The following is a 241801-nucleotide window of genomic DNA, read 5'->3' on the forward strand; positions in this document are numbered from 1 at the left end:
ATGTACGTTTTTTCATAGGGGTGTACTCACTTTTGTTGCCAGGGGTTTACATATTAATGGCTATATTTTGAGGGGAAAGTAAATAAACTATTATATAAGCTGCACACAGACTACTTTTCATTGTGTCAAAGTGTCATTTTTTTAGTGTTGTCCCATTAAAAAGATATAAATACCTGCAGAAATGCGAGGGGTGTACTCACTTTTGTGATACACTGTATATCTATATATAGAGAGAGATATATACTGTATATATACTTACACAGTGGGGCAAATAAGTATTTAGTCAACCACTAATTGTGTAAGTCCCCCCACTTGATTATATTAGAGAAGCCTGTAATTGTCAACATGGGTACACCTCAACCATGAAAGAAAGAATGTGGGGGAAAAAAAGAGAAAATCACATTGTTTGATTTTTAAAGAATTTCTTTGCAAATCATGGTGGAAAATAAGTATTTGGTCAATACTTTGTTATTTACCCTTTGTTGACATTATCGGAGGCCAAACGTTTTCTGTAACTCTTCACAAGCTTCTCACACACTGTTGCTGGTATTTTTGCCCATTCCTCCATGCAGATCTCCTCTAGAGCAGTGATGTTTTGGGGCTGTCGTTGGGCAACACAGACTTTAAACTCCCTCATCCGATTTTCTATGGCGTTGAGATCTGGAGACTGACTAGGCCACTCCAGGACCTTGAAATGCTTCTTACGAAGCCACTCCTTTGTTGCCCTGGCTGTGTGTTTGGGATCATTGTCATGCTGAAAGACCCAGCCACGTCTCATCTTCAATGCCCTTGCTGATGGAAGGACATTTTCACTCAAAATCTCTCGATACATGGCCCCATGCATTCTTTCCTTTACACAGATCAGTCGTCCTGGTCCCTTTGTAGAAAAACAGCCCCAAACCATGATGTTTCCACCCCCATGCTTCACAGCGGGTATGATGTTCTTCGGATACAATTCAGTATTCTTTCTCCTCCAAACACGACAACCTGTGTTTCTACCAAAAAGTTCTATTTTGGTTTCATCTGACCATAACACATTCTCCCAGTCCTCATCTGGATTATCCAAATGCACTCTAGCGAACCGCAGACGGGCCTGGACGTGTACTGGCTTCAGCAGGGGGACACGTCTGGCAGTGCAGAATTTGAGTCCATGGCGGTGCATTGTGTTACTGATAGTAGCCTTTGTTACTGTGGTCCAAGGATTGAGGGAGATTATCAGTGGTCTTGCCATTTTCTAATATTGCTCCCACAGTTGATTTCTTTACACCAAACATTTAACCTATTGCAGATTCAGTCTTCCCAGCCTGGTGCAGGTTACAATTTTGTCTCTGGTGTCCTTCGAAAGCTCTTTGGTCTTGGCCATAGTGGAGTTTGGAGTGTGACTGACTGAATTGTGGACAGGTATCTTTGGTACCGATAATGGGTTAAAACAGGTGCCATTAATACGGGTGATGAGTGGAGCCTCGCTAGACCTCTTTAGAAGAAGTTAGACCTCTTTGACAGCCAGAAATCTTGCTTGTTTGTAGGTGACCAAATACTTATTTTCCCCTCTAATTTGGAAATAAATTCTTTAAAAATCAAACAATGTGATTTTCTGGGTTTTTTTTTTTTCCACATTCTGTCTCTCATGGTTGAGGTTTACCCATGTTGACAATTACAGGCCTCTTGCACAACTGGTGGTTGACTAAATACTTATTTACCCCACTGTATATGCATACATACATACAGAGATCTAAGTCAATATTCAAAGAAAGAGCCAAAAAATTCATTGACAGCTCAGTTTTATTTAAAACTGTAGAATGCAAAAAACAAGCAATAAAATTGACTGCACTGTAACCAGAAGCGTAACAAGCCCAAAAGCTCCAAAATCTGACTTTGGTGGATTGCAAGCAACCACGAGGTGCATACCGCCATCTACTGTACAACAGTGTGGTGGTTTTTCTGGTTCACCTGCCTAATCTTGCTTGTACCCGTGTTGCTGCATCTAGTGCTCAGCTACAGCTTATCGATTGCGCCGGAGGCATGAAAACAAAGCTATAAATTCACAATAACAAAAAATAGAAAAACAGAATTAACGTGCAACGCTTGCAACAATTTGAAAAAATAGTGGTGTAAAAAGTACAAATACCTGCCGAAAAATGTAGTGAAGTAAAAGTAAAAATCGCTTCATATTCGCACTCATGTAAAGTACAGATACACAAAAATGTAATTCAGTTGTTACATTCCACAACTGCTTAAAGGGGGGAATATGACGCATTCCGAAAATCACATAAGTTTTTTTCATTTATAATACAGCGCATGTAGAAACAACCCGTCACCCGCCGTTAAATATTTTCCGTACATAATGAAGGAAAGCTGAAGAAATTTTACTTGCCCACACTGCGGGAGTTCCGAAGACACTCGGCCAATAGTGTACCGCACAAATGCTATTTTTAGACCGTACGTCGCCATCTTAACAAGGAAGTACTGAAGGTCAACATAGACACGCCCTCACATACAACTCATGTTATTACTCCTTTTTTCTGCTGGTAATCTTTCAAAAACGAACATTCAGAGTAAACACTGCTGCTATGGAACGTGTAGAAACGACTCATGACATTACGACATTTGAAGGATGTTTTCTTTATACGTTTTCCGAAGCCAAACACTCGGAGGAACAAATGTGAAGAATGGATCAACTTGTGCGGACGTCAATAGACCAGTTTAACGTCAGCAAGGTGAAGCCATTCACCTTCATATACAGTAAACATTTTGTTCGGGGCCATGGTCATACAGAGGACGAAGAGGTAAGCCATTTTGATATTTTTACTAATTTTTTAGCGTGGCGTTTTGCTGTGCTGCTTCTGTCTGAATTACCTGAAAAAAATTAAAATGGCCACTGTTGTTACCTTTTCTGTTTAAAAAAAAAACTTTAGTACATGGTAAGTGTAAATAAACTATAGAATTAAGATTTGTTATGAATGAAAAAATTAAAAGTTCGTTGGCTGTCACTGAGTAAGATTTGCGATCTCTACACAAAAATAGCAGTGTAAATTACCCCCAAGAACGGTCAGAGATGTAAGACGACCAGAGGATATAGTATATAAGAGAGACAGGGCATATGGTGGTAAAGGACAGATTATTGAAAGAGGAAAATATCATTGTCAGTTGCGTAAGGCAATGCACACAAGAAAAAGGTGTCGATAAAAAAGCCCACCAAGCCCAGGGCAGGGTCCCCCGCCGGAGCAGGTGACATCCAGCCGATACACCGGCGTCCAGCCAGCAACGGAGCGCAGGGCGGCTACCCAGGCAGAGAAGAGAGGGGAAGGCGGAAGCAGGAGAACACCGAGGAGCCGCCGCGGGGCGACGCAAGATCGGAGCCCCGACCTCCCCCCACCCCCGCGGCCGGCAGCCCAGGAAGAGGGGAGGCCACGCCCCGGGAGCCACGCCATAGAGAAAAAGTGCGGCACCCACCTACCACCCTATTACTGTGGCTCCCAGGTTCCCGGCTGCCAGCCATTACCCAACACCGTGATGGGATTTTTGAAAAATTTGAGCACATTAAGGTTTTAAACAATCTCACTTAAATTATATTTGTTCTACCACAAGAACTGCATTTAATGATTAATGTATCATTTATGATACAAATTAGAGAACATATACAGAATTTAATTTGTAAAAAATGTTTAAAATAATTATTAAATTATGTTTAAGGACCACATAAAGCTTTCAAATTTTAAAAAAATCTGTTCATTATTTCTGATGTTAGGCATAACATCTAAGATGTTCTGAACCTCCCCATCAGAGCAAAAAATAAATAAAATAACTCTTCAACTCTTTACTTTTTCTTAAATATCTGGTCAATTTTCTCTTGTTGTCAAAGAATCATGCATTTGAACCAATCAGAGCTAACTATCCATAATGATCACATGTCAGTACGTCAGCCAATTGAACGGACAGCTTGAGTCCCGGGGCAGGGTTGGACACACGTTGGATGAACTCCATGAAATAAAAAAATATCGGTAGAAACGTATGACGCTACACAAGCATTTTATTAGGCGTGTTGTTAGCAATTGTGTATGTACATCTGGTGTTAGTAGATTCTCAGACAGCAGACCGACGTTGAGAAGATGTTGAATAAACATTCTGCTGTCACTCTTTTATTGTTGAATCAACATTGACACCTGACGTTGATTTGTCATCACTTTTGCACCCTTGATTAATGTTGTTCCAACGTTGAAATCGTTACAAAGCCTAAATGTCATTTCGATTATAATATTGGAACAACGCTGAATCAATGTTATGTTTTCCTTCATTTTCATCCATGATGCTATCAATGCTTTCAAATATACCCATATTTAGAGGTCCTGCTTTATTTACAGAGAGAAGAAACAGGCTGACTAATAAAATATTATACATGAACAATATATATTTTTCAAATAAATAATTTAATAATAAATAAATAAATGCTGTAATAAAAATAAAAACTTGGCTAGATTTTGAATTATTTTTAATTGAATCAAAACAATAGGAAACTTCATTAACACTCAGTAAACTTATTTCAACTTAGCCCTCCTCCTCAGTCTTACGAGCTTTGCTGCGAACTTAGCCACCAACGCGGTCTGAGGTATAGCGTTACAGTGTTTTGTGGTGAAGTGAGTTTTTCAACCAATCTCAAACAAATTAGGCTTCATGTAGGAACGGAACTAGCTAGTTAGCTAGCGACAATGGAAAAATGACCGCACTGGCTTGGTGTTCAATAAATTAATTTAGACAAGGCTCGTTTGAGTAATATCTAGTATTTTAGTGCTGTAATTGGGAAAAGAATTATGTTTGCCTGAACTAAATCCTACTTATCTAACATTCACTAAGTAGGTCCTCGCTTGTATGCCAATCACAGCAAATGCAGTTTCTTACAATTTCGGCAACTTTGTTACGTTGTGTCTGGCAAACCATTTTATACACAACTTTGATGACAAATGTGATTCATCCTAGTTATGTGTCGTTCGCGAATGAACCGGCTCTAAGAGTTCACTCTTTGAAGTGAACGACAGGAGCCGGCTCCTAATTAGGCCCGTGTGTATGACGTAGGAGTTGTTGTCTCAAATGTACATTTAAGGTCGCTGCGATTTGCAATCTCTACAAGCTGATATTCCTGTTGCACAAACAATGCTCGAATCACTCGGTTTATTCACATACGGGTCACAAATCTACTCCTTCGCAGTTTGTGGGTCTTTAGTGATTGGGAAGTAGCATAGATTTTGTTTTCTTCGAGGTTGTAGGCTCATCTTCTGGCTCGTCAGCTGCCCTTTTCCCTGTAAAAAATATGTCCAAAGACATTTGTTTTTCAGTCAATCTAGTGTGAGGGCTAATTATTTCCGGGAGCAAATGTGTTTCGCACGCCCTACATCATACATCAGTATCGAGGACAAGTGCACATAGATATACAAAACAAGACGTACTGCTAGCAGTCCAATCAATGGATTTCTATGACGACATTCTATCCTGTAGTATTACATCTAGAGTAGACAAGGATATTGGTGTATTAAGGGGCACACGCCAAAGTTAATTTGGCCAGAATGCCGTCGTTAATAAGTTGTTATTTCTGTGCAGCCCGGTAGCAAATGCGCCACGGACCGGTCCGCGGCCTGGCGGTTGGGGCCCCCTGGTGTAAACCAAGGCAAGACATGATAAACAACCTTTTGGAAGAAAACCGGCTGTTGAAAGAAGAGTTGGATGATTATAAGCTCCTTATACTATAAGAAAATAATTTGTGTTGTACGTAACAAGTACAGGATTTTGCCATCGGTTGTGCCTATCAGCATGATACTTCACTTGGGCAGGGAAAATCTGACAGATCAAATAGTAACCGTTTGCTGTGCCTTAACTAATATTTGTAAAAGTGTAGTTTGATGTGCACTATTTACCTTTATTGAATAAACACTTGAAAGTACAATCCAACATGGTTTATTTTTATATATTCTTCAACAAAATGCAAGGTTACACAGAAACAAAAGGTCTAAAACACAAAAATAGGTACTTTAGTGAAAAATTTGCAAGTCTTTCAAGTGACGTCAGAGCTTGAACATGCAATTCATTTTGTGTACTGTACACCAAAGTCATCCCCAACTGTTAATATGAGTGACATACATTGGTAATATTTGAAGAATAATTAAAAACAGTGCAAAACAGTAAAGAGGATAAGATGCACATAAACACACTTTTGTGCTTAGTGTTAACAATGTACAATGTCAGGGCATGTTTATGTAGTTGTTTACAGTGCAATGTATAAGATCAGACAACGTACGCAAGTACAAGGGGCCACAAACACAGTGTGTCTGAGCTGCAAACAATGCTAAAAGTGTAAAAATTATGGCGAACTGGAACATATGCTATATAATCACAGTTTGCATTTGTAAATACAATAGCATGTTGCATACAGAAAGCATAATGTCAGTCATTTTTGCACGACGGGCAAAATCATACTGAATCAGCTGGAGGTGTGTCAACATAAACCCATGCACGCCAATGTAGCGAACGCTGCCCTCTGCTGGTTTAAAACCGTAAGTACAACAGTCTTTTTAGGCTGAAACTTGTGTGTATATTTTCCACAAACACAACGAAATACGATGAAACATTTCAAACATAGGGTGAATCTATCTGTGGACACAAAATATTAAAATAACAATTTTAATATTATTTAAGTATTTATTATTTAATAAACTTATATTAAATAACTGTAATTTCTTTAAAAGAATTCAGAGACTTATTGTACTTTAAAAGAGTTGAAATTACATAAAATACACATATTACTTGCATTTTTAGTTTTAAACATACTGTATTGTATGGCTCCCACAGAATTACGTTTAAAAATATGTTGTGTTCATGGCTCCCTCAGCCAAAAAGGTTCCAGACTCCTGCCATAGAACAACATTGTTTCAACGTCACTGTCAGGTTTCATCGGTTTTTGCAATGTTGATTCAACATTGTTTCTTGTCGAAAATTTCAGTGGCAACCATACTTATGATTTTTATGGAAAATCAACATTCATTCAACATCGATCTGCTATCTGGGTTGTTTTCTTCCAGGAGATGTGTGTGAGGCAGCCTGACATTTTTTTTTTTTTTTTTTACATGAAGGTTTGACAGTTGCCGTCATATTTTCGGGATCAAAGCATCGTTCCGTCCCCAATTTTTATACCAGAACGGCGTTCCAGACCATTCCGTCCCACTTTCACCCTTGCTGGCAACCAGTTCAGGGTGTACTCCACCTCCTGCTCATAGTACGCCGGGGTAGGCTCCAGCACGCCTATGACCTCCGTGAGGATAAGAGATAAAGAAGATGAATGAATACCACATGCAATTTATAGAGAAGATGAATGAATGAGATGAATGAATACCATATGCAATTAATATGAGGTAACATAACTAATACAATGTTAAAATCCCCCCCTTAAAAAATGAACAAAACAGAAAGCAGAACAAACTCACGCACACTTTAATGACAACAGAGAGTCACGAGACTTTGCTCTTTAATTCTTATCACAGCTGTCAATAAATCACCAGCTGCTGGAATCATTTGTTTAAAGTTATTGGCACATTCGGATGATCTTTGAACTAAATATGCCAATACCCCCACCCCCCGCGCCCAATAATGCCTGTGAGTCCCGCCTAGAACAAAAACGAAACCTAAAGCAGAAGGGAAATAACATCATTTCACATCCCACACACAACTCAACAACTCAGCGCTTCACAATACATTCGTCTTGGATAATGGCTTTTCCGCAACACACAATTTATAACCCGGTAGGTAACCAAAACCTGCATTTATTATTTATTTATTATAATTTGAGGGAATTTCTCTGGGATATCCAATTTTGCCCGGTGAGCTGAGAAAAGAGCTGCCTCTATTTGTCCCGTTTCTTCATTTTTGCCGCTGCGCTTCGTCTTATCAGTTTATAATGACGTTAGAGAATACTGTACGCCCTAGTTGCTTAGGGCACTGTTTTTTTTTTTTTTTTTTGTTTTTTTTTTAGCCTTTTCTGAGTCATGGCACGTTTTTACATTGGAAAAAATCTCGCGGCAAACCATAAACCAGTGGTGTTACCAGGAAAAAAAAAAGCTACAATGCTCAAGGAGGTCGAAATCCAGCGTAGGGCTACTGCACCTTAAAATATGTTTTGTTTTCTCCTTGAGATAAATGTTATTGTGATTTGGTCTGAACAAATAAAAGTTGATTTGATTTGAATTAAAACACATCCTTAACTGAACAGTATGGACATGCAGGTGACAATGTTTTTTTTAGGTAACCTATTGTGGTTCCTCGGCTTTATAATGATTATTATAGTTATTCTTTTTCGACGTAGAACGATGAAATTTGGGGAGTCGATACATTGTGCAAAACTGCTCCAAAAAGTCTCTGCACCCATATTTCAAACTCAACAGGAAGTCGGAAATTTTGGATCAAATGTGAAATTTGATCAATTAACATTTGAGACCTTGTCGCCGATGGAAATAGTTGGATTGTCTTCAAAATTGGTCAGACTATTAAGGAGACATATGAGATCTTAAGTTTGCAAAATGGTGAGTTTTCATTCAAGGGTCTGACCTGGGCGTGGTATCAAATTCGGCCATTTTTTGGCAAAGCACCAAATTCAGAAAATGACTAAAAACTGTGATACAACGTTCAATCATTTTCATATCTAGCATGTATATGAGATATCCCAGCCTGAACACGACTGCATTGAAATATTACCCATTAGGCTTGGCGCACCCTAGTGGGAACAGGAAATTCTCTTCTTTACAAGGCAGGCTCCTCGCCAAGAAAAAAAATCTATTGACCTCAAACCTGCATCAGGAGAGCCTTAAGACAAGTGTTCAGGTGCTTGATGAAAAATATTGAGGTTTCGTTGAAGCGGAGGGGTCCAAACAGGAAAGTGAAAATGACGTCAACAATTTGTCTCGCCAAAAAATTTGAACAGTCACAACTCGACAGATATACAACATATCTGCGCCAAACTTCCCGTGCTTGTCGAAAGTCATACCCTGAAGGGTCTTGTAGAGGTCATTTGCATCAACTCTACAGCGCCAACTAGTGGCGTCAGAGAGAAGTTTTTAAAAAAGCCTCGCTTATTGGGTTTTTTCAATGTAGAGCGATGAAATTTGGGGAATGCCTAACTTATGCCTAACTGCTCCAAAAAGCCTCTTGCACCCATATTCCAAATCCAACAGGAAATCGGGTATTTTGGATCAAATGTGAAATTTTGATTGATTTATAGTACAGTTTACATATGGAGGCTTCAACATGCACGAAAACTCACCAAAATTTGCACATTCATGCGGCTTTGCGTAACGTTTGATAATCTTGCAACGTTACGAAAAAAATTAACATAATAGCTAAGTGGCGCCCCCTTGAATTTTTCAGAAAGGCCTCTTCAGTCAGGTTTTTTCAACGTAGAGTGATGAAATTCAGGCAGTCGATATGTTGTGCAAAACTGCTCCAAAAAGTCTCTTGCACGCACATTCCAAACCCAACAGGAAATCGGGTATGTTGGATTGAATGTGAAATTTTTATCGATTTACAGTGTGCACATTTGAGACCTTGGCGCCTAGGAAATTAGTTTGATCATCCTCAAAATTGGCGAGACTGTTCATGAGGCATATGAGATCTTAAGTTATCAAAATGGTGTGTTTTCATTCACGGGCCTGACCTAGGCGGGGTGCCAAAGTCGGCCATTTTTTCGGCAAAACACCAAATCCGGAAAATGACTGATAACTCCCTCATACAACGTTCAATCTATTTTAAATCTGGCATGTGTGTGAGGTATCCCAGCCTGAACAGGACTGGATTGAAATATTACCAATTGTGCCGGGCACTTCCTAGCGGGAAAAGGAAATGCCCTTTTTTACGGGACACACTCCTCCTCTAAGGGGAAAAAATCAATCTACCTCAAACCTGCATTAGGGGAGCCTTAAGACATGTGTGCAGATGCCTGATGAAAATTATTGAGGTTTGGTTGAAGCAGAAGGGTCCAACAGGAAAGTGATAATGACTGTCACCATTTTGTCTCTCCACACATTTTGAACAGTCATAACTTGGCAGATATACATGATATCTGCTCCAAACCTCCCATGCTTGGTGAGTCTTATCCTGAAGAGTCCAGTAGTGGTCATTTGCATCAACTCTGTAGCGCCAACTGGTGGTAGCAGAATTTGTCGTCATTGCATGCTCGAAAACTCAAAACAATTTCTCATCCCAAAAAAGAGGAGAGTTTAAAGCATGTTTGGTTCTCATTAGATGATTAGAGGGGGGCTGTCTGCCACCACCCTGACCTGCGTGCCGTCCAAGTTTGCGTGACGTCCGAGTTGCGCCAAAGTGCGAAGGCCCGTTCAGTCCTGCTTGCTGGCCTAGTTATAGTTATTTTTTGTTCCGCAGCCGCTTTGAGCTCAATTTGACCCCCTTAGAATGCTTCAAAATGCACCAAAATCGGCAGGCAGGTCAAGACAGGTGCAATCTTTGATACCGTGTACAGACAAATTCCAAATACACTATGTAGCGCCCCCTAGCGGTAATTCTTTGTCCCGCGACACTTTGAGCCCTACTTTGACCCCCTCAGAATGCTTCAAAACTCACCAAATTCAACAGCCAGGTGAACACTGGTGAAAACTTTGATAAAATGAACAAAACCAACATTTCATTTCATCTTTTTTTTCAAGGTGAAAGAGGAGGTAACAACACAAAGGTTAAAACTTAGAACACATCAGTACTATATGAATGGGATACCATACGCGGTGCCAAGACTGCTGTTAATACTACATCCAGTTTTCTTTGGGTGGGCAGAGCGTCACGTGATCATCAGGAAGCCAATCAAACAAAAGCCCGGTAAGCTAACGCTAGCAGCTAACGCTACAAGCAAAACGTGATGGAGTGTGGCTTAAGGGAGGTTCACCAAACTTTCAACCGACATTTAGTAGACTCTTGGTGGCATCCAGACGGGCTTTCACCCGCTGTCCTCCTTTGTTCTCACGATTTCCGGAGATGGTGCTTTCAGTGCTTTCTACTGGTAGCCAGGCTAACGCTAGCTAGCGGCTAACGCTACAAATGAACGTTATGGAGTCGGATAGCGGCTCTAACCTTGTCGAAACGGCTGAACTTAATGAGTGGATTGGGCACGGACTGCATCTAGCAATTACTATGTGGCGTTATTTTGTATCTGTCTGTGTGTGATTCCTCTGATAGCTTTTGTGATGGTAAAGCATTCAGCATAAAGTACAATCCAACGGCAAAACTTATAATGACCGAGAAATGGCCCCAGCTATTTTTATTGTGCGTGCATTTATTAAAAAATGCACTGGGGGGAAAAAAAAACCCTTAAACCATAAAGTAAACACTTGTATTTAATAATTATGTCACAGCAGCCATTACCAATAAGTTGTCTTTTTGAAGTGTACTGTTCAAGCTGCAAGTCATTTGTGTTACAATTACATGTTTGCACAGGCATATTGATTTTGACAATGTACATTGTTCAAGTCATACACGCTGTTATAAATGTTCATACTTGAATTCTTATTGCTTACAATACATTTTTATAAACTTAATGTTTAGACTGCATGTACAATTGTTAAATACAGTATATCAAATTGAATGCTGGTAAATAAATCAACAAGAAATAGTTAATCTGTATTTCATGCATTGATTCAGATTTTCAAATTATATAACAGTCCGCTTGGGCGAATTTATCGTCATTTATCGTTATCGAGATAAATCTGCTCAATTTATCGTGATACATGTTTCAGGCCATATCGCCCAGCCCTAGTTTATATTGATCACAAAGTCGATATCCTAGCAGGAATCAAGCTCTCAGTCTCTCTCTGTTATTATTTTTAAGTTCAGTTAGGCTTGAAAAGCTCAGAATTATCAGAGTGGCACTTTAGCAATGTCTTTAACCGCATCAGGGCCGAGCATCTCACTTACAGTAGCTTTGCAGGCAGGTAGTATTAAGGTCACTGCCACAGACAGTGTCTGACTTTTTTATGTAGCAACACACTGGCTTTGAGGGCTTTCTCATTTACCTGTGTAGTTTTTCTAAAAAAAAGTTGCAGGTTTCTCTGTGTTTTCACATAGGCGAATAGAATAGTCCATCGACTACTTTTGAAGTGACGGGTGTTTCATTAGGAGATGACGTTTAGGAAAGCTGCTTGTGTCGCGTTCAAGAACTGCTTGGATTTCTAGCCATCAGCCATTTTGCTGTCCTCGACAATGTGTTGGAATAAAACACGGGGAGGATTGACGCTCGTCACATATGGATAAAATGGAAAGGACACTTTCGTGTATACTGACTCTTGATGAGTCTAATCAAATGATGTACAGTAGACGTGCTGTAGTCCACATTGTCGCGGACAACAAGGTTGCTGATGGCCAGAAATCCAAGCAGTTACTGAACGCGACACAAGCAATACTTCGCTCATCTGGACACGACTGCAATTTTCGATCTAATCTTTCCTTCCTACTGCAACTCGGCCCGTCGAATAACAAAATTAAAAAAGAAAAAAAAAACGATATAGGATAATTTCTCGCAGCACACCTGACGACCTCTCACGGCACATTGGTTGAAAAACACTGGCTTAGGGTATACTATCGGCACATTCAGTAGTTGCTGCACTTCCGACCCCCCCTCTTTTTTTTGACACTCATTTCAGTCCTGAGTTGTTTTGAAATTTCCAGTGGCATAGATTCTGGCATCCTGCAGCACGCATACGCAGTGTTTCTAAAACCTTTTACACCAAGTGATATCTTAAAAAATAAAACTCAGCTTTTCAATTACCAGTATCATGGCCAACATGAAATACAGTAGCGTCATAAGCGGACTTTAAGGGGGGGACAGCCCCCCCCCCACTCCCCAGTGGCCGAAAAGTGTCATTGCATGTAATTGACTTTCCTATATATGATTTAAAAAATATTGTCTATTAAAGTTGTAAAACAATAAAACTAACAACAAAAATGATGTCCAGGTCCCCAAATCAAATAAAGGGCTTTAAATAAGAAGGTGTAGGCATTTTTGAGGAAAAGTAATTCAAATGTTGTTTCTATATAATTTTTGGGTGCTGAATCCATTTCTGCCGTATGTCAATCATGAAAAGTTACGGTTTAGCCGTAAAGGACAAAACAAATAATGCCGCCGCTGTATTTCTTGTCCGCCCAATAACTTTGGAGTGGACGGATGGATTTGCACCATATTTTGTGTGCTAGTACTCTGTAATAGATAAATGAACTGACACAATTTTGAGACCAACTCTTTCAAGATGGCAGACTTTTTCTTTTTGCAGTATCTGACAAGGATTCACTAAGGGCCCAAATGCTCGAATGTTCCGTTTAAACAAAAAGGTTTATTTTTCTGTCCATAATAGTTCAAAAGGAGACAACAACAAAAATCACAGCACTAGCTGGATACAAGTGATGTCACGAGGTGGGCCGAGCCTTCGAAACGTGTGTCGAGTAATGAAGGGACTTTTCCCCGAAGCGCATTCCGAGGCTCGCTTCATTTAGGGGAGGTTCCGAAAATGATGACGTCCGAAGCCTCGCTGCCCAGTCGTACCACGTGATTGCTTCAGGCAGTGCTTTAGATTTGCTGTGCGGTTTGACAGCTCGCTACAGTCTAGCAACACCTCTGGCTGCATTCAAAATGTGCGTGTTTGAAGGAGAGTTGCGATCAGGTGAGAGTTTGGAGAGTGCAAAGTTTAAGTGAGTTGAGAGAAGGGAACAGAAGTTGATAAAGAAATAGGACTTCCTCTCTGTGGAAAAAAAATCATTGTTTTTAATAAATATTATACTGTATGTTATAATATTAAACAAAATGAAAATCCCCACCACCCTGTCCAAATTTGACATCAATGTCCAAATTACTCAAATATAATTACTACCCTTTTTCATTTTACACAAACATGTTTATTGTTCTCTCCGTGATTACGTGCACAGTCTGTTGGCTTGGTGGTCAGAGCATCCACCTGGATGCGTCGTGCACGGTGGGTTCGAGTCCTGTCCAGGGCAACGGGGGCGGATTGCGTCGTGCGGCATGCATCCATGCAACACCGGCTACATGCACACGTCATTTTCAGAAAAAAAAAAAAAACAATGCAAAACCTGCCACATTATGATAATGCCATTTATGGAATCATTTTCACACACACACAAACACTACATTAAAAAAATGCTGTAGGTTTTACTTCATGCCTGACGTATGACTGTGAGTGTATGTGTGTCCACTCCTCTTACTGGACCCAAAAGTTCATATGTTTATATGTATAATTTGTTGTAAGTTGATTTTTGGGGAGTTGCTTGGCACTGCTGACCTACAGGAGACATCGCCATATCATATATTTTTATGACTGTGAGGTACTGTTTATGTCTATGTGTGCGTTTTTGTTCCATATGTATAGGTGCTTTTTGTTTTTTTTTTCTTTTTGATTCAGAGGGTACTGCCCCCCCCCTTACATTATGGTCACTCAAGTTATGAGTTTGATCCCATTGCTAAAGATGTATGCCCAATTTAACTTCTTTGACAGGAAAACAATGAAAAGAAAGTTGAAGAAAAAAAAAATCTATGTGATAATCTATGTACATCGAGGATTTGGTGAGACAATATTTTGCTAAATAATACCCTCCCAAACAGACACGCAGACAAAAATTAACGAATCACTCTTGTGGTTGGGAGAGAAATGACTGTGATTATACACTTAGCCAAACCTTAGCCCGTGGACACATGAAGCTCCGAGAAATGAACCCTTTCTCGAACCAATTGGCTCAAGTGGTGCAGTGCCTCATGAGGGTTCATTTCACCATCACTACTGGATACCAAAAAACTGTGCAAAGTCACAAAGTAACAAAAGGCATTTGATCCAAACATAAACGTTAGTCAAGAAAAGGCTTACATGAGCTGGTATCGTGGAACGTGGCAGGATACAAGACAAACCGACACTGGGCAAGGTTAGATGCAGGCTATTTAAACAGAGGGTCACAGGTGGACGTAATCAGCCTGATTGGCAAGAGGAAGTAAAGTTGGCTCAAGGAGGCACGCCACTACCAAAATAAAAGAATCTGACTTGAACCAACACACAACATTAACAAGACTTCCGAGACGTGACAGTATCTTCGTAATGAATCGACAGATTTGCAACAAACTTTATTGTTTGTTTGTTTTGTTTTGTTTTGAACAACATACTTGACAAAACGTAGTTTTGTACTGTAACCAGTACTGTAGTTTACCGTAGTTTGTAGTGTAGTTTAACTATTACTCAATAACACTGAATATACACTATACATCCACAGGTTGATAATGAAAATGTATATCCATGAAAAAAACTATGTGCATGACAAGAATTGTTACATCCTAAACATGAACATTTGAATGTAAGCATAGCCTGTTGGCCTATTCAATCTTATCCAACCCTGTCATCAATAAAGAAAAAGTGTCACCTACTGACATAATAAAAGCTACTGATTGTACTGATGAAGTACTATTTTACAATCTGCATTTGCAAGATGCAGTACATGGGTTAGGCTTGCATCCACTTCGGCCTGTCTTGCATCCTGTGGAGCAGGCACAGGATATCAACTCCTCACAAGCCTCTGGAACTGGTGGCAGAGACATGAGCTGAGGAACAAGCAAATGTTCCTCAAATTTCCACCCCATGGTCTCAGGGGGTAGGAGAACTGGCTTTTGCCAGTTAGCTTGGTTCCACACTAAAGCTTGAAATTGAGAACGCTGAATATGGAAGTACAGTGCATCTCTAGTTGGTGGCAGCCTTTTGATTGTCATGGCTCTTGCTTGTTCTGACATCATTGATGTAGTCCGCATCGATTGCACCATATAGTTTGCAGACAAACTGTTTTACATTCTGAATGGTGCGTTCACTAAGCTCTGTCTGGACCTTCACCAAGTCCCTTTAAGAGACGATGGTGCTTGACAAACACATCCCAACATGACTTTTATGTGTGCCCTGCTATGTATGACGTGGAATCACTTCCAGTCAGTGCATGGAAAGCTGGAAGCAGTTTCAGAACCTGTGCTTTCATCTTCAGTTGTTTCACAATTGCATGGACTGGGAAGTACTTTCTCTCCTTTGATGTAATGTACCAGCTTTCATCCAGAGCTTTTTGCATGGCATCATGTGGAAGTGGGCAATTAGTAAGATCAATATGTCAGTGTCTCTTGCTGAAACAACAATAGCTGATGCTTTGCTTGTTATGCATTGGAGAACAATTCTGGTGTCTGCTTCCTCATGCTTAGCTTCCATGCAACTTGTGTTCAGTTTTGCATTTGGGTGCTTCGACACCGTCTTCATCACTAAATCGGAACCTTATGTCATTGACATAAAGTGGATTTGTATTAAGAAGACATTGAAATGTCTAAAAATGCTGTATGACAATTTAAATCTAAAATTTTGAAAAAAAAAAAAAACTTGTCTGGGGGTTGGTGAATCCGCTTTAGACGACAAAAAGTCTCCATGATCACGCTATCCTGAGTGAATGCGTATTTCCACAACTCGATCGATTTCTTCGACTGATTCTTTCTGACACTGGGTCCTTGGCAAATTAAACTGAAGTGGAGATACGGCACTTGTTTCCATTCGCTGGAAACAATTTAACTTCAAAATATTACTCAGATGCTCATCAGGTATTCTAATCACCTCATGAGAGTCCAAAGGACCAGAGGCTTGTTTAAATAAGCACGACTCTGAGAGAGATTTTTCTAACCGTTTGCAAAGTCGAGATTTCTGTTCAGCGAATGTCAATTAATCTCACTGATCCAGATGTGGTCCAAACACAGTAATGATTTGCATAATGTTTAATTGGAATGTCATTAAAACCTGAGTTATGCTCCCGCATTGCGGTGACGGTACAGCGACTGCGGCGTCATTCGTCATTCGATGGTTCTCCAGCCAGGTGACGTGTTGCTGTGAATTCACCGCCAAGCCACTCTGGGGGTGTGGCGTTATGTTTGTATGGTTAGGGGGCATTCTTGTTGACTTCCTCTTGTCTACTTTAACGGAGAAAAAAATATATATGAACAATACAAGATAGAACGCTTGAATGTGGATCTTCGCTTCATCAACATTGAATAAACGTTGATAATACAAATGTTGAGGCGCAGGCGAAGCAGAAGACGGTTTCGAGGTGGTCTGTCCAACTTTTGATGCCACATAGAGAGTTCTAGCCTCGGGTGGAAACCAGCTGGCTGTGGTGGCTAGCTTCAAACTGGCGTCGAGCACTGCGTCCAGCGTTTTGTCCGAGGTCTGCAAAGCCCTCCGGCCCGATTTGTTTGCGGTGTCCTACAACCAGTCAGTGGGAAGCCATTGCAGATTTCTGGTGTTTATGGAACTTCCCAAACTGTGTTGGAAGCCTAGATGTTAACGTTATCATAAAAGCACAGAGGCACTCTCAATCAGTGATGATGTATTGTGTGTGAACTGTCTGTTCAAAACATCAAAACAACTCTTTTGACACCAAAGATGTGCTTTATTCTTCATATTCTTGAAGTGTGACACGTAAATAAGTCACAGACTCACAGCAAACATATGTAAACAATAAATGATGAAGTGCACCAACCAAAAATACGACACAAAGTGATAAAAAGCTGGCATCGTTTTTTTTTTTTTTTTTTTTTTAATTCAATCGCTGGCTGACCTCCAGCCCCGTATTTCCAGCAATCTCCTCCCACGAATTTCTTGCTATCTGGCAATCTTCATAATGTCTTGACGAGACATTGTAGAAGTTGTCGTACTTGCTCTTCGTCTCGTCGGCTTGGTCCATTTTTGCGTGTAGAAAAATAATGTTTGACAATGCCGGTGATTTCGTGCTGAACCGGAAACAACAGTCAGAGCGGACCAATCATAGTCCATTTCCACCACATCACACGCGTTGACGTTTTCAGAAAAAAAGGAAGGCGCCAGAGAGGCTACGGCGGAGGGTCGTAAATCGGGTCTTCCTTGACGGCGCAGGTCTGGCGCGGAAGCTTAACTCTGCCTCAAGACTTAAAATGTCCTCAGAGATATACTCACAAAATGCCAGTCAACCAAAGTTCATTGATGGCACGGATGCCTATTTTTTTTTTATTCATCCCTCATTTTAAAAAATTGATCAGGCTCACTGTAGTTTAATATTTTTAAGTTTAATCATGAAAAAAATCGAGGTTCAAATTTAACAAAACAGTTTAGGACATGTTTATGGTTTGTATCAACAAAATTATGCACTTGGTTTTAAGTTTCCATTGATCATCATTTGTCAGTTACGCCCAATTATGCCAAATATTTCAATATGTCACCTGATTTGCATATGTAAACATAGTATTTCAGAAAACTTGCAATACAAAAAGTGTTTGCACAAATGTAAGCAAGAAACTGGTAAAGTTTTATGTAAAAGTTTAAAATATTAGCCTATTTGCAATTTTTTTCTAGCCTGGGAAAACGACATCTATTTTTAACCAAGCATTACAAAAAAAAAAATTGAGCCTCGTGTCATTGACATACAGTGGATTTGTATTAAGAATAGATTGAAATTTCTAAAAATGTTGTATGACAACTTTTCCCCAAAAATGCCTACAGGGTTACAGAACTCTGAATATCTGGACCTGACTATGAATTAAATGAAGAAAATAAGATATTTTTATAATGGGTCAAAATTATTTTTCAAATACTGTATTGGCCCAAATATAAGACGGTGTTTTTTGCATTGAAAATAAGAATAAAAAAGTGGGGGTCGTCTTGTATTTGCGGTCTAGACGTTATACCCATTCACGACGCTAGATGGCGCTAGATATCATTGAAGCGATGTTCTGTCATGACAGATCTCAGCTACTCTCAAGTTTAACCAGTCTGCATTATTTTATTGCAATATTTTTCCTTATTCAGATTTGTTTCAAGACTAGAGTTACAGTTAGACTTCACTTTGATGGTTAATGCAGTTATTGCAGTTTTGTTGTTTTATCATAATAGATTGGTTTATTTACATTTCAAAAACCAGAAGCCATTCATTTACGAATGTGATTGCACTTTAGTGTACATATTTAAATATTCAGATAATAAGATTTGAATGAGGCAAAATAACATGTTTTTTCTCTCAAATATATTGTTATAATCATTCAATATCATCAATTATTTTCTGTATAAAAACTAATTTGGTGTTCAAAAAGTCTTTTTTTTCAAACTTTAGTCTTGAAAAAGAGGGGGTCGTCTTATAATCAGGGCTGTCTTATATTCGGGCCAATACGGTAGATCAGTGGTGTCCAAACTATTCCACATAGGGCCGCAGTGGATGCGGGTTTTTGTTCAAACCCATCATGAGGACAACCTTTCACCAATCTGGTGTCTCACAAGTGTAATCAGTTGATTGCAGTCAGTTGCTGCTTGTTTTAGCACAAACTTCATTGGTTAAACTGTCTGTGCTTGATTGGTAGGAACAAAAACCAGGACCCACAGCAGCCCTTGAGGACAGGTTTGGACACCCATGCGGTAGATCATGTGACTAGCACCTTAGACGGTCATTTGCTTTGCTTAGCCAAAACCACCTGAGGACCGAAGAGGCAAGATGGATGTACATCATTTATTTTCAAATCTAAGCTTTTAAAAACGACAACAACTACTGAGCAAGAACCAAGGATTGAAAATGTGGACCATGAACACTAGAGACCACCGTCAAAATGGTGAGCAGAGTTTCAATTTGCCCCATTAAAGATGCTAATTGTACAACAGAGCCACCACCAGTGTCTTGCCAAAGTAGTTACCCCAGTCAAAAATTGTGGCCCTGGCCCCGGGAGCACACACACACACACACACACACACACACACACACACACACACACACACACACACACACACATTAGTTATGAGTTATGTCGACTTAAACAATTAACTGAAGCCAGAAAACAACCACAGTTAATTATTTTGGACATTACGTTTATTAAACAGGAGAAACTCCATACAGGACTTGAATTACAGTAATAACAGTTATAGGTCATCCTACGAGTAAAACAGTGAAACATTACATTCAGTACGTATGTTACATAACACGACATAAAAAAAGGTTGTTTTTTGGTGGATGGGCCATGTTTTGCGCAGTGTCTGTAAACAGGGGTCTCTAGGGTAAAACAGACAAATTAAAAATAGTCCATGGGCATAAAACTGCTATGGCAGCATATAGACATGTTGTTCTATCAAACACAACAGTTCTTTAGGCTTAAAATACAGTAGTTTATTTTAAAAAGGGATGCATGAGCAGAAATGGCTTTTTCTGCCTTGTCGGTGTTTTCTACCGTATAATGACATGCATTGCCACAGTTTAAAAAATCGGTACAATTTACGGTAAACTACTGGCAGCTATGGTTGCCAGTAGTTCACCGTTAAATATACGGTGAGAATGTAAAAGATATCATGGACACAAAAAAAAAATTCTATACTATTTGCAGTAAAACACCAGCAGTTCTGGTATCCTGCACTGTATAGAATACGATGACAATGTAAAAATCAGTATGATAATGTAAATAAATTCCGTATAATTCACGGGAAAATTCCTTCAATTGTGGCTGCTGGCAAGGTTAAAGTCATAACGGTAATTGGGTGAAAAAAAACTAGAATTTACAGTAAACTACTGGAAACCACAGCTGCTAGTACTTTTCCATAAATTATACCGATGTTCTTTCCAGTACTAGTAACTTCTAGTAGAAGCTTTTGCTAGCAAGCTGTTGGTTCCTTTTTTTTCAGTGACAACTTTTTAAGCAATGTATCAATTCTTGGCAGGAGCATATCGATAACCCTTTTGCGATATAAAGTATCTCGATACATCACCATTTCGAGATATTGTCACACCCCTACAAACCTAGTAAAATGGCATTCAAGGTTATGAAAAATAATGTTAAAAACTTATAAGGGGACCTTTAAAAAACATAAATATTTTCCTTTGTAGAGAATTCCCTTCACCGGGCCCATAAATGGTGGTATACAGGAAGGCACATCCATCATCATCACTGGATTGGTCCAACATGGAGTTGAAAGGTCAAACCACTTCTCCTTCTAGTACTGTATCTGTATTTTCATCTATGAAAAAGAGTTGCATTTGTACTACGTGATGTGTAAAAGCTTTCTTAACTCTCAATCCAAACTGGTGTGAAACACTTTTTTATTTTTTAGGTTTCATGTGAATTTACAGTGTGGCTCCAACCCAAATGCAGATGTTGCTCTCCATTTTAACCCACGGTATGACAGTCGCCCGAGCTACGTTGTAACCAATACTTTCCAGCATGGTTGTTGGGGTAATGAAGAAAGGAAGAAAAACTCTCCTTTGGCCATTGGCACCGACTTCAAGCTGCTCATCACGGTCTCCAAGGATTTCTACCAGGTCTTATAGCTTGATCATCATGTTTTTCCCAAAAACTGGTTAATTTATATTGCTAACAGTGATACAAACATATGTTTTGAGACATGTGAATCATTGGGTTTATAAGACGCAAAAATGTCTCTTCTCCTAAACTGACTGTTTGTAACAAATAAAATACTTATAAAACAGCTGAAAATTATGATATATATATATATACAAAAATTGTGAGAGGTTATATCGCAAAGATAGGCAATGAATTCTTACAGATTGATTCTACCGTCTTGAACCGTTTTTCGTTGTTTCGGGTTTGCAAAAACTATATTTGTTTGAGTAAATGGTTTACCACTGAGATCTTGCCAACAGCCAAAGAGAGCAAACGTTTAAAAATAATCCACTCAGCAGCGTATCAACTCATTCACTGCCATTCACACTGCTTGAAATCAAATATAATGAATTCTTAAATTTAAAAAAAATGATGACATATTTATAGAAACGTCCTTAGGTTATCCTTAGGTCTCTGGCTCGAGGGAACATTATGCATTGTTTTGGTTTTGCAAAAACTATATTGAGTAAATGGTTGCCCACTGAGATCTTGACAACAGCCAATCAGAGCAAACGTTTAAAAATGATCCACTCAGCAGCATATTAACTCACTTAATATTGAAAAAATGCTCATTTCTGTAAAAATGTCCTTCAGTAGCTCATTTAGTAGAGCAAGGACTGTAGAAGTTAAATGCTGGTATCCTTAGCTAGCTGGTTCAAGTCCGGCTCGAAGGAACGTTTTGCATTGTTTCGGCTTTGCAAAAACTATACTTGTTTGGGTAAATGGTTGCCCACTGAGGTCTCAGCAACAGCCAATCAGGAGCAAACGTTTAAAAGTGAACCACACAGCAGCATATCAACTCGCTGCCACTAACACTGCTAGAACATGAATATCGGAAATTCTTAAATTGTGAAAAAAAATGCTCTCGAGTTTCTAAGAAAGTCCTTCGATAGTTCAGCTGGTAGAGCGGAGAACTGTAGGAGTCAAAACTGGATATCCTTAGGTAGCTGGTTCAAGTCTGGCTTGAAGGAGCAATTTGCATTGTTTCGGCTTTGCAAATACTATACTTGTTTGAGTAAATGGTTGCCCATTGAGATCTTGCCAATCAGAGCAAATGTTCAAAAATGAGCCCCTCAGAAGCATGTCAACGTATTCACTGCCATTGACACTGCTACAACTCTTAATGTTGTGAATTCTTAAGTTTCAAAAATATGCGCATATATTTTTAATACATTCCTTCAAGGGCTCAGTTAGTAGAGCAGAGGGCTGTAGGGCTACATTAAATGCTGATATCCTTAGGTGGTTGGTTCAAGTCCGGCTCTTGGGAGCCTGATGATAACCTTTTTGGCCACAAAGTATCGCTATTACTTTTTATTATTTATTTATTACTATTTATTACCTTTTCTGTACATTGTCACACCCCTAATGAGTAAGCAATATGTTTCTACTGGGATGCACATGATAAATGTGTCTCTCTTTCCCTTTCATCCCAAGCCACTTCTTATTTCCTGATGTGGCAGCTTCCGCAAATGACTTCCATATTTTCTTCTCTAGCTTTACATCAACGGTTCTCACTTTATGGAGTATCGACATCGTATCCCGTTTTCCCGAGTGAACTCCATCTCAATTGCTGGAAAAGTAGACATTTCCTCTATTACCTTCACGAACTCTATGGTAATCACTCAATATTGATCAGCAAGAGGAAATTTATGTTAATGCTAAATATTAACCTATTACTCTTAGTTTTTTGGCCAACCGGGATTTCCTGGTCAGCCTGGCTTTTTACCTCAGCCAGGCTTTCCCCCATATGTGACGTATCCAAACCAGGCAATGTTTCCACCATCTCCTGGATTCCCGTCACAACCAGGATTTGCTCCACCGGTCTATGTAAGTCAGTTCAGTTGCTTAGACTTAAACACACTTAAAGCAAATTTGTAAAATAATTGTATTTTTTCAAGTGAGAAAGCTTTCAAAGTTTTCAGCCCATGCAAGGCTTTGTGTACTTTATGTTGTTGTACTCAATGCTGATTCAAAAATTCAATAAGCTTTCAATTGTCTTTTGTTGTCTATTGGCATATGTTTGTGAATAGGCTGTTCCATACAAGGCCTTTCTCAGTGGAGGAGTTTTGCCTGGAAGGACAATCACCATCCATGGGACTGTTCACCCAAATGCAACAAGGTTGGGCATCAATTATTATTAATTTTTTTTTTTTTTAATCACCTCTCTAAACAAGTTAAAAGCTGTGAAAGTGTTGCTTTTAATATTGGATTTTAATATAATATTCTATTACGTGTCCATATTTGTCCAACAAATACATTACAAAATCATCAAATTCTGTCTAGAAAAATCTACAGGAATGAAACATCACCCGTCCAAAGGGTATGAGTGCTCTCTAGTGGAGAAAACATATTTCCTACCAAGAAAGTAAAACGATCATATGTCCTGTGCCAAAAAAAAAAAATTGGGAGAGAGATTGAAATCTGTGCTTTCAAGTAGGGCTGCACGGTCTTGGAAAAAAATTACATTGCGACTTTTGGGGGGTTTGCGATATATATTGCGATATTAAAACTTGAAGAATTTTCAGCAGATGACTTGAATAGCTCTGTTTGGGAAGACTGGTTGACTCACCATGACCACTTTGTAAAGGTAGTCACCCGGGTAACTAACGAGTTCCGTTCCTACGCTGGCGACGAACCCAAATTTCGGCAATAGTTGAAACCATTAAGTTCCCCTACAAAATAACTATTGAAAAAGTCCAGAAGTATTGTAGTTTTTTTTTTAATGATGGATACACTGCCCTCTGGTGGCAGCGTTGGTTCTGGCTGGACTGTATGACTGAGGAGCAGACTCGTCTGACATGGATAAAGAACAGCTGTGCTCTGGTTTGGCCCACATAAGGCTGTAAGTTGTTTCAATGTTAGTTAATATGTTAGTGTATGCATTTGTAATTAAGGTTAGAGCTACAGTTTGTGAAGTTATGTGTGAGTGATTTGCTATGAGAATTGTAAATGCAGACTTTTGTTAGGCAAATTAGGGTGATTTATTTACTAAATTTACATATTGTTTAGAATAGATGGACATTTGAACACCAATTGTTTAGTGTCATGTGTTTTATTGTTTAAATGCGTGTCGTTTTGAACATAAGTGCACATATGTGTGTTACAGCTTTACAAATTGTTAAAGGTGAAGGAAGTCAAAAGCTTCAAAAAGCACAATTGCCCTGTATACTGTCTGTAAAGCTGAACAATGTCACTTCTATTGAGGACAGACACGTCATTAATAAAGTTAAAAAACTAAGATACCATGAGATACAAAAAGGTACTGTTTATGCGACTAAAAAAAAAAAAAAAAAAACGCCTGATGACAATATGGTGAATCAGGTTTTTAATTTGAAGAAAAAATTTTGTTTTTCTGCTTCGTGCTCATACAGCCTCTCACCCTCCCTCCTGCTAGCTAAGCAGTGTGACCAAACTTGTTTTTTTTTTCTTGGTCACCAGTGCAGCTGGCGTTTGGTACTTAAAGTTAACGATGATTGACAGGTTTGTAGCTTTGACCTAGTGAGACAAGGGTCAGTAGCTCTACGATCAAAGGCACAAATGCGTTAGTCATCGTTTAGCTCCGGGGTCCTCATTTAGCGGACCGCGGTCCACGACCGGACCACGGCACACGTCTCTGCGGACCCACGGACGAACAAAAAAACGGAAAAAGACAAACTTTTTTTTTCAACATATATCATCGTATGAATCGCCGATCTATCGCTATGCGCTACTATTCTATCGCTAAATTCTGTTTCATTTTAGTCAAATATCTTCCATGTTCTCACTTCTGTTGTCTGCTCTATGACAACGATGCGCTGATTGGCTGAGAGAGCCTGCGTAGATGCGCTGATTGGCTGAGAGAGCCTGCATGCTACTAGCTAGCGTGGACGGACCACAGCAGTGTCAGTGTGGGACAAACGGTATTCAGTTAATGTGATAATAATTGTAAAACACCACCCATTAGATTTTTTGTTAGTTATATTGAATGTACAATTGGCCATGTGTAAGGACAAGAGTTAATAAATAGCATTTTTTGTCAGGAGATATAAGGGCAACTCACGCAGGCAGGTGCAGGCATTTCGGGAGGGGCTTCGTTTGGGTCCTAATTGGGAAATGTCTCGAGGTGATGTGGCGTGATGGAGTTGTGGCTCTTGTCATTTCAGGTGGGAAAATGTTATTTATATACATTTCACATGTAAACAGCTCATTGTTGGGTCCTAATTGGGAAATGTCTCGAGGTGATGTGGCGTGATGGAGTTGTGGCTCTTGTCATTTCAGGCCAATAAATGAAGCACAAACATCACTCTCTGTCAAGTCTTTTTAATCCGACCACAAGTGCGACATAATTTGGGGGCTCGTCCGGGATGGATTAAGGCTTGTGAGAATATTTCCCGTCGACCAAAGTGACGCTGAGAGTATTTTCCGCCGAAGAAAGTGACGAACAACTTCAAAGCGGCCGCCGACGGTCACGCGCATTAAGGAGGGAGGCGCGGCACCGCAGCACACGGCAGGATGAGTCTCGAGGAGCACGCAGAGCAACTCGCGCAGCAGTTGTGGACGCTGAGGTTTGATGAGCTCAAAGAGGTGTGTGTACGTGCTAAAGTTGACTATGGAAACGCAGCGACCAGGCGGGCCGTTATAAACGCGATTATGGAGTCAACAGACAGCGTTATTGAGGAGGAAGAAGATGAAGTTGCAAAAGAGTATTTGGACACTTTGCTAACACTAACTCATCAACGGTCGGTTGACACAACTGCTGCTGAAATTACAAAACACAGGCTGAGCGACAGGATAGCCAGTACTTCGTCACAAAATGTGCCATTAACTTACACAAGTCCCAGTCTGACCCCACAAAGGCTACAAGAAGTCACAATTAGAAGAGAATTCAAAGTAAGTGGACAGATTGGGGAAAAAGGACAGAAAGACAAGCTCTCATTTACAAATCTAATGCACCAAATTGAGAGAGGTGTAATGAAAGGGCACAGTGAAGATGAAGTTGTTGAAGCTGTCGTAAAAGCCATCAGCCCAGGCTTAAGTTTGAGGGACATGCTTGAAGTGAAGAGTGACCTCACTTTAGCCCAATTAAAAACAATATTAAAGGGGCATTTTAAAGAAGATAGCTCCATGGACTTGTATCACAAATTAGTTAACGTTACTCAGGACTGCCGTGAATCTCCACAAAACTTCTTATTCAGAGCCATAGAATTGAAAGAAAGATTGCTTCTCTCTGCAAAAGAATCTGGCTCGGATGACCAATACAGTCCTGATGTGATACAAAAGAAATTCTTAAGGTCCGTCAGCACGGGACTTATAAGTGACCATATCAAGTTCCAGCTAAAACCTTATTTAGATGATCACACTGTGACAGATGACCATCTTATTGCTAAGATGAATGAGGCTGCAAGTGTCGAGTCCGAGCGCCAGACAAAACAACGGAAAAATGCGGTTAGCCGAACTCCAAAAGTTACTGAGATACAAACAGAAACACAAGCAAGCTCAATTCAGAGCAACTCCATTTTGGAAATGAAAGAGGGGTCACATGACCGGATGGACTCGGTTAAACCCAAAATGCGCAAAACGCCAGTATCTCACAGTTCAAGAGAACTTGAATTGTATGAAACAGTAAATTTGCTCAGAGAGGAAATGGCTGAAATGAAGAAAACTTTTGAGGGCTGCCAACAACGTGCCACTCCCAATGTAAAACGCATCCAACGCCGAGCATGCCCAATTTGTGAAAAAAATGGGCGAAGTGATCAATGTGACCACTGTTTTAAATGTGGATCAACTGGACACTTCTCAAGGGGGTGCCGAGGAACGCGGGGAGCAAGCAACAGGCCCGAGACTGTAAACATCAAAAAGGTGGCGCCGTCCCCATACACGCCCAAAACATCAACAGAAACAGACAGTAAGGTACAAGAGCTGCTATTAGCGAGAATAAAACAACTTGAAGCTCAGCTACAAAATAATACCAGTACACACCACGGAGTGAATGCCACTTTTATCAACCCAATTTCACACCGCCAAGCCAAACTGCGTGCGCTTATTGGGAAAAAATGTATGGTGAGTTGCTGTTTTGATGGCGTACCAACAGAAGCATTATGGGATACCGGTTCGCAAGTAACTATTGTCAATGAAAGCTGGCGTAGTACTTACCTCCCACATGTACTACCGCGCAGCCTTGAAGAGCTTCTGGAGGGGGACGAGACACTAATCGGTAAGGCAGCTAACCAAACAGCCATTCCTTTCTCAGGTTGGGTGGAGGTGAAGTTCAAGCTCAATACTTCAAACCAATGCTCACCAGAACTGCTAGCCCCGGTACTCATCTCAAATGAGCCAGGTGTTGCTGAGCCACCCATCATTGGCTATAATGTTATTGAGCAGTTAATCAAAAATGGCATGGATCAATACCCGAATTTCATGACAGAGTCAGTACAAAAGGCATTTTCACTTGACTGCAAAAAGACAGAAATGTTCATCAAGCTAGTCAAGAAAAGTGATGACATGAGGGAGGGGGTAGTTAGAGTAGGGCAACCCAGTGTCACTATTGCCCCTGGTCAAACGCAGCTGGTGAAATGTGGTGTACGCAGCTATTCATGTGCAGAAGGGCAAGATGCTTTGTTTGAACCAGTAGATAGCTCAAAGTGGCCAGACGGACTGACTTTAACTGAAGCTGTAATAAATTGGCATAAAGGAGGCTGGTCAAAAGTTTCAGTACCCGTTACAAATGACAGTAGTCATAGTATTACCCTAACACCACGTACAGTAATTGGCCAGCTCCAACAAGTTAAAGCGGTCTATCCAGCAAGTGTGCAACCTCGACAGTCAGAACCGGGAGATGATTGTCACTCACCTATCGCTGTAAACAACAATGACAGGATCACTCCCAAAGCAAATGAAGATGTTGAAAATGGAGAAAACCAAAAAGAATGGTGGGATCCACCTGTGGCTATTGACCATTTGACACCAGAACAGCAGAACAAAGTACGGACAGTTTTAAGAGAAGAGTGCAACGCCTTTTCTAAAGGAGACCATGATGTTGGTTGTATTCCATCATTAAAACTAAAAATTAGGCTCAAAGACAATATACCAGTCACCCGTACATACACGTCAGTACCAAAGCCACTTCACAGGGAGGTGAAGGAATATTTGGAGGATCTTCTAAACAGAGGATGGATACAAAAGTCTCGCTCTCCTTACTCTTCACCACTTGTATGTGTTCGTAAAAAGGATGGGACGCTCCGTCTGTGTGTGGATTATAGGGAATTGAACCTTAAATCCATACCAGATAGACACCCTATTCCTCGTGTGCAGGATATTCTAAACAGTTTGTGTGGCAGCGCGTGGTTCTCGGTCTTAGACCAGGGGAAAGCCTATCACCAAGGGTTCGTGGAAGAAGGAAGCAGGCCGCTCACCGCTTTCATAACACCTTGGGGTCTGTATGAATGGGTGAGAATTCCCTTTGGTCTCTCCTCCGCCCCTGCGGAATTCCAACGCAGCATGGAAGAGTGTCTAGCAGGCTTGAGGGATGAAACATGCCAGCCCTACCTCGACGATAATCTCGTTCACAGCAAAACATTTGATGACCATGTGGAAGACATGAGAGCTGTACTGCGTCGCTACCAGCAACATGGTGTAAAATTAACCCCAAGAAAATGTGAAATTTTTAAAAACCAAGTCAAGTTCTTGGGAAAGATTGTGTCCAAAGACGGATATACAATGAATCCAACTGAGTTGGCACCCGTCCAAGCCCTGAAGGACCGCAAGCCAACAAACGTCGGGGAACTGAGAAAAATCTTAGGGTTCATTTCTTATTACCGGCCATATATTCAGAATTTCTCCAGAATTGCCAAACCCCTGTACAGTTTGTTATCGACTGAAAGCGCGCTCAAATTTTCCCCAAACAAGCTCGAGATGAAGAGAAGAAGCAAGAAAACTAACAAGACCAATCAGTTATCTTCAAGTCAACCCATCATATGGACTGAGCAACACCAAACTGTGCTTTGTGACCTCATAGACTGCTTACTGCACCCACCTATATTAGGCTACCCTGATTTTGAGAAACCATTTGTGCTGCACTGTGATGCATCTCAAGAGGGTTTGGGGGCAGTACTCTATCAAAGACAGCAAGGAAAATTAGTAGTTATTGGGTACGGCTCTAGAACATTGACGGCACCAGAAAAGAACTACCATTTGCATTCTGGCAAATTGGAGTTTTTAGCATTAAAGTGGGCGATTTGTGAGAGGTTTAGAGAGTATCTTTATTACGCACCATCCTTTGTCGTCTACACCGATAATAATCCGCTAACCTATGTCCTGTCTTCTGCTAAACTCAATGCCACAATGCACAGGTGGGTGGCTGAACTGGCCGATTTTGAATTCACAATTAAATATCGGCCCGGAAGATCAAATGGCGATGCTGATGGGCTGTCTCGAATGCCTCTTGATATGGACCAGTACATCCTTTCATGTTCCAGAGGGGTTGAGCCGGATGTGATAGGTACGATAACCCAAGCTGTACATGTAGAGTCTGTCAAGCACGAACCTTGGATGTGTCCGGTCACGATCTCGACGGCCTGCTCAGTGAGTGATTGCATCATGTCGCCTATTGCCACTATTTCAGAGCAAGATGTGAGAAAAGCTCAAGAAGAAGATCCAGTCTTTGGAAAAGTGAAAAAGTTCCTTCTAACAAAGCACTGGCCTCAGAGCCACGGAAGAGGACATCATGATGACATCACAGTACTGAGAAAGGAAAGGAAAAGACTGTATCTTGACAAGAATGGACTCATCTATAGGAAAATCGCCACTTCTTCTCAACTACTGTTACCTAAAGTATTCCACCAAATTGTCTTCAAAGAGCTACATGAAGATATGGGGCATCTTGGAGTAGAGCGAACATTAGCTCTTATTCGCGAGAGATTCTTCTGGCCGCGCATGCAGCGCGACGTGAACCACTATGTGACTAAGGTTTGCAGCTGTCTCAAGCGTAAGCGCCCGAACAAACCCACCAGAGCACCCTTAAACAACATTGTCACCACATACCCATTTGAGCTCGTTTCAATCGACTTTTTACACTTAGAGCCGAGTAAAGGGGGCTATGAGTATGTGTTAGTGGTCATGGATCATTTTACAAGATTTGCTCAGGCATATGCTTGCACCAATAAATCGGCGACAACAGCAGCAAACAAACTGTTTGGTGATTACGTGCTCAAGTTCGGGTTCCCTGCTAAGCTTCATCATGATCAAGGTAGGGAGTTTGAAAATAAGCTGTTTCACAAACTTAAAGAATACTGTGGCATTCGAGGCTCCCATACATCTCCATATCATCCAGCTGGGAATGGCCAGGTTGAGAGGTTTAATCGCACGTTGCTTACCATGCTGCGAAACCTCCCTGAGAAGGCAAAGGCTGACTGGAAAAGCTCGCTGGACAAAGTGGTGCATGCCTACAATTGCACACGAAATGAGGCAACTGGGTTCGCGCCTCATTTTCTTCTATTTGGTAGAAGCCCTAGACTGCCAATTGACATCATGTTTGGTCTGGCCCAAGGTGGTGATGAGGAAGGAAGTACATCCCACTGTGACTATGCAAACAAGTGGCGCGAACGCATGTTAAGGGCATACAAAATAGCTTCAAAAAGTGACGTGAAAGCACAGGCTAGATCAAAAGCATACTATGACAAAAGAGTTTATGGTGCAGAGCTACAAGCAGGAAACAGAGTTCTCGTGCGCAATCTTTCCGAGCGAGGTGGCCCAGGTAAACTCAGGTCTTATTGGGAGGAGAAAGTTCACGTGGTTGTCGAGAAGAAACCGGACATCCCCGTGTATGTGATTAAGCCTGAGACCGGTCCAGGAAAGACACGTGTCATTCACAGAAACTTGTTGCTGCCGTGTGATTATTTGCCAATTGATGAAGATGTTAAGCCAGCACACACAAAATCTGCCAAACCACAGGGAAATGTGAAACAAAGTGAGAACTGTGGCACGGAGGATTCTGACAATGAAGCAGAGTGGCAAGCCATCATTTCAAGATCATCCAGGAGTCAGCTGAGAGCAAATGCTGAGGAATTTCACCCGCAAAAATCCCCTGGACACCACCACGAAACGAGCATCGACGGTGAACTTCCAAGAGGTGACTCCGAGGCTGCATCAGATGGTCCCATGGTCGTTGATGACGTCACAGGGTCCGAGCTGAAGGATGCTACTCTGGAAGCATCCCATGCCAGTCCTGATGATCTGAGCCCATCCACATCATCTGATGAAGCAGACGAGGATGCTGGGCTCCCGCCAGCCAACTTAAGACAGTATCCTTTCAGACATAGAATGCCACCTGAAACACTCACTTACGACACTTTAGGTCAACCTTCTTTGACACACAGAAAAGTGTAATTACACTGCTGTGTTGGTTTATTAGTTCATGTGTTCTATATTCGGTTCAGGTGTTGTTCAGCTGTAAGCTAAGTGATCACACATAGTGTTATTGTGGTACGTTACGACAACACAGTTTGAGCATACAGTCCACAACAAGCTTTACACATGTTGAGGTAATTACCTTTTATGCTTGTTAATAAGAGTCATACATTAGAGATGTATAGATATTCTTTCAGTGGAGGTACTTTGCCTGTGACACAGAGCATTTCTTTAGATATCGCTTGGCCAGCGGTTTCTTCCAATGGACATGGTACAAATGGGAGATATACGCCATGTTACGGATTGTTGATCGACAGTTGGTGCCTCTTTTCTACAAACTGGCTCCCTCTCTTTTGACAGTGACTCTTGAGTCGAAGACCCTTGTTTGTTGACTGTGTAATGTCGGGACGCCATTATTTTTGTGGGGGAGTGTGTGGGACAAACGGTATTCAGTTAATGTGATAATAATTGTAAAACACCACCCATTAGATTTTTTGTTAGTTATATTGAATGTACAATTGGCCATGTGTAAGGACAAGAGTTAATAAATAGCATTTTTTGTCAGGAGATATAAGGGCAACTCACGCAGGCAGGTGCAGGCATTTCGGGAGGGGCTTCGTTTGGGTCCTAATTGGGAAATGTCTCGAGGTGATGTGGCGTGATGGAGTTGTGGCTCTTGTCATTTCAGGTGGGAAAATGTTATTTATATACATTTCACATGTAAACAGCTCATTGTTGGGTCCTAATTGGGAAATGTCTCGAGGTGATGTGGCGTGATGGAGTTGTGGCTCTTGTCATTTCAGGCCAATAAATGAAGCACAAACATCACTCTCTGTCAAGTCTTTTTAATCCGACCACAAGTGCGACATCAGCAACCTCAAACACGAGTCACACCCGGCACTGCAATCTGTTTGTACATGCTGTTGTGTACTTTATTTTTCATTCAAGAACGTGAGTCATACTGTGAGCAAACGTGATTTATTTATTTCCCCGCGTTACCCCGGCATTCTCGCTGCATGCGGGCAACGTTCAAGATCACAACGTTACGCGACATTCACTAACCCCACAGCAACACAAAATTGAAGATGAGTTCTCGTTCATGTCTCATTTACATCTCTGAGAAGTGAATCAGCAATAACCGATACCAGAGTGGTTTTCTCCATTTTTCTCAAATTTGACTCATGAGAAGTAAGTCTCTCAGTGAGCATTACATGAGAAGGTCTTGAGAATAGTTCTACTGACATGATTTCTCAATAGTCTCACAGCTGTCTCCTTTCAAGATCTTACCAAGAGACAACTATGAGATCATATGTTGATCTCAAATACGTCTCAGTTTGATCTCCTTACTTGGACTCATGATCTCAGTCATGTCTCTGTCAAAGATATGTATGAGCAAAGTATTTTATTTTTTAAACTTGCCTCAAAGCTGCCTCTTTTCCTGATCTTGCCAAGCAATCATAGGCGGAGTTTGACTTTTGGGACTGAGGGGGCACAACATGTTGATGACCCCAAAACGCAGTGTCAGCAATAAAATTGACTTACAAGAATATTTATAATAATACGTTGAAAATGAGTGTTTTTTGTACTCCATCATTCTTGAGGGGAATTCTAAATCAGGCTACTTAGGACAGCTATACTTTTCGTCAAGATAGTCATCCATTGGATATGGTACGCCCGCCGGTGTCGTGCCAATGTAGTTACCCCAGTCAAAAATTGTGTCCCCTGACGGAGCTATATAGAGGTAGATTTGTGTCTTCATTATTCGATCAAAAAATGTGTTTGAATGCAAAAATAAATGTGAAACTCAAAACTCATTTGAAAGCTATTTTTCTTAGATTTTTTTTTTTTTTTTTTTTTTTGATTGAAGCAGCGTTTTTTGATTGAAGTAATGTCGTTTTGTGTTTGGGCCACATTTTGGCAAGGACATGTGTGTCTTTATTATTTAATCAAAAAATAAGTTGCTTCAAACAAAAAAATATATTTTTTTTCAAACGAAAAATCACTTTCATCAAAAAAAAGAAAAATTTTGATAATAAAAAAAGTTTTTGAATGCGAAAAAATATTTGAGACTCAAATATTTGCATTTGAACACTTAGTTTTTAATTTAAAAAGTTTTATTTTAGCAAACCTTTTTATGTTTGGGGCATATTATGGGTAGGACATGTGTGTCTAAATCATTCAATCCCCTAAATAGTTGATTCAATCAAAAAAATATATTCAAACAAAGAAAAAAATCATTTGAAAAATAAAATTGGCCTCCTCGTTTCTTAATAATATGCAAAGTAAATGACCGTCTAAGGTGCTCGTCACATGATCTGTTTTTTTTTTTTTTTTTTTTTTTTTTTGCTTTATTGCTTTACACCTTTTATATATATTTAGAAAAGTCGATTAATGCAATGACACTTTTCGGCCACTGGGGGGCCTGGCCCCCCTGGCTCCCCCTTAAACTCCGCTTTTGCAAGCAATCCTATATTGTGCCAGTTAACAAATATTTCTCAATTTGATCTCCTTCCAGTATACAATTACTCATTTTGGGTTCTCAAGATTCTTTCGTTGTACAAAAGAGTAGTGTCTGCTCTGACATGTCCGATCACATCTTAAATCATCTCGTGCCAAAATCTTGGAAAATAATATAATCTAGGCATGCACGATATCCATTTTTTGAAACCGATACCGATAACTTCCTGCTTGTCAATGCTGATACAGATACAATAACCGATAACATACTGTATGTCTAATTTTAAAATGTATAATCACATGGGTTTTTAACACCAAAAATTCTAGTGGTGGATTCAGCGTAGATTTGCCTTTGACCTAACCAGAATTTTCATGACGACATGAACATTATTATAATGAACAACACAAGGACAAGAAGAGTTTTGACTTCAAATAAAGTGCCTATGTGTTTTTTCAAATAAATATTATTTGAGTCAATCACAATCAATTAGTCAATATCATTAACCATGTGTTCCCCTGAACAATGAGCACTGAACTAAAACAAACATAGACCCAACAGGTATTCTGCTTTGTCAGCAAATAAAACATCTGATGCAACAGTAAAGGGGACTTTTTGTGGTCTTGGAACATGAAACAACTTAAAGGCACATATACCAATCCACCGACACCGTGCCAAGAATATTATATATTATCGGGCTTATTAACTCATTCACTCCCAGCCATTTTCACCGGTGCAACCCCCTTCGCTCCCGGCCATTTTAATGGATTTGGACTGATTTTGCAAGGCCCACAGAAAATTCTGTTCTATTGCTATATAAACATGGAACCCACCAAAAGAAAGATTAGACTCTATTCTTTCAGCAGGAAAAAAAAAAGTGTTCATATCTTTTTCCATTCTTTAAAAATCAGCATTAGAAAATAGCTTAGTTTGAGCAATTTTCCAATTTCTGATGAAAAAACAGAGAAATTGAGCTTTTTGTAAACGCATACATTTCAAACATAACTTTGACTTTTACACAGCTATTTTTTGCTTTAGTTACAGTTGTGGTCAAAAGTTTACATACACTTGTGAAGAACATAATATCATGGCTCTCTTGAGTTTCCAGTTATTTCTACAACTCTGATTTTTCTCCGATAGAGTGATTGGAACAGATACTTCTTTGTCACAAAAAACATTCATGAAATTTGGTTCTTTTATGACTTTATTATTGGTTAACAGAAAAAGTGATCAAATCTGCTGGGTCAAAAATATACATACATGGATCTGAAAAAGCGAATCATTGACTTGAACAAGTCAGGAAAGTCACTTGGAGCCATTTCAAAGCAGCTGCAGGTCCCAAGAGCAACAGTGCAAACAATTGTTTGTAAGTATAAAGTGCATGGCACTGTTTTGTCACTGCCACGATCAGGAAGAAAATGTAAGCTATCATCTGCTGCTGAGAGAAAATTGGTCAAGAGGGTGAAGATTCATCCGAGAATCACCAAAAAGCAGATCTGCCAAGAATTAGAAGCTGCTGGAACACAGGTGTCAGTGTCCACAGTCAAGCGTGTTTTGTATCTCCATGGACTGAGAGGCTGCCGTGCAAGAAGGAAGCCCTTGCTCTAAAAGCGGCACCTTAAGGCTCGACTGAAGTTTGCTGCTGATCACATGGACAAAGATAAGACCTTCTGGAGGAAAGTTCTGTGGTCAGACGAAACAAAAATTGAGCTGTTTGGCCACAATGCCCAGCAATATGTTTGGAGGACAAAAGGTGAGCCCTTTAACCCCAAGTACACCATGCCTACCGTCAAGCACTGTGGTGGTAGTATTATGCTGTGGGGCTGTTTTGTTGCCAATGGAACTGGTGCTTTACAGAGAGTAAATGGGATAATGAAGAAGGAGGATTACCTTCAAATTCTTCAAGATAACCTAACGTCATCAGCCCGAAGATTGGGTCTTGGGCGCAGTTGGGTGTTCCAACAGGACAATGACCCCAAACACACATCAAAAGTGGTAATGGAATGGCTAAATCAGGCTAGAATTAAGGTTTTCGAATGGCCTTCCCAAAGTCCTGACTTAAACCCCATTGAGAACTTGTGGACAATGCTGAAGAAACAAGTCCATGTCAGAAAGCCATCAAATTTAACTGAACTGCACCAATTCTGTCAAGAGGAGTGGTCAAAGATTCAACCAGAAGCTTGCCAGAAGCTTGTGGATGGCTACCAAAAGCGCCTAATTGAAGTGAAAATGGCCAAGGGACATGTTACCAAATATTAGCGCTGCTGTATGTATATTTTTGACCCAGCAGATTTGATCACTTTTTTCTGTTCACCCATAATAAAGTCATAAAAGAACCAAACTTCATGAATGTTTTTTGTGACAAAGAAGTATCTGTTCCAATCACTCTATCAGAGAAAAATCAGAGTTGTAGAAATAACTGGAAACTCAAGAGAGCCATGACATTATGTTCTTCACAAGTGTATGTAAACTTTTGACCACGACTGTACATCCCAAACATATGAATAATGTTTTCCTTTTACAAAATCACATAAACAACAAGAAAAATAGAGCCTTTGATAGCAAAGTAACAATTTATTTACAGAACTGACTGAGAGATGACACTGTTGTGGCCGCGACGGCCGGGGTAAACTATTCCTTCATCGTCGCCTGTATGATAGAGATGATTATTTTTTTTAGTCTTCGCATGGGCAACTTGTGTTCCTGGGGGGGGAACTGGTTTGGCCGAGCGCGTTTCCGTGCGGGACACTGGAGGGCGCGGGGGACGCGAGCGGCCGAGCACGGCAGCGCGGGCTCTGCTCAGCGAGCAGCACGGACTCAACGGCATCGTCCGCTGCACTGGCGGTCCCCGTCGTCCAACGCCTGGCATCCCGGGCGTACTCCCGTTTGTTCTGCTCGGTTGTCCGCCGCCTGGCTTGAATCGGGTTGGGGGTCTTACCAAATGCGCTGCCCTCCATTGGCCAGTTTTATTGCTTTAAAATGGATTTTCAGCATTGTGCTTTGGAGCTAGGTTGAATCAGAACCTAGAGATGTCGTTTGTGAAAAAAACGTCTTTGGGACACTGAAACTATTAAAAATAGAACGTATTTATATGTTTTTGGGAGCAAATAAGTTAATAATGTTATTGGATTTATTGGGATGATGTCATAATTCCTATTATCGGACTGATAATTATCAGACTGATAATTATCGTGCACCTCTGCCCACGTCCCGCCCCACGAGAGCCTTCAAAAGACTGAATGTTTAACAAATCGTCATTTTTCTCGGTAACCTTTTGTTGACGTGTGATAGGTGACCTTGCCTTCCCGCCTGAGTCTATCTTCTGTTTGCCTTGCTGTTTGATCGCTGTCGACCTGAATAAATTGTCAACTTGTGCTTTGAAGCCTTTTTCCAGCTTTCAAAATGGAGTCAGTACAAGGGGTTAAGACTAAGGTGAACGCCCACCGTCCCGGGTCGCTGGAGCTACGCCAGTGTGGTTCTGGCGGTTCGGCTGGCGTGATTCCGGCATTCTGGCTAAACGGTCAAATTCCTTCATGGCGCATTCTTGGTGGATAAACCGGTCGACGTCGGAGCGCGTGGCTGCCCGATCCCAAGCCGAGTATAGCGCTTTCTAGGAGGGCACGTGAAGAGGGTCGATGGGGGGTGGAAGTCATGATACAATCGAGAACCGGAGACGAGAGGATTGGGCTCCCAAGCTGAGGATAGCGCTCTATAGGCGGGCACGCCTTTATCGGCCGGCGACCATGGTGTGCGACAAGCTGCAGGTTGTGGCCTTCTCGGTGGACAAGGAGAATTATCACCCACAAAATGCAAGCCACCTCCTTATTAAAACGTTTGCCATGATCCCAGTATTTCACATAAAATAAAACATGTACTCAAGTAGTCATCCGTCCAATGGTCTCTTGATTGTCGGACTTGTTTTGTTCAATATTCAGGATCTTTTGGAAATCCAAAAAGTCTCACACCACTCTCCCTGGTACAACAACAACAAAAGCCTGCAGCACATTGGGCTGGCGTGACGCAAAAAATAAACAAATTAATCCGCAAAATCAGCTGAATCTGCAGGTCTTTGGCATACTTTAGTAATGGCTGTACTGTGAAAATAATTAGTCTGCTGACGTCACATTTGCTTTCTTCCTCAATCCAGTATCTGTCCGGAAGTCATTCATTTTCGTGGTGCGGGATTCAAAAAATTAAATAAATATATTGATCGCTTCCACACACATTCAAGCGGTCCATTTCATTCAGGAGCATAAAATACCGCGTGTAATATGTAATAAACATGTTTTTTGTGTCACAGTCACTTTAAGGAGGTGTGTTTTTGCAGTGTAGAGCCTACAAATGAATGAAACAAAATGCTATAATTAGCATTTTAATTTTTTGTTGTTATTGTTGTTCAACGTTTCTTTTTATTTTGAATTACCTTTTGTTGAATTTTGCTATACAAATAAATTTGCCTTGGATTCTTTTCTGATTCCTTTTTGTCCACGGATTGTACATTCCCTGAGACGTTCGAATTGTAAAGAATCTGTCAATAAAAATACCACCTCTCAGCAAGCATCCAAGAAGATATTTTGAAATAACAGACCATGTCCACAAGGTAATGTGCATTTCCCTGTTTCATACTACAGGTTCCACATCAATATTAACCATCCCACTGGCATTGCTCTACATTATAATCCACGTCTGAATGAGAACATTGTGGTTCGAAACACCAAGCGGGGGGAGAAATGGGGCTCGGAGGAGAGGGGCGGCCCGATGCCCTTCCGCAAGGGACAGCCTTTCACAGTATGTGACTCTACTCTTACACATTCATATGTTTTATGGTTTCTGTTTGTTATATGTCATGCAAAGACACAGTGGTTTACAGTCAATCTCTGTTATTCAAAAGGCGAATAGAGAATAGCTGTGAATAATTAATGCCTATTGTAAATGCATTTTTAAAAAATCCATTGATAAATGGAAAGCCTTACTCACAGTTTGGCACGCCCACACAAAATAGTAAAATTTGACTTTTTATCATATTTAAAAACATCTTTGAAAAAATACAACAAAAAAATGGGGGGTAAAATCCACAATAAGATATCTGTAGGTCCCAAACTGCAAATATGCTGTGGGACCACTGTAATAAGTAACGTCAATTGCCACAAAATCCTCACTGGGAACGCACCCTGCCAAGGGGTTTCAATCGGCACCTTTCAAACTAAATTTCTCAAGCCTCAGAGGTCAATAAGGCCAAGGCAAAGGGCAATGATCGGAAAATAATGAAATAATAATTTTAAAAAATGAAACAAAAAATGAATTGCATACATGTGTATAAGTCAGCCTTTCGGTTTATGCATTTTCGGTCAAGTGTTTTCAATATTCGGTTTTAGTTTTGGCCAAGGATTTTACTTTCATTACGTCCCCAATTGAAATGTAAGGGCCAGTCAATGAATTATTGAAGTGCAAATCTTACATATTGCTCCTTTAATCTCTATTTCTATCTTCAAAATGAAAATATACCCGTGAGACTAACTGATAACTAAATTGTTTTCATTTAGCTGACCATCTATTGTGAGATTCACTCCTTCAGGATTGTGGCAAACGGGGCGCACGTGCACGACTACAAGCATCGTTTCACTCAACTGAATCGACTTTCAGAGCTGGAGATTGCTGGTGACATCACCATCACCTCAGTTAATGTTTAGAGATTCAGGAAAGGCAATCTCATATTAAGTCAGTGATCCTCTCAACTGCATACACTTACTCACTTCACATAATCGTATTGTATACTATGTTAAAGCAATCGGCACAATTTTTTATGAGTGGAAACAAGAGGTCTTTGGTTTAACAAACTATGTTTGAAATGATCATTTATACTATAGAGTGATTTAATTGTGAATTACAGTCAGTTTTGAAAGTTTATTTTCTCATACATTTTTCCAGTTCATATGTATAATCATTCTAAATGTGTGACAAATTTAAATAAATAAAAGTTGGATTTGATTGGGTTGTTGCTGATTGTATGATGCTGATTGACAAAACCAATTAAATCTTTTTTGAGCTGTAAGGAAGTTTCCATTCTTAATGACTAACAATCCGCTAGTTATAATATCAAACTTGTGTCAGAGAAACAAATACAGTAGTTGGTGCTGTTTCTTAACTTTTGTATTCTAAACTGATTTAAAGAGATCCACGGACATAAAGACAAGTAATTCTTAAAAGATAAATGTTACTTTGAGTTATAACGATTTTATATTAAAACCCTTCTTAATGTTTTCGTTTTTATAAAATTTGTAAAATTATTTTAACTGATAGGTCGCCATGCGTGTTGACGTCGCAGTGCGGTGACATGGCCCGCTGCCGAACTTCCAGCGTGTCACTCATTAGCTACCCCAACATGTCGTCGGTTCTGCCCTTCCAATTTGAACCAGAGTGGAAAAGTGAAGAGCGGGACAGCACTGTCGGTGGTTCACAAGACGAGCAGCAAAGGCAAAATGAAGAGCAGGAAATACTTGAAAAGACAAGAGTTGGGCAAAACTGGTGATGTACTTACGGCAAGTGCGTCTCAATGACAATGGAGCGAGAGAGAGCGTATGCTGTCGAGAACTCCGGTTTTTGTTAGCAGATCTTCAAGATGAGCTATTGCATTATCAAACTTATTCCAATATAATTATGTAGATTGTTAGAATCCAGAGCTGTCATGTGCTTTACATGCAGTGCAGGCCAAAAGTGTGAATACACCTTGTCATTTGTGCATTTTTATTTCATGACTATTGACATTATAAACTCTCACTGAAGGTAATAAAACTATGAATGCACACATGTGATAGTCAGGATCGGAGTCGTGTTGTGCCTGACTGTCCTCATTAAATTCGCCATCTGACGGTAACAAATCCTGGGATCGCGTGTCCTCCAGGTCTTGTACATCCAACTCACATTTAGCTATGTAAGGGTGGTCCATATTAAGTGCTCGGCACGCATCAGCTGGCCACTGTACTGCTGCATCGGACGTGTCAGGATCAGTTTGAGTGGCAGCATCACTCATATTAGGTGAATACTGAACAGACACACTTACTGGCTGATGAACTGACAGTAGAGGTGAATTATTAGCTTCCTCTGTGACTAGCCCGAAGGTTCGCCTATCGCTGTAGCGACAGGAGCAGTTTGCCTGCTGAAAAGAGCGGCCAGCAGTTTCTTGTCTTCCTGTCTAGGCATTTCACTCGCTATCCAAGCGCGTTGAGGCTTCACGTGAGGGAAAATAGTTGGAACAGCATTTGATTTTAGTCTCCGCTTTTATCCAGCCGCTCCGGTGAGCTCTTTAATAAGTTGTCGTCGACTAAAAGCCTCGAATGCGGTAGGAGAAAAATGGCGAGAACAAAGCCTTGGGTCTTTGGGAAGTTTTGTCAGTCTACAGGCATTTTCCCAAACCTTTCTCCTCTTCTTGTCAATAGGAAATCTGTGGAGAATCACATCACTCCCCATCTTACCATTTGACTGGAAATTGCATTCAAAAGCAGCACATCGTGGCATTTTACTCGGCGAGTTTAGGCAGCAATACACAATTGTTGTACACAATTGGAAACGTCCCAATTACGTCATCACTCCGAGCCCGCAAAACATGGCGCCAACTATCGGTCAAAATATGTATTAAATATTATAAAATATTGCCATTGATTTAACATTTTATGTGTTTCCAACAACATAGAGAACAATTGTGGTTTAATAGAGCCAACATGTCTTTAAGATCAAGGATCTCTTTAAAAGATAAATGTACTACGAGTAATAATAATTTGATATGAAAACCCAGCTTGTTGTTTTCGTTTTTATAAAATTTGTAAAATTAGCTTAACTAGTTGGTCGCCATTGTTGTTCACGTCGCAATGCAACCTGGGGGGTGATGTCAACGGGTGGCACTGCTTGGCAAGGGCGTAGGTTTGCATAGGGACAATAGGGACAAAACACTACCAACTTTTCAAGATGCTCAAATTGTCCCCACCAACTTTTAAGTAACCTATGTAATGCGTTCAGTTATATGAGTCATTTAGAATGTGTTCCCATATGTTGTAACAATAGAATTGACTCTACAATTATTAAGTGAACTATTTTCAGACTTACATTTATCCCTTTTTCTCTTGCTGAATGAGCCAGTCCATGTTTTTTTTCCCTCAAACGGACGTTTGATTGCCTGTTGACTTGACCTACCCCACCACGCGCACACTCACACGATACATGTCGACATGTCGCCTCCTCCGCCCGCTTTGAAGAGGATGGATATTAGAAGTTTTTTTTTTCGGCCATCAGCCGAATGTAATGTGAAAGCCTAAGTCGGAAACTGCTTCAGCAGAAGTGTCCTCCAGTATGTGTATTTTACTATATAAATGTTAATTGAACTGAGAAATATAATGAACTCTGCTCAGCTGTAAGAAATGTAGTGAACCAGGGTTTACCCCCTTCTTCCCAGTTTTCATTTTTATTTTTCTTATGTGGTCTTAAAGCAGCCCAAAGGAGCTTTCGTTTTTTGTTGAGTTTGGCTGTGCCAATGGACAAAAGCTGTAGTGTTTTTTTCCTGAAGGAAGGCTCTATTTTTATTTTTGTGAGACAATTTTGAGTGGTATTAGAAAAATGTTTATTTTTTGCATTCCTGGCTAGTTAAGAGATGATTAACAATTTTGTATTTTTTTGTATGTTAATCCACAAATTTGTGTTCAAATATTGTAATTCAAATTTGCTTATAAAATCCAGACATTTTATTCTGGAAGTTTTCAAAATGTTTCTTTAGTAGTTTTTGAAAACAAAAGTTTGAATCGAACGGTGTATCATCTGAACCTATACATATGCACTGCAAAACCCATCTCCTTAAAACTAAAAAAAAAGACAAACTTAAATTCCCTTGTTTTCAGTGTAAATCAACTAGAAATAAGTGAAATGATCTGCCAGTGCTTCAAGTAAATTTTACTCAGATTTCTTGAAATTAGAAAAATGGCTAGCTGAAAATAAGCTTAACAGATTTATTTTAAGCAAAAAGCTTCTACGTTTAATCTTTAAAAATATTTGTCAGAAATGTTTTTAACTCAAGAATAGATATTATTCAAAACATTCTTTGAAAGCATTTTTTCTTGATTTAGGTGAAAAATGACTGACTTTTAGATTTTTGGGCTTAATAACAACAAATGGTATTATTTACGAAAACTAAGTGGAAGAATCTGACACATTAATCTGTTAACTAGACTTTAAAACTCCAAACAAGATGAAGAAATGTATGTATGTGTGTGTCCCTCTAAACCTCAGTTGCTTAACTATTTGTCTCGTAAAGCAGTATTTGCCATTGTGCAACACTCTAAATTAGCTGAATGCCTAGTCCCACCTCTTAAACAAACTAGGCTAGCTGCTCCCCATAAATCAATTAATAGATGTAATGTGACGACTAGCACTCAACCAGTGTTGGTAGGGGGGAAAAAAACCAAAAAACCCTATATATTGTAATGCCCTCACCTGAAAAAGAAGAGTTAATGTGACAAAAATGAAAACATTAATACATTCAGCTGATGCAGAGTTTTTCCCCCCTCAAAAAAGACGAAGTTGCTAGTATGAGAGTACTTCGCCTCCCGAAAAGAAACAGACGGCCAAGACTTAGAGGAGGAAGGACAGCAGGACCTCCAACATGATTTCACATTTACGTGACCATCATCCGTCACTTTACACTAAATATACTGTACACAAATTTAGGGTACGTAAACACTGTGATGAACATTTCCCACCAGCTAAGAGAGTGTACTCCAGTGCGTTTAGTGTGTCCAGAGATGGTAAAACAAATACTATAACATAAGCTTGTTAACGAGACAGATAACGTGGCTAGTTAGCATGCCAAAACGGCTAACTCTATCTCTAAACCATTAGCCTACTTTAGTAGTCTTCCGCCATTGTAAACATCTGTTCAAAATAATTTTTTTATTGTACAGTCTGTGTATTTTCTCTATGGTGACTACTTGTTGAGAGAGGTCGTGTGTGTATAATGTGTAAATGATGATACGAGTCATACACACGCTCTCTTAGTCTCGCTCTCTATTAATATTCACGTCATTATAAGCGGCTCGGAAAATGAATGAAAAATATTAATAGTAGTAGTGGTATGTGTTTTACATAAAATCAATTTGATCATATATCATTTAAGTCCAGTTTTATATTACCGAGGGTTCTTGTTCTAATGTTGAGCAATTTCAGCTGTGGCTGTGGATTTAGTTTAGAAGTTCCATTTATTTCAATTATATCCATAAATATTTTATTTATTTATTTTGACATTATATTAATGTTAATGTTCCAATTTGCAAATATATTATGAAAAATACAGAAATCCTGTTCAATGGAAAAAAGTTTTTTTTTAACCCATTCATCTCAAAATAACACATTTTAGAGCTATAATAGCAATACTGTGATACCGGTATTTTTGCCTAAGGTTAACATACCATCAAAATCTCGTGACGGTACTTGCCTCCTGGCTTCGGTAGTATCGAATGCAGCTATTTTACCCCATTATCCCCCAACCGTGCTCATGCTCTTTTGATGGGTGAATCGGAGATATGATCCTTTTAATTTCATGGTAGGTAATATGTTTTCTCCACTAGAGGGCACTCATGCTCTTTGGCTGGGTGATGTTTCATTTCTGTTGATTTTTTGAGTCAGAATTCGATGATTTGTGTGTAGTTCTTTGTTGTAATATGGGCATATAATAGGTTATAGTACAGTATAATGATAACAGTTCAAATAGATGGCATTGTAGGCTACTCGGGGAAAAAAATACCATTATTAAAAAAAAATTGAGATTGTATGAAGTAAATCATTACTTGAGTGTTCTTTTGACAGAATTTTTTTTTTTACTTATACTTGAGTAGATTTTTTAGATGAATACTTTTATTGTGAACTGAGTATTATTTTGTAGTAATACTACTCTTGTTTTTTTATTATTTTGTCTACTCTACCCACCTCTGTTAATAATGAAAATGAAATAATTCCCAGATAGCAAAATATAACAGTGGACATGGGCAAGATGTACTGCAAATTTCGGCCCAAATTCCTAAAACGGATCCAACCCACTGTCTTTTTGACTCAGTAAGGAGTCACTTGCTGGATTAGCAACCAGTTTTGGGCCAGAAATGGTCCAAAGTAGCAGACGCGACATTAATGTATGGCTCGGATATGGTACACAATCTAGGCCAGATTTGTTTCAAAACCGTTTTCAGTATTTCCATTTTGTCCATTTTGTTCAATGTATCATACTTTAATTTGTTTATATTGCAAATTAAATTCATCTATTAAAAGCAATAATGACAACAATTTTTCATGCCATTTATTAATGCTAACATTAATGCAGCATACAACAACAGAACAATACAACATTGTTTTTTCACAAAATATTTTTTAATTGGAACAAGCAACTCCATATTAAAGATGACCCATTTTTGGACTGTAAACAAGATATTGTATTTATTAAGATTCTGGGCTAACGGGGGATCTAAATTATTGACAATGAGAGGGAATGGTAGTGTCCGAAGAATCCGGTGGGCAGTTTGGTGATAGGACAGGTCAACGGGCAGGCAGGCGTTTTGCCAGGCAAGCTGTACAGGATCTATGGGGGAAAACACAAAAATGAGCTCAGTATCAGGATTACAAGATTCTTTGTTAGCTGAAAGTCACATACCTGTAGGTGAGTTGTTGATCTGGCGATTATGTGAGGTCAAGGACCGGTTTAAGTAAGCGACTGACAATGATCAGCAGCACCTGGTCCCAGGCTCACCCATCTGTGCAATCAAGGCAGTGATACAAATACACAAACACAAGGAGGAGGGGCTCAGTAGATTTCAAACATTGAAACATTTACAGCAACACAGAGTAAATGCTTTCTCCCCCCGTATGTTGTTATGCAACAAATTTTGAATCACTTAACTTGCAGACATGGCAGATCACTTGAATACACCGGTCATTTTATTAAAGCTCGATTGAATAACTTGTTTAGCATTTAAGCAGTGACTTCAAAACGCGATGACGACTTTGTATAAAGCACTTACCATACAAATTTGCCGTCCACTGATGTGTCGTGACTCCTACGTGCTCTTCTGTTTAGTTGCCTTTCAGGTGCCCGCTGACAGTGACGTCACATGTCAATCGCTAAATTTGAGAGTTTGAGCGCATCTGGTCTGCACGGTCCGCCCCGGAACAGTCGTAACCTATCATTTGGACTGTCATAGTGCTGATCCGGGCCGCATATGGTGCACTGACGTTAAGCGGGTGTGATCGCTATGCAGATCTGGCGAGCTGAGGCTGGATCCGGCACGCAGTCGCCTGCTATTGGGGTTGTCAAACCTTGCAATGTTTACAATCTGAAATCTGTGACATTGCTAAAAAAAAAACACACCAAAAAGCTGTCTCATTCTTTTCTTAATTCCTTCGGGGTTTATTCTCATAAAACATGAAATCTATGAGGAAGCAGGCTCCAAGTATCACAGCCTTTGTCTTAACATCCAATTCCATTGGAAATGAAACCACAAAGTTATCTGCATCTGTAAAACTTTCTTGTATGAAATCACTCCATTGTTTACTTATTTGTCCAATGACGGCAGACTCGTCCAAAGAGGTTACCTCGAAGGTTGTGTCAGACATACAGTTACAGTCACAGGATGGCCCCACGATCTTCAGCTGAGGCATTCTTGTCTCATTAAGGATAGTAAATTTGGGCAAAAGAGGGTGCCAATTCTGTTCCACGTAGCCTATTGGATGTCCATGAGGGCTCTGCACCTCCAGCTCCTGTAGGCAGAAGGGGAAGCAGCACATAGTGCACCTCATCGGGCGCGTCAAGGTTATAATTTCTCGCCCCAAATTGTCATGGAGGCGAATGGTGAAAGGCCGATTGGGGCCGCAAGCCTGCGCGGTGAAAAGGTCATTTTCCTCAATCGTCGCAAACACCTGCTGCCCTTGGGTAGTCGTTACTGTGTAAGCATTGTTCATCTCCCAACCAATAATAATCTCATCCAGCTGGACCCTCTGATGCACTAGGAACTGGTTGAACTGACTCAGGCAATCCAGACCAGGTGGGAAACATAAAGCTGGGCCAGGTAAGGATGTCTGCATGACAGCAGGTTGCAGTGTGCATGGTGGAGTCACTACTGCTACATTCTCCATTGGATAGACTGCATTGCGACCAGTCTGGTTTCCGATGTAATACACTGGTGGACCTGTGTTTCCTGGACACGTCATCAGCCCGGTCCACCTATGAAGAAAAGCAGGACGTTAACTACCCTTAGCCAGAGGGGCAGTAACGCGTTACATATACTTCTGAAACATTTTGAGAAATATATACTTCTAACAAGGGTGTAGGTTTGCATAGGGACGGTAAGGACATAACACTACCAACTTTTCAGGATGGTCAGATTGATCCCACCAACTTTTAAAGTGCCTATGACAGCAAAAAGCATGTTTATTTCATATTTTCCGTATTTTATGCTCCTGAATGAAATGGACCGCTCGAATGTGTGTGGAAGCGATTGATATATTTATTTAGTTTTTTGAATCCCGCGCCATGAAAATGAGCGACTTCCTGTTTTGACGAGGATTGCTAATGTGACGTCATTGGGATAGTCATCTTCAGTATACAGACAATACTACAGTATGCAGAACGACCGCGGATTCAGCTGGTTTTGTGGATTAATTGGTTTATTTTTCGCATCACGCCAGCCAAACGGCTGCAGAAAAATGTTGCTGCACCAGGGAGAGGCGTGTGAACCTTTTTCGGGTTTCAAAAGGTTCCCATTCACTGGTGGATATTGGCCAAAACAAGCCCTACTACTGTGGGACCATTGGACTTACGAGGAAGTGAGTAGACATCATGTTTTGTTTTATGTCAAATACTGGGATCAGTTTAATACGGAGCTGGCTTGCATTTTGTAGCGGACATGCTCCTTGTCCACCCGGCCGACGACCGGCGGCTTGTCACACATCCCCCCGCCGGGAGAGCACTATACTCGGTTTATTGCCCTCTTCATCTGCCCAATGTTCTGTCAAATTTCCACCTGATCAGAAATTGCAACTTTGTGTTAAAAATGGCCACGAATACAGCGATTACAAAGTAAACACAGCAAACTTTCTTTAAATAAAGGACTATTTATTTACGTTTGATCATGAATGGGCATGTAGAAAAGCTCTCCTCACCTCCACATTCTGTCATGTTAGCTGCACAGCAACTGCAGCCGCTCTCCTATGACTCTCTCACTGTTTACGTCTTCACCGTGTAGGAAAACATTATTTTGCCATATTCGTGTTGACCATTTGACAGCTATGCTCTCCTCCAACGTTGGCCGGTTTGTCCGGCGGTCATTGTCCAGCTGCTTCCCCGCAAACGAGCCCTCTGCCCTCAGAAGGGGAACGACGAGCTCTAACTTGCTCGCCGCCGGGCGGGTTGCCGACCCGCGAAGACAATCGACAACCCCGCCGCAATGTGAAATGATCCGGGCTATTTATGTGAGATTTTCCGCTTCGAAGACTTTGAAACATCACTTGTTTCGGGTTAGCATGTCGGCTAGCTGTCATGCCTCTTGGTTTGTTTACATTTTTCGAAGCCGGCAGGGAAATGACAAAAGCCCGACTAACAACGGTGGCATAAAATACTGTCCGGGAGGTGCGACAGGAAAAGGTGAAGTCGACAGTTTTGACCATTATGGAGTAATTTTGCCATGTCGTCCTGAATAAATGCATTTTTATTATTTCATTGTTATTTGTGATGACCATACCATTTATTTAACTATTGAGGAAAAATACTTGAGTAAAAAGAATATCCTGTAAAAATATTGGAGTATTGCGGCTCTCTTTGTCGCATTTTCCTCGTTCTGAATAATTCCCCCTCAATGGGCTGAATAGTAAAACAGATGAAACCTTTCTCCTGCCGACGTAATCCACCTGTTGGGAACGCTAGGGCCCTATAATGGTAGGCGTGGCTAACCGACAGATTAAAAAACTAATTTCTCGTCATCTGCACTTTGCCAAATTGATGTATATAGTCGAATTGTCTCAAATTATGATTATAATTCACATAATAATGCTATTTAAGACTTCTTTTTTTTTTTTTTATCCTTGAAGCAACTTTATTTTCCATATATAATGACTTGAATTATTTAGGTAATTTAGATTGTCTTCCCATGTTGTAAGGATAGAAATAACCCTACCATTATTAAGGTAATTACAGTACTTTGGATGATGACTTGACCACCGCCCCTACACACACACACACATACACGCTCCTCCAAAGCCGGTGTGTTCTGTCAAAATATTCACCCTTATAATATTTTGCTCCCGAAGTTTTTGTGGTGGTGAATAAGCACTCTTTAACATTCAGTTGGACTCTCAATGTTATCCAAAGGTACTAAATAAACAAGTTTCATTATAAACATACACGTGCGACATGAATATGGCATAAATAAATGCTTAAAGACACGGCGAACACCTTAACAGTGGGAGAGCGGCGTGCAGTTGAGATGTGTGCAGCCACATGGCAGGATGTGTGTGAGGAGAACTTTTTCTAAATGTCCGACCATGACAAGGGCGTAGGTTTGATCTAAACATTGGTAGGGACGATATAACAGCATAACCCAGTTCGCACAGTTTAATGGTATGCTAATTCTGATGTTGGTCGGACTTTCAGTAGCAAAATTTGTGGTGTTTCCCAAACCTGCGGAACATTGATGCCTTTTTAAGTACTTACAGTGGCTGTTGCTGGCTGAAAAAAAAATGTCTAATACAGTATCCCTCCTCTTCGAAGGGGGCTGATGAGGTGGCATGTTGTCGACATAAGTGTGCGTGTGTTGCAAGGGCGTGTGTGTGTGTGTGTGTGGGGGGGGGGGGGGGGGTCAAATCACCAGCAGTGCTTAATTTGTAAATCATAAGGTGCCGGAACGCAAAGTACATATGACAGCGCAGGGATGACGAGACATGCACAGGTTCCGGAACATACGCAGAAAATAGTGCTGAAAACAAAACGCAAATGCCCACTTGCCGTACAGTGGGACTTTTCTTTTTTTCTTTCTTTTCGTTGTGCTGTTCTGACTCGTTTTGAACCATCTTCCTTCTTTTTGAAAAAAGACAGTATGTGCAACTGTCTTTTTGGCATGTTGAAATACCGTTTGATCCTGGCCCCCCAGATGCCGCAAATTTTAAAAAAAAAACAATTTTTTTTTTTTTTTTAATGTCAGGGGCGTGATTTTTGGTCCAGCTTTTCAGTGCATCAACCAATCCACGACTCATTCAAATGACGTTAAATTTTTATAAACAACATGCAATTCTTGGAATTTGTTCTGTAAATGAATTTATGCATATTATCATTTTATTCTATACTATAATGTCCGTAACTATATGTGTAATATTCTGATATGTTTTCCGAGAGCACGCAACGTTACTGTTGTTTCCCGTCACGTGATGCGGCAGTGAGATAGAGAGGCACAGCCTGCCGAGAGCCACAAGCTGTGTTCATACTGTTAGCTCCATGTGTTAATAAAGAAACAAAGTTGTCAGCACGTCGTGTGTTCAATACCTTTGTCAACAAAAAGCTCAAAACAAGACACTATGTCCCTTTAAAAGATGCTGGGACTGGAGAGCTGTGAGTAGCAGGAAGCGAGGGGGAGACTGGCGAGAAGCAAAAGTTTGCGGTTGAATGTGGCGGCAGTCCGCTGTTATTTTGTTTATTGTTTTCTTATTGTTGCCATAATAAAGTGGAGAAAGCCATCAACTACTCCTGTCCTTCTTTCCCCCCAACGATTTTATATTATTATTATTTTCTATACACGAGAGGTTCAGGATCTGCCCAAATAAGTCCCGGACCACAGGGAGGCCAAAATCAAGAGGTGCTGGATCTTGTCCCGGCAAATTAACCCCAGGTCACCAGCAAATCAAATGTTTGTTTGAGGGGGAAAAATCAGCACATTCAGGAAATGGAAAAGGAAGTTTTTAGCGTTTACTTTGGAACCGCTCCATTGGCAGCCATTTTTAACATTACGCACATGCGCAGAACTGTTTATTTTTTGCATTGCTGGACAGTTAAGAGATGATGAACAAGTTTGTATTTCTTGTGTATGTTAACATAATTTGTGTTCAAATATGGCAGTTTAAATTTGCTTATAAAATCCAGACTCTTATTCTCAAAGCTTCTAAAATGTTTCTTTGGTAGTTTTTGAAAACAAAGGTTGCAATCTAACAGTGTACCACCTAAACCGGGGGTCGGCAACCCGTGTTTTAAGAGCCACATATGGCTCTTAAAACACGGGTTACCCCTAGTGACTCCCTGGAGCATTTTCAAAAATGTTTGAAAATGGAAAAAGATGGAAGAGGAAAGTATAGTTTTCTTTTTGATATGGTTTCTGTAGAAGGACAAAAATGACACAAACATTCTTAACGTTTACCAATTCTGTAAAAATGTGTAGAATAAATATTAAATATAAATATTTCTGTCAACGAAAATTTGTGTCATAGCCCGACACACGTTTCTATTAGCTGGGTGGGATGCCAGGCAGGTGGCTATTGTAAACAAACCAGCGGCGGAGTGATGGGCCATGGATCCAAAAGAGAAAAAGACAAAAATAACTGAGTACTGCAGAGGATTCAGTGTTTCTTGGGCCAAGTCATTTGCATTCATTGCCAATGCAGAAGGATTGCCTGAACGTTTACTCCGTGGCGAAAAGTTGTCAAATAACAAAATGTTTAATGTGGAAAGACATTTCCAGGGAAGGCATGCTTCATTTGGAGCCGAGTGCCCAGGTGGGAGTGAGATTGCATTACTTCTGAAGAACTTTGAGGAGCGCAAAAATACATTTAAGAAATGAATTGCATCGCCAAACTCCGCTACTGCTGCAAGTTTTGTTGTTACCCGGGAGATAATAAAGCATGGAAAACCGTTCAAGTAGTGCGTTGGATGCACTGCAGGGTAAATAAACATTAAATCATGAAGGCTTATTATGTATTTTTAGCCAACTTAGTCATTTGTTTAGTAAGCTAATATACAGTGCCTTGCAAAAGTATTCGGCCCCCTTCAATCTTGCAACCTTTCGCCACATTTCAGGCTTCAAACATAAAGATATGAATTTTAATTTTTTTTGTCAAGAATCAACAACAAGTAGGACATAATCGTGAAGTGGAACAACATTTATTGGATAATTTAAACTTTTTTAATAAATAAAAAACTGAAAAGTGGGGCGTGCAATATTATTCGACCCCTTTACTTTCAGTGCAGCAAACCCACTCCAGAAGTTCAGTGAGGATCTCTGAATGATCCAATGTTGTCCTAAATGACCGATGATGATAAATAGAATCCACCTGTGTGTAATCAAGTCTCCGTATAAATGCACCTGCTCTGTGATAGTCTCAGGGTTCTGTTTAAAGTGCAGAGAGCATTATGAAAACCAAGGAACACACCAGGCAGGTCCGAGATACTGTTGTGGAGAAGTTTAAAGCCAGATTTGGATACAAAAAGATTTCCCAAGCTTTAAACATCTCAAGGAGCACTGTGCAAGCCATCATATTGAAATGGAAGGAGCATCAGACCACTGCAAATCTACCAAGACCCGGCCGTCCTTCCAAACTTTCTTCTCAAACAAGGAGAAAACTGATCAGAGATGCAGCCAAGAGGCCCATGATCACTCTGGATGAACTGCAGAGATCTACAGCTGAGGTGGGAGAGTCTGTCCATAGGACAACAATCAGTCGTACACTGCACAAATCTGGCCTTTATGGAAGAGTGGCAAGAAGAAAGCCATTTCTCAAAGATATCCATAAAAAGTCTCGTTTAAAGTTTGCCACAAGCCACCTGGGAGACACACCAAACATGTGGAAGAAGGTGCTCTGGTCAGATGAAACCAAAATTGAACTTTTTGGCCACAATGCAAAACGATATGTTTGGCGTAAAAGCAACACAGCTCATCACCCTGAACACACCATCCCCACTGTCAAACATGGTGGTGGCAGCATCATGGTTTGGGCCTGCTTTTCTTCAGCAGGGACAGGGAAGATGGTTAAAACTGACGGGAAGATGGATGCAGCCAAATACAGGAACATTCTGGAAGAAAACCTGTTGGTATCTGCACAAGACCTGAGACTGGGACGGAGATTTATCTTCCAACAGGACAATGATCCAAAACATAAAGCCAAATCTACAATGGAATGGTTCAAAAATAAACGTATCCAGGTGTTAGAATGGCCAAGTCAAAGTCCAGACCTGAATCCAATCGAGAATCTGTGGAAAGAGCTGATGACTGCTGTTCACAAACACTCTCCATCCAACCTCACTGAGCTCGAGCTGTTTTGCAAGGAAGAATGGGCAAGAATGTCAGTCTCTCGATGTGCAAAACTGATAGAAACATACCCCTAGCGACTTGCAGCTGTAATTGGAGCAAAAGGTGGCGCTACAAAGTATTAACGCAAGGGGGCCGAATAATATTGCACGCCCCACTTTTCAGTTTTTTATTTGTTAAAAAAGTTTAAATTATCCAATAAATTTTGTTCCACTTCACGATTGTGTCCCACTTGTTGTTGATTCTTGACAAAAAATTAAAATTTTATATCTTTATGTTTGAAGCCTGAAATGTGGCGAAAGGTTGCATGGTTCAAGGGGGCCGAATACTTTTGCAAGGCACTGTAGCTAATACAGATACATACAGCATGTGTTGCCTTCATTATTAGGCATATTTAAGCCTTTTAATTTTTGCGGCTCCAGACATTTGTTTTTTTTGCTGCAATATGGCTCTTTCAACATTTAGGGTTGCCGAACCCTGAATACATATGCACTACATAACCCCACCTTCTTAAAACTGACACACACAAAAAAAAATTAAATATCCTTGTGTCAGTACAAATCTATTAGAAATTAGTGAAATTATCTGATAATGCTTCAGTTAAATCTTACTCACTTAGATTTCTTTAAATAAGAAAAATACTTTGCTGAAAATAAGCGTAACAGACTTATTTTAAGCAAAACGTTTGTATATTTAACATATAAAAAAAACCTTGTTTGTCAGAAATGTTCTTAATTCAGGAATACAGTTGTGGTCAAAACTTTACATACACTTGTGAAGAACATAATGTCATGGCTCTCTTGAGTTTTCAGTTATTTCTACAACTCTGATTTTTCTCTGATAGAGTGACTGGAACAGATACTTCTTTGTCACAAAAAACATTCATGAAGTTTGGTTCTTTTATGACTTTATTATGGGTGAACAGAAAAAAGTGATCAAATATGCTGGGTCAAAATATATACATACAGCAGCGCTAATATTTGGTAACATGTCCCTTGGCCATTTTCACTTCAATTAGGCGCTTTTGGCAGCCATCCACAAGCTTCTGGCAAGCTTCTAGTTGAATCTTTGACCACTCCTCTTGACAGAATTGGTGCAGTTCAGTTAAATTTGATGGCTTTCTGACATGGACTTGTTTCTTCAGCATTGTCCTCAAGTTCAAGTCAGGACTTTGGGAAGGCCATTCGAAAACCTTAATTCTAGCCTGATTTAGCCATTCCATTACCACTTTTGATGTGTGTTTGGGGTCATTGTCCTGTTGGAACACCCAACTGCGCCCAAGACCCAATCTTTTGGCTAATGACGTTAGGTTATCTTGAAGAATTTGAAGGTAATCCTTCTTCTTCATTATCCCATTTACTCTCTGTAAAGCACCAGTTCCATTGGCAGCAAAACAGCCCCACAGCATAATACTACCACCACCGTGCTTGACGGTAGGCATGGTGTACTTGGGGTTAAAGGCCTCACCTTTTCTCCTCCAAACATATTGCTGGGCATTGTGGCCAAACAGCTCGATTTTTGTTTCGTCTGACCACAGAACTTTCCTCCAGAAGGTCTTATATTTGTCCATGTGATCAGCAGCAAACTTCAGTCGAGCCTTAAGGTGCCGCTTTTGGAGCAAGGGCTTCCTTCTTGCACGGCAGCCTCTCAGTCCATGGAGATGCAAAACACGCTTGACTGTGGACACTGACTCCTGTGTTCCAGCAGCTTCTAATTCTTGACAGATCTGCTTTTTGGTGATTCTCGGTTGAATCTTCACCCTCGTGACCAATTTTCTCTCAGCAGCAGGTGATAGTTTGCGTTTTCCTCCTGATCGTGGCAGTGACAAAACAGTGCCATGCACTTTATACTTACAAACAATTGTTTGCACTGTTGCTCTTGGGACCTGCAGCTGCCTTGAAATGGCTCCAAGTGACTTTCCTGACTTGTTCAAGTCAATGATTGTTCAAGTCAATAATCACTCACAAGAAATTGCTAATTCGTCTTGCTGTATGTATATTTTTGACCCAGCAGATTTGATCACTTTCTCTGTTAACCCATAATAAGGTCATAAAAGAACCAAACTTCATGAATGTTTTTTGTGACAAAGAAGTATCTGTTCCAATCACTCTATCGGAGAAAAATCAGAGTTGTAGAAATAACTGGAAACTCAAGAGAGCCATGACATTATGTTCTTCACAAGTGTATGTAAACTTTTGACCACAACTGTAGATATTGTTCAAAACATTATTTGAAGCTTAATGAGAACAAATGGCAATATTAATTTAAAGTAAGTGGAATAATCTGACACATTAATCTGTTAACTAGCCTTTAACACTCAAATCAAGATGGAGAAAATGATTCAACAAGATTGAAAAAAAAAATTAGCAGATAAAGACGTCATCAATTTGCAGTGTGAAAGTTTGTCTATGTCATACAGATCTATTTTGCATTAATCATTAAATCTATCAATTATTTAAGGTTCATATTGGTAAGAAATGTAGCCCTGACCCGCATTCACCCAATCTGTTTGGTCTTAATGTTCCGTCCCCAGCAAAAATTGTACATGCAGGTTTATGATGTTATATCATCCCTACCAATATTCAGACCAAACCTGCATGAGTAATATTACTTAAAAGTAACATTTGAGTTCATTTGGAGGGAGGGGGGTGCGCTACCTTAGCCAGTTATGTCCATTTATATTGTCATTACTTATTCTGAAAATGTTGTTCCAGATGCTGTATGGCATAAAAAAGAGCCATGGTTGTAAAGAAAAAGAAGCAACAGACAATAAGAAAGAAAATTAACCTGATCATAAAATGCAATATAACATTTGTTTCCCCTGTACACATTGAACATCATAAAACATAATAATGCTACATTGTGTGATGAGTATTTTCCCTGGTTTACTTTCCTCTCTGCAAGAAGGTTAGTGTTGAAAATTTGTATTCTCAATTACTTTAAAAGGTTATACAAAAGTCATTACAGCAAACATAAACTATTATTAACACCTATTGATTTTATACTCAATTGCCAGTCACTTGCCATATCCATTATTAAGCATGCATTGAATTCTCAAAGTTACAATGTTACATAACAGCCATTATCAGATGTGATGATAATTATTGAATAAAATACACACCATGTGCTCTTATCAGATGGTTCTTGATCTTCAGTCTATCCAACAGCAAGTACTTTGCTCTTGATACGTGAGATGTGTTTTTCATGATATTGAAACCCCTTAGCAACAGGTTTCTTTGTCTTCAACACAGGTAAAGAAGGATCACATTACCTCTCTTCATAGTTTGACTTTTGTGGGAGGGAGGGCAAAACATCTTGACGACCCTGAAATACATATACGAATATATATTAGGCCTGAACGATATTGGAAAAAAACTATTATTGAGATTTTATGGGGTTTCAGATTTTGTACCCCATCAGAAATTGCTTTGCGGTTCTGCACATGTGCGTAATATTACAACCGAATGCAGTGATTCCAAAGTAAACACTATAAACTTTCTATAAATAAAGTAATTATGTATTTACGCGTTGTCATGGACGCACACGAAGGAAAGTTCTCTCTCACCGCGTCTTCCGTCTATCTGTTTTCTGATTTTGGATTCTAAAACGAGAAATGAAATAACGAGTCGTTATCCATTTTCCGATTTTGGATTTGAAAACGAGAAATGAAATAACAAGTTGATGTCAGTTTTCTGATTTTTGATTTGAAAACAAGAAATGAAATAACAAGTTGTTATCAGTTTTCCGATTTTGGATTCTAAAACAGATATGGAATGAACAAATGATGCACTGATACCTCCTCAGGTGAAGTTTTAGGTAAGTAAAACAAAGGTTAATATTTAAAGTGCTTATGACACCAAAAGTATGTTTATTTAATATTTCACGCGATGATTTGATTTTGAGTTCACAACATATGTCCCGCCCTCTACGGCTCCACTACTAGCTAATAGCGTACCGCACGAATGCTATTTTTAGACCGTGACGTCGCCATCGTAACGTGGAAGTGGGTCATTATATACACGCCCTCGAATACGATCCATGTTATTTCTGCTTGTTTTCTCCGGTAATCTTTTAAAAAAAGAACATTCCGATCAAACACTGCTGCTATGGAAGTTGTAGAAACGACTCTAGAGACATTACGACATATGAAGGATGTTTTCTTCATACGTTTCCTGAAACAAAAAAAAAACGTGAAGAACGGATCAACTTGTGCGGACGTCCAAAAGACTAGTTTAACGCCAGCAAGGTAAAGGCAGTAAACATTTTGCTGGGGGCCATGGTCCTTCAGAGGACGAAAAGGTAAGCCATTTTGATATTTTTACTTATTTTTTAGCGTGGCGTTTTGCCGTGCTGCTTCTGTCTGATAATGAATGACCAGAAAAAAATTAAAATGGTATCTTATTGCCACTGTTACCTTTTCTGTTGTAAAAAAAAACAACTTTAGTAAAGAGGAAGTGTAAATAAATTATAGAATTTAGATTTGTTATTAACGAAAAAATTAAAAGTGTTCGTTGGCTGTCACTATTTGCGATCGCTACTTAAAAATAGCCATGTAAATTGCCCCCAAGAACGCTCAGAGAGGTAAGACAACCAGAGGATATAATATATGAGAAAGACAGGGCATACGGTGGTAAAGAATAGATTTTTGAAACAGGAGAATGTCATTGTCAGCAGCGTAAGGCAATACACACAAGAAAAAGGTGTCGATAAAAAAGATAACTCTGGATCAGGTTTGCTCTTTTTCGGCCCTTGACAGTCAAACCATCTCTTTAACTGAAAATTTGAATGTTCTTCCACATCTTTACCTGTGAATTCGGCACCAGGGACATCATTTTCGGACAGAATTGGTAGGTTTTGCTCAGTAAACATCTCGTTCGTCCACAATTTCCATTCATTTACAATTAGGAACAAACGGGAGGTTGACCCAAGCCACAATTGCTAACGTCATGAATAATAATGAGCAAAAGTGATGCGTTGCTTGCGGTACGCCATTGGGACACATTCATATTTAGTCCAGAAAAAGAATGTTGTTGCGCCAAAAGTCCAGAAGGTGTCGCCCTTCAGTCGCACTAAGCGGTGTTGTGGGAGCAGCCACCGATGGGAGGACGCCAGCTACAAGCATTTTTTTTTTCTCTTTTTTTTGCAGTCGATGGCTACAAGCCAAGCTGGCTTCGCAGCTGCGCCCTGGAACGTGTTACCAGTGCTGCTCAGTTTGCTGAAGAGAACCGTGAGTATATTTTATTTCACATTTACGAATTGCGCATTGTACGACAAGTCGCAGATGTGTGGAGCATGGCGAACCGGATAATGTTCACTACATTTCAATGCGTTCCTGGATTTTCCATTATAAAATGAGGACAGAAACCAAGGCTGTGACTTAGATTACATACGATAGCAGGCAATTGGATTTATGCACTTAAGTTTAACTAAACCGTCACCAAGCTACTCACTGGCATTGGCTTGTGGACCTTTTTGGTTTGCGATGACATTGGAAAAATGACATAATTGTGTTTCATCCACAAAACCTCTCCCCACCTAAAAGTAGCTCAGCTAGCTAGTGTAGCCGAAAAGCTACACCTTTAGCGCTGTCATTGTTTTTGTCCCGTAGTTTGCACATTAGACACATAGTCGCCGTTTTTGAAAACCAATGTCGCTTTGTGTACTGGTGTGCGCCAGGTGTTGGCATCCTTTTTCCCGCAGTTCGTTAAGTAGCTAAATAGGCAAGGGCTTAACAAACAGCAGGCGCTGGGTTTAATGTCGTGCTAATTAAAGGGAGACTCTTGCCCTGTATTATGCATTGTTGCTGTGGATGGAAGAAAAAAGATTCAAGTCATTCAAGGAATGTTCAAATAGCTCCACTCATGTTTAAATAGTGACATTAAAGTAAACATTTTATCAGAAAATGTATGCATGTCATAATTAGAGCTGGGAATCTTAGGGCACCTAACGATTCGATTACGATTACGATTCAGAGGCTCCGATTCGATTATTAAACGATTATTGATGCACCCCCCCCCCTCCTTTTTATTTTTATTTTATTTTTTTATGTTTTGTACATTAGTTCCAAAATTGTTCAAAAATACTCTTAGTCTAAACCAAACTACTATTTCAGTATCAAGTTAATATATAGCAGTAAACAAATATACAAAAATAACAGTAAATAAAAAACTCCAGTCCCCATTCTGTATCAGCAGCTTTAAACTACATTCAATTCATTTAATGTTGTGAATCAACCGTTAAAGTTGTTAAAATTGCTCCCGTTATTCCATAATTTCCCTTTTGTCTACTTTCGACATGTGAAAGTGTTAAAACTATTTTAATGATAGATTCAAGTCAATATTTTACCGATTTAGGAGTACTTTAGATAAAAAGTTAATTAGGTTTGCTTGGAAGGTTCGCTACAACAGCCTTGCAGGGAAGTGTACTGCTTTAAGATGGCGCCCGTTTACTAACGCCCAACTCTAGCTTTTTGTAGATGTGCTGCTAAGGCTACCGAATCTTTAATGCATCTAGTCCTATATAAATGATATCTACCGTAACATTATGTGGATGTACTTTGTAGCAGCTTTTCGGCAGCAGTCAGGTATGTTGTTGTGTTTTTTTTTTTATCTCGGGGCATGAGTTGAGCTAGAGCCGTGAGTTGAGCATTGGCATTACCCGAGGGGCCGGGTAATGAGAAGCATGATGTTTAGCTGCTCTCGTTCCGTTCCTCGTTCCGAAGACCGCGCAGCACGCTGAGTGTGTTGTACTTCCGCTTTACTTGGCATATTTCAATAATCGGAATTTGGATGTTTGTGAATCGTTCTCGAATCTTCCACGGCCGAATCGCTAATAATCTAAGAATCGGAAATTTTGCACACCTCTAGTCATAATGAATATTTCTATATTTCCCCCAGATATGGGATCGTTTTGTGTAAGTACGCGTGCGCTCTGCGTGTGTGTAGCACACGCGGTTACATGATGGTACAGTAACTGGAAAAAAGTGGCAATCTGGATTTTATTTATTTATTTATTTTTACCTGAGAAGGCTGACATTTTGCAATAAATAAATAAATAAAAAATACCACAGCATTTGAAAGTTAATTTGTTCTGTTGGCTAAACCTAAGAAGGAACTCGTATTACAGTGCAAAATTAATATCAGAAAACATCAAACTTGTGAAATTGTGGTTTTATTGTTATGAAATTCGTAAATTCACTGTTTATGTGCAAAAAGAGACAACACAAACACTTTTTTATATGTATCGACAGAGGTAACATTTATCAGGTAGCACTCGACAGCTGGCAACCCTTTTGTTTTATATTTTATTTTATAAAAATAAAATACTACTATTGTCAATGTTGGATTACACACAGTTAACAGTAAACCATCACGAGTGAACATACTAATCCACATAACATTTTTATATTGGCTAAAATAAAATAAAAAGTTCAAATTATTTAAAAACTGAAAAAGCAACTATTTAAATAGTGCAAAGACAAATATTCAGGGTTTTTATGACTTCAGCCTAGGGCTAGAGCAAAATAAAGTTTCCCTCATTTGAAAACATAAAGTAAATACATTTCAGAATGTGTTAGTAATGCTGTATTTGATAGGTTGCACACTGTATTTTCGCCATAACTATAGACAAGTTTCCTGAGCGAAATATAGGCGGCGCCATCTTGGAAAATGTCTGCAGCCTCCGAACTTCCGGTTTAGAAATAACAACCTAAATTGCAGTTGAAGTAAGCAGTGTGTTGACAAAGTTAAACTGCAAAATCAAGCCAGAGTAACCCACGGAATCTCCAAAAATGGATTCAGCACAACGTAGATGAGACGTAGATGAGATCGTATGATTGTTCTTGTCACTTCGTTGATCATTCGTGGACAAAATTATAACAGCCTGTCAGCCTGTGTTGACGTGAAGTATAGATTGATATGCCGACCATTTGAGTGACCAAAATGAGGTGAAATTACATATTATATTACAAATGCAGAAGGGCTGACATGGATTTTGTTGTTACAAGGAAATACTACAAGGTATGTACTAGGGTTGTTCCGATCATGTTTTTTTGCTCCCGATCAGATCCCGATGTTTTAGTTTGAGTATCTGCCGATCCCGATATTTCCCGCTCCGATTGCTTTTTTTTTTGCTCCTGATTCAATTCCAATCATTCCCGATAATTTTTCCTGATCATATACATTTTGGCAATGCATTAAGAAAAAAATGAATAAAACTCGGACGAATATATACATTCAACATACAGTACATAAGTACTGTATTTGTTTTTTATGACAATAAATCCTCAAGATGGCATTTACATTATTAACATTCTTTCTGTGAGAGGGATCCATGGATAGAGACTTGTGACTTTGTATATTGTGACTAAATATTGCCATCTAGTGTATTTGTTGAGCTTTCAGTAAATGATACTGTAGCCATGCCCAAAGGCATGATGGGAAGTGGAACCATGACTGTGCGTAGTGCTACCAATTCATATATCTTCTCTGCGTTGGGAAATAACATAACGTGTTAAGAAAAAGATCAATTTCTACCTTGCTTCCCCACATTGTTTCCCATTATATTTCTAATTGTAGGGAGAGGGGTTGTAAGGCTTTAGTCAATTAAAAAAAGGCTCCAAAGGCTGCCAAAATTCACTCTACTCATTTTATGCTGCCTTTTATCTCTCTATATAGGTAAAACGGCGCCATTACAGATTGAGCACGACAATGCGTGAGTGGGTCGTGCAGCGCTTGCATTAATTGTGTTAAATATTGTAACGTGATACATTTAAAAAAAAATTAATTACCGCCATTATCGGGATAAATTTGATAACCCTACCTTAAGCCTGAACTAAAGACTCTGGATGAGTGTAACATATTATGTCTGTAACGTTAAATACAATTAGAAAACGATTTAATTAAAAAATATATATATATTTAAAAAAAGCATGGCCGATATTTTTTTGCCGATTTCGGTACTTTGAAAATGACGTGATCTGACCTGATCGATCGGCATCGACATCTCTAGTATGTACATATAAACAAAAATACTATGTCATTCTTTTTTATTGCTAATATTGATCGCAATAAAACATTTGGATAACATGATTCCATTTCTTGTTTTGTTTAAAACGATTGGTGAATGTGCAAAACAAATAGGTCAATAAATCACAATTCATAAAATGATTAAGAAAAATATTAACAAAGGTTGAGCATACCAGAAATGTGTTATAAGACAGCAGAGCTTATATAAGGCAGCCAAACTTTCACCCGACATTACGAGACCTTTGGCGGCATTCAGACGGGCTTTCTCCTGCTGTCCTCGGTAATTCCACTTCCAATAGCGTTGTTGCTTCAGTTAAAAAGCTTGTAGTTGTATCTCTGGATTGAGCTGACGGTCCGCCGCGAGGCGAGCCACCACCTCCAGCCCCAGCCTCTCGGCCGCCCCCGGGTACAGTGACGTAGTCTCGATATACTGGACTGTCTCAGAAAATTAGAATACACAATATTCTAATTTTTTGAGACAGTCCTGTGTATATATACAGGACTGTCTCAGGAAATTAGAATACACAATATTCTAATTTCCTGAGACAGTCAGGAAATTATAATACACAATATTCTAATTTCCTGAGACAGTCAGGAAATTAGAATATTGTGTATTCTAATTTCCTGAGACAGTCCTGTATATATACACAGGACTGTCTCAAAAAATTAGAATATTGTGTATTTTAATTTTCTGAGACAGTCCAGTATGTCCATCAATGTACAGTAAGTGTTGCTGTGAGGCATATCAACTTGTTTTCCCTTGCCTAACAGCGTTTTCCACCTGTTAACAAACGAACAAAAATCTTATAACACTTGCATTTATGCGTTGACATAATTGTGCCATGCTACACGTACTGATTAGCAACAGGCTAGCAGAAGATACAGTAGTTGTTAAAGATCATCATAATTATAGTCATCATCGTAACAACAATATCAAAAGGCAACATGTTGTTTCATGCGCAAGATTTTAGCTTTAGTATTTTTGGGGCTCCGGACACATGAAAAGGCAGGGATAGGAAGAACATACCTTCCATAACACAGTGGCAACATGGCTACAAAAACACCGGAGGCACGAGCTTGGTTCCACATCTGCCTTCGTGAACATGTTGTCCTCCTCTGTCGTGATGGTTGCAGATGGATGCGGTATTTTCAATGGTCTTTCATAAGGGATTTTGATGAATAATGTTACTCCAGCTCCTGTTGTTTTGGATGGAGAAATTCTAAAACGTAAGTTGTTAGCAGACATACGGAAGTAAAGCGGAAGTACCTCGGAAACGTATCTATATTATGTATTTCTAGTAGCAAGTTTTCGTTTTTTTCCATTTAATGTTGGTTTAGGCGCATTACCTCTACCACCCCCTGCAGTAGAGGCGGACCAACTCCAACATGATTTTTTTTTTTTTGACTCAAATGTATTCGCTACCAGACTGCGTGCACCGAACCGCCGTGCCTGTACCGTAGTGGTACAGGACAAATCAAAATACCGATACACTCCTAATTATATATGGCGGAAAACACTCGGGTGACTTGAAGTTCCGCTCTGAGACCCCCAATTTGTACACATTTCAAAATTGTCCTATGGACCCTACCCACCGACGTCACAAAATCACGTGATTGCTGTATTGTTCCGCCCCCTTGTCCGTCATTTTGTGTCTGTATTATCAATGGTCTCAATTGATCGAGCAATTTATAATGCATTTCATGGAAGACCCGGTGCTTTCGGATGCCGTGAACTCACTTGATGCGTTGCATAAAAGGCGTTATGTGGAAAAGCTTCAATTTATCCATTCGCCAGATCCATATTTGATGCCTAAATCGATGTTTTTCGACCCGCCGTCTTCGCCGTATTTGCCTGACATCTGCTAGCTACCCTGATATGTACAACTATGTTGTCCACACAAAATCAGCCTATTCTCACGAAAGTTTGAAAAACTTTAAGAGCTTGGAGGCTTATAAATACTTCGTTGCTGGTTGGGTGAAACAGGTCCTCGTCCACGAAAATTCGGCAGGAATCTGTCTTGTGCTTGGAAAGGTGAGTTACGAAATTTTCAATTCAAAATCTTTTGTTCTTGCTAACATCCACTGTCAAGTCTAATGTATTTCATGTCATTTGTCAATGGAGTTAGGGCTTTTAATGTTTATATGGTTTAGCGATAGCACTCTCACTACATACATAAGTGTATGTTGTCGGCGATTAGCCTAGCAATGATCTTAATTGTGGTTGTCAGCCCAAAACCCTCTAAATATATATTAAATGCATCTTACCAGATATAAAATGACTACTACATAATCTGTGGTAATCGTTTGGAGCCCAGTTTTCTCGTCGAATTGCAGCAGCCCATCTCGCTCTCTCCTCTCCGGGTCTCTCGGAATCCGGTAGAACATCAAGTCTCTCCGTCTATCTTCTCTGTTATTGCAACCGACCGCCACACACGCCTTCACCATTTTGATTATTAATGTTAACGAGCAGAAAAACACGCCGTAAATAGGAGGAATGTACGTAGCCGTAACAGGTAAACACGATGTGTTGACGGACAATTGGGCGGCACCAGTCAGGAGGGCGGAGTTGTGACTAGACATGTGCCGGTTACCGGTTTCACGGTTTACCGTGGTGTGAAAACGTCGCGGTTTCAAAACCACTAAAATTTTCCGTCATACCTTAGTACGGTATTCGCTATTTTTCATGTGCCAAAATGCAGCCGAAGTGGCTTGGTGCGGCACCGCTCACCCCTTCACGTTTGTTGCCGTGAGTGTCACTAAACAGCCAGCAAACCCAAAAACAAATCCTCCAAACACAAGGCGTACTTTTCGTCAATTTATTGAGCTCTCAAATCGTGGTGAAATATACAAATGAATACATTTAAAACGTTATACAATTGTATTTTTCCACATGTGAGTAGGTTCAACAGGATAGCAGTAGAACCATGAAAAAGGTCACCAAAAACAAAACACACATTTTCCTTTCAAATTCAATATACAAACTAACTAAAACTTACAAAGACGAATGTTAGCCTAGGCTAAGCTGGGAGAGCAGCTTCGTCGACGTTTCATGTCTCACAGCCGCTGAGTGAGAAACGAGCTTAAATGAAGGAGGGAGAAAAAAAAAAAAAAGGATTGCGTCAAAGATCGCTAATTGCGAAAGGAGGTCTCACTCCTCACTTTTTGTTTTAGATGAAACCTTTCCTCAACAATATTTACATTTTAACTAACTTATAAAACTAACTTACACATCTTTAACTAACTTATTAACTTATGAATTCTTTGTTCTTTTTAACACAAAGGCATGACATAATGTAGAAGAGAGTTGACACAGTGGCTGAAAATGGCGAAATTGCAACTTCTCCCCCTCAAAAAAAGTCATACAGTATATATTTTTAATTTAGAAGTGTTTTTACTTTTTTATAGCAATTATTTTGTTCTTGCTCTAATATTGAGCAACTTGAGCTGTGGCTGTGGTTATAGTCTAGGTTCTATTTATTTTAATTTTATATAAAATATTTGTTATTTTTTGTTAATTTATTTATTTTCACATAAATTTATTTTCACATTATATTCACGTTCCAATTTGCAAATATGTTCTGGAAAAAAAAAAACCTGTTCAATGGAAAAAAGTTTTTTTTTTTTTTAAACCCATACATCTCAAAATTTTGGAGCTATAATTGCGATACCGTGAAACCGCGGTATTTTTGCTCACGGTTATCGTACCGTCAAAATCTCATACCGGCACATGCCTAGTTGTGACGTCATGTGGGTAGGGTCTATATGCATGTGTGATACATCATTGGAAAGCTTAAGATCTCAATTTTCTGGGGGAAGAAACATTTTGAACAGGAGGGCATTTTTAAATATGTTTTTTATACCTCTAAACCCTAACTGGAGGTGAGAGCATGAGAGAGTGTGATTAAAGAGACCATGATTTTAATGAGATATTATTGCGTACTTACCTTGTTTCGATCTAAAAACTCAGTGTAGCATGTCTCACCAAATGTCAAGACACAGCTGTGAATGGTCACAGTCGGACTGATGATTTTATGGGTAAAACAAGGTAATATAACCAGGTAATATAACCAGGGTCGTATTGCAGAAATTGCAGACATCAAGGAGTTGTTGAGTTTTTCTTTTTCAAATATTTACCTTTTCAAACATTTTTAAAAAAATTTTTCCATTTTTATATGTTTGGATCGATTATTTATGGTCTAAAATATCGGGGAAAACACGATGGTAACAACAATAAAAAATTTTTTAAAAAAACAATTACGCGATGGTTATGAGGTAGATATCCGTGACCTATTAACAGTCACTATTTTTTTCATTTTGACATTGTTTAAAAGTTTTAAATATTTGAGTGATTAATTTTATAAAGTCGTTTTTCTTTTAAAAACTAAATATTAGACATCAATTAAGGATTCTAAGCTAAAAATGACAGACATTTCCAATAATAAATATACTTACCTGAGTTTATAGCTGAGTTGAAACAAAAGCGGTTGCTCGGTGTCCGTAAACAGGGGTCTCCAGGGTAAAACGGACAAATTAAAAATAGTTCGGGGGCTTAATGCTCCATGAAACTGCTATGGCAGCATATAGACATATTGTTCTATCAAACACAACAATTCTTTTGGCTTAAAATATAGCAGTTTATTTTAAAGAGGGGTCCAAGAGCAGAAACTGCTTTTTCAGCCTTGCCTGTGTTTTCTGACATATATATATTTGTATGTACACTTCTGAAACAAACAGAAAAAAAAATGTCCAGCAACAGCAAAAAATTCAAGAAATCACAAGCAAAACAACTCAATTTATCACATTGGGTGACCAATTTTAGTCTCTGTATAAGTTTATAAAATATTTTTTAAATTTGTTTGCAACGTTATGTTGTGCAGTAGAACTGATTTGTAAAAATAAATAAATAAATAAATAAATAAAAAATTGTGAACTGTTCCACCTCAAATAGCCATTCATGCAATGAAGCTTCACAATATTGACACATTGTCTTTTTTTTTCTGTAGAGGACTTTCCCAACTGCGAAAAAAAACCCTTTGAAAAGCAAACAGCCACATTGGCGGAGGACTCGGCCCACAGTTGATCAACATGTTCAACCTTATGAAAAAGGACAAGGAGAGGGAATCGGGTAGGAAGGAAAAGAAAGACAAAAAGGAGAGGATGTCTGCAGCAGAGCTGCGAAGCCTGGAGGAGATGAGCATGCGACGAGGTTTCTTCAATTTGAAGAGAGAGTCAAAGCGTGAGTCCAAGAACAAAATTGAGATCTCCAACCCAATTCCTATCAAAGTGGCCAGCGGCTCAGAGCTCACTCTGACTGACATTGAATCAGATGGAATGAGCAACAGAAGCAGTATGGTCCTGGATGAGCAGCTGAGCGCCGCCAGCTCCACGGATGACCTGAAGGGTGAGGGCGGAGGTGGTCAGGATCACCGCAACTCTGTACGAGAACGTGTAGCTCACTTTGGCTCGCTGGCGAAGCAGAACTCTTCGCAAATGGGTCAAATGATAAAACGCTTTTCCTTTTCCCAAAGAAGCAAAGACGAGAGCTCTTCAGAGGCTTCCACACCTTCAGGCCAGAACGCAGATTCTCCTCAAGTGGAGAGCAAAGTCTTCAACATGCTGCGCAAACACAGCCTCACCCAACAGACCGCAAAACCCACTGTCAGACAGTTCTCGATCCCCGAAGTGGTCGACAAGACATTCCCCGCACGACTACAGCTGCCGGCCGTCGTCGCGCCCACGGCCCCCGAGACACGTGAGCTTGTACTTCAACGTCGCAACACGGGCGATTTTGGATTTTCCTTGCGTCGCACGACCATGCTGGATCGCAGCGCAGACAGAGGAGTCTATAGGCGGGTTGTTCACTTTGCCGAACCCGGTGCAGGCACAAAGGATCTGGCGCTCGGTTTGGTGCCAGGGGACAGACTGGTGGAAATAAACGGACGCAATGTAGAGAACAAAAACCGAGATGAAATAGTGGAGATGATCCGCCAGTCTGGTGACACTGTACGACTGAAAGTTCAACCAATCCTGGAGCTGAGTGAGCTGAGTCGCTGCTGGCTGAGGAACACAGAGGACCTTCGAAGGGAGGTGAGAAATGAGATGTTTTTTACCTCTGAAAGTGGAGTTGTAACGCGTGGTAGGTAGGATGCGTGCATAAAAGTAACAAAAAGGGGACAAGCTGCCACTTATGCACATTTATTAACAAAAATAAATAAATCTACTTTGACCACTCGTCACTCGGGAGCTCAGCGGTACGCGCACATGCGTTCCCAGACGAACTCCAACATAAAAGTAAGCAGCAACAGAAGAAGAACATATTCAACATAAATAAAGCAGCGCCACAGCGTGGTGGATGTCGGGAGGAACACCACTTAAGGAGATGACTGTTACATAGTCCCATCTGCCAGCTGCAGCCTTTGAATATCGTTTTTGTCTCCTGCATTTTTCCCCAGTGTCTCAGGCTAATGGGGTGCGGCATCATTTTAACAGGCAACGCATAAACAATGTAACACGACCATGCCAACTTTGTTCATATTCCAAATTTCAGTTTACTATACATGAAAGTGATATCGGATAACTCAAAAGTACATCATTGGTTTGAAGCCGTGATTTCAGAACTGTGAGGCGGACGTGGTAACCACTCTGTGCTGGCAGAAGTTAAGTTCTGTCCAGAACGTCAGTTTTCACCTATCAACACTAGATGTTTTTGAAGCAAACATGACCTCACAAAGAGTAAATCAATATTTCAGCGAAGGCAGACAGGATATACTGTACACCTATTCTTATGACAATAGGGAGTGTTTACAGGATATTCCAAAATAACTGCTGGAATGTCTTTGGAAAGAATGATACTAAGAGATAATATGTGTGTACTATTCCAAATACTAGGTATAATATATTGTATAGTTTTTTTTTTTTTTTGTATTTTATTTTTTCAGAACATCACATATTATATTAAAAATAAACTAGTTTTAGCTGCAGTCTCTTTTTATTTCGGCCGATTGCTGATATCCAATGCAGATTTTATAAGCCTGTATTTGTTTGCCTGGCACGGCCAGACTGTTCTCCCTGTATTTTTCAAACACTGTGAGAATAGTCTGGGACCCACCTCCTTAACGGTCTTTCGAGCCAGTACGAAATCATCTGTCCAATAAAATTTGTTTATTTGCATGATGTGTTCTTAACGAGCAACGTCACTCTTTCGCGTCGGAAGTAGGGCTGTCCTAAATTTTCTCCCGATTAGTCAGCCGACTATTTTTACGATTAGTCGACTAATCTAATATTTTTATTTTTTATTTTTTACTAATTTAATAATGACATTTTTGTTGAGACTTATTGATTTACAGAAAAACATTTTGGAACACTTACATTCTTTATTAACGTTTAAATGATAAACATAAATATCAATAATAAATCACAAATAGTGAGGTCAAATGCTGCTGGCATTAACTAGTGTAAAAAATGAAACAGAAACACTGATTTCGCCTTTTTAACAGGAGTCAGAACAATTCTTACTCTTTTTGTCGTATGTCTATATTGTTCTAAATGTTAAAATGAATTGCAATGGGCCTCATGTCCCGGAAAATCATTTTCAGAATAGTTTGTGTGAGTTCAGATAATCTTTCTGGTGTGCATTCCGCATTTTTTGGGGAGGGGAAAAATGTTCAACTTTTGTTACTTGTTTTTTTAACTTGAAAATAGATAAAGCAGAGGGCACACTGAAATATTAACACAATTATTTTGAATGAAAGGCTCACAGTCATAGTAACTTGTCGTCTTATATTCGCGGTCTAGACATTATACCCATTCACGACGCTAGATGACGCCAGATATCATTGAAGCGATGTTCCGTTACGACAGATCTCAGCTACTCTCTCCATTCACGACGCTAGATGGCGCCAGATATCATTGAAGCGATGTTCTGTCATGACAGATCTCAGCTACTAGTTTAACCAGTTTGCATTATTTTATTGCAATGCTTTTCCTTATTCAGATTTGTTTCAAGACTACAGTTACAGTTAAAGAATTTATTTGCAAATCCTGGTGGAAAGTAATTGGTCAATACCAAAAGTTCATCTCAATACTTTGTTATGTACCCTTTGTTGGCAATAACAGAGGCCAAACGTTTTCTGTAACTCTTCAGAAGCTTTTCACACACTGTTGCTGGTATTTTGGCCTATTCCTCCATGCAGATCTCCTTTAGAGCAGTGATGTTTTGGGGCTGTCGTTGGGCAACACGGACTTTCAACTCCCTCCACACATTTTCTACGGGGTTAAGATCTGGGGACTGGCTAGGCCACTCCAGGACCTTGAAATGCTTCTTACTAAGCCACTCCTTTGTTGCCCTGGCTGTGTGTTTGGGATCATTGTCATGCTGAAAGACCCAGCCACGTCTCATCTTCAATACCCTTGCTGATGGAAGGAGATTTTCACTGAAAATCTCTCGATACATGGCCCTCTTCGTTCTTTTCTTTACACAGATCAGTCGTCGTGGTCCCTTTGCAGAAAAACAGCCCCAAAGCATGTTGTTTTCCACCCCCATGCTTCACAGTGGGTATGGTGTTCTTCGGATGCAATTCAGTATTCTTCTCCTCCAAACACGAGAACCTGTGTTTCTACCAAAAAGTTCTATTTTGGGTTCATCTGACCATAACACATTCTCCCAGTCCTCTTCTGGATCATACAAATGCTCTCTAGCGAACCGCAGACGTGCCTGGACGTGTACTTTCTTCAGCAGGGGGACACATCTGGCATTGTAGGATTTGAGTCCCCGGCGGCGCATTGTGTTACTGATAGTAGTCTTTGTTACTGTGGTCCCAGCTCTCTGCAGGTCATTCACTAGGTCCCCCCGTGTGGTTCTGGGATTTTTGCTCCCCGTTCTTGTTATCATTTTGACGCCACGGGGTGAGATCTTGCATGGAGCCCCAGACCAAGGGAGATTATCAGTGGTCTTGTATGTCTTCCACTTTCTAATAATTGCTCCCACAATTGATTTCTTTACACCAAGTGTTTTACCTTTTGCAGATTCAGTCTTCCCAGCCTGGTGAAGGTCTACAATTTTGTCTCTGGTGTCCTTCGACAGCTCTTTGGTCTTGGCCATAGTGGAGTTTGGAGTGTGACTGATTGAGCTTGTGGACAGGTGTCTTTTATACCGATAATGAGTTGGAACAGGTGCCATTAATACAGGTAACGAGTGCAGCCTCGTTAGACCTCGTTAGAAGAAGTTAGACCTCTTTGACAGCCAGAAATCTTGCTTGTTTTTAGGGGACCAAATACTTATTTTCCACTGTAATTTCGAAATAAATTCTTTAAAAGTCAAACAATGTGATTTTCTGTTTTTTTTCCCCACATTCTGTCTCTCATGGTTGAGGTTTACCCATGTTGACAATTACAGGCCTCTCTAATCTTTTCAAGTAGTATAACTTGCATAATTGGTGGTTGACTAAATACTTATTTGCCCCACTGTAAATACAATCTGCATGCCGTGCACAGAGATGTCGAGATCTACAGCTTTCGGGAGCAGCAGCAGAGTAGATTAGAACAGTGTTTTAAGTATGTGGGGGAAAAAAAAACTTAATGATGCACGTTGATACGACGCCCATAAAGCTAACGTCAATTAAAAAAATCGTTAGAAAGTTGTATGGACTTACGATCTGCTAGCTTGTTGTTTCGTCGTCTTCCAAAATTACACCTGGGGGACAGCGCTTCAAGTGTTCATTCATAGCCAACGTCCTACCGTGGTATGCGAACTCAGCTTGACAAAGAGTACACACAGTGGCACCCTCCATATTTTCCTTGAAATAATTCCAGGCTCTGGCCATTCTGGTCTGCTTTTTTGGCTTTATGCCGCTTTCACCGCTTGCATGGCGAGCGTCCGCCATTCGAAACTTTATCCGCATGTAATTTATTTTATTTTTTTAACCCGTCATTACCCGTCGACGGTATGTTGTGCCCGTCGACACATTTACGTCATCGATGGTGTCGACAACGTCGACTAGATGGGACAGCTCTAGTCGGAAGTTGTCTCCACAACAACACAGATGGCGAACAGGAGAGCCAAGAATATGTTCCAATCCACGGTAAAACCAGTTTTAAATGACTAAAAACACATCGACACAAGTCATTGACAACAGTCTCTCGCACTAGCTATGTTGAATAAACTTCTCCGCTCGCGCTGCGCGAGACTTGTTGCTTTACCAACATCATGTCTGCCCATCGCTGATTGGTCCATTCCGCTGTCTTTTTGCTGTGGCTTGCTCCGCTCTAGAAATTTGATCCGCTCATTGGTCGCCGGACTCTATAGCTGGAACAGGGGTGAGTCTGGTCTACCAGGCTAGGTATTTGTGGCCGATATACTTTTTTTTTTTTTTTTTTTTTAAAGCACGTAGATTATAAAGGCAATTTTTGAAAAATTGCTTTAAAAGCTTCAAATTTACAATGATGACCTGAAACTTAAAGGATTAATTCAGTCTAGTGCTACCAAACCAACGAGCGCAGCACTTCTTTTTATGATTATACCCAGTCAGCTAGAACAGTAAATTATTTTCAAATAATTAAACCCACCTGGTAGTCTTGAGAGATGTAAACGAGAGAGTTTAAGAGGATGCTCGTCAAGCTAATGCAAATGTGAATGCAATGCTAATGCTACAAGTTACATTCAGAGTGAAATGATCACTGAGTAAACACCTTAAAAGGCTAACGCAACATTGTGTATTCTCTCATGTAAGATAAAAATGAAAATCTTCCTGTAGGAGCTTGCCTTCAAGCTGCTGCAGGGTCCTTCCAGGGTCCTACCGTCTGTCAACGGTGGCCACAGTTCTACACAGATATCTAATCAAAATTCTTTTTTTATCCACTTATTTTTTTTGTTTGTTAAACGGTCGATTTTTTTCTTTTGTTAAGAAAAGTCAATATATCGGCTAAAGGTGTGCAAAATTTCCGATTCTTAGATTATTCGCGATTCGGCCATGGACGATTCGAGAACGATTCACAAACATCCAAATTCCGATTATTGAAATATGCACGTAAAGCGGAAGTACAACACACTCAGCGCGCCGCGCGTTCTTCGGGACGCAATGTGGAACGAAGCGAGAGTAGCTAAACATAATGCTTTTCATTACCCGGCCCCTCGGGTAATGCCAATGCTCAACTCACGGCTCTAGCTCAACTCATGCCACGAGATAAAAAACACAACAACATACCTGACTGCTGCCGAAAAGCTGCTACAAAGTACATCCACATAATGTTATGGTAGATATCATTTATATAGGACTAGATCCAAATTAGATTCGGTAGCGTTAGCAGCACATCTACAAAAAACTAGATGCGGGCGTTAGTAAACAGCCGCCATCTTAAAGCAGTACACTTCCCTGCAAGGCTGTTGTAGCGAACCTTCCTAGCAAACCTAATTAACTTTTTATCTAAAATACTCCTAAATCGGTAAAATATTAACTTGAATCTATCTTTAAAATAGTTTTAAAACTTTCACATGTCGAAAGTAGACAAAAGGGAAATTATGGAATAACGGGAGCAATTTTAACAACTTTAACGGTTGATTCACAACATTAAATTAATTGAATGTAGTTTAAAGCTGCTGATACAGAATGGTTTTTTATTTACTGTTATTTTTGTATATTTGTTTACTGCTATATGTTAACTTGATACTGAAATAGTAGTTTGGTTTAGCCTGAGAGTATTTTTTGAACAATTTTGGAACTAATGTACAAAACATAAAAAAAAAAAAAAAAAAAAAAAGAAAATAAAATAAAAAATTTAAAAAGGAGGGGGGTGCATCAATAATAATTATAATAATAATAATTATAATTATAATAATAATAATTGTTTTATAATCGAATCGGAGCCTCTGAATTGTAATCGTAATCGAATCGTTAGGTGCCCATAGATTCCCAGCTCTAATATCGGCACGATATATTGGTTGACCTCTATTTATAATTCCACCAATGTATCTTTGTAAACAAACTTTAAATAATATGAGTACTTTAGCCCACCAGCACTAAAATCATTTATTTTCCAATCCATGTCACCACAGCAGGTACGATTTAGCCTTTTTTTTTTTTTTTTTTTTGTTTAATCTCTGAAGCAGACATTTTCCATAATTTTGTAGTCACCAGTGTTATTACTACATATACAGTGGTATGAAACATTTAATCCATCCCTGACAATTTGTTTAAACAGAAAAACAAGTTCTTTTCATCCTTCTGTTGTGAATTGAAATGAGTTTGTCTCTAGTAAACATCCATTTCGTGGGAGGGATGGCAGAGAATGAAAGGATTGGAAGTACGTGGCTGTCAAATGGCTGCCAATGAGTTAATTTTAGTGGTATTTCAGGTAATTTCCTGTTGATTTTGGGTTACTGAACAGGAAGTGACATGGGAATGTCCTAAAATGATAAGGAAGTGACTCAAAATCAACAGGAACTCATCTTTAAATGCCCTAAAATGAATAGGAAGTGACCATCAAATGCCCCCAAAACCGGGAAGACAGTGAATGCTCTGTTTTCGGTTCCATCGATTGTTCTTGATGTCCAAACCACTTTGACTGGGAAGCGCCAATGAACAAACGCAATGAGTTAAGACACTATCCTTGCGGAAAATTTTGCCAGCAATCAGTTTTTTTCTTTCTTTCATTTTTTTGTAAATGGTGCCACTTTTTTTTTTTTATTCTTGGCGGGAGCGATTGATAACACATTTCCGATATATTGTCACACCCTAGGCTTAACTTTCTTCAAGTATAAAGACCATTTTCATCCGCTGCCTATAATTAGAGCTGTCAAATATGCAAAGAAGTGGTGTTCTACTAAGTGTAAATGGATCCAAGTCCTATAATTTATGATTTTAGCAAATCTACCAAATGTGCTCATAGGAGCCAGTGGAGGTCTTAGTAAAAGGAAGGCATCATGTATTAACCCGCTGACTGGAAACAAGCAAGACTCTCCCTTTCAGTGCGGTATTTGTGGAATCTGCTTTGGAACAAATAGGCCACTTCCTGACCCTTTCCCTCTGGTGTTCCTTATGGAGGAAGACAAGTTAGTTTCTCAGGCTTAGTAATAATAGAGAGAAAACAAATTTTGGTGTTTAAGCGGCGTTTATGTATTTGATGTCCCCCTATTTTTTTGTCAGATATTTTTCAAGTACAGTATGAATAAAGATAGTCAGGATTTAACTGAAAAACGTCATGTTGAAGCTGTCAACTGTTCATAGTATGTTAGACGCCTGAGCCTATCGTAGCCCAGTGCTTCTCAATTATTTTCAGTTATGCCCCTCCACCCCCCAGGAAGATGTAAACATTTCGCGCTCCCCTTAACCCTCTGCCGCCATGTTAAATTTTATCATTTGTCTATAAAATATTATAAGTACACCTCAGCATAAAATTGTCCTTTCTAATATTAAAGAAGAAAGGTAATATAGATCAACCTAAATAAAGTACTTTATTAACATAGTTTTGTCTTAAACAGAAAATGACTCCAAGCGCATCAATTTGCCTAAATTAAAAAAAAAAAAAAAAGTCACATCCAAACTGTGAAAAATACACTCAAGGTAAATTTTTTTGAGCATTTGATTGGAGCTGTCCCGACTTGTAAAGGCGTCGATGAGCACATCCCATCGACTCTAAATGAAGGGTTAAAAAAATATATGCATGGAAAGTTGAGAATGTCGGACGCTCGGTATGCAAGCAGGGTAAGCAGCACAAAGCAAAAAAAAAAAAGCGTACCAGAGTGGCCAAAACATTGACTTATTTCAACGTAACAAAGGAGGGTACACTGTTGTGTCCTGTGTCTTCAATGCCAAGCTTGGCTGCACGTCGGCCATGAATGAACACCTAAAGCGCCGTCACCCATTTGTAATTTTGGAAGACGACAGGAGACGATAAGCCGGCAGATCTTAAAGCCTGAGTTATGCTCCTGCGTTCCGGTGACGGCGAAGTGACTACGGCATCAATGAGCATTCGATAGTTCTGCGGTGAGGGAACGTGTTGCTCTGTAATTCATCGCAAAGCCCCTAGAGGGGTCTGGTGTTATGGTTGTACGGTTTTGGGGCATGTTTGTTGATTTCCTCTTGTCTAGTTTAACGGAGAAAAATTAACAATGCAAGATGGAATGCTTGAATGTGGATCTTCAGCTCATCAACATTGAATAAATGTTGATCATTCAAATGTTGAGGCGCAGACGGCGCAGAAGACTGTTTCGAGGCGGTCTGTCCGACTTTTGATGCCGCATGAAGAGTTCTAGCCTCGGGGGGAAACCAGCAAGCTGTGGCGGCTAGCTTCAAACTGGCGTCGAGCACTGCGTCCAGTGTTTTGTCCGAGGTCTGCAAAGCCATCCAGCCCGATTTGTTTGCCGTGTCCTACTACCAGCCAGTGGGAAGCCATAGCAGATTTCTGGCAGCTATGGAACTTCCCAAACTGCGTTGGAAGCCTTGATGTTAATGTTATCATAAAAGCACAGAGGCACTCTCAATCAGTGATGATGTATCGAGTGTGAACTGTCTTGTTGAAAATTAAACATCAAAACATTTCTTTATCCATCCAAACCTGTGCTTTATTCTTTATATACTTGAAGTGTGACACGTAAGTAAGTCACAGATTCACAGCAAACATATGAACACAATAAATGATGAAGTGCACCAACCAAAAATATGACATAAAGTGATAAAAAGCTGGCAGTTTTTGGCCGACTGGGTCACCGCTTCGTGTGGCTATTTGATTGCGAACACACTTTTTTCGGTGGTTCTTCAATTTTTTAATTGAAGCGCTGGCATACCTACAGCCCCGTATTTTCAGCAATCTCCTTCCACGAATTGCTTGCCATTTGACAATCTTCATACTGTCTTGACGAGACATTGTAGAAGTTGTCGTACTTGCTCTTCGTTGATATTCTCGTGTTGTTTTTGCGTGTAGAAAAATCATGTTTGACATTGTCGGTTATTTTGCGCTGAACCGGAAACAACAGTCTGAGCGGACCAATCATTGTCTATTTCCACCACATCACACGCGTTGACGCGACGCGAAGTCAGAAAGATGAGAAGGAGCCAGAGAGGCTACGGCGGCGGGTCGTAAATCAGGTCTTCCTTGACAGCGCAGGTCTGACGCGGAAGCATAACTCGGCCTTAAGTCCATCTATCTAACTAAAGATCAGTTTTATTGAAGTTGCTAAGCCTGTCGCGATATGCAATGAGTCCATTTATCACGCGGTAATTTTCACAGCTGCGTTTTATCGCCACGTATGTGAGTGCATATATTTGTGTATGCGTGTTGATGGCATATGAGACTCTAGTTCCTTTCACAGATGTTTATGTTCATCAACACGCCATAGAAGTTCAGACATACGAAAAAAGGAAACACATCTATATTAAACACTGTAAACGTTAACATTGCTACATTGAGGCTAATGGGGAAAAAAGACAACCTACTTTATCATGCTATGAAACATTGACAGTCTTCTCCAAGTGGTTTTTTTGCGGAGTGTAAAGCTTATGGTTAGCGGTTAAGCGAATGTACTTATGGTGAACATTTCAAAATGTAAGCAAGTCATGTTCGTCTTATAAATAAGGATTTCTAGCGTTAATCCAACATACTTCATAATTCAGATTCTACTCTAAGAATAGCTTTAAAATGACACCCTTTATAAAAAATCTGATTGGCAATGAATAATTATATATAGTAGTGTAATATAGTGCTGCAACGATTAATCAATTAACTCGAGTATTCGATTAGAAAAAAATATTCGAATTAAATTTTGTTGCTTCGAGTATTCGTTTAATTAAAGTGGCATTGTAATGGTTTATTTTGAAAGTTTTTGCATTTCGTTTTATTGATTTGGATGGAAACACTACCCTCTGGTCTGCCTCATTTCATATGGCTGAATCCAACTGCTCCCTGTTCAGACCAACGACCAACTCAGACCAAAGTTTTTTGTTTGAGCTCATGTTTTTTTTTAATGCATTCGTAATTTAGTTTATAAGTATATTTAGCCGTTTTTTTGTGGGAATGTGTGTCTGAGCTATTTATTAGGAGCATTGCAAAAAAAAAAAAAAAAAGGATAGCATTTTATAGCATTTAAGCTAGCGGACTTTTGCCATGTAAGTTAGCCAATTGTTCTTTTGTTGTAGACAAATTTATCCCTATTTATTAAGTTTTTTTAATACCGTTTGTGGCTCAGGTATTTAAATTTTTCATGTTCCTTATCTGATTACTCGATTATTCGAATATACTAGTTTATCCATTAATCGACTATTGAAATAATCGATAGCTGCAGCCCTATTATAATATTAATGCTAGATAATTTTTTTATTTAGGAATTGTTTTGAATCATGGTGGAAAGGCGACATCAGTGTTCTGAATCTGTTTACATTCCATTCTTTTGCACTAGTTAATTCTATCAGCATTTGACCTCATTGTTTATTTTTGATTTGTTATTGTTATTTACATATCTATTTGTACTTTAATAAATAATTTAAGTGTTCCACAATTTTTTTTTTTTGTGGATTAATAAGCGTCACCAAAAATTTAATTTCTAAATTAGTTAAAAAAAAAAAAATATCAGATTAGTTGACTAATTGTAAAAATAGCAGGCTACTAATCAGGAGAAAATTAGTCGTTTGGGACAGCCCTACATTTGATACATAAAAATGAAATTTAATAAAATCAATAAATAATGATAAATTCATATTGATTAGATTAGAACATTAACTCAGGAGGACAATATGCCAAGCAAAAACCGAAAAAACAATCGAACAAAACTGAGCAACCTGGAATGCCACCTTATATGATGCTAACTGTTGCTCGCTATTAATGTCAATTATGGTTGTGCAGATGTGCATTTTTAGCAAATTTTTAATTCAAATAGATACCGTAATTTTCGGACTATAAGCCGCTACTTTTTCTTTCATTTTGATACCTGTGGCTTATAGTCCAGTGCGGCTATTTGTTGATTTTTTTAGGTAACACTTTATTTGACAGCGGCGTCATAAGACTGTCATAAGACCGTCTAAATTATGACATGACACTATCATGGGCATTACTGAATGTTTATGTTATTAAGTATCATTTGGCAAATTATGTCACTAACTCCATTTATGTCCATCTTGGATCGCTTACATCCATTCAAAATTGAGATCATATGCCGGACAACACTTAATGACATCTGTTATAAGCATTCATGAATGCTCAGGACAGAGACGTGTCATAATTATGATTGTGTAATGACAGTCTTATGGCACCACTGTCAAATAAAGTGTTAGCAAATACCATAACTAGCAATTGATGAAACAACTGGAACAGTAACTGAAGAAATATTTAGCAAAGGACATGATTTTTGATTGTTATTTACATCTGTGGCGCTGCAGTGCATGCTAAGAGGCATGTTGGATGACAACAGTGTTGAAAGCAGATGGCAGCAGAGGTTGACTGTCTCCCCCAAGGGAGCAGTGATGGCCAAATGAAGCTTCTTAAAGCAATAAAGCTTTGCAGCCAATTGGTTCAAAGCTTGATGGTGCTACATTTGGTCTAATGCAGTACTTCTCAAATAGTGGGTCGCGCCCCCCTGGGGGGGTGCAGAGCGATGCCGGGAGGGGCGCATGTGTCCTCGGGGAACATGCTTTTTTTTTTTTTTGCCGTACTGGAATAAAGTGTACTTGCACATCCACTCAGTGAGTGGCAGTGGCGCTCTCATTTTCAGAGTGCATGCAGTATTTTTGACCTAAGGAAGAGCACTCAGCACACAGAAAACAGATATGAAGAGCAGTGCGCCACCGCCGTTTTCGAAAGCCGTTTCACGCAGCGACCCACTGTCTTGTCCGGTTCTCACGTCGCCGCCCGAGAAGTGCCATTTTCGGCTTGGGATCGTCATGACGACCGCCCTCACCTACGGTTCTACCTCGGCCGCTGAGAATGCGCTTTTTGTCGTGCCGTTTGCCTTTTAGCTTTGACTTTTAATACAGTGGGTGATGAGGAAAGACCACTGTTTACTGTGTCTAAAAATAATTATAGCGGACAGCCAAAAGCCAAATCAATTAAGACGCCACTTAAAGACATTCGACCCCAATCTCATTGATAAGCCGCTTGATTGTTTTTCAGCGAAAACGTGCCGAATATTGCCAACAATCGTCCTGCTTTGTCAGTGTTATATCAGTAAACCAGTGAGCATTGTTAGCATGCTCATTGCAAAATAACTCCACAACATTGCAAAGGAGGTAATACTGAGTGTGAGCAGCAAAAATAAAAACTGTCCTTCTGTCCAGGGACACTCGTTTTTTGTTTTATTCAGTTTAGTTTTTTCGGTCAAATTTTTTGGCATATTGTCCTCATGAGTGAATGTTTCTAATCAATTTGAATTTGTTATTCTTTACTGATTTTATTACATTTTATTTTTCTGTATCAAATGGTCAAAAATGTATCTTGAGTGTATTTTTACAGTTTGAATGTGACTTTTTTTTTAAATTCAGGCAAATTGATGCTCGTCAAGTCTTCTGTGTTACAAACAAAACAATGTTAATAAAGTTATACTTTATTATAAGTTGATCGATGTTACTTTTTTTCTTTATTAGAAAAAAAGGACAATGTTAGGCAGATGCGTATTTATAATAATAATTTTATAGACAAATGATACTATTTACAGTGGCGGCAGAGAGTTTGGGGGGGGCGCGAAACATTTACATCTTGCTTGGGGGGGCGTAACAGAAAATAATTGAGAAGCACTGGTCTAATGAGAGTCGTATGATGCCGCTGTCAAATAAAGTTATACCGGTTAATATCTTTTGGTGTAAATATCCCATGATACAGTGAGGACGGCTGAGGCTTATAGTCCAGTGCGGCTTATCTATGAACAAATGCCGTTTTTGTGCCAAATTTGGTGGGCTGCGCCCTATAGTGCAAAAATTAGGGTAATCATATTAGGACAAAAATAATTACAAAAAAAAAAATTCCTCAAATTTCAACTAAAAAACAGAAATGAAACATCACCCGCCCAAATAACATTGGTGCCATGAAATTTAAACGATCATAGCTCCCAATTTTCCGTGGTCTATCGGTGCTAAATAACATTTGAGAGAGAGGTTAAATCGAGTAATGTTGATGGCATAGCTCTATGTCAAATAGTTAAATTTTTCCCGGCGCTTTAAAAACCCGACGGGATTGGACAGGCCGGTGTGACCATCTGACTTCCGACTGCAAGCTTGTGTGTGGTCATGTGACTGATATGTTACTGTATGTCTGATTGGTATCATGTTGCGACTGTCTCATTGGTGAAACTCTTAGAGCCACTGTGGGCATCTCCTGGCAAAAATGAAAGACAAAGAGGGGAAAATATAATGACTGTAGCGTACCCCAAAGTAGCGGTTCCGCTGCAGAAATCTTGTCAAGTAAAAGTAAAAATATGGCATGGTTAGGAGCACATTTTTATTTAAAGACTGTAGCGTACCCCAAAGTAGCGGTTCCGCTGCAGAAATCTTGTCAAGTAAAAGTAAAAATATGGCATGGTTAGGAGCACATTTTTATTTAAGTTACTCAAGTAAATGTAACGATGTAAAGGTAACGCTTTACAACCATAACCAGAGGTTGGTAGTGTGACTTTAATGCATGGAATAACTTGACTGGCTCCCACAGAGCCTAAAATCAATGGTAAATCTGACAAGTCTGACCTCACGGATTATTCTAGATTAATTCCACTGATCCATTAAAGAAAAATGCGTATATTCATGGCGGAAAAGCCCAAATGGTAGTACTTATACTCACATTATATGTCATAAATGACTCTCCAATCAAGGCATGCTGTGTATCAGATGAACTGTGTTAAAGGTATTGTTTCTGTCTTCCCTGTTTTAAACCACAGTTATGTTTAGTTCACAGAGCATGCTGTCCTTTGGAGTCTTGATAGACAAGGCAGGTTTAAGGAATGCTATAGGACAAGTTGTGAGCACTGTGTTTAGTTCATGTGTTTAGCACATAGCTGTGCCACATACTTAAATTAGTTCAACCTATCAAACAGGAAAAATGTTCCTGGGGATAAACCTCAAAGTACATTTCACGCATTTCTGACAACTGTATCTCTCTGACACACCCTGCCTGTTTACACACACAATTCCATCCAAATGGTGACATTGTCACTAGACCAATATTTTTGTGGGTTACAGCATAATCCAGTTTGGTTAATCTCTTGCTTTTGCTTTGTCTTTCGTTTAATGAAAGTTGTTTCATCAGCCATTTGAATTTTTTTCCAGGTTGCAACATCAGACGTTAATCAACAAATCTTTAAAGGCTGTCAAAACGAAAGCAAAATAAAAATAATGACAAATAATGTATTTGGAATGTCTTCTGTTGAAACATATATTTTCTTTATTAGAACTGAAAGTGCCAATGAATTTAACTCTGATAATCCGCACAGAACAATCCCTTAATTAAGTGCATTTTATTTATACGACAGACTCCAGCTTTGTTCTTAACTAAAGTGATAATGAAAGAAGAAAGTGTGAATGCCATTTGAAATAAGATCAAACATGAGAAAAAGTGGTCAGTCAGTCAATCTGCAAACCGAATAGTCTGTCAGCAAGTGAGTCTGCCAACCATCTAGCCAGCCAGTCAGGTGAAGTTGGTAGGCAGCCAGGCTTAGGGTGATGTGCTGTCACATTTCTCTCTGATCTTACTTACGTCAATGAATGATTAGTGCAAAACTGTCACTCAATAATAACAATATGCAAGGTGGCAATCACCTTGTCTGAACAAACACAAATATGCACCCCAGTAAAGGTAACAGTCAGAATGATCCCTTAGGTTTATGAGCACCTCATCTCTACAAAAGACGTCTGGTCAAACACATCCATGGGCCAATAGACATTCATGAGCCAATGAAAAATGTGCAAATAGATTCAATTTTTAAATGTAGACCTATGCATTTTTCCAAAATATGTTATTGTCAGGGTGAAAGTGGCTAAAATTTCTTGCCGTGACTCCCTGACATAAAGATCGTAATGGAGCCTGATTTTTTTTTTTTTTTTCCTCAAACCTCCTAAAACCACCAAAATGCAAAAACTGCTTTTAGCACAGTAATACATACTATAAAACACAACAGGTTTTACACATGCATTAGGCTATTGCATTACACTAAAACAAAGCATAAATGAGAAATTGATGTATACACCAGTCACTGGCTCGATGGTTGGGGTTCCCTGCGCTATAACACTGCCACGCCTGTGCACGTCGTCATACTGCAACATTTAAAAGCAGGAAGTACAGTGAGGCAAATAAGTATTTAGTCAACCACTAATTGTGCAAGTTCTCCCACTCGAAAATATTAGAGAGGCCTGTAATTGTCAACATGGTTGAACCTCAACCATGAGAGGACAGAATGTGGAAAAAAAAACCCAGAAAATCACATTGTTTGATTTTTAAATAATTTATTTGCAAATCATGGTGGAAAATAAGTATTTGGTCAATACCAAAAGTTCATCTCTATACTTTGTTATGTACCCTTTGTTGGCAATAACGGAGGCCAAATGTTTTCTGTAACTCTTCACAAGCTTTTCACACACCTGCACTTGACTCAAGGACTTGGACTCCCCTGCCATGCATAGTCCATTGGGGCTCAGTCCACAAGCCAGCTGCAGGGAGTGGCAGGGAGACGTCCCTGACACTGCCCCACCACCCAGAGATGTTCCGGGATGAAAGGGGCGAAACATCAATGAGGGGTGGCTCCCGGCTGACGACCCTGCAGCGGGCCTACTGGTACCGTCGGAGGTGCAACAAGCAGTTATGCTCAGCAGGCTACATCTACCTGTACTCCCAACTGGTATTTTGTCCCATTCCTCCATGCAGATCTCACATAGAGCAGTGATGTTTTGGGGCTGTCATTGGGCAACACAGACTTTCAACTCCCTCCGCAGATTTTCTATGGGGATGAGACCTGGAGACTAGCTAGGCCACTCCAGGACCTTGAAATGCTTCTTACGAAGCCACTCCTTTGTTGCCCTGGCTGTGTGTTTGGGATCATTGTCATGCTGAAAGACCCAGCCACGTCTCATCTTCAATGCCCTTGCTGATTGATGGAAGATTTTCACTCAAATTCTCTCGATACTTGGCCCCATTCATTCTTTGCTTTACACAGATCAGTCGTCCTGGTCCCTTTGCAGAAAAACAGCCCCAAAGCATGATGTTTCCACCCCCATGCTTCACAGTGGGTATGGTGCAATTCAGTATTCTTTCTCCTCCAAACACGACAACCTGTGTTTCTACCAAAAAGTTCTATTTTGGTTTCATCTGACCATAACACATTCTCTCAGTCCTCTTCTGGATCATCCAAATGCTCTCTAGCGAACCACAGATGGGCCTGGACGTGTACTTTCTTCAGCAGGGGGACACGTCTGGCAGTGCAGGATTTGACTCCCTGGCGGCGCATTGTGTTACCGATAGTAGCCTTTGTTACTGTGGTCCCAGCTCTCTGTAGGTCATTCACTAGGTCCCCACGTGTGGTTCTGGGATTTTTGCTCCCCGTTCTTGTTATCATTTTGACGCCACGGGGTGAGATCTTGCATGGAGCCCCAGACCCGTTCTCGTTAGCTACAAATCAAGTCAGAAACCTTGGCATAATTATTGACTCAGACCTAAAATTTGATAGCCATCTAAAGTCCGTCACTAAATCCGCTTATTACCACCTAAAAAATATAACCAGAATTAAGGGGCTTCTGACTCAACAAGACATGGAAAAACGTATGCATGCATTCATTTTCAGCAGATTGGATTATTGCAACGGTATATTTACGGGTCTTGATAAAAAATCAGTCAGGAAGCTGCAGCTAGTACAGAATGCTGCAGCCAGAGTCCTCACAAATACAAGGAAGCTGGACCACATTACACCAGTTTTGAAATCGCTACACTGGCTTCCAGTGAGTCAAAGGATAGACTATAAAATACTACTGCTCGTCTATAAAACACTTAATGGCCTTGGACCAAAATGCATGCTTGATTTGTTAGATTCCTATGAGACATCTAGACCCCTAAGGTCGTCAGAAACCGGTCTCCTGCATGTTCCAAGAACAAGAACCAAGCAGAGTGAGGCAGCATTTAGTTATTATGCTCTTCACCTCTGGAACAAGTTACCTGAACGTCTGAAGTATGCTCAAACTGTTAGCTCTTTTAAATCAGGGCTAAAAATGCTTTTGTTTAGCACTGCATATCCATAACTGTCTATATATTTCAATCTACTTGCTTTCTATTCCTCATGTGCTTATCTCCATTGCTGATTTCAATTATTAGTAGTAGTTTTTGTTTTATTTTTATTTATTTATTTTTATTCTATTTGTGATTAAATGCGATCTTTATGTATAATTTTATTTCCGATTTTGATTGTCTTGGTTTTTACGTATTGATTTAAATGTGATTTTTATGATCTTTATGTGATGTAAAGCACTTTGAATTGCCTTGTGTTGAATTGTGCTATATAAATAAATTTGCCTTGCCTTTGAAATTTGCCTATCATTTTGACGCCACGGGGTGAGGAGGGAGTTGAAAGTCCGTGTTACCCGACGACAGCCCCAAAACACTGCTCTAGAGGAGATCTGCGTGGAGGAATGGGCCAAAATACCAGCAACAGTGTGTGTGTGAAAAGCTTGTGAAGAGTTACAGAAAACGTTTGGCCTCCGTTATTGCCAACAAAGGGTACATAACAAAGTATTGAGATGAACTTTTGGTTTAGACCAAATACTTATTTTCCACCATGATTTGCAAATAAATTATTTAAAAATCAAACAATGTGATTTTCTGTTTTTTTTTCCCACATTCTGTCTCTCATGGTTGAGGTTTATCCATGTTGACAATTACAGGCCTCTCTAATATTTTCAAGTGGGAGAACTTGCACAATTAGTGGTTGACTAAATACTTATTTGCCCCTCTATGCATACTTATCTTTTACAGTACTGTATAGTATTTGTTGCCTCTCGTAACCTGAAATTTCTTTCTTAACGAGGCAGTATTTTCCTTGTTGAGGCGTGTCGTAACTTGAAAATTCTGTTTGTAGAGATGCCACTTTAATTACAATGTTAGAAGATAAAGAACAAAAGAAAAACGCTGTACATTGATGCACCAATATGTCTTATAATCAGTTGAGTCGTATGTATGAAAATGAACTTAATTGTTAAAATGCTGCATCTTATAAATTGGTACGTCTGAAACATGGTAATAAATAAATTGCTAAGTATATTTATTAAGGCTTCAAAAAAAGGCCATCCTGAAGGTAGCATAGTTTTTGTGTCCCAGTTATGGTCCGATGCCATAGTTTGTTTCATTGCTCAAAGTGCTGACTGCTGACGTACAACCCGTATTGTCAGCATTCTTTTTTTCTCGCCAGACTAGTATCTATGACACAGCAGAATAGCAATTTCACACTCATGTCAGTTGACCTGGCTGTGTCCATAGCAATGTCCATTACTACTGTCTCTCTCTTTGTAAATTATAAGGCTATTCACTGTCCCAAGTGTTACAAATGGATAAAAGGGGAAACGAGATTGAAGACTCAATGCGTTGGACCAATGTTTACAGCTTAGCGGCACTGTACTAATTTGTACTGTACTAATCTGTACTGTACTGTATATTTTAGTCAGGGACCCTGCTGTAATTTGATTCTTTTAATAAGCCATTTAACTTGCTATGATCCTAGGCTTTAAACAGGTGTAATACTGGTGTGTGGCCACAGTGTACACATCTGATGTTGCTCACAGTGGTCCTCAGTGTGCTCAGGGAGCTTGTGTGTCTGTTCAGACACATGAAAAAGTAGCGGGAACAAGTAGCGGGAACATTGCCTCTGAACACTACAAATATGGAAAAACACCTTGCAGACTGGGTATCCGCAGGGTTTTAAAAAGTCTTAAATCAATAATTTAAGCTCTTAAAATTTCTAAAATTCTCCTAACATCTCATAAAAGGTCTTAAATAGAATTTTGAAAGGTCTTAAAAATCTATTGACATTACTTTTATTATTTTAAAACATGCATACATTTCAGTATTACTTTTAAATGTTTCGATTTTTTAAGGACATTAAAACTGGGTGCTGCCCGGTCAGAATTTATCAACCACAAGCAGGTTTGCTGTGTGCATGTAGTTGCGTGTTGACAGCTTAGTTAGCATAGTCACAGCGGAGAAAACGCGAGGCAAGGCATTGGAATCCCATTGCAAATCTGAAAAGCACAAGCCAGTCCTAAAATGCGTCGGCAAACACCATTTATTGTTCACAAAAGATAAAGTTCTAGTGTTTTTGGTCAACTTAAGCATTTTGTATCACAGTGTGGAAGAGCTGGGAATAAATTCATATTCTGTGCAAGTAATTCCGGGCCTCCAATTTTCCCTCGCATCTTTTTTTTTGTATTTTTGGCAGTATCGATGTGGAATGGGCCATGAATTGTATTCATTATGGTCTTAAAAAACACCTTAAAAAGTCTTAAATTTAGCTTGTAGAACCCTCAGAGACCCTGCTGTAGCTCTATTATGTGAATTCTAGTGTTGGAAAAAAATAATGGTAACCAGAGGATTTGATGTTGGTGTGGCTGTAGCTCAACTGACAAGAATTGTCAAATTGCTCAAAACCAAAATTCATCAACAATTAATTCTACATCACCAAATTCAGAGTAATCACTGGATCGATTGTTATGGACATCTATCCTTGAAAGGGTAGTAAGCACTAATTTACATGACCGCTGAAGGTTTGTAACGTGGCTTATGAATGTAAATTTTAGTGCTTACAAAGTACAGCCATTCAACTGGCTGCACTTCAACAAATATCAAGTGCTAGTTATCTTATTTAGTGTTCAGTTTCCGTTTGGGCAGACGGGACAGTGAATAGTACACTGTTGTTTCTGTCATCTCTCAGCTGACCTAATCCCTGAGGCTCTGTCAGTCAGTGTGGGCACACTTTGTCACAGAGTCATTGTTCATTGCCATAATGGAGTCTGCATTATGTGGGCTTTCATTTGATATCTGTCCAAATCACATATTTGGCTACAACTCTTAGTGAAAGATCTGGGGGGTATCTTGGGTGTAGTTGTAGCTAGTGGTTTCTATTATTTTCAGTCCTTCAAAAAACAAAAAACAAAAAAAAAAGTAATTTACAAGTCAACACTGGATTTCAGTAAGTCAATTAGTCAGCGTTCCACAGTCAGCATGTTATTGAAAGTCCTACTGTGGGTGGGATTTTTACTATCTCACAGTTACTTTTAGAACAACATTAAGAAGGATACGATATGACCTATAATTATCTCACACCTTAATGATTGAAGAATATTTTACATAGGTGGTGATTATCAAGTACCTTATTTCTTTAAGTACAGTATAATTGTAGTGGAAGCCATTACTTTCCTTATCACCTCTTTGCTAGAGATAACGTGCACTCAGTCTGACCTTACAGTACATCTGTCAATCAGTTACAAATCTAACTTGAAACTACATGAACATTTCATATCAAGATTAAGATGCTAATTGTTACAGTGGTATGAAAAAGTATCTGAACCTATTTCTCAAAATCACACAGAGGAAAAAACTGCTTTAACTAAAACCACCAGAACATTTTCAGGTTGTCATATTTTAATGACGATAGTATGCAAACAATGACAGAAGGGGGAAAAATAAGTAAGTGACTGAGGAGACTTAAAGAGCAATTGAAACCAATTTTTACCAAACAATTTAAGTCGGGTTTGTGCCCAATCACTGATGAGTGGTTTAAAGCTGCCCTGCCCAGTGTGCCCACTATGAAACACACACACCTGGTAAGAATTGTCTTGATAAGAAGCATTGTTTGATGTGCATCATGGCTCGGTCGAAAGTGTTGTCTGAAGACCTGCGATCAAGGATTGTTGATTTGTATAAAGCTGGGAAAGGATACAAAACCATCTCTAAAAGCCTGGATGTTCAGAGAAGTTGTGTAAAAATGGCGATAGTTTGGCACTGTTGCTTCTCTCCCAAGGAGTGGCCGTCCAGCAAAGGTGACGCCAAGAGTTCAGCGCAGAATACTCAGAGAGGTAAGAAAGAACCTTAGCGTGTCGGCTAAAGACTTACAGAAATCACTGGCATAGTCCAATATCTCTGTGCACACATCAACTATACATAAAACTACGGCCAAAAATGGTGTTCATGGGAGGACTCCATGGAGGCAAAATAACATGCTTTTTCTCTCATATATTGTTATAATCATTTGTTTCAGATGTACTGTAATTATTTTCTGTATAAAAATTAATTTTATGTTCAAAAAGTCTTTTTTTTTTCAAACTTGAGTCTTGAAAAAGAGGAGGTTGTCTTATAATCAGGGCCTTCTTATATTTGGGCCAATACGGTACTTATTTTTCCCCCTTCTGTCATTGTTTGCATACGATTCTCATCAAAATATGAAAACCTATAATTGTTTGGGTGGTTTTGGTGAAAGCAGACATTTTTTTTCATCTGTGTGATTTTGAAAAAGATCAGATCACATTTGATGGTTTTATGCAGAAATGTGAGAAATTCCAAAAGCTTGATACTTTTTCATACCACTGTATTAGAAAAAGCTGTCAGTGTTACAAAATGAATAACTTGCATTTGCCGTGTAATCTACAGTATTTCATCAAACCAAGCAACATGAAACAAAAAATAAAATTCTCATTCACGAGGGTCCCGAAACGAATTACATGTACTTGCAAGGTATCTGCCCCCACAAGAATTACACAAACAAAAGAAGAAAAAAAAAAAACGCAAAACAACACTGAAATGCGCAGTGCTGACAGTGGTACATCAACAAACGCAGTTATGTTATATTAGTTATGTCATATTTACTGTTGCCACCGGAGGGTAGTGTATCCTCCCAAATCAATAAAACTAAATGCAAACACTTTCAAAACAAACCTTTACACTGCCACTCAAATTAAACGAATCCTTGACGCAGCAAAATTTGATTCGACGCTTTTTTCTAATCTAAGTCCTCGAGTTAGTCGCTTAATCGTTGCAGCACTAGTTCTATGGCTACATGAACAGAATTTACAAAAAGAATGATTCCCATTTTTCATCATTAAAAAGTCTGGTTTTTTTGGTTTTTTTTTTGTTATAACATGAACATCATCAACAACATTGTTATGTGTCCTTGGTAGTGAATGAGTTAAGAGGTATAAGAAATGTTATACATGAAGCTGTCTCATGTTAACTACAGTAGCATGACCTAACACATGCACCTTGTACATTGTCATTTCAGAGGCACTTCACAGCTGCCTCGCCCTTTTTCTCTATCCACCCTCTATCTCCTACCTTGAATAAGTACAACCCACATCTTCTTGTTGGTTGGACTTAATTTGGGTTTCTGCGTTTCATAGCCTATTGTCAAACGTCTCCACTGAATATCATGGCAGCCCTTGAGATATAAAGGAGGCTTTGTGTCGTGTAAAGGGTTCCCACCTCAGGCTAGTTCTGTTCTTGGTTGTTTAGCTCCATCTTGTGGCTTGGCTGCAGCTGATTTGATAGCTGAGCTCTATTTGGAGGACTAGGAGTGCCAAAATTGAATGACTATCTAATTGAATATTTCATTAAAATATTTACTTACTATACTATTTACTTTAGTCTTTATTTTCTTTTTTCAATTTTTAAATGTATTTTCAATTATATAAATATTTACCCCATTAATTTATTTCAGCGTTTATTTTTTTGTTTTTAATATTATTTATTGGGTTATTGTGTGCCAAATGACCCAAAATAATTAAGAGTTAAGCCAACCATCTCCGATTTTGAGGAAACTTTAAAGAAACGATGCTTCGGATGGGTAAATCTAAAAAGATAAATAAAATAAATCCGCACCAACAGGTCAGGGCATATGGAGATACGACCTCTTGAACTTTTGACCTTTTGGAAAAAAAAAATCACTCTTCTGAATTTTAAATATCCGTATCTCGGGTTACGTGTTACTACTCATCTCTGGCCCAGTAGCGCGGGAATTGGGGTGCTTAGGGTGCTGCAGCACCCCCTGGTTTTGGGGAGAATAAATGTGATTTGCTAGATTTTTTTTTTTTTTTTTTGGGTTAAAAGTAGATAAAACATTGAAATAATAGAATATTTAAATTTGGTGATTAAATATATGTTGTTGTATATAACCGTTGACTGATGAGGCGTTAACATGGTGCAAAAACGAATAGCGATTATCAAATTTTTTTCTTGACAATAACAGGGATATTTTCTAAAATTCAATTCGAGGTTTAAAATGAAGATGATTACGATGATAGTTCTATCTTTGGTGTCTTCAAATGGGTAAGACATGGTTGCATTGAAGCCAATTTGTTGTTGCTGTTGAGCTGCCGCCTTGCAGAGCGCTGTTGGAAATTCGTAGGCAATTGATTTTAGTGTTGTTAAAAGGGAGTGTTAAACTGAAGCTTATTGGACCTTTAAGTTTTCAAATGTGTTTGTGTGTCGTTGCGCTGTGTTGCTGCACTGATTTGCGTTATACTACAAGGTCGCTGTTATTTCCAATAAAAAAAAAAGTCCACTCACTGTAGGTCAGTGGTCCCCAACCATCGGTCAATGGAGCACTTGCTACCGGGCCGCAGAGAAATAAATAATTTATTAACGACTGCAATCTGGCCTGTGGCTCTTGACACATTAATATCCCCATCTACTCTATACACTAATCCAAGTAAAGATTTGTATAGGTCACCATCTAGTGGTTGGCCGCAATTACTAGGGTGTTTGCACACCTATAGACCCTACTCACCAACGTCACAGAATGACGTGTCGCTGTATCCAGCCGCCATATTGTCCATCATTGTTTATCCGTATTCTCAATGGTTTCAATTTGTCGTGCAATTTATAGTGCAATTCATGGAAGCCCCGGTGCTTTCAGACGCTGTAAACTCCTTGGATGCGTTGCATAAAAGGCGTTATGTGGAAAAGCTTCAGTCTATCCATTCACCAGATCCATATTCGATGCCTAAATCGATATTTTTCGACCTGTTGTGTTCGCCGTCTCTGCCTGACATCTGCTACCCTGATATCTACAACTATCTTGTCCACAGAAACTCAGCCTATTCTCATGAAACGTTGGAAAAACTTTAAGAGCAGCACTCTAAGCAACATTACCCCGTGTGACCCTTCCAATTTTCTAAAATGGCGACAATCAAAAAAAAAAAGTTGACTGCGATGGCCGACGCTTCAAGGATAGGTGGATATTGGACTACTTCTTCAATAAAATACGCAACAACTGTGTCTGCCTCATTTGCAAAGAGACAGTCGCTGTTTTCAAAGAGTTCGATGTGACGCGATTACCAAAAAAGACGCTGACATGTACAACATTATAGGGGAGAGATACGCAGCGAGAAATTATAGCAACTTGAAGCTAGCTTGATTTCACAGCAGCAGTATTTCGCAAAAGCCCGAGTGTCGAAAGAGAACGCCACAAAGGCGAGATTGTTGAAATTATGAATTAAAAAAATTATAATAAATCAAATGTGACACACAGAAGGGCTTGCTAAAATGCGTTTAAATATATTGTTCTACATAAATCAGCCAAGGTAGCCCCCTGCATTTTTACCACACCAAATCCAAATAAAGTTTGGACACACCTGTTTAACTGATGATCCGGAGACGAGGCCAGCTTCTTTCACTTGGTACCAGCTAAATATTATTCAAAAAATAATGATGGCGGAAGAAATAAAAATCTTGAATTTGAAACTGTATTTTGTCGGCGATTAGCCTCGCAATGATCTTAATTGTGGTTGTCAGCCCAAAACCCTCTGAATATACAGTGCCTTGCAAAAGTATTCGGCCCCCTTGAATCTCGCAACCTTTCGCCACATTTCAGGCTTCAAGCATAAAGATATGAAATTTAATTTTTTTGTCAAGAATCAACAAAAAGTGGGACACAATCGTGAAGTGGAACAACATTTATTGGATAATTTAAACTTTTTTAACAAATAAAAAACTGAAAAGTGGGGAGTGCAATATTATTCGGCCCCTTTACTTTCAGTGCAGCAAACTCACTCCAGAAGTTCAGTGAGGATCTCTGAATGATCCAATGTTGTCCTAAATGACCAATGATGATAAATAGAATCCACCTGTGTGTAATCAAGTCTCCGTATAAATGCACCTGCTCTGTGATAGTCTCAGGGTTCTGTTTAAAGTGCAGAGAGCATTATGAAAACCAAGGAAGACACCAGGCAGGTCCGAGATACTGTTGTGGAGATGTTTAAAGCCGGATTTGGATACAAAAAGATTTCCCAAGCTTTAAACATCTCAAGGAGCACTGTGCAAGCCATCATATTGAAATGGAAGGAGCATCAGACCACTGCAAATCTACCAAGACCCGGCCGTCCTTCCAAACTTTCTTCTCAAACAAGGAGAAAACTGATCAGAGATGCAGCCAAGAGGCCCATGATCACTCTGGATGAACTGCAGAGATCTACAGCTGAGGTGGGAGAGTCTGTCCATAGGACAACAATCAGTCGTACACTGCACAAATCTGGCCTTTATGGAAGAGTGGCAAGAAGAAAGCCATTTCTCATAGATATCCATAAAAAGTCTCGTTTAAAGTTTGCCACAAGCCACCTGGGAGACACACCAAACATGTGGAAGAAGGTGCTCTGGTCAGATGAAACCAAAATTGAAATTTTTGGCCACAATGCAAAACGATATGTTTGGCGTAAAAGCAACACAGCTCATCACCCTGAACACACCATCCCCACTGTCGAACATGGTGGTGGCAGCATCATGGTTTGGGCCTGCTTTTCTTCAGCAGGGACAGGGAATATGGTTAAAATTGACGGGAAGATGGATGCAGCCAAACACAGGAACATTCTGGAAGAAAACCTGTTGGTATCTGCACAAGACTTGAGACTGGGACGGAGATTTATCTTCCAACAGGACAATGATCCAAAACATAAAGCCAAATCTACAATGGAATGGTTCAAAAATAAACGTATCCAGGTGTTAGAATGGCCAAGTCAAAGTCCAGACCTGAATCCAATCGAGAATCTGTGGAAAGAGCTGAAGACTGCTGTTCAGAAACACTCTCCAGCCAACCTCACTGAGCTCGAGCTGTTTTGCAAGGAAGAATGGGCAAGAATGTCAGTCTCTCGATGTGCAAAACTGATAGAAACATACCCCTAGCGACTTGCAGCTGTAATTGGAGCAAAAGGTGGCGCTACAAAGTATTAACGCAAGAGGGCCGAATAATATTGCACGCCCCACTTTTCAGTTTTTTATTTGTTAAAAAAGTTTAAATTATCCAATAAATTTTGTTCCACTTCACGATTGTGTCCCACTTGTTGTTGATTCTTGACAAAAAATTACAATTTTATATCTTTATGTTTGAAGCCTGAAATGTGGCGAAAGGTTGCAAGGTTCAAGGGGGCCGAATACTTTTGCAAGGCACTGTATATTGAATGCATCTTACCAGATATAAAATGACTACTACATAATCTGTGGTGATCGTTTGATGCCCAGTTTTCTCGTCGAATTGCAGCAGTCCATCTCGCTCTCCTCTCCGGGTCTCTCGGAATACGGTAGAACTTCAAGTCTCTCCGTCTATCTTCTCTGTTACTGCAACCAACCGCCACACACGCCTTCACCATTTTGATTATTAATGTTAACGAGCAGAAAAACACTCCATAATAGGAGGAATTTACGTAGCGGTAATGCTTAAACCCGACAAGCTGACGGACAATATGGTGCGGAGGCGTGGTTGTGACGTCATGTGAGTAGGTCTATAGCAGCCCAGCGCCAGTCAATGTAAACATTAACTTTAGCTGCTGTTGACTATGTGATGCGGGCGGCGACGTGTTTGGGCAGCTTTTTTTACGGGGAAAAGGCCACCTGCTGAGCAAGAAAGAGGAGCCTAGAACTAAGTCCATTCTGCATAATATGTGGCTACAAGCTAGCAAACGAGGCAACAAAAGCGAATGCACTGAGAGCATCATAGCTCATGGGGAAGCGTATTGTTAAAGCTAAGAAACCTTTCACGATTGGAGAAGGACTCGTTATGCTTGGGACCACGGAAATTTGCCATCAAGCTTTAGGAGAGGACGCTTGTAAAAAAAAACAAAAAAATCGGATTTGGATTCGGTGTATGGTGAGTGACGTTTTCCCTGCGCTTAATACTCGTTTTTAGTCTCGACGTATTATTTCATATTTACTGTCAATTTCTGCCACACATTGCCGGTCCGTGAAAAAAGGCCCACATTACATCGGTCCGTTGTTCAAAAAAGGCTGGCCACCACTGCTGTAGGTGAAATAGAACGCTGTCTTTGTAGTAGCCTACGTGCGTACTGCCATTGTGCACACAGTTGTATGAAGAAAACGCGCATGACAAATTTGGACCAAAATGGCTATTTTTGGATGGGAAAAAAATCCTCAGCACACCCTGCTGTGAGTGACTTCCAATGCCTCTGCATGGGCCTATCTGCCTAATTAGTCAATGGAATGGGGAAAAAATGTGTGGATTTCAACTCTGGTCTCAATATTTTGGAGTGTAGATTTGTTGAAGTACCTTTGTCCTTGAAATTCACAGGACACAAACACAAAGCACGACCTCTTGCCTACAATAGGTAAAAAAAAAAAAGATTATTTTGCTTTCAAATTAGGTCATTTCAACTATATACTTTTACGTGTTTGTCATCCTCTCAAACAATTATTTCAATATGTGGCACGGAACCTCGGCTTTGAGACAAACATGGCAAATAGATGACTAGCCTCTTTTCATCTTCTGAATTTTCAATAAGCTCTTCTAAAAAATGTCGTCAGCAGTAGCATGCAGCTATTAATGTTCGCCTAATGCTGTCAATAGTTTACTCAGATTAGCGACACTGACAAATTAACCTAACATTAACTACAGGTATGGTAACTAACGTTAGCGCAGGGTTGACCAACCGGTCCTCGAGGGCCGCAATGGGTCTGGTCTTTGTTCCTACTGATTCAGCAATGGGAGTTTAACCAATGAGATTTCAGCGGAAACAAGAAGCACCTGACTGCAATTACCTAATTGCACTTATAAGACACCAGATTGGTGAAAAGGTGTCCCCATGATGGGTTGGAACAAAAACCTGCACCCACTGCGGCCCTTTGTGGAATAGTTTGCCCACCCCTGCATTAGCGTGACCTCAGTTGGTCATTATTCTACGAGACTATAGAGACTGGTGTCGTCATTCGTCGGCCCTTTCACGGTGTGGTCAATTACAGTCAATGCTCAATTATCAACTGTATTTCAAGATAGGATCATAACCACGTTAATACGGTTTGCTATAAATCGATCCCTTTGTAAATCCAGATATAATTAAGTGAGTAATGAGTATTTCATTTGAGAATGTCAGCTACAATAGAGCCCGCCACAGAGACTGACGCAAGGTGGTCGCCTGTTACTTACACCGCCGACTGTAGCCCACTATTTGATGTCTAGTAGTCAGACCACATTTTACTGACAGTGCACGGTTTGACGGTTTGACAGCAAATTTAAATGGAATGGTTGGAAGATCTGACAATGATTATCATCATCAATTTAAAATGGCACAGCTTTATTGACCACACTGCAAGACACCAAAGCCTATCTTATCATATCAAAAGCAGAAGCCATCGGGAGGCGGAACAAGCGCAACTGTGAAGGCAACTGAGAACTGTGTGTCATTGTGATGCTTCTCTGGTCATCTGTCCTCCAAAAGTGATTTGAGGTGACAAATTTGTGAACATCTTTTTACATGAACAAATTCACTATAAACAGGGATTTGTGTTTGTCACTGTCTTCGTCTCCATCTAGTTGTATGAGGTTATGTTGCTTAAACAACATAATTACTTATGCGCATTTAAAAAACAAACAAATAAATAATTTTCCTACCCACCCTAGCTTTGCGATCGACGTATTGGGCACCCCTGGTCTAGAGATAATGAAATAATTTACTGCAACAGCTTCTTTTATTCTGTAGGACAGAGGAAGGTGTGCATTTCATAACAAGACTATGCGACAAAAATATGTATTATATGATATGAATAATAAATAAAACATCAAATAAAGTACAAAAGAAATACAAACAAAAGACTGGGCAAACATCCATTGTAAACTCTTACCAGGGCCTTAGAGGTAGTAAAAAAAAAAAAAAAAAACGGAAAAAGGAAAGAAATGCTTCTTCTCGGGGCCCCTCAGTGACACACATACGGTTCCTGATCTGCAGGCTACGCGAGCTTACGTGTCACGCATCCATATTGACTGAAACAAAGTGAGCTCGCCAGTCATTGAGTGACACTAATGGTCAATATTTAGCAACAAATCATTGGAAAACAAAGGACATTTCACGCTACACGGCAATACAAGCACAAATTATGACAGAAATTCTGCGACGACCCATGCTGTTTGTTGATATGATAATTGGTAACATTGCTAATTGCTAATGTGTAGCTTGTTAGTCTTTTCTGACAGAAATGCAACATTGGTATGATAACAGCATGATTCTCCATGGCAAAGTGTTTATCTGGCAACTAGGTTTGGGAACCTCTTGGTACCTTACGATACAATTTGCTATACAAAGCTCACAATAACTTTGATCTCACAACAATGATTATCAATACATTGGTCAGGAAATCATTGTAGGATATTCTACAAAATGACTAATGAACAGAAAAACAAGCAATCTTCATCCTACTACTGTATGTTTATCACTAGTAGACGTCCAATCCATTTGAACGGGGAGGGTGGCAGCGAATGAACACCTCCCACTTGAAATGGGCCTCTCCCACTTCTATTGCTGTCAGTGGCAGCCAATGTCAGGCAACGAGGTAATTTTGGGCCATTACCTGTTAATTTTCAGTCTCTCCCTGTTGATTTTGGGGCATTTCAGGGTCACTTACTGTTGATTTGGGGGCATTTTATGGATCACTTCCTGTTGATTTTGGGTTACAGAATATGAATGAATAGGCAGTGACTCAAACCCAACAGGAAGTGACCTGCAAATGCTCCGAAAATCAGAAAGAGTGACTGTGAATGCTCTGGTTTCAAATGAATGAACGTTCATTCTCCCTAGTATTACTGTTATGGTGGAAGATTTTGGTAGCAACATGTTGGTTCCTTTCTTTTTTTTTTTTTTTTATTTATTTTTTTTTTTTTTAACATTTACACCTTTTTAAAGGGTACCACTGATAGAAAGACATTCATTCATTCATTCATTCATTTTCCATGCCGCTTTTCCTCACGAGGGTCGCAGAGGCGCTGGAGCCTATCCCAGCTAACTACGGGCAGAAGGCAGGGTACACCCTGAACTGGTTGCCAGTTAGTCGCAGGGCACAATGAGACATACAACGAGTCGCGCACACACTCATACCTACGGACAATTTAGAGTGTTCAATCAGCCTACCATGCATGTTTTTAGGATGTGGTAGGAAACCAGAGTTCCCGGAGGAAACCCACGCAGGCACAGGGAGAACATGCAAACTCCACACAGGAAGGCCGGAGCCCAGGACTGAACCCTTGATCTCAGAACTGTGGGGCGGATGTGCTAACCACTCAGCCACCATGCCGAAAGAAATGTAGTTTTTAAAGATAATTGTTAGTACAAGTTATAATAACTTGATATTAAAACCCTTCTTAATGTTTTCGTTTTAATAAAATTTGTAAAATTATTTTAAGTAGTAGGTCGCCATTGTTGTTGATGTTGCAGGGCGGTGACGTCACATGCTGCCGTACTTCCCCAGTGTCACTCTTTAACTATGTAAGGTGATTTAAATACAACACACGGTGTCAATGGCGAGTTTTAAATTAATAAGAGATTAAAGCCAATGAATGCGTTTTGTCCCTTGACTGACGCCGTAGTTTCCTGTTTAGTGCGTGTCCATTGTGACTTACGTTCATTTGAGTGTTGTCTTCACAACATATAAGACCCCTGATAATGGCTCCCAGCATCATCATACTGTGACTAAATATTGCCATCCAGTGTATTTGTTGAGCTCAACGAGTTGCTATAATGTTTAAATTAGGGCTGTCAAACGATTAAGATTTTTAATCGAGTTAATTACAGCTTAAAAATTAATTAATCGTAATTAATCGCAATTAATCGCAATTCAAACCATCTATAAAATATGCCATATTTTTCTGTAAATTATTGTTGGAATGGAAAGACAAGATGGATATATACATTCAACATACGGTACATAAGGACTGTATTTGTTTATTATAAAAATAAATCAACAAGATGGCATTAACATTATTAACATTCTGTTAAAGTGATCCATGGATAGAAAGACTTGTAGTTCTTAAAAGATGAATATTAGTACAAGTTATAGAAATGTTATATTAAAACGCCTCTTAATGTTTTCGTTTTAATGAAATTTGTAAAATTTTCAATAAAAAAATAAACTAGTAGCCCTATTCTGTCCTCAATGTGTGTGAGTACACAAATTGACAGATAGCGAACATAAGTTCCAAAAAGAAATCAGACGGTGTGGCAAAGTTGCATGGGCTTTATTGAAGTCATCTCTTTTTGACAGGAGCACGTTTCTTGTATTTTTGTAAAACTGAAAATAACAAGGCAATGTGTCAATAACTTGCATAAATCACAAAATAACATAAAATGTACACACACGTGTCCATTTGAGCAGGAGCACTAGCCAATTAGCTCACAAGCATCTAACAATGTAACTGCATTTCACCATATATGTGAACAAATTCAAATACACATCATCAATAACTATCTAATGCTCATGAATATAAACAAAGGAGGAATATAACTCACAAGCGATGCATGTATTAGACACAAACAGTGTGATGGGGCTATGAAAACTGCCACTGAATACTGGATGCGGACGTTAGCTGGTCTGAATAGCACTGTCTATTAGTGTGAGTTCGCGTCGACATATAATCACGTCAGAAAAGCGCGCCGAAACCCAAATAATCAGCTGCACTGAATCGCCAGCAGAGGGCGACATTACGCCACATAACATATGCAAGTCACACCCAAGCGCCAGCAGAGGGCGGAAAAACTCCATAAAACACAATTAACAAGTTGGCCTTTCACTGTACTGACATTTAAATCTGTCTGAGCGGGCCTAGTGCGTTAATTGCGTCAAATATTTTAACGTGATTAATTTAAAAAATTAATTAACGCCCGTTAACGCGATAATTTTGACAGCCCTAGTTTAAATACAGTTTGACCAAAGTCTGAGTAAGTTTTATGTGGTTTCTGCATATCTATTTGTATTGTGGATTTGTGAATGCCAGTTTCCTTTAAACTATGCGAGAACAGGGCCACATTAATAGAGATTGAAGCACTTTTTGTGAACATTATTATTTTTTAGACATATGACTTATTTTTGTTGTACTTTAACTATATGATACTTATGTTTGTTGTGAAGGAGTTACCAAAGCTTGTGTCAATAAACTGCGCGGTCCGAGCTACGACACTGAACGCCTGTATCCCTTCGCTTTTCTCTGCCTCTTAGATCTCAATGTGCAAAAGAAGGTGTCATTATAATCAGTTGGGCAGAAAATTATACGAATAACCAGCAATCAAACTAAGTTTAATCCATTCATTCGTTTTCCGTGTCACTTATTCACTGGGAAGCAAAAGGTAGGCTGATCATCAATCTGGACATCTGCTTTTACGTGACAAAAATAAGGTATTAGACGTCTTGGTAGAAGCCAATGTTTTCGTGTGTTGTGATGCACGGCCCCGGGCTATCAGCAACAATAATCAAACTGCTGTGTTTCACTGTATACCGAAATCATATCTAAAGCACACGACAGCTCTGGATGCTAACTGTATCCATAATAAAACTGGAAAAAGATCACACAATAGTTTACCATGAAGATTTGCAAACAGTTTTTGACATAAAACACGCTCCTGCTCTCGTCACTAATGCAGGGGAGTGCTGTCACTAGCGAACTTGACACATGAAAGCTACTCGTCTCATCCAGTATTTCCTGTTCATTTAGCTTTTGCTGTCCTTCTCATTAATGTTTCACTCAGGTTCAAATTGGAAGGGCAGAACCGATGACAGGTTAATGTAGTTAAAGAAAGTGACACTGTGAAAGTTCGGCAGCATACCCATGTGACATCACTGCCCTGCGACGTCAACAACAATGGTGACCTACTAGTTAAAATAATTTTACAAATTTTATTAAAAAGGAAAACATTAAGAGGGGTCTTAATATCAAATTATTATAACTCGTACTAACATTTATCTTTAAGAACTACACGTCTTTCTATAAGTGGTACCCTTTAAAATGATATCTCGATTATTGGCATGAGCATACCATTTGATATTTTGTCACACCCCTACTGGCAACCCGAAGAGGGAGCGCATGGTGAGCTCTAAATATTTTGATCCTGGTTGCACTACGTCTTTTTGCCATGAGTCTTAAATATTGTTATTTTAAAACAATTTTACTCTTTTTAATTATCTTTGATTTGGAGGTAGGAATGCACAAAGTACATGCTGGAATCAACTGTTTCTACCTCATGGCAATTAAACTATTTGTTTCATTCTAAGAGGACTATCGTTTTTTCGACTTGCTTCCAAACAAGAACTTACTAAAACACACATGCATGCTTAGAAGCAGCTGAGTTGACACCAACTGTAACAGCATGTGTGCCGTGTCACACTCCCAAATGGACTATGTGGGTGTTGAGTTGCTGATGGCAGACCTGCTCAGTCTGAAAGAAGGAGGTTCCTATTTTTAGCCCTTACACAGCACCCTCATATCACTACAGCTGTCCCCAGATCTCCTGTCTGTCCGGGGTCAGGAATAGCTGGCCTATCAGTGCTCTCGCTCACCAGTCATGCTTGCGCGCTACACACTTTTGCTCATTGCTTGCTCCCTGCTCTGAGATTTTGACTGGTTTAACTCTGGCCCTCAAAGAAACTGGATTTGTGGAATAACTTCACTAGCAGGTAACCTGTTCATTTGAAGAATGATACCTTTGTGAACTCAGGTACTATTTTTAGAGTGGAGGAAATTAAAATAGTCAGTTTGTATTGGTTTTCATTCTGAAAAAAGCATTTACACTAGCACTAGCACTGTCTTTCTCTTGGCATTGCTATGTTGAATAGCAAGACTATTTAAAGTTGCTTTCACTGCTACCATGATTCTGTATATACCGATAGAAGGCAACGTCCTGGTACGTACTGTGGCTTGAATTGGAAATTTCGGCAACTGTTTTGGCTACTGTGAGTCTTTTAAGATTTTCTTTTAAAGTCACAGTGATTTCTTTGTGCAATATGATTTATTGTATTGTGTATGATTACATAATATTAAAGATATGAATGATATCATATAGGTTTTGAAATATTAAGATAGATTAATTATACTTTTTTGGGAGCACAGAGTACGTGTACTTGACATGTACATTAGAGTACATGAATGTTGGGGTCAATGTCTCTGTTAAACATGTTTTTTTTTTTTTTGGAGGGTCAGCAATTCTTCGCGCCGACCTTGGTATTAGAACATAATTTTGAGAACAATTTATTTGTATTCTAATGTACTGTATTTACAATATTTTATTAATTTATTCATTGGGGTAGAAAGATAATAATAATTTAAAAGTGCTTCATTTTTTACTTAATTTTTTTACACCCGGGATCCCCTAGTTTTATTATTCATTCATTCATTCATTTTCCATGCCGCTTATTCCTCACGAGGGTCGCGGAGGTGCTGGAGCCTATCCCAGCTAACTTCGGGCAGTAGGCAGGGGACACCCCGAACTGGTTGCCAGCCAATCGCAGGGCACAAGGAGACAACCATTATTATCATTATAAATTTATGTGTGTTTGTCCAGCTTCCTCCGTCAGGATCAGAGAATTTGAGATATTTCTGGTTCACCACTCATCGGCATTACGCATGTCAACATTCAATCAACATGAAGCAGCTGCATGTACGTTAGGGTCTGATGCATCAGCCTATTTTTCCGTGTCTAATGGCTATTTGGCAGCTTTTAATAATTTCTTCTGGGAGCACTTTAGCATTTTTACTTAAATTGGTTGTAGTCTTGACATGATAGTTGCAAAGCTTTTGGTATTTCATGTTGTTAGCCTAAATCAAATCAATTCCTATTCAATGCCTTGTTCACGATTGGGACAACCTTGCACAACCAGTTCAAATAGAAAGCGAAATGTAGTATTGGTCGATCACAGGGTTCACCAAATCTGGACCTCAATGCCACCTATCTTGTCGTTTTTTTTCATGTCTCTCTCCCCTAATACACCTAAATCAAATGATGTCATCAGCAATGTCTCCAAAAGTCTGATAATGATCTTAAATATTTGATTCAGGTGTGTTGGAGGAGGGAGCCATGGAAAAGGTGACAGGAAAAGTGGCCTCGGGGCCCAGATTTGGTGAACCCTGGTCTATCATTTGAATTAATTATATTTATTCATAAATATACTCTAGATAAACAAAGAAAAAAATCATACACAGCAAGATTTAGGTTCAGTTTGTCAGCTCTGTGTTGTCATGTGTTGCACCACTGTATGGTTTGCCGGTTTGGGGGGTACACATGAGAGGGGTCTCATGCAGTGCAATTATGAACCTTTGTACATTAACAAATAGATATGCAGAGGTGGTTAGAGTAGCCAAAAAATTCACTCAAGTGAGAGTAGTGTTACTTCTAAATAATATTACTCAAGTAAAAAATTATTCGTTGAAAAGAATACTCGAGTAATGACTAACATTGTGAGTACGGCTCATGTCTTTCAATTACCTTCACAATTTACCTTGAAATTGTTTTAGGCTTGTTGTATGTAGCAATGAAGACAAAATGGATGACTATTTCCTTCAACTGTATTGATTATCAAATCCGTTGGCAACTTATTTATTAATCGATTTAATCAATTAGTAGTTAGTCTTTTTAAGAGGCTAGTTTAGACAGTAAGATGTCCGAAAAATGGAAAAAAATGTGAATTGTTGTTTTTCAAAGGAAAAGATTTTTGTTCATGTCCTACTTTGACTTAACAAAAATATAATGAAGAAATCTAATATCTGCAGCTGAGAAGTTATAGAGTATAGATGTTATAATTTTAAAAATTTAGACAAGTTTAAGGTGAAGGAGGTCGTAAACGATTAAGTGGTTTTCACAATAGTTGTCGATTAATTTGGTAATCAATTAGTTGTTGATTAATCGATTGTTGCACCGCTAATTGTGAATAACTGCTGCTTTCTGATTGTTTTTCAATAATATATATACAGTATATATATATATATATATATACAGTATATATATATATATATATATATTTTTTTTTTTGTCTTTCTTTCTCGGCGCAACCTCACCTATATTGAACTGTTATTATACTGTACTATAGCCCAGTGTTCCCCAACCTTTTTTGCACCACAGATGGGTCTGATATGGGCCTTATTTCCCTGTGTGGCAGAAAACAAAAAGTAAATACAAAATAACACGACGGGGCTAAAAACAAACATTAAGTGCAGGGAAAATGTAACTCAACATACCTTTCTTCGAACAGCGGCCTCTCTTAAACTTGACGGCAAATATCCTTGGTCGCAGGCATAATGAGTTCTTCTCCAATCGCTAAAGGTTTCTTAGCTTTAGCAATACAGTTCGCCACGAGGTATTATGCTCTCAGTACATTTGCTTTTGTTGCTTCGTTTGCTAGCTTTAACCACATATTATGCAGAATGGACTTGGTTGTAGGCTCCTGTTCTGGCTCAGCAGGTGGCCATTTAACCGTGAAAAAGCTGCCCAAAGACGTCGCTGCCCGCAGCACACAGCCAACAGGAGCTAACATTACTGTTTACATTAACTGACGTTGGGCTGCTATAGGTGTGTAAACACCCCAGTAATGGCGGTCAACCACTAGAGGGCGACGTAAGCATATCTCTACTTGGATTATAGTTAAGAGGCATAGGTCAGATTGCGGTCGTTAACAAATTATTTATTATTTCTCTGCGGCCCAGTAGCAAATGCGCCACGGACTGGTACCGGTCCCTGGCCCAGTGGTTGGGAATCCCTGCTGAGCCTATTACATGACCGTATTATGCCAAAAAGATGACAAAAAAAAAATCTTCAAATTTAGACCAGAACACGATGACTTTTGCAAAGAGCATGAGTGCCCTCTAGTGGGGGAAAAACATTGTTACCTCTGAATGGTATAATGGAGTCATGTTGCAACATCTCATTGGTGAAACTGGTTGCGCTACTGTCGGCATCTCTGTCAAAAATAAAGTCAATATGTAGAATAAAGAGGAAAAATGTAATGGCCAATTTTAAAACTTTGTTCATATATAGGGGGCACCTCATTAAAAGGCACAGTAGTAGAAGTTGTTGAGGTTGCATTTTGCATGCACTATATGAAGCTGCGCTACCTGGAATGTCATGCCATGATTGACCAATACTAATCCATGTATGAGGTGCATCGGATTATAAGGCACAGTATCCGTTTTGGCTTGTAGATGCGCTTTATAGTGCGGAAATTACGGTACTCTAAGAAGTACATTTTTCTCAAAGTTACTTAGGTTAATGTAACTCGTTGCTACGCACCTCTGTAGATATGCATACCCCTCTAACTACATCAGTGAAAACGGTCTGTCTGACATCATGGGCTTTCACTATCATATAGTTTTAGAATCAATTATCCTATATAATATGCCATCAACTAGTCTGGTAAAAATTAATTCAGGTAACATTGATTGAAAATATTTATTTTTATTTTTTAACAGTTAGTGTTTATCAACTGTCCATTGTTGTTAATTTTTAATGGTTTCATGACTAAACAAAATAAAGAATAGTAAGCAATGTCGCATAAGGGGTAAATTTTTAAAAACTAATTACTTCTTGGTTACAATGTTGAAATGCTCTTCTGACTTAAAGTTCCTCATAGAAAAATTATAATGTGTGTTTGTTTATTTTTTTTCTGATGAAACCTTTATGACTACCACACCTACGGCTGTGTGCCCCAACTCCTGATCCCTTGGCCAAAGCATTATGGCCACACGCAATCTTTGCAACCCAGATGCCTGTGAATGAGATAACATGAGTGTTGAGAGCATCCAAAAAGCACAATTTGTGTCAGGAGGGTCGCTTATCTCCTGTAAAATGCGCACTGTGTAGCTACCAGTACTCTGCAGTTTGTTCTTGGCAACCGTCATACTCGTAATTATACTGATATTAATTATAGGCCAAGTCTTTAGCAATTGCTTAGCCAAAAATTAAGTTGTGCTTTCAATCCTTAGGGACTGGGTTGCAGAAGTGGGTAGTAACGCAATACATTTACCTCGTTACCTTCACTTTTTGAGAAAAATGTCCTTCTGATAGTATTTTTACTACTCCATACTTACTTACTTTACTTTAGTAGATTAGTAATGAAACGCTATTACTCCACTGCTTTGGGCTACAGTTACATTTTTCTTCTTTATTCTACATTTTACGGTAGATTTGACTTTATTTTTGCAAGAGATGTGCACAGTGGCTCTATCAGTTTCACCAATGAGATGTGGCAACAATAATCACCACTCCATTATACCAATCAGGCGTAACATACAGTTACATGAGCTTGCATTTGGAAGAACACGGCAGCCTGTTCAATCAGGTCTTCGAAGCGCCGTAGTATTTCACATTATGTGAACATTACTCGAAAGAGCGGAGATCGTTTTCATTTCATGTAGGCATGTGCTGGTATGAGATTCTGACAGTATGATAACCTTAAGCCAAAATATTACGGTATCACGGTATTGCAGTTACAGGATTTTTAATTTTTAAAACATACTAGAAAATTGGAACATCTGCATAATGTTAAGTTCAAATAATAATAATAAAAAAAAAAAAAAACTAAAATATTCTAAATAAAAAATAATAAATTCAGTCCTTTAGGTGAGCCTAAACCCACAGCCACAGCTTAACATTATTACCATCAGATCAAAAATAATTAAATTATTTTCCATAAAAAGCACAGGTCTATGACTATCATGTTTAAATTATACACACGCTTTTTCAACACAGAGAAACAACTCATGTTTTACCACCGCTAAACACGCTGGAGTTAACTCTCGTAGCTAATGGGAAACATTCACGACAGTGTTTACTAACCCTTAATTGTGTATAAATGCGAAATAATATTGGAGGTATTGCCGCCTTGGTAGCAACCCTCTGCAAACATGTTTTACACGTCGGTTGGCCCTCCTTCTCTAAGTCGCGGCCGCTGTAACCTTTCTGTAGCCAAAGTATTCCCATACTAGCGATTTCGTTTTCTTCGATGGGGGAAAAAGTTCGGGAGTTTCACCTCTTCCAGCCATCGTGTAGCCCAGCTGACTCACTGACGCTGAGCAACAACCGGTGGGGGAGGGTTGAGCCTTGCAGCTGAAAGCGAGGGATTTTTCCCTTCATTTGTGGGACATAAATAATAGCTAATACCTTAGGCATGGTATGGTATGACGGAAAATTTTTGCGGTATTGATATATACCACGGTATACCTTGATACCGGTAATCGGCACATGTCTAATTTCATTGTAGGACATATGTTTTCTCCACTAGAGGGCATTTATGCTCTTGGGACAGGAGATGTTTTATTTCTGTAGATTTTCCGAGTTGGAATTAGATTATTTTTGTGCATTTTTTTCCCCTAATATGGTCATATAATCGGTTACAGCTATACAATGTAACAATAACTTAAGAAATATATATATAATGTAATGCATAATATATATGTAAATAACAGTTTATGCAGATGAGGTGGGGGAGGGGAAAACATTTCTGACATTGACATCTACTTATTACCTTTACTTGTCAACTATTACTATTTGAATATCTATTGCTTGCACATGACTAATATTACTTTTGAGGTAACGCTACTCTTGCTTGAGTAAATTCTTTGGCTACTCTACCAACTAGATGACCACTTGATGGCAATTAGCAGCATTTACCGCAACAGCTTCCTTGGAATAGACTGACAAAAGCGAGGCAGCCAATTTCTGCAATCAGCCCTTCTGACCACACCAACAACTCACTCTTGCACTGCTGACACACATGCAATGGGGTGAGGTGTTTTGCCCAAGGACACAACGACAATGCTCAGTCACCTGCGCCACTGTTACCCCATTCCACACGTTTGGTTCAAATGTAGCTCAAGTACGACATTAAAGGCCACATAACATACTTTTTTAACCCAAGTTAAAATGTTTTTTCATCATCTGCATGCTCTATGGGCAGATGAATATGTTCCTAAAACCTCAAGGATTCAAAATAGACACATCTTCTTTGCTGTGTTAACAATGCCTTCTGTTAAACTACCGTTCAGGTAGTCCAATTCACGTAGCAAAAGATTGGGCTAACCAGTCGCTTGATAGCTTGGCATGGCCACAGCAACTTGGCAACATCTCACCCATACCCAGTGAAAACGTGATTTTATCAAAGAAAGTATACATTTTACTTAGACAACCACAAGTAAAACTTTGTTGGCAAAGCTGTCAAGTTCAAATACGACTCCTTAGGTAGACATTTATAATATTACCCAAAATAAGGAGAGAAGGCACTCAATTTGGTTGAAAAGCTTGCAAGGAGAAAGAGGGGGAACTATCCAGCTTCTGCAACCGTTCTAACTAGCCCCTCCTTTACCTCGCTTTATTATTTGGTAAATAATTAAATGCAACAATATGATTCCTTAAATGTATTGAAGTTGACCTGTGGAACCTAGGCCGGTTTAAACCGGTCAGAATGACAAGGCAGTATTATCAAGAGCTAAACATGTCTATAGTTATCAATTCCAAAAATGTCTCTTGCTGCAGTCAATCATGGAACATCCTGTTGTAGCAACCAATACTTTATTATGAGCCTTCATTTGTAAAAGCAAATATTTAATAACCATTTAATAATTATCAAAAGCCTCCAGTGTCTTGTAGATATATACTAGTATATAAATCCATTTCTCTTATAGGCTCTCACTCTATAATAGTTTAGGATTTACATCGTTTGACTGGCGTTTGGCACAGTAACACTTATATATTGGCACCATGCATGTGTCTACATTCTTCTGTGGGTGTAAATCACAGTGGAGGATTGTCCTCTTCAGCTTCTGAAGGTGCCTGTTGTTGCTGTAGATATTTTCTGAGTTCTAAACAAAGAATGGTTTTGTATTGAGTTCATTTTGCCTGCACTTATAGATTATTTTATAGAATTTTTCTTTTATCCCAGACCTTAGTTGTAGGCGGTTTAAATACCTGTTAGCTGACATGTTTCGGGGAGCACTTTCGCCTTCATCAGAGGGGGAGGCCATTGAGATTCGCGAGCGGGGCCCGAGGACCATCAATAGGCACGAAAGGGCGTACATGCTCTCTACTACCTGGACCAGAATCCTGAAAGAGTGAATAGCCAGCTTAGGGCAAAACTTGCCTGTCAATCTGACAGGTGTGTCACGCCTTCATCCATCACCTGATAAAGAAGCGCCACACCAACACCAGTGACTCTCTGATGAAGGTGGAAGTGTTCACGGAAACATGTCAGCTAACAGGTATTTAAACCACCTATAAGTATTGTCTGCTATAAAAGACAAATTCAATTAAAGAATGGTTTTACTAGGCTTATATACTTGTTTACATTACACAATAGGGTTTTTAACAATACCATATTTTTATTTTTATACCGATATCAATATGTATTTCGGTATTTTTCTATACTTTTTGCAAAAGTTGAAACACTTGAATGTTCAAAATCGAGTTACTGGAATGGTGTACCGCAAGCAACACGTCACTTCCGCTCATTAATATTCATGACATTAGCTACTGTTGCTAAGTAAGGACAAGCCACCGTTTATCCCTGATAGGAAATGAATGGAAATCGTGTACGAAGGAGATGTTTACAGAGTTAAACCTACCAATTCTCTCCGAAAATGATGTGCCTGGTGCCAAATTCACTGGCAAAGATGTGGAAGAACATAAAAATGTTCAGTTAAAGAGATGGCTTTAGTGTCGAAGGTTGAAAAAGACAAAAAAAACGAGCCGACGTAAGCATAGCTTTAGCTTTTTTATCAACGCGACTGACAATGACATTCTCCTGTTTCAACAAGGTATCCTTTACCATCAGCTTTGTCTTTCTTATATATCCTCTGGTTGTCCTACGTCTCTTACCGTTCTTGGGGGTAATTTAGTTAGCTTTGTGTAGCGATCGCAAATGCTACGTAGTGACAGCCAACGAACACTTTTAATTTTTTCATTGATAACACATCTTAATCCTATAATTTATTTACACTTCCCCCTTACTAAAGTTGTTTTTTTATATATATAACAGAAACGGTAACGGTGGCAGTCAGATACCATTGTAATTCTTTTCAGGTCATTCATTGTCAGACAGAAGCAGTACGGCACAACGTTACGCTAAAAAAATGAGTTAAAAATATAAAAATGGCTTACCTCTTTGTCCTCTGAAAGACCATGCCAACCCAACATAATGTTTACTGCATATGAAACGTGAATGGATTCGCCGAGCTGGTGTTAAAGTCCGCGCAAGTTGATTCGGTCTTCACATTTTTTCCTCTCGAGTTTTTGGTTTCCGGAAACGTATGAAGAAAACATCCTTCATGTGTCGATATGTCTACAGTCGTTTCTACAAGTTCCAAAAAAGCAATGCGTGATCGGCATGTTCGTTTTTGAAAGATTACCGGAGAAAAGTAGCACTTTTTACGTTGGGTCTATGCGAGGGCGGGTCTATAATGTCCCACTTCGGCTTTACTTCCGCTTTGCGATGCGACATCACGGTCTAAAAATAGCCTGCGTGCGGTACGCCATTATTAGAGTAATCGTTTCAGCTCTTCTCTTTGTGACACAAAAACACGAGGAGACCTGTACTCTAATGTGCTACCAATGTAGTGAACTATGCCTGGGGTAAAAACAACTCTTCATGAGACAAAAAGACGCGAGGAGACTTGTCCTCTTTTGGCCAAGACATCGAGCCCGATATAAGAACAACAATAACACTGTCGTCAAATGTCATCAACAATAGGCTAATAGGATAGCAGAATTGTGTTGCTAAAGCATGATGGGAAAGATGACCAATAGGGCAGTAGGATCTTATGGTGCGACATTTAAAAGCATGAAGTACACACCTTTTACAGTATTTTACTGTATTTTCGCCTCTCGTATCCTGAAATTTATTTCATAACAAGAGGCATTATTTAACAGTTAAGTCGTGTCGTAACCTAAAAATTCCGTTTGTAGAGACTCTCGTAAGTAAAAGTACCAATATGTATCTGGACTGTATACCTATTTAATTACAACACCAACGAGCTTTGCCCCACTAGGTTACGCTGCTTGTACAGAGTTGCAGGGATGTAGTAGTGGGTGACTCAACAGATTACAAGCTATCAACAAAACTAACGCTATTTTCATGTTTAACTCTTAAGACAATGATGGCCATACCTCTACCCTTGGACTCCGGCAAGCATATTCACCAATGCATTTATTTTTCACTGTTGCATAAGAAAACAGCGACTTTTCAAATTTCAAGGAGTAGGGGACACTACAATGGCTATGTAGAGTTTTACTAGTTCCAGTGAGAAGGTGAATATTTTTTTGTAAATCGTGAACTACATCTCCACACAAACCAGCATAGAGATATCAGTTAGCTTAGCAAGGAGAGGTACAAAAGGCATTTTTCCAGTGTCCCTGGGGTTGCAAATCTTAAAAAGGAAAAAAAAGCGCTCTATCAAGGTTTCGTCAGCCATGATTTGTGTGTATCATCATCTTCATCAACAGCTTTATACCACAAATAACAGTATGCCTGCCGCTCTGCTATTGGATGCATTGTTGACGTAATGCTGTGAAAATAGTTTCTATTTTGGGCCCCGTCCCTTGGCGAAAATTCACTCTATTCATGCCGCTCCATCCAAAATGGCTACCACCGCTCACTTTCGCTGCAAAGTTCCCTCCCACACACACAATGAGGTCATTTTGAAAATATGTTTTTTATATGTAGCATATTTAAATATGATATGTTAGAAATTGCTCAGGAAGCGTGAATACTTTACTCGGGTATGTTTTTTTCCCCTCAAACCAATTTGGCACCCATTCCACTAGTTGGCGCCTTTTCCAACTGCCTAGCTCATCTATGCGAAGTGGTTTAATGGAAGAGTTAGGGAAGCTAAGGAAATTTCTCGTTTTAACCTGTTTTTGGAAAACGGCCCAAACAAAATTACTGAAGTATTTTCTTTGAGTTTTTTTTTTTTGTCTTCAAAAGTCCTTGCTTTCATCAACAATGCCATGTATTTAGGTTAAAAAGGGTCCAAAAATTTATTTGTGGTGTTTAATTTCTGCCGAAACAAGTAGAGCTAGATTTTAAGCCTGTTGAAAGATGCAATAAGTGAATTAATCGCACGGTAAATAAAAATGAGGACAGTAATTTTCCTGGCTGCGATTTATCACCGCGTGCGTATGTACATACGTTTGTGTGTGCGTGTGTTTGCGTGTGCTGCGTGCACTCGGCAACCGTGTGTGTTGATTTAATATGAGACTCCAGTTCCTTTCACAGATGTTTATTGGCCATCAACACACCGTAGAGTTATGGTTCAGACATACTAAATAAGGAAACACATCTATATTAAACATTGTAAAACGTTAGCATTGCTACATTGAGGCTAATGGAAAAAAGACTACGTACTAGCCACTTTAGCCTGCTATAAAACATTGGCAGTGTTCTCCAAAATGCAAACTTGCAGTTACAAAGTGACACTGCAAACATGAAAACTCGCTGGATTATAGCATTTACAAACAATGCCATGACACCACCAGCATGACAAAAGTAGAAGTGCTCTTTCTTTTTTTACTCAAAGTAAAACTTACAGTTAAAGGTTTAGTGAACGTACTTCCGGTGAAATTTCAAATTAAAGCTCATCATGTTCAACATGTAAATAAAGATTTCTGGCATTAATCTCACATACTTCAAAGTCTACACTAAGAATACCTTTAAAATGACACCCATGATGAAAAATCTGATTGGTAATGAATAATTTGGCTTCAAATTTGCTAAAATTCACACTTTGCTGGACAAGATGACAGTCATTTTGGATCAAATAATCACTTTTGATGGGCTCTAATCAGCAGAGAACTAAAAAATGGCATTGGGTGTCTCATTATTTCAAAGTCTGCACTTAGCTAGCTTCCAAATGACTTGTTATGCATCGTGTGTGTGTATTTTGAAATATTATTTTTTTATAGTTGGGTTTTTGTTTAAGAATAATCTCATTAGATTGGGTGATTTATTAGGATGTATTGTCACTACATTAGTGGTTGAATTGGTTAAAATATTTTTACAATAATATCGTATATCGGCAATATTTTATGAGACAATATATCGCCTTCTAAAATTAATATTGCGACAGGCCTACTACATTTTTATGACTGCTATAGATTTCTTACTCCTTAAAATGAGCAAAGTTGGGGTTCTTGTGCAAGAGCGGTTGTGCAACAGGACTCACTGTTTACTTCCTGAAATGCTCTTCCAAATTTTGTCAAGATTGCAGGCGTTGTGCTGCGTCTTTGTGTGATGCCACCAGCTCATTTCACACTAAGCTGCCGCTTTAAAATGTTGGGTGCAGTTGAAGTCGGCGCAGAGCCAGGGGTAGGTTCCCGACCCCTGCTCCATCTGTTTGGTTTAGCTTTGGTAATCGATACAATTGGAGTTTCATGCTGCTATGTCATCCCTACCAATGGCACGAGCTACTTTTTGCTGGAAATAATAGGATGTTCTCTAATTCTCTTCTATTGTTCTTGAATTTGTGTCTTTCTTTAAAAAAATAATTATATCCATTGGCTCTGTACTGCAGGGATACTCATTCATTTTCAATTCTCATATTCTTCCTGTTCCACAGCCCATGACAGCAGATTAGCCAACATGGCATTCTCGTCTCGCTTTTCCTTCTGGGAGCAAAAGGGAAGTTTCACTTGGAAATTTCATAAGCACCCTAACCTAGCATGGTGTTTTTGTATTAACACACTTTTGGTTGTGGCCTTTGTGTGTCAGAGATTTTTTAAATGGAAAGACATTTTATATGTTGGTAAATTTGTTTTAGGGATGTACTTAAGGGTGATTTCTCTTGACAAATTTTAAGACATCCATCTAATTGTGTGATGCATGTTTTGTGGTTTGCATGGATTGGTGGGCAAGTTTATTTTTTTTTAAGCAGTTAGGTTTTTTATATGCTTTTTTGTGTAAAATTATTTAGGTCAAAGAGGAGAACAAGCCAGACAGCAAAAATGTAAGTGTTTCTAATAGCGCGATACTGTGCATCAGTCACATTACAAATAATGTGCAAGAAAAGTTTATCATCAGTATTGCAATTGATAACTAGTCTTTGTTTTTATGTCAGACATATGCATAATTAGTGTGTTTTCATAATCTGCATCACTACGTACATGATATTTGGGCTTCCTTTTCATTTTTCCTCATTTTCCTCTCTGTGAGTAGTCAGATAATGATGGGCTGTCTAACCGTGCCAAGTCTGTGCCTGCTCTGGACCCTGGAAGAGGGTTATACCGAGCATTGAGCCCCCCGGCTGTTGCCACTTCAGAAGCGGTCGGTCGAGTCAGGAGTCCCTCACCACCAAAAGTCAGAACACCTGTTAAAGTCCCGGAACGCTTCAAAAGCCCCGAGCCGTCATCGTCAAAAATTGCAGAGCGATTCAGGAGTCCGGAAGGAAGACATCATTCTGAGCGTTCAGACCTAGTTATGAATGGTAAACAAGAACTAAATGGTATCGTGCAGAAAAATGCAATCAATGGCAGTGTCAAAGCACCATGCCTCAGCTCGTGTGACGCTACAGATGATCAAGGCCTGACTCGCAAGAAAGTAGTGAAGGTGGTACGTCGTGTTGTACGGAAAGTCTTGCCCACAGGTTTAGAGGAGACAACTGCACCAACACAAGCATTAGAAACTTCAGAGGTTACCAAAAACATGACTGTAACAACTCCGGCTTCTGTGTCAAAGGGCCCTTCGATGTCAGCATTCTCCTTTAAACACGACACAGTCAAAAGAGACGACAGAGATGACATTTCTCGAGGATTGGCCAGTCTGATGGCGAGAGGTCGGACAAGCGAACCTCGATCAAGAATGCGTAAAGATGACCATCTAAAAACAAAAGATCTGGATAAGAACAATAAAAAGATGGAGGAAAAAAACATTCAGACCAAAGAAGAGGTGAAAGAGGATACAGTAAAGTCACTTGACGGCAGTCCTCCAGTACATTCTCCAGTAGTCCCTGTGACCGAAACAGCCACGCCTTCAAGTAAATCTGTTCCATCGCCACATTTTACCAAGCCCTCCCATTCCAGGCCTATGTCTTTGCCTCAGGTTGTTGGCTTTATTCCAGCACCCAAGCCTACATCTTTGTCTCCACCTCCAGGCTTTATACCTGTTACTAGACCAACAGCTTCAATAAAATCCATCCCTACCAATGCAGTAAATGCAACAATCCCTCCAAAGACCACACTCCATCCCTCGTGTCATTCTAACTCAACCAATGAGCCCACTGAAAAGAGCCCTTCTCATCAAAGTGTCAGGTGTGGTCCAATGCCTCGCCCACCAGAAATCAGTCCTGTTCAACATCCGACGGTCAGAAAAAAAGAGGTATTGTTTCATTTAGACTGAGTTGGATCCTATTAATTTTTCAGATAACATTTTGGATTGTGTGATCTTCAAAACTAAGTGTTTAAATTGTGAATTGAAACCCTTTGCAGTCAATGGCCTGGGCTCTTTCTGGAGATGCTTTACAAGGCCTTCACAGCAGTCAGCTTCCTTCAGTTGTTATTAGCAAAGTATCTTCATTTCATTTCTAAATCACTTTGGGCTGGCCAAACTAACAAGCAGAATGTACTGTTATGAGGAGACTATGAAGGCTAACCAACAGTCTTGTCGCAGCATTTTTAATGTAGTTTATGTGCTGATTGTTTTCACAATCCTAATTCCAATTAAGGTGGGACGTTGTGTTAAACCAGTACTTCTCAAATAGTGTGGTGATGACAGGGGTGTCGCATCTGACCTCGGGGAACATACTTTTTTGCCGCACTAGAATAAAGTAATTGCACATCCACTCAGTGGGTGTCAGTGGCGCTCTCATTTTCATAGTGTGCACAGTATTTTTTAACCAATCAAGAGCACACAGCAAAGAGCACTAGCGATTTGAGGAGCTAATGCTGCATTCGATGGTTGGAATTCGGACTTATCCCACTAGTACCAGCTGCGACCTCAAAGCGTTCCGAGCGAATGTAAACAACAAAGATTCTGACCTCCAGCAAACCAGCCTTCTCGTAATCAAATAGTGGAGGAAAAATGATGGCTGAGATAAATAGCACGCACTGTAAATGACCCTTTTTATATGCATCCTTCCTCAAAGTCGATATAAAAATATCTATTAATTCTTTAAGCTAATTACAAGATAAATACATGGCGTCTGAAAGAAACTTAACTTCATTATTGCTTAATCAATGTGTTGTCTTGAACGCCAGTTTGTCGAGTTACATCAGATTGAAGCAACTCGGGGTACTTTTTAAAAAGATTCCCCCCTCCCCCCCAGATTTTGCGACCAGGATCTCCCAGTTAGAGTGGTGTTATTAGAGTTAGCGTATTAATTCAAGCAAACTGTTTGTTTGTTGTTGGGGCCTACAAGATTACATCACAGTTTATAGCTAATTTATGCAGACACTCTGTGTTTCACATACTTTAAACTGTTTATGTACAGTCATGGACAAAATTCTTGGCACCCCTGGAAATTTTCCAGAAAATACAGCATTTCTCACAGAAATTGATGCAATTACACATTTTCAGTATGGAAGTGTTTATTTCTTGGATGTGCATTGGAAAAACACAAAACAACTGAGGAAAAAAAGTCAAAATTGACACAATTTTAGACAAAACTAGAAAAATAGGCTGGACAAAATTGTTGGCACCCTCACCTCAATATTTGGTTGCACATCATTTGGAAGAAATAACAGAAAGCAATCTCTTCCTATAACCATCAACATGTTTTGTGCACATCTTCTATTGCGAACTGAGCAGGAATGTAGGATGAAGTGTCAGAAAACTGGGTCTGCGTCAGAGGTCATGGGTGATCCAACAGGGCATTGACCCAAAACATACCTCAAATAGCACCAAGAAATGGTTGGAGGCAAAGTGCTGGAGATTTCTGAGGTAGCCATCGACATGTCCGGAGCTAAATCCCATTGAACACCTATGGAGAGATCTTAAAATTGATGTTGCAAAAAGGCACCCTTCAAATCTGAGAGACCTGGAGTTTGCAAAAGAAGAATGGTCCAGAATTCAATCTGAGAGGTGCACGAAACTTGTTTATGGTTATAGGAAGCACTTGCTTTCTGGTATTTCTTCTAAAGGACGTGCAACCAACCAGCCCATTTCTGTGTAAAACTGTGTACATTTTGGCTTTTCTCTTCAACTTTTTTGTGTTTTTCCAATGCAAATTCAAAAAATAAACACATTCATACTGATAACATTTGTAATTGTTTTAATGTCTGGAAGAAGCTGTGTATTTTATGGAAAAATTCCAGAGGTGCCAATAATTTCGTCCATGACTGTATTTTCAGGCAAATGTTTTGAAGCCACGTTTATATGCACTGGGCAAAAATATGAGCACAATACTTTTGTTTTTGCTTGCATTTTTTGTGATCTGGACCTTGATCCACTGTTTCTTCTACATACACGATAGGGAAGAAAAACAAAATGTTTGCGTTCACATTTTTTGTTCCTATTAGCTGATTTAATATTTGATATTTTCATCATTTGCACTGTTTGTCTGTTCAGGTTTTTAGTTTTGGATTGCTTTGAATGAATATTTGACTGTTTGACGTATAGGAGATGCCAATCAGTCACAATGAGGAGGCTCAAAACAGGCTCATGAGGATCTTCGGTGCCCCCGTAATTGCTACTATGCATTTGCATTGTGTGAAGTGTCTTGCATTGTTTTTACTGTATGTACTTTCACATTGTATAGTACACAAACTGACTGCTTTCATAACAAAGGTATTGCATGTTTTTTGTATATGACTCAACACCAACTCACTAGCTTGCGTTGCTATTTAAACTGCAGTTGCCACACTTGATATGCTTGGTTATACGTTTAAATTGAAACAGACAGTAGAAAATGACAGTGTCTGTGACTCTTTCAGCAGTGATTGCTGCATAGTTTGTTCCTATTTGACTAATCCAGGAAATAAAATGATACATGAAAATCACATGAACTCATCAAGAGTTAAAAACAAAAAAATTATTTAAATTGGAAATGGAAACAAAACAAAAAAATGCATAAAAAGCAAATAACCTGAAATTTGAAATATATAGGAAGTTATGAATATGCTGTGGTAAACAATAGCGTTTTTAACACTGATTTTAAGGAGCTAACAGTTTGAGCAGACTTCAGACCTTCAGGTACTTGTTCCAGAGGTGAGGAGCATAGTAACTACATGGTGCCTCACCCCGCTTGGTTCTTGTTCTTGGAACATACAGCAGACTGGTTCCAGATGACAATAGGGGTCTAGATGCTTCATAGGGGGTTAGATCAAACATGTATTTTGGTCCAAGGCCATTACGTGCTTTGTAGACAAGCAGCATTGTTTTATAGTCTACAATTTGACTCACTGGAAGCCAGTGTAACAATTTCATTACGGTTGTAATATGGTCTAGTTTCCTTGTATTTGTAAGGACTCTGTCAGCAGCATTCTGTACCAGTGGCAGCTTCTTGATTGATTAAAAAAAAAAATTTTTTTTTTTAATTAAGACCTGTAAATGTACCGTTGCAATAGTCTAATCTACTAAAAAATGAATACATGGATAAGTTTTTCCATGTCTTATTTCGACAAAAGCCCAATAATTCTGGCTATGTAGTAGTCCTTCTAAACAAATTTGCATATTGTGATAAAGTTCATTATTCTCTGTAATGTACTGATAAACATTAGACCTTCATATATTTTAGATTCATTACACACAACTGAAGTAGTTCAAGCCTTTTATTGTTTTAATATTGATGATTTTGGCAAAAATCATTTAGCATTGCTGATATAATTAATTGAAGGTTGAATTTTTTTGTAGTAAAAAACCCGTTTTTGTATTGGTTGAATGAAATATGCTAATTTTTTGAGATAGGGATTTTTGGTTTTTCTAGACTTTTTTTTGCCAAAATCATCAATATTAAAACAATAAAAGGCTTGAACTATTTCAGTTGTGTGTAATGAATCTAAGATATATGAAAGTCTAATGTTTATCAGTACATTACAGAAAATAATGAACTTTATCACAATATGCAAATTTTTTGAGAAGGACCAGTATATCTATAATTGAGCGTGACATTTTGCCAAGGTGCGTGCTGATTTTTGACCTTTACTTTTATGGCCCCAAAATGATCACATCTATCTTCCCCACATTTAGCTGGAGAAAATTTTGGCACATCCATTCATTGATTTATTCAGGGAGACTAAGGGTATTTATTTAGGGACACTGAACTGTAGATTTGTGTGTCATCTGCATAAGTATAATAGATGTCGTACTGTTCCATGATCTGAGCTAGAGGAAGCATATACATGTGAAATAAAAGTGGTCCGAGAATGGACCCTTCAGGAACCCCACATGTAAATTTGGTTCCTTCAGACTAATGGTTTCCGATTGACACAAAGAAATCCCTATCATGTAAATAAGATGTGAACCACTGACTAACAGTGTCAGTGAGTCCTACACACTGTTCAAATCTACTACATAGTATGTTGTGATCAAACAATAGTAGCAGAACAGATGATTTGCCTGCGTCTTTATTCTGACAAATACCATTTACCGCAAATATCGGACCATAAGGCGCACCTGACTATAAGCTTCCACCCACCAAATTTGACACGAAAACAGCATTTGTTAGTAGATAGCCACACTGGACTATAAGCTGCAGCTGTCCTATTTGTATTATTGGATATATACACCAAAAGATATTAACCGGTAACACTTTATTTGACCGCAGCATCATAAGACTGTTATAAAACCAAATTAACCACCATGAACTATCATTTGGCCAAAACCATTCACTTAGGGGAAACAGTCTACCTCTGCTGCCACCTGATGTCAACACTGTTGTCGTCTAACATGCCTCCTAGCATGCATTGCAGCGCGAGAGATATAAATATGTATATTGTGTGTGATCCTCTTCAAATCTAATGTTTGATCAGTGTTGTGTAGATTTCCTTAATATGGCTATCAACGTTACAGTTTACCTTCATGATTTCATCTCACATTTAATTTCTGTGTCTTCTAATACCCGTATTTGACAAGTGGCATAAATTGATTTCTACTCATACTGTAATGGTAAAGAATTGTAACAGTGTATTTTAAGCCAGATATTTATTTTATTTGATTATGTTGTGCATTCTTTTCACCTAATGTTCTACATTGACCTTGTATTTCTTTCTCTCCTTTGTGTCTCTCCCCTTCAATGGTACTTGCATTCATTGTCTCTGTGGTTGCTTTGTGGCTTAGCTGGAGCCATCAATCAGTGTTTCACCCGCTATCCAATCTGCTGCCCAAGTAGCCTCACAACCCCTAAACGCCATCCAGGTACATGAGCTCTCCAGCTTTTATGAGGGCACCTTACTGAGAGTTGTACTTGAATTGCTAGTCTAAGTCTAAGGCGAGGATTCCTTCTTACTTTTCTTTTGCTTATCTTCAGTAACTTCACATTTGGAATATATACCATTTTTAATTTGCTTTGTTTCGTCACTGATCCAAATGTCAAAGAATGCGTTAATGTACTCTGCATGTTAAAACCACATTTCATTCAATTTCATTGCTGATTCCTATATTTTTTTAGGTATAGAAAAGTAGCTTTCAGTCATGAATCACAAAATAAGCTCCCCCTCCTAATAGTTAGATTATGATACAATCATATGTAGTGATTCTGTTTGTGATTAAGTGGTGTGAAATCTGTGACTGCTTCCAGTCCGCTGTTTTGCGTATCAGTCACTTGTATGGACTTTCTCTTTTAAAAAGGGTGATAGGTAATACATTCATACTAGACATCAGTGGTTTTTGTTTTTTTTTGGCAGCCATTTTAATTTTCGTCTTTTAGACGATAATACCTATTAGTCTTAGTCATATTTTAGTCATTTCAAAATGTTTTTGTCTTCGTCTAGTTTTTGTTGACGAAAACTTGCTGGATGCCAAAAACTGTGTATATATATATATATATATATATATATTAAAAAAAAAAAAAAAGTTGTCGAAGAGTTTAGGAGGGCGCTCGCCGTGAGCAATAGCCTATTCCTAACGTGAACGTGAATGCTATGGTAGTGCTACGAGTTACATTTAGCCCTCAGCACAGACCTTATTAGGCTAAAATAACATTGCATATTTTCTGTTGCTGAGATAAGAAGACAAATCTTACCGTGTGTGTCTCAATACAAGCAGTGAGGAGACTGGAGAGGTCACTAGACTAGTGGTTGGGTTGGGGGGTCGCAGCATGTCACATGAGTGACACAGCCAGGCAGGCTAACGACACATAAAATGTCACACATTGTGAACATGTGACGAAAACTATGGCACATTTTCGTCTCGCTCTCATCTCGTCAGACGAAAAGTGGCATTATTGTTGTTAAGTTTTAGTCTCCCAAGATACATTTTAGGCTCGTTATCGTCTCATCATCGTCAAATATTTTTGTTGGAGTCATCGTTGACGAAAACAACTCTGCTATGCATGCTAATATTTGTTGCACTTATGTCTTAGTGTCTCATACTGTGTTTTAATACACAATTACAATGATTAAAAAAAAAATGGGGGTGGGGGTTGTCCTGTCACATATTTTTGCATGAGTGTTGAGTCAGACTCCCGATCCAATATCTCAGGAATGTATTGAGGGGAAAAATAGCACATCCAAATTGTTTTCCCAATTTTAACTAAGCTAGCCACCATATAAATGGGTTATTAGTGTAAGGAAAAAATTCACAAATCCCATTTTTGCAAATCATTTATGAAGCACAAAATAAGGTTGCAAAGAAATGGTTTCAATATTTTGGTTTTTATAAATAATTGAATGTGATAAATTGAGCTATCTCAATTGTGATTTTCTTGACTTTAGTGCTGTCGCTGGACGTGTTCTCTTTGTTCGGCCAGCTTTGTTTCACTTGTGTAAATGTAAATACAGTATAAAATATATGTATTTCTTAGCAACATACAAATTTTGTTTCTTGGAGCCCTTTCACTATGGAAGACCAGGAGTGCGAAAATTAAATAAATACACAATTAAATAAATTATTAAATGTGTCATTAAAATGCTTCTATTTTTCCATATTTCACTACCATTGACAGTTACTGTATATCCATCAAATCCATTTCAATTCTAAAGGCTGGCATTGAGTGTTTCACTGCCATTGACGGCGAATGAAATCAATTAAGCCTGCACAATATATCTTTTGAACATCGCCACCGTGACGTGCGCTGGCGCAATAGTCCCATCAGAGGACATGTGATTTTTTTTTTTTTTGTTGGTTTTTGAACACCTAAACGTTTGTTTTGCTTTATAAAAGCAGCAAGTGTGCAGATACATGGCCTGGATCCCTTTTATATACAGCAATCTTCATAATTCACAGATGAACCCCCTCAGCCTAGAGAGTTTTCATACAGTGGTATGAAAAAGTATCCGAATCTTTTGGAATTTCTCTTATTTCAGCATAAATTCGCCATCAAATGTGATCTGATCTTTGTGAAAATCACACAGATGGAAAAAAACGTCTGCTTTAACTGAAACCACCCAGACATTTTTAGGTTTTCATATTTTAATGAGGATAGGATGCAAACAATGACAGAAGGGGGAAAACTAAGTAAGTGAACCATCACATTTAATATTTTGTGGCCCCCTCTTTGGCAGCAATACTTCAACCAGACGCTTCCTGTAGCTACAAATCAGTCTGGCACATCGATCAGGACTAATCTTGGCCCATTCTTCTCTACAAAACTGCTGTAGTTCAGTCAGATTCCTGGGTTGTCTGGCATGAATCGCTGTCTTTAGGTCGTGCCACAGCATCTCAATGGGTCTCAAGTCTGGACTTTGACTTGGCCACGCCAGAACATGTATTTTGTTTTTCTGAAACCATTCTGAAGTTGATAAACATCTGTGTTTTGGATCATTGTCTTGTTGCAGCATCCATCCTCTTTTTAGCTGCTACTATCTGACAGACGGCCTCAGGTTTTCCTGAAAAACACTTGAATTAATTCTACCATTAATGATTGCAAGTTGTACAGGCCCTGACGTAGCAAAACAGCCCCAAATTATGATGCTCCATGGTTTACGGTGGGGATGAGGTGTTGATGTTGGTGAGCTGTTCCATTTTCCTCCACACATGATGTTGTGTGTTACTCCCAAACAATTCAACTTTGGTTTTATTAGTCCACAAAATATTTTGCCAAAACTTCTGTGGACTGTCCAAGTGCCTTTCTGCAAACATTAAACGATCAACAATGTTTTTTTTTAGACAGCATTGGCTTCCTCCATGGAGTCCTCCTATAAACACCATTCTTGGCCTTAGTTTTACATATAGCTGATATGTGCACAGAGATATTAGACTGTGCCAGTGATTTCTGTAAGTCTTTAGCAGACACTCTATGGTTCTTTTTTACCTCTCTGAGTATTCTGCACTGAACTCTTGGCGTCATCTTTGGTGGACGGCCACTGCTTGGGAGAGAAGCAACAGTGCCACACTCTCTCCATTTGTAGATAATCTTCTGACTGTCGATTGATGAACATCCAAACTTTTAGAAATGGTTTTGTATCCTTTCTTAGCTTAATACAAATCAACAATCCTTTATCGCAGATCTTCAGACAGCTCTTTTGACTGAGCCATGATGCACATCAGACAATGCTTCTAAACAAGACAATTCTTACCAGGTGTGTATTTTATAGTGGGCAGGTCAGCTTTAAACCACCCATCAGTGATTGGGTACACATCTGACTTAAATTGTTTGGTAAAAATTGGTTTAAATTGGTCTCGTTAGGCACGGGGTTCACTTACTTATTTTTCTCTCTTTCTGTCATTGTTTGCATGCCATCCTCATTAAAATATGTAAACCTATAAATGTTTGGGTGATTTTAGTTAAAGCACTGTTTTTTCATCTGTGTGATTTTGACAAAGATCAGATTACATTTGATGGTCACTATGCAGAAATGTGAGAAATTCCAAAAGGTTCAGCAATCTTCAAAATTCACAGATGAACCCCCTTAGCCTGGATTAAACTGTATTACAGTGTATGAATACAATAATGGTCATGGTGAGTCAATTAAAGCCTTACCGTACCGAGTTATTCAAGTCATCTGATGAAAATCCTTGGGAGTTTTCATAGATATATCGCAAACACACAAAAAGTAGTTTTTTTTCCTAATATCGTTCAGCCAGTCGGACTGGATTGGACATCTATTTACATCAGTAGCAGTCAATGAGTTAATACTTGATCTTTTTTTTTACCCATTTCCGATCCTCTGGATATGACGTGATCGAATCTGGGACATCAGTAAAAATATATTGAAGCAAATATTCCAGAAGTAAGTGGATACAAATAATAGAAATAAATGGATCCTATTTACTTTAAATTCCTTTTTCCAATGTTAGTGGGTAATTTCATTCTACAGATTCAGATGTGACTTTATTTGATACTGTATATATTATGCATGTTGAAATGCTTTCAGAATTCTTTGCTCATATGTAAACTTTGACTTCTTCTTGCTGGCCAAAAGGGATCAGTTGAAGAGGACCCTATAACCCTCCTTCAAGCATCTCATGCTGCTTCTAAGCAGTCCCAGGTCTGACGTGTGCTATGCCTGAGTGTATATTTCAACAAAATAATCACCATTTACTGTGCAGTGCTGTGTTGTATTCACCCTTTTTGCCTGCTGAGTGTAGTTTCTTCATAGTCACCTTTTGATATGAATAACATGTCTATTTCAAAGGGGACATATTATGGAAAATTGACTTTTCAATTGTTTGCACTGTCTATGTATGTCTGCTTTTTTTTTTTAATGTTCTAGCATTACATAAAAATTGATAGCAGAACAATTTATTAGGATATAAGTGAATTGTTTTAAACTGTTAAAAAAAAAAAAGTGTTGTATAGTATGTCTCCTTTACGATTTTGTTTTCCGATTTTTCAAATGCGTTTTTTTTTTTTTTCCCCGGTTTATTGAGTTGTGTCGGATGAATATACATGACTTTTGGTCCATTTGTTTGTATATCCACTGCATGATCCCCTTGAGTAATGGCTGGTGTTGAACTGTCCACTACCAAGTATTACACAAATAAACTAGGGTGACTAAGTTGTCTTGTTTCTATCGTTACCCCTTGTTCACAGTTTGTCTTTTGGTCATTTAGGTCAAGACTGAGGAGCAGATAGCAGCAGAGCAGGCTTGGTATGGCTCTGAGAAAGTCTGGCTGGTCCATAAAGAGGGATTCTCCCTTGGTGAGTTAATACTGCTTGGCTGTATACTACATAAACTTGCACTCACACACATTGCCCTGCAGATTAGGTGAGTCACACTGAAGGCCAATTCTAGTTATTACACAATATATTTTGCCCGATTTTTTCTTCTTTCTTATAAATTATGAATTTAACCAGGGATTCAGAATGATCTTTAGTGTTCAATTACCGTATTTTTCGGACTACAAGTCGCACGTGAGTATAAGTCGCACCAGCCATAAAATGCCCAACGAAGAGAAAAAAAACATATATAAGCCGCACCGGAGTATAAGTCTCATTTTTGGGGGAAATTTACTTTATAAAATCCAACACATAGAACAGCTATGTCATCTTGAAAGGCAATTTGATATAAAAATACAATAGAGAACAACATGCTGAATAAGTGTACAGTGTACAGTGCATGAACAACGAAATGCGAATATACTGTCCTCACCAGGACGCTACGGCTCGGTCCTGGTTATACAGTGAGCTCAACTCCCAAATGACGATGCTGGACGTCCTTATAATTTGCTGAATCTATTTCGTCCTCGATACCAAACAGGTTCACATCAACTTAAATAAATGATAATTAGGTTGTTTTACAGCAATGACATAAACGGTTAGCATGCGTTCGCTATCATTAGCACATCATTCAAACAACCACGCAACTGGCTCTAAGTGTCCGATCGCGGGTGGAAAACATACAACAACAGAAAAGATGATAAACACAGGAGTTGCCTCTGTAGAGATATTTTACAAGCATAAACAATGAACGTAGGTTCGCAACCATGTTTCTCTCTTGCTAACTCACCCACTCACTCAGAGCTGCGTAGCTGTCCGTTGTCTTCTGGCGTGTGAGCGCTCTTCTTCACGTAAACAAGTGCGAGTGCGCACCCACGTGGTCATGAAAGCGCCACAAACTAAAAGGATGCATTTCAAAAACAGCAAAAAAAAAATTAAAAAAAAGTCAATAATGCAATTGAACACACATTGCCAAAGGCAGAACGCGAACGTGGCCATAGCTATTAAGAGTTTTTCAGATAACTATAGCATAAAGAACATGCTAACAAGTTTACCAAACCATTATTGTCACTCCAAAACACCAAAATAACATGTGAAATGATATCATAATGTGTTAATAATTTCACACATAAGTCGCTCCTGAGTATAAGTCGCACCCCCAGCCAAAGTATGAAAAAAAACTGCGACTTATAGTCCAAAAAATACGGTATGTTAGAAACACACATAGAATTTTGTCTCCAGTATGTAAAGCCACTTTAGTATTACAACAAATACTAGACACAATACAATATGGTCCCTCAATTATTGCGGGTGTTACGTTCTAAATACGAGGGTAAGTCAAAAGTTTCGGCACTTTTGTTTTTTTGCTGCAATGATTAACTTGAGTAATTTGATTAGGAAAAAAAGCTTCGAATCCAATTTTGCTGCTTTGAGTATTCGTTTAATGGTTTGTTTTGAAGTGTTTGCATTTAGTTTTATTGATTTGGGTGGATACACTGCCCTCCAGTGGTAACTGTGAATATGATATAACTCGCCTAACACCGCTGAATCCAGTTGCTTACTGCTAAGACCAATATAAGGTTGTCAGTTTTTGTTTGAGCTAATATGATTGTTTATGTATTCGTAATTTAGTTTAGAGGTATATATAGGAGTTTTTTTGTGGAATTTTGTTTTATTTTACTGATCGTTTCATGCTACATTTTATTGCATACATGTTTTTTTATTTACCTATAATGATACCCAAAAGGATCTATGCATTTTATTTGTCTTTGATGAGTTTCGGAATGTAAATTCTGCCATCAGCTTTCGCCGTGGGTCACGTTCTCTGTTCCTTCATTTGATATATGACAGAAAACACTCAGGTGACTTGAAGTTCCGCTCTGAGACCCCCAATCTGGCCAAATTTCAAAATTGTCCTATATGCATGTGTGATACATCATTGGAAAGCTTAAAATCTCAATTTTTTCGGGGGAGAAAAAATTTGAGCAGGAGGGCATTTAAAAAAAAAAAAAGAATTTAAGCAGCAAAACCCTAACTGGAGGTGAGAGCAAACGAGACCATAATTAATGATGCCATGATTTTAAGGAGATATTATCACGTACTTACCTCTTTTCGATCCAAAAACTCCATGTAACATGTATCACCGAGTGTCAAGACACAGCTGTGAATGGTCACAGCCGGATTTTTGGGGGATTTTATGGGTGAAACACGGTAATATAACAAGGGTCGCAATGCAGAAATCGCATCACAAGGAGTGGTCAAGATTTTCATTTTCATATATTTACCCTTTTAAACGTTTTTTTTCTTTTTTCTTTGTTTGGATCGATTATTTATCTACTAACATATCCGGGAAAACGCTACAGTAACAACAAAAAAAATGCAATTAAGCGATAGTTATGAGGTAGATATCCGTGACTTATTTACAGATACCAATTTTTTTCATTGTGACATAATTTGTTTCAAATTTTAAAATATGCGAATGAATACTTTTTTAAAGTTGCTTTTTTTTCACGAAATATTAGACATTAATTAATTCTAAGCTAAAAATGACGGACATTTTGAATAATAAATATAATTACTTCTTTTTATGGCTAGGTTGAAACAAAAGCGGTTGCGCGACGTCTGTAAACGGGGGTTTCCAGGGTAAAACGGACAAATTAAAAATATTTCGGGGGCTTAATGCGCCATGATCTGCTATGGCAGCATATAGAAATATTGTTCTATCAAACACATCAGTTCTTTTGGCTTAAAATACAGCAGTTTCTTTTAAAGAGGGGTGCAAGAGCAGAAACTGCTTTTTCAGCCTTTTCTGTGTTTTCCGCCATATTCATGTTTACAGTATTATTCATTGTAACGTTAAATTTAAATGATTTGATGATCGTCACTGTTGCAGGTACATGTAAGCTTTAACATGATGTAGAAATGTTCCATATATCTGCATTTTGATACGGAAAACGAAGTGCAGTTGTGATTTTGTATGCTCGCACTATAGCCGTAGTTGTTCTGCTGTTCTGATAAAGCATGCTGGTCTGGCAGAACACCGGAATATGTCTGATCTCGACAGTCCTCCTCCGATAATTGAGCCCACATCGTAGAAAGCTTGCTGATTTCCCAGTGATGAGGTCTGGATAAATGTCGCTAAAGGTTTAGCCATATAAACACATGCTGTTGTAGCAAACTAGACTCAATTGTGACTAGAAGATATTTTTACTCTTTAGCCAAATTGACTTAGAGGTTTCATGACCCAGTGCCAATCCTGCAATGGAACACTGACACAATGTGGTTCTTTTGAATCAAACGAATGATCTAACAACCTGCTTACTTCGTTCGGTATGTTGGGTGGCAGCTTCATTGTTATGCAACCAACACAAATGCATGCCGGCTGATGTCTAACTATTGTTTCCTTTACTCCATTGTCAGCAACAGTAGTAAAGACAGATCCTGACTCTCTGGCTGAAGGCAAGGTGAAAATCAAACTCGAGCATGATGGGACAATACTTGATGTGGATGAGGACGATATTGAAAAGGTTAGGATGACAGTCAATTCCTGCCATATCTCTCTGCAATATTTTCCAGCTTTATCGTGATTGATACATTTTTGCAATAGTTTTTGTCATGTATTCTAAGTATACAATGGTCCCTCATGATTGAAGCACAATCCGTTCCACAACCAAGCTCGTAACGTGCAGGTGCTCGGATTATGAATGTATTTTCTCCGCAAGAAATAACTGAATTCCAGTAATAATCTGAAAAAGAAATTAAAAAGTCTGAAAACAATTTAATGTAACATAGTAATTAAGGCTGAAATCTAGGGACATAACGAAAGTGCGAGCCAGCCTGAAATGACAGAAAAGGTTTAATAAAGAAAGTAGATCCTAATTAGTCCTCCTTTCTCAACTGCCATGGCCCCGCCCACTTAAAAATCTTCAAAAGGAAGAAGACGTCACACCAAGAATGAGCTGCAGATTTTTGCAGTCTGCTAGCATGCTAGCCATAGACTTTCTATTCCATTGTTACCTTGTGACCGTCATGTCATTCTGTCAACATGTACTAGCTAGCACAGCGCAAGAAAGCGAGGAATGATCATTGATTCTGTTTCTGATGTCACATTCAGGAATTGCTGATAAAAAAGTGGGCCTTTCCTGATGCTTTGTTTTAGATGGAATAACTATAAAATGGCAAAAGACCCAGATTTGGGTGCCAAAGTTGTTTTCTATACGTGAAATTACATTTGTGCAGAGTAAAATGACTGATAAAAAAATACACAAAAACCATAAAACACCTTAATGAGTGAAATTGTAACTCACTACGTTCATCTCTTACATATATGTAGGAAAGTATGGAGTTGCTTTTCTTAACTGACCTTCTTCTTTCAGGCCAACCCTCCATCATTCGATCGGTCAGAGGATCTGGCTTCACTACTTTATCTTAATGAATCCAGTGTCATGCACTGCTTGAGACAGCGCTATGGAGGAAACCTCATCCATTCATACGCTGGACCCAACATGGTGGTCATAAACCCCATCAGTCCAGCCTCAATGTATTCAGAAAAGGTAACTAAAAAGTTAAAACATGTTCTGTCATCTTAATGGGTTATTTTCTCCCTTGCAACTACGTTTGTTTGGTTGGCTGTAGTAACCACATAGTAATTGGGCTGTTTTCAAATTTACATCTTCTTGTGACCCAAAGTGTTGTAATAATTATAGAGGATGTGTGGATGTGGATGAATATTGAGGATGTGTACAAAAATGTCTAATAAATTTCAAATATAATTCTAGTACTGTACATACCAGGGACGAACTGGGACCTTTTTTCTAGTCTGGACGCTCAGGCATCCATGCCACTGGCTGTCCAGGCCATGTCAGACATGTCTTTAAAATAAACTTAGCTTCAAATAAACAGACTTAAAATAGTAGGCTTTTTTTTTTTTTTTTTGGGGGGGGGGTACAATCTATATTACTTTTATTTCATATATCTTTATTTTATATACAGTCAGTCAGTTATACATATGTGTAGGTATATACACTACAACTCAGAAAATGAGGATATCCTGTCGAATCAGCAGTCTTCCCCATGCATGTTTGAACTCTTCTGAGCCAACCCAAGATTGACATCTTAAAGGCTCAGGACCCTTTTGCAGGTGTTTTGAATGACACGTATGGCAACTGTGTTTAAAAAAAAAAAAAAAAAAAAAAAAAAAGTAAAAAAAATAAGATACATTGGTATGAAAAGTATCTGAAGCTTTTGGAATTTCTGACATTTCTGCATAAAATCCCCATCAAATGTGATCTGATCTTTGTTAAAATCGCACAATGAAAATGCATTGTCTGCTTTAATTAAAACCACACAAACATTTATAGGTTTATTTATTGTAATGAGGATAGTATGCAAACAATAGCAGACACTGTTTTTTCATCTGTGTGATTTTGATAGAGATCCGATCACATTTGATGGTCATTTTATGCAGACATGTGAGAAATTCCAAAAGGTTCAGCTACTTTTTCCTACCACTGTACTGTGAAGTACAATGAGGTGCCGTTTATGAAAAAAAAAAAACGACGGGAGACAAAATGGCGGACAAGACTCAGGCGTAGTAAAGTCGAAATCACTTAAGTCGACTCTGTCGTAACCCTGTAAAGATAGATTGAGAATAATCAAATAAATATCGCATAATGCAATACATCGATCGGAATTTTCAGCTTTTACATATGCTTTGTAGTTTTAAAAAAATCTTCATTCAAATATCCGGAACGTTTCAACAAAAAAAATGACAAAATTTATCATAAAATTGGTTATTTACACTCTTAATACAGATACTGTATGTCTTATTCCTCCTTCCTGTCAGGTGATGCACATGTTTAAGGGATGTCGACGTGAGGACTCTGCTCCTCATATATACTCAGTGGCCCAGTCGGCCTACCGTAATCTTCTTACCACAAGGCAGGACCAGTCTATTGTACTACTAGGAAAGTCTGGTAGTGGCAAAACCACTAACTGCCAGCACCTTGTCCAGTACTTGGTCTCTATTGCTGGCAGCACGGGTAAAATCTTCTCTGGTGAGTGTGTGTTGTATTGATCTGATGTGCAGTAGTGAATACTTGTCCTGTAGTGTCAAGAAACAGAGGTGGGTAGCATAGCCAAATCTTTTACTCAAGTAGGAGTAGTGTTACTTCAAAATAATATTACTTAAGTAAAAGTAGTCATCCCAAAAATGTACTCAAGTAAATGTAACAGTAAATTATGTGACACATTACCCACCTCTGTCAAGAACATAAGCACATTCTGCAAGGATTTACACAGTGTGTGTGCACAGTTTGTTAAAAGATACATTTTATTTCCATTTCATTTAGCTGAGAAGTGGCAGGCTGTCTACACCATCCTTGAGGCTTTTGGTAACACTTCGACCTCTATGAACACCAATGCCAGTCGCTTCTCACATGTAGTTTCGCTTGACTTTGATCAAGCCGGACAGGTGGCGTCTGCATCCATTCAGGTAACAAAGAACACACCTATATCTACTATGCATGAAATAAATATATTTATAAAAAGCAAATTGAAGTAAAGCATCTTCTGCTGGTTTTTCTGTTTAGACAATGCTGCTGGAGAAAATGAGGGTGAGCAGACGGCCAGAGAATGAGTCAACTTTCAACGTTTTCTATTATATGATGGCTGGGGCTGATAACACCCTGAGGTGAATATACACCGACAGTATCTTTGTTTACAAAATACATTTGCGACCACGTACCTACTGTTTTTTTCTCTTGCCAGTGTTTACTCCATATGTTTATCGTATTCTTAATTTGTGACTTTGTTTAAAGACTTCTGACTTTGAAGAAAGAAGTGAAGATTTATTATTCCAATAGCTGGCATTGGCATTATTTTGATAATCCTAGTTGACCTTAAAGGGATCCACGGATAGAAAGACATGTAATTCTTAAAAGATAAATGTTAGTCCGAGTTATATTAACTTGATTATAAAACCCCTCTTAATGATTTAATAAAATTTGCAAAATTTTAAACCAAAAAATTAACGAGTAGGTTGCCATTGTTGTTGACGCCGCAGGGCGATGACGTCACATGGATACACTGTTGGGCCTCCACAGTGTCACTCTTTAAATACATAAACATGTCGTCGGTTCTGCCCTTCCAATTTGAACCCAAGCGGAATATTAATGAGTAGGACAGCCCTGTCGATACTTCACAAAACGAGCAGCAAAAGCAAAATGAACTGGAAAGATTGGATGAGACACGTAGCGTACATGTGTCAAGTTCGGTGGTGACAATGGAGATGTAATCCAGAGCTGTCGTGTGCGTTGCATATCATTAGGGTACACAGTGAAACACAGCAGTTTGATAATTATTTGCAGGTCCCCTGTACATCCCAGTACACGAAAACGTTGCCTCCACCGAGACGTCTAATGACTTCTTACCTTATTTTTGTCACGTAAAAGCGCTGTCCAGGTCAATCATCATCCTGCCGGTGTTCTCAGATTTATCAGATGTTGCTCTCGAAGCTTGCGTCCCGGTGTATAAGTGACTTTGCCTTGGTTTTTTTCCATTTGCCTTCCGCCTTGGTTTTTGGAATCTCTACCATGTGCAGGTATTTGAGTCCATTAATTTTTTTTCCCCCCTTCTCATCGCGGATTCCCTGTTTTTTTTTTTCTTTTGTCTCTCTTGTCATAATCGCGTGGTTTTTTTGTGTGTGTTCAATAAACCTTTGTACGCAATCCCTCTGTATCTGTTGTCTGCTTTGTGGTCAAGCCTCGCTTCCATATTCTCAGACCGTTTGTTGTTTTCTATCTGACGACTTGAGTTGCTGATTGCAGCTATTACAAGTAGATCGATAAACAATACAGATATGATTGATGTAGAAAAAAATAACATGGTCCTTGTGGTGTTTCTTCATTGTTGCCAAAAGTGTGTTCTTGAACGCTCCCTTAATGCAGCGCCAGTGCGGAATGGAATAAAAAGACAATCACGTTTGCTCACAATGTGTCTCACGTGCTTTAAGTACAAATAAAGTACACGACAGTCCTCTTAGATCTCAATGCGCAAAATAAGGCGTCATTATAATATGTTGGGCAGAAAATCATACGAATAGCCATCAATCAAACTTTTCCGTGTCGCTTATTCACCGGGAAGCGAGCTTCAGGATCGACATCTGATAAATCTGAGAACACCGGCAAGATGATCATCGATCTGGACAGCGCTTTTACGTGACAAAAATATGGTAAGATGCCATTACACGTCTCAGTAGAGGCAAACTGCATCAACGTTTTTGTGTGCTGTGATGTATGGGGTATCTGACAAGAATAATCAAACTGATGTGTTTCACTGTATACCCGAATCATATGTAAAGCACACGACAGCTCTGGATGCTAACTATCTCCACAATAATATTGGAATAAATTGGATAGGACAATAGTTTACTGTAAGGATCTGCAAACATTTTTTGACAACAGTCTGTCTGCTCTGTCACTAGAGCAGGAGAGTGCTAGCTGTCACTAGCGAACTTGACACATCTACGATACTCGTCTCATCCTGTTTTTCCTGTTCATTTTGCGTTTGCTGCTCGTTTTGTGAAATATCGACAGGGCTGTCCTACTCATTAATGTTCCGCTTGGGTTCAAATTAGAAGGGCAGAACCGACAACATGTTTATGTAGTTAAAGAATGACACTGTGGAAGTCAGACAGCGTACTCTTGTGATGTCACCGCCGATCAAATTAGTATAACTCCTACTCGGTTATCTTTTAAGAATTACGTGTCTCTCTATCCGTGGTACCCTTTAAAGTGCAAAATAAATAGAAGGAAACGTTAAACTTTGTGTTTTTATTGTTCTAACATTCTTTAATTCATAGTTACTGTGCAAAAATAGTCAACGCGTCCTTTTTTGTTGGGATCAACTGAGGTCACAGTTAAAGTCAGGAAGCACTCGCCAGCCTTTGTAATTTTTTAATAAAATTAAGATATTAACTTTTTTAGTGTTGGATTACACACAGTTAACTGTAAAATATTAACAGTGAACATGCACTCCCAAATAAGATATATAAAATAAAATAAAAAGGGCAAATAGTTCCAAAACTGAAATAGCATCTCTTTAAGTAGTGCAAAAATATTCGTTGTGTTGATTTCTGTAGCCGTAGTGTTAGAGCAAAACAAATATTTCCTCATTTGAAAATATTAAATAATTCACTTTAATAAGCGTTAACAATACTGTATTTGATAGTTTCCGCTCTGTACATTCCTCATAAATTTCTCTAGTAGTGATGACTGATAACTACTTATTCGTCTTTTTTGGATTGCCTTCTTTTTCCTGTAATGTCGGAAATTGGTTTAAGCACATTACCTCTACTGCCCCCTGGAGTAAATAAGGACTAACTGCGCCATGGACTTTTATTTTATTTTTTAACTCAAACGCATTTGCCGTCTGACTGCCTGCACGAACCGTGATGGTACGTGATGAATACAAGCACCGTTACACTCTTAATGCTGAGCTGCTTTCTTGTTTAGTCATTCAAAGATGGCATGCGTGTTAAACTTCTTGGTGTGTCAAATTTATAGGACACTTTCATTGTCACTTTACAGGTATTGTGGATCATTAGATTTTTGAAAAATGGTGTTTTATTTTTATAATTAAGTGCAATTGCATTGACTGGGATTTCACTTAACATAGTGTGTTCTCCAAAACTACAAACCACTCAAAACTAAAAAAAAAAAAAAAAAATCAGAATGTCACTATTCTCTGCTAAAATAGAACTACACATCAAATCTTGGTGCCTTCTCTTCTAGAACTGAGCTACACTTTAACCACCTGGCTGAGAACAGCACTTTTGGAATCATTCCGCAATCAAAGGTAATTCCATCAAGCTTGTTCCTCTGTATTAGATACTAGATTAAAAAAAAAAGAAAAAATCTCTGCATATGAACCAATGCAAAGAGTTGTATGTGTCTGCAGCCTTTTACCGTAATTTCCCGAATATAACGCGCACTTTTTTTCCCCAAAATCAACTTGTAAACTCATGGTGCGCATTATAAACGGGTACATGGATGGAGACAGAAATATATATGTATTACATATATTTATAAACCGATTTTTTTTCATTGACGCGGCCACGTTGTGTTGAAGAAACGTATGCGGCGACCCGTTGCCGACCATTACGGTATATGACGTCACAGTTTTGTTTCGGTAATACTTCACTCTAATCGGCCGAATTATTTCGTCTGTGTTAAATTCTGCTTTTTTCACTCTTCATAAAGCACAGAATTTAGTTTCTTGAACTCATTTGAGTCGACGTTTTTTGCAGCTCCGCAATTCGGACCATAACAAATGTAAGGACACACACTTCCTGTGTCCGTCAACTATATCGGTCCCTCGGGAAACTCAAACCCAAATAACAATAGTTCCTTTTGTTACTGTCGTGTTGACAGCTATGAGCTCTCACGGATTTCCGACTTACGTTCTCACTTTATTTTACCGTATCAATCCATGGAAGAAACATTTATTCATCATGAGGAAACGAGCAAGTTATACAGCAGCCTTTAAAAGAAAAGTCACATCTGTTTTGTTTTCTCCTAGATTCTGGTAAGTTGGAGAAGTTGTCAAATCATATTATTACCGTAAATTTTGTCAGTTTACGGTAATGTTTTGAACTACCAATGTGCTATGCTTGTGCTGTGTTTCACCAGTCAGTAAAATGACATCTCTGTATCTGTACACAAGCTCTGTTTTCTTCTAAAATTAGGGTGCGCGTTATAAACGGGACGGGTACAATAATTTTCCCTAGATTTTACAAGTAAATTTGGGGTGCGCATTATACACGGGTGCGCCTTATATTCGGGAAATTACGGTAGTTTCTATTTGGATGACCAAACTTTGAACTTCTCTTGCCTGACACAGCCCGAGGATAAACAGAGAGCATCGCAGCAGTTTACTAAGCTGCAAGCAGCCATGAAGGTGCTGGGCATTTCTAGCGAAGAGCAGAAAGCTCTCTGGCTCATCCTGGGAGCCATTTACCACTTGGGGGCTGCTGGAGCCACGAAAGGTAAAAACATTTTATTGTTCCTTTAATTTGTTTTGTTGACACATGGCGAGAGTCGCACCACTGTGTTGCATTCCGAGAATGTGACACCACAACATTATGGGTACAAACCGTACAAACGTATACTCAGGCAACGTATTGTTGACATACAGTGATCCCTCGTTTTTCGCAGTTAAAGGGGACCAGAACCCCCAGCGAAAAGTGAAAAATAGGATTTAAATCTATTTAGTTATCACAGTACCTGATACATGTAATCCCCGGTTTACGAACGAGTTCTGTTCCTATGCTAGCAACTTAACCCGAATTTCCGCGTAAATCGGGGCCGAGGGCATCACCGAGCCCGCACTGTTGACAGTTTCTCTGCCTTCTTGAAATGTCAACTTGTGTTCACCCCCGCTTCACAACGTGAAAGTAACCCTCGAAACTAACAAAGTAGCGCTGGAGTGACATCAAACAAGAGAAAGTGGACCGCACATATAGTATAATTAAATACATCGCATCCCAACGTGAAAGTAACCCTCGAAACTAACAAAGTAGCGCTGGCATGACATCAAACAAAGGAAAGCGGACCGCACATATCGTATAATGAAATACCATACATACAAAGCAATTAGTTTTAATAAATAACAAAATTAAATGACAAATGATATACTGTACTTACCATCAATGCTAAGAGGTGATGGACGAGACACTGAGCATTGGTTCCTCCAGTGCAACCAATGCAAAAAGTAAGTGTGGAGCCTTGGCAATACGTTAATTTTTTTCCAATATCGTTCAGGCCCATCCCAAACAGCTATTCAAAGTATATGGTAAAAATTAGTTTAGTTTTATTATCGCAATATATCGCAAACTCCCCAAAAATCGCAATGGTAGTTTTTTCTAATATCGTTCAGGCCTACTCTGGGTATCTACAAAACCCCTGAGTCATGTTTGCCTTGAATGAAGCATTGTCTCTCGCACCTGAAAACGAAACCGTGCGGGTTTTTTTTCATTTTTATTTTTTGATCAATACTTTTTAAAATCCCGCGTTGCAGTGAATCCACGAAACGTGAACCACGAAGTAGCAAGGGATCACTGTATCACTATTTACCTACTGTCTCTTGCCGGAGATGATAATAGAAGATGAAGCATTACATTTTACCTAGGAAATATACAGTATATCAGCATGTGTATAAAATAACTTAAATTGCTAAAATTGTCAAAGAAAAAGTCTTGGTAAAGGACATTTTATACGGCTGGAGTTATCATCAAACTTAATGTGTTTGCATTATGTTGTTACTAACCACTTCTTTTTACTTGCATGTTTGCATGCTGTGCCATGTCAAATGCAGATGGAGATGAAGGTAAAAGGGGCTAAACAATAAATATACTTTTGACTCTTCTATTTCTCACCAGAATCGTTCTCATTTACACTTCTATTCTTTTTGCCATTTCCCTTGGCTCTCAGCTCTTCAGTCATTTCGCCCATTTTGCTGTCTTCCTCTCCTGTTTTTTTTCTTTTTCCAAGCTCATTTGCTTTTTTTGCTGCAATTAGTTTGCATTTTGTTATATGAGAAAATCCTCTGACCTGTACCATGAACCTACTCTCCTCGCCTTTTTTTAGAAATAAGATGTTTCACAGTTTGAACTGAAATATTTCTTACTGGCCCATTAAAAAGACTTTTACAGAGATAAATTAAAACTGTTAAGACCATAAGGACACCAGATTCTCATTCTTCGTGTCAAAGCAGCTGAACAGGACAGGTTGAAAAAAGACTTTTAGAGACACTCTTAACCTTTATATTCAAATATATATACGTGTAAAAAAACAACAACTAAACAAAACAAAAAAAAATAATTTTGCTGAAAAGTAAATGTTTTTTTATTTACCATCAGGTGTTAAAATCGAAGCATAACAGAGTTTTCCGCCATTTTCTTTAGAACTTTTAGCATTTATTTTATTGGATAATACAAATAAAAATAGGTCAATAGAAACTCAATGATAGCCTCTCAAAATCTAAAGATGGCATCAAATCTTCTTTTAAAAATTGGGGTCAGGTTGAATATAAGACCAAAGTGGTCATCTTAGCACCAACGTGAACATCTTCAATTTTTTAAATTTTATTATTCTAAACTTTATTTATATAAATAATCTATATGAATTTATATTTTGAAATGCAGCAGTACTTTTATTTGGTAAGCATGGGAACAAAACATAGTTGTCCTAATTTCCAAATTTGATGAGTGATTGTTCAAAGAACTTGTTTTTTAAATTTAATGGAATCAAATTAAACATGAATGAATAAAAATAATAAAATTGAAAAAAAATAATAACTGAAATTTAGAAAATAATGAATTAGTCCCTGTTCATCAGCAGTCATTAAAATATAAAATAAAATTTATGAACACAACTGGACATATTGTATTGACATCTGTAGAGGGAAAAAAAACAAAGAAAACCCACAAAAACAGGGCAATACGTTTTTTATAGTACTGAATAAATGTCACTAGACTTAGTTATTAATTACACAAATGCACAGCAAATAGGTTACTTACAAGTCATTGGCTGTACCAGACAACAATAGATGTCAAATCCATTTGAGAGGGTTGGAAGTCACAATGATCATGATTTGGTGCCATTGAAAATTTAGACATCTAATCCATTAGTGTCAGCCCTTCCAGTTAAAAAGGATGGGGTCTCTATCACAATCAGCTTGCACCATTAAGTTAGATATACTGTAAAATCCACAATAAATGGTAAGATACCATCATTTTAGGGACGCTTGCTTCAGCATTTTTTCTCCAACTGTACCTCCTTAGACTGGTGTCCAAAAATGATACTGCAAACAGAATCAAAATGTTGAAGCACAAAACATCCCTTCCCTTTTTGGTCGCCAGATAAATTGCTTCGCCATAGAGAGTCATGCTGCGTTATCATACCAACGTTTCATTTCAAGCAGAAAACACAAAGGCCAACAAACCGCACATTAACATTAGCAATGATTATGTGAACACACTGCATGTGTAGTCGACAACCTTATCTCTATTACATACCAATGTACATAACGCTTTAAACGTAAGGGTTTCAAATTGCACCAGGGTTAAAATGGTCCACATGTACATCATTTTAGTGAGGTAGGATAAACAACATATCAGCGCACTGTCAAAAAATGTTTAATTTTATGATGAGTTGATAGCATCGACAAAGACGATTTTGTTCATCCATTTCAGTTATGGACAAACATGTGCACGCGTAAAGTCGCTATCTTTGCCCTGGTCAACGGACCCAGGTGCTATACAACGTGAGCACGAACATGCCAACTTTGTTCATATTCCAAATGTCAATTTATCATACAGGACAATAATATAGGAAAACTCAAAAGTACATCACCTTACAAGGAGAAGTCGTGCAACTTCGGCTTCTGTCCCGAAATGTTTTCCTCCTTTGTTGTCGCCATTGTTCGAAGGCATCTCCTTGTTTTGTTTCTGAATTTCTCATGACTCATTTGGCATTCAGAATGAGATTTATTTTTGCTCTATTGGTTCACAATATTATTAATTTTGACTGTGAACATGGTAGCAACCTTAGTTTACGTAGCCTACAGTGCTGTGGCAACCTGAAGGAAGACAAAGCACTGATCTCATAATTGGCTGATGTTGGCAGGTGGGACATCAGTTTTAAACACAGAACCAAACCAATAACAGCTGAGTATTGACTTTTAAAATGGGAAAATCTCATCTGAAATGTTGAGAAACCTGTTAGAAGTATTTCCAAAAATAATGTTTCTTTACTATTGTAATATTAGGGCTATTTCATGAATAATTGTAGTGCTAATCTTACATATTTCTCCTTGAAATTTTTATTGAATACCATTGCATTAGAGCTACACAATAGTGTCCACTCAGTCAAGAATTAATGTATGAAACACAGTACTTGTATGTAGTAAATAAGCATCAAATTTCCTACTCCATATTTTTTCAATTCGATTTCTTTTCTTCCCAACCTGTTATCACAGCAAATGTGAGCAATGTATACAAGCATTTTTAACTACTATTTGAGCAAACTGTATTTGAAAACCGAGCTGTACTGCTTGGTAAAAAACAAAAACAAACAAACAAACTATAATGCAGTGGAGCAGAAAATATGCTTTTTTTTTCTCCGATTGTTTTTAAGTCCATTTTGTGAATTTTTTGTTATTTTAAATTATCATTTTTATTTTCTATACTTTAGCGGGACGCAGACAATTTGCCCGTCACGAATGGGCCCAGAAGGCAGCATACCTTCTAGGATGCTCCTTGGAGGAGCTGTCTTCTTCAATCTTCAAAAACCAGGCCAAAGGCATGAAACACTCGACCTCGTTTAGAGGAGGACCAGATGAAGCCGGCCAAGGTGATGCAGGTATAAACTCCAATTACCATCTTAGATCTTATTTTGTGTGTTTTTGTTATTCGACCTATTAAGTGCACTTTTTGACACGATACAGTAGTTCTTCAAATAAAAGATATACTTAAATATCTGCAGAAATGCGAGGGGTGTACTCACTTTTGTGATACACTGTATATTAGATTTTCTGTTAATATGATGTAATGGTAGAACAGACCCTACCATTTTTAAGTGAATTATTTTCATTATGTTCAGACTTATATTTATCCCTTTTCACTTGCTGAATGTGCCGGTCCATTTTTTCCCCCTCAAACGCACATTTGATTGGCTGATGACTTGAGCCCCCCTACCCCCCACGCTCCATGCACACAGCCCCGACAGATTCTTGTTGACAACATGCCGCTTCCTCCGTCCCCTTTGAAGAGGAGGTATATTAGAGGTTTTTCCGGCCAGCAGCAGCTACTATTGCAGCCACTGTAACTAATGTAAAAAGACGTCAATGTTGTGGAGGTGGGGGAAACACCAATAAGTTTGCTCCTGATAGTCCGACCTGCATCAGAGTTAGCATAACGTTAAACTGTGTCAAATTGCTAACCTGCAAAACGACTGCGGTCAGGCCAGCCTCCACACGGAACAACAAAGTCAAGCAAGCTGTCCCTCATTTGGATCATTGTTTGCATTATGGTAATGCAACGCGGTGGCTTCAGAGTGCAAGTCTCTTTACTAAAAAACACGGGGAGCTATCCAAGAAAGCATAAGAAAGCCCGCAAACAGTTTGCTGAAGACATGTCCACAAAGCACATGGATTACTGGAACCATGTCCTATGGTCTGATGAGACGGGTGGACTTTCTTGTGTACCGTCTTCAGAACAGGCTTCCTCCTGGGGTGACAGCCATGCACACCAATTTGATGTAGAGTGCGGCGTATGGTCTGAGCAACAGGCAGACCCCCCACCTCTTCAATCTCTGCAGCAATGCGGACAGCACTCCTGTAACGAGTCACATGACATTTTGGAGGGAAAAAGACAAGACAAGCAGTACTCAACTTGGACATTTAGGGATGTACGTAGTTTTTATAGAGTGTACTCACTTTTGTTGCCAGGGGTTTAGATATTAATGGCTATATTTTGAGTTATTTTGAGGGGAAAATAAATTAACTCTATTATGCACACAGACTAATTTTCATTGTGTCAAAGTGTCATTTTGTCAGTGTTGTCTCATGAAAAGATACACTTAAATATCTGCATAAATGCGAGGGGTGTACTCACTTTTGTGATACACTGTATTTGTGTGTCAAGAGGAACAAGCCAGAATGTGGTCGTTAAATAATTTGTTATTTCTATGCCTTAATAAGAAATGCTTATTAATTTCTAAAAAAAAAAAAAAAAAAAAAAAATTTATTCGATTCCATTCATACCTTAACACCGCTGAGGTTGGCAAGAGTATTGTGGTACTTCAATGATGTGTTACATTTTTGCGCTTCAATATTCCGATCCACTCGTTTTGCAGGCCATTTGCTTTTCAAAGTCTATGACAATTAGTCGACAAACTACCCAGGAGCCAAACATCAATTATGCCAGACTCTTTTTGGCTCATGTAGTGCATAAAACATTAAGAGTTAAGAGCATCTTTTGGAAATGGCAGAATGTATATCATAATTTTCTCTTCTCTTATCAGCTTCAAAAGTCACGGCTCTGGAGTGTTTGGAGGCCATGGCATCCGGACTCTACTCTGAGCTCTTCACTCTGGTGATATCCCTTATAAACAGGTTATACTTTTGAATTTCAAATTTAAAGCACACACACCCCTTCTCCTTGCCAGATAAGTGCTTTGCAATAGAGATTCATGCTGCGTTATCATACAGATGTTTAATTTTAATCAGAAAAGAATTAGGTTAACAAACTACATAACATATATTATTTCATTTGGTAATGCATTGATCATCCACCAAGTTGATTTTGTTCCTCCATCCATGGTCAATGGACCCAAATGCTATGCAATGTTAGCACAAAGTCTATTTACCATACAGGAAAGTAATAGTATCGGAAAACTCAGTCGTGCAATGTTGGCAACTCGGTCGTCAAAAGTCATGCAATATTGGTATCTGTCATCAACTGCATTTTCCTTCTCATGTATGCTTATCCTTTATTTTTGTCATGACTCATTTGACATTCACAATGAAATTTTTAGTTTGCTCTATTGTTACACAATTGTTAAATCTGACTGTGAACGTAGTAGCACTCATAGTTTACGTAGTCTTCTGAGCTGTGGAAACCTGAACGAAGATGATCTGATCTCATAATTGGCTGATCTTAGAGGGCGGGACATCAGTTGTAAACATGGAATCAAAACAATAACAACTGTTCAGTGCTGTTGACTTTTACAATGGAAAAATGTTGGCGGAACCACTGACAACTCTGTTAGAGGTACAGTATTTCCCCCCCAAAAAACATGTTTCTTTGATGTCTATTGAAATATTAGGGCCATTTCATGAATAATTGAATTGCAAATCTTATGTATTGCTCATTAAATAAAAATGATGGTAGGAGACCCTCAAGTATCACGGGCTTATATTTTACCATGTATTTTTTTCCTTATCTTGCTGTTTGATATATAGTAATTCAGGTCCTGAACGTGCCATTTTCTCTCTGTTTTCAGAGCTCTGAAGTCCAGTCAGCACTCATTGTGCTCCATTTTGATCGTGGACACTCCAGGTTTCCAGAACCCACATCTTGCTCAGCAGCAGCGAGGAGCTACGTTTGAGGAGCTTTGTCATAATTACACCCAGGAGAGGCTGCAGACCCTGTTCCATGAAAGAACCTTTGTCCAAGAAATGGATCGATACAAGGAGGTGCTGTTTAGCCATCAGATACAGAACTAAACAATGGCAGCAACAGGGCATTAAACAATAATGCAAGGGAACATCTAAATTTGTACTTACACATTGACCATTCTAGTTTAGTTATAGTGTCTTCTTAGATGTCTCTTGTTTAGTCAAGTCCTTTCTAAATGCTGTACCTACTTTGATCAGATTCATTCAACCCAATCAAGTACACCTTAACAGACTATTTTTTGTGAACTATTGCTTATAGTGTAGATGACTAATCCATCACCTTATTCCCTCCTGCATTTAGGAAAACATAGAACTTGCTTTAGATGACATAGAGTCCAGTCCTTCAGTCTCTGTAGCGGCAATCGACCAGGCGTCAGCTCAAGCTCTGGTAAGCAGAATCCTTAACGTCATGTGTCCTCTTTCAGGAGTGTCCGTATGTAGGCGACCGGTGGGCATCATGAAAAGTTCTGAGGTTGCATGATTGAATCAAGAAATGCACGTCACCATAGAGCAAGTGCCACCCACCCCCTCCCATGTTTTTTTTTTTTTTTTTATGATGTGAGATTATGAATTGAACGATTGTGGTACAACCCCTCTCGTTTAATTGTCATAAAGCCTTAACCTTTACATTGACTTGAATTAGGGCTGCGCGTTATGGCCTTAAGCACGTATCACGGTAAATTGAGATTTACCTCGATAACGATAAATGACGATAAATTTGCCCAAGCGGACTGTTATGTAATTTGAAAATCTGAATCAATGCATGAAATACAGATTAACCGTTTCTTGTTGATTTATTTTCCAGCTTTTAATTTAATATATTTAACAATTGTACATGCAGTCTAAACATTAAGTATATAAAAATGTATTGCTATCAGTAAGAATTCAAGTATGAACATACAGTGTTTCCCACAGGATTTTAGGAGACTGTGGTGGGAGGCTCTCTGACCATAGGATTTTTCGAAACTGTGGTGGTGGGCTGCATCGGAGTCGGACAGCCACACCATGTCGTGCCACGGCGAATTTTTTTTTTTTCTTTCATTATTTTTTCCCCCCAAAAAGAACCATAACAAAGATATATTTGAAATATTTCATTAGCTAGGCTAATGTTATAGCTCTCAGCTACGGTACATGTATGTAAAATGCGTTGCTGATTACAGCTACGTTACCCTATGTAATAATGCGACTTTTTTTTCTCGTAGCAATAGTACGACTTACATCTCGTAGTGACTCAGGGTTGGCAACCCAAACTGTTGAAAGAGCCATATTTGACCCCCCCCCCCCCCCCCCCCCCAAAAAAAAAAAAAAAAAAAAAAAAACTGATACAGTATGTCTGGAGCAGCAAAAAATTAAAAGCCTTGTACAAGCCTTATAATTATCAATACTAGCTATATTAGCCTACTATAAAAATGAATAAGTTGGCTAGAAATACATAATTAGCCTTCATGATTAAATGTTTATTTTCCCTGCAGTGGATCCTATAGCGCACCACGTGACTACTCTGTTGTACGATGACACCACAAGTTTAACTTCATTACAATATTAATGAATTGAAAGAATGTTTGTATCATGTTTGTCCTCCTAGAAATCCTATTAAAACAAAAAATATATTTCCCTCCCCCATCTTTTTCCATTAAAAAAAAAAAAAGCTCCGAAGCAGCACTAAAGAGCTGCATGCGGCCCAAGAGCCGCGGGTTTCAGACCGCCGTCGTAGCCCTCCTTTTTCCTTTTTATTTGACCCTCATAAGTACTACATTACCACAACAATAACAGTCCTTCTGTCAACTGACCCATTTACAGGACTGGGGGAATTCTAATGGCCGTGTAAAGTTTTTCTTGATTCGGTGAGAAGGTGGATAGTTTTTTCCCCGTTGTTCGTGAACTAAATTTCCACACAAACGCACATCGAGGTACCATTAACTTAGCAAGGAGAGGTATGAGAGTCATTTTTCGAGTGTCCCAGAGCTCGCGAAATTGGGGGGGCGGGGGGGCGCATTTATCCAACTTTCGTCAGCCGTAATTGTCTGAAGTTGGCGCGTCGGTGTTGTGCCCAAAAATAGCCACTCCACGCGAAATGTCCCCCCGACGGGAGCGCCCACACGTCACTCGTACAAACAGCCTTTTCTTACCAATCGATGGACACGGAAACGACGTTCTTGTACCGTGAATATGTATCATTTTACTCTGCTTGAACTAATAAATACTTTACTGTGACCAACGCTCTGAAAATAGAGCAAGGCTTTATTTTGGGCCCCGCCTCTCTGCGCAAGTTCAATCAAAGTTTGCTTTCCGTCCAAGACGGCCGTCCACCGCTCACTTTCGCCGAAAAGTCCGATCCAAACTATTGTAATGCCCCGGATATGGGGAAGAAGGAGAGAAGTCTGTATTTGCTTACCCACTTGATTGTGGTAACAATAATAAAGAAAAACAATAACAAAATAACAGCGGGCTGCTACGACATGCGACCGCTATCTCTCGCTATCTCGCTCGTTCTCCCATTCTTCCTACTCGTTCCCCTTGCGTCTCTTAAATGAATAAATAAATAAATAAAATACTACTCTAAAATGCTGCTCTCACTCGCGCGGGTAGTAGAGTGGAGTGGGCTACAGCTGTGTAATCGGCTGACTGACGCATCTGATTAGTATCTTTTTTTTTTTTCGGCGGGGGGAGCTTGTATGGCTTGAACAATGTACATTGTCAAAATCCATATGACTGTGCAAACATGTCATTGTAACACAAATGACTTACGGCTTGAACAGTACACTTCAAAAAGACAACTTATTGTTAATGGCTGCTGTGACATAATTACTCAACACAAGTGTTTACTTCATGGTTTCATTTTTTTTTTTTTTGCCAGAACATTTTTTTAAATAAATGCACTTACACATGAACCCCCACACAGACACACACATTAAAGTTATATTGATCTTCTGCAAATGAAACATTTAAGATTTTATGATGGCAGTAACAGAGGTTGCGCTAGACATTTTCGTTGTCTGTCATTTTGACTGACAGGGTCATAAAAATCCGGTCATAGTCTATTTTTACCCGTCACTTAAATTTTTAAAATGATAATGATGACATATTCAATAGTATTTAGTTTTCATTCATTTTTAATTAATATTGTAACGCTTGCTTGGCGGCGAAAAATTAGACACGGAAGTCGTGGTATTTTTCTCCCTTTTTACTCTGCTTACCGCCAACAACTCCGCCCCCAAAGAAAAGGAGGCAACGATATAGACCCCAATCACCAACGTCACACAATGATCTTAATTGTGGTTGTCAGCCCAAAATCTTCTAAATATATATTAAATGCATCTTACCAGATATAAAAAGACTACTACATAGTCTGTGGTGATCGTTTGGTGCCCAGATTTCTTGTCGAATTACAGCAGTCCATCTCGCTCTCATCTTCGCGTCTCTCAGAATACGGTAGAACTTCAAGTCTCTCCGTCTATCTTCTCTGTTACAGCAACCAACCGCCACACACGCCTTCACCATTTTGAGTATTAATATTAACGAGCAGAAAAACACGCCGTAATAGGAGGCATGTACGTAGCGGTAATGTATAAACATGACGGGCTGACACACAATATGGCGGCTCCGGTCAGGGGGGCAGAGTTTTGACGTCATGTGATTGGGGTCTATACACAGGCGGCAATCTTGTCCATCAATTGGATGACGCGCTGGCACACCGGGTGCACCAATAAGAACCTCGCGTTGATGTGTCAATCACGGTGCCGCCGCCAGACCCCGGTTACGCTACAATATTCTGACAGAATAGCCAACGACGTCATGCATTAAGAGAGACAATAGCTAATTAATATGCTAACTCGCCACCCTGTGGTCTGGGGTGTGAATTGCAACCCGTCAAAATGACTGACGGACTTCAGTTTTTTCCGTCACCGTTTTAAAAAACCGGTCAACGACGGAAAATTTCCGGTTAACGCGACCCCTGGGCAGTAATGACATACAGAAAAGTAGCTGGGGCCATTAAACGGTCATATTATAAGTTTCACTGTTGGATTGTACTTTATGCTGAATGCCTTACCATCACAAAAGCTATCAGAGAAATCACACACAGACCGAGATACAAAATAACAAGACATACTAATTGCTAGATGCAGTCCGTGCCCAATCCACTCATTAAGTTCAGCCGTTTCAACAAGATTCGAGCCGCTATCCGACTCATCACGTTCATTTGTAGCGTTAACCGCTAGCATTAGCCGCTAGCATTAGCCTGTGGCCTGGCTACCAGGAGAAACCATTGAAAGCACCCTCTCCGGAAATCGTGAGAACAAGGGGGGACAGCGAGTGAAAGTCTGGATGCTGCCAAGAGTCTACTTAATGTCGGGTGAAAGTTTGGCAAAACTCCCCTAAGCTGCACTCCATCACGTTTGCTTGTAGCATTAGCCGCTATCGTTAGCCTACCGGGCTTCTGTTTGTTTGGCTTCCTGATAACCACGTGACTCCCTACGTAAGCATACTGACTGCTTTCTTAAAAGGGGAATGAACATAGACGAACAACACAGAGTCAAAGCGGGATGAAAAGACTATATTTTCTTGTTTTATTAAATTACCGAATTTACCGACATGGTCAAAATTACGTCGGTCATCGTTAGAGGCGTGCGAAATTTCCGATTCTCAGATTATTCGCGATTCGGCCGTGGAAGATTTGAGAACGATTCACAAACATCCAAATTCCGATTATCAAATTATACCAGGTAAAGCGGAAATAAAACACAGTCAGTGCGGTCTTCAGGATTCAATGAGGAACGGACTGAGAGTAAATATCATGTTCAACTCATGCCGCTAGATTAAAAAAAAAAAAAAAATCAATCATACCTGACTGCGGCCGTCAGCCGCTACAAACAGCGCCCAGTTGCTAGTTGCTACAAACATACGGCAACATACAGCTATGGTAGATATCACATATATCTAGAACTAGGTGTGAAATGACAGATGACGGCCGTGGTAGATCATATACCAAGAACTAGATGCGAAATGACACTTTCCCGCGCTAGTAAACAGGCGCCATCTTAAAGCAGTAGACTTCTTTAGAGGGCTCTGTTGTAGCGAACCTAATTACTTTTTATCTAAAAAAAAAAACAAAAAAAACAAAGAACCCAAATCGGCAAAATCTTGACTTGAATCTATCTTTAAATGATGAAACATTTTTAAAACTTTAGCGTCGAAAGGAGACAGAAGGGAAATTATGGAATAACGGGAGCAATTTTAACAACTTTAACAGTTGACTCACAACATTAAATTAATTGAATGTAGTTTAAAGCTGCCGATACAGAATGGGGACTTGAGTATTTTATTTACTGCTTTTAACGGTTAACTTGATACTGAAATAGTAGTTTGTTTAGCCTGAAAAGGATTTTTGAACAATTTTGGAACTAGTGTACCAAAAATGAAAAGCGGCGGTGTTTGTGGTGCATCAATAATCGATTTATAATCGAATCGGAGCCTCTGAATCGTAATCGAATCGTTAGGTGCCCAACATCAAAATATCACATATTTCACCAGCGTTATGTTTGTACAATTTGGTGGGTTTTTGAGCATGTTTAAATAAATGAGGGACGTTGCAGTGGTAATGCCTGAGCCTGAATTATGGTGAACTTAACTTAAAAATCTGACATGACTAGACTACACATTCTGCTTTTTTTATTTTTTATGCGTGACCTTACTTCAGTTGAATACTCATCCTTAGCTAGAGAAAGTAAAGTTGACAAATATGACCAATTGCATACATTGTCGGGCTGTTGTCTCTATTTTTCTGACTTTCACCTATAATGGCTTTGTCTACTTTGCTCTTCTAGCTTATGGAATTTGTCTAGAATAAATTACCAATCAAATCCCTATTTAGCTTTATTCAGAGCCTCTCGTTCTTACTTTCTGTGTCTAAACACTGGTCTAAATTTCACAGCAGAATGTCCTTGTTTGAGTTATTTTTTTCCCTTTTTAATTTTGCTTTCTTTATCTATGGACTAATCTCCACACCATGTTTGATTAAATTAATATTCAGATGGCTACAATTTGATTGCATATGTATATTATTATATATGTATATTTTTATAGTGTGATTATGCATGACTCATAATACTTCATTTTCAATTACCTGTATATTCACGAAAGGAATTACACTGGAATTATCTTTCCAGGTACTTTTGTTTTCATGGTTCAATCAGGAATTTCTTTTGCACCAACATAAGGCTTTAGATTCAGCAAATTCATTTATACGACTAGATATACTAGTAGTGGTCACATATTTTTGCGACCAGGTCACCTGATTTTGAGGATCTGTCATTTCAAAGTCCTCGTTAAGGAGGAATAAGAGCCAATCTTTTTTAAAGAAACAATAAGATTGGTGACCATGGTATTGCAACTAGGCGCACAACACCCCCCCCCCCCCCCTTTCTCTTTTGAGCTGCCACATAAGTGCTTCGCAATGGAGACTCAAGCTGCGTAATCGTACCAATGTTGCACTTGAATCAGAAACTAGAAAATTAAATTTCAGGGGAACTTGCTTGGTTTGCTTTGCAATGCTAGTCGGTATACAGTACTTGTAGTACAAACACACGCAAGTGCACATGCTTGTAGTACAAGGACACGTAGGTAGTACAAAAACACGCAGGTGCACGACGTGTATGTGTATCCTTTTGTTATTTCTGCAATCTTAATTTACAAAACCTAAATTACACAGGCAACCTGATGACGACAAAAAAAAAACATATCTCTTAATTAGCTGGTGGGAGAAGGCAGGAGGACATCCTTTGTAAACACTAGGGATGCAATAATACTCAGTTTTATATTGAACCGTTTGATACTCCCTCTTCGATTGAATACGCAAAAACATTTGATCCAAAATCTCCCAAAATGTATTTTCCGAGCTGCTGTTGTTTATGGCAGGGGTCCCCAACCTTTTTTGCACCACAGACCAGTGTGATTTGGGTCTTTTTTTTCACGGACTGGTGTTCTGTCAAATTTTGCACCCTTATAGAATTTTGCTCCCAAAGGTTTTGTGGCGGTGAAAAAAAGCCCTCTTTTATATTCAGTTGGACTCTCAATGTTATCCAATGGTGCTGAAACACTATTTACATCATAAACATACATGTGCAACACGACAATGACATAAATTAATGCTTAACGACACGGCGAAGTTGTTATACACAAGCACTTGCCAGATTGGAGACCTTGAGCGTTTACTCTTTACGATCTCTTCTCATGTTTTTTTTATTGTTATTTGCTCTGTTTCAATTCGGAACATTCTTTTCTCAGCACTCTCTTTGATTGCATTTTCCCCGGGGAACATAGTTAATATTCGCTTGTAAGCAAAAATGGGTTCAGATGCACTACGATACAAAATTAGACAACGAGGATGAGTGGCGGATGGGCAAATAGGGGATTCTCTTGATTCGAGATGCTCGTATCCTCTCTGGCGAGATGCCAAGACACTTTGGGAGACTATGCGAAATAGAGAGCTCGTATACCACCTGGCGGGATGCTGAGGTCGTCTGATCCGCCAAGCGAGAAAGGCTTTCCTAGATTTCGATCATATCATAAAAATTTGCTCACATAATAGACTCATTTTCTCTCGTGACGATGCTGGTATCGTAAAAAACTCGTCAGGTGAGGTTCTTGCTTCATAAATCCTTCTTCATGTTTAAAACCTGATCTTGTTACCCCGATTCCCATCCTCTGAAAAATACCGCGTTATTGGCCATATTTTCGATCACATGGTCTTTTATTATTTAGTATTGTTGTATGTGTTTGAAAGGGAACTTGCTCTGTTGTCGGATGATAAGTAGGCTTGTTGTCCTGTTTTTTGTGTAGAACTATTGTGTATTTTTGGGCAAATCTGATTTTTTTTGCTATGTATGTGTATTTTAGGTTCGTACTCTGGCCAGGACCGATGAAGCACGTGGCCTTCTGTGGCTGATGGAAGAAGAGGCAGTTAATCCTGGTGGTTCAGAGGAGACTATGCTAGAGAGGCTCTTCAGCTACTATGGTTCCGCACAGGGAGAAAGAAAAGGTGTGTGGTGTAGTGTAACTCTCCATTTAAGCATCACATTGATATTACACATTATTGCGGTTATTTAAAAAGTGCCAGAAAATGGTCAGGCTGCAGCCTTGCAGATTGACCGTTTCAAACCAGGTTGGATTTCAAAATAAAACTGGCTGTGTCTGACTGAAGTACATCTTAAAATAAATGTGAACGACCTATTTCTGTTTAATTTGTGAAACATTGATTTGACTGCCCCCAGTCTGTCCTTTTTGACTAAAATATGACACCATGCACTGCTAAATTATTCATCTACGTATTCACACATGAGACCAGAAAATCTGCTGATTTATTTATTTATTTATTTTAAATTATTATTATCCTTGAATGTTTTGTTGCTGATGAACATCTCCTTGACTCTTGAGCCCTATTGTTGGAGATCATGCACAAATGGGTTGTCCCAAGTATGTAACATATGAATAATATGGTGAAAATGAGTAGAAATGCATGATTGCTTTGCGAGTTAATTTACATTGTGCGCCTCAATTTTCTCTTAAAAAAAAAAAAAAAAAAAAAAAAAAACTAACACGGAGCCCTGTTAACGGAACACACTGCATACCTCCAAATAGCTACAATTCCCTCATAGAATGTCAGCAAGATTTCATTTTCTGCACAGCTTTATCTTTGTCAGGATCCGGGGGGTGCTGGAGTCTATCCCACCTGACGATGGACATTTCACCATAAACTGGCTGCCAATCAAAGACAAAAAAAAAAAAAAAACTTTATACAGGTAGCAGAGGTGTGTAGATTAGCCAAAACTTTTACTCAAGTAAGAATAGCGTTACTTCAAAATAATATTACTCAAGTAAAAGCAGCCATCCAAAAAATGTACTCACATACAAGTAAAAAAGTATATTGTGAAAAGAATACTCAAGCAATGAGTAAAATGATGATTAATTGCTTAAGATGTTTGACTTATTATTATTATTTTTTTTAAACAATGGTATTTTTTTTTCAGCACAAAGTAATCTCAATCTGTTATTATTATACTGTACTATAATTTACAGTGGTACCTCTATTTACAAAATTGATTGGTCCTGGAAGTAGTTACTTAACCAGATTATTGCACAATTGACAAAAAAATCAGAGTTGTGGATACTATAAAAAACAAGACTAAAAGGTCCCTCTTAGCCAATTGGATGCCAGGGATTGTAGGCAATAGCCAATAGCAGAGCAGCTATAAATATGTTACGTTCATTGAACTCTAGGAGCTGCGAGTACCAGCCATTTTTGCCTTTCGTTTCCTGAAATTTCAGGTGTGTCTTAACCTGAAAATTCTGTATGCAGAGACATTCGTAGGTAGAGGTACCACTGTATCACATACAGTAACCACATTATTCATTCATTCATTCATTCATTTTCCATGCCGCTTTATGCCAAAGAAATACAAAACAAAAACAAACATTGAATTACGGCGAGAGAAAAAAAAAATCTACAGAATACAGAAGCATTATTCGTCCAAAGAGCATGAGTGCCCTCTACTGTAGTGTGGAAAACATATTTCCTATCATGAAACTAAATGGATCAACAGGTTTTCCATGGTCAATCGGTGACAAATAAAAACTGAGGGAATAAAAACCGCGCTTTCGAGTCATGTTGACGGCTATGTCAAATACTTATCTTTTTTCGGTGCTTTAAAGACACCAAAAGATTGAACATGCTGGCGTGGTCATAGAACGGCAAGCTTGACTGCAAGCAAGATTGGTATAATGGAGTCATGTGATTATTGTTGCAACATCTCATTGGTGAAACTGATCCCTGGCACAAAAAAAGTAAAATCTAATATGTAGAATAAAGAGGGAAAATGTAATGACTGCAACCCAAAATAGCGAGCGGCGTAAGAGTAGCGTTTCCTTTTCACGAATCTACTCGAGTAAAAGTAAGGTGTGGTAAAACTACTCTTAGAACTTTTCTCAAAAAGTTACTCAAGCAAATGTAACGGAGTAAATGTAATTCATTACTATCCAGCTCTGACAGTATTTTTTATTCCTCCTCATGTAATTTTTTTTACCTTTGTATTTCAGGAGCCAATCTCCTGCTAAGAGGACCGAAGCCCCACCTTTTTATGTTGGGACACAGTCATGGAACGGACTGGGTGGAGTACAACACCCAGGGCTGGCTTAGCCAAGCCAAGCATAACCCTGCATCTCAGAATGCAGCCAGTCTGCTGCAAGATTCCCAAAAGTAAGACCTTTTGCTTAGGAATAGTGCCATTGCTCAAGGATCAGTCAACCATTTCTATTCACATACTCTTCACACAATTTCACACATTGTTAGCGAACTTTAAAATAGAATTCTACAGCGCATTGTGTCAACTACACTGTGAAACAATTAAATAAAAAACATTGATTTAGGATTTTTATGCTGATTAAAATTAGAATTGACATGCTGATTCCAAATGCAGTCAATTTTTTCCCGATCACCTCAAGCTTTTTATCCATGTCTTACCTTCCTAGTATATTGTTAAAAGTTAGTCTTTCTAAAATGTCAAGTAAGTGTGTTCCACATCATACCGTCACAATATTACCAGTCTAATTTAGGAGTTGATATGAATTTCGAAATACTGCGGTACTTAGGGCGCAGTGATGTAATGACGTCAGATGCAGAAATTATATACAGCAATCTTAAAGAGCAAGAATAGCTAATTTAGTAGGGATGGTCTGAAAAACATTTATGATTGTTTCTGGGAACCGGAGAATCAGTGCAGACTCGCTGGCCAATGACGTCATGCGCGGTGGAAGTTTAGGTTTAGGAAAAATCGTGTGAATTGTGTGCCCCTTAAAGCATTTTTGTACTCATTGGACAATTTAAATGAGTATGCTAGATTTCACTAGGTGTATGTTGTCAACACAGGCATGTACAGTGGTACCTCGACATACAATCCTTTGACATTGGACGTAAAATTTGACTCGTCGTTTGTCTCAACATATACAACTCCTAGCAAAAAGTATGGAATCACCAGTCTCGGACGAGCACTCACTCAGACATTTTATTTTGTAGAACAAACTTAGATAAGAAGCTTGAAAAATTAATGAATTAGTTCAAAAGTGCAACTCCTTGGCATTCAGAAACAGTAAAAGAAATGAATAAAAAACATTGTAGTGGTCAGTAAATGTTACTTTTATAGAGCAAATGCAGGAAAATATAGAATCACTCCATTCTGAAGAAAAAAAATATGGAATCACTCCATTTTGAGTAGGAAATACAGACACACCCAGTCAATTTCCTTTCCTTAATTGGGCCCCTGCCTCAGATTAGATCTGCTCATTAGTTAGCAGTTAAAAACAGTGCACTGATCACACCTTGGAGGGCTGCTGGACCAAGTGGATTCACAAGAATCATGGCTCCAACAAGAGAGATGTCTCTTGAGACCAAGAAGATGATTATCAAACTTTTTGAAGAAGGTAACACTATGCGTTTGGTTGCCAAAGACATCTGGACCAAGTACAAACAGCATGGCAAGGTTGTTAAAGTTAAGCATACTGGTAGACCGAGGAAGACATCCAAACATCATGACAAACAACTAAAGGCCATATGTCTTGAAAACAAGATGTACAACAAGACAAATGAAGAAATGGGAAGAAGCTGTAGTCAAGGTATGTGACAGAACTGTGCAAAATCGCCTAAAGGAATTGGGATTTTCATACAGGAAAGCCAAAAGGAAACCATTGTTGACACTTAAACAGAAAAGAACAAGACTGCAATGGGCAAAGGAGAGGCAATCATGGACTGCGAATGACTGGATGAAGGTTATTTTCAATGATGAGTCAAGAATCTGCATTGGACAAGGTGATGATGCTGGAACTTTTGTTAACTTTTGTTTGGTGCCGTTTCAGTGAGATTTACAAAGATGACTGCTTGAAGAAAACATCAAAATTCTCTCGGTCCTTGATGATATGGGGCTGCATGTCAGGCAAAGGCACTGGGGAGATGGCTGTGGTTGAATCTTCAATAAATGCAAAAGTTTACATTGAAATTTTGGACAGCTTTCTTCTCCCTTCAATTGAAAATATGTTTGTCATTTTCCAAGATGACAATGCATCATGCCACAGAGCTAAAACTGTTAAAGCATTCCTTGGAGAAAGACTCATCCAGTCAATGTCATGGCCTGCAAATAGCCCAGATCTCAACCCTATTGAAAACCTGTGGTGGAAATTGGAAAAATTGGTCCACAGCAAGGCTCCGACCTGCAAGGATGATCTGGCAACTGCAATCAAAGAGAGTGTGCACCAAATTGATGAAGAATACTAATCAAGTCCATGCCTCAGAGACTGCAAGCTGTCATAAAAGCCAGAGGTGGTGAAACTAAATACTAGAGATGTGTTTTGATTTGTTTTTTTTCTCATGATTCCATATTTTTTCCTGAGAATGGAGTGATTTATTTCCTTGCACTTGCCCTATAAAAGTAACAAAAGTTACCGACCACTATAATGTTTTTTATTCATTTCTTTTAGTGTTTCTGAATGCCAAGGAGTTGCACTTGTGAACCAATTCATTATTTTTTTTCAAGCTTTTTATCTGAGTTTTTTCTACATAATAAAATGTCTGATTGAGTGCTCATCCGAGACTGGTGTTCCAATACAGTTTGCTAGGGGTTGTATGTCGACATGCTCTGAATACGATGATTTATGACAGTGTCGCAATTAGGGATGTCCCGATCCAGGTTTTTGCACTTCCGATCCGATACCGATACTGGCCGATACCGATACCGACCTATCTGAGCATGTGTTAAAGTTTAAAGTTATTTAGCCTCCTTACTTAGTTGTCAGACTCATGTTGAAAAAGGTTTTAGTACCCTTGATAACAACTAACCAGCTGAATTAGGTGAGTTTGAATAACACACAACGGTTGGTAACAAGAAACTGACCGGTTTATTCAGTGACAAACACAAAACATGATAAATAACAAACAGAAATGGCATAGTCAGTCAGTAAAATGTGCAAATAATATTGTAAACTGTCTTAAAAAAGCAAAACACACCAACAACCTCAGTGGAAAATCCCACAAATCCCCCAAGCTATTAGATGCTTTTAATGTTTCGTGCATTAGTTACAAAAATTGTATAAAAAGCCTCTCAGGTTTAAATAAACGACTATTTCAGTATCAAGTTAACATTTTAAAACAGTAAATAAAATATTCAAGTCCCCATTCTGTATCAGCAGCTTTAAACTACATTCAATTCATTTAATTTTGCGAATCAACTGTTAAAGTTGTTAAAATTGCTCCCGTTATTCCATAATTTCCCTTCTGTCAACTTTCGACATGTGAAAGTTTTAAAACTGTTTTGAAGATAGATTCAAGTCAAGATTTTGCCTATTTAGGAGTATTTTAGATAAAAAATTAATTAGGTTCGCTTGGAAAGTTCACAACAGCCTACTAGGGAAGTCTTCTGCTTTAAGATGGTGGCTGTTTACTAACGTATCTGGTTTTCAATACTTTAATGTTGCTAACGCAGTCGAGTCTGTCGTGTAGCATCTGGTTCTATATACATATGATATCTATTATCTCCAGTAAAACGACGTTGACGTAGTTTGTTGCGACTGTCAGCAGCAGTCAGGTATTCTTATGTTTTTTATCCAGCGGCATGAGTTGAGCTAAAGCCGTGAGTTGAGCATTGGCATTACCCGGGTCTAAGACAAGTTATGTTTACTTTCGGGACGCAATGTGGTCAGTTTCTCATTGCGTCCCGAAGACCGCGCTGTGTATTAGTTCCGCTTTACTTGACATATTTCAATAATCGGAATTTGGATGTTTGTGAATCGTTCTCGAATCTTCAGCGGCCGAATCGCATGTTGGATGGTGCGTCTTTACTCACGTGAGATAATGGCTCGTCATCCAGAATGAATTCTTCGGCAATGCCTCTAGTTATTCCCTGGGCTTTGGGACTGTCGAGTGCCAGTTTGTTACGCATAGCAAAAGTTTCTGCCAGTGTTAGTTGCGTAGGACCTTCCTTGTCTTCGGTTTTCTTAACATACTCCTCATATTGTTTGTGGTGGTATTTCGCTAAATGCTTGATTAGGTTGGTTGCATTAAAACTTCTTACAGCTTAAACACTACGCTTGACTTTATTGTGGCATATGTTGCTCTCTGCCTCTTCGTCTTTGTCGTCCTTTAAGGTGAAATGATCCCACACAGCTGACATTTTTACTGATAAAATCTCTCAGTAAATTGGGAGACGATAATGTAAATCTAGTGTGTTGAAGGTGTGCCGTAAAATGCGGACGGGATTTTAGGGAAACCGAAGCAAAAACTGGAATGGATTATGTAAATCGGTGCACTGGAAAACCCGGACCGGATTTTTTAAAAAACAAACTGGATCGGAAGTCAGGATCGGAATTTTTCCCGTGTTCCGATCCGATACCGATGCACATTTTTTTGCCCATATCGGCGTCCAATCCGGACATCTCTAGTCGCAATTTCATTGTTTTCCTGCAAGACCGACGCACGGCGGATTTTCTTGTGAGAGAAATCAACATGGGCCCCAAAAAGATTAGTGCAGGTGGTGAAAAAAGGTGACGCTTACCATTGAGACTAAGATGGAAATTATAGAAAAATATGAGCATTGTGTGCGCTTCAGTCTGGCTCGACAATACAGCCGTAATGTGTCTACATTCTCGACGATCCTCCTCTGATCTCTCTTCGCCAGTCTTTATAAACTGACAATTATTATTATTGTAACATTGGCAAAGAAGTTGCCAGCTTTGTCAGGTTTTTAATCATTTATTTCAGAACTTGTATAAAACAACACAGATACTGTCCGCCGTAGCCGATGCCAACAACAACATGAAAAGAGAAAGTAAAAATTCTCCCACACCTCTCTCAGTCGTCAGTCACACGGTGTGTTCAGGAACAGCATGCAAAACACAACTGCCACATAAGAACCAGATTCGTTACATCATTATGATTTATTTTTATATTATTATTCTGATTTGTATTTATAATTATTGTTTTGCTATGTGTAATTGTTCTAGCTGTGTTTATTAAGGATTTAGTGTAGGTTTTTGGGCTGTGGAACAAATGAATCCAAATATAACACTGTATATTTTAATGGGTAAATCCCGCTCGACATACGACCATTTCAACTTACAAACCAGGTCCAGGATTAAATTCGTATGTAGGTGTACCACTATATATGGAGATGCCTTGTTGATTTGGGCTGCCTATCAGAGCCAACTGAAGTAATACTAAATACTGCATCTCAGTCACTTGGCAACAAATGGTGGACAACATATTGTACATTTTCCTTCAAAAATTTGACTTTTAAGTCCGCTGTGACTTATCTGTTTTTTTTTTCTTAGTCTCAACCATGTTTTGTCTAGTTCGGCTAGAACGACCTAGTGCCCTCAAAATACGATACCATATCGTCACAGCAAATTTTCTTGAAATATCTTGGTATAATTTTGAGGCGATATAGCCCACCCATAATGTCGTCACAGATTACCTACTTACCCCCTTGTGAATACATGTTAAAACTACACGTATCCATTGTAAAAACATACATTAATAGTGTTAAATCTTGCAGTCATACCTATTTCCTTCATATTATATTGCATATATGTATTGGAATTTTTTTTTTTTGTAATAAAACAAACACATGTGGCCTAGTTTTTTCCCATATTTTATTTTTTTAGCAAAGGAGGATCTATAGTTCAGAAACCTGATGTTATAGAGAAACCTTGGGCAGTTTTGATTTCTGCACCCTGAAAATACTTAAAAACGGCTGTCAGACCTTAAAGAAAAAACTTGTTTCCCATTGCCTTTAATACTCATAAAATCCAAGTGATTACCTTTTCAAACTGCATAATCTAAAATCATTTTTTTTTTGTCTTTCACTAAAGGAAAAACATCAGCGGGTTGTTTATGGGCCGTGCGACTGGGGCGACAGTGTTATCAGGCTCCATTGCTGGTCTCGAAGGAAGCTCACAACTAGCACTGCGACGGGCCACTAGCATGAGGAAGACATTCACTACAGGTGTAGCCGCAGTCAAGAAGAAGAGTTTGTGTATCCAGGTCAAACTACAGGTGGTAAGTTAAAAAAAAAAAAAACATTTTGAAAGTATCCGTAAAGTATGTATTAGATGTTTGTTGGTTTCATGTTGAAATACATGAAATGTGTTTAAACATAAGTGCTGAAAATGTGCACAGACTGAGAACATTTTAGTGATGAATTCCTGAGTTATAGTAGCAATGAACTCTTTTTCATTTCAACTGGCACCATCACCACATTGTATTAATAAACAACAAACAACTTCACTTCCTCTGCTGGCGACGTAACCCAAATTTTTACGTAAATCGAAAATAACCGTTAAGTACCCCTAAATCTCAAAATAACTATCCAAAAACATCTATTATACATCATTGTACTGTCTTGGCTAAGATAAGACAACGAGCTAAGCAGTAATCGTTCCCGTCTCTCTCTCGGCTGCGTTACTTCTTCGTGGGAGCACATGTGCGCTCTTCTTCGTGTGCGCAAATACATTCCTCTTTGTGTGGACTAAGCTCTTACTCGCGTGCGGAAGCGCTACCTGCTCCATGTTTCCTGCGCCAAAATAAAAGCATGCATCACAAAATGAAAGCCAACATTATAATCAAATAAACATTTCACCAAAGGGCAGAACAGTCATATTAATCAAATAAAGTAAAAAATAAGATGTGAGTTACAATAAGGTACTGTTTACGCGTCATCTTCTTGCAAGACCTGCAACAAACAAAGCAACCTGACACCAGGCAGCACATTTCTCTTTAGAATATCTTGATAGTGTACATTTCTATGACCAATGCAGGTTTAACAAACGGGAACTGATACTTTTGAATACACATGAACTCCATAAAGCAGCAACCTAGATGGGAATTTCTCCCAGGAGCTTTTTGACTTGGTGAATAACTGTTTGGCAAATTGTAGTCGATGGTTTTATGATCTACTTATTTGCTCAAAAGTGTTAGTAACCATCACCAACATAAATGTTTAAATTGTACATTAATTCACCCTTTTATTTTAGGATGCACTGATTGACATGGTGCGTCGCTCCAAAGTCCATTTTGTCCATTGCCTGCTGCCCAAAGCGGAGGCAGTGGGTGGAGGTGGTGAGCCACGTGTTACACATGGAGAGAGTGCAGATTCAGGCCTCATGACGTTGGACGTGGGTCTTTTAAGAGCGCAGCTCCGAGGATCCAAACTGCTAGATGCACTGCGCATCTACAGACAAGGTAATTAAGTTCAACCTAGTCGTAATTATATAAATTATATTAGCTTTATTGGCTGCCTTTGACTGCGACAGATGAATTAGAGTTGCTGTAAAAATGAGCTGTTTTACATTGACCACAATAACTTTACATTTTTAGTTATTATTTAAATGATCATTTAAACTGAAACTAAGAAACCACATCAGCAACCTACCTGTTGTTTCATAAGCTTTAAAAATGTAATTATATTTTTTAATTAAATGAGCTACCTCATTGACCATTGACTGCCATTGCCGGTGATGGACGTCCACAATCCATTAGGACCATGAGGATCAGCATTCATCCGACAATCAAAGCCAGACCCTCTCTGTCCGAATGAATTGGACATTTATTGCCGTCAATGGCACTCAGACAACACCTGTCATTGCCAGCCATTCCAATTCTATTGCTGTCAATGGAATTGAATGTCTGATTGATACAATGTCTCCTCCATATATGTCAAATTGTTCACAGCAAGAACCTTTTTTTTTAAATGGGACTACAATAATTAGCATTTCGAAATGGTTGATTGTTTATAACATACATATGACCCTTTTATCTTACTTTTCTTTTGTTTTGCTTTCAATCTTCCAACCTCCATCCAGGATACCCAGACCACATGGTCTTTTCAGAGTTCCGAAGGCGTTTTGATGTGCTGGTACCACATTTGACCAAGAAGCATGGGCGCCATTACATTGTGACCGATGAAAAAAGGGTGAGATTTTTTTTTAACTTTGAAAAATTTGGAATGACCAATCAAATAATAGACATTCATTTAATATTTCACTGTATAATATTGTCTGAAAAATCACATAATTTACTGCTTGGCACATTCGCCTCTCAATCAAAAGATCCAGAGAAATCTCAGTTGACGAATCACTGTGGAATTAGAAAGTTCTCTTGTATGTCAGTATCATCCTGTTTTATGAGTTTCGTCTAGAAGCAGACAGCCAGGGTTGCAGTATGCAGTGGAGCGTTATGTCCACGGTATTAAACTTTACAAAGAGGAGACCATTATTATAGTCGAGACAAAATGCCACCACTGGCAACTTAAAAACGTGAAACCCCACAGGCCGAATATCTATCTAGCTACTTAGTAACGTTATGTCATGTGTTATGTCAGCTTTTGCTCCCGAAGCTTTTGTGACTATGAATAAGATAAGTCTTTTACTTTCAGTTGGATTCTCAATATTATCCAGAGGTACTAAATACACAACTTACATTAAACACATACATGTGCAACATCAATATGACATAAATAAACGCTCAACGTCATGCAGTTGAGTTGACCACAGCTGTATGCTAGGTGTGTGTGTGTGTGTGTGTGTGTGTGTGTGTGTGTGTGTGTGTGTGTGTGTGTGTGTGTGTGTGTGAGAACTTCGTGTGCGTGGTCTTGAGAGCTTAGATTACTTATATGTTCTATTTGTCTAGTGACAGGTTAGTAAACAAGTAGGCAGTCAAATGTTAGCAAACTAACGTTAATAGTTAAGTCTATGTTCCTACTACATGTTATCAAATATTTTTTCTTTTACAAATCGATCATTAACTTACCTTTGAGCAAGCATAAGTGCCCTTGGTGACTCTTGACATTCAGTTGTATGTGGTCTCTGACACAGCCTTATTCATAGATTACATTTGGCGAGTTTTCTTGTAGGCTCTGAAAAAGGCACACCAAAAAAATCCTCCTCCCAATCTTTCAGTGTACTCTGTGTCGGGGTTAAAGGTACCCTACGCACAGCGTTAAACCACCGCGTTTTTGCAATATTAGAGTTTGAAAAGTTGACCACATAGTATATTCCTATGCAACTACAGTGGAATGAAAAAGTATCTGAACCTTTTGGAATTTCTCACATTTCTGCATAAAATCACCATCAAATGTGGTCTGATCCTTGTCAAAATCACATAGATGAAAAAAAAAACAATGTCTGCTTTAACTGAAACCACCCAAACATTTATAGGTTTTCATATTTTAATAAGGATAGCATGCAAACTGTGACAGAAGGGGGGAAAATAAGTGAACCTTCTGCCTAAGGAGAGTTAAAGAGCAATTGAAACCAATTTTTCGCAAACATTTTAAGTCTGGTGTGTGCTAATCACTAATGAGTGGTTTAAAGCTGCCCTGCCCACTATAAAACACACACCTGGTAAGAAATTTCTTGAGGCGAAGCATTGTCTTATGTGCATCATGGCTTAGCCAAAAGAGCTGTCTGAAGACCTGCGATCAAGGATTGTTGATTTGTATAAAGCTGGTAAAGGATACAAAGCCATCTCTAAAAGTCTGGATGTTCATCACTCGACAGTCAGAGAAGTTGTCTACAAATGGAGTGAGTTTGGTACTGTTGCCTCTCTCCCAAGGAGTGGCTGTCCACCAAAGATAATGCCAAGACTTCTGCGCAGAATACTCAAAAGGGTAAAAAAGAACCCTAGAGTGTCTGCTAAAGGCTTACAGAAATCACTGGCACAGTCCAATATCTCTGTGCACACATCAACTATATGTAAAACTATGGCCAAGAATGGTGTTCATGGGAGGACTCCACGGAGGAAGCCACTGCCGTCTAAAAAAACATTGTTGCTCATTTAATGCTCGCAAAAAGGCCATTGGACACTCCACAGAAGTTTTGGCAAAATATTTTGTGGACTGATGAAACCAAAGTTGAATTGTTTGGGAGTAACACACTACGTCATGTGTGGAGAAAAAATGGAACAGTCGCAAACACCTCATCCCCACCGTGAAGCGTGGTGGAGGGAGCATAATGATTTGGGGCTGTTTCGCTTCCTCAGGGCCTGGACAACCTGCAATCATTAATAGAAGAATGAATTCAAAAGTTTATCAGGATGTTTTGCAGGAAAACCTAAGGCCCTCTGTCAGACATTTGAAGCTAAAAAGAGGAAGGATGCTGCAACAAGACAATGAACCAAAACACAAAAGTAAATCAACTTCAGAATGATTTCAGGAGAACAAAATAAACGTTCTGGAGTGGCCAAGTCAAAGTCCAGATTTGAACCCCATTGAGATGCTGTGGCATGACCTAAAGACAGTGAATCATGTAAGACATCTCAGGAATCTGACTGAACTACAGCAGTTTTGTAGAGAAGAATGGGCGAAGATGAGTCCTGATCGATGTGCCAGACAGATTTGCAGCTACACGAAGCGTCTGGTTGAAGTTTTTGCTGCCAAAGGGGGGGCACAAAATATTAAATGTGATGGTTCACTTACTTATTTTTCCTCCTTCTGACATTGTTTACGTACTATCCTCATTAAAAAATGAAAACATATAAATGTTTGGGTGTTTTTTTCATCTGTGTGATTTTGACAAAGGTCAGATCACATTTGGTGATTTTATGCAGAAATGCGAGAAATTCCAAAAGGTTCCGATACTTTTTCGTAACACTGTATATGACTGTTGTCCGACATTTCTGATTTGGGGGCGTGGTTTTGCAATCGGTCCATTAGGTCGCGCAATAACATCCTGAGATTATACCCATTATTGGTAGTTTATATACACTGTATTCTGACCTGCCAATAGAACGTACTATAACTTGTTTCATATCTGGTTGTAGGTAAAAGGCCCAACATTCTAAAGGCAACAATATTATTTCATTTTGTAAAATATAAATTTTGTTTCCCTCGTTTGTATGTGTTTGTTAGCTGATTGTACAATCTTTTTGGTTTACAGGCAGTCGAGGAATTGCTGGAGTCATTGGATTTGGAGAAGAGCAACTATCACATGGGGATAAGCCGGGTGAGTGGAGGAATCTTTTCATCAACATTTCAGATAATGCTTATCAGTAAACCGTTTTGTTCCCTATTTAGACAATGGCCACCCACTTTTTTAAGCCATCAATGATACCCAACCAATTGCATGATTTCACATTGATTAAGAGTCGGGTTGAGCATCGTTTGGTTAATACCGGTTACTGCTCGGTACTTGTTGAAATGCTTTATGTCATTCAAGGACACCTCCAGTCAAAATTTTACATTCCATTTTCTGAGGCCAATCCTACTCTCTGTAACCACCTGAAACATCGTAGTAAGGATTGGTCCCAATCTCATCACATCAAAACTGCACGTGCTCCATTTAACTTGGGTCTTACTTGATGCAGAAGACTTTGTGCCCCTTCACCAGTATGATTTAGGTAGAAGATATTCACATGGCCACACCATCTTTGATTTATTTCAGTTAAATTGTTAAATTTCCAAGGGTTTTTGACCTTGGCTTCCTTAACAGGCTGCTGTTACTTTCCTTTTTTGCCTTGTAATAGTGGGGAAATATGCTTTAGAAATGATTAAATCTGGGAACTTTTGAGAATTCTGTGGGTGTGACCCAAATCTTGAAATGCAAATTTCAAAATATGTTCCACCTAATGTATTAGTGGGATTACAGTGTGGCTTTTTCTGCTTCTGACCCTCAGGTTTTCTTCAGAGCAGGGACTCTGTCAAGGCTAGAGGAGCAGCGGGTTGTTCAGACCAGAAGAAACATCTCTCTGTTTCAGGCTGCCTGCAGGGGATATTTGTCCAGACAAGCATTCAAAAAGAGGAAGGTAAGACATGTAAAGGACAGAAGTGTTGTTGTGCCTAAATAAAAAAAAAAAACATATCCAGAGTGAGTGCTTTCACATTCCAAGTTCTGTAAAAGCTCATCCATGCTTTTATCTCCAGTTTACCCGACTTTTGCAATGGTGTCCTTCAGTGCTGCAGCGATTAACTCGAATAATTCGATTAGAAATAAGCTTTGGATTAAATTTTCCTACTTCCAGGATTCGTTTAATTTGAGTGACTTTGTAATAGTTGGTTTTGAAAGTGTTTGGATTTAATTTTCTTTATTTGGGTGTATACACTGCCCTCCAGTGCTAAAAGTGAATATGCCATAGCACGTCTAACATGGCGGCTCCCTATTAAGACCAACAGAAGGTGTGATTTTGTTTGAACTAATGTTTGTTTATGCATTCGTTATTTAGAAGTACTTTTAACAGTCTTTTGTTGGAATATGCGTTTGAACGATTTGTTAAGAGCTTTGTTTAAAAAAACAGCATTTATTTCTAAACTCAGGCTAACTCCTGGCTGCTAATACCGTTTGACACACATTTATTCACCACTTAAGTACAGGCTCTAATATATATTAAAAAAAAAAAAAAAAGACTGCTAAATGAACCCTAACCCTTTAATGACTAACCTTAACCCAATAGCTATTTTTTCTCTCCATATTATTGTTTTCATTTTATTTTGTTTTCTTCTTTGGTAGCGTTTGTAATCGTCGGCCTTCTTGGGAAGGACAACCTGCGAATGAAAACTAAATCTCGCACGTTTTGCGCAGTATTGGTGCATTATTTTTTAGTACTCCTGGTATTGATGCCTTCATTTATTGCCTTCCGATACTACTATTGGTATTGTTGCTACACTAGTCGTTGGATGCCAAAAAAAAAAAAAAAAAAAAAAAAACACAAACAAAAAAAAAACAGATTTAAAAATCTTCTATTTTTGGTTTAAAGTAGATGCTAAATAAAGTTGAGAATAAATAGTAAAATTTATATAATTTTATGTGTGGCGCAAATTAGTGCTGCAACGATTAATCGATTCGCTCGAGTAATTCGATTCGGAAAAAAGCTTCGGATCATACTTTGCTGTTTCGATGATTCTTTTAAAGTGGCGTTGTAATGGTTTGTTTTGAAAGTATTTGCATTTAGTTTTATTGATTTGGATGTATACACTGTCTTCTAGTGGCAACAGTGAATGTGACATAACTCATTTAACATGGCTAAATCGAGCTGCTCCCTGGTAAGACCAACATAAGCTAAAACGTTTTTTTTTTTAATACATTCGTAATTTAGTTTATAGGTCTATTTAGCTGTTTTTTTGTGGGAATATGTGTTTGAACGATTTGGTATGAGTATCGTTTAAAAAAAAAAAAGAAAAAAAACATTTTAAAACATTTAAGCAAGCGGACTTTTGCTATGCGAGTTAGCCAAATGTTCTTTTGTTGTACTTAGATCCTCACTTATTTATTTTTAATACTATTTGAGACTAAGCTCAGGTATTTTAATTTATTTTTAAATGAAAGTGCAACTCACATAGTTTGAAGAATCCCTGGGTAATTTTATTTTGTGTTCGCATTTACTGCTCTTTTCAAAGTGCAATCTTAGCAAACCTTTGTTTTACATTTCCCAACATTTATTCTGCAGCGCAATGTTCTTAATCTGATTACTCGATTATTCAAACTACCAAGTTGATAAATTAAACAACTACTAAAAAATTCGATACCTGAAGCCCTAATGCAAATTAGCAACTAGGTGTTTAGAATAGGTATTTAGGCTGCTTTGATCTGAAATGTAACTACAGTATTTCACAAAAATAGGCGTCAAGATTTTCACTCCAGAAGGAGTCTACAGATTTTTGCGGTTTCCCACCCCCAAAACTCCGTCTAAACAATATGGACATCTAGGACAGTTTTTGTCCCCCTCGTTACCAACAGTCCCTCAGTCAATCGATGACGAGGGTGTTCATGAACCACCTACCACACAGTCATTGTCTGGTTGGGTAGCCAATCAGCAATCTTCTGTTTGACTGTTATTGGCGCGATTTTGCCGTGGCTCGACTTCTTCTAGTAAAGATTATGCTTTGAACTAGGCCCAGATAAACAACAATACAAACTAGGCCTGCAAGCAGGACTGAACGGGCCCTCGCAATCTAGCGCAACTCGGACGTCACGCAACTCGGACTGTGTGCAGGTCAGGGTGGTGGCAGATCCTCCTCTCTAATCATCTCATTAGAACCTAACATGCTCGAAAGTCGCCTATTTACATTCCCACACCCAAGAGATAAAAACCCCTATTGGAGAGAGTACTACAAAAAAGGAGCCACTACTGAGCTGTGCAGCCAAGCCCTTATTCAAAACCAAAATTAATCTTCTAACTGGGCCAATTCGACCAAGTGTGCCAACTATTGTGGCTCTATAAGCTCCCTGAGTCTCTGAAAAAAAATATTTCCTTTAAATGGCGAACAAAGGGTCGTCACGGCAACAGACAGAGACACGTGGACATGGGCCGTAAAAAAGTATTTTAATAGGTCTTGAAACTACAATGACCAACATGAAAAGAACTGGACATGTTTTGGAAAAACGAGTGACTTTCTATCGCCACTAGTTGGCGCTGTAGGGTTGATGCAAATGACCCCTACAAGGCCCTTCAGGGTATGACTCTCAACAAGCACGGGAAGTTTGGCGCAGATATGTTGTATATCTGCTGAGTTATGACTGTTCAAAGTTTTTTGTGAGGCAAATTGTTGACGGTCATTTTCACTTTCCTGTTTGGACCCCTCCGCTTCAACGAAACTTCAATATTTTTCATCAGGCACCTGAAGACAGGTCTTAAGGTTTCCCTTATGCAGGTTTGAGGTAGATTGATTTTTTCCCTTTAGAGGAGGAGTGTGTCCCGTAAAAAAGGGCATTTCCTGTTCCCACTAGGAGGCGCCAGGCACAAATGGTAAATTTTCAATCCAGTCCTGCTCAGGCTGGTATACCTCACACACATGCCAGATTTAAAATAGATTGAACGTTGTATGAGGGAGTTATCAGTCATTTTCCGAATTCGGTGTTTTGGCGAAAAAATGGAAGAATTTGGCGCCCCGCCCAGGTCAGGCCCATGAATGAAAACACACCATTTTTATAACTTAAGATTTCATATGCCTCATGAACAGTCTCACCAATTTTGAGAATGATCAAACTAATTCCCTAGGTGCCAAGGTGTAAAATGTGCACACTGTAAATCGATAAAAAGTTCACATTCAATCCAAAATACCCGATTTCCTGTAGGATTTGGAATGTGTGTGCAAGAGACTTTTTGGAGCAGTTTTGCACAAAGTTTTGACTCTCCAAATTTCATCACTCTATGTTAGAAAAACCTAAATGGAGAGACCTTTTTGAAAATTTCAAGGGGGCGCCACTGAGCCATTTTGTTAAATTTTTTCGTAACGTTGCAAGATTATCGAACGTTATCCAAAGCCGCATGTATGTGCAAATTTTGGTGAGTTTTTATGCATGTTCAAGCCTCCAAATGTAAACTCCTACTGTGAACCGATAAAAATTTCACATTCGATCAAAAATACCCGATTTCCTGTTGGATTTGGAATACGGGTGCAAGAGACTTTTTGGAGCAGTTTTGCACAAGGTATCGACTCCCCAAATTTCATCACTCTCTGTTAAAAAAACCTAATAGGAAACGCCTTTTTGAAAAATTCAAGGGGGCGCCACTGAGGCATTTTGCTACATTTTTTTCGTAACATTGCAAGATTATCGAACGTTATCTAAAGCCGCATGTATGTGCAAATTTTTACGAGTTTTTGTGAATATTCAAGCCTCCAAATGTAAACTCCTACTGTGAACCCATGAAAATTTCACATTCGATCCAAAATACCCGATTTCCTGTTGGATTTGGAATATGGGTGCAAGAGACTTTTTGGAGCAGTTTTGCATAAGGTATCTACTCCCCAAATTTCCTTGCTCTATGTTGAAAAAACCCAATAGGAAAGGCCTTTTTTAAAACTTCTTTCTGTCGCCACTAGTTGGCACTGTAGAGTTGATGCAAATGACCCCTACAAGAACCTTCAGGGTATGACTCTCAACAAACACGGGAAGTTTGGCGCAGATATGTTGTATATCTGCCGAGTTATGACTGTTCAAAGTTTTTTGCGTGACAAATTGTTGAAGTTCATTTTCACTTTCCTGTTTGGACCCCTCCGCCTCAACGAAACCTCAATATTTTTCATCAGGCATCTGAACACAGGTCTTAAGGCTCCCCTGATGCAGGTTTGAGGTCAACAGATTTTTTTCCCTTGGAGGAGGAACCTGTCTCGTAAAAAAAGGCATTTCCTGTTCTCACTAGGGGGCGCTAGACCTAATGGGTAATATTTCAATGCACTCGTGTTAAGGGTGGGATACCGCATATACATGGCAGATATGAAAAAGATTGAAAGTTGTGTCAAGGAATTATTAGCCATTTACTGAATTCGGTGTTTTGCCGAAAAAATGGCCGACTTTGGCACCACGCCCAGGTCAGACCCGTGAATGAAAACACACCATTTTAGAAACTTAAGATCTCATATGTCTCCTGAACAGTCTCACCAATTTTGAAGATGATCCAACTAACTCCCTCGGCGAAAAGGTCTCAAATGTGCACCCTGTAAATCGATAAAAATTTCATATTTGATCCAAAATAACCGATTTCCTGTTGGGTTTGGAATATGCGTGTAAATGCTTTTTTGGAGCGGTTTTGGACAAGGTATAGACCCCCCAAATTTCATTGCTCTACGCTGACAGACCCTAATGTTATAGGCCAATTTTAAAATTTCAAGGGGGCGCCACTGAGCCATTTTGTTATATTTTTTTGCAACGTTGCAAAATTATCGAAATTTACAATTTTCCGGACGTATGTGCAAATTTTGGTGACTTTTCGTGCATGTTCAGGCCTCCAAATTGGCCGTTTTCATTTGCCCTGAAAAATAAAAAAAATAAAAAAATAAATAATCCTTTGCAAAACAATAGGGCCTTCGCACGCTTAGTGCTCGGGCCCTAAAAATAAAAGCTAAGCAAACAAACTTTTGTATTTATTAGTGTTCTTCCACTCATTTTGTTTTTTCCTTCATATTTAAAAACAAAGCATTCATACCTGCATGTGCATATCCGACAGATCCAGGATTTGGCCATCCGTTGCATCCAGAAGAACATAAAGAAGAACCGTGGGGTCAAAGGTTGGCCATGGTGGAAGCTTTTTACTACGGTCAGACCTCTAATTGAAGTGCAACTCACTGAGGAACAAATCCGTGGCAAGGATGTAAGCATAAAACAATATGGCATGACATCGTTTTGACTTTCACTCCAATTGGAATTAGCAAAAAAGAGCTGAGCCACCCACTTTTAATAAAGAATCCCCTATATAAATAATTTCGTTAATGTCAATACTGATATTCATGTGCTTTCGAAACCATTTACTTTGCCAGGAAGAGATCGTCCAGCTGAAACAGAAGTTAGAGAAGGTGGAAAAAGAAAGGAATGACCTGAGACTCAACAGTGACCGTCTAGAGAGCAGGGTAAACTTGCACCAACACAAAAAAACCAAACGTTACTGTATGCCCGTGAGTTCTTGTTATGCTCACGATATAAGTGATTGCTATGACCGTACTGTGATAAGTCCAATGCAGATACGTGATGTAGCTGTATTATTGTTGAAAGTGTATGTATCCATTACTTTTACCTGAATTTACAATGGATAACAAGTCGACAGACCTTTGTCCGATAGTATTTTTTTCGTCAGGCGTGAAAATCTCTCACCTTTCGGCGAAATTTGCCGTTTGAACGTCAGTAAGGGTGACATACGTGAATTGTGTAGATCCGAGGAGTTTTTTAAGGGGGAGGTGGGGGGTCAGGAGAATGTATGAAGGCCGTGAATGAATCAGTCACCCAATTGTAATTTTCGAAGACGACAAGAGACAATTACAAGCTGGCAGATAGTACAGTGTATCACAAAAGTGAGTACACCCCTCGCACTTCTGCAGATATTTAAGTATATCTTTTAATGGGACAACACTGACAAAATGACACTGACACAATGAAAGTAGTCTGTGTGCAGCTTATATAATTGAGTTAATTTATTTTCCCCCCGAAATAATTCAATATATAGCCATTTATATCTAAACCCTGGCAACAAAAGTCAGTACACCCCTTTGAAAAACACTTGCATCCCTAAATGTCCAAATTGAATCCTGCTTGTCAATTTCCCTCCAAAATGTCATGTGACTCTTTACTGGAGCCACGTTTTTAGCTCGTCACCGTCATGGAAAAGTTGTTCGTCGACAAAATTTTTTTGTTATCATCGTTGCCAAAAACAACACTGGGAAGCACCAAATAAATCATGTCATGAAAATGTTATTGTTCTGTAAGCAGAGCTAGTCAAGTGTTTCACAGTTTATTGCCTATTATTGATGAATATATAGCCAGAACAGCTTGTTTTTCAAATATTTTGAAGCCCAACTGTCCTCCAATTCTGGAAAAAGCCCACTATTTTCACTTTCTCTCTCTCTAAAATAATTCATGTTCTTTTCCATTTTAGCCTTGCAGGTTAAGTGTCAATTATGGAAAAAGTTGAGAAAAAATTTTCATCTTGCGTTGTTTTTATATCACAAAATCTAGCATTTGAGAAATGGTCTGTATGCTAATTGTACCTTTTGTGCAATGGTGATGATGGTGATGAACAAGAATTGAGAGGGTTTATTTTTTTGGATTGACGATCATACAAATATGAACATTGCTGTTTGTGCGTGATCAGATCACAGAGTTATCAACAGAGTTGACTGATGAGCGGAATACCGGGGAGTCTGCAGCTCAGCTGCTTGAGAGTGAAACATCTGAGAGACTCCGTCTTGAGAAAGACATGAAGGACCTGCAGGTAAACACTCATGCACAGAGAGAGTTAACAGTGCCGTGTATAATGTACAGTGCCTTGCAAAAGTATTCGGCCCCCTTGAATCTTGCAACCTTTCGCCACATTTCAGGCTTCAAACATAAAGATATGAAATTTAATTTTTTTGTCAAGAATCAACAACAAGTGGGACACAATCATGAAGTGGAACAACATTTATTGGATAATTTAAACTTTTTTAACAAATAAAAAACTGAAAAGTGGGGCGTGCAATATTATTTGGCCCCTTTACTTTCAGTGCAGCAAACTCACTCCAGAAGTTCAGTGAGGATCTCTGAATGATCCAATGTTGTCCTAAATGACCGATGATGATAAATAGAATCCACCTGTGTGTAATCAAGTCTCCGTATAAATGCACCTGCTCTGTGATAGTCTCAGGGTTCTGTTTAAAGTGCAGAGAGCATTATGAAAACCAAGGAACACACCAGGCAGGTCCAAGATACTGTTGTGGAGAAGTTTAAAGCCGGATTTGGATACAAAAAGATTTCCCAAGCTTTAAACATCTCAAGGAGCACTGTGCAAGCCATCATATTGAAATGGAAGGAGCATCAGACCACTGCAAATCTACCAAGACCCGGCCGTCCTTCCAAACTTTCTTCTCAAACAAGGAGAAAACTGATCAGAGATGCAGCCAAGAGGCCCATGATCACTCTGGATGAACTGCAGAGATCTACAGCTGAAGTGGGAGAGTCTGTCCATAGGACAACAATCAGTCGTACACTGCACAAATCTGGCCTTTATGGAAGAGTGGCAAGAAGAAAGCCATTTCTCAAAGATATCCATAAAAAGTCTCGTTTAAAGTTTGCCACAAGCCACCTGGGAGACACACCAAACATGTGGAAGAAGGTGCTCTGGTCAGATGAAACCAAAATTGAACTTTTTGGCCACAATGCAAAACGATATGTTTGGCGTAAAAGCAACACAGCTCATCACCCTGAACACACCATCCCCACTGTCAAACATGGTGGTGGCAGCATCATGGTTTGGACCTGCTTTTCTTCAGCAGGGACAGGGAAGATGGTTAAAATTGACAGGAAGATGGATGCAGCCAAATACAGGAACATTCTGGAAGAAAACCTGTTGGTATCTGCACATGACCTGAGACTGGGACAGAGATTTATCTTCCAACAGGACAATGATCCAAAACATAAAGCCAAATCTACAATGGAATGGTTCAAAAATAAACTTATCCAGGTGTTAGAATGGCCAAGTCAAAGTCCAGACCTGAATCCAATCGAGAATCTGTGGAAAGAGCTGAAGACTGCTGTTCACAAACACTCTCCATCCAACCTCACTGAGCTCGAGCTGTTTTGCAAGGAAGAATGGGCAAGAATGTCAGTCTCTCGATGTGCAAAACTGATAGAAACATACCCCAAGCGACTTGCAGCTGTAATTGGAGCAAAAGGTGGCGCTACAAAGTATTAACGCAAGGGGGCCGAATAATATTGCACGCCCCACTTTTCAGTTTTTTATTTGTTAAAAAAGTTTAAATTATCCAATAAATTTTGTTCCACTTCACGATTGTGTCCCACTTGTTGATTCTTGACAAAAAAATTACAATTTTATATCTTTATGTTTGAAGCCTGAAATGTGGCGAAAGGTTGCAAGGTTCAAGGTGGCCGAATACTTTTGCAAGGCACTGTATCTACTGTATCCACTTCTAATCCCACCCTCCATTTTTGGGGGGGGCATTGTTACCCCATTTTACTGTTTAACATATTCAAACAAATGTAAGATCAGGCACAGATAACCCATTTAAATGGAAAATGAAAATTTTTTAATGTTTTTTTTGTTTATTAAAGGAAAAAAGCTAGTTAAGAACAGGTGGCCCTTTGTAAAAACGTAATTGCTCCATTAACCCAATGTACTTCAGTAACTTGTTTGTCCACCCTCAGCAGCAACAACTGCTACCAAATCCATTGTAACAGCACTGTTTGTAGAATATTTTTATTATTATTTAATCATATTGAATATGACACACGACATTGTCCCATGCAGTGCTCATGAGCAAAACGTGGCATTTTTGTGTTGTCAAATTGAGTACCCTATTATCAGTTCATGTCCCATTACTGTAAATGTTGATTTAGGTGCTCCTGAAGGCTTCTGTGCTCTTAACCAGGCAAATAAACTGTGTCGATGAACTTTGGAAGAATTTGACTTGACCCCATAGAGACCTGATGTCAACACATAAACACAGTTGGTGTGAATTAGAACAGAGGTTGTAGGCCAAACAATCTAGTCAAGACCATTCCCCGACTTCAAATAAGAGGCGTCGCCTCATGTAGTGTTCATGTTGTAGTTAACTGGAATTTACACCAAACCCAATACATCATTTTGCATATGCCCACATCTTTATAGTAATTTTGATTTCACGTAACCATTAGGCCCAGTTTGACAGCATGAAGAAGCAGATGGAATCTATGGAGATGGAAGTGATGGAGGCTCGTCTCATTAGGGCCTCTGAACTCAATGGAGAATTGGATGATGATGAATCAGGTAAAACTTATTTCTTAAGTGCAAACAACAAGAAATTGCTGGTTCTACTTCTCATTGTGTACTAATGCTATTTGCCTGGGCCTCATTCAATGCTTAGATGCCCTAAGGTTACATTAAAAAAAAAAAAAAAAAAAAAGAGTAAATATAGGTATTTGAAGTCTGAATTGTATGTGCTAATGTGCCAGGAGGAGAGTGGAGGCTGAAGTATGAAAGAGCTATCAGAGAAATTGAATTTACCAAGAAGCGACTGCAGCAGGAGTTTGATGACAAGCTGGAAGTCGAGCAGCAAAACAAACGACAGCTGGATAGAAGGGTAAGCCAATAATGTTTTATTTTCTGTTGCGTGAGTTTTATAAAAACTGATTCAATACAATTTGTGGTCGCCAATTTTAAATCTGCCAATATTTTTTTGTCTGTATACTTTAGTTTTCATGCAATCAGCATTTTTGATATTCCGGTATTAGTGGTATTTTATACAGGTTCTTCATATATTTTCACCCAATATCAGATTGTCTTTTTTTTCCCCATCATTACATACATTTTTTTTTTAAACCGCGCAACATTAAGCTTGTCTTAGAATTTCACATTTTGGAGCACTTTGGCAGCAGTGCTGTACAACACATATCATATAAGTATAACACCATTTACCATCTCAAACTAGGGCTGGGCGATATGGCCTTAAACATGTATCACGATAAATTGAGCAGATTTATCTCGATAACGATAAATGACGATAAATTCGCCCGAGCGGACTGTTATATAATTTGAAAATCTGAATCAATGCATGAAATACAGATTAACTATTTCTTGTTGATTTATTTACCAGCATTCAATTTGATATACTGTATTTAACAATTGTACATGCAGTCTAAACATTAAGTTTATAAAAATATATTGTAAGCAATAAGAATTCAAGTATGAACATTTATAACAGCGTGTATGACTTGAACAATGTACATTGTCAAAATCAATATGCCTGTGCAAACATGTAATTGTAACACAAATGACTTGCAGCTTGAACAGTACACTTCAAAAAGACAACTTATTGTTAATGGCTGCTGTGACATAATTATTAAATACAAGTGTTTACTTTATGGTTTAAGGGTTTCTTCCCCCCAGTGCATTTTTTAATAAATGCACGCACAATAAAAATAGCTGGGGCCATTTCTCGGTCATTATAAGTTTTGCCGTTGGATTGTACTTTATGCTGAATGCTTTACCATCACAAAAGCTATCAGAGGAATCACACACAGACAGATACAAAATAACGCCACATAGTAATTGCTAGATGCAGTCCGTGCCCAATCCACTCATTAAGTTCAGCCGTTTCGACAAGGTTAGAGCCGCTATCCGACTCCATAACGTTCATTTGTAGCGTTAGCCGCTAGCTAGCGTTAGCCTGGCTACCAGTAGAAAGCACTGAAAGCACCATCTCCGGAAATCGTGAGAACAAAGGAGGACAGCGGGTGAAAGCCCGTCTGGATGCCACCAAGAGTGTACTAAATGTCGGTTGAAAGTTTGGTGAACCTCCCTTAAGCCACACTCCATCACGTTTTGCTTGTAGCGTTAGCTGCTAGCGTTAGCTTACCAGGCTTTTGTTTGATTGGCTTCCTGATGATCACGTGACTCCCTACGTAAGCACTTTCGCTGCTTTCTTAAAGGGGAATGAACATAGACGAACAACACAGAATCAAAGCGGGATGAAAAGACTATATTTTCTTGTTTTATTAATTTACCGAATTTACCGACGTGGTCAAAATTACGTCGGTCATCGTTAAGAATTTCGGTGACGGTAAATTTTCGGTTTACCGCCCTGCTCTATCTCAAACATAGGAGGCATTATTTTGCTACATATGGGTACTATTTTTTTAAGTCCCAGCTATATACGTTTTTAAAGAATATTGCTTTGCAATAATTTTGCTTTACACACAAAAAATTCAATCCTGCCAAAAAAAAAAAAAAACCCTCAAGATTCCCCTTAAATTAAATTTTTTTTTAAAAAGGTCAGATTTGGATTTAGCACACCAAAATGAAGTAAGAACAAGTGTTTACATCATTGAAACATTTTTTGTTGTTGTTGACCACACATTGTGATCGCATCATACGTCTGCTGGCACACCTAAGGAATCATGATCTATTCTAATTATCATGCCTGAAGGGAAAGTAAATAAATCGAAAAATTATTGTAGTTGTTTTGTTTGGATTCTTTTTTTCATTGCAGCAAAAAATGTGAACCCTTTGAGCTGACTTGATCTCTGTGTAAATGTGTCATTAATTGCAGTCTAACCATGATCTCAGTCTTCCATTTCCATTAGCTTTAGCGAATACCAAACAATGATATTTTTAATTGGACACTTTATTAGGGGTGTCAGGGTTCTGAAAACTGACAGTACAGATCGGATCAGATCGCAAGTCACTGATCGTTAATTTATCGGCCCAAAAATTAAAATAAATCAATCAGACAATAAATTCGTCCGACAAAATTTTCAAGACAAAATTGTCAACACAAAAGACGGTCATTTAAATTACAATAAGTGCAAAATATCGCTTGACTTCATGTTTCAAACATGCACTGTGAATAGCAAAACAACTGAAAGCACAATTGAAGGCACATCTTTTTTAACTCTGGAGAACACAAGTGCAAAATATATTCATGTGTAAGAAGGAAAAAAAAAACAACGCAAACAAAGAATACCCAAGTTTATAAAGTCAAATTATTTTTCAAAAAGATAATGTCCACATTGTCTGAGGAGAGTTTTGACCTGTTTGCAGTTACTATGTCCCCTGCTGTAGAAAAAAACACTTTCACTAGCCACTGAAGTACCAGGCACAGCAAGATAGCATTTTGCCGTCATGTGTGGCGAGCGCAACGTAAGGCATCAGGGATAACTCATTCACGATTTTTTTTATCATAAAGACGGTTTCCTCACTCAAGTGGTTGCATGACTGGATATGATAGCGCGGCTCAATCATATTCATCATATGTCTAAACCCTTTGTTTTGCACAACCGAATGTGGCCTAAAATATGCAGCAACAAATATCCCAATCGCTTCTGTAATTTCTTTAGCCTGGGATTCTGCCTCAAAAAGGCTGCTTAAATGCTGTGGTGATCAGCGGTCATGTCCCGAACTGTGGAGTTATCTGATCCGTTCAAGGAAAATACGTGTTTCGTGACATCTCTACACGTTATTAAAAAAATTCACAGTTTAACAATTAAAGTGCATCTCTAGTGGCTTTTCCCCCTAATTTTTCTATGCATGTTTAATAACATGCACCAGGCTAGAAGCACTGTTTTTTGTAGATCATGGTAAAAAAGGCTAAGTTAAGCCTTATTTGAAAGATATAGGCTGGTTCTAATAGCTAGGCATGTGCCGGCATGAGATTCTGATGGTATGATAACCTTAAGCAAAAATGTCAGTTTCACGGTATCACGGTATTGCAGTTAGAGCTCTAAAATGTGTTGCTTTGAGATATCTGTGTTTTAAAAAAAAAAAAAAAAACTTTTTCCATTGAACAGGATTTTTATTTTTCAAAACATATTAGCAAATTGGAACATAAGTGTAATATTAAGCTAAAATATACATATTTTTATTACAAATATTCTAAATAAAAATAAGTCCTTTAGGTGAGTGTAAACCGTAAACCCACAGCCACAGCTTAACGTTATTACCATCAGAACAAAAATAATTGAATTATTTTCCATAAAAAGCATGTGTGTATGACTCTTATCGTGTTTACATTATACACACACTCTCAAGTCATACAGTTGCGAGATGGAGAAAAAAAAAGTTTTACCACCGCTAGACACACTAAACATGCTGGAGTTAACTTGTAGCTGGTGGGAAACGTTCATGATAATGTTTACTAACCTTTAATTTTGTATAAAGCAATCACCCTACGCAAACATGTTTTACATGTCGGTTGGCCATCCTCCTCCAAATCGCGGCTGTCTGTAACTTTTCTGTAGCCCAGGTATTCCCACACCAGCGATTTCGTTTTCTTCGAAGAGGGGAAAAAGTTCAGGAGTTTCACCTCCTCCAGGCATCGTGTAGCACAGCTGACTCACTGACACTGAGCAACAACCAGTGGAGGAGGGTTGAGCCTTTCAGCTGCAAGCGAGGGAGTTCGCCCTGCATTTATGGTACATAAAAAATAGCTGATACCTTGGGGACGGTATGACAGAAAATTTTTGCGGTTTTGAAACCGTGACGTTTTCATACCATGGTAGACCTTGAAACCGGTTATCGGCACATGTCTACTAATAGCTAATTATAGCTGGTGTACCACAAGTGCCTTCGACTTAAGTCGTTTGCACAGCTAACGGCTTCAACTCCAACCAACGCAAAACACGACCTTTTTGCCACGATAGCCAATATTCGTAGCCACCTGGGGTGAAATGTTCCCTGCAGAAAGGAGTCCATTTTGATGGTCTTCACAATTGAGCTCGTGTCCTCTTGGCAAAAGCCAGAAAATCCGTAAAATCATTGTCGCGGTACAGTTAGAAAATTTGTTTTATTTATTTTAAGTTTTAACACTAGGCTCTGACGACTTACTACAGCAGTAAAATACACATATGTATGCCATTATTAACCCTAATTACTCAAGACTGGTGAATAGATTAATACCCAAAAATAGCTTCGGGACGGTGTAAACACCCCTTGTGTTGTTGCATTTTCATCTAGAAATGTCTTGGAACTCAGTGAGGCAAGTGCACTTTTGATGTAAAATTGTGTGAAAAATACATGCCAGATTGGGACTAATCCTTGCAAGCATTGTTTTTGGCAGCCCTTTTAATTTTCGTAGTTTTTTGGACACAAATACTTAGTCTTACTGATATTTGAGTCATTTCAAAATGTGTTTGTCTTCATCTAGTTTTACTTGACAGTTACTCAAAATTCTTTTTGTCTGTGAACCTCAAAAGTTTTAGTCCATGAATACGTGTTTAAGACGATACTCACCATGCTAAATGTTAATACTAATGCTACAAGTTACATTTATTGTGTGATGATCATTCAGCACAGACCCTTACAAAGTAAACCAACATGGCATATCTAGCCAACATAAGGAAAAATAACTTAGAAAGCACTTACTCACCGGCTGTGATGCATGACCAAACACTATACGATATGTGCTAACTACACATAATGATAAGAAAATGTCACACATTGTGAACTTATGAAGGACACTATGGCAAATTTTCATCTCGTTCTTGTCTCGTCAAATGAAAACTGGCATCCAATTTCCTTAAGTTTTAGTCTCTCAAGACACGTTTTTAGCTCGTCACGTCATCGTCATGAAAAAAATAGTTCGTTGAAAATATATTTCTCGGTATCATCATCGCTGTCGAAAAACAACACGGCTCGCAAGTATGTTTCAGATAGTTACAGAGAGTAGATACAGGTACAATTTTGACCAACGTCGCCCTTTAATTGAAACCTTAGGCTAAGGACTGCTTCAAAAGCTAAGCGTTGTCAGTAACCAACCTACTCCCAGTCAATGTTATGTGAAAGCTTGTTAAAGCTGTTCTTCCTTCTAAAAGTACACTTTACACTATATCATCAGGGAATAACCTACTTATTGTGAAGAAAAAGTCGAAATCTCTGGCACATGCTAACATTTTGTTGACAAGGGCTTCAGAGAAGAAATAGCTGGTGTAGCAAAAAAAATTATACAGATTTTAGAAGCACCAGATCGCATTATCAAAACCTCATCCAAACTTTGAAATATGGTGGAAGATATGAAATTCAACAGAAAAGAGAACACCACACCAGGAGTGAGCCAAAGCGCATCATGATGTTTTTATGACTTATACAAAGGAGAGTGACGTGCTCTGTTATGTCTTGTCACCTTTAACAATCATCATTAAGTTTGTGTTAGAATGTGGCCCCAGCCTACATCAAGGCTTGATGTAAAATGAATTGCAGGATTTTGTATTTTTCTGTGATTTTGCAATAAAGATATTATAGACAATGGAATTACGCTAGCTCAATATATTTTTTTCCCTTTGGGTTTTCTGCAGATCAGTGACCTGCAGGCCGATAACGAAGAATCACAACGAAATATCCAGCAGCTAAAGAAGAAAGCGCAGAGACTCACGGCTGAGCTGCAGGACACCAAACTTCACCTCGAGGGCCAGCAGAGCCGGAACCATGACCTGGAAAAGAAGCAGAGGAAGTTAGTACTATATTACGCTGTCTACGAGTTGGGTTTTAACCTAATCTCGGTCTTCCATTTGCCACATAATGTAAATGTCAGAGGTGGGTAATAACGCGTTACATTTACTCCATTTTACCATGCCATACTTTTTACTTGAGTAGATTTTTAAAGGAGAAACGCCACTGTTACGCTGCTGCTACTTTGGCCAACACGAGTCATTACATTTTCCCCCTTTATTCTACATATTAGGTTTGACTTCATTTTTGCCAGCACAGTGGCTCTACTAGTTTCACCAGTGTGATGTCACAACAATGATCACAAGACTCTATTATACAAATCAGATGTAACAACACAGTCACATGACCACACACAAGCTCGCAGTTATGATGGCGCCGTAGTTTTTATTTGGCACAAATAGACCACAGAAAACTGGAGATATGATCGTTTTGATTTGATTAGAAACAGTATTTTCTCCACTAGAGGGCACTCGTACTCTTTGGACGGGTGTTGTTTTGTTACTGTAGATGTTTCTAATTTAATGATTTTTGAACAGTGCTGGCCAAAAGTATTGGCACCCCTGCAATTCTGTCAGATAATGCTCAATTTCTCCCAGAAAATGATTGCAATTACAAACGCTTTGGTAGTAATATCTACATTTATTTTGCTTGCAATGGAAAAAAAACACAAAAGAGAATTAAAAGAAAAACAAAAAAACACTAAACTCCAAAAATGGGCCCGACAAAAGTATTGGCACCCTCAGCCTAATACTTGGTAGCACAAACTTTCGACAAAATAACTGCGAACAACCGGTTCCGGTATCCATCAGTGAGTTTCTTACAATGCTCTGCTAGAATTTTAGACCATTCGTCTTTGGCCAACTGCTCCAGGTCTTTGAGGTTTGAAAGATGCCTTCTCCAAACAGCCATTTTCAGATCTCTCCACAGGTGTTCTATGGGATCCAGGTCTGGACTCATTGCTGGCCACTTTAGAAGTCTCCAGTGCTTTCTCTCAAACCATTTTCTAGTGCTTTTTGAAGTGTGTTTTGGGTCATCGTCCTGTTGGAAGACCCATGACCTCTGAAGGAGACCCAACTTTCTCACACTGGGCCTACATTATGCCTCAAAATTTGTTGTTAGTTTTCAGACTTCATATTGCCATGCGCATGGTCAAGCAGTCCAGTGCCAGAGGTAGCAAAGCAACCCCAAAACATCAGGGAACAGCCGCCCTGTTTGACTGTGGGGGCCGTGTTCTTTCCTTTGAAGGCCTCTTTTTTTTCTGTAAACTCTGTTGATGCCTTTTCCCCAAAAGCTCTACTTTTGTCTCAACTGACCAGAGAAGATTCCTCCAAAACATTTTTGGCTTTCTCAGGTAAGTTTTAGCAAACTCCAGCCTTGCTTTTTTTATGTCTCTGGGTCAGAAGTGGGGTTTTCCTGGGTATCCTACTATAGAGTCCCTTTTCATTCAGAAACCGACGGATAGTACGGGTTGACACTGTTGTACCCTCGGACCGCAGGACAGCTTGAACTTGTTTGGATGTTATTCGAGGTTTTTTATCCACCATCAGCACAATCATTCATTGAAATCTCTCGTCAATTTTTCTTTTTAGCCACATCTAGGGAGGTTAGCCACAGTGCCATGGGCTTTACACTTATTGATGACACTGCGCACGGTCAACACAGGAACATTCAGGTCTTTGGAGATGGACTCGTAGCCTTGAGATTGCCTATGTTTCCTCGCAATGTTGCTTCTCCTCAAACAGTTCTTTGGTCTTCTTTCTTTTCTCCATGCTTATTGTGGTACACACAAGGACACAAGACAGGTTGAGTCAACTTTAATCCATTTTAACTGGCTGCAAGTGTGATTTAGTTATTGCCACCAACAGTTATGTGCCACAGGTAAGTAACAGGTGCTGTTAATTACACAAATTAGAGAAGCATCACATGATTTTTCAAAGCGTATCAATACTTTTGTCCGGCCCATTTTGGGAGTTTTGTGTAAAATGATAAGTGATTAAAAAATGTTTCCCATTCTCTTTTGTGTTTTTTCATTGCAAGCAAAATAAATGAATATATTACTACCAAAGCATTTGTAATTGGGAGTAATTTTCTGGGAGAAATTGAGCATTATTTGACAGAATTGCAGGGGTGCCAGTACTTTTGACCAGCAGTGTGGGGCAACATTATTTCAAAATGCGGATTTCAACCTCTCGCCCAGTTTTTGTTTGGCACCAATAGACCACAGAGAACTGAAGAGATGACCGTTTTAATTTCATGCTTGGAACGATGTTTTCTCCACTAGAAGGGCACTCGTGCTCTTTGGACGGGTTATGTTTCATTTCTGTAGATGTTTCTAATTCAGTGTTTTTTTTTGTATATTCTCGTGGCCTAGTACAGTCATGTTTTAGTACAGTTACAGTATAATAATTCTGGTGGCCTATAACAGTCATGTTTTAGTACAGTTACAGTATAATAACAGTTGTTATGTGTTGATGCGCTGAAAAAAATTTATACCATTAGAGTAAAAGACAATGTAAGATTTTACATACTACTTGAGTTTTCTTTTCACCAAATACTTTTTTACTTGTGCGTGATTAAAAATTTTTGGATGACTATTTTTTACTTTCACTAGAGTAATATTATTTGGAAGTAACGCTACCGTTACTTGAGTCAAATTTTTGGCTGCTCTACCCACCTCGGGTAAATGTCAACAGAAAAACAAAGTGCTCTATTTCTTAGTCTGATAGTGTTATACATCAAATTGTTCGTGTTTCTGTGCAGGTTCGACAGTGAACTCAGTGCAGCCCAGGACGAAGTGCAGAGGGAAAAGACATTGAGAGATAAACTGGCCAGAGAGAAAGACATGCTCACCGGAGAGGCCTTCAGTCTCAGACAACAAGTTGAGGTAAAGTATATCGAGTATGTACTGTAGTTGCTTGATTTTGCACATCTTTACATTATATTTGCTTCTAACTTAGTGGTGATTGTCATGTAAAAATATTTACATTCATGTAAAAATGTTTGCATTCATCTTGATAGCGAGTGAAATGTACTTCAGTTTTACCATGGCAAAGATCTTGCTCATGATGAAATGGACAAAATTTCTTCATACAGCGTTCAGATTAAAATTATGATCGGATGCACTGTTTTCATGGACACTCAGAATCTCACTTTTGGTTGGAAAAAATTATTTTGACCTTTGCTGATTGCCCTAATGTACCAGAAATAGTAGTAGAAGAAGAAGAAGAAACAGGAATGACTTCCGTATCAACAAAACATTGCTCCGTCCATTTTTACATGAAACTTTAGCATTACTTTGTGTATTTTCACCGTTTTTCTACCATCAAGTTTTTCAATAATTTCAAAATCTTTTAGTATCTCAAGTATCGTGTTTGTCAACAGACCAGTTGAGTCTACCCTGTTTTCCACTTGCTCTCCTTCTCAAATCTTCTGGAAATAACAGAAACTCATATACTGAGTTCACAGACATGCTCGTAAAGACTAGGGATGTCCCGATCCGATCACGTGGTAGGAAATGAGGCTGATTTTTCAGAAGCTCGAAATCGGGTGCAAAGGATCGGGTTTTTAATTTAGAAAATATACCCTCTCACCCTCCTTCCTGCTAAGAAGTGTGACCAAACTGTCCAGCTTGCATTTGGTACTTAAAGTTAACGATGACTGACAGGTTTGTGGCTTTGATCTTGCCAGAGAAGCTTGCTAGCTATTTGATCAAAGGCACAAATGTGTCAATCATTGTTAAACTTGCATAGGTGTGCTGGGGCAACTCATTGTGTAAGGGCATTTTCACACTAGCATAGACAGTTCTTTTTCTCAGGTAGTCTGCTTCGTTTTGTAAATGTGAATGTGCATTCGAAATCTGGTTCGGACCAAACAAACGAATTCTGGTCCGCTCAAAAGTCGTGAGTCTCAGTCTGCTTTCAGCGCAACCGGCTTTGCCTGTGAATGCAACCAGAGCAAGGTGCACTTTTCCTACTTTATATGCAGAGTTACAGTGTGAAGTGACGATATACGCAGGGCATCCTTGGAAGCGGAAGTACAGCGTGCATGCTATTCAAAATCAACAATGGCAAGTTGACAAACGATTAACTATGGCCAAATGTTGTGTTGCTGCTCTAATGTTGTGAATCAACTGTTAAAGTAAATTGCTCCTGTTTTTGCATTACTTCCCTTCTGTCTACTTTCAACTTGTGAAAGTTGTAAAACTGTTTCATCATTTAAAGATAGATTCAAGTGAAGATTTTGCAGATTTAGTCATCATTTAAAGATAGATTCAAGTCAAGATTTTGCAGATTTAGGTTCGCTCGGAAGGTTCACTACAACAGAGCCTTTTTGAGAAGTCTACTGCTTTAAAATGGTGGCTGTTTTCAACGCCGACAAGTCTGTCATTTTGCGTGCATGTAATATCTAGGCATAGATTGTAGGCTGTCGGATACAGTCAGGAAATATTGGAGCCACCTAGCCTAGCATCGCGCTTGCTACAGCGTCACAACAAACTCTCTTCTCTCTCCCCGTGTCTTTGACTTTTCTCGCGTCATTCAACCAACGCACATTGTCTCGTTGCCGAAACGGTGACAAAATCCGAACAGAGGAAAAAAAAACGTAATGCATGAAAAACATACAGATTCCAGTAAGGCGTACACATACACATTTAAAAATCAGTGCTCACTTGTACAAATTACGCCGAAACCGTACAACTTGACAGGTATGTGCATATGAGAGAAGTTTTTTTTTTTTTTGTCCAATCAATGAGTGCGCCGTTTGTCCACGTGATTTTACTCAGAAAGTTCGGTGGGCGCAGTGTGAATGCTGAACCTTTTCAACAAGTCATTTGCAAGGTAGCTCTCCAATCGGACCCTGGGCCTTTTGGTCTAATGTGAAAACGCCCTAAGTGAGAGGCTGTTCTCAGCAGCATGAGCGTCAAAGCGTGACTGGATTTGAGTGGACTCACTCATTGTACCATTTGATAAAGAAAAGCATTTTTGTACGTTATTCGTGTTAAAAAATAATTCACACTAGGCCTGCAAGCAGGACTGAACGGGCCCTCGCAATCTAGCGCAACTCGGACAGTGTGCAGGTCAGGGTGGTGTCAGATCGTCCTCTCTAATCATCTCATTAGAACCTAACATGCTCGAAAGTTGCCTCTTTACATTCACACACCTAAGAGATAAAAACCCCTATTGGAGAGAGTACTACAAAAAAGGAGTGAATAAAGTGTCATCACGGCAACAGACAGAGACGTGGACATGGGCCGTAAAATAAGTATTTCAAAAGGTCTTGAAACTACAATGACCAACCTGAAAAGAACTGGAAATATATTTGAAAAATGAGTGACTTTCTATTGCCACTAGTTGGCGCTATAGGGTTGATGCAAATGACCCCTACAGGACCCTTCAGAGTATGACTCAACAAGCACGAGATGTTTGGTGCAGATATGTTGTAGAAGTTATGACTGTTCAAAACTTGTTGTGAGACGAAATGGCTTCAGTCATTTTCACTTCTCCTGTTGGACTCTTCTGCTTCAACCAAACCTCAGTATTTTTCATCAGGCACCTGAACACATGTCTTATGGCTCCCCTGATGCAGGTTTCAGATAAATATATTTTTTTCCTTGGAGGAGGAGCCTGTTTAGTAAAAAAAGGCATTTCCTGTTCCCACTAGGTGGCGCTAGGCCTAATGGATAATGTTTCAATGTACTCATGTTAAGGGTGGGATCCAGCACATACATGCCAGATATGAAAAAGATTGAACGTTGTGTCAAGGAGCTATTAGTGTTTTACTGAATTTGTCAATTTGCCGAAAAAATGGCCGACTTTGGCACCACGCCCAGGTCAGACCCATGAATGAAAACACACCATTTTGAAAATTTTACATCTCCTATGTCTCCTGAATAGTGTCACCAATTTTGAAAATGATCCAACTGACTCCCTCTCTGACAAGGTCTCAAATGTGCACCCTGTTAATTGATAAAAATTTCACATTCGATCCAAAATACCCGATTTCCTGTTGGGTTTGGAATATGGGTTCAAGAGACTTTTTGGAGCAGTTTTGCACAAGGTATCGACTCCCCAAATTTCATTGCTCTACGTTAAAAGAACCTAATAGGAAACGCCTTTTTGAAAAATTCAAGGGGGCGCCACTGAGCCATTTTGTTACATTTTTTTGTAACGTCGCAAGATTATCAAAATCCACGCAAAGCCGCATGTATGTGCGAAATTTGGTGAGTTTTCGTGCATGTTTAGGCCTCCAAATGTAAACTATACTACAAATGGATAAAAATTTCACATTCGATCCAAAATACCCGATTTTCTGTTGGATTTGGAAAATGGGTGCAAGAGACTTTTTGGAACAGTTTTGCATAAGGTATAGACTCCCCAAATTTCATTGCTCTACGTTGAAAAAACCCAATAGGAAAGGCCTTTTTTAAAACTCCTTTCTGTCGCCACTAGTTGGCACTGTAGAGTTGATGCAAATGACCCTTACAAGACCCTTCAGGGTATGACTCTCAACAAGCATGGGAAGTTTGGCGCAGATATGTTGTATATCTGCTGAGTTATGACTGTTCAAAGTTTTTTGTGAGGCAAATTGTTGACGGTCATTTTCACTTTCCTGTTTGGACCCCTCCGCTTCAACGAAACCTCAATATTTTTCATTAGGCACCTGAACACAGGTCTTAAGGCTCCCCTGATGCAGGTTTGAGGTCAACAGATTTTTTTCCCTTGGAGGAGGAACCTGTCGCGTAAAAAAAGGCATTTCCTGTTCTCACTAGGGGGCGCTAGGCCTAATGGGTAATATTTCAATGCACTCGTGTTAAGGGTGGGATATCGCACATACATACCAGATATGAAAAATATTGAACGTTGTGTCAAGGAACTATTAGTCATTTACTGAACTTGTCATTTTGCCGAAAAAATGGCCGACTTTGGCACCACGCCCAGGTCAGACCCGTGAATGAAAACGCACCATTTTGAAAACTTAAGCTCTCATATGTCTCCTGAACATTCTCACCAATTTTGAAGATGATCCAATTAACTACCTCGGCGAAAAGGTCTCAAATGTGCACCCTGTAAATCGATAAAAATTTCATATTCGATCCAAAATAACCGATTTCCTGTTGGGTTTGGAATATGGGTGTAAATGCTGTTTTGGAGCGGTTTTGGACAAGGTATAGACTCCCCAAATTTCATCGCTCTACGCTGTCATACCCTAATGTTATAGGCCAATTTTAAAATTTCAAGGGGGCGCCACTGAGCCATTTTGTTAGATTTTTTTTCAACGTTGCAAAATTATCGAAATTTACAATTATCCACACGTATGTGCAAATTTTGGTGACTTTTCGTGCATGTTCAGGCCTCCAAATTGGCCGTTTTCATTTGCCCTGAAAAAAAATAAATAATAAATTTTTAAAAAATAAATAAATAAATAATCCTTTGCAAAACAATAGGGCCTTCGCACGCTTAGTGCTCGGGCCCTAATTATGAAGGCAAAATAAGCATTTGGAACATCCCTACTAAAGACCGTTAAATTTTTTTAGATACAAATATTTTCATGCGCGCCGATCTGATTATCAGTCAACATAAACCACCCCACTCGGTTGTAATTAAATCTCGATTGGGATAGAATGTTCCGAATGGGATGTGTACATAAAGCATTTTTATTCCGATCAGGTTTTTTATCTGCATGAAAATGTCCATATAAAGTACCGACTTGCTTGGTGTTCTTTTCTGTTATGTTGTGAAGGAATCTAATCCTTTTAGCCCGATTGCCGGAATCACGCCAGCCGGACCAGCGCTGGCGCAGCTCCAATGACCCCTGGCCGGTCAAACTTCGACAACCCAGCCAAAAGGCCAAACTTCGCGCGTTCACCTTAGTCTTAACCCCTTGTACGGACTCCATTTTGAAAGCTGGAAAAAGGCTTCAAAACACAAGTTGACAATTTGTTCAGGTTGACAGTGATCAAAACGCAAGGCAAACAGCAAATAAGTCCCCGACAGAGAGGAGAGGCAATTCTGGATCCAGGGTTAGCAAAACAACGAGCACATCGGAATGTTCCCGAGAAGCAACAGTTTTTATTTAAATATTCAGTCTTTTTTAAATCTGTGCTACGGTGGGCCTTGGTGTTGTGTAGGATAATTCTTCTGTTGCAGAAGTTCGTGCATCACCGTTCGTTGCTAGGTCATGGTTACTGAGGCAACTGAGGTGGGAGGTTCGGCCTGCCTTGACGTCTGAGAGGCGCCGAGCTGTCAAACTAAGAGTTGTTTTTCTTATCGGGTGTTGTGGTGGTACAGGACGTCCAGCCATTTGTTCTGGATTGTCCTGAAGAGCTGATTACGGGATTTGGTGTTGCAGACGCAGGCTTGTAAATGTTTTGCCTATCACCTGGTAGTCAGGGTCAATCTTGCTCAGTCAGCTGCATCGTGCACGCGTTGGGCTTCCGTGGTCAGAAGGTGTCATTTAGCTCTTATGCCCTATGTCAAATATATTCTGCTTGTTTTCCTTAAACTATGATATAAATGCTATTTATTTTATACTGCGTACGTTAGAGTAAATTAAACAGTCAAACAGTAAATACGAGAAAAGATACTATTCCCTGATTGATTAAATTAAGTTTGTTTGAGTAATACAAACAGTTGAACGGTAAATACGAGAAAAAAATACTATTCCCTTCAGTTGTTAATTTTTTCATACTGACCTGAAAGCACCCCGTGTTGTTTTCTGTTTAATTCTTTAGGACAAGGACCTCGAAGTGTGTGCTATCAATCTTAAATTGGATCAGCTGGAGGCTGAACTACAAGATCTCAACTCCCAAGAGTCCAAAGATGAAGCATCACTTGCTAAGGTCTGCTTACTTTCAACCATATGTAAATGTACTGCAATAAGCAGATGAGTCTTTTTTTCACGGCCTATTGTACAGCTTTATCTGAAATTCAAGAACACTGCAAAAGCTTTATTTTATTTGCTGTAAACGATATCATGTTTATTCAGGTCAGAAAGCAGCTTCGCGACATGGAGGCAAAGGTGAAAGACCAGGAAGAAGAGCTTGATGAGCAGGCAGGAACCATCCAGATGTTGGAACAGGTACAAATCAAGAATTTAGGAATAAAACTCACTCATTCAATTTGGGCTGCAGCTATCGAATATTTTAGTAATCGAGTAATCGACTGAAAATTCTATCGATTAATCGAGTAATCGGATAAAACTTTTTTTAGGTAAAGAGCAATTATACATTATACATGAGAAAAAAAGACATTTAATCCAATATTGAACCATTTTCAGTCAATCAATGTCTTTATTTGCGATGTACATTGTTGAAAACAGCCAACATTTGCATCTAAGATGTGACTAGAAAAAAAAATTCACTGCTTTAACTCCAAAAACTTCTAGATCTTATAAAAAAAAAAATATATTAATTACCTAAAAATGTAATTACGCTTGATAACACACATCACTTGAAAGCTACGTGTTTTTCCCACGTGTTTCAATTTAATTTCTATTTGTGTCAAGGTATTTTTAAGTTCTATTTAAGTTTTAAGTTAGTCTAAACTGTAAGTACTGATAGGATTTTGAGTTTTTGCAGTGTTCAAAATAAATGTATGATACCTGTGCACATTAGGGACCAGTGCTACTTGGTGACTACTGAGCTAAAAACTGACAGTGATCTTTATTATGTTTTAATTTTACACCCTCATCACTCTACAGTGCTGTGTTTTTACAGATTAAATAAAGCCTGTATGTAAAACACGTTAGCCACGCATCGACAGTGTTCATAATCAATAGAAACCTAGCCCTCCGAGGGGCTAACGTTACGTGATCGAGTGACAGTAACGTTATATTTACTAGCGATGAGAAGTCTACTGCTTAAAGATGTAGCGGCTGTCGGCCGCGGTAAGTTTTTTAATTTTTTTTTTTTTTTTTTTATTGCTTCCTCCTCTACGCACGTGACCTCAGCGCGTTCTCCCGCATTAAAAGTAGTCCGGGCAAAACGTGATGCTTAGAGCTGGCAAAATTAAATGATTCCTCGAGGTGAATAAAATTACTCGAATCAGTTTTTAAACTCGAGTTGCTCGAGTATTTGTTTAAGATCTACATTCAATAATGACAACCTCTTTTTAGACCTACTTCCTGATAGTCATTTTCAAAGCAGAACTCCTCACTTTTGCTCTTGTTTCGCCATAAAAAAAAGTTGGATTCTAACTTGTCTGGTCTTCCGTCATCAGCAATAGAAAATGGGTTGGTTTCATCAGAAAGCCATAAGTGGAGGAGTTCAAGTACCTTTGGGTCTTGTTGAGATCGACAGGCGGATCAGTGCAGCATCTACAGTGATGCTGACTCTGCACTGGTCCGTCGTGGTGAAGAAGGAGCTGAGCCAAAAGGCGAAGCTCTCGATTTACGTTCTTACCCTCACCTACGGTCACGAGCTGTGGCTCGAAAGAAGATCCCTGTTACAAGCGGCCGAAAAGTTTTTTTCGTCAGCAGGGTGTCAGGGCTCTGCCTTGGACTCTGGGTCGAGCCCTGCTCCTCCGCATTGAGAGGAGCCAGCTGAGGTGGCTCGGGCATCTGGTTCGGATGCCTCCTGGACACCTAACGGAGAGGTGTTCCGGGTATGGCCCACTGGCGGAAGGCCCCGGGGATTAACCAGGACACCCTGAAAGGGACTATGTCTCTCGTCTGGCCTTAGAACGCCTCAGGATCCCACCGGAGGAGTTGCTTGAAGTAGCTGGGGAGAGGGAGGTCTTCCCTGCTAAAGCTTCTAAACAATATCTGCTGTAGAATTCCCAATAAATAAAACTAAAAGTAGTGAATGCTTCTTTATCGAAGTATGGTGAATGTTGGCATATATTTACCGTACTGCATGTCTCCTCTGCCAAATAGGCTAAATTACGCCTTGAGATGGAGATGGAGCGTTTGCGCCAAACCCATTCCAAGGAAATAGAGAGCAAAGATGATGAAGTCGAGGAAATAAGACAGTCATACAGCAAGAAGGTAAAGTGGTTTGTTTACACACACATAAGGTCTTTATCACACTGTTTATCTTTTTTGGATCACTTGTGATACTTTGACACTGACATGATGAATGCTGCTCTGTTTGTCTAGTTAAAACAAATGGAAGTCCAGCTGGAGGAGGAGTATGATGAAAAGCAGAAAGTTCTGAAAGAGAAAAGAGAGATGGAGTCCAAGTTTCTATCCGCACAGGACAAGGTACGCGTTGAACTGTCATTTTTCTGGCTTCATTAAAGTCCATTGGAGGAATTGATTCCTGATTTAGATATAAAGTGGTATCTCAAGGTACAGAATTAATTTGTTCCGGAGTGGCTTTCGTGTCATGGTTTTTTTCGGATAACGAATCGCATTTTACATGTAAATCGCCTAATTCGTTCCGAGCACTGCTAAAACACCACATTAAATTTTGTAATAAGGGTAAAACCAGATTGAAATAAGAGCCGAATACATTTGAATCATTCAATATGCTTGACCCAACCGTGAATACCTGTTATGAAGGAGAAGTGTAGAAGTGAGGCACTGTTTTTATTTTGGCGCGCGCAGCTTAGTGCACGTAGTGCTTTAGACTGCACGTGAAGAAATATGCATTTACACACACGAAGAAGTCATTTAGCCGAGTGAATGAGAAAGAGGAATAAGTACCGCTTCAAGCCTACGCCCGCCTTTTGATGCTTGTTTTATATTTATTAGTTACCAATGAACTTTACAATAGATTTTTGCTGGCAGCTATTAACAGTCCTGTATGGGTTCTTATTTGTGTGTAATGTGAGGCTACGTGCGTGCCGGTGATTAGAGCAAGAGAGAGAGAGTTCACTGCTACACTCAGGTTGGGTTGCTGAATCAATAACTTTACGAAGTCTCGAGAGTTAGATTGTCTTTTGTGTTCGATCCAGTGTGCCTCTGTCAGAGGTGAGTAAATTAAGCTAATTGTATTGTTTGTATTCTTTGTTGATGAGATGTTACTACTTAGCACAGAGCGCTAAGCTAGTTAGCGATTATGCTAATCAGTGTTTTAAACGTCGGTTGGTATTGTGTTTTGGAGACGCATATTAGCACTTGAGTTATTGTTACATAAATAACGTCTCATTTCTTTTTATAAACAAACCACTCACATAAACCCATTGAATAACAGATTAGAGTATCCTTTTAACACAAACTCAAACTGTAGATAAGAGAAGTGGTTTGAACATGGATTTGTATTTTATTTCTGAACAACTGTTTGATAAAGAAAACTGATTCAATGAAGTCTGCCTACTTATTCGATTTTGTTGTTTAGATTGTTTAAAGAAAATAAGTGAGTTACTGACACAATTGATATCAGCGCTTTGCCAGCAAGGAAAAAAATCTCAATCACAGGACTTTTGTCTGATTTGTGTACTGGTAATTCTTTGTACGTTTTATACTCAGAACCTTTATTATAAACTATAACAAGTTTTATGCACTTAAAACAGTACAGTTGTAGACTACAGCTAAGTCAGGAAGCTGTAATAGAATATTATTTTGTAAGGAAACGGCAGCCATTTTGTCTCCATTGTTATTAACAACATGTCTAAAACAACTTCAAGTTAAATTGTGATGGTAATTGGAAAAAAGTGACCTTTATCCAAATAAACGTTTATTTAATCATCCGATTTATCGATTATAAAAATAATTAAAAAATCATTAGTTGCAGCCCTAGCTAATGCATGCTAACAGTTTGTATAGGAGTTATTGCTGTATTAGCACCTAAGTATAATATTATTGCTGTTGAATATGTCATTGAGGACGAAGCTGATTTATTCTATTTTCATTTTTTCGCAAAGGGTTGATGTCAGGAACAGCTTAATACAGGCAGCAAAACACACAGACTTCTGGCATCCTTTCGGAGTTTAGCTCGCTGTCTAGCTTAGACTGAGTATCAACGTCATAGCGATGACAGTACAAGGGCGCTTATAGTGGTACTTTTCAAACTTTCTGCGAACTGGAATTACATCTTTTATACTACGTATTGTTTTTCGTAAGTGGAATGATTTTTATGTAAGATGAAGCGAGAAAAAAACTCCATTTTTTTCCGTCAAAGCCAAAATGAGCCAAATTTCAGACCTATAAAAGGACTAATCCGAGATACCTCTAGAGGGCAACGTACACAAAACTCTGATTAGTCTAATGTTGTTGTTACTTCAGAAGACTGCAAGATAATGCTGCTGTGCGCTGCCAACTACTGGACAGCTGTAGTTCAGCCACTGAATTGTTTATTTCCACCAAAAACACACGTGTAAGGATCGATACAGACGGATTTTGATTCGATATGAGAATTGCGTGACGTAATATCGCCATATCTTAGAATCGAGTTTTTTTAATGAATAGTCAAACAGAACAATGTAGGTGGAGTCTTCAATTAGCTTATTTTGAACAGTTCTCTTAAAGCAGCTGTGATTAGCTTTTGGCTACAGCATGTTTGTTTCTATATTACCCGGTTTTATATGAATCTGCCCTGCTACCATTTAAAAGTTACCACAATTTGTGATAGAATACAAAGGTCAACCATGTTGGAATAGAATCAGTCCAATCTTGCTTCCATATGCAGGTGAGAAGTTGTGACGGTGAGACTGAGAAACGTCTGAGGAAAGACCTGAAGAGGACAAAGACTTTGCTGGCTGATGCTCAGATAATGTTGGATCACATAAAAAACAATGCACCAAGCAAGCGGGAAATTGCTCAACTTAAGAACCAGGTGATTTGCAGTATACGTTTAAGACTTTGTTTCATCAAATATTTACCGTCCTTTTACATTCTATCTAGCTGGAGGAATCGGAATTCACTTGTGCAGCTGCTGTTAAAGCCCGTAAATCCATGGAGGGGGAGATTGAAGACTTGCATGTGCAAATGGACGACATCTCAAAAACCAAACTGGCGGTCAGTATTCCTCTCTAGTCAAGGTCTCTGCCCTAGCCCCTTAGTTACGGTTGCTAAGCCAACAAGCTTCTTGATTCCTTATGGCTCAGCCACTGCAGGCAGATGTAAACTGGAGTGTTTTTCGTAAAGTTATTTTGGAGCAATACCAGTGCAAGATCCTCCAGATTGAGGCAAAATGGTTTACAATATGCAGTGGGGGGGTTATATTCACAATGTAAGATTTGTGAATTGTATGGACTCAGAATGGAATGGAGCAAGCTATCGAGGCAAAAGTATACAGGCTGAACACGCGTCAATGCATCGCTGACGCTTGCCCCCAATTTCAACAGGATGCGTTTTACGAAGACCATCTGTGGAGCGGCTCAATTGATTCAGGCAAGGATTGCCAGATCATGCGAGAGTACGAGAGTAGCGTGTATTTAAAGTAGGGCTGTCAAACGATTAGAATTTTTAATCAAGTAAATAACAGCTTAAAAATGAATTGAACGTAATTAATCGCAATTCAAACCATCTATAAAATATGCCATATTTTTCTATAAATTATTGTTTGAATGGAAAGATAAGACACAAGACAGATACAGTTGTGGTCAAAAGTTTACATACACTTGTGAAGAACATAATGGCATGGCTCTCTTGAGTTTCCAGTTATTTCTACAACTCTTGATTTTTCTCTGATAGAGTGATTGGAACAGATACTTCTTTGTCATAAAAACATTCATGAAGTTTGGTTCTTTTATGACTTTATTATGGGTGAACAGAAAAAAGTGATCAAATCTGCTGGGTCAAAAATATACATACAGCAGCGCTAATATTTGGTAACATGTCCCTTGGCCATTTTCACTTCAATTAGGCGCTTTTGGTAGCCATCCACAAGCTTCTGGCAAGCTTCTGGTTGAATCTTTGACCATTCCTCTTGACGGAATTGGTGCAGTTCAGTTAAATTTGATGGCTTTCTGACATGGACTTGTTTCTTCAGCATTGTCTACAAGTTCTCAATGGGGTTTTGGGAAGGCCATTCGAAAACCTTAATTCTAGCCTGATTTAGCCATTCCATTACCACTTTTGATGTGTGTTTGGGGTCATTGTCCTGTTGGAACACCCAACTGCGCCCAAGACCCAATCTTCGGGCTGATGACGTGAGGTTATCTTGAAGAATTTGAAGGTAATCCTCCTTCTTCATTATCCCATTTACTCTCCGTAAAGCACCAGTTCCATTGGTAGCAAAACAGCCCCACAGCATAATACTACCACCGCCGTGCTTGACGGTAGGCATGGTGTACTTGGGGTTAAAGGCCTCACCTTTTCTCCTCCAAACATATTGCTGGGCATTGTGGCCAAACAGCTCGATTTTTGTTTCGTCTGACCACAGAACTTTCCTCCAGAAGGTCTTATCTTTGTCCATGTGATCAGCAGCAAACTTCAGTCAAGCCTTAAGGTGCCGCTTTTGGAGCAAGGGCTTCCTTCTTGCACGGCAGCCTCTCAGTCCATGGAGATGCAAAACACGCTTGACTGTGGACACTGACACCTGTGTTCCAGCAGCTTCTAATTCTTGGCAGATCTGCTTTTTGGTGATTCTCGGTTGAATCTTCACCCTCCTGACCAATTTTCTCTAAGCAGCAGGTGATAGCTTGCGTTTTCTTCCTGATCGTTGCAGTGACAAAACAGTGCCATGCACTTTATTCTTACAAACAATTGTTTGCACTGTTGCTCTTGGGACCTGCAGCTGCTTTGAAATGGCTCCAAGTGACTTTCCTGACTTGTTCAAGTCAATGATTGTTCAAGTCAATAATCACTCACAAGAAATTGCTTATTCGTGTTGCTGTATGTATATTTTTGACCCAGCAGATTTGATCACTTTTTCTGTTAACCCATAATAAAGTCATAAAAGAACCAAACTTCATGAATGTTTTTTGTGACAAAGAAGTATCTGTTCCAATCACTCTATCGGAGAAAAATCAGAGTTGTAGAAATAACTGGAAACTCAAGAGAGCCGTGACATTATGTTCTTCACAAGTGTATGTAAACTTTTGACCACAACTGTATACGGTACATAAGTCCTGTATTTGTTTATTATAACAATAAATCAACAAGATGGCATTAACAAATATTAACATTCTCTTAAAGCGATCCATGAATAGAAAGACTTGTAGTTCTTGAAAGATAAATGTTAGTAAAAGTTATAGAAATTTTATATTTAAACCCCTCTTAATGTTTTCGTTTGATTAAAATTTGTAAAATTTTCAATCAAAAAATAAACTAGTAGCTCGCCATTGTTGCTGTCAATAATTACACCATGCTCACTCATGGTACTAACTCATAAAATCAGCAGAGGGCGCCAAACACCACAAAACAAGTAACAAGCTGACATTACACTGTACTGTCATTTTAATTTGTTTGAGCGGGGCATGTGCCTTGAGTCAAATATTTTAACGTGATTAATTAAAAAAAATAATTAACGCCCGTTAACGCGATATTTCTGACAGCCCTAATTTAAAAATAACAATCCAACAACCATTTGCCTTTCAGAACCCGTGTCCTGGTCAGCTTTCTTTCTGAAAAAAATAAGAAAAAGAAGTCCTGTGCTTCAGAGAAAAACAATTGCAATGACAAAGGTTTTAAAATATTTTTTCTGATGAAAGGTTTTATAAAGCTTTATTGATGAATTTTTTCAAGTTAAAGCAGCAGGCACAAATTAACCCTTTAAGGTTGGAATTTGACCTATTAGCCAGATTGCCGGAATCACGCCAGCCGAACCGCACTAGCGCAATTCCAACGACCCAGGCCGTGGATCCCAACGACCCAGGCCGTGGAACCAACAACCCGGCCAAAAGACCAAACCCCAAGCGTTCACCTTAGTTTTAACCGCTTGTTCTGACTCTATTTTAAAAACTTGATTAAAGGCTTTAAAACACAAGTTAACAATTTATTCCAAGTTGACAGCAATCATACAGCAAATAGACCCAGACGAGGAGGAAAGCTGGCTCCAGGATTGACAAACAACAAGTACACAAAAATGTTCCCTGAGAAAAGACAGCGCGAGCTAAAGAATTCTTTTGAAGGCTCTGATGAGGTGGGCCGTGAGAAGGGTGTTGTTTAGGGTAATTTTCTGTTGCAAGTTGGGCAAGTCCGTGCGTCACTGTTGCCAAGGCAACCAGACTTGGAGATGTTGTCGGCCTCAGCGCAAAAGGAGCGCTGAGTGTTAAAATTCTCAGCCTAGGAGTCTTCTTGTTATCAGGCGTTCCTTGTGGCAAGACACGATGTACCGCCATTGTTCGGAGCCTTCCATTGTTGGCCCCCAGAAGAGCTGATGGCGGGATTTGGTGGTCCAGACGTGGGCTTGTAGATGTCTTGCCCATCACCTGCTTGTCGTGCTCCGTCTGAGTCAACCTTGCTCATTCAGGTGTATGACGCGCACGTTGGGCTTTCGTAGTCAACAGGCATCCTGTATCTGTTATGCCCTTATCTGCCTGTTGTCTTGGCGCTGCAAATTTCAATCACTCCAAGTCCAACTACTCAAAATATCAAATACTCTATATTCTTGGTACTTTCTTAAACTATGATTTAAATGCTATTTATTTTATATTGGGTGTGTTAGAGTAATACAAACAGTAAATATGGGAAAGGATTCACTATTTGGCCTCTGGCGTTATCTTCAAGAGCATACGACATTAGAAAAAAAGTCTTAAATAGCATTATTATGTGAATTAGAATCATATTTTGAGACGATTCGACTATATACAACAATGTAGCAAAGCGCAGATGACGAGAAATTAGTCTTTTAATCTGCCGGTTAGCCACGCCTACCATTATAGGGCTCTAGCGTCCCCAACAGGTGGATGACGTCAGCGGGAGAATGGGCTCATCGGTTTTACTATTCAGCCCATTGAGGGGGAATTATTCAGAACGAGGAAAACGCGACGAAGAGAGCCGCAAAATGTCATTGTTTCAGTCTCTCTACTCCAATATTTTTACAGGATATTCTTTTTATCCAAGTATTTTTCCCCAATTGCTAAATAAATGGCTTGAGAAGGACCAGTCAGCCCGTCGAGGGGGAATTATTCACAACAAGGAAAACGCGACGAAGAGAGCTGCAAAATGTCATTGTTTCTGTCTCTCTCCTTTTAATATTTTTACAGGATATTCTTTTTATCCAAGTATTTTTCCCCAATTGCTAATAAATGGCATGGTCATGACAAATAAGTCTTGTGCTAAATGGAATATGAAATAATAAAACGGCACTTATTCAGGACGACCTGGCAAAATTACTCCATAATGGTCAAAACTGTCGACTTCACCTTTACTGTCGCACCTCCCGAACGATATTTTATGACACCTAAATCGGGCTGTCATTTCCCTTCCCCGGCTTCAGAGAAACTCCAAAAAGGCGCACATGCCTCTCCCTCATACAGCAAGATTTTTCTGCAGCTGTTTGGCTGGCGTGATGCGAAAAATAAATGTATTAATCCGCAAAATCAGCTGAATCCTTAGTTCTTCTCATACAACAGTACGGCTGTATAGTGGAGAGGAGGACTCCTTCTACCGTACACGTCACAGCGCGCTCTTTCTCAACTCAAGACTGTTGCCGGAAGTCACTCATTTTCATGGCGCGAGATTAAAAAAAACTAAATAAATATCGCGATCGCTTCCACACACATCCAAGCCGTCCATACCATTCAGGAGCATAAAATACTGTGTGTATTTTAAAATAAACATAACATAACATGCTTTTTTGTGTCACATGTACTTTTTAATCTTACCTGAAGTGAATATGTCAACATGCTTGTTTATTTTGGAGACATTTAGCTGGAAGTGACGCCGTACGTCCCAACTTCTTAATCCATTGGAATCCAGTTTTTTTTTTTTTAAGTTTTGGGAAGTGAAGAACTTAATCCATAGGCGCATCGCTTTAAAATGTTGTTTGTCCACAGAATGTTGATCTTTTTTGTTGTCTTCTGTCACGTTTTATGGTAGTTGGAGATCTCAAAACCACCAAATCAATCAATTAGACAATCCATTTTAACAATGGTCTCTAGAACGTATGATTGGTCGATTGCCGTTTAGAAGGCAGAGTTTGCGAAAGGTCAATTTGTCATTGTCTGAGTATTCAACAAAACAATATCGCTTACTGTTGTTGCTTTTATGTCAACCCCAAAATCAAAAAAGACCTAAACTCATATTAGGTGAAGTTTGAAGGCTTATGCTATTGACAAGGCACATCCTATTTCAGATGAGATTTGATTTGAACACATTACTTCTAGTACTTGGAGCAACTTGTCGCTGTTATCTGATATGATTTGTTTGCTTTTACGCTTCAGCTAGAGGAACAGCTTAGCCGACTTCAGAGAGAGAAGAATGACTTGCAGGCAAGAATGGAGGAAGACCAGGAAGACTTGAATGAGCTCATGAAGAAGCACAAGGCTGCAGTGGCTCAGGTTTGCTTGTCTTCATTTTACCTCCATTACAAAAGCAATAGTTGAAGTTTGTACATTCCTTTTGTGCTTTTAGTCAGCCCAGAACTTGGCTCAGATCAGTGACCTTCAAGCACAGCTGGAGGAGACACTCAAAGAGAAGCAGGAAGTACACGAAACGGTAAATGCAGTATTTTATTTATCCTTTTTAAGCATTGACTTTTAGAAGAATGACTTGTACAATTATCTGAAGGACAGAAAACAAACTTTTTTCCTTGAGTATTGAAACATTCTCAATAAAAATCACCACACTGACCAATTAATTATTACAATTTATCCCCTGAAATGGGCAAAAATATAACTTTTCAGAAGGGCTCCATTTCCCACATTACAACTTTGATCCAACTGGTCTCTCATGTACACACAGACCAGTCCTCAGAAAGAAGGAATCGAGCACAATTAACTATCTGAATAGGCTCTTCCTCTCAGGAGGACCTTAAAAATGGACTGAGTTCCATTTAAATATAGATAGATATTTGAGAGGCTAACAACTTGAAAATGCAAAGGGCAACGCGTTACATGTACTCCGTTACATTTACTTGCATTACTTTTTGAGAAAATGTACTTCTAAGAGTCGTTTCACGAAGTAAGTGAGTAATTTGTGAGGTAAAAAACGCTACTCTTACTCCGCTACTTTGGGCTACACAAGAGTCGTTACATTTTTCCTCTTTATTCTACATGTAGGATTTTTTTTTTTTTTTTTTTGCAAGCAATGCTATTGCCAAGAGTAGCAGTACTAATTTCACCAATGAGACGTCACAACAATAGTCACATGACTCCATTACACCAATCGGACGCAAGCTTGCCGTTCTATGATCACGCCAGCCTGTTCAATCACGTGACGTCTTTAAAGCACCATAACAAATGAAGTATTTGAGATAGAGCTCTGCCCTCAACATGAATTCAAGGCGCAGATTTAAAACTCTTTCCCAGTTTTTATTTGGCACCGATTGACAATAGGAAACCGGAGATGTATTCCTTTTAACTTCATAATGGTAACTATGAAGGAACTGCAGTATTCACTATTCAAAGTTGGAACTATTTTCTTCACTAGAGGGCATTGCACTCAGGATCATGCTTATTTTGTACAGTATCATTATGACAACAGCTCATATAGATGTTTGTACTGAGAGATAAAAAAATAGCCTTGTTTAAATAATTTAAAAAAAAAAAAAATCAAACAAAATAAGCAGTTACTCAAAATGTTACTCATTACTTGAGTATTCTTTCCATGGGATAATGCTACTCCTACTTGAGTAAAATTTTTGGCTACTCTACCCAACTCTGAATTACATGAGTAACTTTTTGTGAAAAATGCACTTCTTTACCACGTCATTCTTTTACTTTTACTTGAGTAGATTTGTGAAGAAGGACTTTTTGCGTATTCTTTTGGCCTAATATTGTCATGTAATAGGTTATGGTACAGTATAACAATAAGAGTTCATATAGATGAAATTGTGCTGAGAAAAAAATATACCATTGCTTAAAAAATATATAAATCAGACATTATAAGCATTAGTTGAGTATTTTTTTCAGTTACTTTTTTAATTGTATTTGAGTAATTTTTTGAATGACTACAGCTAGGATCAGAACGTTGGTCTTTATGGACAATTCAGATTTTTCTTCATATGTTTTTTTGCCCTGCCTGTTCAGACTGCCTTTTTTCATTGAGCCCATTCATGTATTGCGCATGTGCACTCATTCGCAGTTCACACACTTTTGAAGTAACGCTACTCTCACTTGAGTAAAATTTGTGGCTACTCAACCCACCTCAGTTTATAATTCACAAAACCAAAAACGGGTGTGGCCCCTATTTAGAGGACAGAATCCCGACGACCCGACTTTTGCATGTGTTCATTACTCATTTAAAGGTATCTCCTTATCAAATTTGAGCCGAATCGCAGTCGGTCACCTGTAAACATTTGTGTTGGCGTTGCCTTAGATGCAAGCCCTCCAGAGTCAACTAGACTTCCAGGAGCAGTCCATGGTGGAGAAATCCCTCGTGAGCAGACAGGAGGCCAAGATCCGAGAGCTTGAAACTAAGCTGGAATTTGAGAGGACCCAGGTTAAACGCCTGGAGGTAAGATCGAGAAACAGATGCGGTAATGCTTGCAGTGCTGGTTGAGGTATGCATCAGAGTGAAGAGGAAATGGTCCACTGGGGTTGTGTAATGCGCTACCAGCATCATCGGGTGACCACAAAAACTGAGCAGAGTCATGGGCATAAAAAATATAAAAATGGGAAAGGAGAAACACCAGCGAACATCGATAAAGACTTATGCTGCATTCATACCAAAGCTAAACCGTCGCGCGAAAACGCCTTGCTCGTTGGCAAAAGTAATTTTGTTTTTTAAACAAACATTACATCGCCAACAGTCTGCGAAGCCAAACAACCGGTTCACGTAACAGAAGAATAAGTAAAAGTCGAATCGAGTTGCATGAATGGCTTCAGGTTGCATTATGATGTGTTGAGTGTTGTGTTTTCTGGGCTATCCCTAAATGCACCACATTAAGAGAGAAAGAGAGAGCTGGATGAGTTGGTTTTGTTTTCGTTTTGTACGCAATGCTATGGCCTTCAGTTGTTGTCTTTCATGCTTTCGGTTGCAAATGAACCGTTGAAACCCTAACAAAGTTGGCGTTGTCCATGTAGACACTACAGTAATATAACAACTTTAATTTTGGATTTTTTTTCTCATAATGTTAAATCAAGTTGCTAATATTATGCCAGAAGCAGTTTTGTGTTCGCCAAAGGTCTGTGCACATAGCTCTCACAGCCTCCCCTCCTTCTTTTCAGTCCACCTCTCAGCAGTACAGTGATAACTCGTTTTTCGCAGTTAATTGGGACCAGAAGCCGCAGCGATAAGTGGAAAAACCGCGAAGTAGTGCCCCCCCAAAAGATATATACAGTGATCCCTCATTTTTTGCGGTTAATGGGGATCAGAACCCGCCATGATAAGTGAAAAACTGTGAAGTTGTGCACCCCCCCCCAAAAAAATGTGAAAAGATTCATTATTAATTATTTTAAATTTGAATTTTTAAATTTAATTAATTATTAACCGAATTATTATTTAACAAGAATAAAGTACTGTAGTAGAAAAATTGACTTTATTAAATGCTTCTGTTACTTCCCTTGGATGTGACTCTTGGAGTGACATATGGAAATTACAAACTGCTCAGGATCACTTTTAATATGTGGCGTTTATTGCCGCGAACACAACACGTCCGGCTGCCTCGAACGTCGCCACACGCACATTCATTCCAGCGCGCGCTTCCCCCCGCTCGCGCATTCTCACACATAGCCTGTCTGTTCCAAGGCAGCATTCTCAACACTTCATTGAGTGAGTCTACTCAAATCCGCTCGGAGTTGCTCACTTACACACAAAGACTTGCCACAGCAACTGTTTATCAAGTTAAACGATGATTGACGCATGCGGCGCTTTTGAAGCTCGTGACTCTGGCAAAGGTCAAACACAAACATCTGTCAACATCGTTAACTTTAATAAGGAACTCCACTGCAGTGCTGCAGTGCCTGACGAACAAAGAGCAGGGAGAGGGAGGGAGCGAGAGTGAGACGACACAATCGGCTTGGGACAGCTCATCTGTATTAGTATTATTCATTAATTCATTTTCCATGCCGCTTTTTCCTCACGAGATTTATTTCTTTTTATTGAAGAAAAAAATTCACGGTGGACTAAGGGCGCAAAGTTTGAAACGTGAAATAGCGAGGGATCACTGTGTATTTAATAAATGGTTTTTAAGCACTTCAAATAAACATCTGTCAATCATCGTGAACTTTAATAAGCAACTCCAGTGCAAGTTCACTGCCTGACAAACAGAGCAGGAAGAGGGAGGGAGGGAGGGAGAGACAACACAATTGGCTTGTGACAGCTCATCTGCATGTTTTTTTTTTTTTTAATTGAAAGAAAATCTGCAATGAACTGAGGGCACCAAGTTTGAAGCGTGAAGTAGTGAGGGATCACTGTAATGGTAAATACGTAATACATAAATACGGTGAAATCCGACTTCAGCGGAAATTCGGTTTCGGTCGCCAGCGTAGGAACAGAATTCGTTCCCAGTGTTATTATTGTTAGTCAACAGGCCTACCTGCAATTTGTCATTTTTCACTCACCTTTCCAGTGCCACTTACTACATGTTTCTTATGTTGACAGTATCTCACTTAGATATTTCTTCAGACTTAGATATTTCTTTCTACATACTGATTATACTGCACATACGCACAGAATTTACACATAGACAAGAGTTAAGGCCCAAGTACACCGCATGCGTGATCGTTGCGGTTCCGGTCCGGTTCAGTGTTGACTGCGTGCCACGCAGTCCGTCAAAAACAGGCAAATCATACCGGCTGCTGCACGGCTGCGGTCCGCCAACTCCGTCCCCTCGTGAGCTCTCGCGTGATCGCGCGCGATAATGTGCCATTTAAATCAACGACAAACATACGGAGTCTGTAGTATGTACTTATCAGAGAAGCAGAGAGAGAGCACATTTTTTTCCTTGCATAATGATATTGTAACGTTTGCTAAGCGGAAGTTTGGCCGCGAAAACAACACACGAGCTTCAACGCCTTTTTCCTCTTTTTCTTTATTACCTTCCTGCCACCTCACCAATGCAAAAACAACAACTACAGTGGGGAGAACAAGTATTTGATACACTGACAATGGGAAAACCCACTGTATTTACACTGACGCTATCTAGTCCACCAATCGGAGCGTCGCGCTGGTGCATCAGCACACCAATGACAGCCCCGCGTTAGTGCATAAATTAACCCACCGATGACAGCCCCGGTCGGCACAACACCGGCGACGCTACAATATTTTAGTTGTGTCTGTCTCTTAATTCCAGATTGACTGCATCATGTTGAGATCAGGGCTCCGTGTGTGGAGGGAAGGGGGGCTATTATGCCCTTGGTTGTGTCGGTGCGTTTATATCTTTGTGCACATTTAAAATTTATGGCACATAACATCTCATAGAGCTGTTATAAACAACTGATAAATAATCTGTCATATTTATAAAATGGATAGCGAATTATATACGACACAAACTAAAAAAAACAGCGTACTTGGAATTGGTGTCTCAACACTGCAGATTCATGTGCCCAGCGCAAACTGTTGTTTTTTCTATGAAGAGTCAAGTGAAATGTAGGAAAGAAAGAGAAACGTCTTGAATAGACCACCAGGTCGAAACTTGTGGGTGTCTCCTTTTTCTCTTTCGTACTTTTCCCCCTCGACTCTGTATACAAACCGAGATTGTTTGTGCGCCGGGCACGAGAATTTCTGTCGTGGAACCACTTCCAGATACGCTGTTTTTTTTTTTTTTTTTTTTTTTTTTTTTTTTAATCCTTGCTTAGCACGTCGTGTGTTTGATATCATTGCCAGAAAAACACACATAATAGGACACTTTGCAGTTTCGCTTTTAATGCTGTCCTTATAGTAACGATCTGCTGCATCGTATATCACTTTGTGACTTTCCACCTCCATGATGAAGCGCTCATCATCCATCTTCGCTCGTGTTTAAACCGTGATTAGGCACCTGGGCTTTTGACGTCAGGCCCAGCTCCGCCCATTTTGTCGGATGCGTGTCCGGCAAAAATAGAAAATAGCCTATACCATCCGGCGGGCATGCGGCATGCCGGAGGTGGTTCGCAGTCAATCCGGAGCACTGACGCGGCCGGTATACGTTGAACAATAGGATATAATGGGAACGGATTGGCTCCGGCGCTATTCTTTACCAGAGTCGGACCGGAACCGCAACGATCACGCGTGCGGTGTACTTGGGCCCTTATACTACTTTTGTGTGTATTTGCCTATACATGTTTATTACAGTGTAGAATGTAATTTCTTTATCCTTCCACAGAGCCTCGTAGCTCGTCTTAAGGAAAATTTGGAAAAACTGACAGAAGATCGAGACCAACGCAGCAGCAGCGAGATCCGGGAGAAGGAACAGAGCAAACGATTGCAGAGACAGATTCGCGACATGAAAGAAGAGATGGTTGAACTAGCCAAAAAGGAAGGAGAGTCCAGCCGCAAAAAGCATGAGCTGGTAAATATATACAAATGGTACAGATGGTAATGAGTTATCAGACTAATTGGGGGACCAAGTGATGCAGTCAGGGACTTGTTGAACTTTAAATCCAAGTAATAAACTACTTTTAAAAGATGAATATAGTGTTTTATTTTGTTAACAGGAAATGGACATAGAGAGCTTGGAGGCTGCAAATCAGAGCCTCCAAGCAGACCTCAAACTTGCCTTCAAAAGGATTGGAGACCTCCAGGCTGCCATTGAGGATGAGATGGAGAGTGATGACAACGAAGACCTTATCAATAGGTAATAATATATATTGTTTTTACCTTGGAGTTCTGTCTGCTCCATCCTGGAACAAATTGATTATAGCAATCGTGAGCATCTCAATTTTGCACAGTTGAATCATACTTGGAGATTACATTTTCATAAGGCAACGTATTTTTTCCCTTCTCATCTATGCTTAACTTCTATGGATGAAAATTCATTAGTTTACAATAAATGACTTGGTTACTGCTGCGGCTCCTCACTGTGCTGGTAGTGATATATCAATATTTGTTATTTAATATTATTTATTTTATTTTATTTTTTATTCCATCATTTATTTATCAATCAATTTAATGTATTTATATAGTCCTTTACAGAAACGCGAAAGGTCCTCAAAGTGCTTTACAACAATGACAAACATGGTTCATGATAAATAAAGGGCAGATAAGTATTATACAATGACATTAAGGAGAAAAAAAAAAGGAAACAAAAACCGCACATCACGATAAAATTCAAAACAGCAAATAAAGCAATAAAACAGATTAAATCGGTAAACATTAAAGAAATAAGACCAGGCTACCCTAGTCTGGGGAAAAGGAGTCTAAAAAGGTGTGTCTTTAATTGAGATTTAAAATGATTCTTTAAATTTAAATGTATTTATTTCCATTTTATTCCAACAAATCTTAGCTGCCTCTTACATTCCTAGCCATAAAAAGGGACAAATTTTGCAGCAGGATGGTGCTCCATCGCATACTTCAATCTCTACCTCAAAGTTCCTCAATGCAGAGAAGATCAAGACCCTCCAGGACTGGCCAGCCCAGTCACCAGACAGGAACATCATTGAGCATGTATGGGGTAGGATGAAAGAGGAAGCATGGAAGACGAAACCCAAGAATGTTGATGAACTCTGGGAGGCATGCAAGACTGCTTTCTTTGACGTTCCTGATGACTTCATCAATAAATTATATGAATCCTTGCCGAAGCCCATGGAAGTCATACAAAATATTAAATTTGGATCTCAGAGCACCACTGCTTAATTCGCTAATGTTACGTAACATATTTTTGGATTTGAAGTACATTTTTTTGTAGTACATTTTTGCCTACTTTCTGTAGGCGACAAAACTTTTGTCTTGCCAAAATTTGACCTTTGTCTTCATTAAATGATCTTTTTTCAATTCAATTCAATTCAATTTTATTTGTATAGCCCTCAGTAAAACAAATATATTTTTGTACATTCAACATCATTTGGGAGGGTCTTAGCTTTCATGTGAGCCATTTCTGAAACCAATTGAATAATTAAAAGTCAGGTTATTAGCAATTGTTTCTGCAAAATGGATAAGTGACAAGACTTTTATCAGGGACTGTAGTGAACCTTCCTAATGAACCTAAGAAACCTTTTATATAAAATACTCTTAAATCGGCAAAATCTTGACTTAAATCCATCTTTAAAGGGTATGTAGCGGCAAAGGGGGTGTGAGACATCAATAGAACCGTTATGTGCCAAGATAACAAATATTGATAAAGTTAACAAAAAAATCAATCACATTAATGAGCAATTATCGAAAATAGATCGAAAATGACGAACATTTCCGAAAGTGTTCCGGACACAGCCGAATGGGTCGGGGACGTCACGACAAGTGAATGAAAGTCGAGGCGGAGCCAGGTGCCATTGTTTTTTATCGACGAGAAAGAAGCGTTCGGGTTTGTTTGACCAAAACATCACTAGAATGGTTCAAAACTGCTGTGCTATGTGGTGTACAAATAGCTATTTATCAGAATATAGTATCCATGAGTTCCCGAACGGGAAAAAAAAAGCTGGACTACGCAGACAATGGGTAAAGTTCGTCCGTGCAAAGAGGGCTAATTTTCTAGACACAGCCTCTGGCACGGTTTTCTATGGTGTGCATTTTCCACCTGAAAGCTTCTCGAACTATGGACAAGTGAAATCGGGTTTTGCTAAAAGATTGCTGCTCAAAGGAGATGCGGTGCCGACCATACACGCGCAGCCACCTAATTATTATATGCATTCCTTTATTTTGCAGTCACGGTGTATCAGCTTCACAAAAAGAAATGCAAAACAAATCATTGGTGTTTCCCACACGATCTGCTGCCGATGTTTCATCAGTGTCATTGCTCCCCTCAATGACCGTTTCATTACGCTGCATTGGCGTTCGTTTGGGCTCAAATTGGTAACCTAAAACACCGATTAAAGCTTCGTAACTCTCCTCGTCACCATTAGATGAACATTCGTTACGTCCTTCTACGTCGGATTCGTCGCTGAAACTAGAAATGAAATTGTCTGCCATCATCACCGCCATTCAGTATTAAAGCACTGAGCCTTTTTCTTGTTGAAGAAACACCCCTCACTGTCAATTCTGAGTTCTCTTTTATTGACAACGTGGGGTGTTTCTTCATGAGGGAACCTGGAATATGTGCAGGACGAACACAATGCATCAGCATAAACAGCTCAAAACCCCCCTAATTCTCCCCTCACTAGAAGGAATTATATTGACGCAGACAGGCGCTGCCCCCCTAGTGGCCGGTGGCACTCTCTTCACTTGTCGTGACGTCACGCACACAATCTGCCAGATCTCGGGCGCCGGTCGTTTTAGCTTGACAATCGAGCCAAATTTCTCATTTTCTTGTGTGTAATTACACGAAGTGGCATGACATGAATACAAAAGGCATGCGTTTATGGATAAATAATGGAATATTAACATTTTCCCAGGGCATGACATACCCTTTAAATCAGCCATGTCCAAAGTCCGGCCCGGGGGCCAAATGCGGCCCGTGGTCAAATTTCATCCGGCCCCCAGCCTCTATCATAAAATCAATAATGTCTGGCCCACACACAGACTTAATAAATTGGTCAGCAGTACTGCAACCAGCATATGAAGTAGCTTACACACGAAATGCTGCTCCTCATTCACCCACTCAATGGCAGCAGCACTTTAACCCTTTATTGCCAAATGTATCACATTTTAAAAACCTCAAATTTCATGATTTTGAGATTAATTTAGAATTTTGACATTTTGAAAAAAAAAAAAATGACGGATGCAAGTCAACACATTCATCTGCAGGTTCCATGAGAAAAAAACATGATTTAGCATGATATTAGAGAGATATAGAGAGAGAAAAAAGGGTTTCATTAGGACCTTATTTTTCAAATTTTGGGATTCTCTGATAATTGCTTCATGTTGCAGGTATTTATATTTACTTCCATTTTCTAAAATGGCGACAACAAAAAAAGAAAGAAAGTTGACTGTGACGGCCGACGCTTCAAGGATAGGTGGAAATTGGACTATTTCTTCACTAAAATACGCAACAACTGTGTCTGCTTCATTTGCAAAGAGACAGTCGCTGTTTTTAAAGATTTCAATGTGAGGCGATTATATCAAACAAGACACGCTGACATGTACGACAACATTACAGGGAAGATACGCAGCAAGAAATTGAAGCAACTTGAAGCTAGTTTAATTTCACAGCAGAAGTATTTCGCAAGAGCCCGAGACTCGAAAGAGAACGCCACAAAGGCTAGTTGCGAGATTGTTGAAATTATTCATTAAAAAAAAAAATAAAGCAAATGTGACACACTGAATGGCTTGCTAAAATTTGCTTAAATATATTGTTTTTAAATGTTGTGTAAAGGATGTCAGCCAAGGTCGGCCCCCCTGCATTTTTACCACACCAAATCTGGCCCCCTTTGCAAAAAGTTTGGACACCCCTGCTTTAAATGATGAAACAGTTTTAAAACATTCACATGTCGAAAGTAGACAGAAGGTAACTAATGCAAAAACGGGAGCAATTTTAACAACTTCAATGGTTGATTCACAACATTAAATGACTTCCAAACATAACAAAGGTTACCATGTTTTTTGTTTTGTTTTGTTTTGTTTTTTAAAAAAATGAAGACGAAAAAACATGAAAGGTAACACCAGTTACTTTGCCAAGCAACTAATTACTCTTACATTCAGGTAACTGAGTTACTACTCAAACACTTTTTGGGAGAAGTAATTTGTAACTGTAATTACTTTTTTAAAGCAACAAACAAACAACACTGGTCATAAAGATACAGTCTGCAGAATGAAAAGTGACGAAAGCGCAGATTTTATTCTGCCAATTTGTTGCCGAACACAATTTGCCTGCAACTATTGCTGATCACTTCCCAGAATTAGCAAAAGAAATGTTCCCTGACTTAAACATTGCATTGGTTAGTTAATTTTATCAATTGACCTTTTTAATTATTATTATTTAATTATAATTGGACACACTAACAAACTAACTTCAAGTCAAACTGAATTGCGAGCTGAAGTGCCATGAAGTGCAGCCATTAAAAGAGATGATAGAAATTGCTACATAAAATTATAACAAAGTTCACTGTTAAATTTTAGTAATCGTGATGTAGCTGAAGATACTGTTCTTTGATTGCACCTAGTTGTATGTGACAACATTTCCAATAAATTCATATGATTTTAAAAATAGTTTTATTTTTGTTTTATATTGCACGCTATATAAAACGTTGTAAGATTAGTCACCAATTTGTAAGGGCATACGCCACTATATGTAAGATTGCCAATGGCCTCGGGTTGACAGGTATTTATACCGCACTGCATTATACGGCGCAGTAGTAGTAGTAGTGGTTGGGATTGTGTTTTACATCCACTAGATGGTGCTGCGCTAAAGGGAACATCATGCCATGATTAACCAATATTAATCCATATACAGTGGTGCCTCAACATATGATCGCATTGACGTATGATCCTCTTGACATCCGCCGTAAAATTGCGTACGGTCCTCTCGACATCCGACGTAAAATTGATATGAAAGCACCTGATATGAAAGGTGCGTTTAGCATTCAATTTAAGATGGAAATGATAGAAAAATGAGAGCATAGTGTGAGCGGGAACTGGCTCGACGATACGGCCGGAATATGTCTACTGTCTCGACGGTCCTCCGACCTCCGTTTGCTAGTCTGTATAAGTAAAGTTGGCAATTATTATTATTGTAACATCGGCAAGGAAGTCGCCAGCGTCGTCAAGTTTATTTATTTCAGAACTTGTGTAACACAACATGGCTACCGTCCGCCGTAGCAGACGCCAACAACAACATGGAAAGAGGTAAAAACTCTTCCCGCATTTGCAATTTGTTTTGGCATGTGCAATTGTACCTGAAGTATTTATGAAGGCTTTAGTGTAGGTTTTTGGACTGTGGAACGAATTAATTAAAATACAGTGGTACCTTTACTTACGAAATTGATTGTTTCTGGAAGTCGTTTCTCAACCTGAAAATTCTGTAGGTGGAGACAACTTTTCCATGTAAATGCCCTAATCCGTAGACACACATCTTTTATAAAGCATAAAAATGCATGAAACGTAATAAATATATGTTACAATTAGATTAATGCACAATTTAAAAAATGAGAGTTGGGCATCATGTAAAAAACAAAAAATAATGGATTAAAATGATTTTTGGGGGGGGGGCATTTACCTTGTAGCTGCGGTCTTCATCTCCTTTTGCCCTCGTCAAACTCCAGTTCTTTGAATTTTTGCACATATTCGTCGACCACAAATATATTTATATTGCTACTTGCTTCACTATGCCGAAGAACAGAGTGAATTCTAGTCCTCTTTTTGAACCATTCACGCAATGCTTTAAACTCCCTATGTTGTTTTTGCCCCGACGTTTTTACATCGTGCCGATTGTTGATGCATTACAGCCAGATACTTTGGAGAGAACCAAAGCACCCCTTTTTTTTATACTTTTCAATTATCTGTTGCTTTGTTTGTATCGATAAAATAACTTTACCATCACTCTCTTGGGGGCCGTTGTGAAAAAAGTTAATATGTACAGTCTCGAGAAGCCGCCGAGACACCTTAGGTCAGGGGTGGGCAAACCGGTCCTCGAGGGCCGCAGTGGGTCCTGGTCTTGGTTCCAACTGAGCCAACACAGATAGTTTAACCAATGAGGTTTCAGCAGAAATGAGAAGCACCTGACTGCAATCGACTGATTGCACTTGTAAAACAGCAGATTGGTGAAAAGGTGTCCTCTTAATGGGTTGCAACAAAAACCCGCACCCACTGCGGCCCTTTGTGGAATAGTTTGCCCACCCCTGCCTTAGGTGCTAATGAAGAGGACGCCACATACATTGTAAGTGTTACCCAATTGGATGCCAGGAAGATGCTCGGTAATAGCCAGTGGCAGAGCAGCTATGAGTAGATGCGAGTAGCTGGCCAAACAATGCAGCTCCCCATACCGTGCTGTATTTTTGCCTTTCGTAACCTGAAATTTCACTCGTAACAAGTTGCAATTTTTTCCCTGTTTACACGTAACCTGAAAATATTGTTTGTAGGGACGTTCCTATGTAAAGGTACCACTGTATAATGTATTCTCATGGGAAAATCCCCCTCGACATACGACCATTTCAACTTACAAACCAGGTCCTGGAACGAATTAAATCCGTAACTGTAGAGGTACTACTGTATAAGGCGCATCGGATTAAAAGGCGCACTGTCTTTTTTTGAGAAAATTTATGACTTTAAGGTGCACCTTATAGTGCAGGAAAATGATATTTAAAATTGTTGTTGAATGATGAAAACTTTTTTTTTTTCTTAATGAAGTACGTAAAATTTAAGTAAATATGGAAATAATTGAATTAAAATCTAAATAAATAGATAAATGAAAGTGTAAATGGTATATAAAAATGGGAATAAATGATGGAATAAATAAATATTGGAATAAATATATGTTTACATAAAAATAGAAATCAATACAAATTGATTTTAATGACACAATTATTTTTTAATTGTGTATTCAATTTTTGCACTACTGGTCCTCGACACTATACACTGCACATACATGAAAAATGCACTTCTTCTGCGATGCCTGCTGACAGTGAAAATACTTCTTCACTCACTATTTAAATGACACAGGTCAGGTGGCATGCAACAAGTCTTATGTGTGCAGTTGAGGTAGTTTATTAAGAGAAAAAAGGAATGGGTCATCAAATCACCACCGCACATCTCATTGCAAAGCATCATTCACATTGTATTTTTTTTTCTTTTTCATTTTACTGTTTATCTGACTGTTTTTTGCCCACCCTTCATCACAACCAGTTTACAAGACATGGTGACAAAGTATCAGAAAAGAAAGAACAAAACGTGAGGACCTTGAGCTTCTGGTTTGTTTTTCACCACTGGAAATGATGCAGCATTCAAGAGTCTTTGAACACTGTTCTTAAAGGATACTATTTAAGAACAAAACCACCTTGAAATACTAGTTAGGTCTTGATGATTTGGTCAGTTTTATTCTAATAATTTCCTAACTTGTGCTTCAAAGGCATGTTTCCACCTTGCATTATAGTTTTATTTAGGCTTTGTGCGGATTCTACTTTTCAAACCGTACTGTGACGAGCTGAACTGAACTGTACTGCTTGGTGGAGGCAACGATATCCACAATTTTGGACATCTAGTGCTGTAGAGGAAAATAAATAATGCATCTAAAGACAAAAAGGCTTAGGCATAATGCATCATCATCAGTGCTGAGATATTCCTAATAGTACACCACTGTTGATTGCATGCACGCAAATGTCAAAATGCATGAACGTCACTCACGATGTGATGCATCCACCAGCATGAAGTACACTTCCTGCTTCATATTTTGTATATTTCTAAATACTAACTAAATATGCAGTGAATATTTTGCAGAAGGCTTCATGGTACTGGTGTGTTTTCGGTATTTTATATATATATATTGGAATGTACATTTCTTTGAATGAACTGCAAGAGAATAATTGTGAGGGCACAGTGTATAGTTATTTTGGTGTATTGTATATATTACACCTCTGTGAAGTTGCCCCCCCCCATCAGACGCAAATTTATATAAAAATGATGTCGATCGTTTGTGCTGGTTTGTGCTGTAAAAAGTTTTCTTTTTAAGATATTAACAATTCTTTTATAGGTCAATCTGAGGTCTACCAGCCCCCCATTTTGATTAAAAATTGCATTAATCGTTCGCGGTGTAAAAATTTTCGTTCGTGCTGCGATCGTTTTTGCAGCAGGGCCGAGAACCAAAAGTGTTATTTGCCATGTGACAAAATAGATTTTGCTATGTGGCATTTTTTGCTGTGTGGCAAAATGGATTTTGCTATGTGGCATTTTTTGCTGTGTGGCAAAATGGATTTTGCCATGTGGCCTTTTTTGCTGTGTGGCATAATTTTGCCATGTGGCATTTTTTGCCGTGTGGCAAAATGAATTTTGCCATGTGGCATTTTTATTTCCCATGTGGCAAAATGGAATTTGCGGTCCGGCATTTTTTTTTTTTTTTTTTTTGCCATCTGGCAAGATTGATTTTGCCATGTGGCTTTTTTTTTTTTTTTTTTTTTGCCATGTGGCATTTTTTTTTAGCCATGGAGCAAAATTGATTTTGCCATGTAGCATTTTTTCTTTGCCGTGTGGCATTTTTCTGTCATGGCATTTTTTTTTGCCATGTGCAAAATGGATTTTGCCATGTGGCATTTTTTGGGGTGTGTGGCAAATACCACTTTTGGTTCTCTTTTGTGATATTGAGATATTAATTTTGAGTGATGACGTCACGCAGCCCCCCATTTATTGCAAATGGACCCGAAATAGTGCCATTCGTTTATGCTACTATTGTTTGTGCTACTATCATTTTATAGATATTGAGATATTAATTTCGAGTGATTATGTAGCTTTTCCATATCCAAGCCGACGGAGCGTACCAGCTCTCTCAATAACAAAGGGGTGTCCCAACAAATAACGCAAACGTAGCACAAACAAATGGCACCCTTTGGGTCCACTTTGCAGTTAATGGGGGCTTGAGATATTAATTTTGAGTGATGACGTGATTTGCAGCCCCCCATTTAACCCTCTATTTTTGAGCGAGTTGGTACACTACGTCAGCCGCGACGGACGGCCTGCAATTGACGTCATCACTCAAAATGAATATCTCAATACCTTAAAAACGATAGCAGCACAAACATAGCACAAACAATTGACATAATTTTAAAATAAATTTGCATTTGATGAGGGGCCAACTTCACGGAGCTATATATTTCTCATTGTAATCTAACATAACTTGGAACTCTTTAACGAAAATAAACTATTGTCCAAATTTTGCCCATTGGCACCAGAATTAACTTATTTACCAAAACCTTCTTAAAGTAAAAATGAATTAAGGTCAGTTTGTTATCCCGCAAAATATGAATTAGTTCATGAACTTAGGTTTGTTAAACGCATTAGGATAACACACTGGATGTGATCCACTAATGATGCCAATGTTTGCTACTTTTACCACTAATGCAAACAAAACAATATATACATATTTCCAATAACCTACACAACTCTCTTAAGTATAAAACAAAGGAATGATATAATTTACAAGCCATGCTTGTACAAGGCACACACAACATGGTGAGATGGCAAGAACTGCTTTAGCTCTCTCTATTCGCAATGAGCTCGCGTAGACATATGATTACATCAGCAGAACGTGCTGGGATTACCAAACGTAATTAAACCAAAGCGCCAGCAGGGGGCGAAAAAACGCCAGAAACACAGGCAGGCAAAAAGAGGACATGACAGCACTGCCATATGCATATTGGCCCAAAACCGATAATGAAAAGACGATGTCGATATTATCAGATACCATTTTAAAATGTTTTTATCAGCCGATGTTATCGGGTAGCCAATAATATCGGACAACCTTATACCTAACTCAATATTTCCTGGCCGTGAAGTGGTTATGTGAAGGAATTAAAAAAATCAAAATTACATAAAGACAATAAGCCTCTACTTTTTATCCCCACTTTGCGGTTTATGGGGCTGGTTTATGGATTTTTACTGGGTAATCAGTTCCATGTAAAGTTGGTGCAACGTCCGACTTATAGTCAGGTGCGACTTATACACGGACAAAAACAGTTTTCTTGTCAATTTTGGTGGGGCTGCTTATTTTTTGTCAACATACACACACAAAAAGGTTACGGAAGCATGCCATACATTTCCTACTAAATCTTCATATCCTTATGTCTAGATCCTTATGTCCAAGTCCTTATTGTCGGTGATGGTGTCTTCTTTCGCTCCATTTCTTCCATTTGTCCTCAAATTGTGTCCCAATGAAATGCGTTTTACATAACTTCACCTTTTGGAAAGCAGTTTTGTTTTTGGCAGCGGTTTTTAGTTTTTGTCTTCGTCTTTTGGACAAAAATACTTAGTCACATTTTAGTTATTTTGGTAAAATTAATTCCAGCTCGAATGGTAAAATGACTCTGGAAACCTCTTCGTCGAGACGTTCTTCCTCCTCTGACCCACTTTCAACTTCACATTCCGACTCATCGCACGATAAATGTAATTTGCAACCAAAAACTGTTCGTCATATGGCTGTATATTATTTGTCGGTTTATGTACTTCCCGTGACATCACCAGGTGGCAACTCTGCCGAGCCAAACTTCCCAAAAAAGTATTTAAATACACCATTTCAATTGTTTTGGATCTATTTATGTTTATAAAATCGCTTTTAAATACTTTTAAACAAGATTTAATCATTATATTAGTGTGTAGTCTAATGACAGTGGAAAATTAAGTATTTCCTTTAGCTCTATAATCGACTAGCGGTTGTCAGATTTGTCATCTACAAAGATAAGATAAAGATAATAGGTTTTTTTGTTTACTGCTTTCCAAATGCTGTTGATCTGTTTTATAGTGAAGAAAAACTGAGGAACCGTAGCGCCTCTGCGCTGTCATCACGTCATCATCCACCGCGCTCTGAAGCAGAACTTTACCTGCTGCATTCAGACATAATGCAACCAGGGAATGATGCATAGTTGTGTCTAAGTCACGAGGCGGTTAATTTCCGGATAATGTCAAATTGGCCCACCCGAATGTCCGAGTCAACTGACTCGGGTCATTGTGTTCACGCATGAGCGCAACTCGGTTAAACTGCGGAACATTACCGGACTATGGTAGATGTCTGAAAGGGGCTTTTGTGTCTGTGTAACCTTTCATGGGCCTGTGCAATAACTGTTTTTGACCTGAATGCAAGTGTTGTCTTCAATCCTGCAGAAATAACACAATGCTTTGAATGCTGCGTTGACAATGGCAACCAGTACTACACTGTAACATTTCCCTGAGCTGATGCTCTAACCCTCTTTGCAACGGTCGCTCTATTGCCCTCTTTGACGCTTCTTCTGTCTCTGACTCCCCACTAGTCAAGGGGATTCAGACTCTGACTCTGAGGTGGAGGGTCGTGTGGATGGGGTGAAATCCTGGTTATCCAAAAGTAAGGGATCCGCCAAGAATTTTTCAGACGATGGCAGCCTGAAGAGCTCCAGGTCAGTGGAAAAGCAAGCATGCGGCATTACTGTTTATATGTTTATTGTAGTGGGAAAAAAATGAAATAATTTACTGCAACAACATTGAGAAGAGCAGGTATCTTCTATAGGACAGAGGAAGGTGCATATTTTATAAAAAGTTGACGTGACGGAACCTAATAATATGAATAATAAAACGTGAAATATAGTACAAAAGAAATATAAACAAAAGATGGAGGAATATCCATTCTAAACTCTGCCTGGGCCTCAGAAAACAGTGGAAAAATACTAGCGGGCGGCAAAAAGTAAACAATAAATTCATATGTCATCTTATCACAGCTTTCAGAAACAATTCAAATGTTTACAGAAAAAGAGCAGACACTTTGTGAATAACCTTGAAGACAGTAATAGAAAATCAATTAGCAGATATGAGTGATTAAATGTGATATGAAAATAAATTTTTACACCACCACCTGCTTTAGACGAGAGATGCTCACTAGTGTTCACTAGCTCAATGCCTGTCTGCCAACTGACGACAGCGTGTTCTAAAGTTTTCTCTGAACCATAAGATTTGAACTGTTCGTTGGCCAGCTATTCAACTGTCAAACATGGAAATGCTCTTGTGAAACTATGTAAAACAGGGGTATCCAACCGGTACTCAAAGAGCCACAGTGGGTGCTGACTTTCACCATCAATTTTACTCTAATATATTTGTATGGAAGGGAGGTGGGGGAAAGACATCTATAGATATACTGTATGTTTTTGTTTTTTTGTTCTAACTTATGTTTTTTTTTTTTCTTTTCATTTCTCTTCCTTTTTTTTTGTCCTTTGGAATTTCCACTGCGGTCTTTCAAGATTTGCTATAAACTTAGATGCAAAAGAAGGGAAAGAGGGGTCTGATGATAAGGAATGGAAAGAAGCAAATAAAGAGTTTAAAGACATAGAGCCAAGTCGGCCGTTATCTGTGATGAGCTCTCTTAGCTACAGAAAACGCTCCAACCTCAATTCTCAAGGTGATCAGCTACTCAATGCACTTAAGGAAAATGCTGATTTGGAGGATAAGCCATCTTTCCAAAAGTCAAAATCCAGAAGCAGTGATCTTCAAGAGGACAGCTCCCGGAGGAAATCGTTGGCAGCGGATGACTTGGATGACAGAAAGTCCGTTATCTCTCAGGCGTACTCGGATGCCAATAGCTGGGCCAGGAAAAGCATGGAAAGCCGCTGGTCTGACAAAGATTCAACTGTTTCATTTATTCCACCGAGGCGGGCCTCTACTTGCCTTGGGGTAAGCCCAGACGATGATACGAAGTCTACTCTGAGCTTGAGTTTCTCAAACTCTCTTGGACGCCATCAAAGTAGCTCACGTTTAGATGAGCCAAACGGGAGGCGATCGCTGCTTGGCAGTGTTCCCAACAGCCCTTCTTTTAGCAAGCGGTCTGGCAGTCGCAGTCCCGGTAGTGTCAGTCAAGCCGATTCCCATATGTCACTGGCACGTAGCTGCCGTCTGAGCGAGTTTGCTCTTGACGTGGATGATAGCAGAAGTGTGGCCTTCACAGAGCACTCATCTTTCAGCCATTCTTCCGTTGGACGCAGTGTTTCCATGCCACCGCCGCAAGCTCGATCGGTTGCAGACAATGATCTCACTGATATCAAACCTGTCAGCCATCGTAACTACCTGGACCCAGAACTGGAAAAGGCCATCAATGAAGTATTGAGTTTTAAACCCATTAAATTCAAGCGCCGTAGCTTGGAGGACTCTGATGATGAGGAAGGACAATCTAAAGATGATAGCGCGGCAAGACGTCCTTCCAGTAATCTGCAACGCTCCGCATCAGCCGTGAGCTGCTTGAGACCTTCTCGCAGCACCAGCAGCCGTGGACAAAACAGCAAAAGGAGGAACAGAAAAGGTAAGAAGAAGAAGAAACGAAGCAATAGTTCTGAGTCTCAAAGTTCAAGTGACAATCGTAGTCACAGAAGCAGCTCTAGGAGATCCAAGAAGAAGTCTAGAAAGAGAGAAAAATCATCATCATCAGATTCTGAATCAGACTCTGGGTCTGGCTCGAGCTCTAGTGCCTCCACCATATCCTACCGCAGCTCTAGTAGTGTAAAGAAAGCCCCATCTCAGAAGGTTGTCAACCCAGAGGAGAAAGAAGAGGATGGGCCTCAACCCTCCAACAAAAAAGACAAGAAGAGAAAGAAGAAGGTGGACAGCCTTATGATGAAGTATTTATATCGGCCGGATAGTGATTGAAGCAGGCAGTAGGTATTTGCCACTGATCTAAAAATAATTTACCGCACGGTGTGATCCTAACATCTGCACTCGCGTATGAAGCATTACTCTGCCTTTTGCACTTGTTGTTTGATGGGGTAATCATAGAGCATGTTTGCCCAGGGTTTTTTCACGTAAACCACTCAGTTTGTAAAGTGATTTTACTCAGTATTTGTAGTGAAAGCACTTACCCATTTTGCTAAGCAGCATTTAACGACTCCTGTGATTTGGTACGTCTCACCAGAAATGGTTTCACAATCTCATTAGCAAGTGGCACAAGTACCACCCAATTCTCCGATCTAACAAGTTTATTTAAATGCTCAATTGACAAAAACATAACTCCCAGTGTGTCGTGTTTTGTTTTTAGCTTTTTTAAAATTTGTAATAATTAATTGGAATAAACGACCTAGTTAATCTAGTTAAACTTGCCTTTTCCAGAAATGGAACTGCATGTGTTTGCTGTGTCTTCATGCTTATTCGAAACTTGAGAGCCTAGACCAGGGGTCGAAAACCGACCGGCTCCAGAGAAGCATGTGGCTATTTGATGCATATGAAGCGGCTCAGTTTTTATGAGTTAAAACTGAGTATTTGAGAGATTTGAGGGATTCATCTTCAACACATCAGGCTCCCTTTTCTCATATAAATACACCAGCGGTGCAGCGGTTTGCGGTTCAAAGCCGAACCGTTCGGTTCGCCCTGCACGGTTCAATACGCCTTTATGAACCGCGCCTTTTCGGTTTTGCAATTAATGTATTCCGAACCCTTATGGAATGAATTGATCGAGCTCTGAGTGCCTGTGTGTGACGTGAAGCATCGCTGTTGAGAAATTCCCGCCCTGCAAGTAAATGTCGGATCGCTGTCAAGCACCTGTGTAATAGAAGCCGAGTAACGCCCTCTCTCACTTACGAGCGAAGTGAAAGTGAAACAAGAAAGAAAACAAATAGCTATGGCGAGCGGAGGAGTGGAGAGACAGAATTTTGAGGAAGCACCGGCTTCTTTCAAATCTGCGGTATGGCAACATTTTGGTTTCCCCTTGGATTGCAATGCGGAGGGAGAGAAAATATTGGGGGGGGGAAATTGCAAGCGTTGCTTAGCGCTTGTTACCCATGCTAATGGCAAAAACTTTTTTCCAACAACGTAATCCCCGACATTTATTAAATGGCACGCAAAGCCATCGAAGATGATTTCGCTAAAGCACATAGTTTCACCCTGACCGCTGATAGTTGGAAGTTGGACGTCCCGTGCTACAGAGTGCTACTACCTAACTGTGACAGTCCACTACAATTCATACCTGTCAAATTGTACGGTCTCGTCGTAATTTGTACAAGTGAGCACTCATTTTTGAATGTGCACGCCGTACATTACGTTCAAAAACTGCACGTTTTTCGTGCATTAGTTTTTTGTTTTTTTTAATCCGTTCGGATTCGGTCACCGTTTCTGCAACGAGACAATGCGTTGCTTGAATGACGCGAGAAAAGTCAGAGACTCGGAGAGGGAAGAGTGTTTGTTGAGATGCTGTAGCAAACGTGATGCTAGGCTAGGTGGCTCCAATGTTACCTGACTTAGCCGACAACATACAATCTACGCCTAGATGTCTCATGCATATGGAACTACATGCGAAATGACAGACTCGGTAGCCTTAGTAAACAGCCGCCATTTTAGAGCAGTAAATTTCTCAGAAAGGCTCTGTTGTAGTAAACCTTAAGAGCGAACCTAAGCAACTTTTTATCTAAAATACTCCTAAATCGGCAAAATCTTGACTTGAGTCTATCTTTAAAGGATGAAACAGTTTTAAAATTTTCACGTCGAAAGTAGACAGAAGGGAACTAATGCAAAAACGGGAGCAATTTTATCAACTTTAACCGTTAATTCACAACATTAAATGACCTCCAAACATAGCAAAGGTTACTATGGTTTTTACATGAAAGGTATCACCAGTTACTTTGCCAAGTAACTTTTTTACTTTGTGTGTATTTCAGTAGTCAGTCACTACACTAGCCAAAGAGCTAAGAGGCATTTTAACAGTCGAAAATGTTTACATTTTAAGTGTGTATTTCATTTTTTTAAAGCAAAATAAAGGCAGTTTAAAAAAAAAAAAAAAAAAAAAAGGAAAACGCAAACCAAAACCGTGATCCCAAAACAGGTTCAAACTGAACCGTGGGCTAACTGAACCGTTGCACCCCTAATATGCACCATTATTAACAGAACACTCCCGCAAGTCATGAATTTCCCAATTACTGTATGTACAGTCACGGTACCACTTGGAAGATGTACCCACAAATCTTTGCGACATTCACACTAATGGTGCTATAAAGCAGGCTGGTAGTCAGGCAGTGCCTCTAGCAACGCTACACAGCCTACCTAGCCGATAGGCCAGGGGGGCGCAAACTGGTCCTCAAGGGCCGCAGTGGGTCCTGGTCTTTGTCACAACTGATCCAGCACAGGTGGTTTAACCAATGAGAGGTCCAGAGAAACAAGAAGCACCTGATTGCAATCAACTGATTGCACTTGCACCTCCAACTCTCACCGGAGAGGTTTGCAGCAGACTGTGAAGCGGTTGGGATGAGGATCAGCACCTCCAAATCCGAGACCATGGTCCTCAGTCTGAAAAGGGTGGCGTGCCCTCTCAGGGTCGGGGATGAGATCCTGCCGCAAGTGAAGTACTGTAGTTCAAGTATCTTGGGGTCTTGTTCACGAGTGAGGGTAGGAGGGAGCGGGAGATCGACAGGCAGATCGGTGCAGCGTCTGCAGTAATGTGGACTCTGCACCATGGTGGTGAAGAAGAAGCCGAGCCAAAAGGCAAAGCTCTTGATTTAACAGTCGATCTACGTTCCCACCCTCACCTATTATCACGAGCTGTGGGTCGGGACCGAAAGGACAAGATCCCAGATACAAGCCGCCGAAATGAGCTTACCCCGTGTCCAGCCTCTCCCTTAGAGATAGGGTGAGAAGCTCAGTCATCCGGGAGGGACTCTGTGTTGAGCCGCTCATCCTCCGCGTTGGAAGGAGCCAATTGAGGTGGCTCGGGCATCTGGTTTGGATGCCTCCTGGGCCTCTCTGGAGAGGTGTTCCTGGCATGTCCCACCGACGGGAGGCCCCGGGGACTACCCAGGACACGCGGAGAGACTATGTTTCTCAGCTGGCCTGAGAACGCCTTGGGATCCCGCCGGAAGAGCTGGTTGAAGTGGCTGTGGAGAGGGAAGTCTGGGCTTTCCTGCTAAAGCTGCTGCCCCCGCGACCCGACCCCGGATTAAGCGGCAGATGATGGATGGATGGAATGGTTGCACTTGTAATTCACCAGATTGGTGAAAAGGTGTCCTTTTGATGGGTTGTAACGAAAACCTGGACCCACAGCGGTCCTTTGTGGAATAGTTTGCTGCTTTATGGTGCCATTAGTCTGAATGGCACAAAGACTTATTGGTACTAGGGATGTCCTGATCATATATTTTTGCACCAGAGTCCGAGTCACCTGATTATGAGAATCTGCGATACCGAGTCCCGAACCAATACCCCAAAAAATGTTTTTGTTTTTATTCGAACAAAAGTTCTGAACATGTCAGAGTACCTTACTTTTTACAATATACAAAATGTCTTCCGCTGTTCCCGGGAATGTAATATTAAACGTATATTTTTTTGTATCTTTTGGCAATGCCATTGTATTTTTGGATAGTTTTGTTGATTTTAGCAAGGGCTCCACACTTTTTCATTGATCGCACCTACAGTAACATTTTTTATCAGGTGCACCAACACAAAATGTAGGCGCACAGAACTGTGAGGAGGACATTGCTAACCACTGTCCCAACGTGCAGCCTTCATAATAAGAATTTTAAACAAGAATAATGTAGAAAAATGCCTTTCTTTTTTAAATCCTTTATAGAGTGATTCTCAAATTCACTCACACTGCCGTGAACAGCCTCTCACAGGCTGGCGTGTAACAAACTAAACGATGGTTGACACACTATTAACTTTAGGTACCAAACACCAGCTGGTGACCATGAAAAACAAGTTTGGTCGCACTTCTTAGCTGGCAGGAAGGAGGTGAGAGGCTGTACGAGCATGAAGCAGAAAAACATATTTTTGAAATCAAAAACCCGACCCTTTTCACCCGAAAAATGGCGCAATCGGCCAGATTTCCGATCACGTGATCGGATCGAGACCTCCCTAATGGGTACAGCTTCTGAGTGGCACCATGACTGTACATACTTGGTGAATACATGACCAGCTCGAGTGTTCTGTTGAGAAAAGTGCATAAAAAGTGAGCCTGACTTGTTCTGCTTTCCTTATTTAAATATTGTCGAATCATATTTTAAATTGATTTTTTTTTTTTTTGCTCACTCGGTCAAAAATGTTTCCGACCCTTGGCCTTTTACAATTTTGGTGGCGTATTCCGTTTCACCTGTTCAACCACGAATACTCATCCCAGCACCATTTTTCATATTGCCCTAGACAAATGGACTCTCTAGACTAGAGCTTTAATGGTCTGACACACATCGCTTCACACGTTCAGATAATCCAGCTTCCTGGTGTGTTTATGCCTCTAATACTACAATGTTGACTGTGTTTGATAAATTGCAGTGTTGTTTTCGGCAGCCCTTTTAATTGTCGTCTTATTATTTTGGACGAAAATACTTATTATTAGTCTTAATCATATTTTAGTCATTTCAAAATGTTTTGGTCTTGGTCTAGTTTTAGTCGACACAATCTCATACAAATTTCGTCCAGTTTTAGTCGACAGTTACTCAAAATGTTTTCGTCTGTAAAATTCAAACATTTTAGTCCAAAAACAAATAAAGGTTTCCAACAATTTCGATTGAGCATAGACAGACGATCTAGACCAGTACTTCTCAAATGGTGGGGCGCGCCCCCCCAGGGGGGCGCAGAGCGATGCCAGGGGGGGCGCGAGTGACCTCGGGGAACATGCTTTTTTTTTTTTTTGCCGTACTAGAATAAAGTGTACTTGCACATCCACTCCGTGGGTGGCAGTGGCGCTCTCATTTTCAAAGTGCGTGCAGTATTTTTGAAGTAAGCAAGAGCACACGGAAGAGACTCATGCAGAGCTGGACTCACGCAGCGACCCACTGTCTTTCTCACGTGTCCGGCCGAGAAGTGCTGTTTTCGGCTTGGGATCGTCACGACCACCGCCCTCACCTACGGTTCTCCCTCGGCCGCCGAGAATGCGCTTTTTTCGGGCCGTTTGCCTTTGACTTTTAATATAGTGGGAAATGAGGAAAGACCACTGTTTACTGAGTCTAAAAATGATTATAGCGGAGAAGCCAAATCAGTTAAGACGCCACGTTTTTCAGCGAAAATGTGCCGAATATTGCCAATTGTCACAATCGTCCCGCTTTGTCAGTGTTATATCAGTAAACCAGTGAGCACTGTGGTGAATCAGCGAAAATAAAAACTTTCCTTCTGTCCAGAGACCTTTTTCCCCCCTTCTATTCAGTTTTTTTTTTTTTCGGTCAAATTTTTTGGCATGTTGTCCTGAAGAGTAAATGTTTCTAATCAATTTGAATTTGTTATTATTTACTGATTTTATTACATTTTATTTTTCAGTATCAAATGGTCAAAAATGTACCTTGAGTGTATTTTTACAGTTTGGATGTGACTTTTTTTTTTTTTTTTTTTTTTTTAACTTCAGGCAAATTGATGCGCATTGTCTTTTCTGTTACAAGCAACACAATGTTAAAAAAGTTATACTTTATTATAAGTTGATCTATGTTACTTTTTTTCTTTTAATAGAAAAAAAAGGACACAATGTTAGGCTGAGGCGTACTTATAATAGTAATATAGACGAATGATACTATTTACAGTGGCGGCAGAGACTTGGGGGGGGGCGCGAAACATTTACGTCTTCCTTGGGGGGGCGTAACAGAAAATAATTGAGAAGCACTGATCTAGACTTACTGACCAGAAAAGCCAAGTAGCTCTTCTTTAGACCACTAGTGTTTGATGGAGATGTTCGCCATTCTGAAGCGAATGCTAATGCAAATGCTAGGATTACATTTAGCATCTGATGATCACTCATTGCAGTTTTAAAGTGCCTGTAACAGACTATAAAAATCTTAGAGACGATTCGACTACATTGAACCAATCAACAACTCCCTCATCTTGTTTTCTCATAATGATGTAATTGAGTTTCTTGCATTTCTGTTATTCATTACAAACTACTGCATGATGCTAAAACAAAACAAAACAACAACGTATGGTAAAACTAGACAATTAAAGTGCCTATGACAGGATAAAAAAAAAAGTCTTAAATGGCATTGTTATGTGAATTACAATCATATTTTGAAACGATTCGACTGTATACAACAATTTGGCAAGGCGCAGATCATGAGAAATTAGTCTTTTAATCTGCCGTTAAACCCCGCCTGTCATTATAACGTTCTAGCATCCCTAACTGGACAATGACGTCGGCAGGGTCACAATTTCATCCGATTTAAAATTCCGCCCATTGAGGGGGAAGATTCAGAACGAGGAAAATACGACAGAGAGCAGCAAAATGTAATGATTGTTTAAATCTCTCTATTCCAATATTTTCACAGGATATTCTTTTTATCTCAGTATTTTTCCCCAATTGCTAAATAAATGATATGGTAATGACAAATAACAGTCTTGTGCTCAATGGAATATAAAATATTAAAATGCATTTATTCAGTACGACAGGGCAAAATTACTCCATAATGGTCAAAACTGCCAACTTGATCTCCCGAACGCTATTTTATGCCACCGGAGTTAGTCCAGCTTTTTTCATTTTCTTGCCCTCGCTTCGGAGACCGAGGAAAGAGCGTAAACAAAATAGGAGGTGTGACGTTTAGCTAACCCGAACCGAGTTGCTTTTCCAAGCCTTATTCTCGGCTTTGGAAAACAAAAAATCATGCAAAACTACCCCGATTCATGTCACACACGGCGGCGGGGTTGATTGTCTTCACTGATCGGCCAGCCCCCGGCAGCGAGCAAGTTACAGCTCGTCATCCTGCTGCGGCTCCGGCAGGCACGTAGGTAGAGAGGGGAATGAATGCCGAAAATAGTGCATTCTCGGTGGACAAACCGGCCGACGTTGGAGCGAGGGGCTGCCCGAGCCGAGGATAGTGGGCTACTGGCGGCCACACGAAGAGGACCGAGGGGGTGGACCGTGGTGTGTGACAAGTTGCCGGTCGTCGGCCAAGTGGCAAGGACAATGCTCCTCAGACAAGGAGCCTTGTCAGCCACAAAACGCAAGTCACCTCTTTATTAAAATGTCTGCCATAATCCCAGTATTTGACATAATACAAAACACATAGTTTACTCACTTCCTCGTCAGTCCAATGGTCCCACAATTGTCGGACTCGTTTTGGCTATTCTCCGCAGTGAACGGGAAATTTTTGAAACCCCTCTCCGTTGTGCAGCAACAAAAGCCTGCAGCACATTGGGCTGGCGTGATGCAAAAAATAAACAAATTAATCCGCAAGCTCTAACCCTAAACCCATGCTATAAAGCAATGTCTGTATTGTGAGATGGTGACCCGGGTGACGTCACATTCGCATTCGTCCTAAACACAAGACTGAAGTCACTCATTTTCATGGTGCGGGATTAAAAAAAATTGAATAAACAAATCGATCGCTCCCACACACATCCAAGTGGTCCATTTCATTCAGGAGCATAAAATACCCTGTGAAATATGAAATAAACATGGTTTTTGCTGTCATAGCCACTTAAAGGCTATAGCAACATTGGAAACAAATCTTACCGTTTTTCTAAATAAGCAAGATGGAGCGCAGCCTAGCTTGAGACACATCCTAAAATCCGGTGAGGAGGGAGATCTCACATGAGTGACACGGCGCAAACACTGCTACGATGCAAGCTGACGTACAATATGAAAGTCTCATGCATTGTGAACATACAACAAAAGCATTTTTGTCTCGTCGTCTAGTCAGAAAACTGCCATTCATTTCGTTATGTTTTATGTTTATGTGTTTCGTCATCGTCATGAAAAAATTTGTATAATATCGTCATTGTTGACGAAAACAACACAATTAAATTGTTTGGCCTCTTATGCTACACTGCATTAGTGTGTAAATGAAAGTGAGCAAGAAAAAAAAAACTGACATCACGTGAATAAGAAATTGTGCATGTCTTTGAGAACTGAACATCGTTTTCTCTAACTCTATGCATACCTGCGGAATTTTGACACTCAGAATGTATTTTAAATTGAGCACTATGTATTGCTTGTCATATTGCTTACTAACTTTTATCATTCTCACCTACTACAGCCCCACTGACAGAACACGCTACTTCTTCAGATCTACCGAAGAGGAGGAAGACGAGAAAGTTGACGGCGCCCAAGGATTTTTATACTCTTCTTGATACAGATGGAGTAACCGACTGTCGGACGGCAGTAACGATAAACCTTTAGACCCAGGATCTTAGCTTATTCTGTTCTTAGCTTTCTGAGTTTTGGCAACTTTGCCTCGCACGCAAGGTTGATCTCATTTGCGGTTGTTGAATGCCGACACGTAATAACGGCAACAATCTTAGAGGACGACATTTTAATATATTGATTCCGTCACAATTTTGCAGTGCCTCTGCTCAGGATTTGCTCCACTTCTGTATTAAATGCTATTTCTTTGATGTCAGTCAAAGATAACTGTCCATCCACACGGTGGCTTTGTTATACGACTAGACTGGTTGCTTGGCCTTGCTGTTAAACTTCCATCTTGGATGTAACTGAGCCAAAGAGTAGAGGACTGCTGCGGTAGTAGATCATTTTTCTAAATTTCTGTGTATTCTTCGCATACTGTGCAGTAGTAGTATAGTTTGCCGTACCACTTTGTATTACCAAAAAAGCTTTTGTTCCTTGTAGACACTTAGTGTATGTTGTTGCCAGTTGATACCGGAAAGCCTCACAATTCCTTTTTCTTTCGACTTTTCTGCATCAAGTGCCGTTTGATTCAAGTTGGCTCTTAACCTGGCACGTTTGCAGCTTTTCTGCTGCACGTTGAAAGCACTTGCATCTTCCCACCTTATCTGCCTTTTGCTGCTTAACTTATTAGCGGTGATAGACATCCAATGCATTTAAACCGGAGGGCTGGTGGTGAACATGTTTAAGTGTGATCATTCGGAACTAACCTTCAAGCTTAAATGTACTGGAAGTCTATCACCGTCAATGGCAGCAATTGATGTGTTCATGATTACCAACTCCTAAACAACATGAAATATTTAATCTTTCTAAAAGATATTGTCCTACAGGCTTTTTAAATTGCAGGTTTATTTCATGTACTTGTCAATTTGTTGTGAGTCCAAGATCCGTGGTAGCTTTATAACTCATTTTGTTACCATAAATACTCTAGTTAACATTCACCATAAGTCCTGTCTGTTCATATTTATTAAACAAAACAAACTGTTTAAATTGCCAGCTTTTAGCATGATTAAATTCCAAAGCCAAAATAAAGACAAGACATTGATTTGGAACTCATAAACTAAAATGTTCTCTCGTTTTCTACTAAAGCCTCAATAACTATCGGGATCAATGCTTGCGAAAATATATAATGATCAAAATATATATGGCGGGAAACACTCAGGTGACTTGAAGTTCCGCTCTGAGACCCCCAATTCGGGCAAATTTCTAAATTGTCCTGTATGCATGTGTGATACATCATTGGAAAGCTTAAAATGTCAATTTTCTGGGGGAAGAAAATTTTTGAACAGGAGGGCATTTAAAAAAATTTTTTTTTTAAACCCCTAAACCCTAACTCGAAGTGAGAGCATGAGAGAGCATAATTGAAGACACCAAGATTTTAACAAGATAGCGTTTCGATCCAAAAACTCCGTGTAGCATGTCTCATCAAGTGTCAAGACACACTTGTAGCATGTCTCACCAAGTGTCAAGACACAGTTGTTAATGGCCACAGCCAGACTTTATGGTGATTTTATGGGTGAAACATGGTAATATAACAAGGATTGCAATGCAGAAATCACAGACATCAAGGAGTGGTTGAGATTTTCAAATATTTTCCTTGTTTGGATCAATTATTTATCATCTAAAAAATATCGGGGAAACAGTAACCAAAAAAAAAAAAAAAAAAATACAAGTAATAGTTATGAGGTAAATATCCGTGCCATTTATTGTAACGTAATTTGTTCAAAAGTTGAAAATATGTGAGTAAATAATTTTATAAAGTCGTTTTTTTTTTTTAAACTCAATATAAGACATCAATTAATGATTCTAAGCTAAAAATGACATTCATTTCAAATAATATAATTACCTTTTTTATGGCTGGGTTGAAACAAAAGCGGTTGCATGGTGTCTGTAAACGGGGGTTTATAGGGTAAAATGGACAAATTAAAAATCGTTCGGGGGCTTAATGCGCCATGAAACTGCTATGGCAGCATATAGACATATTGTTATCATTGAACACACCAGTAATTTGGCTTAAAATACAGCAGTTGCTTTTAAAAAGGGGTGCAAGAGCAAAAACTGCTTTTTCAGCCTTGTCTGTGTTTTCTGCCGTATGCATGTACATACTTGGAATGTCCCAAATACATTTTTGCCTCAGAGTCCGAGTCACCTGATTTTGACTGCCGATAGTCCTGATCCAATACCGGGAAAAAAAATTGTTTTGAGTTTTAAACATGTTATTGTCCTACCGTGCCGCTTTCATAGTGAATTATTTTTAAACAAGAATAACGAAGAAAATGTCTATTAAATGCTTCATTGAGTGAGTCCACTCAAATCCACTCATGCTTTGGTGCCTCTCACACAACGAGTGTCCTCTGCACACTATCGCTAGTATGTACCTAGCTAAAGAATGATCGAGACATGTGCGCCTTTGATTGTAGAGCTTCAAACTTCTCTGGCAAGATCAAAACTGTCAAATCAGTCAATCATCGTTAACTTTAACAAGCAAACTCCAGTGCACTGCTGACCAAGAAAAGCAGCAGGAGGGAGAATAAGAGGCTGTACGAGCATGAAGCAGAAAAACTTTTTTTTTTTTTTTTATCCAAAAACCGGATCCTTTTCACCAGATTCCGATCCTCTGAAAAATGGCACGATCAGCCTGATATCCAATCACATGATCAAATAGGGTAATCCCTAGTATATACACAGGTATACTTGTTTGTACAGTGGTACCTCTACTTAAAATATTAATTGGTAAGTAGTCTTGTACCACAAAAATTTCATAAATACTCATTTTACGTGTAAATGCCCTAATCCATTCCTAGCACTACTGACACGCCACATTCAATTTTATAATTGGGGTAAAACTGGAATAAAACAACAGCCAAACACATTTGATTCATTTCACATACCTAACCTAACCTTTAATACCTGTATTGAAGCAGATAATAGAATAAAATGAAAATGTAAAAAATGTCTTACTCATCGAGTGAGGCAATGTCCTCTTTCACGAGATAGATCGTGCTTATCTCACTCTTCCTGACACAAGAACGCGAGGAGACCTGTGCTCTAATGTGCTGCTAATGTAATGAACAGTTTGTGGGTTTAAAAAAAAAAAAAACTTAGTGAGGCATAAACTTGAGGAGTCTTGTGCTCATTAGGCTCATACTATGTCAACCATAACACCGTCACACGTCTGCACATCATACTGCGACACCCAATTCGAAACATCAACAAAAGGCTAATAGGAGAGCAGAATCCCATTACAGGGGCATGATGGGAAATATTACGACCAAAAGGGCAGCAGGATCTTATGGTGCGGCGTTTAAACGCAGGTAGTACATATGTATCTTTTACAGTATAGTATTTTTGCCTCTCGTAACCTGAAATTTTTCCTGAACAAGAGGCAATATTTTCCCATTTAAATGTTCCATAACCTGAAAATGTGTAGAGACGTTCGTAAGCAGAGGTATCACTAATATATATATAGAGTTACTGGCTACTTTATTAGGCATACCTGTCCACCTGCACAATAACGCAAATTCCTAATCTACTAAACACATTGCAGAAACTGTTTGGGCATGTAGATACGGTCAAAACGGTCTGCTGTGAGCATCGGAATGGGAAAAAAAGTGCTTTGAATGTGGCAAGATTGTTGTTTCCAAAAGGGTTGGTAGGACTATTTCAGAAACGGCTGATCAACTGGGATACACGTGCAACCGTCTCTAGGGTTGACAGAGAATGGTCCAGAACAAAGAGACCGTCCAGTCAAGGGCATTTCTGTAGCTGAAAGAGTCTTGAATGAGCTGAGAGAGGCAACAGTAACTGAAATAACCACTCGTTACAAAGTGGGTATGCAGAAGAACACACCAGGTGCCACTTCTGTCTCCTCTGATTTCAGACCTCAGCCCACAGAACTACAGCTCACTGGATGCTTTCTCCTTTTTCCCTCTCTTTCCCATTCTGAGGCCATGTTGATCATGTCTACATGCATTAATGCATTGTTTCTCTCCCATGTTATTGGCTCATTAGAAATTTGTGTTACGAAGCAGTTGGACAGGTACAGTGGGGAGAACAAGTATTTGATACACTGCCGATTTTGCTGGTTTTCCCACTTGCAAAGCATGTAGAGGTCTGTAATTTGTATCAAACAGGTGCAGTTACTTCCGGTAATGAGTGGAGAACAGGAGGGGTTCTTAAAAAAAACTAAGAGCCGAAATATTTACTCGTTGGTAATGTATCAAATACTTATTTCATGCAGTTAAATACAAATTTATTATTTAAAAATTATACAGTGTGATTTTCTGGATTTTTGTATTAGATTCCGTCCCTCACAGTTGAAGAGAACTTGTGATACAAATTACAGACCTCTACATGGCTTGCAAGTGGGAAAACCAGCAAAATCGGCAGTGTATCAAATACTTGTTCTCCCCACTGTATGTCTGATAAAGGTGTATATAATACATATAACACATACACACATTTTTCCAATCACATATTTATGCACCTGAGTCTAAGTTGCCCGATACCTCGGCAATTTATTAATTTATTACAAAATCCTTTTTTTGTGTTGTTTCTTTTGATAATATCTTCATCCATTTTGATCATTTTGTTGCCACTTATTGCCGTTGAAAAGAGAAGGTTATTTGATTTGGGAAGGCTGGCATCTAGTGATCGTTTCGCTGCCACTGACGGCAATAGACGTCCAACCCATTTTGACTGGGAGGTCTGCTGGCAGCGATCGTTGGCTCTTCCAGCCTTGATGGATTGGATGTCTATCGGCATCAATGGCAGCCAATGTGTTAATACATGGAAATACATTTTGAAAACCGATTCTGATCTTGACGTGATCGGGCCCGATTTCTGATCACGTGATCGGATAGGGGACAACCCTCATATTAAATATATATATTGTACATATAGTATGTATGAAAGCTTATACCAGCATCATTTGTAACAATTGTTTGGCAATTTTACTGCAGCATGATGGACTTAAGCTTCAAATGTTGCAATTTTGAAATTTGGTTTGGACACTTGACAGCATGTCTGCTTTTAAAGAGAGCCAACATCTACAATGTAATACCAAAACCCCATCATGTGCCTTGTAAAGCATAGTTTACGTGCACATAAAAATAGATGTCTGTGATACAGTATACCCAAACTGTATAGTCCTTTCCGCATGCACAGCATGTAGGGATTTCGATGACCCGTTAGGCTCAATTAGTGCGCATGTTTCTAACCTGAGGGCATTTTAACACGCTGCACAAATCGATTATTGGAACCGCAGATTGAAATATTGGATGCAGCAATTAAAAAAAAAAAAAAAAGGATTATCGTGAGAAGATATTAGGATTTCAAAAAATAATGAGCTATTTAATTTCATAAGACACAATTCTAGTGTTGGTGAAATTTTGTGTGTTGTAGATGAAGATGATTCAATAATTAGGGGCTGAGCACCAAGTGGTGTGAGAGCTCTATTGCAATGCAAAGGATTATTATTACTTTTTTTTTTCATGGCAAATGAAAATGGAATATTTGGAGGCCTTACCATGCTCAAAACTCGGCAAATTTTGCAGATACATGCGGCTTGGCATAAATTTCGATAGTTTTGCGACCTTGCGAAAAACCATAACAAAATGTCTCTACGTCGCCTCCTTAAATTTTTCAATAAGGCCTCTCCTATTAGGCTTTTTCGGCCTAAAGCGATAAAAATTAGGCAGTCGATACCTTGTGTAAATTGCACCAAAAAGTCCCTTGGACACATATCCCAAACCCAACAAGAAATCGGGTATTTTGATTATATGTGAAAAAATATGCAATTCTAGTCCATTTACAGAGTGCGCATTTGAGAAATTGGTGTCTAGGGAGCATGTTTGATCCTCCTCAAAATTGGTGAGACTGTTTGTGAGACATGAGATCTAAAATTATAAAAATGTTTTCATTCACATGCCTGACCTGGGTGGGGTGCCAAAGTCAGCCTTTTTTTTTTTTTTGTCAACGCCAAATTCAGTAAATGACTAATAACTCCCTGATCCAAGATTGTCTTTTCCATATTTGGCATGTATGAGAGTTACCACAGCCTGAACATGACTGCATTTAAATATTACCCATTAGATCTGGTGTCCCCTGCTGGGAACAGGAAACTAGACAGGCTCCTCCAAGGGAAAACATCTGACCTCAAACCTGCAACAGGACGGCAGCTTACAGTGCCACTAAATTTGGCACACTTGGTCAAATTGGCCCTCTTAGAAGATTTATTTTGGTTTTGAATAAGGGTGTGGCTACCCAGCACAGTAACACCTCGTTTTTTTGTAAGACCCTCTTCAATAGTGTTTTTTTTTCACCTAGGTGTGTGAATGTATTTCTCATCTCAGGATATACATTAACATCTGTCAGCCATGCCCACAAACCATAAGAGATTTTGCAAAAAAAAAAAAAAAACGAATTTCAAGCACATTTGTTTCTAATGAGATGAAGAGAGGGGGACAATCGGCCACCACCCTGAGCTGCGTGATGTCCGAGTTAGTCCAAACTGTGAGGGCTCATTCAACCCTGCTTGCAGGACTTGTTCAAAATTGTTCTTTGGTCAGCATTGCCTAAGTTAGAAAATATGTCACCAAAATAGAATTTTCAAGTTATAAATGAATTCCACTGAATTATAGTGTCTTGGATTTTTTTAACATTATGTTTAGCCTGAATGTTTTTGTTCTCATGTGTAAAATCACTTTAATGCTCTTTGCGTTTGAGTTTTGACTGCCAAGTGCTTTCCAACTTTTGTCTGTCTTTTCAAATGATTTTGCTTTGATGTGTCAAATTCCCTTTTTGGCAATTTGGTCGAAATGTGTTGCGAGGCTGCGGCCACATAACGTCAAATGGCATTTGGGGGCGAACAGAAACAATTTGCAGAAAATCATCTGGAGAAAAGGAAAGTGAGGTCACGATAGAAGTACTTTGTTTTTTAATAAGATGATGTCATTGTTTGTACCCTCTATGCAGGCAACACATGCATTCAGATGTTATGGATTCAGCAAACGTAACTTCACCGAATGCACACTATTTATTCTAGTATATACAGGACATGTGTATGAATCATTCTAGCTTTACAAAATAGTATGTTTATTTTCATTATTGAACACATTGACCTTGTTATAAATTTTGCATTACAGTTTAATATATTGTAAATAAATGATGGTGATTGTTTAACTGTGTCTTCAGACTCATTTGTAATTCAATTTTATTGATTTTTTGTCCATTAATATGAAGACTGTTCATTATGCCGTACGGAAGGATTCAACCAGCTAAAACTCAATGTGCATATGCCCTTAATGCCCGATAATCCTCTCAATTTTGAGAATGAGAAAAGCATGAATCCCTCTCCTGAATCAGGGTCTTAAAAAGTCTAAAATCAGAATATTTGATTTTAAGGACTTAAAATGTTTAAAATCTTCCTAAAATCTCATATTGAAAAGGTCTTCAAATTCTATTGGCTTTACTATTATTTAGAACATGCAAAAACTCCAGTCTCTGTTTTAAATGTTTCGGTTTTTTGGGGACACTGTGACATAACTACAAAGCGGAACTTCCTGTGCTGCCCGGTCAGAATTTGTCCAACACCATCAGCTATTGCTGCACTGCCAAAAAACACTTAAAAGCATGTGATTTTGTATGAACATTGTAGAAGCCCTATTCACCATCAATAGTGTACCGCACGAATGCTATTTTTAGACCGTGACGTCGCCATTGTAACGTGGAACTGGGTCATTATAGACACGCCCTCACATACAACCCATGTTATTTCTGCTTGTTTTTTTCCGATAATCTTTCAAAAAAATATGCCGAACAAACACGGCTGCCATGGAAGTTGTAGAAACGACTCTAGACATTACGACTTATGAAGAGTGTTTTCTTCATACGGTTCCCGAAACCAAAAACTCGTAGGAAAAAATGGGAAGAATGGATTAACTTGCGCGGACGTCCAAAAGACCAGTTTCACGCCAGCAAGGGGAAGCCATTCACATTTCATATGCAGTAAACATTTTGTTGGGGGCCATGGTCCTACAGAGGACGAAGAGGTAAGCCATTTTGATATTTTTACTTATTCATTAGCGTGGGGTTTTGCCGTGCTGCTTCTGTCTGACAATGAATGACCTGAAAGAAACTAAAATGGTATCTGACTGCCACTGTTGTTACCTTTTATGTTGTAAACAACTTTAGTTAGGGGGAAGTGTAAATAAATGATAGAATTAAGATTTGTTATTAATGAAAAAATTAAAAGTGTTGGCTGTCACTGTTAGCATTTGCGATTGCTAAACAAAAACAGCAATGTAAATTGCCCCCAAGAAGGGTCAGAGACGTGAGACAACCAGAGGATATAATATAAAAGAAAGACAGGGCATATGGTGGTAAAGGATAGATTGTTGAATCAGGAGAATGGCATTGTCATTGGCGTAAGGCAATGCACACGAGAAAAAAGTGTCGATAAAAAAGTTCTCTCTCAATCAGGTCGGCTCTTTTTCAGCCCTTGACACTCAAGCCATCTCTTAAACTGAACGTTTTTATGTTCTTCCAGATCTTTACCAGTGAATTCGGCACCAGGGACATCATTTTCAGACAGAATTGGTAGGTTTAGCTCAGTAAACATCTCGTTTGTGCACGATTTCCACGCATTTACTATCAGGGACAAACGGGAGGTTGACCTGCCGAGCAACAATTGCTAACGACATGAATATTAATGAACAAAAGTGACGTTGCTTGCGGTACGCCATTCACTGTATCAATTTATTTTGAAACCGTGTTATTTTTTGCCACCAGGGGGCACAACCAATGCCATTAGGTATTTTACTATAAAGGTGCGCCTAGAGCCACAGTGCTAGTTAGTGCACCTGGTGGACACACGGTTTTAACCATAGCACGCCATAGCATGAAATGCATGGAGAGTGTACCTTATGCATAGTTCCGAAGGTGTCCTAAGTATTGGTGTGATTTTGAGTTCGCTAAAATACCAGTATTTACAGTATGAATGAGCTACAACGTGCCTGCCAAGAAGAAAAACCCTGTGGGCCGGAATGGACCCACTGGTGGGCCGTACATTTGATGATATATACAGTGCTGGCCAAAAGTATTGACACCCCTGCAATTCTGTCAGATAATGCTCAATTTCTCCCAGAAAAGGAATGCAATTACAAATGCTTTGGTAGTAATATATTAATTTATTGTGTTTGCAATGAAATAACACACAAGAGAATGTGGGGGAAAAAATATCATTTTACACAAAACTCCAAAAATGGCCCGAACAAAAGTATTGGCACCCTCAGCCTAATACTTGGTGGCACAACCTTTAGACAAAATAACTGAACAACCGCTTCCGGTGTCCATCAATGAGTTTCTTACAGCGCTCTGCTGGAATTCTAGACCATTCTTCTTTGGCCAACTGCTTCAGGCAGGCATGAAAATGGGTCAGGGGTTAAAAAGGTGAGAAGGGTGTGGAGGAAATATGTTCCAGTACACTGTATTGTACACCCCAACAAAATATTGAGCTCTGTCGACCCACACTGTGTTTCAGCAGGGCCATGCAGAGACCGGTGGAGGGGTGGGTGCTCGTAGATCAAAAGGGGCACATGAACAAGTATTTAATACACCTTAAAACAACATAACTTCAATTTTAACCAGCTTTAGATAATAATTGGCTGCGACTGTGACATACTTTAATTTGGAGGGGGTAACAGTGAATAGAAATCAAAACTGTCATCAACACTTTCTGGCTGTGACTCAGTCAGTCTGCCTCTTTTCTTCCTTCAACCTCTGCATCAAAACTTCCTTCCTCAACTTGTTCACCTGAGAACAAACCACATCAGATGGTCACTGAGCCACCAACAGCACAGTTTTCTTAAAACTATTATTTCATTATTATCCATACTTAACAACTCTAGCACCTAATGATTAATGAAGCAATGACATAAAAATCTTATAGAAAAATAACATTGTAATTGTGTTTATAATTGGATTTAATACCCGACTATCCTTGCAAACTTCTTACCATGTCTGCTATTCACCCAGCTGATGAGGTATCCACTGCCTTTAGCAGCTTCATCTAACTCCTTTTTTTATCCCTCAATCTCCCTTCCCTACGACGCATGTCTATGTAATGAAATATAAATATTTAAAAAAAATAAATAAATAAAAAAAAAGACTCCCCGGTGGCTTTTAGTTTTAAAGCTTTCTTAATTTCTTTCTCACTCAATAACGATGGAGTTAGATTTGTGTTTTTATTATTCAATCAAAAAACAAAGTTACTTCTATCAAAAACAAAGTTGCTTCAATCAAAATCCCCAAAAGTAGCTTCAATAAAAAAAAAAAAAAGTTTTTGATTGCAATAATAAATTTGAGACAAAAAAAGCATTTAAAAACTATTTTTCTTGATTGAAACAAATTTTTCCATTTAAGTAATGTTTTGCGTTTGGGCCACATTTTGGCTAGGACATTTGTGTCTTTATTATTCAGTCAAATAAGTTGGGGCGCTACTTCGCGGTTTTCACTTATTGCTGCGGGTTCTGGTCCCCATTAACCGCGAAAAACGAGGGATCCCTGTATTTCTGAAAAGCTTTAAGAAGCAGGACTCATTCCCACCACTCGTCGGGCCACTGTTGTGCCGACACCGGCCGTCAGCTCAAATCCAAGCCGAAAATAACGCGTCTCCGGCGGACGACGGGAGCGATGTGAGGCGCCCCCTCCATCCGAGAGAATGCCGCTTAATTTGACTCAACAGTGTGTTTCTTCGTTTATATTACCGCTAAATACACAAGCTTGACGCCAATTTAACGGGAGCTATTTTTTTTCATGGGAGATTTGGCTAGCTCTGGCAGTGTTCAACGCAAGCTGCAACGAATGGCAGTAACTTTTTTATATCGCAAAACGTGAAAACGGTTGAAACCATTACTCACCAAATTCAATCTGCTGGCAAATACAGGCAAGTGTGTATGCTGCGCTCTGGTCTGCCCCGATGTGGATAAGGCCTGCTTTTTGTTTTCGCAGCTATGCAATGCCAACCAAAGGCTCTCCGAGCACTCCATGTACAGTAAGGAGTGCGCGCGTTTGGAATAATGGAACGCACCTTGGGCCGATGATTGATTCTCGTCAGCGAAGCATCTAGAAGGATTTGCTGACTGTGTTCTTAAGTGCTCAGTTTACGTACTAGGTTAATCACATGATGATAATAATAATAATTAAATAAAACCTCCCGACCCCCCCCCCTCCTCCTCCCAAAAATAATTTCTCCTCGGATCTACGCAATTCACGTCGGTCGCCCTTTTTGACTTCAAAACGGCGAATTTCGCCGAAAGGTGAGAGATTTTCATGCCTGGCTTCAGGTCTCTGAGATTTGAAGGGTGTTATTTTCAGATCTCTCCACAGGTGTTCTATGGGATTCAGGTCTGGACACATTGCTGGACACGTTAGAATTCTCCAGTATTTTCTCTCAAACCATTTTCTAGTGCTTTTGGAAGTGTGTTTTGGGTCACTGTCCTGCTGGAAGACCCACGACCTCCGAGGGAAACCCAGCTTTCTCACACTGGGCCTTACATTATGCTGCAAATTTTCTTGGTAGTCTTCAGACTTCATAATGCCATGCACACGGTCAAGGTAAGTTTTGGCAAACTCCAGCAAGGCTTTTTTATGTCTCTGGGTCAGAAGTGGGGTCTTCCTTGGTATCCTACCATAGGGTCCCTTTTCAGTAAGATGCCGACGAATAGTACCGGTTGACACTTTTGTACTGCAGGACTGCTTGAACTCACAATTTTACTTATCAAGTTCTCAGACAGTTCTTTGGTCTTCTTTCTTTTCTCCATGCTCAAAGTGGTACACACAACGACACAGGACAGAGGTTTCAACTTTAATCCATTTTGACTGGCTGCACGTGTGATTTAGTTATTGCCACCACCTGTTATGTCCCACAGGTAAGTAACAGGTGCTGTTAATTACACAAATTGGAGAAGCATTACATGATTTTTCAGAGGGTGCCAATACTTTTGTTCGGCCCTTTTTTGGAGTTTTGTGTAAAATGATCATAATTTAAGTTTTTTTTCCATTCTCTTTAGTGTTTTTTCAATGCAAGCAAATAAATGACGATATTACTACCAAAGCATTTGTAATTGCAATCACTTTCTGGGAGAAATTGAGCATTAGCTGACAGCATTGCAGGGGTGCCAATACTTTTGGCCAGCACTGTAGTCAGTGGGCTTCTTTCAAAAATGTGCGGCGGGAGAAAAAATGCTTTGGGCCGGTTTGATCAAATTTGGGCAACTTTGGACACAATTTAGCTTGTTTTGGAAGGAACCGTTTTGATTGGTTTTAACAGTTCAACCTGTAAGTACAATGTTCAGCAACGTTTGCTTCTTTTACAGTAGCAGCAGCATCATCTTTGCTGTAATTATATCAGGAATTTTAGCGCCTCGCAGCGTCTAGAGCTGTGAACTGCATGTCATTT

At 39.2% G+C, this 241801-nt stretch overlaps 3 protein-coding genes across 13 annotated transcripts; 2 read left to right on the plus strand and 1 right to left on the minus strand.

Moving 5' to 3' along the window:
- The first annotated feature begins 7675 nt into the window (after positions 1–7675).
- LOC130917328 (galectin-9-like) lies at positions 7676–40482 on the plus strand. Its single transcript, XM_057838620.1, has 8 exons — positions 7676–7784; positions 20935–21023; positions 21159–21366; positions 22943–23062; positions 23132–23275; positions 23479–23567; positions 38918–39074; positions 39830–40482. Exons 1-8 carry the CDS (start codon positions 7752–7754, stop codon positions 39974–39976), a joined length of 987 nt encoding a protein of 328 aa, XP_057694603.1. The 5' UTR covers positions 7676–7751; the 3' UTR covers positions 39977–40482.
- A 6221-nt stretch (positions 40483–46703) lies between these two features.
- LOC130917329 (phospholipid scramblase 1-like) lies at positions 46704–59188 on the minus strand. Of its 2 annotated transcripts, none has more exons than XM_057838622.1 (3): positions 59041–59188; positions 56862–56914; positions 46704–47532 (listed from the first exon to the last, which is right to left on the minus strand). In XM_057838622.1, the coding sequence occupies exons 1-3, from the start codon at positions 59104–59106 to the stop codon at positions 46704–46706; spliced, it is 948 nt and encodes a 315-aa protein (XP_057694605.1). In that variant the 5' UTR covers positions 59107–59188. The 2 variants fall into 2 exon arrangements, with proteins under 2 accessions (XP_057694605.1, XP_057694606.1); XM_057838623.1 differs by having other exon boundaries at positions 56712–56914.
- LOC130917327 (unconventional myosin-XVIIIa-like) lies at positions 58672–235335 on the plus strand. 10 transcript variants are annotated; one of them, XM_057838610.1, is made up of 48 exons: positions 102277–102477; positions 114392–114451; positions 114744–114778; positions 114988–116145; positions 118384–118446; positions 121042–121119; positions 125286–125351; positions 125917–126004; positions 129443–129549; positions 130399–130575; positions 131868–132078; positions 132373–132515; positions 132613–132713; positions 135814–135877; positions 136922–137066; positions 141274–141441; positions 143104–143194; positions 144085–144277; positions 144561–144647; positions 152156–152297; positions 154352–154511; positions 160166–160352; positions 161327–161534; positions 162155–162264; positions 165227–165292; positions 165963–166091; positions 171231–171374; positions 171541–171630; positions 172866–172985; positions 175403–175514; positions 175700–175827; positions 181535–181689; positions 184449–184572; positions 190417–190524; positions 190671–190763; positions 192558–192668; positions 192780–192884; positions 195253–195399; positions 195468–195581; positions 200897–201013; positions 201087–201170; positions 202992–203129; positions 206920–207105; positions 207251–207390; positions 214464–214508; positions 218570–218692; positions 219527–220934; positions 229196–229321. In XM_057838610.1, the coding sequence occupies exons 2-47, from the start codon at positions 114415–114417 to the stop codon at positions 220920–220922; spliced, it is 7794 nt and encodes a 2597-aa protein (XP_057694593.1). In that variant the 5' UTR covers positions 102277–102477; positions 114392–114414; the 3' UTR covers positions 220923–220934; positions 229196–229321. The 10 variants fall into 10 exon arrangements, with proteins under 10 accessions (XP_057694597.1, XP_057694598.1, XP_057694593.1 ...); XM_057838609.1 differs by having other exon boundaries at positions 102278–102477; positions 219527–220930; positions 229196–229344; XM_057838612.1 differs by having other exon boundaries at positions 102281–102477; positions 219527–220578; positions 229196–235335.
- The last annotated feature ends 6466 nt before the right edge of the window (positions 235336–241801 follow it).

Source organism: Corythoichthys intestinalis, chromosome 6 (assembly GCF_030265065.1).
Source record: "Corythoichthys intestinalis isolate RoL2023-P3 chromosome 6, ASM3026506v1, whole genome shotgun sequence".
Classification (NCBI taxonomy): domain Eukaryota; kingdom Metazoa; phylum Chordata; class Actinopteri; order Syngnathiformes; family Syngnathidae; genus Corythoichthys; species Corythoichthys intestinalis.

Bases quoted from the DNA above. Each gene is read 5' to 3' on its own strand.
- LOC130917328 (XM_057838620.1), top strand. From the start codon at position 7,752: ATGGCTTTTCCGCAACACACAATTTATAACCCG. The intron at 21,367-22,942 runs GTCTTATAGCTT...TTTCTTCTCTAG, and splicing joins TCTCCAAGGATTTCTACCAG to CTTTACATCAACGGTTCTCA. The intron at 23,276-23,478 runs GTAAGTCAGTTC...GTTTGTGAATAG, and splicing joins GATTTGCTCCACCGGTCTAT to GCTGTTCCATACAAGGCCTT.
- LOC130917329 (XM_057838622.1), bottom strand. From the start codon at position 59,106: ATGAAACACAATTATGTCATTTTTCCAATGTCATCGCAAACCAAAAAG. The intron at 56,915-59,040 runs GTGAGTAGCTTG...TATGTATTTCAG, and splicing joins AGGTCCACAAGCCAATGCCA to GGTCGTCAAGATGTTTTGCC. The intron at 47,533-56,861 runs GTAATGTGATCC...TTTTCTTCATAG, and splicing joins AAGTCAAACTATGAAGAGAG to GTGGACCGGGCTGATGACGT.
- LOC130917327 (XM_057838610.1), top strand. From the start codon at position 114,415: ATGGCATTCTCGTCTCGCTTTTCCTTCTGGGAGCAAA. The intron at 132,516-132,612 runs GTAACAAAGAAC...TTTTCTGTTTAG, and splicing joins TGGCGTCTGCATCCATTCAG to ACAATGCTGCTGGAGAAAAT. The intron at 181,690-184,448 runs GTTAGTACTATA...GTTTCTGTGCAG, and splicing joins CTGGAAAAGAAGCAGAGGAA to GTTCGACAGTGAACTCAGTG.